This window comes from Chroicocephalus ridibundus, chromosome 2 (genome assembly GCF_963924245.1).
Source record: "Chroicocephalus ridibundus chromosome 2, bChrRid1.1, whole genome shotgun sequence".
Lineage (NCBI taxonomy): Eukaryota > Metazoa > Chordata > Aves > Charadriiformes > Laridae > Chroicocephalus > Chroicocephalus ridibundus.
The window spans coordinates 157,110,363-157,398,720 of record NC_086285.1 but is presented as its reverse complement, the minus strand read 5'-3'; the positions used below and the strand labels follow the sequence as shown (position 1 = coordinate 157,398,720).

Sequence of the window (288,358 nt, the reverse complement as noted above, 5' to 3'; positions counted from 1 at the left end):
CTTATCAAACCCTTGGGTGAGCCTGGATGGCAAAATTAAGAAAGGGAGAAATTACAACTCTGTCTGCTGGGACAAAAAGGAAGTTTTGTTCCAGAATTAGAAAGTTCCATTTGGCAACATTAGGATTATGATTACTTAAATCTGCCAAGTTGTCGGTCCCTTGACAAGAACACTCGAGAGAAACTCTTTTAAGATGCCAGCCCTATAAATACACAGATTTATTAAGAAGCAGGTAGGCACTGGTGAAAAAGAGCCTCTTATCCAAGAGCTTCCTCTGAAAAGCAGAGCAGCAGGGTGCGGCTGTTTGATAAGATGAACTCAGGACCCAGGATCCCATCACTGAATTTACACGTTGCAGTAATCTAAAGGACAAAGGTTTGCAATGAAATATAATTTGCAACAGCCTACTGCTAGAAAACAGCTCTTAAGTAAAGGCCTCTTGGGTCACAGCACTTAGCTAAAGCACAGAAAAGCTGCTGTCTATCCCTCACCAACCAGCATGGTTTTGGGCACATCATCAAATACTACTTTTATTCTGTGTCCAGCACCCACAGCAGAAATAATTGTAAGCTCAGTTCAAAGTTGTGAACGTGAACATCCCTGCTGAGCTGCGACGTGAGCATCTCAGGTCATGACCCAGCACCTTCTGACAAAACGCCGGGTTTTTGTGAGGTTGAGCAATTTCAGGCCTTGTTCAAACCTAAACGCAGACTCCAGGTGTTCAGTCACAGCTCATTCACAGGCAGGATCAGGCCCCTCAGGGAAAGCTGCAGCACCTGATCCTTTCCTTCCAGAGCAACAGCCTAATGATTAACACCCTCAGCCAGTAAGTGGGAAGCTGAAGGCTGAATTATGTCTTCTGCTAGTAGAAATGAAAAGCCCTGTTTCTCCCCTGCAAGGTTATACATTGAAACACAAGCATTTGTTCCGAAACAGAGGTATAGATGCAGTTCTATCCCAATAGCTGGGGAGTTTGCCTGCGAGGAACAGGCTGGGTTTCAGTCTGGGGTCAGTTTTGCACAAAACTCTTGCTGTTTTATGCCATTTCTGAGCCATCAAGTCTAACATTATTTTCTGTACAGTGGCAAGGCTGTAAAAGAAAAGAAGGATGCTGTGCCAATATAGGAGCCTGTATTGACATATTTAGGGCATTTTTCAAAGAAATATTATTTGCAGATTTGAAAGGCCCGAGGCTCAGGGGAGCACAGCTGTCCATAGCTGCTGGACTGCTACAAGGGGGCGGGCGATACCCTCCAAGTCCTTCGCTGAACGGAAAAATGAGAATCCCACTCAAAAGTTACAAGGGACATGCATTTCCTAACCTTACATTTTGCTGTCCCTGCTACGGCCCCTGCCCATTTTGGGGCAAGGGTTTCTAAGTAGGCACAGGGCTACGGGGAGGTGTTTAAATTAAGGCTTCTGGGGCTGGGATTTACCACCCACCCCGGTTCTCAGCCGCTCTGACTAATGAGCTGTAGGCAGCTGCCTGCTGAATACATTGACTCTGGGCAATTCCCTGCTTCGTGCACCAGCTTTTGGGGTCATCAACTTTCCTTTGCCTCAGTCCTCAGCTAGAGGGACAGCATAGCCATGAGGGGGCTGGATAAGGGGAAAGTGTCCTTAGGAAGGAGATGCCATGGGGTCCCTTAGGAAGATAATTTTTACAACCCTTCTTACATACTGGAGCCAGCGGGGACTCTGGATTCTGCTCTGGTCTCTCTTGTGACTTGACTTTTAGATGTTTAAGACCTTTGCTGGGTCTCTTCTTTTAATCGCCTCCCATGAGGAGTTACAGAGCGGTGGGACTGACTGGTGGCACTCGCAGGCTGTTTCTGCAATGCCTGTTACAAAAGGGCCCGTGTTTTCTCTGCGGGTTGCTGCGATGCAAGCAGTGCACTGCAGTAATTAATACCAGGCAGATATGAAGAGGAAAAGGTTGTTTCTAGTCGCGAAGAAGCAGGTTTGGCTGAGGTTCTGCTAAGTCAGTTCCCACACTTGAGCTGAAAAGCAAATGCAAATGTTTCATAGCGCCCTGAGCAAATTTCACTAAGTTCAAGCAGGGCCAGCAGAATGGCTCCTCTGGGGAGCCTTCTCAGCTCCTTCTCCGTCTCTTCTCTGCTGCCTCCTTTTGCTCCGGTGCAGGGGACGGACACACCGGGAGCTGCCTTTTCTCGGTGGCCTGCTGAAAAGGTCTCCCTCCACATGAGCCGTGGGGAGGCGAGCGAAAGTGCAGGCAGAAGCCTGAGCTTTTTTTCCTTGTGTGTAGGGATGTTTGTAATTATTAATCTCACAACAGCAGAGGTAAATACGATAACTGCATGACTCAGGCTGTGCCTCAAAGGTCATTCTCGGTTCCTATCCCAAGCCAAAGGGGAAGAAGGAAAAAAGCCTGTTATATTCATGTTCTCATTTCTCTCTGAGGTGAGTCACCCTACCAGTTAAACGCTATAAAATGACAAACATTGGTAAATAAGATAATATTAATGATACTGATGACTCAACCGAAATAAACACACATCAGTCACAGCTCAGCAGCCTGAAAGAACCTTATGAGAAGAAAAAACCTGCTCAAATCAAAGACGAGATGATGATTGCAAATCTGCTATTAATAAATATTTTTCTATGACAAAGCATTCCACGCAGTATTTATATTTCATTATGCACAACACAAACCAAGAGACTGGAAACATTACTCATAGCAATTGTGGAAAAAAACTGTGAGAACTCTTTTTCATTTCTGCTAGGGCAATGTAATTGCCCCTTTTAAAAAGCAACAAAACTTGCCTTCATATAAAACCCTTTCGTCCTCTGCCCTGGAAAGTTAGGCTGCATTCCCAGATTTGCACCTTTTTTTCTAACGCTAAATATGAGACATAGCCTGAGCGACTGGCGAGCACATAGTCCCCAGCTCTCTCATTCAGCAAGAAACTGCACCGCACGTCTGAGTTGAAGGTATGTTCCCGGTGCATGGAGGCAAGCCTGCAGCAGCTGGAGTTTGACAGAATGGCTCTTCAGCTCCTGGGGGAAGGACTGGAGGCTTTCAGCCCTAGGAAGTCCCAGGTTTCAGGGCATGCGGCCATCACAGGCTTTGATTGCATTGCTCTTATGGTTACAGATATTCTCTAAGGAAAAAGCATGAGGAACGGTGACATGACACAATGGCAGTGTTTTTATCACCAGCATATTCTCAGGACACGCTCACATATGTGCCTGTCACCTCCCCTCTCCTAGCAATGGACTGACTAGACTCTGTTCTTCCTACACATGCTCTCCCTACTGTATTTTCTTTTTTCCTAAATTAACGACTCTTTCATTCATCTGATGTTCCTCAGTAGTGTCTGCCTCTATCTGGGAGAGCCCAAGTTAAAAACTCTGAGCCAAAATGAAGGCTGGATATTACAGGAATTGTGTGGGCTTTCATGCAGGAGGCAGCCCTTTTTTCTGCTCCTGCAACAACCTCTCCTCATGATAAAGTCTGGAGATATAAATCCTGCCTCCCAATATGTGGCTCCCACTGAAGTCACCAGCAGGTGTTTGTAGACAGAGGGTAGAATTTGCACATAGGGAAGGATCATTTGCAGTTTGCTTTTCAGAGCAGTTAAGCCTGATCTGTTGGAGATATGTATGTGAGTCATCTTGCACTCACTTTCCTCCCCTTGCGAACGGTGAGCAAACTTCGATCTAGTAACCACATATCTGTTCTGCAGCATCTTTATGTCTTCTTCCACAAATACTTCACAGTCGACTTAGAGAGAGAGAAAATTTGCACCAAAATACTGAACAATTTTAGGCCTGATCTTGCAGAACAGAAGTGATGGACTTCCCTTCTTGATTGCATACCACAGACTGTTTTCATTTACCGCGATATAAATATCGAGAAAGTTTAATGTCTTTGGGTATAAATCAGAAATAACTCAGAGGAAGGCACTAGAGGATTTTTTGTCATTACTGGCAGTATGTGCCATATATCACATAAACCACAAACTTCAAGGCAAAACTCTTGTTCTCATCTAACATGGTATAAATCCAGAGGAACTCAGCTCAACACACCCGAGACTCTCCAGCACTAAATTCGCCCAGCTGTATTTGTGATTTAGCAGCCACAATGCAAATGTCACAGCGCTGAAAAGGCACTGAGGAAAACGAGCGGCTCTGCAGTTAACCTTGAGGCTGGGCATCTGCATCAGGCTCCTGGCTCCGTCACAGGCTTTATTCTCTAATTCCCTTGGTCCCAAATCAGGTCTGCCTCTTGGAAACACAGGTAATTGCTTTCCTCGCAACTTCTCTCATTTATCAGCTCTTCATTATGGGGACAGACCCTTAGTAGGTGTTTAAAAGAAACCTCTGACTAGGTTGAAAAATGTACTGTGTTAAGTGTGCTTTTATATAAAAAATGCAAGTTAATCCCTGCATGGCACAACTGTGGCATTAAAAACTGCCAGTCTCCTTGCTTTGCTCGGCACTAATCAGCCTACTCTACAGGGTTTTTAAGCAAGAGGACTTCTAGGAGGTAAGTGTTATTGCCTATGTGATCTTGCAATAAAACTTTCCTTTGGAACTTCTGAATGCTTCCCCAGGCAATCGAAATAATTTCAATAGCTCTGTGTCCGTCCGTCCATCCCAGAGTTCATATGAAAACAATTAGGTTCTGAGAAAGCATCCACACAGCTGAGCTTACACTCCAAAGAAATGAGGAAATAGCTCCTCCAGCTGCAGTGAATTTTACATAAAACTATCAGCGAGCACAGCCCCAAATACAGCTCTTCCCCCTTAAAAGTATTTTTTCCAAGTTAATTGTTGGGACCGAGGATTTGGCATCACTTCTTTAATCTGTCTTAATCAATTAATTCTTAATAAAAAGTCTAGGTTTCTGAATACTCCGGATTTCATAGCTAATCATTAATGTCACTAACTGGAGTTACAGACAATAACCACAGCACAGGAAGATGATTAAGATGCCTGTCCTAGATGAAGAATAATTTTAATGTTTGAAGAGGATGGTTATCTGGTTTTCTTTGGGACTACATAAGAATTTGCAAAATGAAGAACTGAACACAGATAAAATAAGCTAACTTAGGTAGTTTATCATACTGAGCTGCCAGAAATGTTCCAAGGGGCGAAGGCAGTCGCTGGGCTAGCCAGCAATGCCATACTATGAAACAAGTATGTTCAAGCAAGGAGCTGCTTCAACCCCTGGTCTCCCTCTCGCCTGTGTTGATGTGCCTCTAAGGAGGCCTCCCCATCTCAGTAGTCCTTACCAAAGAGGAACGGATTGCCTCACTTGCAATAGCCCAACCCTTGAACAAATCCTTGTAATCTCAATTACTAGATTTAAAATACTTTCTCTGAGGCTGGAAGCAAGCCTGAAAAAGGAACGCAGGGGAGCAGATGGCATCATACCTGAGGTTCATGCACTACCCTCTTAAACAAGGCCAATTCCTCACTGACAAATACTCATTGCTCCCTATCCCGCAGTGGATTTATTTTCAAGAAGAAATGTAGGGAACCACTTATCATCTTGAGAAGGGAATTTGGGGCATTACCAAGAGAATAGAGCTGCCCTGAGGTGCACTGGAATTTTGCCTGGGCAGCTCTTCTCCTTGGAAGGAGCCGTGTGGACATCTCAGGGCTGCTTATGCCATTTGCTAAGAAAACTTGGCTGCATATCGGAGCTGGTCAGGACATTTCCCACAAAGTGAGATTTCAAAACTCAAGTGTTCTTGTCAAGACATCAGGTTTTGAGAAAGTTTTTTTGCAAGACAGTCATGTAATTTACATCCTGGTGGTTAGGGCAGCAGCCAGGAGATGAAAGAGCCAGGTGAAACTCCTTTCCCTGCTCAGTTGAGAAAGAGCTGCAATGAAATCTTTTGACCAGGAAGACGAATGGGGCTTAAACAAGAGACTCTCACACTCCAGGCACCCAGTGCCTTAAAGATAGGGAACAAAAAAACAGTCCGAAACCTTGAAAATTACTGCAAAACAGAGTAGTCATCTTCTAAGTCAGTTCTCCTGCATATGCAGCAGGCCTGAGTAAAGTGGTTTCATGCAGGGAACAGTAATTGAAAACAGTCATTGAAGTGGTAAACAAAACCAGAACGCTAAATATTAATGTGCAGTAAGTGACCGTGTAGGTTTTCCTTCAATATTAAGGATTTAAACCCCACAGTGTATTCATAATAACCCATTCTTGTTTTTAAAACATTTTGTTCCAGATAGCTCAAAACCCTGCTCCCTCCTGGCAATGAGAACAATAGTTTTCTATTGGAAGCTAAGGATAACTTGTTCTAGGGTGAAAAATTCTGCTGAGTTCAACCAAGTGGCTCACAGGCAAATGGGCTTCGTAGCAAGAATAGTGGGTCAGAACCTTGGTTTTTTACTTCTCGTCTGGAAAAGAGCACCTCCAACAACACAGAGCCCCATAGCAACATGCTCAGGCATTGACTCTGCACTGAGTCAGAGGGAAGAATGCCATTTAATGACTCACCAGCACCACTTATGCTGCATTGTATAGTGCTAAATAATCTAATCTGTCTATCTACTCGAGAGCCTTTAAAGAGTGCTAGTATGCAATGTAAAGAGTTTTCATTGGCATACATGAAAGGCATTAAGGACTGGATCGCACTCAATGGAAAGCTGCCATCATTTCCACTGGGAGTTGGACCAGAGCTTATACATAGTGTTTGGGAAAGCTCTTAGGGAAGGGGGAAAAAAAAAAAAAGAAAAAAAAAAAAGAAGGAGGCTCTTAAAATCAAAAGGCAATAGCTATCAAAGACAGTGGTTTCTGGACAAAGTTCTGTTCTCAGGTATTCTGCATTATCTGTGCACGCAGATCTCCCTTTGATGTCAATGAGAAACCTGCTCATCAGGGGAGCACCGCACCGAGAGCAAAATCTCCTTTGACAGAGGCAGCAGAGGACAGTTTGTCCTGCAGCTACCCGGACAGTCGCTGAGTTTCCTGGCACTTTCCTGTAGGTGGCACTGCTAAATTTTTTAACAAAAGTGAATTTTGTGAACTCTGACTAAGTTCTCAATTATTTTGTAATCTTATCTGAATGGAAAAGCTAAACCATGCAAGTCATTTCCCTGTCACAGCAGCATGCCTTGCGCAGACACAAAGGAGTCTGCCTGATCCTGCCTTCAGTGAAAGTCTGAGGGAAAAAGAAATGTAAGGTCAAGATTCGTATTCGTGTCACCAACTGAATACTTTCCTGCTAGGAATTCAGTCCAGGTGGAGAATTCTGGATCTGATCTCTTCTCAGGATTACAGCTTTAGGGTCTCTACCTTCTCGGTTACACAGTGTCAAAGTCGTTTCTTGCCTCCAGTATGAAACACGCGCTCTCCTTTCAGTTCATGGCCTGGGTTAAACAGCCATGCTGCAATCTCCATGCCTCACAAACAGTGCTGTGAGAGTACCACAGGTGCCAAGATGCTCCTTTTCCAGCAGAAGAACCATTTCTCCTTTTCTAGCCCTCCTGACAAATTCTGATATTTGCAGCAAACCAGAACAGTCCATCATGGATGGAAAAATCAAAGTGTCACTGGACAAAAAAGGCCGTCTGGAGGGCAGAGGACAGATCCCTCTGGGGACCGTTCACCCTGCATCAGCCCTGGGTGTCCCATCTCAAACCCCCATACAACAGAACCACAGTGCATCTGCACAGCGTAGTTAATGAGGACACAAGAATCGCCCTTCAAAACATCTCCCCATGCAAGAGCCAAATCCAAGTAGTCAGTGGGCTGCTTAGCAATGGGCGGACACTAGAAAGACAGTCCCATGCAAATCCAAGCGTATATTAAAATGTCAGCAATAAATGCTGTTTTGCCTGGTAACTCTACCTACCTAATATCTAACCTGTCCTGTGAAGGTCAATACTTTTGTATCTTCAACTACTGTAGGTAAATTCATAAGCTTTCAGAATCCTGAAAACATCTTTGTTTCAAGAGCATCATGTGGCAGGAAGTCCCATGTGTCAGGCATTATGTTACGAAACCATCCTCTTCTTGCACCAATTACAGCCCCATCACCCTCAGTTTCACGGGTTCCTTTTGTCATCAGATATAAGGAACAGTAACTAGCAGGGACACATAAGCTTTTGGAACATCCTACCCAGAAAACTTTGTTCCTGTGCAGTCTATCAGTCCAGACAAGCTTCAGGTCTCCCCCCAGATACGCTGCTTTCCTTACTATGGGAAAGGAAGTCAGGCAGGCCTCTGAGCATGACATAATCAAAGCTTCTCTGGTGGCCACATTCAAAGAATCATGGATATAATCATAAGCCAAGAGAGAAGCTTGTATCATGAGTGCCCTCTTTGTACCTCTTCTTTTGTTAATGGAGGATCTCTCAAGCCAGCTCCTTCTGCCAACGCTGAAAGGAGAGAGCAAAAAAAATCCCTCTCTTCCTCTATTGCAACTGCGCTCGCTTGACAGGCACTCAACCCAAGGACGCTGCTTGCCTTCCAAGGTGAAAGCTCTCAAAAAATTGATGTTGGTGTATCTTGTAAACTCCCAGTTTTTACTATCATCGTGGGATTCAAGTATCTGGAGAAGAGATTTGACTTATGAGAGATGGCAGCATTAGCAGCTCAAAAGTTCATTCATCCTCAAGAGCATATATATCAGCTGAAATGAGTTTCAAAGGACCGTTCACTTGAACTGATTTACAGGTACACCAGCAGACACAGAGACACTTCTTTCAATGACATAATTTTAATAGGCCAGGAGCACTTTTGCTACTGCAGCCAAGATCAGGATATTTTTATTTTGTTTGTCACAAGGGAAGCTTTGCCTTGCATGCATTTAGCCTCAGGAACAGAGTTTCCTGACAGTATTGCCAAGAGCATGTCATTTTTGCAACAGAGGCAACACTGGGAGAATGATGTGCTTCACTGGTCTTGACTGGAGTTCATAAATGCTTTTGCAGCTGTCACACAGAGGACCTGAGCCAAACTGTCCAGTGCAGGTGTGCCGAGTGGCCACGGGAGCCCAGCATTGCCTTTCTCCGCCCCAAGGCAGGACACAGCTGGACTGGGCTGCCCATGCCTGCCAGCACCAGAGCAGACCAGCCCAGCTCCACCTCCAAGAAGACAAAGATGTCTGCAAGGCTGCACACGCTGCCATCACAGGGGACACTTTGGAAGAGCTCTGGAGAAGGTGCAAAAATGCTTTATTTGGGTAGAACTTTTTTTTTCTGCAGCCCCAGGGACGACAAACCACAAGCAGACTGTGGAAGTGCTGCCCAGGTGGCCAACGGTGCGGTGCATCGTCTGACCAGCAAATCCCACTCCTCGAGCAGCAGTGTGAGCAACACCCGTGCAGAGCAATGCTGACCGTGATGTGATGGGAGAGGGTTCATTGAGGGAGAGGGTAAATTGCGTAATATTTCCCACCTCCTCAGCAAAGTCGGCACTTGATGGGGAAAAATGAGGTGGCACGGTTTTATTTTTCTTGCATGACGTTTTTTCCCTCCGTTAGAAAGGGGAACTTCTCAGCCCCAACATTTTTGCCTCCAAACTGAGTCTGTGGAACAAACTTTCAGCTGCTGACTCAGACAAACGCCCAGTGCTTTCAGTGGGAGTTTTGCCCAAGCTATGACTGCAGGATTTGGTCACTGCTCCATATGAAGTAGTTTTAACTCACACGATGCCTTCTCCCCTGTCCATGGAAGAGGTTGCCAAAGCCCATATTATTCTAATACTTCCTCAGAGCTCTTCCTTTAAGTCTATCCAATTTTCTCTCTATCCCAAGGAGGGGTGGGGTGGGGGGTGGGGGAGAGAGAGAGAATGTCTAAGCTAAGCATCATTTAAATTTCTCAGACTTAGAGGAGGAGGGGGCTTAAGTCTAGGCAACTCTAAACATTGCTACGTAGGGACCATTTTTGTGTGTAACATTACACATTTTGCTGACATTTAACTAATAGTAACTATTGATCAAATCATTGGCCCTGTGAAGGATCCCATAGCCCTCTGTCACGTTAAACTCATGTTAAGCAAAATGCATTCATGCCATAAATATTCTAACAGCAGACAGACTCATAGACTCACTCCCAGATGCGCTGGGCTAAACCTGACCCAGCTGATCACAGAAATGCTTCACCCTGGAGCGGGGCGGGGGGGGTGAAGATGAAAGAATAGTTTTTACTCCAGTTTGCCTCAGATGTTTCAGCGCTGGGGTTGTTGTACAGCAAGACATAGTCGGGTACTTGGATGGCAGACAGCCACGGCCCTCATCAGTAGTGCTGAGGTGAAAATTATCGTGCTATAATTCAAGCCCTGTCATGCCTCATTGCTTAATTATACAGTTCTGATTACAACGGAATCATTTTTCTATAGTATGTCCCAAGCTGACATCACTTTGATTAACAACTCATTTATCTGATTACATAGTAACTCAATAACATTTTGAATTGGAAGGAAACCAGGAAGCCCTTTCATGCCCATTCAGCTTCCTAGCTAGCGTGCATATAAGCACCCTGTAATTTCATCTTCTTTATTTATAGCATGAACAATGCTTTAATGACCTGGAGAATGGAACAAGGTACAGAGATTTGAAGATAATAAAAAACCTAAGAGCCGTGAGAGAGAGATAGACCCTACAGGGACCTGTAGCAGTCCTGCAGCTGGTGCCATCTTCAAGCTTATGTTCCTGATCATTTATTACAGAAGGGCTCAGAGGCCCCAGCTATGTCGTAGCCCTATTATGTTCAGCTCTGAGCAGGCCTCTAATTGAGGAGAGTCTGTTTCAAAGAACTCACAGTCTTAGGCTTTGATTCAGCAAAGAACTGAGGCATTAAGTCTCTGACTTTAGGCTTCATTATCATACCTCCTCTTGCAACACCGACTCTTTCTTTTATGACTCCCAATGTTTCCCATAATATGGTGTCGTTCACATCTTCAAAGTGCTATAAAATATAAGTAAATTAAGCTTTAAAACTACCCCAGTGAGATCAGCAGACAGTTGTTGCAGAGGCAGAAACTGAGTCATAGAAATATGAAGTGACTTACTCAAGGCCCCATGGTCAATCATTCATAGTAAGTCAAACAGAGAAATGCTAGTTCCTAAATCTCTATTAGCCCACCACACCTTGCTATTTATTCTTGATTCACCCATTTGCTTTAGGTGACTTCCTCCATATGCCATTGGAACAGGAAGAGAAGATGACCACTGTTAAGGACCATATGGCCCCACCTATGATGGGATCCAAGGGATAGAGCTATGAGACACAACTACTGCATTTCAGCAGAAAGGCTGCCCATCAGAAAGGGCTGATAAGTGAGATCACTATCACACAAAAGTGCACTTGTTCCATCAAAATCCCAGTGGGAGTCAAGGCGGCTGGCATAGACATTGCTTGGTTCATTCCTGCTATTCAACTTGACCAGTGCTCCAGGGAACAGATATGTCCTCGGCAGTGGCTGGCATCTACCTGCAACCCCACAGGCTTTCCATTGCCCCATCTCTCCAGCAACCCCCTGCCAAAGCCAAGGCATGAGCACCAGGACTCATTAAACAATTAGAAATCATATATTCTAAAACTGTTTCTTAAATAAGATCTATGACAACTTTTTTTTTTTAATGTGGCAAAGCTGATTTTTCATTCAAGCTTGTTTAGAACAGTTTTGATAACAAAATCGTGCTTTTCTACATTCCTTTCAACAGTTTTAGCTGATTAAAATAGCACTCCAGCTTGTAACATCCTCAGGAAAGGGATATGTCTGCTGCACGTGCGAGGTGATGTTAACAGCTGCCTCATATATTGTTCATTGTCGGTTCATGATTATTACTTCTCTGACCCCTTAAAAAACAGCTCCATTGAATTTCCAAGGCATTTCCAAAGCCAGCGTGCGGTGTACTCATTCTTGTCTACTCTGCATATAAATGGGGTGAGGCATTTCATTAGTTAACAGCTGAGGGTTGCTCTGAGTTTCCAAGATACAGCTACATTCACTAAGCCTCCAAACAAGCCCCTCATCGTGTCATGTGCTGCACAAATGCATATGAAACAAGCCGTTTGCTGCCAAAGTTCACAACCTGTGTGACAGATCCAATGCAGCAGGTGTGGTATCATGTCAAAAATTGTCTTGGGAGTTCTCCAGTTGTTTCCCAGTCCAATGTCTGTTTATTGACCTTCCTGCAGTTAATCGGTGAGTGCTTCCCATTTCTCTCCTTGACTGCACAGGCATGGCACGTAGTCTTCTGCAAGAGGAAGATAATGTTCATCATGTGGATGCTCCGCTTGTCTGGAAATGTTTTCCTAAATGCCAGTGGAAATGAAATGCTGGGTATATATCTGTGGCAGACTGCGGCTGAACTGCACACAAAATGGCAGCTGCATGAAGCCTACAGCAGCCTGTCATAAATTTAGAGGGGCAGCAGAAGGAAAATCATCAGCATTTTACCACCAGCACTTTGAGCGTGCATGATGAAACACAAAAACCAGGACTTGATTAATTTTATTAACAAGCGGCAGGAAGAATCCACAAGAACAATTCCTAACCTGCTTCAAAGACACCAAGATCGGATCCCTGCCGTACAGCCCATCGCAGTAACAGTTACTTAGCCATCTCCACCACACAAAGCCATCTGGCTTTGGTTTTTATCCGCAGCCCAGCATTCGTTATTTGAAAGGCTGGCAAATGTCTCAGGCCAAGGCTGATCCAGCTCTGAGCAACTCTGGGCAGATTGGGAGCGTGGAGTGAGAACCATCAGTACGGATTTCTGGGTCCACAGGTCATGGGACAAATCCAAACCAGTCACTCATGAACACTCCCTCCTTCCCCAAATTCGTGCAAATTTGCAGTATCCTGAAGGTCTGAAGCCACTGCATTTGCTCTAGACATGCTCTGCTTTCTAATGGGGAATAAAACACAAATCGCGGCGAAAACATGATTGTGAAAACTGATTGCAGGACCCGTCCTGCTTCACTTCTAGCCCAAGGCATCGATGCTAGGGGAAGACAGCTATAAACAAACTGCACATAATTATTCCATTATTACAGTACATGCCTACTGCGTGGGTGGGAATTCTTCTCTTCTATCTCTAGCATGTTTCCCTGCATAGCTTCCTCCACTCCCCGTCATCTGTTCGAATAAGTAACACAACCAAAGGACACTACCTCAACACATTAACAGGGGATACCAAAGCAATAGCAGACAATGTTTCAGGAACTTTTAGACAGGCGTGTATTCGTCTGATTAAATAACAACACTCCCGCAACCTCCAGGTTCTTTACTGCTTTTCTTTGCCTTTCCAGCTTTACCAGGTGTAAGTTATTTGCATTTTATTATTATTTTTTAAAGAGTAATAATTAGGGAGGGTGTGAACATAGAAGCACATTGCAACTGGCTACAACCTTTGCCAAACTTCAGGTCTTCCTTGCATTCCAGGGCTAGGATCAGGGAATTAAGGACTCTTGTAATGTGGTGCTGTGGAAATACATATTTCTCAACCAGGCCCTGATTCTTTACTCATTCATATGGGTGTAAATCAGGAATAACTCCATCAAATCATCTGAATGCTACAGAGTGGGGCTTGCATGGAGCAGAAGTTTTCTGTCTTTCTTTTTCCGAAAAAGGGGGAAATGGAATGAGGGCTTTCTTGTGGACAGTTTGCATTTGCATATTTATTCCCACAACTACAGAGTTTTGTTTGTGTGGTTAAGGAAAAGGTGTATTAACCGGACAAGAAGCTATGTATGAAATGGTGACCAGCAATCTCCCTAGAATATCCTAGTGCTTCCATCAGCTGTAGGGCTGGGGTAATCAAACATGAGTTTGACAGGTCTTACTCTTTCAATTGAAAAATGAGCTGCACTAACTCTTTGCAGGGAAAATGTTCCCAGCACATCCATGACCCCAGCCCCAGTGGGCCAGGTTAGAGCAGATGTTGCCGGTTTTGTCCCTCAAGAGTACCGCTGCTGCATATTGTAAATCTTAATTACTGAATAGTCCTAAATGATACCTAGATTAGCAGTGATCCTGTATGTTTTGTCACAGAGGTTGTGCTTTTCTTCCTCCATTTTGACTAGCATCACACCCACTAGGACAGGTACTTCATCCCACAGGGACACTCTACACTATATTTGCCAACCTCTGGTGCATCTCAGCAGTTTGACATTTCACCTATATTTTTTGTCCCATTAGAGACTCTGTCCCTTTTCCAAGCTCTTGAATTTGAACTCAGCTTTCAGCTACTAGAGGACCATAAACTGATGGTATTCGACAATAGCAGGGACATGAGGCAATCCCCTGGCTGGAACATCGCTTTTCAGAACCGTTCACCTGTAGGGTAGGTGGATCATTAACTTCTTCAAAGATTGCATTCCTCTACCAGCTCCCTTCCTATTGCACCCTACCTTTTAATACCTCCTTACGGAGTAAAAGCTCATTTCTTCATCTCCAGCTCACTCCACATACACTGGCAGCCTTCTGTTGTCCTGGACCAGATGTTACCATTTGCAGCTGTGTGCCACAGAGGTAGGATATTGTGCTGTCACAAGTAAATGATGGTACATCTTTTCTGCACTGCTATAAAGGATTGTGCAAAGCAGAGGGGAATGGAAAGACAATTGCCTGTTTCCTTGAAGGACAACACTACACAGTATATTTCTATTCACACAAGGCAGCTTTCTTACCGAAAAAGGAAGAAAACTGGGCTCATGCATTTTCCTGATCCCTCAAAATATTTGCAGTCAGAAGTTTTTGTCCATAAACATACATTACACTTCTGAAGTAAACAAAAAGTTCGGGTGCTCCTCATTTATCCAGTCAAGAATACTTCTGTTTTGTGAAAATAAATAGATCTCACTGCAGAAGAGACAGTTGTCCTGCCACGTGCAGAACTACTTTTCTCCATTAAAGGAGCATCGCGTTACAATTAGCCAGTCAGGCTTTGAAATACAGTTTTAGCCTTTAGCTAATGTTGTAGAAAAAAAAAATCTACCGCCTTTTAAACTTTAGTGAAGGGAATTATTCATGTTCAGATTAGGACATTAACATTTTGTCCTTCAGAGTTTGCTAGAACCAAACGAGACTTGTATTTTTTATTTGCAAGATGAACTAAAATAGTGGCAAGACTGGACAAGGAGGGTGTGACTCAAAAAAGGCCTACTTTCAGCAGGGCTTCAGAAGGTATCTCATTATCACTAAGATCTTCAAAAGCCCTGCTCAGCTGACATCTAGAGCTACAGGCAACCAAGTCCATGCCAGAAGCAACCTCTTGCTTCTGACACTATCAAGCTTTTTGATAGCATCTTAACTAATGCCCAAATCCTGTCTGGGCAGGATTGAACCTAGATATTCTCCCACTTGTCTCCAAGGTCCCAATCCAATAGGTATATTCTAGCATACTCTACACATAGGCACAAATTCATGGCCAGGCCTCATACAGAAGACCACTGGTGAGAAGGCAATTTTATGTTTATCACCATTCCATTTTAAGGTATACCTAAGTGACTTCCCTTGGAATGGGGGATATCTACATTTATTCCCTTTTCCAACCACTCAAGAGGTGGAAGAGCTAGAAAACAGGTGTCTTGTCTCCCTAATGACAGACCTAGCTCTGAATATCTTGTTAACAGTGAGAAGACACGTCCCTCTCCTCAATTGGAAAGGATTGTGCTGTTAAGTTCTAACAACAGAATAGGTCTTCATCATATTCAGTCTGTATCAGGACTGGCCTGGAGGAAGGCACCCCATTTAAGGGGCCTAACTGTTGGGTTTTCCTACGAGGCAAATGAGAGCTAAACCTTGTGCTGGACGTTTAATGCTCCCCCAGCTTTGCACGGGAAGGAAGTCTGAGAGCCTAACCCAGGGCTGGGGATGCCACGAGACAGCAGGGTGCCTGAAAGTTAGGCAATGCAATGTCTGTGATCACATAAGGAGTTAGCCAAAGGGCCTCAGAGGTATTTCACAGAGAAATGAAACAGAGCCTCTGACCATTGCAACACTTGCCATCAGAAACACCAAAGTCAGCTGATTGTGCGAGAAATTTGCTGGTGAACACAAGCATTGGCACCTTGTGCTTTCTACTCACATGTGCCTTTTTCTACTCATGCTCAACACTAGGCTGAACGTATTGTAAATACTTTATTTTTCCCTTCTCCCCTACTGTTAATGAAATGACTTTGCTTGTTAGAAAAAACCGTCTCTCAAGAACCTCTGTTGGTAAAGTCAGTGAAGCAGGTAATTGCTCTTTTCTCCATTTGACAGCCTCTTTCAAACTCCTCTTTCCAGCCCACCAGCTGACAGGAGAAGCTGAGAGTAGCTTGGTCCAGTATGCCAAGAACTTGGTTCTAGTCCTGGCTCTGACACCGACTCACTGCCTGACCTTCATCTCCATGGGAATCCATTTCCCTACCCCAGCTCTGTCATCCCTTGCTCTTGTTCAACTGAATTCTTCTAGAGAAAGACTGCTTCTCATTAGCAAGAGATCTTTTACTTAGCTTAGAAGAAGCCTGATATAAACTGGAGAGTTTTACTGCTTAAATGATGCAACTGCCCACCTAGGGGAATTTAAAGAAGCCAACTACTAATGATACACTGATCCTCAGGCTGGAACTCCTTTCAGCTTTGGAGCAAAATCAAGAGACTGGTAATCATTCCTACCATTTTGTTTGTATGTCTTGATTTTCCAGTTCTGGTATGAACGCAGCCAGCAGTAGCTGGATTTTAAGAAGGAGGCCTGTATACTGCCAAGACAGATGATTTTGTGAAGCCCTTGTCATTCCATTTAGATGAGATGCCCAGAAAAGTAGAGAAGCTAATAAGCATCTTTTAACACTCCACGGTTTGCAAGAGAGGCTTTCTGGGTGCATGGGAAGTCTGCACTGTCTCAACCTTGAATACACTTTCTGTTAGAAGTAAATTGCACAAGCTCAGATTTCCTCAGAAAAGAGCAGTTTGTTACTGTGGGCTGCAATAAATTGCTACAGCTCTGAGAAATATTCCAGATAAGCAAAATCCTCAGAATGCAATACAGCATCTTTGTTTTCAGCAAACCTGACAGTGCTGACGCTGCTGCATCCGAGTCAGGTTTGCATGACAGGCAGCTAGTCCCCACGTCCCCATGACTGTGAATCCTTCACCTTCACTTCACTCTCCAAAAGTTAAACACCAAGGCCTTCTCTAATCACCTTAGGTTCACTATATGGAGAGTCAGAAGGAATTTCATCCTAATTTCTTCTTCCCATCCACTTAATACAAAAGATTCACCATTCACGAGGTCAGACTTAAATGTCTTCCCTGTGACACACATTCACACACCCTCCATCGCACACCCAATGATGGTTTAGTCACACATCCTTGAGACTAAACCTTGAAGTTGGAATCAAGGCCATCACAACTCTTTTCCCATTCTGGTGCTTGCTTGTGTTCACACTGCTCAACTCCAGTGGTTTCACACAGGGCCGTAAACTTGAATAATCTGAGATGCAGATCATCACACCTGCCTTTGTACTCAGTGTGGCTAACGCTCTCAAGAGTTAAATTCAAATGGGAGTTTCAGATTACTAATGGACAAACATTTGGACAAATATTTTTAAATTATAACAATAAACCCAAAGTGTCCACACAAAAAAACCCACAGTTCCCTTCATTTGACTCCTTCTGGAGTAGCTATGCTGCAATGCAATGAGCACAACTGGAGAAAAGGAATCAAATTCCAACCTGGTATTCTATGATTCTGTGAAATTTTAGGCAGAACCTAGATTTTTGTGACCTGTAAGCAGGGCAGTGAGAAGGCAGATAACCACAAGGTGAGGTGAACCTAAAGATTCAGCATTGAACATGCTTTTCAGCACTGATGGTCTTTTTATTACAAGATCTGTCTGCTGCAACACATTTTGCTAATGAAATATCATCTTCTTCTTTTACTGGTAAGTCCTTATTTTTATGCACACAGCAGAAGATGGGAAAGATGCTGTGAATTCAGGCATTCAAAAACATATCCCAGAAAATCTTAGGATATACATCTGCTTGTGAGCGCTGTTTGTACTGACAAAATTTGGGCTGGCATCTAAATCCAGGTACATATTAAAATGTTTGTTATGTCATATTTCTGAGCCATGTGCTAGATATTCTATATGAGGTAATAAAAATCATCAAAGGGATGCTAATTTTGCAACCGGGAGGAATAAGTCTCACAGCCCTGTAGGATTTTTTCCCCTGGTCAGCACAGTAGACTCTCCTTCCAGTTTCACCGCAAGGGTTCTGATCCAAGTAGAAGATCTGTTAGAAAATTGAGGGGACCCCAAATTACATGAAAGTAATTTTGGAACTATAATATGAGACACATAGGAGCACCGCTTAGAAGCTGTAGTGGTCAGATCAACAAATAAGGCTGCTGCTCAGTTGAACATGGGGATGCAAACAAACAGAAAATGACTTGTGTTTTTGAAGGATTAATTAAGATTTACCTATGAACGGTAGAAAATAAGCATATAATTCAACAAGACTCTGTCCTTCCCAAAAAAAAAGTAACCTGCTCATCAAATATTGACTGAAAAAATCTTCCTTGCAGACTTCTACTCCAACTGAACTTTCTAGTCCAATTTCACCTGTTTCTGACAACCATTTCCCAGTATGTTTTCTTCTGGTTTTAATTATGGCAAAGTCCAAAGATCACCAGTCTGTTTCGTTGACTTGCTTTTTGTGGGCTTTACAGTGGGGATAGGACACAGAGAGCTGGGAATAGAGGCCACAGGAAGTAAAAAGGTAGGAAGAGTTTATATGAAGGACTTATCCTGGAAAGTAAAAAAGTATCCTGTTAATAGAAGAAAAAACATTAAGACTGAGCGTTGCCTGTATGCACTGGGGAGAGAAATATCTAGCTCCTTGTTTTTAATCTTACCATCAAGAGAATCAGTCCTGTTAACTGTAGGCATTAAGGAACTGAAAAACTATAATGTATCGTTGAGCTCTGCTGTGCTTGCTTACCCAAAGAGGAAGAATTCCTTCAGCCGAAAGAGTTACTAAGGTAAATGGTATGGCCCGTTTCAAGTAGACAGATGAGATCATCTGCCTGACCCATCTGACCCTAAAAATTACAAAACATGCCCTACCTTCCAGATACAACCGTTAGGATCGGTGTCTCTGAAAGTCAGGCCACTTATGACATTTCAAAATTCAGGCAGCCACTCTGAAAATATAGTCTTCGGTATCTTTAGGCCAAATATCACTTTCATTATAACCCCACTGAAAATGTAGGGAGAGAATATATCCCTGACGTTTCCCCCTGGCTCTTCACCCCCTACTAATGTCAGGATGTTTCATGCTATAGCATGGTTTCCTGCTTTATGATCTTGTGAGCTGTCCGAAACATCCAGACCACTGCAAATGTTGATATTGGTTATTCATGTTTATTGGAAGACATATTTACATATAGAACTTTTTGGATAATGTTTTTCTTCACTGAAGCCAAAGACCCAAAGATTTTTAAAAGTGGAGGGGGAGAAAACACCAGAAATTCCCCCAGACTTGAGTCTCAGCTATGTGTGCTGGCAATGACCCTGCAAAGCACTTAAGCACATGCTCAACTCAGTGCACAGGTATGTCTTCATTGACTTTGCTAGGACAGGTATGCCAGGTATGCAACATCTTACAGGGCAGAGCTCTTCACGCAGCAGTTCTCAAACACTTCCCTGTTATAACTCAGTTTCTGACATTCTCATGACTCTAAATATTAATCCAAACAGTTTAGTATCTGTTGAGTCAGGACGCCACTTGTAACTCACTTGAGGCATGACCTCTAGTCCCAGAAGAACTGTCCTAGAGCCCTGCGAGCACACAGTGAGTTTCTGTGGTGATTATATGTCAGTATGTGACCACTATCCAAGCAAGGAAAACCTACCCTCTCTCATTACTGAGGCTGGTTTGGGCACTAGTGCAGTTCTGCCAAGTCCTTTATCTTCCCATGTAGTTAGTAATCAGCTCCTTTCTACCTCACCCATATTTACTCTGGTAGCTGAGCACCATCTCAATAAGGTGAGCAGCTCATTTTGTGCTCCCTTTCCTAATTGGAGCCTCTAGGCATCAGATCATGTTTGTGCAAGACACTGGAGAATAACTCAAAGAATTCAAGTTCTAGTCGATTCAGGTAACAGAGAGCCTTGATATCATCTGCTGCATCTAAGATGAAATGGTTGCTGTGACCCAACATTTCAGATGAGTTTTGGGTACCATTTTAGGTCACTGGGACTCAGTATTCCCATATATCTGAGGTATCCAGTATAGCTCCAGTTTCAACCTATGAGTCTAAGCATGATTACAATATTAACCAAGATGTTAGATGCTTTTCCCCTTTTTTTCATCCTTTGTCTCTTGTTTTATGAATACTAGCTCTTTGTGGAAGAGAAAGTCTTTCTTTTGAGTGTTTATCAGCCTTTCATTGTGTTCTTACAGGTTCTGCTCCCTGTCCCTGTAATGGAAATGCTTATACCCGATGCGAGCAAGGGAGACAATAATCAGACATCCGATACTAGGAGGCTAATAGCAGGAAATTAGCACAAAGGAAAATGTCATCTTAAATGACCATATAACTGTCAGATAGTCGCAGGAGAGGACTGCTGGAACCAATAAAATGCGCTCTGCTGCAGTAGAGAAAGATGCTTAAAAATTATATATTTGTCCACAAAGGAAATTTTTACACTGCATTCATGAAACCAGCAGTTAGAAAAAGAAATCTTAACGCTTTGAAATGCATACCATCTCCAATTTTTTTTTTACCCTCATTTTCCATTTAAACAAGTATTTCCTTAAAAAAACCAACACTGTGGGATTCATCAGCTTAAGTGCCCACAAGCTGTGCGGTCCTCGAGGCTCCATCAATGCTCCATGGTGAGACAGACTGCTCAAACGCAACTCAATCCCATCCTAAGCAAAGTGGGTTCTGTCACCTGATACTTTTTGCTTCCCCTTTAATTGAACGTTGCCTTGTTCTTTTATAGCTCAAGAGGGTAAACAGGAACACACACACACACACACCCCCACACACACACACACACACCCCCACCCCGACTTTCTCTATCCCATTCATTAATTTGTATAGCTCTTAGTCATCTGCTCTCTAACAAAGTAGTCCTATTCTTTTCAGTTTCTTCCTGAGGGAAGTCTGTCCGTGCTTAATTATTTTTGTTGCCTGTTCTCAACCCCCCTGTGTTTCTGCTGTCTCCTTTGTCAGGGCAAACTGCAGTTGGTAGTCCTGATTGTAGGGCTGACAATTCACACTGACAATTCACACTATGCTGACTAGTTGTGCAAGACATTCAAGTTAGGGGAAGAGAAACTCCACAGATCTTGTGTAACTAACCAAAACCATGTAAATTACTACTGAATATGCAACTAGGACTGCTTTGCTTCCTGCAGGAAAAAAAAAAATAAGGATGGGAACATCTTGGTCGGCTTTTGTGTGCATCCTGCTTCAAAGCCAAGAAGAGCCGAGGCTTTGGGAAGAAGCAGGGGTGCTCTACAGAAAATTTAAACACAGCCTGAGACAGGGTGCCTTACTCTCTAAGCCCCCTGCTTGTCCTGTTTCAGTGTCATGGTTGTCACCTTGCAGTCCCCATGATTTAAACCTCCCACTGTATCCTCTCCATCCCCACAACCCTTGCCTCCCAGCCTTCACACCAGAGCAGCCCCTACCACTCTCAGCAACCAGCCCCACAAAAGCCCCACTCTCTTTTTCTTCCAAACGCCCCTCTCTACTTGCATATCCCCTCTCAGCCCATCCCAACGACTTAGTCTGAACCCCCCTCTCCTCCCTCCTCTGATCTGCCCCTACTCAGAGGCAGTGGAGGGCTCTGACAGGTTGCACATCCATAGTAGGAGGATGCTGCCCCTCTGACAGATTTTGCCCTATGGAGGGCAGTAGTTGGGGCTGACAGGGATGGTTACCACAACCAGGCATGAGCCTGGCCTGCTCTTCCCACATAAACAATTACCGGTCCTTGCTCTGAAGAACACAATTGGGACATCAGTCACACTTCTCAAAAAATCTCCCTCAATGGCCTGAAAAGAGAGGAAAAGGACATGTTCAATGAAAAGCAGGACCTGTTGAAGCCCTCAAAACTGGCCTTCATTCCCCCTTTTTTTTTCCCTTTTTTCTAAAAGCAGCTGTGAGTTATTGTCTGACTGGATGGCAAACGTGTTGCTCTGTCCTGCTGTTGAGACCAAACGCAGACAGAAAGCACAAGCTGTTCACAAAAGACCGTCAGCCTATGAGTGACTTGTGGGGAAAAAATGCGAGTGATTGTCACCAGCAAAGCAGTCTTGGGTGTTGATTATTGGCACCCACAGCGAGACGGCCACGGGAGGGAGAGGCTTTCCCGTGAACCAGTAACAGGCTGGTATGTCCCACATAAGCTGGTTAAATAACACGGTATTGACTCTGCCCCTTGGCTGGGCATCTTAGGTAAGAGTGAATTGTGAAATCCCCAACCCAGTATTACCCTCTGACATTTGCTTTTGAAGAAGTTACCACAGAAACCTCAAAAGCAGGTTTCAGCAAGACACACATAGGGCTTTGGTCCTGCACCAGCCCCGTGTGAGAAAGCGTATTTCATCCCTCCTGAGGCCCCAGTGCTCCATGGGCGTCCTTGTCCCCCATGGAAATCTCCACAGGATGCAGCGAGACCACAGACCCCTGCAGGGTCTCGTGGGGCAAGGTGGGAAATCAATCTGAGAAAAGAGGTGGTTGAATATACGCAGGAACTGCTGCCCATGTTTACAAGCCCCAACCCAGACCTGGATATCTGGCTGATGAATAGGGATGGCAGCGGATGGCTGTAGGGGTTCCCATTTTCACCTCTGAGCCCTGCTTCGAGACAGCTCAGCTGCTAGTGTGCCAGTAATTGAACCACTGCAAATTACAGCTTGGGGTATTAGGGAGACCCAAAGCCGGTGCCAGTTTTTCTGTTAATATTACTGGTCTGCGAACCATGCTGGTTCAACAGCTGCCTCCCAAACAGCTGAGACACCTTCGCAGCGTGAATGAAAACTTCCGAGAGAGAGGTGGGGCAGACAGCCGGCGGCAGGAATCTCTGCAGCCATCTCCGGGGAAGTCATCACTGCCCGTGAATCAGAGGCCTTACAAAGTGGATTCGAGGCGGGATGTAAAATATTACACATAGCTCTAATAACTCGGGTTTTTTGAGCCTCATGATGTATGGCATTCCCCCATGGCACAGACTAAATCCATGACTGCATGCTTTCTAAGAAGCTTAGGAAGTGATTGTATAAAATTAGTATTAACTAGTTTCACTATTATTAAATGGAAAATTAAAGCTTTCAACACTAAGCTATTCAAGGTGGTTGCTACGCGAACACTCTGTAATGCCTTCATCAACAATAACCATCATTAAGGCTGCTCCTTAAAAGCTGGGGAAAAATGCATAATCTGTTGTATTATAATCCACTTTCCTAGAGCAGCCATGAATTTAAAAATCTATTAAGAATGGTGTGTACAGGAAGCAATTTCCTGTAAGATCACAGAACGGCTCAGCCATAAATAGAGCAAACCCTATCAGTTAAGCTGCAAAGGATAATCAGACATATCCTGTCCTGGATTCATAACATCAATTTATCTGTTTGGCTGACTTTGTTTCACTCCCTGTACAATAGATTGCGGTTCCGATGTACCAGGATACTTAAGGAAACCAAAAACCATGAAGGATGTTTCCTTTGCACCACATTTTGGTCATCTTAAAAATCATGTGGTTTATTCTCCCCTTTTCTCTTATTTTTTGACATCCTTAGTATTTACAGACTACAGATCCATTTCATTACCTTTAGCCAGGAAAAAAGACCCCACAAATTCCCCCTCCTGGACCTGCTGAGACAAACCAAAGGAAAAAACTAGTATCATTGCCAGCAGGGCAAAGTGCTGCCACCAGAATAAGGTGCAGCAGCTGCTGCTGCGTTGGAGCCTCAAAGAATTGTCCACATGCAAGAGGAGAAAAAGAGGGCAAAAGTACCCCAGGGCTGCAATGAGACAGCAAGCTGCCAGCCAGAACACAGTGCTTTATCTGAATAGAGCACAGTGGAGAGGGTCATCTTGCATCAGACCTGCAAGGTCAGTAAATAATTGGTTTTCATGTTTTGCAGATGAGAAAGTGGGGACCAAATTATTTAAGGCCATCCAGTTGCTCAGTGGTAGGACCAGGACTGTTTTTCTTGCAGCCTGGGAGCTATATGAGTAGTTTTCTAGAATACTATATTCTACTTACATCATTCAAAATAAAATGATAAGGCTAAAGACATCAAGAACAAAGAACAGTGCAGATTTTCTGCTCTAATGGGTCCTTGATTTCCTTCCTTGCTAGTATCAACAAGAAGGGAACAGAGGTAAAAGGGGGAAGGGGAAGTCTAAAATGCCCACTAAGGTTCAGATTCTTGTCATTATTTGGGCGGGTAAAAATTTTGTTGGACAACCCCACGTTCACTCTCATGGAGGCAGTAAGTTCTCAGAGGCAAGACAGTCTGCCAGGGACCCAGGCAAGGTTTTAATGGGTGAAGATCTATGTTCAGCAGAAATTAATTGAATGCGAGATGTTTTAAATGAGACATTTCTGTCTGATTCCATGTCAGAAGGACACACCTATGTGCTCCCAGGATTGTCAGTCAGAAGTTGTTCCCGGAGTGAAGCTCCCAAACCAACCTTTTCTCATTAAAACAAAAAACCAAAAACATCAACAATAAAAATTAAAGAAAACCACCTAATTATACAGTTATAGTTCTTGGATTCAGATTTCTGAGATTTCTGAGTCAAGAGGTTGAATTTAAAGCTCCCATGTGCCAGAGTAATTCTGTACCAGTCTATTTGCAATATCCACTAGCCACCTACTAGACAACACCAACAAGCTTTCTCCGAATGCATTTTATAGGAGGCCTGGTCCTAGCTGTCTTCCAAAGCTGCTCTGTAGTCAAATATACCCCAGAGCACTGGAGCACCTCTCATACAAAGACAGACTGAGAGAGTTGGGGTTGTTCAGCCTGGAGAAGAGAAGGCTCCGGGGAGACCTTATAAAGCAGCCTTCCAGTACCTGAAGGGGGCCTACAAGAAAGCTGGGGAGGGGCTGTTTGCAAGGCCATGTAGCGATAGGATGAGGGGCAATGGTTTTAAACTAGAGCAGGGCAGGTTTCGATTAGACATTAGGATGAAGTTCTTTACAATGAGGGTGGTGAGACACTGGCCCAGGTTGCCCAGAGAGGTGGTGGAGGCCCCATCCCTGGAGACATTCAAGACCAGGCTTGGTGAGGCTCTGAGCAACGTGATCTAGTTGAAGATGTCCCTGCTTACTGCAGGGGGTTTGGACTAGATGGCCTTTAAAGGTTCCTTCCAACCCAGTACATTCTATGATTCTATGAGAATGGCAAATCCGAGAATCTCGTGAAGTGCCACCATGAGCAGAGGCTGTGACACATCCTGTATGTCAGCCCTTGGGCACTTCTGCCTATGTTCACCTGCAGAAACCAAGGACTCAGGACTTTTCCTGATCACCTCATCACAGTCCTTCCCTCTCCCCCCTACTCAGTGCAAAACATTTTCCCTGAATATACTGGCCTAGATTTTGCTATCAAATATCTCAGTGCTAACTTACTGTTGATGGAACATGGTCTGTTCTTTCATAAAAAGAGCTTTAAATAAATCTCCTCTGTGAACACACAGGGTTCAGCAAGCAGGAAAAATTGGATTTTCAAGAGCCCTTGCTGTTGTTTTTGTTAAAATGAGCAGTAAAACTCCCATTAAATTTGAGAACACTGCAGCCAGTGCTAAGCTACTTTAAAAATCCTGTCTGTATTGACTAAAATCTACAGTCTTACTCCAAACAAAAATCAGTTCCATGCAAGAGGCTCAAAAGAACTAGACTATGAAAAATCCATAAATTAGCTCATAGGCTAATCAGCTCTTCAAAGTCATTCTTATTTGTTTCCTTGGAAATGAAAAATAGCCAGAAGAAAAAGTCTTCAAGCTCATGAAAGTGTTCTCTCTATAGCTACATGAAAAAGATCCAAGGATTTAAGCAAATGATGAGTGCTCAGTAATAACCTCTTCAAAGTGTGCCCTCTATGCTAATGTCCTTGATTGCGATAGTAAGAGGAATAATAAAATTATACAGACTAAAATTCACCCATTCAAGTGGTGCCTGCTTGAAGCTGATTCTCTGCATGGAGGTCAAATTCAAGCCACTGTAAAACTGATAACCAGATAGCTCTACAGTTGGTAGGAAACCCTGCCAATGTTTTTAAAATATATGGTTGATGCTTTTCTTTTGGTTTTCATAGATTTCTTTTTTTCCTGTTCACACTGTAAAATCGAGAGGATTAGGCAATTTGAAGGACTGGAGCTTTAACCTGCCAGATTTAATCCAGCATAAAATCCTACTTTCCCAAGGAGATACCTGATAACTGTTCAGTGGCCACTGTGAAAAGAGCGGGTGGGAGTATTTGGGGGAAGTTTCTTGGGAGATCATTGTCCCACAGAATTTGAAAAGGTCAGACTATGATGCATTCTCCCACTATAGACACCACTGGGATTAATGTGCTCCAGTTTAGATCTATATTTCCCTTCATATTTCCACATCTTACAGAATTGATACCATAGCATCTAATTTCAGATATACTGGCACAGAAGCTTTCTATTTTGGTTTGGATTTTTCTACACGACAGACACAAACTAGGCCCATTTAAAAAAAGCAACCCACCTTCTGTTATATTGCTCATTGGTTATTTTCTCTGATTCCTTGGTGGTTAAAGAACCTGGTGGTTTTACTAGAGTATGAGCTCTTTCCACTCAATAGGCAAACAAGAAGGTTTTAAATATATTTAATTTTTAATATTTTCCGCCCCGTCTAGTGTAAAAAAACCCCAGTCCTTATTCCTCCATCCCAACAAGGTTGAGGTATTTCCAAATAAACCTTCCTCTATACAGGCATTTATAAGTGTCTATCTCCTGACATCCCTAATCAAAACCTGACCCAAGAATTGAACCCTTACTGCTCTACCCGACGTTATATCAAGACCTTCAGAAACAGCTTCTTCAGCAAATGTATCATCTTACTTACTTCTTTTGTCAGACAAAAGAAAGCATGACTGGCCACTTAGATAGTCCTAACTGCATCTTCCCAGAAAGTCTAGCAGCAGCAAAATGTCCCAGCTTCCGAGTGCGGCTCCCAAGTCTCCCTAGCATGAAAAGGCCAAACCTCATAGCAGAAAGCCCAATGTCACTTGCTCTCAAAAGGGTCATTTATTGCGCACATCACAGGAGCACTTTCATGGTGCATTTCCCCAACAAATTCTCTCTTTTGGACTACTGAGGCCTTTGCTTAGTCAACTTGGAGGTCCTTGTGGCTAATTAAATAAAACTACAGCATTGAGCTCCCACACACAAGTGGCTAGAGGGAAGTAAAATTACCTCCTCAGTCACCTTTGCTATCTCTCAAGAGGCTTTTAGGAATGTGGAGTCACACATACTTTTCTGTTTGATGGAGAAACAACAGCAAGACATCTGATAGTCCTCTGTATGTTCATAAAGAAGAAAATAAGCAGGTCTAATCTGTGCATCAGGAATTCTGTCCGCCTTCTTATTCCAGATCCTCATATTAAAGAGTTGGCTTGAGAAAGCCTGGCCATCACCAGGGCACTTCCACTTTGTCTGTGGCTTCCCTGAGAGTCCATCCTTCCCAGATGACCTGCTCCAGCCCTGAGAGAGCGGGGTGCCAAGGCCTTCTCTGGAGGAGCACTTCTCAGTGGAGCCCACCACCTCCAGCCCTGCAGCCCGCCCGGCCCGGGGCTCCCTCTGCGGCGGAGCCAGCTCTGCACTGCCACCATGTGTCAGGCCCCGCTCCGCACTCACACCCAACTGCGGGCACTGTGGCCACATGCTCCCCGAACAGGGAGGTTTCATGTGGTACAACCGTGCAGGAACCTCATCCTCCTTCCAAGCAGTGCCCTGACCACTCCTTGTGGAGTGGGGCTCGCTCTCTGGACCCATGGACACCTACCCCGTGCTGCAGGGACCATACACAGCAGCAGGTTGGAGAATGATCCACCCTGAGACACCCTGTAACCTGCTAGTTGGGACAGCCATGTGGGAGATGCGGATTTCTCTGCTAGAGAGAGAGATGCAGGCTGTGTGTCTCACATTCTGGATGAGTGTCTTAGCCACAGGAATATCTGGATGCAACTTTTAGGGGGAAGTTCTGGTTTTCTATGTGTGCTCTGGCATGCCTTTTGGCTCAGGCCTTTAGGTGACAAATATAAGCAGGAGGGATTGTGGGTCGTGTAGGCACTCCTCTACTCAAAGCAGAAACAGAAATGAGGCAGACATGCCTAGAAGCAGAGACATTAGGGACTGACAGAAATCTGTTGATGAAAACCTGATATCTGCTAGCTTTATGTACCTTCTAATTTGTTGGAAATGAGTAGATGAGTTCATTTAATGTGTGAGCTTCCTCTTCTTTAGAGGTGAGACTTCAACACTGAAGTCTTTCTGTGAATTCATCATGATTATAATTAAATGGGTGGTGTACTAAGAGACCAAGAGCCCAATACCAACATCTGGAAGAGTCACGTTCCAGTCCCCACTCAAAATAATGTATTTTAATGTAAAACAGAAGCCCACCATCCAGAGGCATTCATAAGGATTCACAAGGTCCCAACTGACATGGAGTTGTATGCACGTCCCAGTGCTCTACCACCAGCCAAAAACAGATGTGAGCCCTGGCTTCCCATGTGCCGTAAGTGCTCCCCAACACTCTCATCCTCTCCAGACATGAGGGATTTGGTTTCATATGCTCTTTTCAGAGTCAGACTGGACCATCACAGCAAGACAGATGGAAACACACCCACCTTGTGAATCTCATTAATGAAGAAGCAAACCATGGCTTGCTTTCTCCACAGAGTTATCCAGAGATGCAAATGTAGAAGTAATGAAGCAACGGAGACATTCCTGGCAGAAATGGCAGTGCCCAGAAACAAAAAAATGAGACAGATGTTTTAAGGGTCTAAGTTGCCAATTAGACATTTAATCCTCCTTTCAAGCCTATCTCCATCCTTCTAGATCATGATGACCTTAGGTATACTTCTGCTTAGAGCAGCTCAGCACCTTTCTGCACTATCTGTGTTTGTGTAGTAGAAGCAATATTGATATTGTTGTCTCCATACATCACCCTTGCAAGCAATGGAGCCGACTACAAATGAGGTCATTAGAAACAGGTAAATAAACTGTTATATCCATTAAACGCGTGGATATAAATGCATGTAGTCAGGCCAGACAATTAGGTTCAAGGCATCGTTATATTTTGTACTTCAGACACAAACCTAAGTGCCTGGAAAAATTAATAAAATGAAATGGAAAGTAGTTATTGGGTCGAGGGGTACTATTCCTTAACATATTACACAATTACTTTATTTCCTGGGGCATTATAATTAACACCACAGTCCTGCCCACAGAGGTAAATACCTCCAGGACAGAGCTGAGGGCGATCACCAGAGCAACACAGGGAGAATAACTTGTGCCCTACTCCCTGGGGGACTTAAGGGCATTTTTTCGTAAACATTAGACTTTGACCCATGTTTCCTGTCAAAATCCAGTGAATTTGGAGCAACAACTTTGGGACCAGCAGGGTGTTCAGAAATGCCTGACAACATATTCTGAGCTGTGAGTGCACTTCTATTCCTCTTAAAGTGACACGGGTATAGGAGAGGAGGAGGGAAGCAGCAAAAACAGTGTCTTCTCCCTGTGCCTTTTTGATCCCTCCTCAGCTCCTGCTCAGCCATGGCAAAGAAGTTCTAGAGATACAACCCTAAGAGAGGGGCAGACCAACAAGAGAGCATGTGGCATCTGGGTGAAAAGTTTCTTGCACCGTGGGATGGTAAGGAGCAGGCTATGTTTTGAAAGCAGACTCTTTGACACAGGGTCTTGCATTTCGTCTTGCTGTCACGCTGTGTTACCACACCACATCACACTGTGTGACATAACCGACAAACCCTGTTGTAACGTGCCTTAGTATGTGTCATGGGAAGGCAACCTGCTGCTTGATGCTCCTAAGGGCGCTTCAGGAAAAAGGCAAGCGTGCTACTTCCCCGCACCCAGAAGTGTACCAGAAGCAAAGTTGAACATAAAGAGCTGCTCTCTTCCTGCCCATCCATAATCAGCTCTAAGCAGTCATCACTTGTCCTCCAGAATATTTCAGAAATTCCACAGTACATAGCGATATAAAGCCACTGAAATGGAGTAACGTCCCATGAAGAAAGAGGCTGCCTGTTGAAACCTATTATTTCACATTCAAGTAGGAGGTGGTATGATAGAGCACACCACAGCAGAGTCCTGGCAGCGCACATCAGTAAGGACAAATGAACTTTTCAGCGCTGACTCAAGGCATTTCAATGTTGTCTTCCACTGAAGCTTGCTCCACTAACCCTCTTCGTGCCTTGTCGTCTTCACGGTAGTGATATAAGTTGGAAAGGCATACCAAGTAACTACTCAGAATCTGGCAACTTTACACTTTTCTTTTTGCTGCCTTCCCCAGGAATTACCAGTTGTCTCACTTTGTGGATGTCCCCACAGATGACATTTAAGCAAGCACTCTCCTGATTTATCTTGTCCCCAGGGGATTTCTAACCTATGTGGACTATGTCTGTGGATAATGAAATACATTGTCATACCACAAATTAAACGCATTAAACTAAATGACTGTCTCTCGTGCTCTTTCTCACTTTGTGAACTTCTAACCATGTATCATTGTCACTGACATCTTCAATACCACAGACTCACCTTAAATTCAGAGAAATAAATTCTGTCCCACAGCTCAATAAGCAGCGTTTTAGAAAGCCTCTTTTGATATTCACCAAGCAGGTCTTTCACCCCTGGGTGCCAGCTCAGCAAAATGGCGAGACGCTCCCTTGCACCTTGCCATAGAAGTGGATCTCATCCAGCAAGAAAAATTTGCTTCCCCAGCAAACAGAATTTAACTGTGAGACATATAGGCAAACAGTCGAGTTGTTTCTCTTCTCACCATCCCTCAAAGCATTTTTTTGTCAACAAGAGGTATTAGGGAGAAAACACCACTCTGTGCAATGTCAGGTACAGACCTCCCTGGTGCCCACCTGTCCCACCAAAGCCATCATGGTGCACCAGGAGGGAACATCTGGTCTGTAGCACACTCATTGCAGAAGAATGAAATATTCACATCTTTAATGTTCATAGAGCAAGATACAGGTCAGATTCTCCCACACAACCTGCACTGGGCTCCACCTTGCAAGGTTGTGTATGTCCTCCAGCGTTTGCAGCCTTGTACCTCTGCTTTCTTGCTGAATTTCCACAGCAGACCCTACAGCATGACCGTGACAGAACCACTGGCAGCCTGCTTAGGTCTCTGCCTCAAGCAGCACCCATGGGCCATACAAAGCCAGCAAATCCCCAGGTACCTTCACGAGGCACTGAGAACCCTTCGGTGCATCCAGGCAGGCATTCCACTGCGTGCTGGAGCAGCCCAGCCTGACATGGGTGCGAGCGGTATGGGGAGGAGGGCAGCTCGCCCTCTGCGCACACAGCAGCCACCTCGGCAAATGGCTGCAGGCGGTGTGAATAATCAGAGCTGGGGCGCGCAGCTATCTTGATGAGAGAAGTAAATCGGATCACAGTACGGGTTACTGTGCGCATATTTGCAGGGAGAAAGGACAGCGGTAAACGTTTCCAGGGGCAGACGGACACTACTGCAGCCCTGGCTGTGTTGGTATGACCAGGCACCTTCTGGAGCCCCAGGATGCATTAGCCATGGACAGGAGATGGAGGAGAGGCATAGTGAGGGATAAGGCTTGGAGGGAGGGAGGCAGACGGCATTGCCGGGTCAAAGGCTGGATGTCAGTGGTGGGACTTTACAAGCGACACCCTTCTTTAAGCTTTGGGTCTTGATGTGAACCAGCTGGGGTCCACCTGTGAGACACTGCTGCCACCACGGGCCACAGACGTGAGGTGAGGGCCCAGATGGCTGCCAGCCCACAAAACCAGACAGGCCTCAGCAGCAGCAGCACCTGTGGGACGGTGACATGGCCACCAGGGCTGAGCGGCCACTTGTCCTCAGGAATGGGACCGGCACCAGCATCTGCAGAAAAAGGAATCTCCGGCTCCTGGCAGCTGGCCTGCCCTCCTCATGCTGCGATCTCATCGGATCACCTCAGAGAAAATGGCTGGGTGCCTTGGCCAGCGCCCAGGCGGGACAACAAAGGGCGAGCGTGGGTGATTCACCCGCCATGCCAGACGGCTCTCCCTCCCCACTGGCGCCCGCCCCACTTGCCCCGGGCATGGGCACCGGCCGCTTCCATTCCACAGTGACCCCCTGACCATTTTTAAGGTTTTAATCCCAGCGAACTGGCACAGCTCCTGCATAAATCCCTGCGGGCTGACAGGACCCTCTCAGGGCCCGTGGGCTCCCACCTCCCCCCAGAAGCACCCAGCCCTTCTCAGCCTCACACAGCCCCACTGTCCTCCCCAGCCTGTGCCTCCGATGGGCTCTTTTGGAGGAGGCATGGGAGCAGATTGCTTTTAATTACATTGCTAAGTCTTTGGTTTCCACGGTTTTGTCCTTGTGTAGCTCCTACCACAAACCCCCGATCCCTACAGGGCCCAGGCTGCTATAATTAGTATTAAGTAAGATTAAGATAAAGAGCAGCTAACTGGCTAATTTATCAGGGATCCAAGTAGGAATACACCCTGAATATTGATGCGTGTTGCAGTTAAGGTCTATTGTTCCTCATGTATTCACCATCTTTAGTATTTTGGAGATTCAACAAACTTGTTCACTGGGCGTTTTAGACACTCCTCTCTAAAAGCACTGAAACAACAGTAGCGCTTTCCCATCCTGTTTCTCAGTAACCTTTATGTAATGTATTGCCCAGCTTTCAGAGACAGCAAGGCACAGAGGAAAGGCTAGGAGAGAAGGTTTACAACGTCCCTTTTCATGGAATTTAAAATCCTGAGGTTTCTTCAAAATTAAAGAAACAGAAACAATTCCAGCAAATGTGCAGATGGTCAGAGGGGAGCAGAAGGCTCACAGCTGGAGAGATTTTATTGAATGTACATATCATATCAGACACTGCATCAATACATATCAATGCCCACACCATCCTAGGGCCCCAGCCCTCTAGCCCAGAAGCCCATGTTTTATTCACTGCGTATCCAACACTTTTGAGACTGGTACAGTTATGCACTATAGTAAGCACACATACACATCTCTGTTGCATTGTTGTTATTGTATTCCTGCCTTATACATAGATACACAAGGTTTTGTATTCCCTTTGGCTATGCATGTACTTCTTAAAAGCAGAACATTTTACAACTCTGCTGTACCGTGTTTTCACAAAGAGATATATTATTAGTAATAAAATATCCCACTCCGATTTACATCCAAGCATCTTTTGTTTCTGGCTGGGGAAGCATGCTTGCAGTGACTTCACAACCTCTTAAACTCTATAAATACGGCTGTATATCTTCCATAGAAAAAAAACAATCTGTCATGATTTATGGGTAACTCTCTCTGTTAATCCTAATAATAGGGTTAGGAGAAGCAATTTGCAACCTACTTTAACCTTTAGATTTAAGGATCTTCAGAGTATGACCTTCTGCTGCTCTTCAGCACAAAGGCAAACAGGCAGCGAAAGAGGAGCAGCACACTTGGCCGTCCAAAGTCAGAACTGCCAAATGGAAAACAGGAAACCGATCCGGTTTAAGACCAACAGCAAACTGTAAATATGCATCTCGTTGGAAACACGTTCTCAATCTGCAATGTTCTGAGCATACACCCTTATGCTTCACAAATGCCTGGAGGAGGACAGAAACATTGTAAAAGTGACTCCAAGCAATCTCATCTTCTGAGCTACAGCCTGGCAGCCATATAAATGGCGCAAGAATGACACTCTTCCATCCCTCACCAGTGAGTCACCAATTCCCACCTTTTAGCTGGGGAACGGACACACAGTCTCCTCTGACCCTGTATTTTATGGTTCCCTGACCCCATTAATGCCTGCACAACCCTGACAGTAATATGGAAGGGACCAAACGTAGCCTTTGCATGGAAGTGGGTCTCTCATCCGTCTCCGTACCCGTCTGTCCCAGCTAATGTCATTTCTGCTCCCCAGTCCCCATCATTTACTAGCCTCACGCCTGCCTCTTGCTGCATGAGCTAGACTCCCTGGCTGGAGTCCGTCTCTGTAATGCACTGCAGTCATCAAATTGCCATGATGCATCCTGGCAGTGTAGACAGCACGGAGACTATGGCGCGGTAAGTAAGGGTAATGTAATGCGGCCATGGGGCTGACAGGCTCAAGAGGAGCCAAGACTGGAAGCACAGGAAGCCTTCTCCATGAGGCATTAGAGATACTCATGCAGCCACACTGATTAATATTGCCTCTCCCAAAATGAAATATGCCATCTCAAGGTCAGAGTAAACAAAAGAGCACACCAGGGTAAAACTCCCAGCTTGCTCAGATTGAAAGAAGGAAAAAAGGAGTGCAGAGCAGAGGGAAGCAAGTGGTAATAGCAATAAAGATTAGAGAGGAACTTAATAAGGATTACTGCTTGTCATGCAGTAAAGCAGGTAGCTTTTTCTCTCTCTTTTCCTTTTTTAATTCTTTCTAAAGAAATAGCCTAGGCTGATAACTCTGCAGATGGGCACTGAACAATAAGCTGATCTCAGTTCAGGAAGAAGTCCCCGTTACAGAAGGCAGGAAGAAAGTTCAAATGCCTCCACAGGAAAATTGGACAAATGGTATGTAGAGTACAGAAGCTGCCTCAAATAGGGCCCTCTAAGGGTTACAGCTGGCCTTGAAGGCAAGGGGAAGACACTTAAATAATATACAGACAAAGGAAGGAAAGGAGTAATACAGCAGGTGAGGATTTGGATGTGTTTTCGCCTCTAGACTCCTGGTAGGGACATTTTTAATGGTCTGCGGGGGTGAGGTATTTTGCAGGAAGTCCAAGGAGGCTATAGGAATTGTTAATTGCTTGCAGTAGATTTGTTTTAATGAATGCTGTGGTTTCGCTACCACCTCTGTAGATCAGGCCCCATCATGTTTGTGAGTGACACCAGCTCACGGCGCTGCCTAAATGCAGTGTTTATTATTAGCACCCATGCACCATGGATATACAATCTTTAACCACTGAGGCCCAGCCTTTGGGAAGAAACAGCCTGTGTTTAGCTGTGTACATTTGCAATGATTCATGAGATTGTCTGCAATCGCTGTAAAAATAGTACTTACGCAACTCAGGAGCTACTACTGAAATCCTGACATTACTGGGTCTTCCCCTCTTAGTCACACTCGTTTCAATTAATTTCCATGCCGCCAAGAGAACTTCATACAGAAAAGGCATAAACCTGAAAGAGGAACTGGGGGAGTTAGGAAATGCAGCGAAAGGGGATGATCATTTCTTTGCAATTGTGATGAGGAAAGATTGCAGCTGTTATTCCCCCTGTAGAAGTGAAATGTGCAAACTCAACGAAAAAAAGGAGACAAATCTGTAGAGACCTTTTTTTTTGTATTTTGCCGAGCTGATGTTTTTCTTTACTTTTCAACTGAGCGGCTAAGGCATGGCTGGAAGGTACGAAGGAACATGTGTTTTTCCACCCATTTTCTACCAGTGTTATCCAATCCTTTCTCCATATCTATCTGGGCCCAGCTCTGCATTTTTTGCTGCACTCGCATCCTGGCGTGTCTCCGCTCAGCAGCACCCTGATGAGGACCACTTGAGGGATGGCTCAGAGCACACATAAGCACATGAGTTTAGCGCTTTCACACGTAAGCAACCTGCCAGGCCTCATCCACTGAGCTGCGCCTCACACATGGGACCCTTGTCCCCCACACCTTGGGGCTTTTCCTGGCCCAAGCCCTATGCTTCCACCACACAACCCTGAACACAGACAGAGAAGACACCTGGGGGTCTGGACAGGGACAAAGGCTTCTTTCAGTATTCACAGTATCCTTAAAAAGCTTTCAGAATAGAATCTGTAGGGCCAAATATGAGCCCCTTTCCTATACTGGCAAAAAACCTACAACTGCTGTTAGACCCGTTGAACCCATGGATGTTTGTTGGTGCAGGAGCTGCTCCCTAATGTGAGGAACACAGAGGTTAGCCCACAGGCACGGGCTATCAGGACACAGGCATCTTTGTCACAAGAACCGTGTGGATTCCTGTTCACTCCCATATTACCTTGAACCTGTGCTGTTACATACCCATGGAGTTACACTGGTGTGAAAGTTGAGTATCAGCACTCCAGATTGGACTGGATTTGTTCCTGGTTTCTTTTCAAATCATCTGAAATCCAGCTGAAATTGGTAGAGCTCTGTGCATTTGGCACACTGGAAAACAAGGCTTTTGGACTGTGCTCTCTCAAAATGGCCATTTGCTGGGACCGGGGTGGAATATCATTTTTGTGTGCAGGAGTACTACATGAAGGCCTTCAGAAAGTTCTTGCCATAAAGTTTGTCATGCACAGCAAAGGAAACTCAAATGACAAAACTGCTTTATCAAAATCAAGCCCGAAGGAGTACTGCTCAACTTTGCATTCGCAGCAAGACAGGTGTGCAAAATGGAATTGAAAAATGAGCAGTGTACCTACGCCAACTTGTACAATAATATGTACATAAACTGAATTTGGGTCCCTTATCACAGTAGCTGACAACGATCTTCTTGAATCTCACTGCAGTCCTGCTGAGGCTGACAGATCATTTCTTCCCTTTCTTACTCTGGGATTCTTCCTAATTCTTCATCCTGGCATGCAAGTGGGATTTCAGCGCTCAAGGTGCGCAACAGAATCAAAAGCAGTGTTGGCTTCCTAGTAGGTTAAATACAACTTATACCTCATTGGGCTAACAGTTTGTTTCTTCAGGGCTACACGGTAGAGGATGCCAAGAGACACATAGGTTTTGTAGAAAAGCAAGAGCATAACAATTAAGCGCATATACTCAACACACTGAAAGATCCTTTACCTTTAACCTCGAGATACTTGTTAGGCCTCTAGGTGTTAGGAAAAGGAGCACCCAGAGAGATGCAGTCAGGGCAGGGCATCAAGTTGAAATGCAAACACTGAAAAGAGATTCTTAGGGCCATCACGTCACCTTTTAGACAAGTGGTGTTTCAGAACAATTTACAAGATTAGATCACAGCCTCTCAGAGTGCACGATCAGGCAGCAGTGTGAAAAGCATAGCGCATGGATCTCAGGAACCTGCCTGAAACAATGAGCAACAGCAGAGATCATTCAGATGTGAAAGAGGTAGGTAGGACATGGGAAAAAAAGCTCTTTTCTAGTGTTTCCTGTCCTTTCTAGCAATCTGATGCAACGTGATGTTAGTTAAGGACATCGGCGTAATCTAGCTCCAAACTGAGTATTTGCTTACTCCCCACAGAACAGAGACAAGAGATGTAGCAGGTCAATGTTCTTCTTACTCAGCTCTCTGTGTCTCCTGGTAATGAAACAGAGAGATGTCCCCTGTGCCCATTCAGTCTGGTCTCTAATGCCAACAGAGATGGCGATTTGCGTATAGACAGCTTTCTACTGGAAAACTGCCCTTTCTTCTAGAACAGAGGGCAACCTTCAGTTGGTAATTAATGATCCATGTTTTCTGTAGTCAGCCAGCACTTGATGCAATGGAGCTGTACGGGCACAACTATTCAGAGGTTGTTTTTCTTTCCCACAACTGGACTTCTGCAACCAAACCCTTTCATCTGAATAGATCTTTTTCTTTTTTTTTTTAAAAAAAGAAAGCCTCAGAATTGCAGAAGAAAAAAGATAAGACCAAGAAGAACAGGAAGGATGACAGGGAGGGATACAGATTAAGAAATATCTGGACAGCCTAATGCGAAAATACTCCCACGTGTGAGATAAAGTGACAGAAAGGAAAGTATAAATCTCACTTGTGCCCCACCAGATTTTCAATCTAGCAGCCTGGCTGAGCTCTCTCTTTTCCAGAATGCAATCATGGACACTTAGCCCATGGCAATAGAAAGGCCAAAAGTATCCAGAATTAATCCAAATCTGAAGTATCTGAAGAAAGTACAAGATACTCGGCTTTCTCTTCAAGTAGGGAAGCTTAGGCAAGGAGCAGACATTCACTGAGGCATCCATTGCCCCACATGCAGGGACTCCTCCAAGTGCCGAGTGCTTCCTTTCCACTCGGCTCCCGAGAAGGGTTCCCACTGATTCAACACTCAGAAGCAAGCCTGGAATTTCCATGTGGTTTGCATCCTTGTTGCATGAGCTTCTTGCTTCAAATCTCATTGTCAGAAAGCTTTCTCCTGAAATCCATCTTCATATTCTCTTTCTCTAACTGTCTGCCATCCTCCCATGCTGCACATTTTCCTTTGGTCAGGGGAACAGAAAACTGTGTTTGCCCACCAACCATATTCGCTTTCCTTTAAAGCCGGAGTCATCACTCTCACCAAGTAACGCAGGCATGGGGAGCTTGGGGCAGTGGGAAAGAGAGCTGAGGTGTTCACGGCACAGCAGTGAGCTGTACCACTGGGAACCGCAGAGTACTGGAGGGGCCTAATGAAATACATTGGCACCAGTTTAAACCATTGTCTCTCTGATTACAAAATGGCTGTGTTGAAATGACTACCAGGCCCTGCTAAAACACCAAGCTCTTATATACCACTTGTCAGCCATCATTTTCAAAGCACTTTCAGAGGGTGGGAAATGATTTATGCAAGGTCACTGAATAGAAGCAAAATTAAACCCCTCTGTGCCTGAGTCATCTGCCAGCATCCTAACCACTGAGATACTCCAGGAAACCCTGGCTTCTCTGTCATGTTAGCCGTCCACAGGGCAGGGTATAGCAACAGCAGCAGCAACAGCTATACAGCTGGGATTTGCTTAGACAGAGTTATCAGGACAATTTTAAGTGGGGCAGCTCTGAATCACTACATGTGAGAAATAGCTCTTCTTTTCATATGCAGCAAAGTGATGCAAATCACAGTGTATTTTATCTCTGGAATCTATGGGACAGAGGTGCTCAGGAAGGCCACACTAATATCACATTTATGCTTAAAGTCATCAAAGCAGGAAACGAATAATTTGTGAGGTAGGAGAAAAACTGCAGACTCTACAGTTCCGCTTGGTTAATGATCTTGCCATGACCTTTCAGTTTTGCACCTCGTCTTTTATTTAAACTCTCTCTTTAGAGCCACAGGGCTTTGTCCAAAGCACATGTCTGGATCCGTTTTCTTACAGTATTTCAAGATTAAAGTGAGAGTTTTTGGTAAGGAAGCCAGAGGAAGAGGCACTTAATGTTTGTCTCCAAGCAGTTTTACAGATCTAAGCAGGGAGTCTGCACAGTAAGGCACAAAGGAGGCTGGGGAATAAGAGGCCAGTGTTTGGCTTGCCAAGTAGCATCAGGTTAGCCACTTCATCACTCAGCTTTTGGTACTGAACTGGGAAAACGGTTACCTCAGCTCCCTGTACTGTCAATGGAAAGAGACAATAATGCTGAATTACTACCTAAACTCAGGGGCTACAGAGAACTTAATTAGGGTAATGTCTCTATCAGCTGTAGGGACACTCGTTACTGAAGTTGGGTGGCCTGGCCTCATTCCTCCTGTGTCCAAGGTCACCCACCCCTCTCGAGTCCCTCCATTTGTTTGACAGAAGGATTGAGAATCTTAAAACAGCTCTTGAGATACCAGAAAGCGTTCTGTTAGAGGAATACTCAGGACTGAATTGGGCACGATTGAAAAATCTGTCCAACTAAACTTTGAGTCAATCATCTGCCCAGTTTTCAGAAGTGAGGAGCACTGGAAAGCTCTCTTTAACCTGCAGGGTATTTGCACGCCACGTCATTCAGCAGGGGCCAGAAGCCCAGGCTGAGGACACCACTTTGAACATCTCCTTGGGAAACGGCTTGGCCCGGCATCCTAGCACGCTCACTCCCACTGCACAGCCGGCACTGAAGTGCAGTGTGTCACTCCCTCTGCTAGCTGGAGCCGTAAACTCATCCCATTCAGTCTTCTGGGAACTGTTTCGCCATTAAAAAATGTAAATAATAGTAGCTAAAAAACTAACCCATAAAAAGCTTTGAAGTTTGCTTACAAACAAAATACCTTCATAAACTCTCCCAATGGTATTTGTGCTAAAATATTGACTTTTCAGGGAGGTAAATATTTCTCCATTGCTCATTGCATAGAAGCTTGTTCCTGCTGTTTATTCGCATGCCAAGGCCAGTAAATGCTGCTGCAGTGTATATTATCCTAGTTTAGAGGCTGCAGCACAGTTCCCAGCCTGTTCCCCAGGAAGTTAGCTAGTGGCAATACTTTCATTAACTTTAGGGAGAGCCAGGTTTTATTTGCCTGCCTGCAGTGTTACTCTGTGCCTTAAAGTGTGCTTCAAAGGCTGTTGTGGTCCTTAGAAAGGCCTCTTTTGCAAGCAGACTGCTGATCTCTCTTGTGTTCCTCTTGCTGGACTCCAGTGCCTTGCACATGCCCTTCTACAAAGTTTGAATCATTTGTTTTTCTGGGGTAACAATCGATTGCGGATATTTGCCGCTGAGTCACTTCTAGCAAGGGCAAAAGGTAACGCCTGTTTATGCAAGTGTAAGCCGTATCCCTTCTTGGGGCTGTGCCATTTGACTATGGAGGCTGATAATTTTGCCAATCCTCCTCTTCCTTACATCTTATTCAGGTTTTATTTTGCATGGTTTTTTTGCAGAACAAGGGAATTCTGACATATTTTTTTTCATTAATGTGACTACACCTCAGAGCAGCCATCTCAAACACTGGACAAACTCATGTAAAGTGCAGCTATTGATGCAAGAGGAATAACCTCTCCTATCTGCCCTAGGAGAAAAGCAAATATTTCCCTGGAAACAGGAAAAATAAGACAACTTATTGTATTTCCCTGACAAAGTTACCTCTATATTGTCCAACTCACCTCATTCATTTCCAGCCTTACAAAGATCCTCCCTCTCTGCTAAGCCAGGAAAAGAAGAAGGGCGACCACAGCATTGACCTCAGGGCATTCCGAGGCATGGAGAAGATGGACTAAACCTGGCCTTCTGCAGTGGAAATCCAATGCTCAGCCAGGAGGTCACTGGGGCCTGAGGTCACAAACTTATTACAAAGGATGAGGAAAAGCTCCTGCAACAGACAAGATTATGCATCTGGTTGAGGCCGACAGGGAAGAGATCTACGCAGCCACATAACTGCGCACCTCACGTCATGGGAGACACGTGCTTACCACATGCAAGCTTAGTGGCATGGAGGCATAGATAGATCTTCATTGGCCAAACCCTTCCTCTTCCCTCTCCTGCCCTCAGGACTTCTGCAGTTGGAGGGACAGGGAAGAACAACTCAAATAAATGACAGAACTTAACTAAAGGTATATCTGGGTCAGTGGTATATGGACTTGAATCAGCCTTCTGGCTCCCAGGGTAATGTTCTACACACAGGAAGGTTTTGGGTTTTTTTACAATCTTTTTGCCTTTTCTCCCTTACTCATGCCTTTCCAACCCCCATTCTCACCATTTCTTGAGACACCTTACCTCCACTCACAGTCCCAGCAGAAGTTTCTGATAATTCTCGTTGCCTAGCCCAGATAGAGGATTTTGGGAAAAGTGATTCAGATTGACTGTAGTGGACTGGACTCAAAAGTCTAACACAGACACTTACCCAACCCTGCCTGCTTTCCTGCCAGACAGAAAAATGAATTCAGAGGTATCTCCTGTCCAGATGCAGTGGCAGATGTGTGGGATAGACACAAGGACTGAAAATAAGGAGATACATACCCCTAATTCTCTGTTTTTCAGACTGCAGTCAGGAAATGACTCTGATTCCTGAACTTCCCCACATGGCAATTTCCCTTTTCCCCACACGCTGACATACCTTTATATAGTGACAGACCTCATGTGGACAAACAAGGAAAGACTGATCCAGGATATGAAGGTCAGGGGCAGTCTTGTCTGCAGTGACCATAAGATGGTTGAGTACAGGATCCTGAGATCAGGAAGCAGGGCAAAAAGCAGGATCACAACCTGGATGTCTGGTTTATGCAGGTATATTGGCAGCGAAAGGAAGACTAGGGAAAAAGAAGGCCTCATGCTGAGTGGGGCAGAGGACCTCATGAAAAGGGCATGGAAAAGGTACTCACCAAGTTAGGGAATTTAAACGAAGTGAACATACACAAGCCTATGGGACCTGATGGGATACGCTGAGGAAACTGGCCAATGTCATTGTGAGGCCACTTTCAGTTATCTTTGAAAGGTCATGGCAATTGGGGAGGTTCCTGTGGACTGTAGGAAACCAAATATCACTATTATCTTCAACAAGGGCAAGAAGGAGGAACTGGGGAACCACAACCTAGTGAGCCTCACTTCAGTCCCTGGGAAGGTGATGGAGCAAATAATCCTGGAAAACATTTCCAAACATATGATGGGCAAGAAGGTGACTAGAAGTATTCAGCATGGATTTATGAAGGGGAAATTGGGATTTACCCAACCCAATAGACTTCTGCGATAAGATGTCTAGCTTGATGGATGAACGGAGAGCAGTGGATGTTGTTTATTTTGACTTTAGCAAGGCTCTCGACGTTGTCTCCCATAAAATCCTCATAGATGAACTGATGAAACACAGGCCAGATACATGGATAGTGAGGTGGACTGACAACTGTCTAAATCTCCATGTTTAAAAGGTTGTGATCACTAACACAAACACAGCTGGAAACCAGTCATTAGTGGTCTACCCCAGGGGTCGGTACTGGGGCCAATACTCCAAGATCTTCATTGATGACCTGGATGATGGAATATCATCAGGAGTTAATCTTGCCCCTCTAATCGACCCTGGTGAGATATATCTGGAGCGTTGTGTCCAGTGCTGGGTGCACTGGCCATGCTGAAGTGATTCCAGAGAAAGATCATGAGGCCAATTAAGGGTTTGTAGTATTTGTCATATGAGGAGAGGCTGAGAGAACTGGGACTGTTCAGCCTGGTGAAGAGAAGGCCCAGGGGCATCTTATTTATGTGAATAAATACCTGATGGGGAAAGTTAAGAAGATGGAGCCAAACTCTTCTCAGTGGCACTCAGTGATAGCACAAGGGGCAATGGGCACAAATTGAAATGCAGTAAATCCCATAAAAATAAAAAAATAATAATAATTTTAGTGTGAGGGTGGTCAAACACAGGAGCAGGTTGCACAGAGACATTGGGGAGTCTAAAACCCTGGAGATATTCAAAATCTAACTGGATGTCGTGCTGAGACACCATCTCTAGTTGCCCCCATTTTGAGCAGCGGGTTGGGCCAGGTCATCTCTAGAGGCCCCTACCAATCTCAGCCATGATGTGATGCTGTGATACTGTATTACCTAAAATATGCTGTCCCATACAACAGGTAAACTGGAAGGGGAAGGATCTCTAAAGATGATCCTTCTTGTTTTGAAACAAGATCCTTTTAAAACAATAAACTGTACCTATGCAATTCCTGTCATGTTTGCCTGGCTTGTCCTTCAAGCGCTACAATTGATTCTAATGTTTCATTATCTTTGATCATTAGGGGTTTTTCCCAGTGACTAATCTGAATCTTTTCTAATGAAATTTAAGGCAGTCTTACAGAGAACTATACATTTAAAAAATCTTAAGTACTCTTCTTGTATTTGGACAATGCTCTTGCGTTCCCCTTCAGTCCCAGCATGATAAAGTAATTCTCTTTGGATCTCTGAATATTCCTGTTTCCCCCTTCTGGGTTCTTCCTAGTTGACCCACATCTTTACTGAAGTGCCCCAGACTCAACATAATACCCCAGCCAAGCCACTGATAAGTAGAGCAGAAGGATGACTTCATCTGTCTCGCAAGCTGCATTCCACTTACCAGAACCCAGTACAATGTCTGCCTTTTTTGCAATCCAATGACACAGCTGATTCGTGTTCAGCATGTGATCTACTATAACCCTAGAGTCTTCTAGAAAGAGAACTGTCAGCTAAACAATTGTTCCCTGTCCCATATTGGTGTAGTTACTCTATTTCTGCTCACATGTAACATTTTGCACCTGCACCTCTGAACTCTTCCTTTTTAAGCCCATTTCTGCAACTTGTCCCAAACAAATTGAATTCTTATCATGGCTTCGAGCATACATGCAGCTTTGTCATCACCCAAGTTGTTATAGAAGAGAGTGACCCAAAGTAGACTCTTACAGAACTTCACTGCCTACGGTTTTCCATATTGATGGTGTTTAACTCACAGTTAAACTAATAGTGTACTTTCCAAGCACAAGCCATTTTGCTAGCTACTACACAGTAATTTCTTCTAGAGCATATTTGCCTATTGCGGGACTACGTCAAGACAAAAATCAAGATGGAAGACCTTTACCTTCTCCCCATCCCCTAAACTTTATACCCTACTATAAAAGGAAAAATCATTTTACATGACTTGCTTTTAAAAAATCCATGTTAACTGCTGATCATCTCCTGGGCTTGCAAACAGTTTGTTTGGTACTTTTTCCAGAGTTTTAAAGGGTTTGGAAAGTGGTCATCCTTCCACCTCTTCCTTCTCCTCTCCTCTGTTCCCCTTTTTAAACATATAGCCAATCTTAATACTGCCCAAGGGATGTCTGCTTCATGGAAGAGTCTAGAGGAAAATGATGAAATGCAGGAAGGTGTGTCAGAGCTTCGAACTGGAACCTCAGGACTGGCCAGGCCTGTGAGACTCTTGTCCCAGCTCCGAGTCTCCAATCCATGAGTTGGTTCTCCTGTCTGGCATAAGACAGAGGACATTGACCCATGAATGTATGGGTAAATTTGAATAACTCTTTCAAAATGCCCACCTTTAAATGTCAGCACTTGGAGAATAATGTCTGACTAGCAGAAATTGATGGCTCCTGTGCCAGAACCTGGAAAGACCAAGAGTTCTAATATGCAGGTATCTTAGACTTCCAGTACTTTAGAGTAATTGGTTTCAGAATAATATATATACATCCTGGCATTTTGATATGAATCTTTTCCTGATTACTGCTCTGCTTTATGGCTTTCTTGAGATAAACTGATACATTATATCATGGGTGTCATTTATCAGATGTAATTCTAAAAGTAAATTGTGCATGCTCTTGCAGAACACGTGTACTTCCAGGCCAGACTGCCTTGAACAGTCGAATCAAATCAAAATGCTCCAGGCTCTGTGCTAAGAAGGATTTAATCAGTCACAGAAAAGGGCAAAATCTCCCACTAAACCTTTCCCCTCTCTCACCTTTCCCCTGACTGGCAGCTTTTCCCTCCAGTATTACACTTGCTGGCTCCCTGTCAGGCTCTATTTTCCAGCAGCCCGCCTGTCACCGGCTCTGTTTTCCCAGAGATAACATTTCTGTACGTCAATGTTCACTATCTATCCATGTCACATTTAGCTTTAATCCTTTCTTAGACTTTTGTGCGAGGCCTTTGCAGTCAGTACCTGTTGCAATGGGGGTCTTGTAACATTTGCTTGCAAACTTAGTTAGGCAACCTGATTGTGTTTGATGGAAGTATCTTGAGTAAACAGCTTGTTATGTACATGGCCACTTGCTCAAGAGGTTGAACGTTGCATTACTCATTTACACATGGGATGTTTTGAAAATAAAACCCAAAACACTGCCTTCTTATCAGATAGTGTTTAACTCATTCATGTTTGCAAAGGATGATTCTGAAATTCCCTTTCTATAGTTCCTTTCCTCTTATGACTGTTTATAAAAGGTGACCAAGCTTATGACTACCTCAGGGAGGTAGCCGTAATTAATCAAAGCACAATTGAGGTACTTACATCTCACCTATCTGAAATCTCCCTCTAGTTTCAATTGAACAGGGCTTTCCTTTCCACTTCCTAACCTAAATTGTTGCTCTGGAATGTTAAATATTTGCCCCAGATCACTCCAAAGCTGGCTGTACTTCAGCAGGAGATAAAGTGACCTCTGAGAACTATTTGTGACATTTTTCAAGAGGTTCTGAAATCCTACAAGGAGGGGAGAAAAGGATCTATATACAAAAAAATATTTTTTTCCATGACTGATTAATTAGTATTATATTCATTTTGCAAACAGATAAACTGTATCAATAAACCCTGAACCTTATCTGCACATCTAAACTAGAGCCAACTGGAACCTGAAAATACTTTCAAAAATTTGACACTTAGCACCGTGATTCCCAATAAAAAGGCTCAAAAGCCCAACTGGAGTGTCTGCAACTACAAGCGGGGTCATGAGTCTGACACGAACTCACTGTAATCCAGGATTTATCCTAGTCCTGGGGTTGTGCTGAATGACCAGCACAGCAGGAAAGAGTTCAAGGAATGCAGTCCCCAAGTAAACAGGCTGCTAAATCACATCAAGTTGCATTTGAGATCTTCCTTGCTATTAATCTAATGTGAATTAAAGAGTAGTAGGTAAAGTAATGAGCCAAAGAAACAGGAAAAATACATATTTTGCTAATAGAAAAAAATCCTATTATAGTCCTCTGTGAAAAAATATTTTTTTTTCTTTTATAGCACTAATTAGCACTATTTAAATAATCAGTTTAAAACACCTGCTGCCATGATTCTAGTGCTGTGGATTAGGTCTCCAGCAGCCAGAGCTCATGGTAATCCAATAGCCCCAGGCCTCCATTTTAACCATTCCTCTTCTTTTTCCCCCCTGGACTCTCAAGGATTCCACTTTCTAGCTTGGCAATTTTCTCTGAAAAACGTTGAGTAGCCAATTTTCTTTACTCTCACATCCATCTGGCCAGTCACATTAAGCCACAAATTTCAGAAACTGCAATAAAGATAAAACAAACAAACAAAAAACCCCAACACAAACCACCATGGAAATAGCAAAGTCAACTACTCCTATTGAATTCTGCCAGCCTTACACAGACCCCTGGGGCCAGCTTTTCAAGTGCTTATTACTCACAATTACTGCTTCTTTTTTTTAAAAAAAAAAAGGTGCATATTGGGTGCTGAGGACCCACCCCTTTTTAAAGATCTGGCATACACAATTAATCCAAGCAACAATTGTGCAATCCTAATTACCTGTTTACACACACGTAAATAAGTGGTCACAACCAACCCCTACCTCTACACCAGTAAAATAAATGTACTTGGGACCATTTCTGGCCCTAAGGCCAACTGGCATGGAGCAGCACGTCCATGCAGTTAAATTCCCTAACCCATCAAAACAGAGTGGCCACATCCAACCTGCTCGTTGAGAGCTGAATATCCTGTGTTGACTCCCAAATAACGGTGCCTGGGAATTGTTTGGAAGCCTGTTAGTTAAAACTGGCCAGCACTGCACAATGGAACATTTTAACTGTTCAATAGCATAGACGATTCTGTATCAGGGCCCAGGAATGTGTTCTGCTTAATATACTAATATGGACATAGCCTCAGAGTCAACTATGACCTGAAAACTTTTTGTTAGATGGTATTTCTTTTTTTTGTTCAGAACAAAAATAAATGTCCCACTGTAAAACCCGTGAAGGCTGTCTATGCCTCTCTATGGACTTCGTTCGATTTTGGCTCAGCTGCTAGAAAATATATATTTATAGTGCATACTGTTAGTATTTATGTTGCAGCATTGCCAAGGAATGCCAGCCAAGGACAGGGACCCTTGCACGCGCTGCAAACGCAAAACAAGTTGTGTCTACTTCAAAGGTTTTGAGAGATAAGTGTCCTAGCAAATCCAGCATATGTTATCAACATCTACGGGACTGACTGCATTGGCTCTTGCAGATAGATGGGAGCTTTTTCTGCCCGTGCTAATCCCAGGGTTGGATGCGTAGGAAGCACGGTGTTGAGAGATTCATTCGGGGCCAGGAGCCAGGTCAAGTCCAGATGTCGTCTAGACAAATCAGGCTGTAGCTGCCAAGAGCCAGGTCTTGGGAGCTCATAGGCAGCACCGTGTAAATACAGCCTGGCTTCTCCAGCCCAGAACCGGACAGACGCTCACTGTGTCCCATGGAGGTGACAGCTGGGTCTCAGCTACCTTGGGCAGCCCCACGCTGAACCCTGTTTCATGATATAGATGCGCTCTTGCTCCACACCCATCTCCTGATGCAGTTCCTGGCCACCGCGGTCTTGTCATGTCCACGTTAGAGCAACCGGGTCATTGTGAGACTACCTGCCTTCAGCCAGAGCTCGGCACAGGCTGCACAACTCAGCGGTGGAGCTCCCCCAGCTATTTCCACGCTCCGGGCACCACCGCAGGACTGACCACAGCGTGTAGCGACAGTGTCGGGGAGAGCCCGTGGTTAAGGCATGTGGCTGAGGCAGTGAGTGACAAGTTTTCAGCTACACAAACCTAAATTATCTTAAAGAAATAAGGTTGAATTGTGCCTGACCCATGAATGAGTGAGATGATACTTTGCCATAAGCATTAGGTTTCATTTAATACTGCAAAATATATATTTTATACCAAAAAAAAGAAGGGTCTTTGCCCTTTATCATGTCCTTTGAAATTTATTTATTTTTTCTCTCTATGATGAAGAAAAAAAGCAGCACCAAACAATGTGTAAAAATTACACAGCCTGATGACAGCAGAAACGGAGCCTCCTGCGTTCAGCATGGCAGCCTTAGCTGCTGCTGGCCTCTTTGCAGCTTCGCAAGGGACTGATTGCATCCTCCACATTGATTCGTGGATTTCATTGATGTTTGGCTCCCGTGAAACTCCTGACCTGACAGCTCAGCTCTGGAGCCCACATCCACGTGAGCCGCTTCCGATGGGTGCAAAGTTGGGGCTGCTGTCAGCCCCAGGGCAGCTCATCCCGCAGCCTCCCCAGGAGCCTCCACTTCCTGCTGCCTCTTCACAAGGAAAAGCCTTTTCATCTGAACTCCGCAGGTGAGCTCAGAACTGAGCCTTTTGATGTCCTCCTCTACTGTTGAGGAGTTTCAGGGAGGCCTGAGCCCAGGTGAGGGCTGCCAGCTCTGGCCCGCCGGCTGCATTTCGTCTTCGGGGCTTTGTGGCACTGCTGCAGCTGCTGAGTTTTCTGTGCTCGGTAACATCAGCTGCTTAACCCAGGCTTCCAACTCAGAAGGACGGCTCTGGAGTTTACTCATTATTTCTTCTAATTCCAGTGCTTCTGAAGGAGCTCAGAGTAATTAGTATTATTTACAAATATGGCAGGAGATGTCTTAGCATGCAGCATACTGGGGTGTCTGTGCACCAGCTGGAGACAGAGAAATGCTGCCTCTCCAGGACTCTCTCATGAATCTGCTGCTCTTGAAATTTGTATTAAGCTCTGCCTAGAGGAGAAATACTGGCGTCAGGACCCCCTACCCGCTCTCACGGTGAATTACCTCAATCGGGAGCACACATTGATTGTGTTGAAATTTCATTTCAGGTACAGTAACGTGCCAGGGGCTATAGTGCAATGCTTCCAGGAAAGGGCGATTCCCACTCAAACCTGAGAGGAGGGAGGAGGATTGGACAGGGGTTTGTGAAGGAGGGTATGTGAGCGCTCATCCGACAGACGAGCCCCAGAGAGGTGAAGAGGGGCTTAATTCAGCTAAGAGCTATGAGCCCATCCCCTGAAAAAGAAAGAAATCAAGTAGTTCCTGGGAAAACAGGTAAATGCTGCCAGGCCCTCTTAGTGGATGTGAAGGGGCAGGCAGGCTCTGAAACTACCCCAGTCCACCGGGAAGGCAGATCTTCTTTCCAGGATTCCCTGGGGGGTGTAAGAGCCATGGAAGGATGGCAGGCCCTTCACCACCGACCACATAGGAGAGCCAGCACTTGTTGGTGGTGTCCAGGGCAACTTCTGCAGCTTCATCCCAGTGTGAGCTGATAAGGAAGGGGGGTCTCCACCTCCACCCTTCAGAAATGAGTCCTGGCTATTTTTTTCCACTGTGCTTTGGTGCTTTTGTCTGAATCTCACGTCATACTGGCTGGTGTGGTGGACAATTTTGAGATAACCAGGATCAATAAGGCTTTCCTCACCGCAGGATGTGGTGAGTGAACAAATCGGGGTTTTGGGACACCTCAGCAAGTGCCCTGGTACCCAGCATGCCGCCAGCAAGGCTTCCAAGGAGGTGACGACACGGAGGTGTTTCCGATGACCAGGGGAAGAGTCTCACTCACGATGCTGCAGCTGCACCCAAGCCCTGAGGGTCCCCAGGAGACTCCCAGCCTGGCCACGTCTCTTTTAGTTATCACCCTGACTGTGCTCTCAGCATTTACTGATGGGATCTGGATGGGCGCGTGCTGGGGTCTCCAGAAAAAGCCAGCCATTGCCACTATAACGAGATGGCCAGGAGTTCAGCCCTGTGCCGGGACCTCAGGAGGCAGCGGCGGGGTGTGCCAGCCACATACCTGGGTTTTGTTGCAGTCGTACTGCTGGAGGGGTTAGACTTTCTGCTGATTTTCCTGGGCGATTGGCTGTAATTACAGCATGGAGAGTGCTGTTACTGATAAAAACAAATGCCGGGACATACCGTTTCAGGGCTGCAGCCAGGTAGGGCTTGCTGGTTGCCCTCTGAGCTCGGCACCTCAGCTGCAGCACGGGTGACCGCTGAGTTTCAGCTCCCCTGCACCCAGAGGGGATTTCTATCCCCCATCTTTATTGCCACTGCTCCTGCCGCTGTCCCCAGTGCCACCAGTAACCGCCCTGTCCTTGGAGGGACCTGCCTTCCTCAGGGGTGACAAATGGCCTGTTCAGGAGGGCAAGCGCAGGAGGCCAGTGCTGCACCCTGCCCTTCCCCAAGCATCCCCAGTATGGTGCTTTCTGCCCTGTGTTTTGTTTATTAATCTTAGTATTATTTTTTTTTCAGGAAAGGCCCAAATGGGTCCAGCTGTTGGTTATTCCTGCTCCCCGGGCTGTTGATCCTCGGGAAGATGTCATAGCTGGCAGCTCTCCTATGTCAAGCAGAGGCACTGCAGAGGAAATAAAATAAATCTTGCTGGTTTCCAACATATAATAAAATATTCGCAAGCCAATTATTTTACCTCATTTCGCACCTTTTTTTTTTTTTTTTTAATAAAGACTATTTTGCCCCCGCCTTCAGAACAGCTCTTGCTTCTCTCCCTGCCGTGCACAAGCCTGGTAGGGAGCAGCACTCGGAGGGAGGGTATAGGGCAGCGCTGCCGAAAGCGCCACATCCCTGAGGGGTTTCTTGTTTCTTCTCCAGACTCCCCAGGACAGAACAGGGCTCTACTTGCAGCCTTGCAGCCAGCCCCCAGCATTAAACCAGGTACCAGCTGCTGCTGACAGGGTACTGGCAAACTTTGAGACATACCATTTTTGCTCGGCCAGCTGTAGAAACAAAAAAAATTAATGCACATAATAAAGTTTACCTTACCTGGCTTCTTCCTACAACTCTCACAGTCACATCAGCCTGTGTGGTACCCTGCAAGCTGACATTTTCCAGAATAGTCAAGTTGTCAAGAGAGACCTCAAAGCAAGTGATAAATTAGGAGCAAATACTTGATGAGCACATTAGCATACAAGAACTTGCTTCTTTCCTCTTCTATCAAACATTCAGTAATGGAGGAGGCTGGTTTTTTTATTTAAATGAAGTGCTGCTCCGGTTATTTGTTGGTGGAAGTTGATGCGTGTGCTGGGAAGAGAGCAAACAGTCAGTGCTGGCCAGCAGGACAAGTTCTTTTGGGCTGTGCTGATGTCAATGCCTGCTCCCTGCATGGAAAAGATGCAACACGTGTAAGATAAGTGAGTCATCCCGGGTCAGGCCCCAAGCCAGCGACTGCTGAGCGCTCTTCCCAGCTCTGCTACTGATTTGCTTGATGGCCTTGGTGGGTTTGTCAGGCCAGAAATTTGATATGGCCTGCCCAAACTGCCCCTTAAGAAATCAGCTGGTTTCTCGGCATCCACTTATTCTCGCAGCTTCCTAAAATAGCAGCCCATCTCTGTTACCTCCTTGCTTTTCTACTGCTCAGATGTATCCTAGTGATGCGCAAACAGACAAGACCTTGCCAAGACAAACATGCAACATTAGGGCTCTCTAACCCTTTACCGTAGGATGGAGATTTTTGAGTTACCCAGACTGAAGTCACAGAAACACTGATCTCCATGTGGCTGACTTTACCCCTCGAACATCCCTGGTCTGCTGTTATTTCCCCATTAATAACTACTTTTTTACATCTGTCACTCAGCCAACTTTTAATCCAGGTAGTGTGTGCCCTATTCATCGCGTATAATGGGAGCTCATTAATCAAACTGTCATGTGGTGGAGAAAGCCAAGAATACTGTGTCAACCACATCTCTAATCTTGTCTGAAGAAAAAGACAACAGGTTTCTTTGACAAGACTTACCTTCCACAAAACCCTGCTGATTAGCATCGGTTTTATTTTTAGCCTCTAATGCCTTGTTGTTGGAGGCCTGAATTAACTTTTGGTGACTGTGTCAGAGGATACTGTCCTGCTAACCAGCCTGTTGCTTCCCAGAGGGTCCCTTTTATGCCTATTGAGTCCCAGAGCTACGCTAGCAGTCTCCCGCGTCTTTGGAATTTCTCCAGATTTGTAAATATAAAACTTCACTATAAGTGTTTTAGCTGGCTCCTTTAAGATGCAAAGATAGCCAGCCCAGATGATGTGCAAAATGTTTAATTTTAGCAGATGCTGCCTCACATCCTTCTTTCTTCCAGATGGTAAACGCTGTACTCCATTCGCAACATCATATGGGATGAATATCCCACTCCTTTCCAAACGCAGAGCAGAAATAGCTATTGAACATTTCTGCCTTTTTTTTTGCACCACTGTTTATGATTTTACCATCTGCATTTAGCAATTGATCTATACTGCCATGGGGATGGGTTTGGGAGAGGAGGCAGCATTGTTCCTGACGTGATTTTTTGACTGTTTTCTGCATTTCTTTCACTCCAGTGGCTGTTGATAGTCTATTAATCCTTTGGTTTCCTTTTATCAATCACTTACATTGTTTTAACTTGTAATTTATAATCGTCGTCATTCTATTTCCTGGGGGGTTTGTCTGCCTTATACATCATTTCTTCATGTTATGTTGCTCTTTCTACCTCTCTTTTTAAACAGGCTGTTCCTTACCCCATGTGTCTCTTTTCCGTCTCTGTGATATCATGGATTTTTGAACATCCAGTAGAATCTTCTTGGATAATTTCCAGTTTTCATTAACGTTTCTCATTTTACATTTATGTTCCCCGTCAACTACACCAGAACCGCTTTAAATATGTGCACACATACACACAGGCATACCCGCACGCATAAACACAGCGCAACCTTGAAAACTCAGACACAAGGGGACCACAAAAAAACGTGGTCATGTTAGATATAATTTGTATGAAGTGGGAACACCAAAGAACAGACTCGGCAATGTGTTGTAATGACACCGACGTGAGGGAGTGCGTTTAACCCACCCTCGACATGGTGAGCAGGCCTTCAGTCATGTCATTACTAAAAAAAAAGTCAGTGATCTTTGTCTCCAGGATGGTGCTCTCTGCTGCTCCGCAGAGGTCTCGGTTCCATCAGTCACAGTGAAGTAATGTGATGTACCAGCCTGTGTCTCCAAGAAGTGACGAAGTTTGTCAGTGTGTGCTTGGGCTTCTGACAATGATACATGTTCTTCAGGTCTGCTGACTTCAGCAAGGGCACCAGCATCACTTGGATTTTCTCCTGAAGAGGCTACAGCTAGAAATTTGACCACAAGGTCACAAGGGCTTAACTTGCCCCGTGGCTACTAACGTTTCATTGGCAGAAACTCAATCTCCAATGCAATCTCTTTCAGTCCTACCAGGCCATACACTTGTCTATGGCTTAACTGTTGTTCCACCACCACCACAAGCTTTGCCAAATCCTCCACCTCCCAGATACCATCTTTATGGACAAGCCCAGATGTCTGAAGCATCAAAAGCCATTGATGAAGTGGAGATTGTCCAGCACCACAGATGTGGAGATCCTTCTCCCCACACAGGGCAGCAATAACCTCCGTTTGGGTTTTGGGTTCAACCTTGTGTTTATTTCTGAATATAGAAACATATGGCTGTTTACGTTCACAGACGTGTGTGTGCACAGTGCATACATAGGCTGATGATTAGTGCTCTAATCTACTTGTATGAGATAAATCTAATATGATTATGATCTGTGGTACAAAAACAACTTCTAAATTTTAGACTGAGTGATTAGTCCTTCCGTTTCCGTCAGAAGGAGGCCCTCTTTTGGGTTAGCCAGAGCTGTCTGAAGTGTAAGAAATGAACCCCTATTTTTTTAAACTCTTTTGGCTTGATGAAGTGACTCAACTGAAAGTGAATTAAAATCCTCGTGGGGTTTCCTCCTCTGAGCTGTGAAGAGGTGACTGGAAGACTGAACGCCCTGTTCTCTTGCGCAGTGAGGTGGTCTTTTCACAGCCACCCATCAGTATCTCATTTCCAGTTTTATTAAGTAGAACTTCACTCCATAAATCACATCTCGTTACTTGCAGTACCAGAAGGAAGACATTTCCTGCTGGTACTGGGCACAAATGCTGTGCAGGCTTTTAGAGCTTGGCAGCTGTACAGAGCCCAGTCCTGGTGCAGAAGCACAGAGGTCCTGGGTTTCCCAGGGCATCGGAGAGGTTCTGACTCTGCGTCTCTACAACTGATCTCAATAGAAAGCATGAGTCAATGTGGATGCTCTTCAGTTGATTCAAAACAAGAAGGTAGGATGAGCTAATACCAGTATGAGAGGAGGGCAGCAGACAGGCTTCTCTGACGTGCCTCAGTTGTGCACTTGCCTCGGTGCTCAAAACATCTATGTACAGTTTGTGGTTGAGTTCCTGTATGCTTTTCAGGTTGAACATTTACCTGTGCTTAACGGCCATGTGACAGTAGCTGCTGCATTCCCCAGTGCTGTGTCCCAAGCAGCCCCCTCAATAGTACAGTAAACAGTTGCTTTGTCTTTTGTCTTTATTAGTCCCACAGGAGACAATATTGCCTTTGCTTATGACCCTGTGCTCTCGCTGGTACAGCTGTCTTCCTGCCAGAGCACGTATTAGTTCCTGAGCTCAGGGTGCGTACAATGTGCTTTGTTATGTGTTGACACAGACACACACACGCTGGTTTACCCTAATGACGTGGGTCTCTCTGAAAATCGAGAGCTAAATTCCAGGCAGCCATGGGGGCTACACAGGATCCAAAGTATTACAGGATGTCTCCCTACATGTCAGAGCCGATTTCAGAGGGACAGGGAGGCCAGAGCAGGGGGGGCGGGGGGTGGGGAGAAGGAGAAATAAAGCTGATTTACAGGCCTAAACAGTATTCTGTCATTGGTGGTCATGATCGAACTTTCCCTTGCCAGAAGGTGGCCTTTGCCTAATGGATCTGCCCATCCTGAGAGCACGAGGGTATCTGAGCTGCTCCTGGGTCCTGCTCCAAATCCCCGGGTCGCGACGACATGGTCCCTGCACTCCGCTAGCTTCGGTTTCGTCATTCCACGCATCTCCTGGCGCAGGCAGGCATGGACAAGCAATTCTTGGCAGCCACCACTGGAACCACATTAGTACTGTACTATAGAAGCTACTGCCACCGGGGTGTCCTCATCTTCATCCTGCCCCGCCAAAGGGCACCGCTGCCCATCCGCTGGGATGGTCAGCAGCGCAGCAGGTACGGAAAGCAAAGCCTAGCATCCGGAGGGGATAGACATCTGCTTCAGCTGGGAAGCCTGGCTGTCTACAAAGCAGCTTAAAAGGTTATCCTAGGTAAAAGAAGGCAAACAAAGCAAACTTGTGGGCTTGTTTCCGTGGATACTTGCCTGGAAGTGGAGGCATCCTTTAGAAGTCTTCATAGCCTCAGTGCCACAGATTGTTATGAATCACTTGGGACAAATATATCCTCAAAGCAACAATGACTTTTTAGTCCATTGTAAGTAGCTCATGTGTTGATGTTTTAGAGAATAACATTGCTTAATGTGTTTATACTTTCTGAAGGATGACGCAACAACGTCTCTTTATAAGGTAACCAGCTCTTGTGGAAAGACCCACATGGCAGGTACAGCACCCACGGCACTATTATCCAGAGCATCCTGTTGTCATTTGCACAGAGTTTTTCTTTCTGGTGTTTGGACATATACTTTTCTCCCTGCTACTTTTTTTACTCCAGCAGATACGAGCACGGCGCCCGTGAATCGCCCATTCCAATTTTGCTTGCCACAGGGGCAAAACTTTTTTCAGAACCTCCAAAAAAATTTAGTAAACTCCCTTCTGTGTGTTTATGTAGCCTTTCATCAAAGACTATAGAAAGAAGCCATGTGGTCTTGTGGCTAGATCAAAGCTAGAAAGCTCCTGAGATCTAATCTGGGCCGAGCCAATGACTCACTGGGTGGTTTTGGCAAGTCACATGATCTCAGTTTGCTTAAGTCTATCCAGCTGAAAAAAGCAGGAGAGAAATACATGCTGAATCCAATCTGAGCTTTCCGGCACAGATGTATTTACAGGAAAGAAACTAAATTGATATACCACGCATGCAGGCTAGAGTTAATACTCCGTAACAAAGATGGCAGGCTGCAGGTAATACGTATTGACTTTGGACCTGCGGCTCTTTCTTTGCATTTGCCGTTCTCAAACAACCTCAGCACATGCAGGATTACCTGAACAAAAGGCTGTATACATGCATGAATCCTTGGGATCTCGCTCTGCAGTCACACTTTCCACTCCGTTCTTTAACCCGCCTCCAATAGCGGATATCGTGTTGTCCGCTTTGCTGGCAAAGGAGTGTGCTTAGTTCTTTTTTCCACTATTTTATTACCATTTTACCAGAGTCTCTCAGGACGCAGGGAGTGAGCGCACAGGCAATTACCATCCTGCATTCATGCAATGGCATTTTTGCTTTGCACGGGCCTGCAGCCCATAACGCTGCCTCTGAGTGGGAAAAGCCCGGCTCAGCAGCTGCCTGATACCAATCTCCAGTTAGTATTTATCCAACAGTTCCTCCTGGAGAGATTCTCACCTGGCAAATGATTTCCCTCACGTGTTTTCCCCTTACACCTGTTTTGAGGCCGAGAACATTCGGAAGGCAATCCTGATCCTAATCTATATTGTAATCCTTTCAGCCGAGCATGGGATGGAGTGAGCAATCTGCTTGCCTGACAGTGGTAATATCTGGAGGACGATTGTGTGCCTGGAGTTACGCTGCCGTGCGGCGACGGTGTTGAGTCACAGGCAGGGCGGCGGGGGGGGCGGTGCGGGAAGTAAAAGGCTAAAAGTAAAAAGTTCCTACACGAATCTGAGATTTTCGATATTACTGGGACCCTCCCGGTCTCTTCTCACGCTTGCAAGCCCGGAGAGTGAGTTGAAGAACGCTTCTTGGCTTTCAGTAGGCTGGGTGCAACCTCGGAGTCATCCGGACACGTGCCCTGCCACCCTCTTTTCTCCCCTCCCTGTCTGAGTAAGCCCGGAGGCTGAGCTGCTGTCACTTATTGAGGCAAGGGACAGCGTCAGAAAAGTGACCAGTGGCCCGGCATCACCTGCACAATTACAAAATACGACCAGCAGCTCGGGTAACCCTGGCATCACCCGCAAAGTTCCCATCCTCAATTGCTCCACTCCTGGATCTCCCCTCCACATCCACACTCTTCCTCCCCCTGCCGCCACATTCCCACTCTCACCCTCATCCTCCCCTGTGTCCCCTGGCAGCCCGGGGCCCGGCACCACGAGGGGAAAATTGCTCCGGTCTATGTTAAACGCATAATCCACCATCCCGCCTGATGGGCGCCGCAAGGGAGAAGCCACATTCCCACTCGAAGCCCCAGTGGGCTCCTGAGCATCTCTCATGCCATCACACACCCCCCAACGCAACACAGAGCTTCCAGCACCAAAACGCCTCAGAGAGCTGAAGCAGGATGCCCCCACACCTCTTAAACCTCCGTGGCCTACTTTTACTGGCAAAATTGCCATTTTTCTCTCATTTTCACCATCCTTTGCAAGCGAAGGCACAGCTGAAGAGCCCAGAGGGATGTCTCATAGTTGGAAGTGTTAAAAAACTGGAACAAACCTTCGGAGATGTTTTGGGGGGCAAAAAGAAATTCAGACCCTAAGCCTGAATCTCAAAAACTGTTTTGAAGCACTACGGAATTACCCAGATTCATCTGTAGTAGAAAGGAAGGGCATTTTGAACGAAAACTAAGCAAAGTACTTAAACACATTAAAACCCACTCCTAGTTAACACCCTGCAACTGGCCATCCTGCCGATTTCATTCTGAACCTGAAAGAAAGGCTGCGTGTATTTGCCCCACGGGAAATAAAACCAGTTTTCCCTGAAAATACATTTGGTTTTGCCCAACGGGCACAACGGGGCTGTGAGTGACTTCTCAGCGCCGGGCTCCTCCTTCCCATAGCAGCAGCTGCCACGGCAGCCGGACGCTGGTCCCGGGTGGGATGTGGAGCCGCGGGGTTGCCCGGCCCAGGGTTACAAGTCAGGATCTGAGGTGAAACAAAACGTCAGCCTGGCTCCAATGGTGTTGGCATCCCTTCTGCTCTATTAAATATATTAACAAGCAATGGCATAGTAAACTCCAAGATGCAGTGGAGTAATTAAAACAATAAAATCTTGAGGGTTGAAATGGTGCCTTTTGTTGTGGGTGGGAGGTGAGCAGGAAAAAAGGGAGCTTTATATCTGCATCAGCTCTTTGATACAGATTCCTGAAAACAGTCTGGGAAGCGGTACCCGTTCCTTGCAGAGAAACAAGAAGGGACAGAGAGGGTGTGAGTCCCTAAAATTCACCCCTCAGCAAAGTTGCAAACATCTCCCACTTTCCACCTTCCTGTCCCACCCCTCGGTCCCCCCCAGAGCCTCCCCAATAAACCTTCGACACTGGGACTCGTCGCATCTGAGCCACGAGCAGTCCTTGCGTTTTGCACGTGGCCGAACTTCACTCCAGTGAGTAAAAATTAAAACCCGACGGTTGGATTTGGTAAAAGGAACTACCGCGCCTGTGGGTCGAATATGGGAAGAGTCACAACTCCTGCCCCGGGCTCGTGCAGCTCTGCCCTGGATGGAGAGCCCAGAGCAGCGCTCTGCTGTGCACAAAGTGCTGACGCCAACAAATACCATAATAGTGGAAGTAACTTTAACAAAACACTGCTGGCTAGCACAGCACTTCTGAACCCCAGCCGCTTTTTTTTTTTTTTTTTTTAAAGCTGTTTTGAAAGTTAATTGTTGAGCCTCGCAAAAAAAAAAAAAAAAAAAAAAAAATTGGAGTTGGGCAACTATTTATGCCAAGGTTAAATTGGGTCAAATCCTGAAATCCTGACTTCAGGCCAGACTCTACAGTTCCCATTGATTTACACAGGAATGTTGCATGCGCTGGAGAATTTCTCCCTGGGTTGCTCCTTGGGCTCCGCTGGGTGAAAACTGAGTTAGGATCTCTAGGTTTGACCCAGCCGACAGCAGGCAGGACAGCCGGGCAGTGGGCTGCCGGGCAGGCCAAGCCTGACTTCGCTCCAGACTACAGTGGTTGCGTTATGATCTATGCCAGAGCAAAACTCCTGAGTATATCCTGAGTATAGCTGCACTGGGGTTCACGTCAGAGCAAAACTTCTGGATGTATCCTGACGATCTGCTTGCGTGTGGGATCTGCGGGACCACAAGCCCCGTGCACGGAGGCTGGCTCGTCCCTGCAGAAGACGCGGTGGGGCTGCCAGGGTTTAATCGCGGCTCTCTGCTTTCTCGGAGGCATCTGGTTTGAGTGAAGCCTTTCTAACTCGCACCGGTGGGGTCGGACCCACAAGGGCTGACAGCAGACAAGACTCAGCGGCGTGCTGGTCATTCCCATCCCCGGTTGTCTTTGCCTCTGTAACTCCCTGGCATTTTTTGACACTTCGCTAGCAAAGGAGGAGCAGCCAGTATATGAGATGGCTTCATTAACGCATTCATGCCGTGTCCTTGTCACCAGGAGCATCCTCAGCTGGCCCATAAGGGAAAACCCCAGCCCCCTTAGGCCACCCAGCATAGCAAGCAGATAGGAGATGGGAAGCTGTTCTTGCGTGTTTTCAGAGTATGAATTGTCTGTACACACACACAGGGTGATTTATTTCTCCTTTGAACTGCTGCAGCAGCCTGGATCGTGGCTGTATCATTATCCACATACTTCTTTTGTTTTGGTTGATCGCTTCCCCGCTTTCCTCCTCCCTATTAGGTCTTCAAATGAAGAATTTCTCCCTTGCTTTTGAGGGTTACACACGTCCTGCGGCAGCTGCAGATGTACCTAAGGGAAGTGCGTTATCCAGCGTATTGGCACGTTGTCCTGTCGGGTGTTTTATGTGATGGTCACGGGAAGAATCTCAGTGCTGAACTGTACTTTGTCTATTGTTGGCATGTGGTGAGACTAAATAATCCTGTCTGTTACAAAGTCACTCCTGCTAGTTGTTTCCAAATGAATCAATAACCCTTTTAAAGCCACAGCTGCGAGACCGTGATCCATCTACCTCTGGCTTTTGAACGGCCTACAGTCATACCCGGCATTTGTTGCTCTATGCAAGTCATCCCATTGACTCCAAGAAGCACTGGGGATGTTTGGGGCTTTGTGTTTCAGTGCCAAAAACCATGGACGCGCTTCCACTCATGCGGTGCTGGGAGTCCATTGCAGCTGGAGTACTTTCCAGAATGATTCATCCTGACCTTTGCTTGAGACACGCGACGGCTTCCTAGCAAAGATGAACCTGATTTCTGGAAGAATCACTCTAAGACCATAGTAGAAAATTTCCAGAAATAATTAAATGCAAACATTCGCAGGGGTCAAAAGACCTGGACACCTGTTTCCTGGCGAGGCGGCGGGGGGGCCAGCTGGACCACGGCTCAGCTGTCCCAGTGCCCGAGCAAGATTAGCACCGGAGTAAAGAGCAGCTGATGGGTGCTGAAGATAGCAAGACTGAGGTCAGGCCGATGGGAGGAAGAGATGTAAAGACTGAATTGCTTTTCCAGAGGCCTCTGCTCAGCAAAGAATCATAGAACACTTTGGGTTGGAAAGGACATTAAAGATCACCTAGTTCCAACCCCCTGCCATGGGCAGGGACACCTCCCACCAGACCAGGCTGCTCAAAGCCCCATCCAGCCTGGCCTTGAACACTTCCAGGGATGGGGCATCCACAGCTTCTCTGGGCAACCTGTGCCAGTGTCTCACCACCCTCACAGTAAAGAATTTCTTCCTGATATCTAATCTAAATCTCCCCTCTTTCAGTTTAAAACTGTTACCCCTCATTCTATTGCCGCACTTCCTCATAAAGAGTCCCTCCCCATCCCTCCTGTAGACCCACTTGAGGCACTGGAAGGGGCTATAAGGTCTCCCCGGCGTCTTCTCTTCTCCAGGCTGAACAACCCCAACTCCCTCGGCCTGTCCTCACAGGAGAGGTGCTCCAGCCCTCGGATCATCTCTGTGGCCCTCCGCTGGACCTGTCCAATAGGTCCATGTCCTTCCTGTGCTGGGGGTCCCAGAGCTGGACACAGTACTGCAGGTGGGGTCTCACCAGAGTGGAGAAGAGGAGGATGGACGCGGATCTGCTCAGCTTTACTGTGCCTTGTCACTGCAGGAGATGGGCAGCGGCTTGGGACGTGTGTGCTGGGAGCCCCCAGCATCTCCTTCAGCTCTAAGATAGGCAGGTGCCAAAAGGCAGGCTCTGAGCCGCCTCTACAAACCCATCCGGTAACATTTGCCTTGAACCTCTGACAACACGCTGGGAGACCTGGTTAGCTCCAAAGCCCCTTCCCCGCACCACAGGTGGAGGGATTGAGCCGAGGGAGGCTGTCAGCAGCAATAAGCGATCTCCTCCATCAGCACGCAGCCCCAGCTCCCTGCACGGCTCTGCCTGCCGCTGGGTGAGGCCTCTTCCTCTGGGGCTCTGACTCATGCCCACATGCGTGAGCAGGATGCGCATCACGGGCCAGCCCCGGGTCCCCAGCTTGGCTCCCGGAGCCCTGCGGGAGCAGCCCTGCCGGCATCCGGCAACCAAAGCCCTGCTGGTGATCCTGAGCCCCACCCAGCACCCAGGACTGAAGCTGGATGCGACTCCAGCATCTTCCCTCCAGCACAGAATGACGTCCCAGGATGGACCATCTCCTGGCTGTGGCTATCAAAGGCGCTCCTGTCTCCAGCAAGCACGGCTTGCCCCACCAGCCTGCAGGCAGGGGGGGTCCCTCATGGCTGGAGTCCAGGTCCCATCCTGATGTGTCTAAAGCACTCTCCCTGCAAAACCACCCTTGCCCCACGCTGGAGAGAGATTTTTCAGGGCTTCCGCTGCAGTTAGAACATCTACATCAAGCTCCCGGGCCACAGCGTGGCACCAGAAGGTGCTCCCTCTCTAGCCGAACCACAAATCCTGCTTCTCCCCAGGCACCAGGAAAAAAGAAGAGGAGATTGAGAAAAATGTTACCAAGTCAGGAAATAATTCTGGAGGAGGGGGAGTAGTTCCTCTAACCCCGCACATGGGGAAAGAAAAATATTTGCTGACTTTGCCTTATTTTTTAATTTATTGTTTTGCCAGCTGCTGAGATAAAAGGACAAAGCTCTGCCTGCTGTAATGAGGCAGGCGGTCAAGCATGCCTTTGCAGCACAGAGAATCTGGCCGGGACACCAGTGACGAGCGGGGAATAGTCCAAAGAGTTCACAGGACACATCCCTTCAAATCCCTCTTTGCAACAGCAAGGGCCGGACACTTGCTCGTTCTTCCTCACATGAAAGTTTGAAGTCTCCTGGAGATTATTAACTTCAGTGGACCGGGCTCTTACATATTAAGGATCACAAGACTCATGATAAAAAAGAATCCCATGAGTTCGCTGATTAAGCCTTTCTGTTCCCTGGGCTCCCGTCCCCATCGCCCTTGGTGCCGCGGCTGCCTCCAAAGGCTGCTGCCCTGCAGAGAGCGCGGCCGCTCTGCGTTGCCCGTGGTCCCTGCAGGGAGCAAGGGCAGCACAAAGTCCCTCCAAAACTGAGCCAGTCAGTCCTCTTCAGTGGTTCCAGTCTTCTCCTTGTGTTTTGGAGCATATCCGCTTTCCAAGCGACGTAATTTAACCGAGCAGGGCCAAGCTCTGCTCCAGAATTCAGTGCCACAGGACTCCGAGACCCCAAAGTACACGTAGGGTGTCAAAGGCAGACAAGCAACATTTCCATAGGAAGGTCCTTGGTTAAACACCAAGGTGGGCATCAGTGGCCCACGGAGTCACAGAATCATGGAATCATAGAATCATAGAATCATTTAGGTTGGAAAAGACCCTTGGGATCAAGTCCAACCATCAACTCCACTCTACAAAGTTCTCCCTTACACCATATCCCTTAACACCACATCTAAACGAGTCTTAAACACATTCAGGGATGGTGACAAATGGAATAGTTTGGGTTGGAAGGGACCTTAAAGATCATCTCGTTCCAACCCCCTGCCATGGGCAGGGACACCTCCCACTAGACCAGGCTGCTCAAAGCCCCATCCAGCCTGGCCTTGAACACCTCCAGGGATGGGGCATCCACAGCTTCTCTGGGCAACCTGTTCCAGTGTCTCACCACCCTCACAGTAAAGAATTTCTTCCTAATATCTAATCTAAATCTCCCCTCTTTCAATTTAAAACTGTTACTCATCCTATTGCTCCACTCCCTGACAAGGAGTCCCTCCCCATCCTTCCTGTAGGCCCCCTTTAGGTGCTGTGTCCCTGTGCTGCAGGGGGGACATCGCAGGGGCAGCCTGACAGGCACCTGCACTGCTCCCATACACATCTGTAGGCATCTGCTGGTGCTTCTCCTGGGGCCAGGTGGACCTGTTAGCTCAACAGCATCCTGCCTTCCCCCCGATCCAGGCAGCTCAGGCACAGGCACGAGGGTGGGGAGGAGCAGGGTTCACCACCATCCTTGTCAGCCAACAATTTCTCACAAGCACCGGGGTGGGTTTTACCCTGTGCCTGGGGTTTGAGGGCCGGTTGCCCCCTGTTTTGCAACGAAGGCAGCCGGTGAGCTTTGTGAGCCTTACTCTGCCGCCTTTACTCACCAGGGGAAACGCTTACTCACACCAGGCATCCCGCTGCCCATCTGCAAAGTCATTGTCAGCAGGCATGAGAATCTCATGCAGCCTTTTGCCCCAAATTATGTCGATACTTTGCCCCCGGTTGCTAGCACGGCAAAGAAAACTCGCAGCATTTGAACCTCAGCGAGACTGGAAATCTGACAAGTGGAGACTTGACGGGGATGTTATCACAAGGCCCAACAATGGCTTTACACTCAATTACATTTATGGTTTCTGTGATTCATCTAAGTGTTTATGGCTTTGTCACTACCTGGAAGTTAAAAAAAGGGGGAAAAAAAAAAAGAAAAAGGAAAAGGGAAAAAAGCCACCCTGCAATGAACAATTTGCTGGTGCAAGACGTTGGGTGACATAGGAGAAACTGAGCAACTACCTCAGGTGGTGGGGAAGAGTCATTTTCTGTGGTGACCGGAGCTATATTTGATTTCTTAGGCAATGTCAGCTTTTGCATGCTACATTCTTTGGCTAATGGCCAGCGCGATGTGTAATACTTTAGCCACACTGTTGTTACTTAATCCTTTCCTAATCTGCAATTTGCGCAAGAGGAGTAAAATCTAAGCAAAGCCACTGAGAACATCTCCACTAATAATTTATCAAACTCGACTTTTGTTGTTGGCAGGAGACGGCAGTCGGTGGAGGTGAATGCTTTCCCACAGCAGCCCGTGTGATAAACACGGGGCAGCTGATTCACGCCGCGCTTATTTTGTGTCACCCACCCTTCGTGTCACCCTGGTATTTCTTCGAGCGATAAGCCGCCCTTGCGCGCTCGCAACGCGCTCGCCGAGGTCCCCGGTTTCATCTCTTTCTGCAAATTGCACATTAATTAACCATTAATAACAGTGGGAGCTGCATGCAGAAATCCACGCCCGCTGCGACGAGGCCGTGCCCGCCGTGAGCAAGTGCCTCATTAATTAATCACCTGGGTTTCAGCGCCCCGGCTGCCCCCGCAGCCCCGCGAGACAAACGTCCCCGGAGAGGAAAGAGCCCTGACGCTCGCCAGCCCTAATCCCGCCGTAAAGAAAAGCGTTACCTCTTGCTCTATGAATTTTATTTATTTTTGGTCCTCTGGGCAGCGCTTGCCGTTGTTAGAAACATGATTGCTTCATACAGTTATGTTAATGTTTGCATTTGACAGAATGTAATTGATACTTCTGCTGCTCCGGCTTCAAAGCCAAATTAGGAAATGAAGTGCTGCGCTTTAGCTTGTTTAGCTGGTTAAATACTGTAAATAAATACATGCAGGGCAATGAAAACTAATGAGTTTTCTTTAAGGCATTTTCTAAATAGCTGGCTTCATAAAAAAATTTAAAAAAAAAATAAATAAATAAAAGTTCCTGCTGTGAACTCATATCCTGAAGGATTTGTCGTTTTGCTGCAATGAAAATTGATCCTGGCTGAAATCTGAACTCTGGATTTCACTTGGAGAACAGGATTTTGCAAGTTATGGAGGAATCGTGGTAAGAACTGTTGCAAATTTCACGGTACTTTTACCAACAATAGTTCTGAGAGAGGTTGCATTTAACAAAGCCATTTTTTGCAAGGGATTAATTCAGACCGTGGTTACATGTCAAGCTATTCTTCTCAGTGCTCGCTAGGAAAACATCATATTTGTAAGAAGCATTTGCGTAGGATATTTCTTTGTGCTGCTAAATCCGTGCGGTGCCATAATGCTAAATGTTGGGTTGTTTGTTTTTTTTTTTTTCCCCTGACAGAATGCAACAGCATGAAAAAAGTGGGGGAAAAAACCCTGCTTTTGTATAAAGAGATAAAGCGATTTGCTTGACAGAATGCACTCAGAACTGATTGGATAAAATGGGTTTTTCAAGTGATCCCTCAGGCCCACCCTCGGTGCGTTAAAGCAGAGCTGGAGAAGAGCTTCGCACCGGGTTTGTGATCCAGCCAAGTGCAATCAATCTCTGTCGGGTGCATCTCCATGCAAAATTGCTCTTCCCCCCCTTTTCTTTCCTAAATAATACCTGGGTGCAGAAGTGCCTTTGACTGACCCAAAGGTGTTCTCCTAAAGTCAGGGCACTTTTTAGCATGGGTAGAACTGAACTTCTCCCAATCCTTCCTAATTAACTGCAAATAACCTCAGCAGTATCACCTGCTTGGCAAAGAGATGCTGACCTTAAACCTGAGCTTGCTGAGCTGGCTCTTTTACCTGGCACTTTAAGAGGAAGCCGGTTTATAAATTCTGCTGTGCTACTTGAAAAGAAAATTATTGAACCGATGCCCAAAATGCAGCCGAAGTATCAAAAGTCGATAAAAATGTACACTGAGGATGTAAGATCTATCCTGACTGGGAGGTGGTTTGATGCCGGTTTAGGACGGAGCCCAGGATGTTGTGAAAAAACCCAGCCTTTCTGGTGTTTTCCGCAGCAAACGGAGGAGGACTGAAGACTCCCAGCGCTTTTGAGGGAGGCCAGCAATATCTTGCAACTTCAAGATGAAGACGGTTGACCAGCTCTGAGAAAAACACGAGAGATCCGGACAGTCCTCATCCAAAAAGGTCCATTTAAAAATAGACGAATTATGACTCTCTCAAAAAGAAATGTACGCATTGCATAAATCAAAGTTCTCACACCCACCATCAAAGTTTAATCACTTAATACGCTGGTTCTTTCAACATGCTCTGAAACTTTGTATACAATAATACAAACGATGGGGTTACGAAGCAATAGCAATTTATTCTGCTGTACAAACGGATGTTGCATTATAATCCCTAAAGCAACACAGAGGCTGTTTGCAGATGTTACTACAATTTGGCGTTTATTTTAATTGCTCTACAGTGTAGCTCATGTGAAATAAAGTCATGGGATGACCTACGCATTCACCTACTAAGGGTGACTTAATTGCAGGGGGGGAAAAAAAAAAAAAAAAAAGAAGAAGAAGTGTTTTGAAAGTTTTCAAGGTTTCATCAAAACGTGAACCTCCTGCAGTTGTTTTAAAAGGATGCACCAGGGCTCCTGTCCAAGCCTGAGAGCGTGGTGGGGCAGGGGCTAATTTAATCAGCCAGGCGCATGTATTTTTAAAAGTCTTGCAAGAATAACATCAGTAAAGTAACTTGAGATATTTTGGTGTCTGACATTCGCTCAGCAAGTGCTAAGAAAATATGCTTACTGCACAGATTGCTGGTTTCTCAGAGTGGGAGTCAAGGTGCCTCATTAAAGTCCGGGCACTTTGCTTTGTCATTGACCGGGTTCGTGTTCCCTCCTTTTCCCTTTCCACCCCCCCGCTTCTCAAAGCAGAGCCGATCTCAAAGTTGCTCCTGCTCAAAGAGCTGCCTGGAAGCAGTTGCTCCAGTGAACAGATTTCAAGCAAAAGGACAAAGTTAAACATGAGGCAAAGTATAAATAAAAATCAAGACTCTCTTCCTCCTCCTCTCTGCTTGCGAGCGATGATCTCACCGCTCCGGGTGGATTACAAGGGTGGCTTGATCTCTTTCAGGGAAGCGCATTCTCTAACCTTGATACTGCTGCTATTTATACTGCCCTCTCTGCTCCACAAAGACAAGCAGCTCTAATCAGCTTCCCCTTCGTTTTTAACGGCAGCACGGGTGGGCTGTTTTAACGGGTGGGCTCTGCGCTGCCTCCCGGCAGCGGGGCCAAGCCCCGGCCCCCTGGCTCCAGCTCCCCGTTAAAGCTGGTGCTCTCGACCACTGCCTCTGCTCCTGCCTGCTCACCTCGAGACACCGGAGATGTGATTTTCCACTGGCTCGAGCATCACGTCACCGCACACGCAGGTGCAGGGTGACAGCCTTGCGGTGCCACCCCATCTTCTGCTGGCGGGGCGCAGATGGAAACAGATGCCTGTGCCGAAAGGCAACAGGGTTTCTAAAGTTCGGGGACAGAGCTGTAACTCCTCTCCCCCTTGTTTATCAGACGAAGAGGATCCCTCGTTTCATACAGCCCTTTCCACGTCCCCCAGAGGCAGGAGCCATCCCGCACCCCCACTCATCTCCATGGGGATTCCCTGGGCAGAGCTGGGGGAGTCGGGGGGGCGCAGACCCCGGCAGCTCAGTCACGACGGGGCACGTACGGGGACCGTAGAGGAGCTGAGCCTCTTTGAGGCCAAGCCCCATTTTTTCAGATGAAACCAAACATGCCCACGCTGCCCTCCCCTCGAGACACCGCAAGAAATGGGGACAAACATTATGAAACCAAGTTTATTAAAACTTTCTACAAGTCAGACTTTATCGTCCAGGTTTCCACATACATGTACATATTTACAAGTGGGACATAGTGTTTTTAGCTTTTCTGGCAGAGTTTTCTACCAATATATACAAATGTACTGTTTTTCATAGAGGGGTTAAACTGTATCACAGATACAAATGTCAAGCAATCATGAGAGGTTTAGTGCAACGGAGAGCTGTAGCGCCCTGCTCTTAATGCTCATGATTCTGTCAAGTTAGTATTGCCAACAATAATTCACATTAAATTGCTCTTCGACACCTCTTATTAGGACAAACAAAGTACAACAAAACGAGAAAACGAAACCCCAAACAGTCAGGTATGTACAAAGTACACAGTCCATGAGGTATACATGGTATTCTCGCAACGGGTGGTGGGACTGCAGCTTGCCGGGGGGGTGAACCCTCAAAATGACTTCACTCGAGCTGCGCCGTGTTGGGGACATGCGTTACCCGCCTCACGGCCATTCCGGAAGCCGCGCTCTCGCCCAAGGCGAACGGGCATCTCTTTGCATAAGCCACTGGACACAAGTGTGAAACGAAGCAGGAATTTTAGGCAGGACTAAGCTTTACTTACCCCCAACCCAGGAAGCTAATGATTTAGATATATTCATTATCCACGCACGTTGGAAAGACTATGAATAATCATGCAAAAAAAAAAAAAAAATTTAAGGGGGGGGGGGGAAAACCCTACAGCCAGAGGCAAACAACATACCTGAATAATCAACTAAGGGCGTATGGAGATTTTACTCTTAAGACTAACTTTCTGGGGGGGTGCAGGGGGGGGAAAGAGGAGAGGGGATGTGATGTTTTTAAAGAGTTGAGCCTGTAGGAAAACACGACCGTGTTTACATGTACTGTACAAGATACCCCTTTTTGTTTTCCAAGAGAAGGCGCCCCAGCCGATAGTGTTACGGTTTGGTAAACGGATATGTTTTGGCACTCGGAGCTAACGAGACCTGCTACTTGACAAGCTCGCTGAGGGCATAAAGTTATATAGGCTACACCATGGTAACGCGAGGCTTAAGTCTATTTAAAATGCTTTCCCGGTCAGCGAATGGAATCGGAGGGGATCCAGCTGGGAGATCCACCGGTTTCTGCTTCGGAAAGAGCCACGGCAGGGATTTGTCTTGTGGGTGGATGGAGGAGCTTCGTGGCTCTGAAAGCAAGACCAGCTGGAGGAGCGGCGGCGAGCAGGCGGGCGAAGACCTCCGTCCCTCATGAAAGTGCGCTTCCAGTCAGAAAGCTACTTTGCAAGCCGGCCGGCGGGGCACGCCGAGTCGATTCCCCTTTTGACCCATTTCTGTCAGATTTGCTCAGTTAGAGGCGCGCTTCGTGCCCCCGAACTCCAAAGCATCGCGGCCAGGGGCTCTGCAGCCCCGTAGCCCCCGTGGGAAAGCAAACGGGGCTGCCTTTCTGTCTCGCACCTCATCAGCCGTAAGACTCTGGAGCCAAGATGCGGCCAGTTACTCCAGTGGAGGATGCGGGAGGCAGGAGAAAAGCCAGGCGGCCCTCGCAAAGCTGCGGGGGTCCTCCAGGGCCTGCGGGATGGACCAACCGGCCGAGCAAGAGGATGAAACTCTGAGTATGCTCAGAGAGCGGAGATCTACGGGGTTGGCGTTTATTTTAAACAAGGTCACTTTTCTGACCATACTGGCACTTTAAGATGCTGTTGAGTTTGCAAACGTGGAAAAATGAAACCCTATGAAGATGCCGGAGGTGACAACCACCGAGGTTCTTGAGATTTCGGGGTTAGCAGAAGAAGGAACTAATATCGTCACTGTCTCCGTGGTATTCTGGAACAATTTGATCCGAAGTTCCCGACTCCTGGTCTGTATATCCAGTCTCCAAGACCGCCTCGAACCAAGGGTGAAGTAAGATCTCCGGAGCAGTGAGTCTTTCAGAGGGCTCCCGCCGCAGGAGGCTGCGGATGAGGCATCGGGCTTTGGGGGAGACGTGGTCAGGAATACAGAACTGTCCACGTCGGATTTTGGAAAACAGAGTGCTAGGGTCCGAGTCATGGAAGGGATAGCGTCCCACCAGCAAGGTATAGAGCATCACTCCCAAACTCCACACGTCGGCCGATTTTCCAGAGTAAGTCCCCGTCGTGTTTAGGATCTCGGGGCTGACGTACGCCGGGCAGCCGTGCTTGTCTGAGAGCGCATCGTCTTCGCCTTTGATGATGTGCGTGTCTTCCAGGCTCTCCAGCCGCAGCTGAGTCCTGGGGAGGGCAGGAGAGGAAGGCGCAGGTCAGAAACAGCAACACCCGGGACCAAGCGAGCACGGCGAGCCCCCCCGCCATGCCAGTCCCCGCTCCCCTTCTCGCACCGGCGCAAAGAAAAGGAGAGGAAACGCTTTTTAATTGGCAGCAGAGAAGCCGCCTGGGCTCCTGGACCCGCGTAAGGGAAGCGCAGCTCTGTGCGTCGGGCGGGCGCCCAGCGACACCTGCTTCTTTTATTGACCGTGGATTTGAACCACACAGAGGGCTCTCGAGAAACGCCGGCAGGTCACCCCCTGTCTCCGCAGGCTGCACCGCAGCGGGGCGGGGGGGTTACGGGGCCGCAGAGCGCCCTGCACGCCGCGGTCTGCGCATCGGGCTTTGAGCAAACAGCGTCCGGCTGCGTGATTTTGCAAACGGCAAAGTCCGGCTCCCTCCCGCAGGAATCACCGGCTCTCCCGAGTTTTGTGTTTTATTTTTTCATTCTTATCCTTTTTTTGCCTTTCTGGAGGGTACCCCCCACCCCCCTCCCAAGCGGAGGTGGGTGTCCCCCCCCGCCCCGCAACCCGTTTTGGGGGTGAAAAGGCGAGTTTTGCGTCAGCGAGGAAGCCACGGGCCGGGCCGGGGAGGGCTTGGCGCTGCCGGGGGTGTCGATGCCTTGGCTGCAGCCTGTCCTCAGCCTGACCTCGCCAAATACCCATCGGTTCTGCAAACGGAAAATATGACTCAACGCGAACCGTGGGGCCGGGATTGGCTGCGGGAGCCCTGAAACTGCACCTGTGCCGGGGAGCCCCAGCCCGCCATTGCTTAACCCTCTTCTTGCCAAATGGGATGCACATGACACTCGCCTCTGCAACGCGCTATTTCCAAACCCGCGAGGCTGTGCGCAATGTAACATTTCAACAAAGGTTTCGTCTTCTCATGGGCGGGAAAAGCTGCAATAGTTTCCTTCAAAGGAATTACTTTCTTTGCCTGTCAACATACGGCTGTTTCTGTCTAAGAGGGGCAGTGCTGGTTAATGCTCTTATCACGTTTATAAATGGTATCCTGAAGAAGCGTTAGCCCAGAAAACGCGTTTCCTTCTGCTTCAGTAATATCACCTCCAGTTTCATCAGATTAAGCACAGCTCCATTACAGCTTCTACTTATTTTTTGTAGCTTTCCACAGCATAAGCACCTAGTCAGAGTCAGTTTTGCTGATTAAAAATGTATTTCTGGCTCTGCCACATGCGATGAGGCACTAGAAGAGCAGCAAACACTCCAGGGAAATACAGAATTATTTCCCTAATCTAAATTTAACAACTAGATTCTGGATCTCCTCTCTATAAACCGAGGCTTTAGGCTAAGTTTTACCACAGTGCTTTTCTCCAGTGCAGGGTTCCCAAAGCACTATTTAACCGTGTCCCACCTTCCCTCCTGTGCGTGCCCACATCCACGGACACAGGGGGCATGGGGGGCACGGAAAGCAGCACCACCACCGGCAGTGGAGGGTGGATAACAGCCTCGAAGGACGCAGCCGGTCTGTCGTCAGCAGCGTAACCCTGATCAGCAGGGGATTTCAGCGAGGAGACCCTTCCCGAGCGCCGCGGCTCGGCCACGGGGCAGTATTCCCGGGTGCCAGGAGGGACCTGAGCTCCATCTCCTCGCACCTCCTGCTCCCCCTGCCCGGCCGGTCCCCCTCCCCATCCTCAGCCTCCCCCCTCTCCTCGGCTCTGCCCTGTGTTCATTTCCCACTGACCGAGTGGCACACATGACATCTTCTGGCGCTAATGAGCATCCGAACTATCGTCCCTTTGTCTACCAGCGGGTTTCACTGAACTTCTGCTGAATGAGAGGAAGCTCCCGGAGAGCTTCCTCCCTTTCATCAGACGAGCTCTAACGAAGAGTAAGTGCGTTAGATCCGTGACCTACTACACACCCGTGACGGGGACCTACTCGGACGGCTCGCAGGCGATGACCGGCTGACATGGCCGTTTCCACTCCCTGGGACGCTTTTTGCGTCTCTGGATGTGGCGCCATTCCTCCCTCTCCACTCACCCCAGGGCTGGCTGGTGACAACCACTTACCTTTCTTCATTAGAGAAGACAAATTTCCTGAGCTTGAGGTCACCAAGTACGATGGCCGACTGGTGGCAGTGAGCTACAGCCGAGACGATCTGCTTGAACAGGCGGGCAGCCTCCTCTTCCCTCAGCCTCTTGCAGCTCCTCACGTAGGAGTGCATGTCCCCAAAGTCCTTTTCAAAGAACACATAGGCCTTGGTGTCCCCGAGGATGACTTCGACGACCCCAGTGATGTTTCTGTGCGACGGCAGCTGAATGTAAGGCCGGATCTTGTCCTGGTAGTGTTTGAGGGGGAACACCTGTAAAGAGGAAATTAACCCAAAATTCGTTCTCAAGGGCGTTGAAAGCAGCCACTCGCGTAGCGACTCTCCCCAAACAATGACGAGGGAGCTGGAGGGGAGCCAGGGCTCGGCAGGAGCAACGCTCAAAGCGGGTATCGAGACCCTTCCTGTTCGTTTAATATTGAATATTGAAAGGAGGAAGGGTCGGAGCGGGGGAAAAATAAAAGAAACCGTGATCCCCAAAGCCCTTTGGGGAAGGTACTCCGAGACAACCCGGAGTTACAGCTCGCTTCGGCCGGGCGTTTCTAACCGGCAGGATGTTTTACGAGGCTTCTCCCCGGGTCGAGGGGTTACGGGGCGCTGGGAAACGCCGGGACGACACCCCCCCAGACCCCACCAAACCCGTCTCCTTCCCTCCCTCCCTCCCTCCCCATCCGCACCCGCGGAGCTCCGCGCTCACCTTGCAGCGCAGCTCCCGCCCGGAGCTGACGCTCAGCGCCCTGGACACCTGCTCCCGCTCGGCCAGCGGCAGCAGCAGGTAGGACGCGATGAGGCTGGGACCCGCCGCCCCCCCGCCGGCGGGAGAAGCCGGGGGACAAGGCGAACCGGGAGCGCTGAGGCAATCGGGGGGTCCGCAATCGGCCAGGCGGGGGGATTTGGCGGCGGGGGGGGGGGTGCGTTTCTTCGGGGGTCCCGTCGTGGAGGAGAGGTTGGAGGCGTTTGGCCGGAGCGCTGCTGCGGCAGCGGGCGGCCGGCAGGAGGGACGCGGGGCGGCTCATGGAGGGGAGCGGGCGCGGAGCTAGAGGCGGGCGGCGGAGGTTTGGCGCATCCCTTCTTCTTCTTCTTCTTCTTTCTTCTCCTCCTCCTCCCCGCCGGCACCTTCTCGGGCCGTTTCCACCATCTGCTGCCGGCTCGGCGTTAAAGTAGTTGGAGGGTTGGTTTTTTTTTTTTTTTTTTTTTTCCCCCCTAAAGAAAAAAAAAAAATTAAAAAAAAAAAAAAAAAGAAGCGAGTCTCCTCCTCCTCCTCGCCCTGACGCACGGGGAAATGGGAGGAGGGATGCTCGGACACGCCTGTTTCGCTCCTCCCGTTGAGCTCAGCGTCCCCCGGTCCCAGCGGGACACGCAGCCAGGCGGGGCGGCGGGGGACCCCGCCGCCCCGCCTGGCTGCGTGTCCCGCTGGGACCGGGGGACGCGGCGGGGACCCCCCGCTTTGTGGTCCTCCAGCAATGTCATCTCACGTCCGACTCAGCCTGCTGAGGATGGCAGGGCTTGGAGTGTGTGTGTGTGTGTGTGTGTGTCACTTTTGGGGTTCCCGCAAGCCCAGCGCGGTGGCAAAACCCCTCCAAAAGCCTCCCCTTGGAAGCACAAAAGATAGAGGCAGGGAGCAAAGTTAAGCTTTTTCGGGCTTTTTTTTGGTTTTGTTTTGGTTTGGGGTTTTTTTGTTTGTTTTTTTTTTTTTTAATGCTAAGGATGAGCGTTTCTTCTCGCAAAGGCAGCCCCGGGAATGGCAGCTGGGAAAACGCTGCCAGAAATTTCAGAATGCCGCCGCAGCGCTTTCGAGACAGCATCGCCCGGTGCGATGCGTAAAAAAAACAAACAAAAAAGTGAAGCCGGGCTAATTGTGGAGAGAAAGCGAGCCCGGCACCCTTCCCAAGAGTTTCTCCTTTCTACGTTACCCCCAGCTTCTCCCCAGCCCCAATTCTTGCTTTTCACCAATGGCTGATTAACCGTCATCCATCCCAAGGTTTGCATCATGAAGCTGTTGCGTTTTTACCACCGTTCGCGTGGACTTAGTGTGCACCATGAGAAATACTTTGCACTGGGTGTTTTCCCGTGTTAAAACTTGCTGCTCTCCGAAAAAGGAACAGCGCCGAGAGCAGCTGAAGGGACCCGTGAGGAGCAGAGAGTTGAGCTCAGCAGCCACCACCAGCCACAGAAAGTGTGGGCTTAAGCGAAGAGTAAATAGATTTGCAGCCAGCACTGTTAGTAAACGAAAGAAAAATGAGAGAAAACCAGACAACAGATCATCCCTGGGGAAAAAAAAAAAAAAATAAAAATCGCAGACAGCTGTAGTTTTGACAAGAGCGCTTCAGAAGGAAACTCTCCAGCTTTTCTGTTTACATATATGCAAATTTTCTGTAATTCAGTGCTGAGGCTTCCCTAATAACGCAGGGAGCCTGCGTTTCGTTATTCCGTAGGGTCGGTTTCTATCCCACCCCCGTTTCCCCAGCCCTGGTCCGTGTAAGCACCGGAGAGGGGGTGGGACGGGCCCCCCCAGCGGTGGCGCCCGCGGTGCCACGCGTGCAGGTATTGCTCAGATTCCTGCCAGATAACTGCCCGCAAACCCCCGCGTGCCTTCGGCTCCTTCCAGTGTATTTTAAGAAACACATGAAACTCTTGTGCGGGATGACTCATAGCATAGCAGTCCCATTAATGCATTTAAACATAAAATGCATATGCCATAAAGGGATATCCCACGGCCTGCATTTTCCTTTTCCTTTTTTTTTTTTTTTTCTTTTCCCAGAAATACAATTCCCTTAATGCCTGCAGATTGTTTCTGAGCGATTCACCGCAGCTCTGAAAGCACGCTATGTTATTGCATTCCTCTCATAGGTGAAACACGCGGGAGTATCCCTCAGACTTTTGTTTTACTTTTCCCTTCCTGGAAGTTTTATGACTGGAATGCCGCTGCCAGCTGAACGTGGACGAATTCCGCACGTGTGGGCTGCTTCCTACCTCTGAGATAGCGCGAGGTGGGGGGGGTGGCCCCAAAATCCCCAAGTGATTTCTGGGGACAGGGGAAGGGTGCAGACATATCATCAAATTAGTAATGGACCCACCTAAGCGTACTCATGGGCATCGCTGGTGTATAACGGCATCCCCTGAAGCTCTCCCAGGCTGAGAGTGCACCTGGGGTAAGTACGGCCCTTTGGTCCTCACCCTCCCAAAGATCCCCCTCTCCCACCTCACCGTCCCCGCTGAGGAGTAGGGCCCTACTGAAGATCCTTTTGCGCACGTTGTTGGAAGCCGCGTCCTCCACCTTCCCGGCTTCCCACCCATTTAAAGCCTCTTCGAGTCCGCAGCTGGTCACCTCACGCTGGCCCCATGCCACCAGGACCAGCACAGGTGCTTGGGTCAGGCTACTGGCAGCCAAACGGGGGATGGCACCCACTGGTCCTTAAGAAGGGCAAGAAGCCCCCTCTCATCACCCTGTACCCCCCCAAAACCCATCTGGTGTGTGAGAGGAGAGCAGAGCACAGAGGTACACGCAGCATTGCACCCCCCAGCGCTGCCACGGGCTCCTGGGGTCTGGGCAGCCTCTTCTCACAGGGGTTCCCCAGATTTCCCGCTCTGTGGGGGTGTCCCTGCTAACGAGCACAGAAACTGGGCGTGCAGTCCCCAAAGACCAGGACAAAGGTAACGCCACGGCAGTTCGTCCCAGAAGTGCTGGCGGGCGCCCTCTCCCCACTGACTGTATAGACCAAACTTCAGTTGTCTACGTGTGGCTGAGACGAACCCAAGCTTAAACCTCCCAGGTGTCAGGTCTTCACAAAACGTGGGCATTTCTTCACAGCAGGAAACCTTCATTGCTTCTTTAAAATGCCTGGCATGCTTTCAGGTACTGAAAGCATTCATGTCATGAATAAATATATAGTAGCAATTATTAACCAAAAAATTAATAATGCTCGCTACCTTAGCCTACCTGACTACCTTCTCAGTCTTCCGGTTTGGGTATGGATCACGAAGAAAGGTCCACATCCAGACTCCTCTCCATCCCCACCAGACTCATTCCAACACGCAGAGCAGACAAGGGTTTCCCACTTCGGGTTTTCTCTTTTTTTCTGATTTTGACTGATCCCCAAAATGCAAAAAAAAAAAAAAAAAAGCCGGGGGGGGATACCAAGGATGGCATCTGATGCACAGCATGGTGCTTCTCAGGGGCACCTGAAGGTCCTCCTTACCCATCTTCACCAGTGCTCGCGTGCAAGCTTGTTTGGTTATGAAGCAGTGCAGAAACAGGAGGAATTCAAGGAAGAGGTTTGTGAAGAACAGAAGTGTTGCAGCATTTCAGCGCTGGAAGATTTTTGCAGAATATGGGGCTCCCGCACTTGCTATGGCGGTCTCTTGTTCGTTGTAGGTCACACCACAGGCTTTTAAGCATCCAGCCATATCTCCTGCATTAGTCTCCTCCTGAAATCAAAAGCCATTGGGGGTTTTCTTTCTTTTCCCTGAAAAAGCCTTCATCATTCCATCTCCCTCTCCCCCCCAAAAAGCTTTTTTGGGGGCTATCTGCTTAGCATTCAGGAGATAAATACTGGTGTGGCAATTCCCAGCTGTGCCTGAGGTGAATTTGAGTCTGAACGGCTTAATAGCCTTCCAAATGAGCCAAGGCAGTGTTACACATCCCCGATGGATAAATCATTGTGCAGCACAGATCAGTGCAGAATTACATTTATAGACCTAGCTTCGGGATAAAACATTGACTCTGTGGATGAGTCTCGCTATCCGAGTCTCGGAAAAACGAACCGCTGTGAGCCAGCAGACTGCAAGGAACCAAACACCCGGCCTTGGATGCTCCAACAGGGGCCCGGAACCAGTGAGGTGGGGCAGGGATGGCCTTTGGGAGCACGGATCAGCGGTCGTTGTGCTTGGCAGAGGACAACGGTGTGCAACAGGCACCTTCCAAACGCTAAGGAAGTCTGAGGAGCTCCCAGTCCTCAGACTGGGAATATCCCAAAGGATATTACAAAACCATGCCAAAAGTAGATCCTGCATTAGAAAAGGCTGGTATAAGAAAGCAGGACAGCTTGCTGTCTCCTCTCTTCTCGGAGTCCCGGCTGGGGCTGGAGCAGAGGTGAGATCCTGTGGGCTGTGTATCACAGATCTGGCATGTCCCAGCAGAGAGAAGGGTCTTGCCCAGCACAGATTTGCCAGAGCTGTGGCAAGCTGAATGTCGCTCCTCATGTATTTTTTTTTCGCTTTTTTTCAAACAGACAAAAGCAGCACTATTGCATCTGCTAGATGAAGATCTCAGAATCCAGAATTTCTGGTGGTCAGGCATCGACATTCCCTTTTTCTGGCACGTTATTTTATTTAAGGGGATTTTTGCCGGGCGGTATTCAAGCATCTCCCTGTCTCGCCCTCAGCCAGTGCCTGCGCTCACCTGATCAGCTGCTTTTCCTTAGATGCTCGCAAAATTATCTCCGCTGCTCCAGTTCTCTGACCCTTTATCTTTGTAACTAGAGCAGCCGGCGGCAATGAGAATTGTGTAACCATCTCCCCACTTCCCAAGTGCTTGGGACAGGTCTGGTAGGTTGGATAGTATGTCTCATGGGATACCCGGAGTAAATCTCTATTAGATTAGGCCACTTATAAATAAACTGGCTGCTTTCTATGGGAAGAAATTAAAAAGTCATTATTTTAGTTATCGGGCGAGAGAGGCGTGACACACACGTGCGTGGGCTAATATCAAAATATCAGGCAAATGATGAAAAATAAACATCTTTATTTTACAAGTTATCTCAAGCCAGGTAATGAAACTTAAACTTCTGCTAGATTGAAAGCTGGCAATTTTAAACCAGCAGGTCGCCCATAACCTGCTAGTGTACAGAATCACCCTGCACAGACAGGGCTCAAAGAGTAGTTGTGTGGCCAGGCAATAAAAGAACTTAAAAGTACGTTTTTCTGATGGCAGGAATGGCATCTGTGATAAACCCACAACCATCCTTAGACACTGTGGAACTCCGCGGCAGATTGACTGTTAAGATATAAAACACATGACGAGCACACAGCGACATCAAAAGAAGTGCGATGTAATGGTGTTCAGATGTCTCCCCTCAAGCCCGCACAGAAGCTGTTCTGAGGGTTTCTGTTGCCGGGATCTCTAAATAATTCCCTTATGATAAGCCAGTTGTTATCAAACCCAAGGAGTCTCATGAGGAGCACCTCCTGACTTTGTTCCTTTGCGGACTGAAGAGCATGAAGGCTTCTTCTGTTGCTTGAAAGACGTGTGAAGGTTCAGGTTTTAAACCTCAAATCCTGTTTTTACTTCAGAAGTTGATTGCACAAGCGGACAGTGAATGAGCGTCTCTCCATTTCCCTTGCGGTCAGAGAAGATCCTATTCATACTGAGTTTACAAGCAAACACTTCCTTTGGTAAGCTTCCCATGCAATTCAGTTCATGTGCGTGCTTTCAAGCTCTGTCTTCGGGTCTGGACTAACATCAGAATGAGCGAGTGGGGCAGGCTCTCCTCTCAGCCCACCGCAGCATTTTCTGCGGCATTTTGAAATGACGAAACACGTCGTGTTTTCTGTACGTTGCTGCAGTCCTCGTAAGTCGCTGAGATTACTCATGCAGCGAGTGGCTGAGCACATGCATGGATATCTACCGGACGATGCACACGCATCCCAGAATTGCACTTGCTTAACAATCGATCTAATGTTGTTACTTCTTATAGCTACTGGCTGACGGCCAAGAATCCACTGGCACCCACACACAGGATTCTTCTCTGAGCATTGCAGTGATCACGTCGTGTGTTTGAAATAGTGTGTATTAGCAGTAAGGACTTTATAACCAGAAAATATATCACTATTTATGGAAGACTTGGAATCTGCAGTCCGGGCTAGTCTGTACTCGTACTGAAGAGCCATCAGCTTCAGGCTTTGGCTGTAGCAAGAGAAAGGAAGACCCGTCCTTGGGGTATTCTAACATTTTCCACTCCTTTCCTAGGTGCATCTTCTTCACCGTACAACAGAGCACTATCCATTATGGAAGTGTTCAGTTAATGGACCTCACGGTACCTCAGGATCAATACACGGAGATTTTTAGGGAAGGTGGAGATTAACATTCCCTTGAAATGGCAGTGGAAGTTAATCCGGTTGCACAGTGAACTTTAAGCTGGTTTTGGCCACAATACTAGAGCTATTCAGGAGAAAAACGTCATGAGGTACTTGTGACCACAGGTAAGGTAAGAACCTTTGTCATCAGCCACTCATGAGGAAACATGAGTGTGTCCAAGAGGACATTGTCTAAAATAAGGCAGCGTGTTGGCCTTGGCCATTGAGTCATCGGTATCACTTCCTGCAGCCCCTGCTTTTGCTCCGGGTATTTCTCAAGGGAGCACTGACTTAGCCTAGTCTTTTTGATTCTTCTGGAATGAATAAGATCACAGCTCCGGAGCAGTAATGATGAATATGTCCTTGATTCAGAGGAATGCGCGCTCCTTTTAGCACGAGCGTGCTAAATCTTCCATGAGATGCCTGCCCGATTAGGTTTTATCTTTACACGTCATGGCTCCACTGATTTGAAAACTTCAGAGTCTCTAGTTGTAAAATGGAGAGTTCTGCTTCGCGGGGAGAATCTGTTCAAGTGAGAGCTGCGTTAATGGCTCCTGCCTCGGGCTACCTCTGAAAGCTGTCGCACAGAGATCTCTCTTGCCTTTTCTTTATTTTAATGTTTGATTAGACGTTTCTTTAATCACTCAAAATACTACGTGGGACTTCTGTTCTCTGGCAGAGACAGATTCCCACCAGGTTTCAGCAACAGACCCTTATCAGCTACATCGAGGTTTGCTGCATTGGTACAAAAGCACACCTTATGGAAAGAAAAAAAAAATACAGCTCACCTCTGAGTCTCTTTCCTTAAATATTGTTGCAAAATTTCTGACGTCAAACAATGAGACACAAATTACCCTGTGAACTGTTAACATATGCCTGTTGCCTGTTTACATATGATATCTTATAGCCAAAACAGATTAAGCTTTGAAGGTTTAACTGCTGTTGAGTTTCCACTTCTGTGAATCATACAGATCAGCTTATTCATCACAGACACTTACTTTTATTCTTTAACTCTTTCAAGCTGCTTCTATCCAGAGGGGAGTTTATGGGGGACATGGGAACAGGGAGGTCACAACTGTGTAACAAACCCCAAATTTGCAAATGATAAAGCAAATTGCTGCCCCTAACTACAGCCACCCCAATGGATCGGTAGTGGTTTATCACTTCCACCAGGTCCCTTGACAGGCACAGCAGCCTTCCCCCACTGCCAAGGCTACTCTGTCCTTCCACCCAGTAAAGTGCCAGCTGCAATTCCTGCTGGTGACCAAGCCTGTGATATTTCCATTTCAGAAGGAAGATTACCTGCGAGAACCAACAACAAGAGAGAACCAGCCATGAAAAATCAACAGGATGGCTCAAATTCCAGGTTCAGAGAAAAAGAAAAAAAATGCACTTATCATACTAGGATTCCTCAGATGTTATTATATAGTTTAAATTCAGAAATGCCAAACATTCTCGGGAGAACTTCACGGATTTCAGTAAATGCGGGCAGTTTTCTCTAGCAGTTGAATCCATGTGGTGCATCACCGACTTTGATGGGACTCAAGTACTCTCGTCAGCAATCCTGACCTAAGTGCACGAGTATTGGTCTTGTTCTGCGTAACACAGCTGTGGCCGTACTTGAAAAGACGTACCTCTGATGATAAAAGAAAGAAACCTACCTCTATTTAAGTGCACGTGCCTCTCCACCTCATCTGTGATTGTCACTAAAGCTAAGCAGGTACGTGCTGCCAAAAATCAGTCCATTTTTTTCAGCTGAAGGCTGCGGAGGATTTGAGAGTTAAGGCTGCACCTGCACTTGCTGCTCAGGCTCTCTGAGCCCCCCCGTGCCGCCTGGCTCGGGCCAGCAAAGGAGGGAAGGGAGATCGTGTATTTTGAGGCAGGAAGGTGAACATTCAAAAATACCTTTCCACTTAGCCTAGCAATAAGTGAGCGCTTGACTATTTGTTCTCTTCTCGTGGAAAAGCGTTGCTTCGGATTTGTTTGGTTTTGTTTTGTTTCTTCCCTCCCAGCTGCATCATCCTGAGCAGGGAATTCACATTATTACCTGTGGATTACCTAACACAGAGACGGATCGAGTGCAGCTGCCACCGGGGCCACCAGCACTGCCGCGGGTCAAGCCTCTCTCCGTAACGCACGACAACAAGGTGTAACCAAGACAGCAATCTCCCGTACAGCATTACTCACTGGAACACGAGGGTAATGACCGTATCAGGAACTGCAGCTATCGAAGGCCATACTGGTACAAACACCACACGTAGCAAACCAAACCTGCTGCCACCAGTTCGCGGGGAGGAATTAATCTGGGTCTAATTCAGTATTTGTAATGTTACGTGTTATTAGAAGGCACGTTCAAGCGTCCAGCCACCTGCACGAAGTGAATCTGAGGTGTGACGCTGCGGCCGTGTAAAATGCGTGTACAACTTTGCATCTGAAACCTGGGCAGACCGATTTCCACTAGGGACTGAATTAGATCCATGAGGACGAGGTTAATCCACCTCTGTCAGAAGCTGCAGAGATTGTTTAACTATTCCAAGTTTCTAAGTGTTCTGCTTATAAATGGTGCTGGAGTAAATTTAACCACCAACTTAAAGATGAAACAAAAAGCTCTGAACGGTTTAGGACATTCTCTCCCTCCCCCCTCTTTTTTTTTTTTTTTGACAAATCCTATAGTTAACATCCTCCCTTGTGCTGTTTAACTGAAAATGGGTGACCCATCTCAAAAACTATAGGTTCGAGGCCTGAGCTGTCTTAAAAGGGACCTGATTTTTACACATAAAAATACAGACAAGTACATACCGCTCAGCCGCCCCCAGTCTCTTTCAGCTCTTCCAGCTAGGCTTCCACAGACGGAAGCACTCACCATCACTACTCAGTTTTGAAAAGATGGACCTTTGGGGTTAGACCACATTATGAAAATTACCCAGCTAATTCCCATGAAGTGTTTTGAACACAGAAGCTCAGTGCAAATAATAAGGGTTCAGTTTCCTTTTCCAGCTATGAAATCAGCTGGCAGATTAATATTCTTCAATTGCAAAATAACAATTTCAGTTTGAAGTGGTTTGCACTCTTAAATGCAATTGGGGTTAATAATGGTCTCCGGAAGGAAAGCTGTTAGCAAACAGTAACGCAGAGTGAAAAGCTTAGCGTTCAGGTACCTTAGCTCCATTTTACACAAAACGACAGATTGCAAATTCAGGAAAGTGACCTAGGAAAATACCATCTAACCCGCTAAGGGTCCCAAAGCTCAAAGAAACCTGTATTTTCTGCTTCACATATGCCACGAGATAATTGCCATCTGACCACCAAGGCAGCTCCTTTTACCTATGGCTATTTCTAATTCATATATGTAGTGCCTTATCTGCTAGATGTGTTCAGGTCAATTTAGGTAATAAATACGGAGTGTCACAGAGTTTAAGTCTTCTTTTGGATCTGTGCCCAAATGCATAGATATCTGAAGCTTGTACAAAATGAGATTGTTTTTCAGTTCAAGCCATATGGTTAAAACGTATTTGTATTATCTACAAATTAGTTATTGGAAAAAAAATTGTAAATAACTGTAGTCTCCTAACCTACAGTATTAAGGTAGAGCCCTCTGGGACTTCCAAACACAAAAAACCTGAAATAAAAGCTTCTGAATCTCAAAAGAAAAGCCTAAGTTAGGGCAGAGCGCTCAATAATTGTGAGAACGAGGCCAAGATCCTCAAAGGTGAGTGGTAATTTTGTGTGTCCACACACAAGGTACAGATATGCAGCCCTTCCTGCAAATTAAGCTCTATTGAAGTTTCCCGAGGTTCGTGTTAAAACACGGATGTGCTCCCAAGCAGGTATATGACCTGGGTAAATCCTTGGCCGGAGTGCCCTACTCCGAGTACTCCCAGCAGTTAAGGAGACAGGAACAGAACTATCTGCAATACTGAGCAAAGCACTCGCTCTTACATGCCAGCAGAATCTGCATCTCTAATATGCGGAAAAAATTAGCACACTGACAAGGAAGGGTAAATGCTGCAAAACATGTTTTATTTATCGAATGCAAGCTTTTAGAATTTCAGGAAGGTTAAAAAAAACAAGTTAAACTGGAATTCCTCATATTGGGCAGTTTAAAAAATGCTTTCAGTTACAGCTGAGACCTTCAACTTTGCCTATAAATGAAACACTTTAAATAACAATCAGTTACACAACCCACTTACAATCAGCAGCTTATCTCACAAGACCTCTAACAACAAATTTTCTTTGTGGCAGCAGCGTGTCCAGCTGACTTCTCCAGTGTTGACCAGCTTTGTTTATTCTGACTGTCAATCGCTCTTTTAAGTGCTTCATCTGGCACAAGATCTGATTCTTTTACATCAGCATGGCTACAGCCAATTTTAGGGCATCTGTTAAAAAGAAACGAGAGACTCCATTAAATCGGAAGAATTGTATTTGTCAGATATAGGCTCTTACATAACATCTGCTGGTTTATTGTATTTATCTGGGATTCACTCTCTCTGTCAGTGCCTCGCTACCTCTTTTCCTCTTCACCAGCTCTCTGTGGGGAAAAATAAATCCATTTATCTAAACTGGTGGGAATCAACAGCTGAAGGAAGGCAGGAACACAGCGAGAGACGGAGCCTCTCACCTGTAGATCACTCTCTCGCTTCACGTACACAAGCTGCCTCTATCAGTAACGATACCAGCATCACGTGGACATTTTCCTGTGTTGCTTTCTCTCTTTGCAGTCCTCTCCAAACTGCAGGTAACTACCTTGTTAATCTGCATCGGAGAAATATAATCGTCACTGATATAAAAATACGGAAATTAATTTCTAGGGAAACAGATAAAAGAGAATGAGGCTTGCAAAGGCTGGCTGGTGAATCAGTGAACTAGCCGGTTGGTGTAAAAATTTACCTGGCCTTTTATGAACTGAGAAAGCACCGAAAGGAGAGATGGGGTCAAATTAGCAGCCTCTAAATGATAATCAAATACAAAATGCCTTACAACTACTTGAAACAGCCAGATAAAGACAGCAGGGTGAAAGATATTCCAGGACCAAAGGTCATTTTCCTTTGGCAGTGGCCCAGATGTGCACAGATGGTACCTCTAGTCAGAAATAACACTTTTCCTGAAGTTTTCCTCTATTAGAAGTAACTTTTGTCTGAGGCGCTGAACTTATTTACACTCAGCACTCATAGCTTTTTCTCCAGATTTGTTCACAGCTTACTGTGTTTGTCATGGATAAGTCACTTAATTGCTCTGTGCCTCAGTTTTCCCATTTATCACCTTATTAGAGCAATAGCTTGGCAGATTAATGAATAACAAGTGCTCAGAAAGCTTCTCACGTTTCCTGTAAGCATAAAGCATTAGTCGGTCCTTCCAGGCAGTGGAAAATAGTGAGCGAACCAGGACACGTAAGAGTTGCCTAAAGGAGCGTACGGCGAGTCTATCAGCGCAAAGCAGGTGGCTGTGCGTGTGTCAGCCGAGGAGCTGACTCTGAGCCAGCGCACTGCCCGGCGTGACAGCGGGATCCCGGGGATCCGAACTGGAAAGTGCGTGTGAGGAAACAGCTGCTTCCACAAGTCCAGAGCGAGCAACAGCTTTGATTTCAGAGGCAGGATAGAGTTGAGCCCCCCAACCACAACTCTGCTCTCTCAAAATACCTGCTTCCACCTGAATATTGACGGCAGGAGCGCGGTCATAGAATCATGGAATCATGGAATTGTTTGGGTTGGAAGGGACCTTAAAGATCACCTAGTTCCAACCCCCTGCCATGGGCAGGGACACCTCCCACTAGACCAGGCTGCTCAAAGCCCCATCCAGCCTGGCCTTGAACACTTCCAGGGATGGGGCAGCCACAGCTTCTCTGGGCAACCTGTTCCAGTGTCTCACCACCCTCACAGTAAAGAATTTCCTCCTATATCTAATCTAAATCTCCCCTCTTTCAGTTTTAAACTGTCCCCCTCATTGTATCACCCCACTCCCTGATAAAGAGTCCCTCCCCATCCTTCCTGTAGGCCCCTTCAGGTACTGGAAGGCCGCTATAAGGTCTCCCCGGAGCCTTCTCTTCTCCAGGCTGAACAACCCCAACTCTCTCAGCCTGTCCTCACAGCAGAGGTGCTCCAGCCCTCTGATCATCTTTGTGGCCTCCTCTGGACCCGCTCCAACAGGTCCATGTCCTTCCTGTGCTGAGGACTCCAGAGCTGGACGCAGATCTGCAGGTGGGGTCTCACCAGAGTGGAGTAGAATCAACCAGGACCACCACCAGAACATGTGTTCTCAAATGGGGAACTTGTTGCATCAACTGGCCCGTCTTCCCACCGCAGCAGACTATGGTTTTTCAAAACTGTCTGCATTTTCATGAGGAAGGTTAAAATGACAGCAGGTCAGTGAGACTGGGCAGAGAAAACCAAGCAGTCTTTCTTAACTTAGTTACAGAGAAGCCACGTTATTGCTGTGCTTGTGCTTTTCTCGCATGCTGGAATAACTGCTGTAAAAATGGTGAGGTAGCAAGCTAAAAACTCTAAATTAAGAACTTCCAGGATTCAGACTGCACACATATCTTCAGTTTGGGTATAGGGTATTTTTTAAAGCTAAATGTTGTACAGCTTACATGATTATTTTTTTTACTCTATATTTTCTTTAAGTCTTTAATTTCTTAAAAGGTAAAATAAAAATTCAGCCATGCGCACCTATTAGATTTTCACCAGTGCTGACACTTTTGATTCACCACAACAGCCCCTGCTACCATGGCATTTTCCTGATGGATTTAACAACACAGAGAATTATTTAGATATGAACATCCTAAATTCAGTTCCATATCGCAGAAGGTATTTTTGTCACGGTTTGGGGCTGTTGAGCACATGCTTCCTAGCCTGTCCCTATCCTCAAGAATGCTCACGTTCTTCTCTCCAACTTGTGAGCTAGTTCCCAACTCCCATTCATTTTTCATTCAAATTTCTGTCCACCTATATTGCTGGTTTTGTCGTTATTCCCCCTATATTGCACCCAGTCCACTTTTTCTCCCTAGACCTCATAACACAGGCAAGGTACTTCTGTCTCGTCCTTCGGGCTGTCTTGACACTAAGGTAGTGGCTGGGCACCCCAGCTGATGCTTGATTTCACAGCGGTGCTTTGCTGTAGCCAGGAAAGAGTGTGGAATAAAAAGTCCCACTCCACCTTTGTATCCCCATGGCGGAGTACGTAGAGTCTAACAGAAACTGAAGAGCAAGGGAGGGAGGAAGTAAGCTGCCTGTGGAATTATCTCTGGGGAAATCAGGTTGCTGGTCTCCGACAGACCTTCCTGACCACATGTAAACTGCACATTTATTAAAAAATCCACAACTGGTAAGTTTCCATGGGGTCATCATGCACAAAGCATGAGGCTCTAGCACATATGGTGTAAAAACAAATGTGAAATTAATGATGAAATGATACATCCTTTAAACTTGCTCTAAAAAGTGATTGAGCTCCTTTTCTTCTCTCTTTTTTTTTTTTTTTTGTTGAAAATCAAAACCATTTGAAACTTACCGGGGAGAATTTAATGTTTGAATTTTCAAGTGTTACATCTTTTCATTCAAGAAAATACGTCCTGTGCAGAAAGTGGCAGGCTGCTTTGATGATATAAAGTAAGAATTATTTAATTGCATCCTCGTAGGAACTGCACGATCCTGTCTGATCATTCTTAAAGCTCTGTCTGATCATTCTTAAACCCCGTACTACCTAAAAAGTTGTGTTTTAATATTTCTCACTTCAACACTCATTTATGTGTTTTAATCTTTCTCAGTTGTACTGGAATATAACTGCAAAAAAGGGTGCAAAGAAGAGATGTTTATTTTTTTTCATTAACTTTGGGGCTTGCTAAATGAGCAGCGGAAACAAAATGAGCGACTAAATTTCAAGAAGCTGAAGTTTCTCTTTGTTGATCATGGCTACACAAAATCTCTTTGCTTCTGTCGCACAGGTACTGTGAGTAGCTGTAACTTCCCCACACGCTTCCTGAATGTTTCCTTACACATTGTTTTCATTAAAAAGAAAAGCTCCTTCACGTGTCCAGTACTAATGAGGAGACTGTGACTTGGGCAGACACTGAAGTATTACTTCCTGCAGCCTTGCCAATCCAAATACATTTCCTAGAACAAGTGGAGTAAAATTCCACTTACACAGCAAAGCAAATAGCTTTTCCACACGTTCTTGTTAGCTTACCGGACTTTTTTCTTTTGCTGCTTTCGAGTCTGGATGATTTTTAGAATGGCGTCTTCTTCGTAAGTATGTCCACAGACTTTGTTTCGAACCGGCCTCTTCATTTCCATCTGTAATCAATAAGGTTTGATATAAAGGAACCGACAATGCCCATGAAAATGCTTCTTATGAGGTTTTATGTAAAACAGCAGGAAGCGCGTTTGCCATTCATACATGGCGTCCCACTCCAATCATGGGGTCAGGTCCTGCGTGGTAAACTGCATTCCTGCTTATGTGGGGGTTTTTCCTCAGCAATGTTGCTCTTCTCTGACAATGCTTGCCATTTATACTGCCTGATTTTTAACAAGTATTGCAGGTTTGTAGTAAACAATCCAGCGAAGAATATGAAATAACTATTTCCCAATCGATTATAGCAGCAGTGATAACATACCTGTGTAATGGGACAAATAAAGTTCATCTGACTCTGAGTCACTGCTATATCTTCATCGATTTGTTCAATGGCCTCATTATCATTATCTGATTGATGACAAACTACAAAAGGAAACAAGAAAATTTTCATTTAATATTTAATATAGATAGCAAATACCTAAAACAAGCAAATAAAATCCAGCATTTGCCAAGTGTTATCTCGCAGTGATATCTAAGATGCCACAATACACTTCCTACCACTCCCTGAACAAGACACTGCAAAAAATACTGTACTATAGTCGCTGTTAGAAAATGTGGATTTTTAAGTGGTGACCGCTTGTGTGTGTGTGTGTGTGGCTATTTATAGCCAATGCTGGAAAGGAGGGCTGGGAAGGAAAGCAAGCTGGCCTGAATATAGGCAAAGCCTTTGGTATTCTCTGTCCAAGTTCACCAAAAAACAGTAACACGCAGATGAGTCCCCAAAATCTAACAAAGGATGAGGTGGCGCTTTGCAGATTTGGCAGTCCTATCCTCAAGATCAGTTTGTGCTTGAATGTCATAAATGGGCTTGCTATATAGCCTGTACACACAGTATATACTTTGAAAGGAATTTGTACTATTTATCATGATGCATAATTCGTAAAGTGATGCCATTGTATTTTAACAAGACTGTAATTAGTGAAAAACAAAAGCCAAGACAGTGTTACTTGAGATGGACAACAGAAACGTTATTGAAGTAACATTAAGGAGGAGGGGCAGAGTGAAATACTGAAATCTCGCAGAAAACACCCAATGACCCAATGCCAGGGAAGGAGGAGCAGACAAACAAGAAGAAATCCACCTTGAGCTAGAGAAGATGCAGGTCCCCACCTTTACCAGAAGAAGAAGGCAAGGTGTAAGCAACCCTGCTCACCCAGGGGCACGCCAGCCCAGGGTTCCACGCAGCCAAAACTGAGACACAGGAGCCGCTAAGGAGGACATATATTGCTAAGTATAACCTTAATAAATCTATACATGTTATTTTATCTTTACCTAACTTTGCTGTTATTGTGAATCTAGGCTTTTAGTTGAATGCATTTGTTTATCTTTAAAACTCATCTGGCAATAATAGCAAATTTGACACCTGCCATAACTTCCCATTCCTTTGGGGTAGTTCTGCAATGTTTTTGCAGTGGTGCCCTGGGGCGCAGTCCTCGAGGTGTCCCATGCTGAACAGAACATTTTTCTCTCTTGCTGCACAAGCCAGTTTGCAATGTAGTAACATGGGGTTTGGAGAAGATGAAATCCTTCAGTGGCCTGTGTGGGCTTTGACTGCCAAGGGGGCAGTGAGAAACACAAGTGAACACGGAGGGTTTAGAGTTACTTCATGATTTGCCTTCTACAAAGTCTCAGCCGTGGTTCCCTTTGCTGCTATTGCACGCTATCAGCTGATCTTCGCATCTTTGCATCCCTGGTAGTCAGTCTTCCACATCTGTTAAGGACCAGTGTTTCCTAACTCAGGGTCAGTCCTGCATGCCTGTATAATGCCATCACCTTCCGGGTGATAACACCAGAGATGGCTCTGGGAGCAATCACAGTCTCTCACACCCAGTCTAGACCAAGCATGCTGCCATGTGAGCCGGCGCATCTCTGGCTGAGGTACTCTTGGCATCGGGATTGCAGCCATCGCTCCACCGCAGCACCTCTCGGTATGCTGGTTTTATTTGCATATTTTTCCCTCCTCCTTAACAGAGCTTGCCCTTCTCCCCATTCCAATATACCAAGAGTTTTCCAAGCATTCGGGAATGTTTCTGACCCAGATACTCCTGTAAATACTTAGGAAATACTCAGGGTATCAAAACATCAAGGGTATTTCTGTTTCTACTACTAAGACCTCACTCAATCAATAGGGTGTGGATACAGAGGGAAAAGGAGCTCAAATGTCAATGTCAATAATAATTTTAAGGCTTTCATCTCCAAGAACATTAACATACATTTATCAGATCCTTACCTCCCTAACAAAAGTAAACACTTGCAAATCAGAAGGAAAAAGTGGGCACAATTTAACTGTAAATAAATTGCAATGGTATAGAGATCAGAAGAAGACTTGCATCAGTTACTAGTTTTCAGAAAAGAAAACCTGTCAGATATTATTCTTACATTGCTCATATATAAGGTTTATTCTCTCATAAACACATAGTATTTTGGAGAAAATACAACTTGGGGGGCAACAAATGTGGGGTTTTTTAAATGAAGCTTTTAAAATACAAATCAATGGGTGAAACCCCACTGAGACAGCAACGCCAAACAACATTGCAAATACTGGTAGGTGCCAGCTTCTGCATGGGCTGCTTTATTTAAGTACCTACTGATTTTTTTTCCTATAGATTCAGAATTTCCTTATCTTCACGTATCTGCAAATTTTGACATACTGCAGCTCTAATCTTTCCCGCTGAAAACATCTGGAAACTCACATTTTTCTATGTTGTACTTTGTTTCTACTCGTGAACTCGGCACATAGTTCCAGTGTACCAGCGCACCACGTCGGTCAATGAAGTCAGAACACAGCAGTACTAGCAAGATCTAGGACAGGTGATCGTGTACAAAGGATATACTTTTTGTATCAATATGTAGATGCCAAGGGAGGTGGGCAAAGTCTTAAAATGTGGGGCTTGTGCCTTTGATTTTGCTTTTAAAGCTCATCACTCCAAGTCAGGCACGTAAGCGGCCTCTTCTGGAAGAGCGCTCACCTCGCGGAGCACCTTCTGACTTTGCTAAGGAGTCACCGCTTCACTCTTCACTTCTGGGGGTGCTCCCTCAGGTACCCACACCAGAATTTAGGGGACCATGTTGAAGCATCCAAGTTTGAAAATACGAGCTCAAGCTTGGGTTCTGGTGCTTGAGTCTCCCCTGAGGGCTGAGGGCCTCTAAATTATGTGAACTAAATGCCAGGCTGGGTTTACCTCTTTCTTGTACTGGCTTTGGAGGTGATTTAGATGCCTCATGTTTAATGGCTGAAATTCCACGAGCGGAGACCCACTCCTTGTAGGTGGGACATATTCATCTCCCTGGATTCAAATCGTCGTCTTGCTGCAACCTTATCTTAAACGCTTCAGGTTGCACTTCATTTGCAACGATTTTGTATACGGTCTACCAGACTGGGGCCCTGGTTTCAAGAGGTTATCACAGGACAAATGAATAATTATTTAAACTATTTCCTTTTCATAGGCAGCTAATATTTTTAATAGTAAATATGCAAGACGGGGATGATGCAAGTGATACCTCAAACATGTCAATAGCAAATTAGCATAAATCAGATAAACCACCCACAGATTTGTTGTTATTGCTTGATGTTCTAGATTACAGGAGGAGAGAGGAAAATAACTTTTTTGAATTACAGTAAATTTTCCAGAGACAAAATTATGCAAGATACACATATGTCCCGAACTGGTCAGTCAGCTGCTCTGAACTGTAAATCTACACCTGTAAACTCATATTGGAACACGTTTTTATTAAGGGCAAAGGGATTTTTTACCAAATGAAATGTATGAAAGTTTGGAGGATATAACTTGCCAGTCTGACTATTCTACAGAAAGAAGAAATAAAAACACCGGGTCATACATATTTCAGCTAAGTCAGGTTACATTTTTGTAAAATTGAGTTTTCCTTGCGAATTAAAACCAGATGCAGAAAACACTAAGTTATTGTTCCTGAAATTCAGATGTTGCCTTAAGTAACAGAAGTATATGCATCTATTTTGGTAGTCTGAGAGATTACATTTTAAGAGCATTAAGAGTTTCTATTTTTCCATTCCAGCCAATTGAAACCTGTTATGAGTATTAGGAGCACATTTTCTATCTGGCTATCTCAGCAACGATGTTTACAGCTAATTAGTGCCCACTGTTGTAATAAAACTGCATTCTCATAAAGGTATCTATTTTTGGTAACACATCATAATGAATTTTGCAACTGCCAACTGTTTTTTACTTATTCAATTTTAATTAAAAGCTGGTAGCACTTTATATCTCTATCACTTTCATCTCTTGATAAAAATGTGACTAATATGCCTCAGCTCAGTTTTTACCTACTCTGCAGAGAGAGACTGAGAACTTTTAAGCCAACTTTTAAAAATAAGAAAACCATAGTGCGGAGACATTAACTGCTATATTGTGAGTTATATTAAGCATGGCTAGTATACATACTAAAAAAGCACTAGAAGGATCCTCTCCGTTGTCACTTGTGTGACAGACAGACTCCTGTCTGCTCACTGCTTCCAGTGCCAACAACCTCCTCTACACAATTCCTGTTCCTCTAAGGCGGCAAAGTTTGCCTTAACCTGGCCTTGAGTGAATACGTGTTGCAACGTAAACTTAATGGATTTCTTTCCTCTCTCTGCCTCCTCACCTGCCATCAGTCAAAGGCTAATCCCGGAAATCAAAGGGTAATGTTAAGCATGGAGGATTGAGTCTTTGTAAGCCTGAGCCACCAGACAGACAAGGTCTTGGCTCCCAAGAGGGTCTATTGTACTGCTGACTCTTTAGAAATAACAGCAACTCAGCCAGGCTGGGAAAAATCCTATCCCGGAGAGCTCCAAGAAAAACATGACTGTTATGAGGGCAAGTCAAATGCCAAGTGTTCCTGCCAGCAGGACACAGAAAATAACGAAAGGTGGGGGAGGTGAAGGACACCATCACATGCAAGAGCTGCATTCTAAGAGTCAGAGGGAGCCGGGGGCACTGCTAACACGGGCTGAGGAAGGTCCAAGGAGAAGTCTAAAGGAGGGAATGAGCCCAAACGCTGCTTTCCATGAAACACACCGCTGAGACCACCATGGGCAATGCTTAAAAGTGGGTCAGCAGGCCCATTAGTGCTCCAAATTTGGGTTAGACTTCAGATACAGAGAAGCAGATCAGAACAAGCGTCCAGTGTTTCTGCCACGGGGATGGATCCCCAGAAAATGCTGTAGGAAGAGTGAAAGAAGAGGAGAAGCACAGAGTAATACCTTCCTGGCAAACTTTCCCAGTCTCTAGCAATTTGTGGCCAAGGACTTCCTGAGTCAGAAGTAATATCTTTGTACTTAATAAGCCCCAGAGTTTTCCTCCAATGAATTTGTCTAAACTTGGAGATGGGAATTTGGGCCTGGACTTTTCAGCTTGATTAGAGACAGTTATCTTTGCTAGAAAGGTTAGCAACAGTTTAATTTTCCTTGAAACTTACCGCAGAGGCTGCAGGTCACAGTTTAATTTGATTTTTAAGGGGGAAAATAAGGTGTGCAAGCTACAGCTGCAGTCAAACAGTTCAAAGGCTTGCTGCTTTTGCCAGAGGCATGCGATAGTTTAATTTGCCAACCAAGCCAAACCAGGCTTTGCATTAAAGTACATTACAATTTGATTACTTGCTGGTGTTGCAATGCACAAGTTGATCTAAGGAAGGTGGCCTCTAACACGTTGCTCCAGATTGCAATTGCAAATTTACTCGCTCCTGCCCAGGCCAAGCAATTTGCTGGTAATTTACTGACAAGTCCCTCGTATGTGCCCTGTTTTGCACATACTTGTGTAAGAAGCACATAGACGTGCGTCGGGTCAATCCAAAATAAAATGACAATCCTGTAAGTATAAGGCATTCTGATTTTCCGTGAGTGTGAAAGACAGATGAACAAATTAGCAAATTGTTAGTTCCTTTACATAGTAAGAGTGGGGAAGGAAAGGACGGTATCCTGCATGAAGCAACGATCCTCTAAAAACTCCTTTAATGCCATCAAATGCCATATTTTACTGCATTTTGTCCCCCTAAGCTACAGGTCTTTTAAAATACACTGTTCCGAATGGAAACACTGTTCCCGTTTTATCTTTTCATGACCGGGTAGAGCTGGTTGATGCCAGTTTTCCAGAATGACCTTAAAATGAAGAGAGACTATGATTTGATGGAAATGTTATGGGCCACTCATTACAGAAATGCAAGTGAAGGAGACGGAAAGACACTTGAAGCTAGATACAATTTGCTGTTTAATGTATTAATAAATAAAACGTGACTAGAAATCCCACCTAGAAAAAAAAAAGAAAACAAGCTCCAGAGGTGCCCCGTCAAACCTTCGACTCATTCACTATTGAAAGGAAAAGTAAGACGTGGTCTTTGCCTTTAGATTTTGGGAAATTCAGACGGTTGTGCAGTGGGAACTGTGTCCCTAGAAATGTGAACAGAAAGGAGATCTTTTGATTATAAACCACGCAACTCAAACGGTTTGGTAGGCAAAGACACAGAGGCAGCTTTCTTGCTCCTTCTGTTATTGCAAACAAACATGAGAAATCCACACTTCAAAGTTCGTGGACGACATTTCAAACATGAGCTTCCTCGCCACTGTGGTCTGGACTTTGTCTGAAGAAGCTCCTGGGGGAGATGAAGCGTACCTAAAAAGATGTCATGAAGGTTCATCGGTAAGCTCAGAGGAGCCACTATTTCTGGAAAATCTAAGGCGGCCGTATTCTTCCATCTTAACTATCATCACCCACAATGGCATGTAAACCTAATAAGCAAGTTAAACACCAAAGGCTTGCTGAAAATAAACCCAACTGATAAACAGACTACTTAAATGACCAGGAAACTCTAGGTCTACATGAAAGAGTGCCAGGCACGTGACAATAGAGCAAAAGTGTTAGAGATGCCACAGTACGAGCAAAGCAAGACAAAAAATGGAATATCGTATGAGAAAAAATGTACCAGACACAAGCTACTAAATTGCAAATATATGTAAAGAACATTTTTATTACTTGGGTTTTCTCCTGCTCTTCAGAAGAAAAAAGGCTGAACAATCACTGCTTCGCAGAGCATACTGTATAAAGGCAATTTCCATGCTTAGAGAGCATCATTTCATATATCAGAGATTAGAAGAATATCACACACATTTGAAAAATGAAGACATTCTCTCCAGACACATGAAAGAAAAAGTTGCAAAAGATGCAACCAGAAAAAAAAAAAAAAAAAAGGCCTACCATTTCATTAGAAGATGAACCACTTTCCATTACTAATGTTGTGGTCAGAATCTGGAATGTCACTGATGCAACGCTAACCATCAAATGACATGAGCATGTAGGGCTTGCCTACACAAGGAAGCTGTTGCAAAATAAGTGAGGGTGTGAGTGTAGAATGCATTTGCTCCTTGGCATTAACTCACTGTGTGGACGCTCTTATTCTGCACCAGGAGTGCCTTTTGGCTGTTTAGCCTAATCCACTTCCACAGTGGCCTTGAGAAGGGCACTGTTAATGCTGGGCAGGACTAGTGAGAGGACAGCTGTCGGTATTGACAGCAGTTTGGAGCCACGTCCACTCATGCATGAGTCCTTAGCAGTCCTTGGATGGTCTGTTCCGTAAATTTAATTCACATTTTCTCAGAACAATCCATGCCAAGTATTCTCTACATATTAGCTCCCAAGCAGAAACCATGCCTATGACATCTCTGAACAAGAAGTAATACCATGTATCTTGTAACCTATACGGCTGGAGGTCGCTTTGCCCACTTCAGTATGTCATTTGTGCATTCTTGTAGTCATTCACTTCTGAAAAGCTGGACTGGTGACAGATTTTCAGGTGGGGACGGAAGTGTTCAGGGTAACAGAGGGACAGAAAACAAAAAGAACAGTGATTGGGCAAGCCGACCAGGTAGCGTGGCTTCCTAGCAGCCCATCCAACAGGCTGCTATGGAACCAGGGAGCAGAAAAGCCCCTAGCTAGCCCAAATGATCACACCCCTGGAAGATTATCGTTCTGATTAGCATTTCCATCTGTCTCTTCACGTTCTTCTCACAAAGCTTTTTAACAAAGACTTCGACTGCATTTCTTTCCTAAACAGCTCAGTTGAAAAACACCTTTAAAAAGTCACCAAAATGACATCCCCAGCCCTGGTGCCAGGAGAGTGGTGAATACAGACACAAAGTTTGCCACGTGTTGGGGCACAGGTAGGAATATTTATGAGGTATACAGTGAGAGGGCATGAAGCTATAATCCCTCAACATTAATCTGTTGATTTCTTGTGATTGGCGAGGATGGCACCGACTCAGCAGCTGCCTGAAACCGCAGAGAGAGCAGAGGGAAGAGCCACCTCTCGCCTTCAGGAATCGGCAGGTTTGCAAGCCCCACCGCCCCCTTCACCCAAAGGAAGCTGGAGAGACAGATCTGCCTCTCTCCAGCAGGAAAACAGATGTACTATATCGCTCTTGAACAGAGACATGAGTACAAAGAAGAAAAAGTGAAACTGAAATGGCGGGGACAAAATATTCTTTTCTCCACCCCCTAAAATCCAATGTTGAAACGCTTTAAATAAACTTTTAGGCCAGATATTTTATTTCACAATTAATATTAATGAAGAGAGCAACATTTGCAATTCTGTTCTTAGTGATGCATTTCAACCCTTCACAGCACTTTCTAAAACTCTTAACTACTTAAAAAATGAATTTCCTTCATTTAGAAATAGATAACATCAAGTGATTATAATTCAGTGTGCAGTGAAGCACTATATATATCCACATAACTTATTGGAGTAATATTATTAAGATGTATAAAGAGAGAAGTTGTGTTCATTTCACAAGCTTTTTCTATCAAAATTAATTTCTTCTGTATTTTACGTATAAACTTTACCACTTCCGAATTCTGCAGCTCTGCACTGCCTGAAATACCTCTGCTGGCCTGGCCTCTGGGATGGGGAAGACAACCCAGCTGTCTGCACGTCACGGTCATTGCTCCAGCACCATCTCGGAGCCGGTCCCTGCTGCAGGCACTGGCTGGTACCCACTCGGAGCTGCATCTCCCGTTCTGCTCCTGCCTCTGGTCACCAGCCCACGGCCCCAGCAACCTCCTCAGAAGAGGAATTTTCCTAAAGCAATGAATCATTTGTGGAAGTAATAACACCCGATTCCTTCTTCTCGGGAACACAAAGCACTATAAAAAAGCCCAGTTTTACTCCTGTGACTGTTTCACTGGTGGAAAACTGAAGCACAGGGCAGGAACACATCCCAAGCCACCAGCACATCTGGTGTGCAAGACCGTTGTCTTTCCCATTAGACCACACTGCCTCCCCCCTGAGTAACTAAGGCTACGAACAGTTTCCAAATGCATTCTTAGTGAATGCATCAGTTCCATGCTAAAAGCAAAAAATACAACATAGAAACCAATATCTTCTAGTAATTGCACAATATCTGGTTGTTTATTTTGAGAAAACTAGCACTTGCGCTGAAGAACACACAGTCATCTTCTGGTAAGCCATATTCATAAAATAATGCTTCTTTGCTAAACTGCAGTCATATTCATAAAATAATGCTTCTTTGCTAAATTACACGAGAAAAGGAAAAACAAATGTCAACGTTTAATATCATATCAAAACAAGTTAAGAAATAAAACTCACAGTTTGGGGTTTTTTTAAAGAGGAACTTACAGATCTGCCATTGCTCAATCGTAAAACTGCAAGGTTTTCATTTAGGTTAAGGCAGAGTGACACATTGCGTGTGCGTGTACTAAGACATTCTGCATAAACTATGCTGCGCACACTGAGCAGATCTTCACTATAATAATCCTCGGTAAGCTGTTCCCTCAAAGAAATAAAAAATGTTGTTAATCCCAATTTATACAGCATCCTCCGAAACAATGTCACGGGGCGCTTGTGCAGCTAAACATAACGCTATCATCAGTTCGGAACAGCTGAACAGTTATTTTTCTCAACCTGTCCTGTGATGTACGATTAGGCTCCTTGAATGGCAGTTGGTAGGAAAAATCTAACGCTAAAGCCCTGAGCTATAAATACTCACGGATTATAACTGCGGCAGCCTAGTAGCTTCTGATGGTAATTAGTAGTTAATTTTAAATTGGATCGATATTTATTTTAAATCCCTTTCTGCAGATTCTCATTTGCCAGGAGTATAACCGGCAGAGTGCACCTTCACTAATGCTACATGCATCAGAAAATCATTACCATTCTATAGGTGTCATTTCTATAGCAGCGCATGCATTTCAGACTTCACCTTGACATTTTTGCACTGTGCAGATAACGGACAGTCTGGAAATGACGGTGCTTTCTGGCAAATGCGCTGGGAAGACTGTGAGGGGCTTAACTAAGGTCAAGCACGAGGCAAAGAAGACTTTTAAACCCTCAAGGTCTCTCTGCGTCCACACTTTCCTCTCCAGAACAGGTTTAATAGGGCAGTGAAGTGGGACGGAGAAAGGACTCGAACACCCTCGGGACAGATGCACACAGCGGCAGAAACAGGAACGGCGCAGGAGGGCAAGCAGAGCAAGGGAAACTAATGTTGAATTGATGGGACAGCAGTTTTTGCGGTGTCACTTGTGCTTCATAATACGGATAACCAGCACGTAGCTAAATCACATGGCATTCTGCACAGCCTTCATCTTTCTAGCAAAGCAGTTAACGTTACGCTCGCTGTTTCGGTCTTATAGCTATTACCAGGATGGAGTTACATTATAGTTGTCCTCTTAAGAACTATTAACTCCCCTTGCACTCTTCGGCTGGCACATCAGCTCTTGCAGAAACACATACCATCCCTACATGTAGGCTGAGAAAGATCAAGATTTTATATCTCAAAATAAACAGCTTAATGTAAGCGAAACATCCAAACTGCACGAATGAAGGAAGGAAAACACAACTGAATACAACAGAGCACACTACAGAATCGCCATTTCCAGACAATGGCGATGAGGCACAGACTGTTTTTGTCAATGTTCCTTTCACATCAGAAATCAAGCACAGCCCTGCAACCCGGAATTTAGGTTAGGTCAGTGTTACTGAGACTCGCTGGTTTGCACGGGTAATTAGGATTCCTCCTTTTCTTCACACTGGGCTACAGCTAGTAAAAATATGTGGGAATTGGGTTCAGTGACTGGAAGGAATGGAAAACCTTTAATGACAGAATCGATATAAAAAGGGAGACCATAAGAAAGATAGAGAGAGACTTTTTACTAGGGCCTGTGGTGACAGGGCCAGGGGAAATGGTTTTAAACTGAAAGAGGGTAGGTTTAGATTGGGTGTGAGGACGACGTTCTTCACTGCGCGGGTGGTGAGACACTGGAACAGGGAAGCTGTGGATGCCCCATGCCTGGAAGGGTTGGATGGGGCTTCGAGCAACCTGGTCTAGAGCAAGATGTCCCTGCCCATGGCAGGGGGGTTGGACTAGATGTCCCTACAGGTCCCTTGAACCCAACCGTTCTATAATATTTCCCTGATTCCAAGCTTTTATTTGCAGATACCAGCATTGGTTTGCAGCTCTCTGGGATCATGATATGTCATGCATGTCAACACTAGAACATGTTACACAATTTAGGAAATTATTAGATTAAGAAGCTGAAAAGCACTTTTAGTAAAGACCACAAAGGGACTATATCCTTAAAAAAACGGCAACAATAGAAAATGCTAGTCACAGACAAATGACACTGTTAAGCTCTGCCCGTGACAAAACACACTCAGCCTTAACTAAAATACTTCAGTGACCATACGCTTCTAGAGGCGTCCTGCAAGTTTCTTCACTGCAAAGCTGATGTACAGCGTCCCATTTCATAGAAAGGAAAACATACAGAGTATCAAAAGGGTTCTTCAGAGGGCACATACTTGAATAATAAATAATTCTAGCCAGAGAGTAGAGGGGAATCTGGAAAACAGCAGCGAGTTGCATGCAGATTTTGTAAACATAGGAAATGATCGCTTCAGAACTTTCAGCTGCTTCAGGTGCCATCCGCCCATGTATGACAAACCGAACAGGGAAGAGTCACCGTGTTAGTGACACCCACAGGTATGTGGAAAGGGCAGTCATTGAGCAGTAAGCAGAGTTCCTTGGGAAGTGACAGTCTTTGCAATCACGCATTCCTGGGTTACTACATTTGGCCTCTGGCTTGTACAGCACAGAGCTTGAAACCAGGAGCTCGATTATCACTGACAATGCTGATCTGGAATTTCAGGAATGGGTTGTAGTGGGTCCCGGGGAGCAAACAGCATTTACGAAGGGAAGAAGCACTCTATACCTTTGCCAACAGAGAATGTTATGCTGCTCCGAGATGTTGCAAGAGCATGCAAGCAGTGTGGGAAAAGTGCAAACAGAGCTGGCGCGGTGGCAACTACAAACGGCATCATGTTATTTACCATGGGGGGCAGGAAAATGTATGGAATTCCACACCACTCAGTGCCTGAAAATATTCTTCAGCAAATTATTAAACAATTCAGCTGTAAGCAGCTAAAGGGTAACATGGGAGTTAGAGACAGTCAATATGTTTCTTGCCAGATCAAACCATGCCAAACCGATCTATCCTGCTTCTCTGATAGATTAACTGTCCCTACTGGACAAGAGAACTCAGCTAACATACATATGCTGATTTTAAATACAGCTTTTGATGTGCTCCAGATGACGTTCTCCCAAGCAAACTAAAGGAATTAGTATAGATCTTCACCCGGATCCGGGAAACAACACAATAACTAAGCTTCCTTCTGATTACAGTTTCTTTTTTTCTAAAACAGATCACTGGTGTAACAATCATTACAGCGATGCCGAAAAACCGTAACAGAGTTCAAACAAGACTGTACAAGACTCTATACACATTCATGAAAAGACAGTTTCTGGCATTGCAGAGCTACAGTCTAAGCAATCAGGACAGACAAGGAAAATATCTTACCAGCACTGTCAGAGATGGGAAACTGAGGCAGAAAAAGATTAAGAGCCCGATTCTCAAATGAGCTCAGCATATTTGTTGCTGAGCTTGCTTGAAATTCTCGCCATAATCAACATCATGGAAATCACTAGATGTTGAGCTCCTTTGAAAATCAAACTTCAATATGAAAATTTGGCCCAGAGGTCTTGTGAAAATCTACATCAAGAGGCTCACCCAAGGTCACCCAGGAAGTCGGTGGCAGGGCTGGGAACTGAACTCACATCTTCTGACTCCCACTCTGGTGCATAACTAATGTCACTCTGCGTTCTGTTTTAATTAGCTTTTGGGAGATCTCAAACCAGAGAACACTTTTGAAATGAAAGAAAAGAAAACCCTCGCAAGTGCATTCAGTTTTCCTCTCAGAAGTATCTGCACAATGGGCTGCCAGTGACTCACAAGCAGTAGGGATTTCTAACTCCTTTAACCGGCTTCTCTTTTCCTTTGAGAAGATAAATGGTTTGTTGTTTACTTCTCATATATAAAGGGATTCATTGGAGAACTGTTCATTTTTTCTCTAATGATTTTTTTTTCAGCTTGCACTATGCCTCTGACCCATACAAATATTTTTCCAGTGACAAATGAGGATAGAAAAAGGAAGCCTGCAGAGTGCAAAGGCTCCCAAGGATTAGTAGACAACCTCTGGGGCAAGGAGTGGAGACTTATGCTATTGCTTATTATTACTACATTTTTCCCTAGGTAGAGAGAGTTGTTTGAAGTGGTTTCCTTGCTAATGCAGTGGCAGAGCAAACTATTTACTTTGCATGTATATGTGGTTGCTTCAGTACCTCTCTTGCTGTTCCTGTGGAACACCTAAGATGCACTGGTTTCAGCAGTCCACAAGTTCGTTCTGGAACATCCAAATTCTTCATATTTTCCCTGGCTTTGGTGGCATCCATAGGTCTCTAAGCATCTTCCCTGACAAGCTGTTGTCAGAGAACTACTCCAGCCAGCTCAAGAACAACAGAATATAGAAAATTATAATAAAGTTGGAGTCTGTAGCAGCTTCTTTCAGCCCAACGCACTCTGCTAAAACCTAGATGTGGCATTATTTTGTCAAAGACAGAATAATAGGTTAGTATTTCTCTTCATATTTTTGCCATCAAAAGCTTTAGCCTCCTTTCCTGGTAAAGACTATGCAGGTTGGTATGTTGGAAGAGCTCTTCAAAAGGAGGAGCAGGTCATTTCCTCAGCTCTCTGACCCTGATACGTTGCCTGTGATGACAGGAGACTTCTGAATTCACTTTATTGTATGCTGGGAATCTCACTGATAAAAGCTGATGAGAATTTTGCCCACTTTTCCTCAGACAGAAAGCTACCTGGTGGATAGAAACAGAACAGACAGTTGGAGATCTCATAAAAAAGGAGCTGCTGGGTTCATCATTCCCAGATTTCTGTCAAAAGTAGAGAAATGGCTTGCTTTCCTCTTTCCAACTTTCAGTCTTCTTGTACCTCTTTAGGGCTATTTTCAAATCTGCTGCCTACTTTGGGGTATGTTTCTCTGGGGCTCAGAATAGTATCTTACTTCTCTGTCAAAAGCACCTTCCACCTTTCTTCGTCGTCATTTTCCCTGCTGCAGGTTTATGTGTCCAGCTGTGTCGTGGTTTGGGCTGGCCTGGCCACTGAAACAAGCTGCAAAGCTGTCCAAGTTTAAAAACAACTTTACCTAGAAAAGCCAAGAAACACTTCACCCAAGACTCGGTATGTGAAGCAAACAGATGGTGGAGTGAGAGAGATGGTGTACAAGCAGCATGTTTGTTTCTACAGATTAGCTGGGCATACAGTTTCTACTTATAGAGCATTTTTAGTTTCTTTTAATCAGTAAAAAGATATTACTAGCTTTAGTTTAGCACTGTTTCAGGGATTACTAGTGTTTCTACAACGGAAGTCATTAAGGTTGAGGGAAGGCAAATTCATTGTACATGGCTCCCTTCCTTCTGGACAGTGTTTCTCACGTAAGGGACGGCACAAGGAAAAGCAAAGGGACGTTTAGGGGACAATGGAGGTCGGCAGCGCTGCCCAGGCAGAGGGGAAGTGGGTGACTCCACCAAGTTGCAGAGCGCGCAGCTGGGTGCGGCGGCAGACGGAAGGTCCTCACGGGTAAAGCACTCCCAGAGCCTGCTCCTGCAAGAGTCCTATCTGTCAGGTTCCTTTTTTTCCATCTTATCTGTCTCTTGTCTTAATCCACACCCTCCTTTTCTTGTATGGCTTTCTCATTGTCTTGTCTCACTTATCTTGGATGGCAAGCATTCTGGGGCAGGGAGCGCATCTTTACATAGTAAAGAGGTAGAGCTTTTATGGCACTATACGCATAATTAATTGTAATTAATTCAGTATATAAAGTGAACCTTTTCAAATAAGCATTAAAAATCAGTTGTCTAGAAGAGGGATCTCTTCAGTTAATGAAAAACATTACTGAAAATCTTGGGGTTAACCTTAAAGCATATGCTTAAAACAAACCACGGCCACTGTTGAACACGCGGGTTGCACATGTTCTGGAATGCTGATTGAGCAGGCTTATGTGGGATCATCCAACACCTTTGCAAGCTGATGAATCTGAATAATTAAGCTCTCCCTCATTACAGGTCTCCAAAGCAGGTCTAATCTAAGACTAATCAGGTCTCCACAAGAGTAAAGTTCACGCCGGAAACAAGAATAAATCTCTGACTAATTGGGTGTTTTGATCAGCTGGATTTGGTAAACTAAGGCTGCATTTCAGATATCAGTATTGACCATGTACAATATAATGTGCTGCCATAGAAGTTATGCGTTCTGCTGTCTGCACACTGAGCCAGCAATAGATCGTACAATGTGCGTTATTTTACTCTGTCTCTTTTCACTTTTGACAAGTGTGAATGTCTAAGGACCTTATGAAATACTTTCTCCTCTTCCAATAAAATCACAAATGGACTGGTTGTTTGGTTTGGTTTTTTTTAACTAGGGAATTTGACTCTATATTATGATCCTGACCATGAAATGAACTCCACAAGGGCAGTACCGGCAGTCTTGTCAATTGTGTTGAACGGTCATCTTGTTGTCCCTGAGCCCACTGAAGGATGGAAATCCCTCTTTACATATGCTGCTGTCATGGCTAACATCTTGACAAGAATTTTGTCTAGTCTGTAGCTAACACAAAATTTAGAATTTAAGTAACACTTAGACAAAGCATATCCATGCATGAGAAATCAAATACAATTATAAATATCAAATAATACAAAAATGCTTTTGAAGATGCAGGGGAAATTTTATTTGGAAGAACCTAATTAGAATTCTGCTCACACTGATCTAAAATCCTGAAAAAGGAACAGAAATCAGACAGCGCTAACGTACTAAAACTGGTATAAACCAGTAGCATTAACACCACCCCACTGCACTCTTGCTTTAATCCTGCAAACTTGTCTGGCATAGGTAGCCACAGGCATCTTTTCTAATATGCAACATCGTAAAAATCTAGTTATTGGACGCTTGAATATTTAAAGTGGGTTGAGCATTATATTATTGTAAAAACAAGTTTCTAACTGAAATCTTAGTGAGCAGTACAACATCATTCATTTCTTTCCAAAATGAATTAACTATCTTGAGCTAATGCATAGCTCTAATGCTTTATGTAAAAATTTTTGAGATAGAGCACTTAACCAACCAAGAGCAACTTATACTCAAATACAATCTGAAATGACAAAAACTGCCATATCAGAGGCCAACATCAGACTTAAACCATTGAGCAATACTTGTGATTAGTACACAAACAGATGGGTGGAAATGCAAAGAGTTATTTACATTTGAGAAATTAGAAAATCTTATAACCAAAACATTATTTTACAAATTGATTTAAATACATAAGAGGAATACGTTCAGGCAGGTCTTCTATTTCAGACATTTTATTTCCCTTTGAAACTTAAAAAAAAGAAGAAGCAAAAGAAGACGACAGACATGTCAATAGCTGAATGGGTGGGTGGGTCTTACCGTGAAATGAATCACACTTTTCATTCAATTTTATAAAAGTCTTGCTTCAAGCATGCCTATAATTACTATTTGTTGCAATGGCACACCAGTCTGTCATGCAGGACAGCGTACGAGGATCTGATAGTTTTCTGAGGGTGTGAATCCCTTTTGGGGACACAAATTGCAATGTGGGTTCCTCCCTCAGCATGCACACGTGGGCTGGGAGAGCTGATAAAGACATTTTAGTATAGGATGGTCAGGAAGGTTCTTTGTTATAATAGTCTGAATTGCTAATTGAAGATGTATAGTAATCACCAGTATAGACTGAGACAACTACCTACATCCTGTGGCCAGAAGTAGCTCTGCCTCAGAAGCTGTTACTACGAGGACACGCAAACCAACCCAGGTTATGGCCTGTCTTTGTCAGTCTTGGTGTTTTATATAACTTTCTATTAATGCCTTGCTTGGGTACCTGCTACGTAAAATTAAAAGTGATTCTCTTACGAGCCGTTCCACCAAAGGTGCCCAGCCACTGTGTTGGCAGACAGAGCACCGATTTAGGTGCTGAAGGGTCTTATATAGTGCTTTGGGAAAGTCTGCTAACCAGCAAAGGGATCTACAGCTACCAGCGACCTTGAAACTGATAAAGATATCACGCAGCACATGCTGATGACAGCATTTCAGTTCTCTCATATTTGGGAGTTTCGTGCTTTATTCTGCAAAAGCCTCCTATCACCAGAGATTGAGAGTGCTAAGGGTTCTCTGGAGTTCAAAGCTCCTTCTTTCAAAACAATAGGAGACAATATTGTTTCTTTCAAAATATGTCAAGAAAAGAAAGCAACAGCACCACTCTTTCCCTTTCTTTCAATAACTAAGAAGACAGAAAAAAGTTCAGTTATTCTTGGGCAGCTTGCAGCCCTACTGAGGAAAAAGCAGGGGGCCACTCTGAGGTCTTCTGCTGAAGCTGGACCACTGTGCTGCTGGAGAAATGGCTTGAAAATGAGAGCCAAAAATCCAGAGCATGATTTTGCAGCTCCAAGAGCAAGGCATTGGGAGGGAGGGAGAAAGTTCTGAGCTTTTCCCTTAGCTCCCGGGGTTATTTCTAGTATCTATTCACATGCTGCCTCACGTAAAATGCAGTCCTCAGCAGTACCAGTGCCAAAAACTAGCTGTGTGCCCCAACCACTAAAAAGCAAAAATGTTACTTTTTGCTTGATCTCCTCCTGCCCCCCCTGCTCTTTTCCAAGAGAAGAGGAAGACAGGGGTCTGCTCCCAAATAAACAAACGCAGTGTCTCAGGCTTTCGGATTGCTCACTGGAGACATGGAAGCACCTCTCACAGGAACAGTGTATGGCACAACACAGTAGCTGCATCCCTAAATAAGGTACCTGTGTCGGAAGAAAAGACACTGTTTCATCTCCACGTGGCGGTCAGATCACTTGGGTGTTCTAAGTATTCTGCTGCTTAAGCTTGTTATGTGCTGTAAATCCTGTCCTTAAAGGTCTGTTTTCATTCATTGTACGCAACGTGTAGGCACCTAACTCAGCACTAGGCATTCAACTACATGACTGGGTCTTCATCTACAAATGTCTCCCCAACTACTTTTTCATCTGACTCTTTCAGGATCTAAATCCTTAATGGACTTCATGGAGTCTATGGCATTCCTGTATTTTAGTGTAGATTTGTGCATTCTATGGGAATCTCATTTAAAGTGCAGATTTTGTGTGCTCATTACAATGAAAAAAAAAGAATGAGGGGAAAAATAATAACAGAAAATCTTATAATCCAGAACTACACTTGCTTAGAAACTAATTGTGGAAAATATCCAACAGCTGAGCTACAGTGAACATTTTTTACCATGTTGACCGATTCATTCAATTATCCTTTTTTCCTTTCTGCAACTGTAAATACTGGAGCATGCTTATTTAAAAAGATTTTTTTCATTTTTCAGGTTATCTGTGTTTTATGTATTCAAAATATACAAGCCATTTAATGTAAAGCTTTAATCACTGTCTCCTTTTAGGCTGCTTCATTAGCATGCAAACAATGACAGATCCTTTAGAGGTAGCCTGAAAAAAAACCCCAAACCTTTCACAGACTATATTTACAGAATTCCGCTAATTTAACATTTCTGTGTCATAGAGACAATTCATATCTTTTATTTTGTCACAATACTTTTATCAGTGAGTGACCTCAACCACTCACGTAGCTTCAGCTACTATCTGCAGTTCATACATGTGTCTCTCCTTTTCTAACCTCCCTCTTTCCATTTGGTCCTGTATCTCAATCCATCTCCCTCCCATCTCATTTCACATACCTCAACATTGAGATCAACATAGAAAGGGCTGAAATACAATTTTTAGGCCAGCATCTACTGTTCAGACAGATTTGCACAACAGCCTACAAAACACAGAATAAGAAAGTAAAAAATATTTAAGCTCTTTAGAGTCCAACGCCAAACACAAATCAGAGAAAACACATTGTCTGCCGGATCTTGAATAGGGCCATCAGTGATACCAACGGGCTGTTCTGGAGCCTGGTGATGACAAGAACACAGGCATGCCCTTCCAGTGATGGCCTCGTACTTCCAAGAAAGTCACAGAAGTATCTGTTATGCTCCTTAGAACTGGGAATCTAGTGAGTAAATACTGGTTTTACACCACCGGAGAGAGAGCATCCCTTACATTTCCTCTCAAACCCCTATACTTCTTCCATTCCCTCTAGTCGTCCCTACATTAGCGTTGTCTTGGATAACCTATTTTCCATGGACACATGAGCCTGAGCTGGGCAAAAAATTCTGTTATCAGTATTTGGTCTGTGCAGTTTAACAAACTGCTTCTGCCCCCGTTGTGATCACAGCGTACACGTACTCACTTTGACAAAGCCAACATCTGTGTCTTTCAACTTTTTCTCTCAACTGATGATGAAACTAGTGGGAAAAGGGAAATAAAGACGAGAGATACCGTTCAACAAGCAAATACGTAATATAAACTCATTAGAGTCAGAAGATAAAGAAAAGTGTATAAATAGAAAACCTGTAAGAAACAGGAAAGTATCTGTAAAAATAGAAAACCTATAGAAGAAAGACCAACGCCTTGAAATTTGTCTAACGTATCTATTTGCAAGCTGATTTTTAGGCACCTGAACAAAAATGTCCTGATTCTCGAGGTGCTCGTTATGCATAATTCCGTTCACTTGGGCCTCAGTGTTTCTAAGAAATCAGGACACCTACTCACGTGTCTAAACACTGGGTCAGTTTATGACAGTAAATGCCATAACAGTGAATTGGCATCTCTTCTAAGAAACAGTATTATTAGTTACTTCATGCATTGAATGAAACCTTATGTTAAAACTGGGCTTCAGTTTACAACATTAGTTATCTACAAGCTCAAAGTATCTATCCGTACATTATTTTCCTGTCTTCATACAAAATGTTCCAACAAAAGTAATTCTCTATCCACATATGAATGCAATTATTTACACAGGAGGAACACAAAGTCTGCTACCAAAAGACCTCTTTACTTTCCAGAAGTCCACATTTTCTCAAGTACTAAACAAATCCCTTTGTGCTTATTTTTTTTGGGCAAGAAATAAACACACAGACTATAAAATAGCAGTATTCTCCAAAGACCTAATGAAGTCATACACGTCATTAAAGTTTAGTCAATCTGCTCGAAATCCTCTAAGGCGAATACATTCAAGGTTAACGCAGTCAGCTCTGCTCTTCTACTGATTATATGACTTTATCTCCTCTGAGAAATGTAGATTTGACCTTCAAATTCTGCAAGTAACTAGGAATTTCAAATTAAGCATACGAAGCTGGTTTTTAACACCAAGAAACCTTTTCCACCTTTTCAGTGAAGTGGCTGGGTAGAATGAAACAGACCCTCAATCCCGCTTTTGTCTTTTCCCAACCGCAATTTTCAGTTATTTCGGTAGCTTTTCGAGCACCTCACCTCAGTGTTTATCCATCTTTCTCCCAGAAGTCGGGAGCTGCTGACCTAATAAATCTGGCTTTTTAATATTTCTGGTCTAGAAATACACTATACTGTATCACACATTTTACTCCTTATACTGACCCTAATTGGTCTTGACCTTAATAATCAGACTGCAACAACTGTAGAGATAAAAAAAATCAGATTAACTTACGCAGTTCAATTTTCAAAATGAACACACACACAAAAAAAAGATGAAATACGAGAGCTGTAAAGCTAATGGAAATGTGTGAACTGTAACAATGTGCACAACTATACACAGAGTCCTGATTTCACCAAATCATTGTAAACACACTTCATGTTTTCAAGAAAGGCTTTTGGGTGAATAGTGGACTTTGAGACTCAGAATTCTGGCTTCAGCTCCTAATCCCACTATAGAATGTTTTTGTCTTATTCAATAAATGACCAGTTTGTCTGAGACATTTTTTCCCCTAAGGAAAAATGGGAGCATAAAAATCTCCTTCCTTACACATTCCCCCGTTGGAGACTATTCATCTGGGCATGAATGTGCTAAGTATTTAAATCAAAACCAGAAAGATTACTTGTCCTCAGTTACAGAAAGAGGTATAGAATAAGTTTTAACAACCAGTTACCAATTTGAGTGTTACTGAGAATAAAACAAAATCTTTAAAAGTAAACAGTTACAGTTAGCTAAGTATTTTTGCAGTGCAAGAGCGGATTAACAGAAACTACTGATCTCAGAGGGCTCAAGCTCATTCCTAAAGTTCAAGGGAAAATGGCAAAGAAAGTTAAGTATTCCTGCCATGTTTCTAAAAGCACAATTAAAAATGTTTGAACTTCTTCCTAGCTTTTAAATATTTTTGTTTGCAACACAAATTAGCATTGTTTGCTCTTAATGATTTTCTCTCGGAGGATCTGCTCTCTGCATCCTGCCAATTGTTTCTGGCGGAGCTCAGCCAGGCCATGGAGCGATCTTGCTCTGCCGTTTGCGGAGGCCCTGCCAGAAGAGGCCAAACAGGAGTTAGGACTTGATTTAAACAAGTCCCAGTTTCCGTACAGCTCCCTGATTATCTCTTTTGGCTAGTTCCCACCATAAATTAGCTCAGAGAATTACGCTCTGGGGTGGGCAAAGTGGGGGAATGGGAGGGGGGAAGGTTCACTTTATATTTTACCTGGTAGATACATGAAGAAGGACTTTAAGTGCAGGACTAAAAGTGAATTAATTTGTCCTGCTCAGATTGTGAAAGGCCACTTTTCTACAATTCCAGCAAATACAAAGACCCTCTAAAACTCTCTGCCCCTCTAAACTCTCTGCCCTTCTAAAACTATTCAAGCAACAGATGACTTTGTAAGGATTCCTGGACCTCCCTTAGACCAGAACAATTTTCAAGAATGATGCTTCATCTGAACTAATTAAACCGCACACTATCACTGTAAATTAGCTACCTTTCTTCCCAAATAATGTTTCCAGAATTTCATACCTTTAATCCTTTGTATCACTTCCCAGCAGAAGGCAGGCTCTCTCAGAATGTGAATTTACTCACAGAAATTATGGGCAGAATTATGGCAATTTTCAGCAGATCTCATGCTGTTAAATTGTGAGGGTTCGGACAGAAATTTTCTGAGCCAGCTGCCTGACTCTGCCTGATATGTATGTTTTGATAACAAATCCAGCAAATGTGGTACAAGTCTGTTCTAAAATGAAATGAGGCCAAGACACACAGTAAGCATTTCAAAGACTAGCAAAATTGTGTTGTAAATGATGATTTCAGGAATCTCCAGTATCAGAGATTTGGCAACGAAAGGGACACCATCACATCATGGAGTTGGCACTTGGCATTCCCACACAAAATTTGGCATGTTAAAAACTTAGCAAAAAAAAATAATTTTGTGCACATCTTACTAAATTATCATTACTTAGGAGGTTAAAATTTTTAAGGATTTCCTCGCAAGCAGGAGCTGAGGTACAGAAGGCTCCACTTCAAAGATTATTAAAGAAATTATGTTTCTGTAGGACTAAGGAAAGATGCTTTTACATACTGAAAGCTGGAGAAGTGTCAGCAGTAGGATCAGTGATCCCTCCTACGGATCCCTGCTGGAACCTATTTTATTCCACATTTTCACTAATTACGCAGAGAAATGAGAAGGTGGTGAAATCTACAAGTGTGAGGATGCTATTAAACTCTTTCAGGCAGTCAAGTGCTGCCCTGATGAGAAATCACATTAAGACTTTACAGAAATGGTCAAAAAGGTGACAGAAGAGCTTCAATGTAGACAAATGTAAGGTGATTAATCTACGGAAAAATAATCTCAACCATGCCTGCACCGTGCTGAACTCAGACTTTGTAGTTACAAATCAGGAAATGGATCTTGGAGTTGCCACCACCAGTCCTGAAGCAGCTCAATGCGCAGGACAACTCAAGGAAGCCAAGAAGCTGCTGGGCATCACCAAGAATGGCACTAAGAACACGACACCGTGTGCCTTCCTGCTGACGGTGCGCATCGGTGCACCTACATTTAGGGTACTAAGTACAGTTCTGGTTTTTGCAACTCAAGGACAAAGCGGAGTTACAAAAGGTACAGAAAAGGGCGACTTGAATGATCAAGGAGAGGGACAAACTGCTTTGACATGGAGAGACTAAAAATGCTGAAACTCTTCTGCAGCCCAGAATCTCAGTCTGCAGATTATGAGTGAAAGAAAACAGGAAACTAGGAATAGGAGAAGGAAGGGGAAGGGAGACAGATCTGGGTAACAAGTAAGGTAAGCGGCAGGAACGCACAAGGCAGGTGAACTGGACAAGAATTAGGATGGTAAAATGAAAAATGTAGTAGCAGTTGGGTTGAAGAAGAAGAGGTGGGAGTGACAGGCACAAGCAGGGGCTGGGTTGAAGAATGTCAGGAAAATCTGGAAAGGGGAACAGGGAGAAACATCCAAAGCTGCAATAGGAGAGTTTTTACAAATCATTTTTTCCCTTGAGTCTGAAATTAAAACTTGACATTCCAGAACCTCAACACTGGGAAAAACTGTCAATAGTGGCTGGTCAGGAAAGAGAACCATAAACTTGCTTCTGCTGGTATTTCTTTGCCTTAGTGGGAGAGGACACCATATACCCAAATGCACCAAATCAGCTGGTAACATATGGTCTCAATAGGATCTTATCTTGTCAATCTTTTTCTATCACTCCATGTGAATTAAATTGCCTGTAGTAACACACTGAAAAGGAATTTCTCTGATATTTCTTGATTCCCTCCACAGCAGGTTTGAGGGTACCAAAAACCAAATAAAAAACAATGCCAGTTCCATTATTTCCTAAGCTGAAGTACTAAAAATTTCATCTTGAAAGTCTTGTAAGAGTTTTGTCGTGTTCTGGCATGGCAATACATATGAAGTGGGGTAGGGGCTGGCAGAAGGTTGGTAGGTGGAAAGGAAGGGCGGAGTAAGGCCTAACAATGAGACATATTTCTGAAGTTTTATAAGGCTATTTCTGTGACATTTCAATGAATCATTTTCTAACATCAATAAAACTTACAAAATACTCAAGCCTGTTTATAAGCTGTTGCAATAATGGATAATAAACTAACAAGGGATTCCTTACATCCCTAAGAGGGAGTTGTCTAACTCCACATATGCTACTCGGTATACTGTCTTCATGGAAATACAATAGCTTTTGTTCCATTTTAAAAAATTCAAAAATTAAGACTGAAAAAAACCCATCTCTTTTTGAAAGTATCTCCTTTTTCCAGTTGAAATACTAGTGCCATTTGCAGTAAACACTTCTTAACCCCTGTAGAAAAGTACAAAGCTCTGTATAATTCTGATAAGATCAGTTTTACAAAACAGCGTGTCTAAACTCTGCTTACATGAAAGATTTCAGTTTACAGGAAAGAAAGGGAAATCCCCACTGAAAGAATTGCACAAGATGTACCAATTACAAGGTATAACGTTATGACATAAGGATATTTTTTTTTTTATTTTGGTTTCTGATGGCCAGAAGAACCGCAGAAACAAGACTTCAACAGGCTGCACGTGTAACTGGTGTCAGGAGGCAATAAACTCACTGCAGCCACCTTATACGGACAGGTATTTTTAGCATTGGTATGAAAAAAAAAGGTATTGAAAAAGAGAAGGAGCACTTGTAAATATAAAATACAAAACACCAGGCACAACATTACAGAATTGATAAATTTTTTTCTCATCAGAAGAGTAGAAAACAGATTTACTCTGATGAAAACTGTGACAAATCTAGTTCTATGAGCGGCCTACGTACTCTTTAATAAAAAATATTCCTAAATAGAAAATAACACTTTTACTATAACATATGCGGTTGAAAATTTTACTGAAAGCAAAATCAAAAAAGTGTGGAAATTAAAAATGTTGAGCTATGTAAATTTATTTGTGGTTTCTCTACGCATTTAGAGTTTACACTTTTGACCTCATGTGTAAGTAAATAAAAGTCTTTATTCAAGATACGATCAAACTAAAAATCTTCTAAGTTGATTAGCCACATCCAAATATAATTCCATTCATACTTATTCATATCTATAGTTTTGCCTTGAATAATAAAATATTTCATAACAGCAAGTGTGATTAAATACTTCCACCTTGAGGTGCTGGAATTGTGCAATATTCTTCTGAAACCTCTTGCTAGAATACTCCTTGACACCACTTGTGTCTTGTCCTTCTTTTTAAAAACATGCAATTAAAAAAGAATTCACATAAATCTTCTTCCAGTCTTAAGTGCCCCTGTATGTTCACTTAGAAAGACATTATCCACCTTGAGTAGCCAACATAAACTCCTTTCTGTATATATTTCTTCCAAAGTTATGATTCATTATACTGCCCATCTTTGTGTTTTGTATTACAATTTTGTAAGTCTTGGCAAGCAAAGAATAGAGTCGGAAATATATTCTATCAAGAATATTCGTTAATGGGATAACTGTCTAAAGGATTTCATTTCTTTGTTAACAGTATTTCTACATAAGATAAAACTCTTAAGGCAGAAAGAGAAATCTATTCTGTTGCTACAAAGAGAACTACAAAGTCAATTAACTGCTTCTTCTTCCTGTGATTTAAATGACTACTCATCTAAAACTCAGTGATGTAAAACATCAAATAAATCTTCATAATAGCTGCACTGTATTCACTACATGAGAGTCCTCCAGTCCTCTGTTCTCATTACCCTCCAAGTATTTCACAATCATTTTGAAGAGATGAATGGGAAGAGCTATCTCACTTCGACAAGGCTATCATCTCCCGGGAGGATAGCTTAAGATCTGTCTAATAGTTTTGATGTTCTAAATACCTTAGACATAACTTCATGCAGCAGTTGTTTCACAACTATCCTCTCAGGTTTTGTTTTGTTTTGGCTTTTTCATATTAAAGCTCGTATGTTAGCTTCTCTTTCGTTTATTAAGTCAATAGTTTAACTTTAGCCTTATTTTCTGCCTTATTTTAGCTTATTCTACTTACTTTAGCCTTATTTTACATTTCTTATTTACCTTTTCAGAAAAAAATATTTGGGTTCTTCTTCCTGTAATGCATATTTTTTGTCTCTCTCTTTTCCTGCACTGAGATTTTTTTAAAAATAAAGCACAACATTAGCCTACTTTAACACAATGAAGAAGAAACTCACTCATTTTGCCATCTTACTTGAAGAATCTAAATTTGGGAGATTAGTACTTGCCCACAATTTCTCAAAAAGCTAAAGAACCTCTACTATAAATTTATGGTTTTGCTCTTAAAAACCAAGTGCATTTGACCTTTGAACTTGAAGCTAAATGAATTTTTGAATTTGCTTTACAAATTTTGATTTGGTTTACTTGCATCTTCTGAAGGATCACAGCGGAGCACATCAAGAGTTACACATCCACTTTAAAAAAATATTTTAAAAACATCCCTCCTTCCTGAAGATAAGCTGTCACGTGCATTACAAAACAGTTCTTTAATTATACAGTTTCATACTTAAAAAAAAAAAAGCCATGAGGTCTGTGCCACTGACAGCACAAGATAGCTGCAGAGCAATAAATAGATCAGTCTTTAACATTTCATTCTATCATCATGACTCAGTGTGTGGTTCAATGTCTCATTCACCAGAGCCATCAAAACCAGAATTACAGAAAGATCCACTTCCTCCTAGGCTTTTCCATGCCATCGGGCTGTATTCCTGACGCTGCACTGACTGGTAGGGTGACCTTCAGAAAATCACTTTCCCTTTCAGTGCCTGAATTTCCTCATTTGAGATGTCTTTGTTGGTAAAACACACCAAGGCCTAGTGGTTAAAAACAAGGTATATATGCAGTGGGAATTAAGTAAAAGCCAGTTATCTTGTACTTACGGTGCACAGATCTGTCAAGTCATCGGCACACCCACTGGTCTTGACACAGTGCTACCCATGATAGTGACTAGTGTTATCATTAATACATTAATATCACAGAATCACAGAGTGGTAGGGGTTGGAAGAGACCTTTGGAGATCATCTAGTCCAAGCTCCCTGCCAAAGCAGCGTCACCCAGAGCAGGTTGGACAGGAACCAAAGAAGCTGTTTTCTGTATAGATGCTGACAGAAGGTGAGGAAATTCAACATCAGGTAAAGAAGGATACTAAAAGCAACGGAATTCTACAAGTTCTTTCATCATCTGCTCCGTGCTCCCAGTGAATCTGCTGACAAGGAACTAATTTTACTAGTTTTTCTCCAGTTTCCGGCCTTTTAAAGGAAGTCCAAAACATATTCGATATATTTAATGGACTTGTATGTACAATGAAAAGAAAGAAACACAAACAGTAGCAGTGAAAGAAAACAATCAAGTGCTGGGGTTTATTGCTGGTTCTCATCAGTGCCCGGAGCCTGATAGTGACAATAGTGATGGACAAAGGTGCAAGAGAGAACAGAAGAGCAGAACTTGCCCTGTTGCTACCCAGGGAAGGTTTTACAGATGCCCTCCAGCACACCCCTAGAGAAGATGATCTTTTTGCCTTAAAGTATGTTCTGTAGTGCTAATACTTTCTGTACAGTAAAATGACAAAATTGCTGCTAGAAGAAGGGACTGCTGGATAGTTAAGCATATCAAAGACAGCTCATATTACAAAAGACTCAGAAAGGATGTGAAACCTCACTTCCAAGTACTTATGAAATAAAGTATGCTTAATGAAACTTCTGCTGAAAATGAGTAAATAGCACATGATTACACTTTCCTTCTCTATTTTAATATAAACTCCACAATCTAATGAGTTGACTTCAACTGAGAAATTACTTCTGTGACCCTGAGTGTTCTGTCCTACGACTTCTTACAGGATACTTTTGCTTCGTTAATTTAGATTTGGACCTTGTTTCCACCTTGTTTTCAGAATATTACTTCAAAACAGGACTCAAAGTGTGTAATACTAATTGCTTACAAAACCAAACAAAACCCCTTTTCATCATCCTCTCCTCCCCCCAAAGTAATAATAATAATTAAAAAAAAAAAAGAAAAGTAGAGGCCGTCAATATTTCTCCCACAGAGCTCCCCAAAGCAGGCATCAGTCTTGTTGCAAAGGAATAGTTCGGGACCCAGCAGATCTGGGCATTATCACATGTAATCTTTGGGATTTTGCTTTACAGAAATTAGGAATAGTACTGAATTTCTCACTGTCTGTTCTGCATCTAGACTATAATCTATTCTGAGCGGGGATTATTTCTTATTATGTGTATGTGTAGCACCCAGTCTGATGAGATACTCATCTTAATTGAGATGAATAGAATTTATTCCTGTGAAAATCATGAATGCATACATAAATATGAATAGTACAGCTATGGGAACAGATTGGTGGGTGGGGAGGAACTTGAAAATAGACGCAATAGGAGTAACAAAGCAATCACTCAAGAAAACCCTCCAAATAATACTGAAGATTTGCCTAATAACTATGCAGACTGCAAAATTCAGGTAGGTGGCCTTAGTTCCTACAAAATGGAAATGCAAAAACGCACCTGAACAGTGCAGTACATGGTGCTATTGACGTTGCTCGCAGTATTTCTACAGCACGAATGTATGCAGAATTTCAGATTTCACAGTAGAAATCAAGATAGTGAATTATTTTCCCTTGCTTTTAATTTCTAAGTTACACCCAAATTTTTAAAAGTACAACGTTGGTTTTCTCTTTGTAACCCTCCGACAGTTCTCTCATTGCAGCAAACATCTACGAATGTCAGTTAAAGGCTTATTTATTTCCTTGCTGATTTCCTGTAAAACGTGTGACTCAGCACGTCATCGGAACCTGTTGCTCTGTGTACTGAAAGGACATCGAACACTTTGGCAACCGCGCGGCAGCCGCACACTTTCTGCCTCCTTTTCTGTGAGCAATGTAGAAGCCATCACTGAACTGGGGGTGATCGTTACCCTGGTACTAAATTCAGCCCTGCCTCTAGGAATGCGGCACACACGCCTTGCTCACTCTGCCAGAACTATTGGTCATTATTTGCTATAGATGAAAATGCTTTTTTCTCTATTCACTATAGAAGTATGCTTTTTTTCCTGTCAATAGTTCTGCCGTTAACTACAGTCTTGAGTAATTCCCTTGCATCGCTGCCCTCCAGTAATTCTCCTTGAACGAGACCTACTTTTAGTAATGTAGCTATCTTTTCAAACACAACCCAGAATCATTCATGTGCTAATTTCTGAGTATTTACTAGAAACGTTTGTAAGACTCTCCTTTTCACATATTTATGATGAAGTCTTTCAGTCTGAATATCTGGCTATTTGGCATCATAGACTTAGAACTAAAATCATTAAGCCCATAAAAAAAACCCTTTTTCACATGACTTCTTCTTCCTATTTGGTTTTGAATTTCTGTAAAGGTTCGGCTTCCGGGTTTTCAGAATATCTTTTGTTTCCTAATGTAACTGCATTGGTTTCTGGAAGCTACTTATAAAATTTTTTTGGGTTATTTGAGGCGGTATTCAAAATACATACTTTAATTTTTGTGTTTAATATTGAATTACTTTAAGCTCCTGCATTTAAAATTAAGAGAGTGCTTCACTCTGCAGGTTTAAACAGAACCTACTTGAATACTGTAGAGTTTATCTCTATCTGAAATAAGCAGTAAATTGTACTCTCTAATTTGTTTTCTTGGCACAATTCTTCCCTTTACAGGCCTCTCTTCTGTCATTTCATTTCCAGTCTAGATTTCTTCATACAAGAAAGTTTTTTGCGCCTTTAATAGTTTTTCCTGCCTCCCTCTGAACTTTACTTTAACTGCCTTCTCTTTGAAGATAAGATCCCTGCAGATGAATACACCATTCACACTGAGGACACATAATTTGTATATAATGTCTCAGCTTTCTCTGTTCATTTTTAGTATGATCTTTTCCTTCTTGCTGTAACGGGCCTGATTTTGGGAACCCAAAATCAGAAAGCACTTATTGTTTTAGGCCTTTCTTGTCCATTTGTTAGTAACAAAACAAGCCAACATCTAGCTGGAGAACGTTTAGGCTGAAATTATTTCTGCTTCTAAAGAGTTTGGGAGGAAAAGCCTGCGATCAAGAAGGCTTTATGCAAGGAAGCTTTTGTATTGCTGGGATCAGTTCTTGGGAAAGCCAGAGCTCTCCTGCACAGTTATTCTGAAGAACACACGTGCAGAACGACAAAGCCATCCACCGTAACATCTACTTGACCTCATGAGCTCAGTCGGTGTTTTGAAGTGTATTTTATACTGACTTAGGTAAGAAAATTTCTTACAGAAAAGAACTTAATTTATTCTTCTGAAATGCCTTGATTTTCTGTACCAGAGGGACCTCATTCCACTTCTTGTGTTTGTGCCAGGCTGTGGGACCCGGCTGGCACTTCCCAGTGTCCTTCGGGCAGACAGGAGATTTTGAGTCTAATAGCACGTAGGCACACTTGAAGTTCTCTTTTCTGTAGGTACCACCCCTAAACTTATCTGCGCTACCTTGAATTAATCTAAGGTAACGCTTACCACAGTTCATGCGGTTTTTCTACTCCGGTCTAAGTTAATTATTTTTTTTAAAATTTACTCAATAACATAAGTTATTTTGTTATGACCTTTATTCTGAATGGTCCCCTAAGTCACCTAAAATTGACGCTCCCTCATAGCAAAATGTATTAGTTATTCTTGTTCTTTATTTTATCCTCTCCTTGTCCATATTTAATTGCTTTTTGAAATAAAAGGCTTCTCATGTGCCATAGAAAGGGACTTAATTTTTTCCAAATCTGATAAAGACTTTATTATCCACAACAATTTCAGATTTTGTGCCACGAGTCAGGAGACCAGACTAATTCCATAGTTCAATAGTACTCTATTGAAATTATTCCCATGCTTAGAAAATTCAACAATGTTAACTTGTTCACCACCTGAACAGAAATACTTTAAAGGCTTTCTGAAAGCTTTATGGGCGCTCTAATTCTGAAACTTATGTTTCTGTTCATTAGGGATAAGTTTCATTTGCACAGCTTTATTCCTGGTGAGCAGGTGTTTTGCTAGGGCTACTTGTGACCAAAGATACTGCGCAGCAAGTGCTCTCCAGGTATATGTTCTGCTTTAAGATGTGTATAGAGACAGGCTGAGAGAGAAAATAAGGAAAGATACGGCTGAGAAAGGATGATTTGGAAGAAAAAGTATTAGCCAGTGACAGAAGAGAGTGGATTCGATTCTCTGTTCTGGCACACTTTCTGAAAGCTCCTGTACAAATCACTTCAACCCAGATCCACAAAGAGAACGATATGCCTAACTTCCACTGAAACCCCGGAGAGTTAAGGCACCAAAAATACTTTTGTGGAAGTAAGTCTTGTTTTTCTGGGTCTCCAGTATCCATCCGCAAAATAGGTATTACTGCAAAACAGCATTTCTTCCAAAGCAGCTCACATATTCCCCGTCAGTGTCCACAGCATAGAAGAACTTAAACACAGCACTGACTGTGGGGGATACTACACAAATAGAGAGGAGAAAAGGAGACCTCGAAAAATACATTTCAGTCCCAAAGCTGTACTTGTCTTTAAAATAAACAGTCCCAGTGTCTCAGCAGTCACAGTTTCTCTGACACACGCTGCTGCGCTAGGAAGATTCCAGAAAAGCAGAACCCTTAGTTGCTCTACTAGCATGGGAAAAAGAAATATAACCAGCAAGGGCATAGCAACCTACCCTTCCTTTCAAAAATTAATAGAAAGAGGAAACATTTCTACATTTGAAAGAGAATCAAAGATTTTCTGCCAAAATATTGTTGTCATTAAGTTTCATGCATTTGATTTATTGCCACTTCCTGCTGTTCCTATTTAAACCCTCCTTTCCAGCAGGCATGTAATCAAAATCATCTGAAGTGTTCCAACAGCTTGCTTGTCCTGGCTATTTATAGTAAATATTTACTGATAGATACTTTAAGAGAAAAATAAAGGCCTACATATGACAATTATTTGGAAAATACTGATCAAATTCAGTTGGATCAACACTTCAGTATAGGATTTGACGTTCAAGGCAGAATTAAATTGAGTCACATTTTGCTTATTTTTAGCACCTATTTCATATTGCCTCACTATGAATCTACAGCGCAGTGGAATCCTAGCATGTCTCAGAGATGTGAAGCTAAAAGAGATATATTTTTGCTGCATTGAGTTATCTCATTAGGTATGAAAAAAGTTTCTCTATATGAACTCTCACATTAGTAAGAGTAGTTGTCATTTGCTCAACTTATTCACAATCCATTCTAATAGATGGTGTAAAATGGGTCTTAGCTTCGATGACAGCACAAGTTTCTGAAAAGCCATACTTTGGAGTTGGGAGAGCTTGGAAACTCCACATCCTGCTAGAAAATAAAATGTGTGTGTGTGTGTGTGTTAAAAAGGTCTGTAACATACAATGGAAATCACCGTCTGTGGTGTTCAGTAGTCTGCTGAACAGCTGGAATTTAAGGCTGAGAGACTGTAAATTAAAGAGCACCCGAGCAATTTTTCAAAGAAACACATTAATATAGCATGCCTCTGACAGTGCCAAAGCCCCTTATTTTAGGGCTTTTCAAGACTCAGGCCTCTCATTTCATGATTAAATTGTCAACTGAATTTATTTCATGCTAACTGTCTCAATACACTAAAATTGTGATCAAGCTGATGATTTAAGAAGACCTCACCACAGAGCGCCTAAGCGGCAGGCAGCATGAGCACACGCGCCTCCACGGAGGAAGCTAACGAAGGTTTCATGTGTGAGATGATACCCTAATTGTGAGGGTAATGGATACCAGTACAAAGAGCTCAAAAGAAACAGATACACTGCCAGAACCTGCTTCATTAAAAAGAAATGGTGCAACTCTACGGTTAACCTGTTACTCTGGTAACAGTTAGTATAAAGAATCCAAAAACGAGTCATAAATGTAGAGGTGCTTGCGAAGCGGTGAGCAGATGTGGGGGGTGAATCAATGAATTGCGGGTAACAGAAAAGCCCATCTGTGAGCACTGATGCATAAAAGGTATATGCTGCTCTTCTGATACAATTACAAGCAAAATAAACCACAGACAGCACAAACTGGGTAGTGAGAAAAAAATACATCCTAATAATCCAACACAGAAGATTTTCTGTGAAAAGGGCACGGTCCTAAGAGATTCTGAGATCTTTAGCTTGGCTTTGTTGCTTGTGAACACAAAGCTTGGATAAACAGGGAGACAACGGCAGAATAAACCTCCTTCTATCAATGACCTTTACTCGGCAGCAGCGCTTTAGTTTTCCCAGGGTTGAAAATAAGGTAGCTTTAACACGGCCAGCTGGCAATATCATCCAAGCATTACTTCACGGGAGATGCTGAACTTTCAGGTTCTTCTGAGGAGAGAGAGACACGTCTGTATTTCACCAGCATACTGATGAGTCTCCTTTCTGAATTCTGAAGCGGTGGCTCTACAAGGCATCATATTAAACTACCTGGGAGGCAGAATATGGCCTTAAGGGCTGCTGCATTTCAAAACGGTTGATGATGACATACAGTTGTCTGCCAGTACCTGTTAAGCCCTTTCTCAGAAGTGCAGTGAAGAGCGAGAAGAATAGCCTCCAACATATCAGCAATGATGTCCCTCATTCACCAAAGCAATAAACCACAATCAAACACAGTTTTAGACATTCAGCAGAAATGTGATGATGAGGCAACCTAGATCTGAGAGTGAAGAAACGGAGGCACAACCAAGGCACCTAATACAAAACAGAGTCAAAGCCAAACTTGGCCCAGAACCTTTCCAAATGCCACTGACAGGCAAATTCAAACTGCTCGGGTTTTTTTCCAAATGGATGAAATCTTGGTATTACAGAAGTCAAAGGCAAAGCTCTCCATTTAACAGCGCCTGTAATTCATTTGCAGGAAATTAACTGTCAGGCTTTCAAGCATTTTTCCTCTTGGGTAATACCTGAAACATTCATCAACTGTGCTGCAGGATCCCAGCATCTCTGTTTAGTTTTCCTCTTGGTAGATAAAAATTGCGGCAGCTTCCATGTTGCTGCATTTATCTGCATTTTGAATAATAGAATAATAATCTCTCTACTTCCCCTATCAGGATGGCGTTTTTCCAGTCTGAGCTCTTCACGTTTCCCCATCTGCAGCTGTTAGTAAGCGAGAAGCTGCTTGGGATCATTTGAGTATTCTACCACTTTCTGCTTAAGAAACATGATTCTAGGAACAGACAAGTCAGCTGTCAAGAGATTATTTCACAGATGCACTTGGCATCATGTGAAGCCATTTTCAGCTGGCAATAGCTTGAATAAACATGTAATTCCACCACAGAAAAAAAGCAGGCTTAGGAAAAAGTGATGATGAAATCAAGAGTAAGCAACGTGCACTGCTGAACTTTTTTGGATGTTCAGCATGCCCTCCCAGAACTCAGCGCGTATCTCACTTCTGTTTAGCCCTACAAGTCCACGCTCCTTGTACGAGGCACCAAGCAGAGAGGCAAAAGGAGGACTAAGAGACCGAGGCAGGGAATTCCGTCAGGGTATCAACCACCTAAGTAAGTGGCACAGCGAGCTGCCTAGGTTGAGTGCCTTCCTTCACCTATCAAACTCCATCTTTTATGGGCCAATAAAAAAATATTTCCTTGATTACACATAGTTGGACGTTCAGCTTTGCTGCTTATGTCAGGAATATGCCTGTGCTCTGCCTTCTGTTGGGTGAACAAGTCTGAGACTCACAAGCCCAGCGAGTGTAGAGAAAACAGAGCGTTTGACATTGAACAGTCTGTTTCTTGCCAACCACGGCCTACACTACAGATCCAGTTTGATAACAGACAGGTAATACTTCTCCCAATGATGTTTTATGAGCTGAAATATTTTCTGATCACTCTCTGTAGCTGGAAGAGAATAAGTGAGTTTATTATTTGTTACTTTCCAGGTTTATTTGTACTCAGCTAGCACCCATACTGTGCAAGGTGTTTTAACTGGAATTTTTGCTCGTGTTCTCCCAGAAGAGTTCCCAATCAAAGGGAACACAATAGAAGAAAGATCCAGCTTATAGGGAATTCAATTAAGCACTTTTGCTTCAAATAAGAGGCTTATTCACAGTGCTGTAAGAAGAGACTGAAAATGCACACTACACTGTATGGATACCGAATCCATAGCTAATCCTATATAAATGCACTAAAGCGAATATTCCAGAATTAACAAACAGTGTGTATTTTCTCTTGCACGTCACATTCCATAAAGTATTTGTACTGTAAGCTGCTTGGAGCACAGAGCTGTCACTGTGAATTAGTCCATAAGAACGATGTACATTAGGGGCTGCATTTAAGACTTTTTCTTCTTTCCAAAGTTCCAAAGAGCAAATTTGATTTTACAGTTCTCCTATGAATTAGAGGCTAAGGAAAAGAGAGCAAAAGCCTATTTTCAGTAATGTAACTGATGACTTGGGGTTTATTCTGATTATTTATTTTTATTTATTTATTTGTGATTTACATTAATGTAAATGATAGGACAGTGGGTTTTGGTGTTCGGGTTTAATTTTTAAACAGATGCTCACACCAAAAAGTCTCCAGTCCAGACTACCTGCATAATACCTGGAAGAACTTTCAGAATCCCATGTTCAGGACACAGCCTGAGCTCTATCGTACATTCCCAATTTCTTCAGTCATCAAGGCGTAAAAGCATCTCTTAGATCAAAAGATTGTGTTGAATCGGTTGAACTTGGTTGGGGACTACAGAAACAATAATTACTGGAAGGACACATTTTGGTGAAATTTGGGCTTTTTTTTTTTCTTAGAAAGAGAAGACAATATAAGTAAAAACTTCCTTAAAACTCAAGAAGAGGAAGTTAAAATCTTCCAGATGCCCAAATTCATAACTAACTTGAAAACTGATCTTTGAGAAAAAATAATACAAGTCATTAAAACATCAACAAAATATTTTATACCCTTATTGTTCCTCCCATACTGCTGACCACACTGACTCTTTCAATATGCAACTCTGAAGAAGCCAATCCAAAAGCAAAATATTTCTCAAATGCAATTTAAAAAAAAGAAAAGAGGAACCAGACTGGGCACACACGTTTCAAAAACTCTGACCTTGCATGTAATGTAAGTTTCTGAATCAAAATCTGTTGTTTAATAGCTTTCACATGAGTTACTTCCTAACCAGAGCAGAAAACTCAACTGAAATGATCGAACAACAATGTGCCTTTGCCCAGATATTTTCTTCTAAGATTGCTAAGAGGAAAAAATAGTATGTACCAAATGCAAAGCTCTCTGATGTACAGGTGTACATGATTGCTTATCTTGTGCAATCAGCCTCTCCTGTAAATGCAAGTCTCCATACGGACGTAGTTGCAGCAAATCAGCCTCTGTTCTAGTTTACGAAAAGAAAGTGTTCCCGCTCCTGCAGCTTTAACCACACTCCCTTTACACTTTCCAATCCATTCCTTCTCAAACACCTCCAGCATTAGCATATCCTCTGATAACTGCTTGTTTGCCAGAAATGCAGCATTCAAGTTAAGATTCAAACCCAAACACTCCCCCAGGGAGCTGAATACCCTTATTTCTTATGCATATTTGTAGTTATGAATCCTTTACCTGAAAGGTTTTGGGCCAATACTATCATGAACAAAAGCATTTTTAAAGAAAAAGCTCAAGTTTGAGTCTATTTTGTTACACCTAGAGCTATTGCAGAAGCAAATTATTTAGAACAATAGGTGTCTGCACATCTGGGAAGTTGACAGACAAACCTTAGGCAATTAGCAAGTACAGAATGTAACTTTTCTTTAAAAATCTCAAAATACCAATTTGGATAAAGAATGTTATATATAATGACCTTTTTATGTATATATGGTTATGCTGTGTAAAGCACTTGTGAATTTTTAAATTTTGAAAGTTCCCTCTGTAGTTTAATACCATTTATAATACAAGCCCTGAAATGCTACTTACAATCATGGTGCTTTGCGCATCCATGCCATTTAAAAATATTTTAAAATTAACATTTCCCTCTTCAAGGATTTGGAAGGTAAGGCCCCATTCATAAATGGGCTGCAGGTCAATGGTTTTCGGTCTGTGGTCTGTGAGACTGTAGGGTTTAAGAGAAGCAAAATAATCTTCAGGAGACTTGGGCTTGTTTTCTAAGGACCGACACCTTGATTGTGCGAAGGCTGCATTTGAAACTGGTAACTACTGCATTCGCAAGAGACAAATCACACTGATATTAGTAGGACCAGGATCTACAGACCAGCCCTCCCACAAACAAGAAGCTGTTTATGAGATTTCAGGTGTCCCGGATTTCCCCTAATACTCTCTTCATTACTTAGTCCATACTGTCTACTGGATTTACTAGCTCATCAAGCTGTCTTTGGAGATGGCTCTAGGCTTCTGCTTCTCAAAAAATGTTACCACGTTCTCTTTTTTGCTTCCAAAATTGGGAAAAGATCTCTGTTCTTACAGCTATCAGTCACTACTCTCAATTTGCCTTAAACCTACATGTGCATCTCTTTTCAGCCTGGCTTCAGTAAGAAAAACTGAAAACCATTTTTCTAGTAAACTCTGTTAATCTCATTATCTTTCTCATCCAGCACAAACAAAACCTGTGACAGCAATTCATCCCACAAATTCAGAAGCTATGAATCGCTACACCATAAGATTTCTGTTTACAGCACTTTTAGATAAACAAGCCATTTGTTACAGATGAAACTTGCTTTGTCTTTCTGGCCTTAGCAGACCTGACGCCCAGTTTCTGCCACTTAGGATATATTCTGTTAAGAGATGAGGACATCAGTCAGAATCCTCCAGGATTTCCGCTGTCCTGCCAATACTGCCAGTGCTAATATCTGGATGGAACAGTTCCATAGATGAACAAATTGTTTGAGACAGGACTAACTACAACATTCTTTACTGCTAAAATATGGATAAACTCTGACCTGTAATCTTTCCAAAGTTTGCTGCTAGACTCTTGCAAGCGCTACAAGAGGATCAACCCTAGAACATGCCATCACAGAGGATAACTATATTCTCTATCAGCCCCAAGACTTTGACTCTTCTGTGGCACTTAAGGTTTTTCTGCCATTTTTCTGCCGTATCTGTGAAGAAGCAGCTAAAATGCTCTATTTCATATAGTGCAATAATGTAGTATCAGTTTAATCAAAAATTAATTACTAAAGGAAAAGAAATCTATACATTTCTTTCATGTCCCAATGTGAAGCCATCTGACAAAGCTAGTATCAAATAAGTCAAATTAATGATATTTTGTTCTCAAACACATACACAAACAGATCACATTCAGCAGTTTTATTAGAAATAGCAGTGTTAGTAATACAGCAATATAGGACTCATAATTTTGCTAAATGGTACCCACTTGGATTGAGACCGACTGATGGAATTTCAGTCAAAAATGTGCATCCAGAGCACCAAAATCACAAAGCTAAGGAAAATTATGCAATTTTACCTCCATAATTCTGGCAATTTGTTCTTTGGACAGCTCCAACGTCCCTTTCTGCTGAAGCAGGGACCTGAAGTTACACTCAAGTTATCTCTGTGTTGGGAATAAATTTTTGTCTCTCCTATAAGAATCTGTCCATTTTACCCAACTGTAAATTTCTGAAAAGCTGAAATCTGCACATTCTCTTCTGGGTTTCTGGGCTTACTCATACTGAGATTTCATCTAGACTGGGCATAAGTCCAGAAAGAAGAAAGGAAGGTGATCGCTCCCCTGCCTGAACTAAGTGGACTAAGTGGAGGAAGAAGCTTTCTGATCAAAATGGGATAAGACGCAAGCCTTGAGGAAGATCGGGAAAAGCAGCCTGAGGGGGATGGAACAAATAGAAGACTGGTAGGGAAAGGAAAAGGGAAGTTAGGAAGGGAATTTCCTTATTCCAAATTTAGAAAAGGAGTGACCATAGTGACCTATGGAACCTGGCGTAAGACTGCAGTCTGCTTTGCGTAAAGGCTGAAGTCAGTGGGAACTGCGTGCCATGTAACACCAACTCTGACAAACCGAGTCCTGGGCTTCTCCAAAACTACCCAAAACATTTATGTGAATCTCTCTGAATTTCAGTTTCCCATCTGTCAAGTGGGAATAGTAATAATCCTCTCATATGGGTAATGTAAAAACAAATTCATTAATGCTTGCAGATACTGTAGTAATGAGTATCATAAAAAAAGCGCAACAGAAGTACTAACTCTGCGTTCAGAGCAGGGGTTGATTAGTCTGCAGTAAGCAACGACTGGGCCTTTTGTTCTCTGTCTGTGTTTATATCTTAACAGAATGAAGTCTCGGTATTTAAGAACTCATAAACTGTAAGCAATACCTGTAGCAGCAGTGAGAAAAAGGCCCTGATCATATAGCCAACAAAGCAGAAAACACAAAATAGTGAATCAGAGTTGAGAGGAAAAAGGGAACTGTGGGTGTGTAACGTAGAGGCTATCTGGCTGCTTACGTGTGGGGGAAGGAGGAGGGGATGAAATAGTAATTTTCATTCAGTCAGTCAGTTTGTAAGGTTGCCTTTGCAGCCTTCGTCATTTCCTTTTAACTCCACACCATGTGTGTGCACACGCTGATACTCATGCAGGCACTCACAAATCTTCCACACTGACACTGTGTGCACACCTATATCTGTATATTAAGTAATTTTCAGTTAAACCAGTAAAATACATCTAGAACTAAGATACTCAGTGTTACTGCATAGTGACATTAACAAATTCACATATAGCATAAGTTATGCATGTACAATAGCAGCTTGAAAATATATTTTTCAATTCTTTTGAACTTACACTAATCTTAAAACAACAAATGATGAAAGTTCAAACAAAAGCTAATTTTGTTTAATGAACTAACCAAGGAGGTATTGTGAAAGTATTGTGCAACCAAATGCTAAGCTAATTATTGTGAGATCAAATAACTGTTGCCATAGTTACTGGACAGTGTTTTCCATAACCACTTTTATCTCTTCAATAAATCTTTGTGACTCAACAAATGTAAAAAGTTGACTGTAAAATGACTGTTATGTTTTGAACAGCATTTAGTTATGACTGACCTGTCATTGTGCTTGTGTTACCGTGTTTGTCAGAGGATAATAAAAGACAAGTATCTGCTCAAGTTAATAGAGAAACAGTTATAGCTATAGTTTGACTTGGGGACTGCAGTTCAAGTTGTTGGTTTTAGTATAAGGCATTTTCTTTTGCGTTATCAAACACATCTGTGTTGATTTTTTTGTCTTTAGACTGTAAAGCATCAAAAGGCCAGCTTGTTGTCTCTTTTCCCCCCACTAGCGTATTATTCTTTTATGTTAGTTCACGTTAGATGATGCAGAAACTCTACAGTAACTGAAAGCTAAACCCAAAGTTTGGGTCATAAACAATTGAATATGAAAGTCAGCATCAAAACCACGTACGCCACTGCATGATGAATCAAACCCTGCTGTACGGGACTCTGGTCTGTAGCATGTCACAGACTCAACAGCTGGCTTCTGCAAAAATTGCCCCGAACAAATAAATATTTCACATTATCTGCATTTTTATGTACACAGTTACACAGGGGATTCATGACCAAATCTAATGCTTGGAATTAATCTAAATTTGAAAGGTCTTGAGCGGATACTGGTTTTGACTGGTGAACTCCAGAAAATAAAGACAAAGATGGATACTGGAGAATAGGCTATCTCAGCCTCTCAGTGGAATTTTCTAAATTCAACATTTGAGTATAGTTGTTGAAATAAAATCCCCAACAGCAGAAATTAAATGTCTTCTAGACATCTGTATTAAATGACAGTTCTCTGCTTCTCCGATACCCTGCAATTTCATGTAACTCCTGCCAGCTTACACAGGATGCTGCAGAAAGTCCCACAAACCAGATGTGGCTCCAAATATGCTTCTGTCTTAAATTCATGAGCAACTGATTATCAACTAAAGCTAGCCACAAGTTTTACAATGAAAAACTGAGTTGACCAATTTCATGTGTTTCAAGAAAATATTGTGGATTTACACACCTTTTTTTCATGTCACCAGCATGTTTCTGATTTTCTGATGAATTCCTAGGGGAAAAGGAACGTGTCCAAACACAAAACAGTCTCATTGTACTAGATGTCCCAAACTTCCTGCCGTAGACTCAGGCAATCTGGCCATTGCAAGGCCCACAAGATCCTCCTCTTGCCAGACTTCGGGGCAGCAAGAGGCAAGGAAGACCAAGGGTCTAATTCAAAGCTGCATTGCACATGAGAGGCTCCACTGCCGTCGTAGATTCTTTGAGTGCCCCAACAAGGCACTGCAGGTGTTCCAGACTTGGAAGACGGCAGGCCAGGGAAGCAGAAGGTATGTCTTGCAAGGAGAGGTTGCGTTAGAGCAGTCTTAGGGTTCTTGAAACTGGAAGTGCCGTTCCTGCCAGTTTCATAGCAGTTACACAAACCAGAACACTGGAACATTGTGTATCATTTCAAGGCAACAACTTGTCCATTTTTTCCCAGCAAGCATTTTCACAATTTTTACTACATAGAAAATTCTCTATTTTAATCAGTTCAACAATCGAAAATCCTATTTTTGGCTATTTTCGGCATATCTGTCAAGCACGAGGACAAAAGAAATGGAATGGAATTTACAACCCATGAACTTCCAGTTCTAAAATAAGCTCTAAATAAAAAAAAAAGTTACATGGATTCCTATCAAGCTTAGATCTGTGCAGACTCCACAATGTTGCAGCTCACTAATAAAGCTCAGAACACCACCGTTCCTCTCTGAGGCACTTGTGTGGCTCACAGAGGAGACAAGTGGCACGGGCCATCTTTGCTTTCCACTGATTTTTGCTGCTTCTGTGGCCCCTCAACAGCCTCACGGCATCTGGGCGCTTCAGATCTGAGTCTAGAACTGGGAATCAAAACCCTGGGTCATTTATCTTCCTGCTTCTGAGCTGAATCAGGATCTAACGTATTGTGTTAAATAAGACAAGAAAATAGATGCATAAAAAAGCATCTGATCAGATGGTTAACAGAGGAATGAGGGAACTGAGGAGGCACAGCATAGAAAATAATAGCTTATAAAATAAGACTTGAAAAAAGCAAAGAACAAAGGGGAAATCAGTTCTACAGAACTATAGAAGTGAAGATTTTCATAGTGCTGCAAGGGACTCTAACCTTGAATTTTGGATCACAAGTCAATGATTCATGCATTGCTGTGTATTTTATTCCTCCTTTCTCATTTTCCCAGCCCAGTAAGAAGCTTCATTATTAATTTACCCAAGTTTGAATGCTCAACTCAAGCTAACCTTTAGCATGCTTTTCAGTGTTTCTGTAACAAAGCTGCCACCTCAATATCACATGCCTGCAATATAAACTGACACACACTAAAACTGTTTTTCAGGTAGAAAATAAAACACTACGGGTGTTCCAAGGATAACTGTATAAAGAGACAAACTGGTAAGTGACATTCAACTTACCTTGAATCGATGAAATTTTAGAAAGCTAAAAACCCTTGAACAAATAAACAACCATACACCCTGTCAGTAACCTAAATCCCCCCAGTCCTTACTCGGGGCAAATGTATGTTTTGTTAGAGAAAGGATAAGGTTGCAGGAATTGTATTCATAGGAATTACAATATCAGCTAATTTTACAGCAACTCTATATAGTTGTTGGGAATGTTCGTGGTTTTTTTTTTTTTTAAACTTTCTTCAACTGTTCATTTGACTAGGAGACTGTGCAGATCTTGCGCTGTGTTGGATTTTAGCGTTGCTGAAGTTAAGCTGCATTCAGTGTATTGCTCCGAAATTTCACAAGGTGAAAAAAATGTAGTCTGCACCCCCTGTTAATGGGAGCCCATTTAGCATTGTGAGCCGGGCTGCAGTTTTGAAGGTATTTCTGTGCTTTTTGCTCCTTGCAACCCTCAAAAGCGCAAAGTTACACAGGCTTACACGAGTGCATCTCAGAGACAGCATCTCCTTCTCTATGTATCACAAAGACCTCAATTAAACTTTGAGCACCAGCTTGTAGGACACTTTGGAACTTATTTCTCCAATAACTTGACAGAACAAAACCCTTTTGAACCCAGATGACAAGACTACATACCCTCTGACAATACAAGCTACTCCGTGATGCCAGACAGACCTAGAAAGCAGACAGCCTATTTCAGAGAGCAAAAGAGGTGAAGTGAGGAAGAAAAGTTGAACAGTAGTTGGAAGAAGGAATTCAGGCCTCAGTTGTTGGGGAGATTTTTAGATTTAGGTCAACAGCCCCACTGCAGTGATTCCTAAGCTTTTCTTTCATAACCCCACTTGTAGGATTACAACCTTATTTTCACTGTCCATACTTGCAAATCACTGTTCTTAATAATAATTCTGAAGTTTTTATAAAATTATATGAAGTTATTCCAAAGCATTGGACACAAGAGAAAAACTACACAACTCCTAACTCTGCACACGCTTGCATCACTTGTTTAGTGGAGTTTCCCTTGAATTCTAGCAGTGTAAACGAAGGGGGGCATGAGGCTCTGCATCTCTTACATAAATAGAAAACATTCTTTGTACCATTACATAAAACTCATTTTGCAAAAGACTTTTTCTAAAGCTTTTATACTATTTTACTTATTTCCTCGCCTGATTAGCTTTTAACCAAATGTAGATGTTTTCCATGACCTATTTTCAAAGCTAACTAATCCCTAAATCCCCCAGTTATGCAATCTTGAAGGATTAAATGTTTGTCGTGAAAGAGTCTGGATTTGTTTAGACTGAATAAATTTCAGTGGTTTAAATACAGTTCATTGATTAAACTACATTCATAGAATGCTGGCTGCTGTCACAGGGAGTCTGCCAAAATAGCTCTATTTAGATGTATATGATATAAACTTCTGCTTATAGTTAAGCCCACAAAATATTTGCATGTGGTGCATCTTGGAAGAGGACGAGGCTCTTTTTATATAAAACCCTTGTTCCATCTCCGCAGACGAATTACAATGATGTAGTACATCTATTGAAGCAGCACCTGAACGCCAGCCGGGGCAGAGCAGCATTATACCTGGTACAATGACAATCTCTGCTCCAAAGCACGCAACCAAAAAGGCAAGACAAACCAGGCGGAGGAGACAAACAAGTGGGTTGGTCTGGGGGTGGTAGCAAAGACGGGGTAACAAATAATAGGATGCACAGGATTTGCAGCCAATGAGGAATAACAATCACAACGTGCCGTCTGCCCACCCGTAATTAGATTAGAGTTCTCTCTGTGCGGTACAGCAAAGCAGTTTTGAAGAGACACTTGGAGGAGCGCAGGACTGTCTTGGAGCTTCTCCTATGCTTAGTAAGGAAAGGATAAAGATGTCCAAGGAGAAGTGGAAGACTGAGACCAGCAACAAAGGCAAGTGTCAATCACGGAGTGAGGTAACAGGTCACAGACAGAAAGGGCTATGTGGTCAGAAAGGTATATTCTGCTTGTTTAGATTTTGCTTACAGAGTCAGGACAATCTTTAAAAGTCACCTTCATGGTGGTTTAAGCTAACTGGTTTTACTTCTCATTTACAGTGGACTGGGAACTGCTATTTCCAGTTACACTATCTTAGTTGAAAGCCTATAACCTCAACCTGGTGGTGTCGAACAGTTGCTTTGTACTTAGGATGCACTGAGATCATTTGCAGTGAAATTGGAAGTGTGAACATCAAGAGAGTGATTTAAAAGAACTGAAAACATAGTTCTTCAGGGTTATACGTGAACCTCTCTAAATGAGGAAGTCAAGAATATTTTTTTTTTCCCCCTTAGACGTAATGATGCCCGCTTGGGTTTCTATCCTTTCTTCCAAAACAGTATGTCCATCTCTCCTGTCCAGGACAGGACACCAGAATACATGAACTGCTGCTTTCACTAACTCACACAATTGCTATTTTAAACAGTTGAAATAGAATGGTCATACACAATTCACCTTCAACCCTTCTAAATCTGTAGATTCAGAACTTATTCAATATATCTAGATTTGTGCCCTTCAATTCTGAAGTGAAGAACTTGAGATTTCATTTTCAATTCATTCTGGTAAATCACTCCATTATGTGAGCAGGAACTATGGATTAAATAGTCATGAAATCCAGGTTTAGCAAAACCAGTTATTACAGCATTGCAACATATCAACTGAATATAAAGATGTAAAAATAGTACTTTCCGTGTTCCATGACATTTTTTGTAAATACAGTCTTTTACACAATTACACGGTCCCTTCTTTCTGGAAATGTAAGTCATTTTTAGTTTCACGAGGACAGGAAAAACAGCTCACTGAACTTGAGGGCTCAGTATTGCAAAATTCTGTATGGATAAGCCAGCTCTTAAAAAAAAAAGGCAGACAATTTGCTCACATTATGGGTGGATACCCTGAGCAGCTGCAAAATACAACTGCGACCATTACCCTGTAGCAAGCACCAGATAACCACAGCTTTACAATAGGTACTGACAGCAGCAGATTTGCTGTATTTAGGACAAAATCTGGAGGAAATTCACAGCTGTCATAGCATCCCGAAACAAAAATACTGGTCCAAGATGAAAAATAACTGAGTAAAACCGAAAGCCGAAAAATCAGACTGCTCTTGAAAATAATGGAAATGAAGGAAATGAAAATGAAGGGAAACTTAAGAGTGAAGCACTGGCAAGGATGTCTAAAGCCTTGAGAAATAAAAGGAACTCTGCTAGTACGTGTGCCTCATGCTGGGCGGCCTCACCATGCAATCTCTGAACAGCTAATATGCATCAGAATACGGCTTAATCAAAACAATTTAAAAAAATCGTAAGTGGTGGTGAGCAAGAGGATTTAACACCAAATCTATTTCCAGGAAAATTAGTTCACAGAAGTAAATCAAGAATACAAGATTAATAAAAATAGCAGCAAAGGCAATTTTTTTGTGCTTTATTTTCCTAAACTTTAAAGCAGGTATTTTGAATCCACGGTGTGGTTTTTTCTTTTCCTAAACCAATGCAGATCTTTTCAAGCATGAGATGTGGCTAGATGGCACCGCCACTGTGAGAGCAAAACTACAGAACATGTCCGTTGGCCCTTGACCAGAAAAGAAGAGACCGCAGGGTTGTAAAGCAATGTGAGATACCTGAATGATTCTATGATTCTATGAAGGAGTGTGATGGAGGGCTCAATTCAGTGAATGCCCCCTGGTTGTCACACCGCGTGATTGGCATAGGCAGCAGGCACAGTTACAGACATGAACGTACACACAGCACGTAATATATACACAGTATCTTAAAAACATCAGTAAAAGGGGAAAATTCCTGCTTAAATACCACACTGATAACTATAACAGACCATACACGCAAGCTTTAAGAATAATGGTGCTGGGTCAAGTCCCGCAGTGGCCATAGGTACAGGCCTAGCTCATATATTTTGCAATCTTCAGTGTTTCTGGACAGACTTTGAATTTGTTGATAGTATGTTCAAACTGAACACATGCGTTTCTAACAGCACGTCAAGTACGTTGGTATTTCCTTTGACGTGTGCTTAAAATACTAGTTTCTGAATGTAAAATTTGTACATCTCATCCAGGAACAGCAAGCCGTTTGTATATTTACTCTCAAACCTCAGCAGAAAACTGTGTTTTTCGCTAGCTTTTGGAGAAAGAGCAGTCAAATGGCTTCCAGTTCAGCTCTTGAAGAAAAGCTAACCAAGAAGCAAAGACTGACAATGTCCTTGTCAATGGTTACAACAGGATCTGGGGAAATGACATCGTCAGTGTCCATGGTTACAAAAGGATCCCCGCATGCAATGCCTAACCAGTTAGATGACGCAATTTCTCCAAAAAAAAAAAATGCACTAACACCTCTTCGCCATGTTTACAGTCATCAGGTTTCATACGAATATTAGTTTTAACCTGAAATAATGTTGAAACCAAACATTAAAACAAACGTGTATGGAACTTTCGGAAAAAGTTCACTACAGAGTAGAAATGACACTTGACTCAATGCTGATGACTTGCATAAAATCTAGGCATATTTCATGATGGTGTGAAGTGCTTGCTGTGGCACATATTTCCTGTAGTGTCTCATAAGACTAAGTCCATGCAATATGCAAGGTTTTCCAGATTAAACTCTAGTGCTGCATAGGTGAAACATCCCTTATTATTTAATTATTGTTTATGAATTAATTTCTATAAGGGAATTACATTTTGGTGTTACAACACTACCATCAATTTAAAGAGAACTGCCTAGAAAAAGAGCAGAAGAGAATGCATTATTTCAGGTTAGGTCTTTTGTTCAAATCTTTGGTTGTTTATTTTAAAGACAGTGTCTTAAAACAATTTGTTTGCCTAAAGACTGCTTCTCTATTTTAAGGCTTAAACAATCTGTTCCGTGAACCACCTGGAAAAATGTGTTGAAAAATAGTTGAAAAACATCCTTTCATTATAATTGCTGGAAAAAAATGTGACAGTCATTATCTATGACGAGACTTTTGTATTTACAATGAGTTAATTTAAATATCATGTTGATCTCTCCTTCCTCCTCCAAGCAATACTGAACAATGAGAATTCATTACATTGCCTGTTATAGATCAAATGCCATTATTTCCTCTTATAATGAAGACAGCATAAAAAACACACCAGAGTGGAAAATACTGCCTGGTAAAACTGAAATGCCTTTTTACATAAAATACTCTTTTCTCTTCTTTATACTTGGATCAGACCTGCACTACAGAGCGGTGGCTAAATACTGCAGCGCGGTTTTCATGATCCACTCTCAAAGGCTGCCTGACCCACAGAGATAGCATCAGGGGTTACGTTACTCAGCCACACGTCCTAATGAGAAACTTTCCCATTCCTGTACCCGCAACCACTGACAGGTTGGCTCACAGACACACCTTTCTATGCATCATCCAGGCAGGTCAATGGATTGTTCAGATGGTCTGAGAATACCAATGCAGAGAAGCCAGGGAATGCTGCAGTGCCTTACATTTCAACATGGACATGATCTCTGCTTTTATGCAACTGCTTTAAGGAGGTTAAGGAGCTGTAATTAGCATACATCACCTCCCTGTCAGTGGAGCTAATCAGGCTGAAAAATCCCAAGCGTCTCCACTCCTGAGCAGTCCTGCTTCTTGCGATGGAATTTTCAAGCTCTTCTTGCTAATTGCTTACACTGCTTTCAGACTCACTGGCACCACAGAAAGCTTCCTCCTGGTGTGGAAATCAGGGGGAGACTTTCGGTATGGAAGTGACCTTTTCTCTCTGCTAGGAATCTTACTAGAGCCGTGGACTCTTCTGAAGACATCTGTTGATACTAACAATACAGACCACTTTGAAGCTAGTGTTACACATCCAAGTTGAATTTTAGGAGTAATTCCTGGCCTCTGCCTACACTGTAAGGTCAACATCTGTTTAAAAGCAAAGTATTCTAGATGTCACAGCTCGTTGCACGCTGCCAGCTGCCAGCACAGCTGTAGCTCAGGCTCAAAGCATCCAAATCATGATTACAAACAGCAGAGGCTGTGTGATCTGCCAGTGAGTTGTGGTTGTTAGTGCTCAAATCTGCTTGCACCTGATCAGATCAGACCACATGATTGACAGCGTGGGGTCAGCCTGGCAGCCTCAAGCTTTCCTCATTGAGAGCATCTCCCAGAGCCAGACCCAAGTCCGCACCTGAGCACACACCCAACATAAACAATGTGGACGATGGGCAAGTCTGTAGCTGAGAATGGGTTTAATAGTTGCTATTCAGTTATCTTGAATAGGCATTTACTCGAGCTTCAGAATCTAGATGCTATTCACTTAATGCCTGCTGAGGTCTAAATGTGATGTTCACAGCCCTTTGAGACACAGATCGTCTAAGACCCAGGTGTTGTAAGAAACTACCTTCCTAGCTGCTCTTTTCTGGTTATGGCTGGTGTCTGCTGGGCTTCTCTCTACCTTGCCTTCCCAGGCCCAAGAGTAAAATATGTTTCACTGCAGGTCTGGCCTTTTCAGCTCGCTCTCTCAGGTTGTTGGATACTGTCTTTGTTTATCAGCTTCAGAGTAATTTTTCACTGAAGCGATCTGGAAGATTACATCACTGTTTCACACTATGAAGTAAGAGTGTACTTGTAGCAGAGTGCTTCATGTTATTAAAATTCAAACTCCAAAATAAGTCCCTATGTATGGAATGTCATGAGCACAAAATAAGTTTTAACAGCCAAGAACTAAATAATATTTAGATGACTTTTTATATCCTTCTTATTTCGTATCATGTTAACATGATTTTATTTTTGCTTTGTAGCTATTTTTTCAACCAAATAATTTTTTCAGGGCTTTATGAGGTCACCTTGAAAAAAAACAACGCATACAAACTAAAAGATAAATAATTTTCCTATGTTGATATGTCAGAAGGATGATATATAAGTTGCTACACCGGAAAACATACTTTTAGTGTCAGTCTCTCAATTATCAGAATTACTTTTTTTTTTTAGTTAACTGTATCGTAAATGCAAACCTTAAGTAGATCTACACATTAAGATTACTAAAAAGGTAGAAAACACAAATGTTTCTGAATATTTTACTAGAGGACATAGTTGAAAAATGTCAAGGACAAAATTTGCTATGTAAAAGTAGGGCACTGCACTATATCCTCCTTCAGTTTTTAACTTAAAAAACAAAAAAACAAACCAGCAATCTCCCTTCTTTATTGAAAGGTCACTGTAATGCAATAGGACACAGTAAGCAGTTGTGAAATTAAGCCCTCCAGAACCTGGTTGCAGCTTTGGAATGTAACCATTGTTGTGCAATGGAGTTTGTCACCATCATATGAAAAACCCATTGGGAAATAAATCTTTTGTTTACCTGCTCATCACAGATAACCATCGACTGATTCACATTCTGTAGTATTTTACTAAGGTCTAAAACAATACCTGAACTGCAAATATCATGGTCTTTTTCTTTAAACAACTCTATTCAAGCAATTTTGTAATAAGCTTCATACATCCTTCATACAGAATGTTTTCTCTTTTGTGAGTGTTCCTCTTTAAAGAGAAGGTATGTCAACAAGTTCACAGCCTATTAAAAGCTTCTCAGTTCTCGCTACCTATTTTTACCTGCTTACAAAAAATACAATAATGATGCTGTGCTAGATAACCAGTGTAATAATATTAATCATGCTGATGTCTCAAGCAGAAGCTTGACCTCTGCTCAGAAGGAACAAGCAGTAAAAGCAAATTAACCCACATGTAGAGACATCTATATAAGCAGAAGTATGAGCACATTGTTCTAATTACAATCTGCATTCTCTGGAATTTTTGGAGAATCTGAGGGCAAATCTACATAGGTAGGTGTAAACAGAGCTCCTTCGCCCATTCCCTTGGGTGAAATGATGGAGACTAGTGCTGATTCAGAATTTGTATAGCCACATTTGCATGGCACTGAACCGCCTAGATGTAGAGACAACGCAGGCAGAGGAACTCAATGTGCCTGCACATGTCTGCAGAGACTCCTCCTGAGCTGCAGACTTTCCCCGATATACAGAGGGCAACATAATAAAGATGATAATCAAGTTTCTCAATCAGGGAGCTAAAGCAATACTCCGAGTTTACATATAAACTAAAAATACGGCTCCAGATTTAGACTCCTCAGTGTGGATTTCGGAAGCTAACTTCATAATGTGCAGTGTTGATGCAGAAAGCTAACTTTCAATACCTTAAATTTCTAGCTCTAGCTGATCTGAAATCCATAAACTAGTTATGCACTTAAGTAGGAGCTTCTAACTTGCTCAGTGAAAAGCCTGACTCTTCACTCCCGTCCTCTTTGGTGACTTGACTCTCCCAAGACTGAGGACTCATATGACTGGGAAGATCTTTTCAATTGCAAACATCTGTTTGAAGTTTCTGGTCTGTAGTTAATCTCAGGGCAAATTTGTCCACTAATACTTCACAAAACCACCTGCCACCGTAAGTATAAAAGGCTTGCCATAGATTTTTTAAGCGTGGAAAAAACAAAAAAACAGAAGCAGACTAACAGCTTTTGAAAAAGAAAATAATTTGGCAGCTGTTTAGAAATGAGCAATTTAACATACAGTCTCTTTTTCTCAAAAGGTGACAGTGATTAACAGTCAGTCCAATGATGCTGCTGGATCTTGTGTGACTATGCTTCTGAATCAACCTCAGACAAACTGCAGCAAAAAGGCTATTTTTAAGATTAAAGGCTCACAGGACAATCTTAGTCAGTAAGGCTGGTTCTATAAGGGCACAGTCACATAAAAAATAATGCAACAAAGAACATTTTTTTTCTGGCCATCTGTAGCTCATGCTATGCAAGTACTACATTTAATGGCAAATTTGCTTAGTAGTAACTATATTATTCACAGCTCATGGGGAATAAGGAATCACATCCTAATCATCCTAACCATTCTATATGAAAAAGAGTTCCTCGGGTTAGACATACCTGCTAAAATCAATTTGAAGAGTGGGAAAAAAAGCCTCTGTTCCACTGTTGAAAGCAGTGCTGAAACTGCATATATCCACAGAACACAATTTGTTAGTGCAAAATTCCTATCACTTTTCTATTAACATCTCACAGACATATTGGTTGCTATACTGTATCTCAACCGCATTTCAAGATCCAGGAGAAGAATGCAGCAAGATGGATATCCTCACAGCCCGTAGTGGTTAAGCAGATAAGAGTTCTTTCAGCACTGTGCATGATTTACAGCTTTTGCATAATGTGTTCTGTTTGTTCTATCACACGAAAATATTAAAGAAAATCATCTTGGATTCATAACTGGGACAGAAAGCAACTTGAGAACTGAGTTTTCATCTGTCATTTTAGGACGCACGTGTAACAGGATGTTGGTTTCAGTTCAGCAGAGTACTTCTTAGGTATTTATGGAAACCAGTTAATACTTTGCAATGAAGTTCACATTCAGCGCTAGACTACCGTGCTCCTGTGTGCTTAATCTAGAGCTCAGCGCACGGTCTTCTGATAAGTCCTAAAGAGAAAGACTCCACGTCACTGCCCTGCTCGTACTCGCTGTGTCAATATGTGTGAATGTGTACACAGAAACACACGTATATGTGAGGGGAATAATTTGCTATAGCTTAATAGAGGCTTTACTTACATGACGTGTATAGAGATGCCCAAGAGATATCATGCCTTAGGCAGCTCCAATCTTTCTGATGATCCTCAAAGCAGAAAAACCTCCTACACAAAGCTGTCTTTTAAATGGCACAGTCTTACTCCTAACATAAATTCTCATGTCTGTATTCTGCATAACATGTCTGGAGGTGTGACTGAGGTACAGCCTATTCAGTAGCTGTAAAGAGATTGCTAAAGAGCATATTCCAGTGAGTAACGACTGAAACCATTTTAATAACAGTGATTTGGGGGACACTGTCAAAGGGGTAACAAAAAAAATCAAAAGCCTGTCCCACTTTACACTGTTTGATATAACACGATCCTTTTTTATTCTAGGTTTAGGAAAATAACATGATATCATCTTTTAGTACGATTGCTAGTCAAGAAGACTTAAAGAAAAATTACCTTAACCTTATTTTAGTTAAGTTTACTGAAAAATGTTAAGTTTTACACAGAAGGAGTCTCTTCAGTGCGGTTATGTTTGTACCTTTGTTCACACATCCGTGTTGAAATAATGTAGAATAGTGCACATCAGGACAGTGCATAGGATGTCACTGTTAAGCTTAATTAATCATTCTTATTTCTCTCTTGAGTCATCATAATGAGATTTTTTTTAGAGGGAAACTACTTCAAGAGAATTTTTTGAAGTTGTTGTTCTAACAGATTAGATAGAGAAAATGCTTTAGCTTATAAAGATCCTGCAACAGCATGTGTTATTAAAGGTACAGAAGAAGGTACCATTCAGTCTCTATTTCCACCATCTGTAAAGGGATAAGTAGCAAGCTTTTCAACTGTACCCAGACATGAGGATTTTACTGTTGCAGATGTTTTGAACTTATATTATTAGTATTTTAATTTGATTTATGATATCCCCTTTAAACACATGCAGAAGGTTGCATGGGATAGCATAAGATTTTTCTTCAATTATCACAATAGTATTTTTTTAAAGTAGAAAAACCTATGGAACATATTAAAGGATTTTGTTATCTATTGTTCTAAGAAGTGGCTTTTAGTTAGAAGTGACATTTAGCTGGAACCAAAATTTTAGCCTCCTGAAGAGTGATATTTGGCCCTGCCAGCGTATTTCAGGATACCATCACATGGTTGCCTCAGCGAGTTGCTTTTGGTTTCAGCCCTCTCTCATTACCCCTTCCCATCTGACTGAAATCAGCTGATCTTTTATAGGCATTCCCACAGTCAGCCAGCAACTACTCGCTGGCAGATACCAAGCACCATATTTAGGGTGTGCCTTTTAAACACAGAGGCCAATAGGAATACAGTTGCCTCAGTTTGTCTGCCCCTTAGAGCTGCCTCCCTTCCCATCACAAAACCCTCGCCAGCTGACGAGAAAACGCTCTCAACCCACAGGCTGAGCGTTCTGATTCCACGTACGCCTTTGCCGAAAACGCAAATAAATAAAAAAGAGATGTTAAACTGTTTAGAGTGTATCTTACATAATCTGAATAAAATGTAATTAACTTTTAACATCCATGCAATCATTTCGTTATTGCAGCTAAAAAATATTTCTCAGAATCCAGCTCTTCCAGAATCTCCAAGAAAAATACTCTTTGTTTCACCATTTTCTGATTCATTCGACTTTGGAAGGAAAATAAACACATTGCTGTGTTTAATATTGTTGCACAAGAGAATTCACAAGAATGAAATGTGTTCAAAGTTCCTAGAAAAAAATGTAGCAATGCAGGCTGCCAACTTGTTCAATGTCAAGCTCTAGGCAGTATAGCAGGACTAGCAGTAAATGACTCACAGTGAGTCACGCTTTAGCTATTTTTGCTTTTAAAGTAATGCCAGGCGCTGTGTTAATATTCAACCCAGAGTAAATTTAGCAATGCAAGAAAACAAGTGTTTCCATGGTTGCTCCTTCACAATGTTTATGGTATATACACAGCCATTAGGCACAGGAATTAAGCCAAATGAAGAATATGGAAATGTTCCTCTTTCATTTACAACTGAATTTTGCTACATTGGGTTTCATGACTCACTCAGCTACTAGTTTTTCCATCCCTAAGAAAAATGTAAAGCCATAGCTAGGACACACCACCAACCGTACTGTTAGTGGTCAATAGCCACGACTTTCCCCTAAATTATGCCTTGTGCCGTGTACACAACTGAGCTGGGAGCACGCTGGCACGTCAGCCACTGTGCAGGCAAAAGCGAGTGTAAATGAACCAAATGGTTTACCAGGATAATGAAGTTACGCATATTTTTTTTTCAGGACGAAACAAGACTGACACGAAGGCCTCACTAGTGAAACTAAGTCCATCAGTCACGGGTAAGATGTTCCGTGTCACTTCTAAGGAGGAGTTGGCAGGGAGGAACGCCGAAGAGGAGCACTGGGGGGAGGAAGGAGGCCGTGGCGTCATGTGAAAAGGGAAAGCAGCTGCAGAAAAACGAGGAAGGATGCTGATTCAGGCTGGGGAGCAGTTGGGTAAAATGAGAGAAGTGGTAAAGAGAGTACGACAGAGCTGGAAAATATCTGTCCATGACATAGCTGTGATGTGACAAAACCCATACGCAGGCATGATTTCAGTGGAGCTATCTGCACAGCCCTGTTTTCTTAGGTGAGCAGGTATTGGTGAAACTGTGGAATATGAGCCCAACTATGCAGACATCTGACATGGCATAACAAAACTCCGCTGGAGAACAGGAAGGGATAATATTATCTGGGTTGTAGGGGGAAAAAAAAACAACAAAAAAAAACCCCAAAGCAATGGATGCTGCAGCAAAGGTTAGGTGAATAGCTTGCTTTGCCCACACTAGTAACGGAGCTGCCAAATGATTACGTATGACTCCTTGTTAAACTTTTTTGTTCACATTTTAACACAGTGATTTATTCATTAGTCTTAAATTGCAATGATTACTATTTTTACTGTAGAGGCTGATAAAGCAATCAGGAAGCCTTTACACTTTTTCTCCTCAAAGAAAACTCTTCAGCTTTTCTGCGTGAAGTCTTCTTCCATGCTGCGATAAGCAGGTTTGGGTTTTTTTCCTGTGTTTTGCTGATTACAAACCAGCCACTTAGTTTATACTGGAAGTTTACAGATAGATCCTGATGAACAGCCTTCCTGGAAAGACTTCTTTTGATTTCATTAAGTCTTGGATTGACCCATTAACTGTCAATAGGGAGTGAAGGAGACTACTTAAGCCTGGGCCACATCCAAAGAATTGAAGCAAACTACAGACCCTAAAGTCCAAAATTATGAAAAATCTTGTTCAGTGGCCTCCTAACCCTGAAGGCATCTAACTCTGGTAAACCCCTCCCAGGTTCTCCAGGGATTTGAAGTTCTGACTTCTGCATTTGCCCAGAGCTGTCCCAGCCTGAGGAACGTGGAATACGTTTTTTGTCCTGTGACCTCTTTGGCTCTTGAAAGTGGGCATAGCTCCATCCCAGTGGAAGAAGAGAAGGTGGTGATGGAGACATAGAGAACCCAGTTTCCTATTCCTTGCTAAGCGAGTTAACTACCGGAGTAGAGTCAGGCACTCTCTTCACACCCTTCCTAGCCCCCTTCCATTTCCAGCTGCACAGGGTGCAGATTTTGCTTCAGCTGAAGGGCTGCGGAGCGCCCTCTACAGACTCTCCCACAGCCCAGGGGGTGCTCAAAAGCCTATGAGCAACTGGGTGATGTCAGACATAAGGTCCACCCCATCCAGCAGTCTTACTCTGAAGATGAATAATAGCAAATCCCTATAGAGGGCATGAGGCAGGGAAAGCCTTACAGCGATTTTTTCGTGGTATTCTTGTCCAGCCTCCAGTAATCTGGTTAGGGGCGTTTGGAGGATCCGGAGAGGAGCCAAAAGTGACATCTTCCCCGTAAGGGATTTTTCTTACGTGCTTATTTGTGAATTTATTTGCATCCCTTTCTGGGCAACTGCTGCAGACACAGTGCTATGACATAAAACAGAAGCACTCTCCCCATCACTCCACTAACTGCTTCTCTCCCTCATGAAGTATTTTTGGTGCCTGCTGGAACACCTGTTAAGCAACTTGCCTTTAATCCTGAGATCATTCACAGCAAGCCTGGTAACACAACAAATCTACATCCATATTTGAGATGATAAGACACGATAAACCTCTCCACACTTGTAAAGTCAGATGCTGTGTCTCAACTGAGAGCTAATAACAGCTGAAAGATGACAACTTAAACCACTCCTCAGTTGTGACAGAACATCTGAATGCCCCAAGCCTGTTTTAGAGTAAGTGTAAATGCCAACAAAGGTGTTTGACTTCGTTGACTTTGTGCTAATGGTGACTGAAAGCAACATATCTTAGGTTACCCCTAAGAGACAGTACACACAATTACCACTTCACCTCCCTGACAACACCAGTAATTGTTTGAGCACCTGAAATTCCCAAATCCACAGATTGGAGCCATGGTCCATTTCCTCTCCAGCTACATAACATAAGCATAATGTGCTCAGTCTCACAGTAAAAGCCCTGATTCATTCTCTTTGCGTTACTTTATAGTTGGCACGTTTTTAGTCATCTTATGCAATACTGTGATTGACGTGCAGATGTAAAGCACGCTGTGCTGACAGAATAGATTTGTCACTGAACAAAGTTGTTCACACAGATGTGCCACAACCCTCCTTGTGGGAGCCAAGGCACTTAACTCCGGGCTCTGGCATCCAGTCTGAGGTCCACAAACCTAAAAGATGGGTGTTGCAGCCCTTTAGTGCTTCTCCAGCTCTCTTCCTCCATTCCAGCTCAACTTATTTAACAGGGTTGGGGTAGTGTGAAGAAGATCTCCAGTCCATTTAATGGCATAAAATTCAAGTTGGAAAGAAATCATGCTTTACTGGTGCCCACGGCTTTTGAAAGGGAAATGAAACAATACGGACATACAAAATTATGGTAAGCAGCCAATGCACATGAACTTCTGACAAGGAATTAGACAACGTTTATTAATCTTGCTGCACATTACTAGTTTGCACGTTACTGTACGTTGAAGTTACAGGTCAGGGAAATTCCATTGATTTCAGAAGCTACACTGAGGCTTACCAAACCAACATCTAGCTCAAACTGCAGCTCTTCTGAAAGACACACCAAAGAGCTACATGGGAAATAGTTTCAGGAACCATAAAACCACTGAGTGTTTTCCTTTCTCTGAACTGGAATACTCTGAAGTTACCGTGCAGTGTGATATGCACTGATGGATTATTATTTAGTCAGCATTATCTGAGATCTACTTCCCTATTCTTCCTCAAACGCTTTTTGTGCTGGCACTCAATCCAAATGCGTTACTTGCAGTAGAGTTCTACTTGAAGTAGTATTTCCTTTGATCCCCTTTGACGTAGGAAGGGTGAAAAAAACCCTACTGTCCCTCCAGGAGTAAGACAAGCACTCAAGTAACAGAAAAAATGATAAATAAAACAAAGCTCTCAGTTTAAAGCTCTGCTGAGCTTTACTTTCCTCCTTCGTCTTCAATATCTTAACTTCAAAATGAGAACATGTCAATTGAGAAACCGTAAAACTGAGATGTTCTCCCTTTTGACTTTCTTTGCTTTCTTCTCCTTGGACTGTTCTTCACGTGTTTTCCTGTGATCATTCTTGAAGTCTAAGCTGTAAGCTCATGGCAGAAGAATGGAATTCCTCCGTCCTCTATTTTTTAAATTTGTCTGAATAGCATGCAAAAGGCATAATGGCAAATAAAATTGTACTGAGCTGGCAGAGGCAGTCCTTGCATTTTCACTGCTCAGATTTTTACAAGAAAAATAGTATGTATTATTACATCGTGAAAGAAGTGAATGAAAATTCTAGGTGAAATCTCTCATGTTTTATTACCAGAAAGCAAATTTTCCATACGGTATAATCCATGTATTCAAGTTTTCGGAATTTCAGATACAGATCGCTTTAGCACCTCTCTCTCTATGCGTCTTACTCATTTATAAAACATTTCTGATGAGTTCAAATATGGTCATAAGTTTACACGTCACAGAAATGGATTACCATAGAGTCCAGAAATACAGGAACTGACTGAATTGAACTCAACGCCATTGAGGGAGAACATCTATATAAGCTAGGGTGCAGTGCTGGCACAAGAGCAAATGAGGAAAAAACTTGGTCACAGACTCGCTTTGCCTGAAAATTTCTCACCATCTGAGCAAGATTCTAAGTTTTTAATCAGTCTTCCAACAGAAGTAAAGGGGAAAAAATTAATGTATCTTAAGATGGCATTTTATTAGATAACGTGATTGACTGCAACATCAAGGGATCGGAATCAGCATCCAGAAGCTCCCTTCTTGACGTATATGTTCTTACAAACAGTAAAAATGCCACGCTGGTAGCCATCACTGTGCTCACTTAAGAGAGAATTATCCCACGACAGTAACAATAAATTACCCGAATTATTATCCCTAAGTGTATAATAACAGCAATAAAAAATTATTTCTATGCAACACTCCATTTCCTTTCTATATTTTATATACTTGGTGCTGATCTGAAAGCCAGGCTGATATAAAAGCAGGAATTATATCTTGCGAAGACTTTTGCAATGGAATAAAATTTAGATCTTTAAAAACTCATGTAGAGATCAGATGAGTGACACAGAAAGAGATAAAAAGAGTTTACCCCCAAGAATTCCCTCATTGGAAGGGCAAATATTTATAAGAAGAGAGACCTACATCTGATGCTTTTTCTGACTGAGACACCGCCCTCAGCTGAGGGCCTTTACCATTGGGCCAACGGATCGGTGTCTCTCAGTATTTCCTTCTGCAGTTACTTCCATTTTTGTATATAGTTAAATACACACTGAACAGAGAGAGCGGGAGACTGATTCCAGAGCTACAGGTCAATTACCTAGTAGGCCCAGAGTCAGTCAAGTTCTGATTTTAAGTCGATGAGACTGAAAGCCAGGTCTCCTGTACTCCAGGTTACTCACAATGGAGAAGGGCTGCTTGAGGGGGTGGGTTGATTCCTCTTTCATTTTAACTACGAATTCCACGTCAGAACTCTAAATGCCAAAGCACGAGACTTCTTATTTTGATCAATCACGTTAGAAAAGTAATCATTTCATCAAAGAAACCCTCACCAGATCCATTGGCAATCGATGTTCTTCATTAATCCACTAACAGAATTATTGCTAATGCAAGCTTCTCCCTGTTATCCTACCAACATAGCTAATTTTTTACCCAGAAAAACTGTGGCAAATTGCAAAACAGAAGTTCTGATGGCTTCATTCGTTCTAGAGTTGGTCCTTCTTTGCAAACTAGCAAGGACACTAACCTTCCAATAACTGTGAAATAGAGGGTTTGTATGTCAGACATAATCATCATCACTTTAACTCATTCCATTACATTCCCAGGGCCTGATCTCCTAATCCTTCAAAACTACAAGTGGGCTAGCTCACTCCTGAGCAAGCCAACTAGCTTCGTACAGAAAATACCCAGACAGGACACAGTCCCAAAAGGACAAAACCATGCCAAGTTTCTCTCTTAGGGCAGTCCTTTAACCCTACCCAAAAGTCAGATCTCATTCACACAAATGCCTCTAAACATATTCATGTCACCCCTCGGGGACTGCAGTTTGCTCCCTCAGCATCATGCCATGAAAACATCACTCTGGCAGACTAAAACACAGTAATGTTATTATTTCCAGCTCTTTGAACTGAAAAAATCACAAAAAAATAATAACAATGTTTTCGTGCCAGCGGAGTGCCACAGGAGAAGCAGGGCAATGGAGTGTTTTGCAGTGCAGAGTGGACACGGAGGGAACCAGCCTGGAGCAGCATGGATACGTCCAGTCCACGTTCATTAGTCTCTCCTTGCACAGTCCACAAACACCATCTATACGCAGCTGAATTTCAGGAATAGGTGTAAGGTTCAGACCCACAAAGATTTCAGGCCCCTTACTCCCAGTGGTCTGATCTGAACCTAAATGACTTGATCTAACACAAGACTACTGTGAAAATGCAAAGAACTAAACCAAGGCCTCATAAACTGCAAGTGACCTTCCTAAGTCCTAGATCATCTTTCATTTCTTTACTAGTCTGTCTGTAAGGGCTGTCTATAAGGAATTTTGCATAAATGAAAAGTGCATATCCCACACACATCACTGAACTGTCATAACAGCAATCCCACTTTCAGTTAGAATCTTCAACTTTTGTGCTGAAGTTGTTTTCCCATAATTAGTCAGTAAAGGGATTTTAAATTATTATTTTATATTAAAAATACAAAGAAAAATACACTGTTATTTTTCAGCTTATCCTCTGCCAACACATCGAAATATAAAGATGAAAACAGACCATAAAAGAGGTTAGGTACTACTGAAGAGAAACCCAGATCTGTAAATCAGTGATGTGACTCTGCACAAGTAACTTCAACTATTTACTCAAGTTTCACCTCTGTTATATGGTGAGGAATAAAATTAACTTGCCTACCTCAGTGCGATGTTGTGAGGATTAATTGGATGAAACTTGTCAAGCATTATACTACACAGTGTCGTGTTGCAGCTTGTTTTTTTATCCTACTAAAGCCAAATCAAAGACTTTAGTCTTTCCTGGAATCTCCAGGACTGTTTTATGAATTTAATGAGAATTCTTTTCACAGTGTCATTTTTTTCTACCTCAAACTGCATCTAAAGTAACACTTTTTTACATTATTGTCTCTCAGCAAATGCATGGCTTGAAATACATGTATCAACAGAGCATAATGAACATTAAATATTAATTTTAAAAACTTCTATTCTGCAAGTATTTGCTTATTGATAATGACTATGAACCTCTCCTAGCAAAATGTTAAACCATGATACATACTTTCTCCTTTCAAAACCTCTGAGACCTGAGACTTTTTTTCTTCAAAGGAGAAGGCGAGGATGAGCTTTAGAACCGCAGCGCTGCTGCCTTCCAAACTACACTACAATGACTGGTTTCCTGTGACAAAAAGTTGCCTAAACTACTATTGCATCTCAAAATTATTTGTTCCCTATCAAAAAAAAAAAATCTTTCTTACATTTGCCAAATTCACTCCTTAAATAGTTTGGCATAACCAGCAATATTTTCATTCACTTGAATCTTAGCACTTTCTACAAAATGACTACCAAAGCACACATCTGTTGAGTGTTCGTACAGACCACGGTTATCAAGGATTCCAAAGTGCATGTTATCAGCTGCCATAAAAGGGCTATGAAACCTGTCATCCTTTGTGCACCAAATGTGAAACTAAATAACCTTCAGCAAATACAGCAGTGGCAGCTCGGGTCACAGGAGTGGAGATTATACCTTCTGATTAGCTCTTTTCACAGAGTATTAGAAACTTAAACTGATACGTAGAGATTAAAGACAGCTCTTTCTTTCATTTTGCGAAGCCCAAATTCTCATACTCTGTGCCAGAAGATGCCTTTGATATATATACACTGGCATGAAATAAAAAGACTTGGTAATACAACTTTAAACAGAAGGTGGGATTTTAAATTTACAGAAGATACAAAATGCAAAGTTCCAATTCCTGCAGTAATCATGACTTAGTTCCTATGGGCTCGGTCCTACAAGGTTCTGTACTGTGGTTACGCTCCAATAAGGAAGTGAAACATGCCAGCAATCTCACTCATTTCAAAGGATCTACTCATGCAATTTAATTTAAGCAACCTGCTTAAGCATTTCACTTAATCAAAAGGACATCACTAAGCACTGTGCAGGTCCAGGACCCTTATGCGTAAGGAGTCATGTAGGGTTAAGGTCATAAAAAATTCTTCTTACAAACCACACATGCAATTATTTAGAACTTTCTAATATTATCAGATTTAGTGAGTATCCTTCCAAGTGCTCAACTATTTGGAAAAGATAATGTAGTCATTTTGGGGTATAAGAAATGGTTAAGAAAAAAAATAAAAAAAAATAACACTTCTTTTCTACTGCTTACATTCTAAGCAGGTTTGAGGAGAAAAAGGAAAATGTTTGCCATTAAAAGTAAGAAGTGGGAATTTAGGAATGTAAGATAGTTCTGAAAACAGACTTCAGAAAAATCACTTGCTGTTCACATAAAACCTGTCTGACAGTGTTTTGACACATATCATCAGAGGTGGAGATTTCGCATCATTTTGCACAAATCCAGCAAAAGTAGCTGCATAATAAGGACTCACAGATTGAGGGAAAATGCCTGCAAACCGTCTGAAAGATGAGCAGAACAGAAACTGCTCTGAGGCACGGTATCATCCTTACTGCCACAGAGATGCACTTTCTCAATCTCATTTCTGCACCTTAGCTGCTGCTGAAGTTCAAAGCTAAGAAGGTCTCCTTCCTGCAGAACTGCCTAGAGAAGACGACAATCTGAAGGTGATTTTCTCCTTTCTCTCCTTTCGTCTTTCTCCTCCCTGTGTATTAGAACTACCTACCACACCGCGTGTCATCTGTCAGGTGGCAAGTGAACAACCATGCAGCTCCCTTTCATCACCGTGGCAGCAAGTATCAAGAGAGAAAAGGTATTAGCTTTCTTAATTTTCTGTTAAAATACGGTTATCATTAACTGCTTCACACTCCACACCGTACCTAAATACTTTGTGTCAAGAAAGTTTTTCTCCTTCAAATCCTAGCTAATTTCTAAGTAGGAAGACAATGTGAGAATATAACATCTTCTTGTTCAGCTATTCTAGAATACAAATGTCAAATGTCAGCTCTGCATAAAAGAGATGTAATGATTAATGGTAACTCATCGTGGAAGGCAAATCATTTTAGCATCTACTCCATCTGCTCCTTTGAGATAGAAAAGGCTGGGACAAAAGAAAACTCCAGGAAAGCTCCTCTGCGAAAACTTGGCTGGAGTTTTGGTATTTCGTCTGATTTAGCAATAAAACCAAATCCCAGGAAAGAGCTAAAAATTGGACCGTACTGTAGATATGTGCTTGAAACAGGCCAGGAGTTACACACTCAGTTGTGCCCAAACTGGCAAGACTAATAGTTGAAAACAAAATATTAACCAGGTAGCTGATTGATCAAGTTATTGATATATGTCACTCACATCAAGTAGGTGTCCCAAAATTTGCAGACACGTTATAATATGCTCTCTTACGGGACCCGTATTGTAGGATTCATGCTTTTGAAATCAGAATTCACACAGGAGAAGCTAAAGAATACACAGATGACTTGAGCATGGCTGCTGAATATTTAACAGGGTGACCTTAATGTTCTCCTTATAAAAGAAAAATAAACCAACATGTACACCCAGTGTCATAGCATGTAAATCACCAGTTTTTTGAAACTAGTAGATGTCTTCTACAGATTTCATGAATCTTCAGTTCTGCTGGTATTGCAACCCAGCAATTCCTGCCTCTGAGCCCACTCTTTCCCTACAGTAACACTACTTTCTACATAGCATATGTGGTATTTCAGATAATGTCACTGCTCAATTATAGATCTCAGCACAGAGATTTACTACATGGAGCCCAACGATGAGAAGAGGCCTTTTTGTACAAGACGGAGTACATGCATCAGTTTAGCCTCTCACAAAGATGTTAAGACCAGAGGCCCTGATTCTGTACAAATGTGGGTATCTGCCATTTTTAAGCTTGTGAATAAATTTGTGATATTCAATTATGCGGGTGTGCTTAAAGGCTAGCTGTGAGTGAGAAAACCACACAAAAGGAGAGAGGGAGGGTAAGGGTAATGGCAAGAAGATCGCATAACTACAATAAATAGAGAAACTGGAGCGTCTTACTGGTTACAGGTCACTGTGTCATATAGAAGCGAATTTACATACGGGAATATGAACAGACTCCACTGATCTTCAGTCACCCACTATTACTCAAGAATTTCTGTGAGTCTTCCTGGTAAAAGAGCCTTTTGAAGAGGAAAGTAAAGTAGGAAAGGGACTTTATGGTGGATCAACAGATTATTTAGGCAGAAGAGACCGCACTAATGCAAGTTTAAGGCAGCAGAACTGTGCTTGCTTTGAAAGATTTAACTTTGAATTTCCCACCTCTTTCCTATCTGAAGACCGGAGGTGGCATTTAGTTCCCCATTCCAAAAGAAGGTGAGCTGAACCAGACCATTTATTTGAATACACGATCATTACATTGCATCCAAGACTGTGAAAGCTAATGATTTTCCCTTCAACCTTTTAAATTGCATTAAATGCTGCAATAGGAGCAAGTGTGATGGATTTACCTCATCAAAAACATCATGAATTCTACAAAACCCAAGCTGACCCAGCTGATCAATAGTCCATGTACTGAACGCAGCAGTCCATCCAACACCATCATGCGTTTTGTTTTGGGCACGGTCTGACCTCTATGCACAAGCAGAACAAAATTCCAAGTGGCTAATAAGACAAATCTGGATTTCTTAGAAGCAGAATTAAGTCCTTATATTTTTTAATTATTTATTTTTCTTGAAGAATAACTCTTCTTGTGTTTATTTAATTTGGGTTTTTTTCAACCGGTGTGCCAGTTAGAACTCAGCCCCGCAGCCTGAGCCGAATGTATTACTAGGGCATACACCCCTTCCTCAGGCAATTACAGGGTGGAAAGTAAATCCCAAGTCAGTTATCAAGATTTTATCTTCTCAGTTACAAACACCTGGAAATTAGGAATTACAACATAATGGTGGGGCAGTAACAATTTTATGGTTATGTAGGGAGTAAAAATTACACTGTTTTGTGGTCTGCAACTTGGTATTTTCATTCTTAGAGTAGTGCCAAGAGCCTATTAAACTCAGAGATCAGTGCGAATACTCAAATCCAAAATCTTAAAAACCATAAAGATGGGAAACAAATATATTAAGCCCTCAAGCTCTAATACTAGGGAGCCTTGAGATATCAGATCTAAAATTCACCTTGTCAAGCATGTCCTCACACTTCATAAATCTCTATAGGGAAGTAATCCAAAGTCCAGTGAAGTCAGCAGCAAAATTCTTTCCGCTAGTTTCAGCGGGTTTTGGATAGGGCTCCAAAACAACAGAACTCAAGGAGAGCTACAGAAGAGCATCCAGAATATCATTTTCAAGTGGTATAAATCATTAATCTATGACTCCTGAAGTTCCTGAGATACCAGTTCATGTTGAAATCAAAATGCAGGGTAGGAGGGAATAGGTACAGGGGTCAAGGGACAGCAAGCAGAATAATATTATTTCAAAACATAATCATGATTGGGGAAGAGCAACACAAATAGTGTTAGAGCCCATGAACTTTCCCGGCAACAGTAATCACAGTGATATTTTAATAGGTGCAGGGCAATAAAAGCATACAATTTTGTTGTGTTGCATAAAAAGTAGAACTGTTCGCTCTCCAACTTTTCTGGCAATTCAAGCACAAATTACTTAAAATTTTAACACTTGATAAATCATGTGAATTAAGAAAAAAGGATTTTAATAAGTTGAAGAGTTACATGGTGCGTGCATAGAAGCTGTAAACCTGAGAACACACACAGTAAGCATTTTCCAACAATATAGTTCTACGATTAAAGCAAAGGTCTTCTTAGAGTTGCAACACATCCTAAGTTGTGAAACAGGAGCAATTTGTTTAAGTGACAAATGAAAACAGCTTACCTAATCCTTTCAGAAGATCCTATCAATTAAGAAAAAAATTGAAAAAGTCTTCAAATGAAAAAGCCCACCTTACAAAAAAAGGATGTGAAGCAAGACTTTCATTATATTTGTATTCAAACACAGCAGGAACTGTGTGAGCCTAAATAAAACTACCATGGTAATTACACTGCCTTTTTTTCTACACAGATATCAGTTTAAATAAGGTTTTAAATACAAACACTCACCTCAGTTTAAGCCATAATTGGCCGTTCTATATTTTAGGGCGGTTAGTCACATCTTACCATTTAGCATGCAAAAAATCTATTTTTTTAAAAATAAGACTTACATTGTTTTCTCATCTCTTTAACTTGATCCTTAAAATATATATATTTTTCATTCTTTTGCAAATCTGAGTCCGTGTTCTTGCTCTCCAGTGCAGTAAATTTTTCATTTACTAAATATTTTAGATCTGGTATATTTTCTGGTTTTTCTCGTTTTATCTGTAAGGAATAAGAAATAGAATGCTATGTATTATGACACGTATTTTAATACAAAGCAAAAGACGTCAAGCAAAAATTCGTAAGCATAATCTCAGTTTCTTTAGACTCCAATTGGGTTTCCTGCTCTGAAACCATAACCTCCAGGTTATTACTTACTTCAGCAAAAGCAACTATAAAATCTGGGGTTTCAGTGTCATTTAACTCAGTTGCTGTATACAGGGTGCTTCTCACACTAACAACAGGAAAAACTGAACCTCTGCAGTCAAATTCACTTCCATGAGTGGTAAAGGTCAACATGTTAACAGCAACCAGCATAACACTGAACGTGAATGAAACCAAAGAATACGACTCTCTCCAAAAAGTGAGATGACTGAAAACCAGAAATAACTCCTAAAAGAGTTTTCTAAAAACCTCCACTCTCTCATCATTTTTGAATCAGCTTTACAGAAGTTTATCATCTGCATGGATGATCAGCGTGATAACACCAGCAAAAGCCGTACAGATAGCTAACATAAAAGGAAACCACCTCAATTTATTTGTGCTGTGTGAACAAGAAGCATTATGCCATATAGACCGGCAAAAACACAGTTTCTTGAAAAGCATTTGCTTACAGTAATTGCATCTAGAAAGATCTGAAGAATAAATGACTGTAAATAAACGGGAAGTTATCACATAAGCAAAATTAAGATACTCCAAGAATGCAAAAAGCCAAAAAGCACTTTGGGAACCCCCCAAAACCCAATAATTAGAATTTTCCCTTCTGTTCCTCAAGCAAACGTTACATTCTAGGGAACTGTACCTTTGACAGGTCTTCATAAGAACTAGCCTACAGGTGGTGGGGACTAGGCTATGCAATGATGATCAGCAGCAGCACAAACTCCGAAAGAAGGTGGACCTCTGTCAAATCCTTAATGCTAAGTATTTTCTGAACCAGACAAAGGCTATTTCTATCCTAAACATACGGCAAAACAAGCCAAAAAAGGAGGTAAGCACCATTTCTGCCACTCTTCCTCTGCCACGCAGATTAAATTCTGCCCCTCACCAGACCGCCCTACTATTCATTGTGAAAGACAGAAAAAGGGCCTACTGAGAAAAAATGGTCAACTTCATCAAATCACTCACAGGTTTCAGAGTTTACAGAGACCTTGGAAATCCTACAGAACATATTTCATTTCAGGAGCCAAAGAAACAATAAATGTTCATGTAAAAATGGACTTTGCAGATATACAGAATGCTACATAACCAAGAAAGCTTTACTTTCCTTTTAATCAAAGCAAAGCAATCCATAGAACTATTACTCCTTCCAAGAGTAAAGCCAGTTTGGCACTTTGACACGAGGCAGGTGTGAGTTGTGGCAAGAAGAAAACACTGTGCACTGCCAGGCGATAGCATGCAGTCTTCAAAGGCACCCGGAGAGAAAAGATCACCTACCACAACACCAAAGTGTGAGTGGGAAAGCCTCAGGAATACCTTGGTACCCAAGGCGCACAGTGACTATGAAAGACCAACAGCACGTCATCGGAGACGCTCAGGCTGCTGCACGAAGCCAAGCAGCACCACACAGTCCTCATCCTATGAAATTTGACAAATGGAGCTGTCCTGGTTTGAGGTAAAACAGAACCAACTTTCTCTATTCAGTAATTTTTATTTCTTAGCTAGGCCTCTTCTAACTCTCTGAAATTAACAGCGTGTTGTGTCTAAAACGGTTCGTTCAGAGCGATAAGACACTTTGTGCCAAGGAACAATACGCAGAAAGGCTCTTGCTTTTACTTATTGCTGTAACAACCAAGGTCAGCTAATTTCGTTATTTGCCCCATTGGAGGGTTGGAATTGGAAAAGCGCAGAGGGATCCCACCTGCAGGGAGGAGCGGACAGGACAGGTGACCCAAAATTGACCAGCAGGGGTATTCCATCCCATCTGCCCCATGCTCAATATAAAAGCTGAGGGATCAAAGGCTTAGATCTCTTTCTTCAGTGGCCGATGTCCGAGGAGGACCCTGTCTGTTCATCCGCCTTTGATCCTGCTCCATGTCTTCCTGACTCCAGCTGTGGAATCCAGTTCCCACCCGTCGCTGAGTCCAGTCTGGGACTTCCCCAGTGCCTGCCGGTGACGTCATCCTGGGAGCTTGATACGGTTTTGTATATTCTGTATCTATTTCATTATTTTCCTTTTTATTTTATTATTAATATTTCATTAAAGTAGTTTAGTTTCTTCTAAACTCGCAAATCTCTTTATCTCTCCTCCTCCTCTCCGTGCACGAGAGGCTGGGGGGGAGCATCTGTCGCCAGCCATTGGCCCATTTGGCCAAAACCACGACAGGAACAAAGGAAAACAGAACACCCTCTGCCTGGGGGAATTGGGGCAATCGTACACGCTCAAATGATTTGCCTGCGTCAGTATGACAGCAAACTGCTGCGAAAGAATGCCTATCACAGTCAAAACCAACACTGGAGAAGAAACTTGGCCATTAGGCGTATGCAAGCATAAGAAAGTGGCTACTAAACCAAAATACATTTAAAATCCAACACATTATAAAATAATGATTTGATTTGGACAACATGTAGTGCAAACATACTCCTTTCTGCAACAACTCCAGCAGGCTGTTTGTACAGACATTCTCTCTTTAACATAAAAAGAATGTACAAACACAGGCCCACACTCACAAGCATAGCCCAAATAACAGCCCCTCATCTAAGACCACAAATGAGAGCACTATGGCCAGACACGACGTAGAAGATCCAGCTGTGTATACTAAAAAAAAACAAGTGCTTCAAAGTTGCTGATACTCACACAAAGAGTAAATTATGTGGACATTCATTCCAGACATCCATATGTAGCAAAGACAGTGTCAATAATCTTTTCCTCTCCGCAGGGACTATGTTATACATTGATATAGTTACATCAGGCTCTTTTTATTTTTTTCTTAAGTCATGGAAGATTTGAGTACAGAAATTCAGCAACGTAGCATCTTCAACCATACCCTCAGAGTGAGAGGTGAAGAGAAGGGCACAGCCAATGTTAGTTCTAACAGTGGTTCTCTCAACTCCAACTTCCAAAATTAAAGGACTCGACCCATTTGAGCAGGAACTGTAACTTATACTGTTATGTTAGCAAAAAGGACGGATATTTGAGAAGCTGCATTATATGCACACGAATAAGCTTTGCCCCTGTCACTGTGGAGCTACAAAAATTTGCATGTAGACATCCGTATTAACCTCTAGAGAACAATTATACAAACCCCTCCCTTGTGTATGGAACTATAATCACACAGCCTGCTGCCATATAGCTAACAAAGTAAGAGCTAAAGGCAACATGAACAATTCCGCCAGTTATCAAGAAAAAAAAAAAGTCTTTCACACCAGCTATTTTCCCAACAGCAACACATTAAGTTACGCAGATAGTGCAGCAATGCAGTACATATGACATAGGCAGACAACCATCTCGTATAGAAACTTAAGGAGTCAGATGAGAGAGATACTCAAAGAATGCTCTTTTCTGTAGTTTAACTTCTTTCACGTTTACAATTTAAATTCAGTTTCTGTTCACCTCCAGATGATTGCTTTCATTAAAATGATTAGTAGAGACACCATTCCTGACCACACTCAATACTGTACCATTACGTATGCTATTACTGAAATGCCAGGTAGACCTTCTGGAAGGTCAACGCGTCACAGGTGAATAAGGCATGGCCACCCACTGTAATAACAAGTAAATACATTTGCTGTTCACAAGTAATTTCTCTTTGGTGCTGCATATCCTATTCCATGAAGAGGGTTGAGAATGGTCTAACCCAACAACATAAACGATAACAAATGAAAGAAAATGTGACATCAGTCCTAATTCCTCACAGTGGGACAGAATTGCAACATCTGACACACTGCATCAGCACAACACCCTTACAGGTACATTACAGTTTTCGTTAGTTCTCACCACCCACTCCTACTCTGCAGATTCGTGATGGATGTAGCGAAGATGAGATCAGCGCAACAAAACGTACAAGGACAATACAAACATAGGATACGGCTAAGGGACAGGGCAAATTAACCAATATTCAGGGCAGCAAGTTGGGGTCACACTTCTCTTTGGTCTCAGCAGCATGTCAGATAAATGCTTCCTAGCAAACCTGAGGCCATTGGCATGTCCAATCCGTCCGTAAGAGTTACTTCACATGGCAACAATGAAAGACATGTTATGCAAACAACTGTTGGTTTAGTAGCACTGTCAGCCAAAACCAGCATGCGAAGTAACACCTTGCAGTCATTAGTCAATCCATTGAGAGTTACATTGATTTTGAAATGGGGTGGAGGCATACACACCCTACAAAGCATCCTGGAAATGACATATAACTATGAACTGGGAGTGTTCAGGACATATGGTGAAAAGAAGTATCAGTCACAACAGCTTGTTTACAGCAATAGAAAAAGCAAAAGCATCTGCTGTGACAGTCCCGTAGCAGCAAAGAACCACATGGGCATTTACATGGGAGGTCAGCAATGAGAAGCAGAACAAACATGTCATACGTGATAATTAATGGTACTCCATACATGATCTACCAGCAGTGCTGATAGGAAAACACATTTAGAAACACTAAAAAAATTACTGTTTAGAAAAACATACCCGTGGTTTACCTATCAAAAGATATATTTGCTCATGGCAACACACCACACCACCGGGTCACAGCTGGTATGTGCAAAGAGATTTGACGGGCAACGCTTATGAAATGAGCCAGGTCATGGCAGTCTTTGACTTCTGCCAATATCTATCTGTAAGGATGAGCCTTCCTTTTGTAGATTCTTTCACTGGTACTGTGTGTATTCCATGCATAAACTGTTAGTTAGACTTTGCCTCCAGAAATCAGGTTTTTTGAAAGGCCAGCTTGCATGGCCTAAGATAACTGTAAACTCAGGGTATTCTAAGGGGCAGTCTGGGGAATTTTTATTTCATCAATTAGCATAACCACCGGATCGGAAATAAATTATTTTGTTCCAGACCAGTCCCAGAACCAGTAAGGTCAAAGGTACCATTAACTAAAATCGGACCAACTTGTGGTATTAGTCTACACACAGTAAAGGATCAGTGTCTAAAGAGGCACTAGTTAGCATAATTATGCATGTAGCATTGCAGCATTTAGTAATTTGTCCTTCCCAGCATTATGTCCCAAAACACTTCACAAACATTAAAGAATTTAGCCTCAAATGCCCATTGTGACATATGTACCATCAACTGTATTTTACAAATGGGGAGACTGTGGCATGAAGAGATGAATAACTTGGCCTAAGGTTGCACAAGGAGGCTGTGGCAGAACCAAGAATAAATAAATCCCAGTTCCAAGAATAAATAAATCCCAGTTCTGCGCTTTGAGCACAAAGCAATCCTTCTACCTTCTCCTTTAGCTGAGAGAAAGTTCAAATTAACATGTGCATTTGGTTCACTTTCCACAAAGAGGCCCGAAACAGCTTGTGGCTGCTCAGCAAACTCTGTGATAAAAAAGCGTCATTCTGCGTACCACAAAAATGCTGCACTGGACTTTGCATTGCAGTGGTTCAGCACGTGACACTCCTCAGTTATATTTTAGCCTTTTCTTTCTTCTCTCTCTAGCACAGAAGTCCTTGAGCTGTGTGTTTTTAATCCTGCTGCTGTTCCTAGGTACCCTTTCTCAAGGCTATTGTTTATGTCCCTTGGTTTTGGGAAGTTTGCCAGCGCAGTCCCATAGCAGCGTGCTTTCTCAGAAATTTCTTGCCGCACCTGAACCATGTTGAGGTTTCCTCAAACCAGTGATGTAATCTGCAAAGGAACTATCTTTCCAAAGAATTCCGAATTCTCACCTTAATCTTTCAAGCCACACGCTATTTGTTTCCTGTAATTTAATCCCTACAAAATAAGGACTTTTAAAGTTTAATTTATGGATGTTATTGACACTCTGTATTTGTGAGGCAAAGAAACATTCCTGCTTGCTAATGACCTTTTTAATGACCACATCAGCTGACATGGTAGAATTTCTTCATTTTCCAGATTCTCTGTTGTTTCATTTATGAAAGGGAGGGTGATTAGTCACGCAGTGTTAAGAAGCTCAGAGGTATATAGTTACCTAGATATCTACATCCTTTTGGGACAACCCGAAAAAGGACATGCTGACGTCTAGCTAACTCTAAACGCATAGTAATTTATATTGTATTTACACTGCCGCCATGTGCCTGTGCACATGCTAACGGAACGCTGATAGCAGCTGCATCTTTTGAAGAAAAACTTAGTATCTTAAAGCTCCTGTTGGGACAGAATTTCTTATCTCTGTGAATTCGATATTGTAAAGAAACTCAGTGAAGATCTTTCAGACAGATAACTTCAGGTACTTCAGGACTTGGGGTGATTAGTCTGAGACATCCTACAAAGACACAATTTTCAGAACCTGGGTATCTCACACTTTTTGAATTGACGTCACTTTAAAACGTCTGACCCAGACATGGACATATCTAAAACTATTTATTTCAGAGAACAAATGCCAAGAATTGGCTGGCAACAGCAATAAGTATGGACATTGTCAAAACAGCCTCTCTGAGCATCTCCATCAGATAAAAATAACTATTCTTCCTTTATTTACATCTGCTATGCAACAAAGTCAACAAAAAATGCATGTCACATTTCTTTCTTGTTTAACGATTCCTACATCCTATTATTTCATACTTACCTCACTAAATAATTTATTTTTACAAATATGCAGCCTTTCAACACGCGCATTTATTTTACCTCAGGGTTAAGTCAAAGTTTGCTGTGATTATTTATTATAACCTTTTTTTTTTTCTCTGAGAGGGAAAATAACATGGGAGCTAAGTAAATTTGTGGGTTGAGTCACCCATACACTTTGTGAATCATGTGAGAACCAACTCTAAGTGAGTCACCACTGTAACTGGATCAGGCTGCAAAATTTCAGCTCAACCTAAACAGTCATTTATTATTCTTCAATGGCTGGATTGAAACCCTTAGCAAATATCGGATCATTTGTTGATGCACAAATAAAACGCAGCTTTATTGGAAACCTCTGCCAGGGCAGTCAAAAAGGATATCATCATTCAGCAGCAGGAGCTCTGCGCTGCTGCAGTCATGATTGCCTGAGGGCCCACATCTGATCTGGGAGATTCAACACCTCTACACATTGTGGCTGCAGGGCTGGGACTCCGGTTGAGCAATACCTTTGCAGACAATTGTGAAATGCCAAGAGAGGCATATTTATGAGGGCTGACCCATACTTATGACACATACTGCCTATTCAACCCGGCCAGCACAACAGAAAATGACTGTCAGCACGTTTCAAATATCCCCAAACTCTGCCAGAGTAACAGTCTGAAGGTGAGGTAGGGTTGCCATGGTTCAAAAGCAGCATATCAATACGGTGGTTGTAGCTAAGGTGTCCCCCATAATTAAATCGTTAATACCTTCCACCGTTTCTTTTCCCTACTTTGAATGCAGCTGGAAATGTTTAACCTCTATAAAGAAACTAAGCACGCTGCTTCCATGAATACTGGGGTATATCCGAACTAACTCCTCGCAAGTTGTGGCACATAAGATTCATTTTGGGAAGGCTCGAAGTGGACTTTGGCCCACGCTGTTTGCTTTCTTTCTCCTCTTTAGAAAGGAACCATATGTACAGAGTGGGATTAAAGTAAACGAGCACCAGGTGAAGAAACAAAATTGTCCGGGCCCAAAAGCGAAGTTTACAGCCTGAAAAGCATTTCTTGGGGTTTCCATCTGCGAGACATTTCACCTCAGGTAAAATGCTTTATCTGCACATGGTTTCAAAAAAAACCTGCTCTTTGTATTTTCCCCAGTTACCCACTATGGTATAGACAAGACTTTGAACATCTTTGTGTTTCTCCCCAAGACCCCTGTGCACTGCTGTGCAAAGGGGTAAAAAGAAGCAACAAAAGGGGATCTTATTGCAATACCAGTATTGAGATCGCTTGCTACCAATACTGTAAAAATGGCTCATAAAGACAGCAATAAATGTGAGCATTAAAGCTGAGGTTTTCCCAAGGTACCAAAGTGAGGAAAGTTAATGAATATTTAGCACCTCAGTCCCTTCAGCATTTCTGAAAGCCCAACTTTGCCGTGAGGATTCGTCTGAATTTTCTTAACGATCTCAACCAAACACAAGTCTGTCTTCATCTTGTTTCTCTGTAGGTTTTCAATATATGAAGTATGAATATGACAAAGCAAAAATTTCCGCAGTATTTAGGAGACATTTATGAAAACACCTAAAAAATATGGTTCAAGACACAGGAGGAGCAAGTACATAAATTTACTAATTCCTTCTTCTCTATCTACTTTAAAGTTCTGCCACAGTTATAGTTTATATGCAAGCTAATTTTGGTGCACTACAGATACACAGCATCTTGTTCTCTGTAGTTTTGCCTGAGCACAGATTGAAGCCTGTAACAGCAAAAATAACTATTCTTATAAAAATGTTGCTTTGTTTTAACAGCATGTTAGAAACTGTGAGGCAGATGGTTCATCTGTTTTAGCAAGGTTGATTCAGCAAATGCATCAGGCTGTTGAACCAGTTTACCAAGCTGCTGATTAATTCACATATTTAGAAAATACATTAACATGGATATTAGAGCAATTTTTTTTGGTCTTTAATATCCCACTCAAACTGATGGGAATTTAGACATTGATTTCAGTGGGAGCAGAAGAAGGCCTTAAGGTGATTTCAGATTAACAGCCTGTTTACTCTTGTATGGCTCTGCTTGGTTAACAGAGGTTACTAAAACTCATGTTTTCCATAGTGTAGAAATAAAGGGCTAAATCCTAAACCAAGTACAATTCAGTGTTATCTCCACCAGCTCCTACAAAACACTGTTGATTTATGCCAGCTGTGAAGCTGATCCCTGTTTAAATACAAAGTGTGACTTATCCTTTGGAGAACTGCTTACAGCATGTATTGTTAAAATCAGCTGATTTTCCAGAGGGATGTTTTCCATATTCCTTGGCTATACCTCCAGTGAAAGTCAAGTAGACTTTTTCAATTTTTACTCCTCTCATTTTTTTTTCATTCATCTGATGAAATTCTCGTTCCCGAAAAGTTCTTCGTCACTGACAGTGTTTCTTCTTCATACTCTCCAAAACAGCAATATGTGAGTCATGTTGGCATTCTTCATTAAGACTAAATGTAACCTTTAAACTTTTGGGAAACAGCAATAAGATTTCTAAGTACAAACTCATGCTTTATTTGAATTGATGTTACTTGAAAAACATATATCCTGGCTGACACTTACAGTCTAGACTCACCGAATTAATATATTTGTATTAACATAGGGATCAAGATGGCAATAGTTCCATCAGGGTCAGCTCCACCTTTAACATAGAACACTGAATTCAGTGATGGTACAGAGTTGCACTACCCAGAAAAAAACAAAGAGTGCAACCGCACTATGCACCCCAAATTTCCTCGTAAACCAGGAGGACCCACCTTACACTGCAGTGGGTGCAAAACACTTCACCTGTATGACAGTCCCAGTCCGTGCCCTGCGGCAGAACTGCCTTTTACTTTGCACTTTGCTGCAAACGCCTTAGAGCCAAGTCTCTCCCTTGAGCCTTTCCACATATCACATTCTTCAATCACTATTAGTGACGTTGTCTTATCCAGCTTCCTATTGAGACAGCCCTCAATAGAGTTATTAGCCACTAAATCCCAGGTCTTACTTCCATTCTTATCCTTCTTGAGTTACCAGTTGTGGTTGGCAGCTTGCACCTCTTCCCTTGTCTTGGCAAACACTATTTGCTTTCCTAGTACTCGCACAAGTGATTCCTTCCTGTTAGGCTGCACAGGACACTGGAATGCTAACATACCCTTTTTGCTCTATGGGTGTCCCAGGATATCTCAATTCCCCAGTTACACAGGCTCCCTCCAAGCACCGTATCATCCAACACAGAAGGATATTTTCAACTGCAATTCTTTTCCTCCTCTTTTCTTATACATCTGATCTTTGTTACTAACGCAGTTTCAGCAAAGCCTCAGAAATAGAGCTGTATCAGAAAATTAGCCTTTAAAGGGCCTTTTTTCCTAGTATGCTAAATTAAGCTGCTTACATATTCCTCTGTAGTCCCCAGTTTTTGCAAAGACAACACGTGCTGTGTAACAGCCTGGATTAATCTTGTCTACATTACCACCGTACACATCCTTCCCACCAACTAAAATCCTTGGAATCTACCCACACCTTTCCTGTTATCTATCAGAGCATCGAAAGACCAGTAGATAACTGATGATGCCAGTCCCTGACACTACCTGTTTGATTTTCAAAGCAAGTGCATTCACACTTTCTCCCTCCTGGTCCTCCTGCTGTGGAAAAGCTCCTCAGAGACACTTGGGAATAAATCTTTAAATCCTTCTTCAAAATCCTTTTTAAAAAACATCTTCCTTCATTGTGACACTCACAAACCCCTTCACAACTGACTGCTTCTGTGCTGTGACAGCTGTGTGTCCTGCACAACTGAGCCCAAGTTCCTGATTCCAGAGCATCCATTTCTATGCAGAGCCTCGCAAAACTGCGTCCTGAGAAATCTGACAAAACCTGAACAGCTTTTTTATTATAGGTCATTACATGGACTTCCACATCTTAGCTCAAAACCAACTTGCTTCTTACTCTCCACATTAAAGGAAACCTGAAAAATTGTAAACAATATATAATAAACTGCAATTAAATATAGCAATATATTAATAATAATATTAGCAATAGTAATATCTAACTGTAAGGTAGATACTGGATGCAAACTGATAGCTGACTGTAGAATAGAAAACACATAAGAAGAGTTTTTAAAAATTCAGAGACATTTGTTTTACAACTCTTGCAATTTATATGCCTTTTTAAAAATCTAAACGTAAATTATCAATCCAGGTTTAAAATTATGACTAAAAATGAAATCATGCTCCAACTCTCCAGCCAGTATAGATTCCTCCATTATAAACAAGCCCTGGATTTTTACATGCTGTTCAAACTAATTAAAATCCAACTTCAATTTAAAACAGTTTTTAAATAGGTCATAGTTAAAATAATAATTTCTGTAAATGAGACTGGTGTGTGACAGCAGTATTAACTTATGTCTGCAAAATGTGACAGCAGCGTGAGAAGAAAGAGGGTAAAAATAAGAGTTCACAACTGCGGCTGTAAGGCTGAAGGAGAGAGTTCTACCTGAGAGAATGTCTGCATGGCAACAGGAAGAAAAGGAGCACAAACCAGAAGAATTCCTAAACAGGGGTACTCCTCACATATACTGATGAAATACTGTTTGTAAAAGCAAAATAAACTAAAAAACCTAGACTCAAATTTAAATACACTTTCCTTAACATTGCCTTGGCTGACAAGAAAAGGTTATGGAGCAGAAATCTTGTCTCAAGAACTTACTCACACAGGAAGTCGAACTAGTACGAGTTTGGCTGTTAATACTGAAAAACCTCAGTACTTCTTTGATTATCAAAGCCGTTTCCATCATGCTGGCTGACAAGCCCAGAAACATAATGTTGTCCATGACTAGAAACCGTCACTTACCGGAAGAATTAAAACCGTAAAAAAGAAGTCATTGTCTTCTAAACTTATCACTCTATGCATGCATGTATTTCCTTTCTGTTATTTTCAAACTCAACAGATACATTTTTTCTTGTTACTCAGTTTCTGCAATGCTATCAAATTTGTCTCCCCAGATTCTTTCAGGCTGCCAGCATAAACCCTGTCCCAGCCAACTCTCTTGATCACACCTCCCCTGCCATTCGAACTTCTCCCTACATCTTCCTGAATTCATAGCCCCAGCTCTTATATTTAGTATTGGTTTTGAACTTGTCCTTCCTCTTTCTCATGTCACTTTGCTTTCCCTTTTTTAGCTCCTTCTGGAGCTCATCTCATCACCATTCATGACAATTCTCCAGTACCGCGCTTCCCTTCTTATAACTCTATCAAACTCGCTTTTCCTTCATTTCTCTGACTCACTCACTGTATATCACATGCTAAACTGATTCCTCTCTTATTACTAGCCCTAATTATGGGATGCCTCCACTATTCCTTTTATATATTACATTCTCACCAAACACCAGCTCTTGAGTCACTGGCAAAGGATTTAGGGAACAGACGGAGCGAGTGACTGCCTCCCCTCCATGCATGGGTCTTCAGTCTCACAGGAAGGGCAGGTTTCACTGACCTCTTTGCGGGGTATTGCAGTACCTGCTCCCCCAACTGCATCCACCGGTATCTTGGAATGTTTTGTCCGGACAGTGCTACTGCTGCGCACTTTCCTCAACTGCCGGTGACCTCCTTAAGTCACTTCACTACAAAGTGAAAATACACCATCCAAAGTGGAACAGTATAACTCACCATAAGTAACTAAACCTTATAATTGCATCTCACACTTCAACGGAGATCTTCTCTATGAGTACACATAACAGCAAAATATTTAATTTTGACTTGATACTACTCTGTAGTTATTTACAATCGGATGAAACTTCATCCCCTTCTCAGCCGATCAGTTGCTATTTTGGGCAGTTCCTGCAGATTAACTTGACATTTCGAACTATTATCAGTCCCCATCACGATTGCTCCCCTTTGTCTTTGCCTTCTGCCATGCAATATACAGTCACATGATAACAATTTCTTGCTTCATAGGTCTCTCTTCTCCACCAACCTCACCAGCACATTCTCTCGTCCAAGGAACTTTAGTTTTGACAGTAGACACAGCTCATCTCTACGAAATATAGGACAGTTGTCATCTGCTCTTGTTTCTCAAGTTCACAACAGACTCCTGTGATGAGCAGTGAGGAATCTCGTCTTGTTATATAAAATACTACATGCTAAAGAACCCCAGAACAGGACAAACAACTCTCTGAGGAAGTTATGGATTGCAATCAGTAAACAGATGGATCATTAACTGGTCAACCGTTCCATTGTTTGAATGACAGAGAGAATGAGACATGCCTACTGCAAAGCTGGGTAACAAAACTGAAAAAAAGGGAACACCCAACTCACTGGCAGAAGAAAAAAACCTCTTTTGCAGAGTCACTAACTCGAAATGGAATAATTAAAATTCCCACTTCAGAAGCGACCGCTTTGAAGTGGAACTGCAGATCTCTATTTGCATATTGGGAACGCTTGTGTCGATTTCCATGCTCCATCTGGGCAAGAGATTGCAGATGAGGATGACAAGGCTCTGAATTAGGACAAATCAGATGGATGCGGACTCGTGAAATCCTGTAGAGATAATTATGAGTCTCTCAAGATGATGTAATTAGTATATTAGCATGGTTTCCTCCTTTAGCAGTAAATACGTTTTAACAATATGTAACGTCTTCATGTCTGCTATTTAATGTCAGCCCTGCTAAAAGTCCTTCCTGCCTTTCTGTTTGGTCTGTTGGCACCATAGTAAATCCTTACTTCGTGGCAGACAACTAGATGCACAAAAAGCCTAAATTGTAGCAAAGATGCAAATTGCAGCACTTTAGATTTAGAGATGCTACTACCTAATGCCATTCCCTCCCAAAATTAGACAGTTAGACTTTTTATGAAATGGATGGAGAAAGCTAAGTGTCAGAGCTCGCAAAAGCCACCTATCTAAGCAAAGACAGACTAAGTGAGAGGGAGTCCTATTCCTCTAATGGCCGTGGGTGCCTCCACCACAAACCCTTTCCTTGAGTTAGTTGCTTAAGCCAGGCAAATCCTTCCTCATAAACACTGATGAGAGAAATCCACATACTATCAGATTTAATATCTCAGTGGTTAAAAGAGTCATCAGTAAGGTGAGTGACCCGTTTTCAAATCTCTGCTCATCCCATATTAGTTGTCCTAGCCCATAGGCTATTGGGTATTCAGGGGTAAGACATCTCCATCTCTCCTGTTTGAAGTTGTTCCACTTTGTATAACTAATTAAAAGATAATTGGAGCAAGTACTTGAACCTGACTCTCCCACATCCCAGGTTATTGCCTAACCCTTCAGCTGTGGATTCAGCCTCTCATTTTGTTTCTGCAAGGTTCTTAAATCATGTAGGCACTTTTGAAAATCCTATTCTCTGTATTTCACATACAATTATTCACAGAGCAGAAAGTGACATTCATTTCAGAATTAACCCTACACATACCTCCGACTCTTCTCATATATAGTGAAACCTAGGCGTTTTGTTTCTTTGTTTGTTGGGGGGTGTCTTGTTCAAACCCTTTGCCACAATACCACCCGTTTGTGCAAGTACAAAACCAATTTTTTCTGTGGTTCTTAGTTCTGATTCCTTGCTTGGAGAAGGCAACAAGAAGCCTCAAACAGTATTCACAGATAGCAGAATAAAGGGATATTGGTCTTTCACAATGACTGATCACCATTCTTTGAATTCTAAAAATATGGTATGGTCTTCAGAAAGCACATGATGCGATGAACAGCTCTCTGCCCTCGAGAGCTCGCAAAGTAAATGATGGACCTGGCACACAAGCAAAGACGCAATAAAAACCACACATCGGGAGAAACACAGATTACAAATCCAGGATAATGAAGCACAAGTGAAAGCTTGTAAGGTATTTCAAAATAAGGACAGCCTGGTATAACAGGCATTTGTTCAAGGACTATAAGGGCATCATGAGCTGATAAAAGAAAGATAACAGACTAGGGAAGAAGTAGTTCAAGAAGAAGTACACATGACAAAGTAATTCAAGGAAGGCTGTTCAACTGGTCTACACAAGCAATAAATGTTTGCAATAAATGTTTATATTTATTTTACAGTTATACCAGTATAAAACTTGCAGATCCTTCTATTTCATTTCAGCTGACATGTCCTATATGAGAATTTTACAAAATAAACCAAAACCAAATAAAACTCCACCAAAAAAAACACAAGAAAAGCAAAAAAAAACCCCAAAACAACTCATCCCAGAACAAGAATGCAGGGAACACTGATACAGTTATTTTAGTTCTGTCACTGGCAAAACCTTGCCCATAAACAAAGCTTTTGTTTCAAAATGTGAAGTAACTACAGTCTGAGAAGAGATAAAGGAAAATTTTAGAAATCTCGGGTGAACAGTGGCTTAGGAAAAATTAAGAGTTCAACAACAATGTTGTGAAATATTAAATGCAACAACATTACACAGCAAGCAGGGGAAGATCTCATTCAAAAAACCAAAATTTTGGCTGTGCAAAACCGCACTGGCTCATTTATGGTTTCCAGAAATGCTTTTGTGATACAGCATTCTGTTAGCCTTCAGTTTACAGGAGTTCTTCCCCATAGTAGAGGCTCATGGTGACATAATACAGGCACAAACGAACCCCCAGAACAAAAGGTTAAAGTTTTCCACAATATTTAATTTCTGTAGAGATTTAAACATTTAAATATGTCATTACAAAGCAAAATGACTCAGTATAGATGTAATTCAGATGTACCAAAATGCATTAGTCATTCAATAAAACAGGCACCGAGGATTTACTAAAAATACTTTACAGAAAAAAAATAACAACATCTATTTACTTTGCTGAGTGGTTGTTGTGGAAAACATGTAAAACCAAATCTTGCATAAATCACCTTAATTTGCCTACCCTGAAACTAGGACTGCTAGTCCTAGTCCTAAAGCAGCATGGCTAACTTGCGTCCAGTTTCCGAGCCTTGTTTTGAACAGCAGTGCAAGCGGAAGCGATGTGTGATGGGATCACAAGGCAAGCACAGAGGGCAGGGAACGAACTAACGAAGCGGCAGCGTGAGGAGCTCCCTGCCAGGTGGGAGTCTCACCAGGGACAGAGTTAACTTGCGTCAGCTTCCTACTCATCTAGACACGAGATGGTGTTCCTTAGGGAACACCAGCAACAAGGAGCCCCGCCATCAGGACACAAAACCAGAAGAAAAGCAGTTAACAGGGCAGTTGGACTGGAGGGAGTGTAAAGAAATCCCAGAGATATCACCAACAGAAGCTGCTCCCAAAGGCGGTAACACAGGATGGGCCACCAGTACAGCCTTTCTGGTCCTTTGGCAACCTCAGCCTCCATGGAAGTGCTGAGGGTATATTCTGCCATCCAGGGCTTGGACTGCTCAGACGCCCAGTGCTCCTCCCTGGGGAGGTGCGTTCTGATCAAGTCACGGCTGTGCTCAGTGAGGAGCTGCCAAGAGAGGTCAGCGGGCTTCGCTGCATCAGGGGTGCTGCACGGGAGACCAGTAGGATCTTTGAAGAAATTTCTCCAAGACACAAGATTAAGCCGCATTGGGGTAAGAAGAAAGGTACAGCTGACAGACCAAGAGAGGATACAAACTTGCAGAGGGTGGAAGCTTGGAAGCCCATGACTTCAGGTAACAGTTCTGTTTCCTTCTCCACCTATGCCAAGCTAAGAGTTTCAGGAACAGTAGGGGCTGTTTTGGGAGAAAATTCTGAGTGGGTATCTCAAGTCTTTGGATTAGTACCAGTACTAAAGAAACCATCAGTGTTAGTGGCTGATGATGCTCCCCTGTGTGAAACAGAAGAATCCACCCCTATTATCCAGGTGGGTCCGTTGCTTGCCCAGAATCTAGATCACTGATGTTGCAGAGAAATTGCCAAGACTCACCCAGCCTTCCAAATTCTACCTCTTGCTCCTAACGCTTGTGAGACAGAAGTAACGCGGCCAAGGGAAACCTTGAGCAACAAATGGAACAGAAAGCTCAGAGCAAACATGAGAAAGCAGAAATCCCAGTGGTGCTCTCTTCAATTCCGCTAGTCAATGGAGAGGCCTGGCTAGCAGATGTAACTAGCATGGTTGTACAGCTGCTGCCACCAGCAAGACTTTGGTTTCTTTGATTACAATGCCCCATTCAATGAAGAAGGACTGCTACAAAGATATGGAAGCCACTTGACAAAGAAACGTCTCTGTGAAGACACTTATTAATCCCGTGAGGATGGCTTTAAACTAAATTCACTGAGAAATGGGTACTTAGGCCCAGAGGTAAGGGAAGGGAGGAGAAAATATGTGTGAGAAAAGGCCACAAGGGGAAGTTACACATTTCTACTTGGAGGGAAGGCACGCAGAGCCATACGTCGGGTGTCTGGATACTAATGCACAGAGCTTGGCCAACAAACAAGAAGAACTGGAAGTCTATGCAGTCAGAGACTTCTGATGTGATCAGGATCACAAAGATTAAATGGGATGTTATCCATGACTGGAACAGTGTCGTGGAGGCTGTTCGAGGAGATCAAGCAATGAAGAAGGGCAGCTACATTATCTTACAAACGACCTCCTTCTCTATGCAGAGGACCAGTGTGAAACCACAGACGTATCTGACAGGAATCTTCTGGTCAAAAGCAAAGGCAAAAGCCACACTGGACACACAGCAGTGGGGGCCCGTTACACACCACCTGCCCAAGGGGATGATGGGGATAAGGCTGTCTACAAACAACTACCAAAAGCAACCCAATTACTGGCCTTGGTCCTCATTAGGGATTTCAACCATGTGGGCACCATGACATTATGCAAGCAATCCAGGATATTTCTAGACTGCATTGGTGATAACTTTTTAATGCAAATGTTAGAGAGACCAAACAAAGGTAATACTCTACGTGACCTCTGTGCTCAAACAGGGAAGAACAAGTGGCAAATGTGGTCACGGATAGGAGCTTGGGAGCAGTGACCACAAGCTGATTGCATTCAGGATCCAGAAGAAGACTGGGAAGGTAAGCAGAAGAAGTAGGACTCAGGACTTTATGCAACTGGACTTTGGGTTATTCAGGAAATGGCTCAGCACAATCTCCTGGGGAAGTTGATATAAAAGGTGCCTAGTATAGCTGGCAAATTTTTATAGAAAACTTATTGAAAGCTCAGGAATAAATAGTCCTGTTGCACAAGAAGATTGGAAATTTCAGTAGAAGACCCACTTGAGTAAGCAAAGAGCTGCTTAATGAACTGTAATGCAAAAAGACAGCATACAGGAAACAAGAACAGGCAACAAAAAAGGAGTAGAAAAGCACTACTTTGGCACTTAGGAACAAAACTGGGAAAATCAAAGTACATTTAGAATTAAAACAAGTGAGCAATATAAACAGCAGCAAGAGGGAATTGTGTAAGTTCAGAGGAAATGTGGGGATGTTACTGAATGGGGGAGACAATCTAATGGTTCAGAGGGAAGAGGCTGAAGTACTCAATACATTTCTGCCTCAGTCTTCACAAGCAAAGATTACTCCTAGATTTCCAAGTGTACCAGGATGGTTTGGGAAGGAACAGGTTAGAGACGACAAGATAGGGATAAGTTAGAGCAGCTGGATGTATTCAAATTTATGAGGACAGACAAGGTTAATCTGAAAGTGCTGTAAGAGTTGGCTGATGTGACTCCAAGAGTCCTGCCTGTCATCTCCAAAAAAAGCACAATCACTGGGGCAGGTCCCTGAAAACTCGAAAAAGGCTAGCACTATGCCTGTCTTTAAAAAAGGCACGAGAAAAAGAACTCGGGCAGCTATAGGCCGGTCAGCCTCACCTCAGCCCCTGGAAAGATTATATACCACATCCTTTTGGAATCCACCTCCAAACATTTAGGGAACAAAAAAGGTAATCATCAACAATCAACATGGACTTACAAAGGGCAGCTCATGCTTGATCAAACTGATTGCTTTATGTGATGAAATGACCTGAAACACAGATGTGGGGAGAGTGGTGGATGTAATCACATGGTCTGGTAGGTAGATTGAAAATTACTGGGACAGCTGGGCTCAGAGGGTAACACTCAAAGTGAACATTAGTTTGATATCCAATTGGTAGCTAGTACCAAGCAGAGTATTACAGTGGTGGACAGTAAGGTTGAAAAAACGTTCCACGTCCTCACCGATGACCTCAATGATGAAACACAATGCGCTCTCAGCAATCTTCTAGACAATACTCACCTAGTGGCGTTTGACATATCAAACAGTAGAACTTCAACCAAGAAGGACCTTGAGAAAATTCAGGACTGGGTCAACCGAAATGTCAAATTCAACAAGAAGAAATGTTCTGCAGCGTTCCTAGGGACAGAGTAACCCCATGCATCAGCGCATGCTAGGAACTGACTGGTTTTGTAGCAGCTCTGCCGAAAAGGACAGGGAGGTAGATGCTAAGTTAAATGTGAGGAAATGTTCTCACTGCTAATAAGGCAAATTGGATACTGCCTCCTTTAGGAGAAGTGTGGCCAGCAGGACAAAGGAAGTTACTCTCCCCCTGTAGGAAGCACTGATTAGGCAATAGATGAAATTCTGCATCCCATATCAGACTCCTCAGTTCAAAAGATACGTGGAGAAACTGGAGTCTGGAGAGGGGCCATGGGCTCATGACCGACAGAAGCTGAAGTAGCAAGGCTTTTTCAGTCTGATAAACAGGAGGCTGAGAGAGGCAAAAACTACTTGAAGAAGAGTCACAAAAATGGTGGAGCCAACGTTTCCTCAAGTAAATGAAAGTGCATGTAAAATCAAGACTTTTTTTCTGACAGTGCTATCAACTTAGTGCTTTCTTTTCTAAAAAATAAGACATGCTCTTACTCAATACCTCCTGTAATAAGCAGCCCATAGTCACAACTTAGTTGACCATATATATAATCCCAGATGGACCACCTTTCTAGATTATAACACTGTTGATGGGGATATAAAAGCCATTTTTATGTTCACCAATCCAGGAATCTCAAGGGCTGATCTTAAAACTTTCAGATTCTGATCTATTAAAATAAGTAAAAAAACTACACTGTATGTTACCTAACCATTCAGGAAAACATTTCATCCCATTTGGTGTGGTTCAGATCAGAGCAGGTACTTAAGTTGGAATTTCATCAAATTTATACGAAGGGGTCCCAACCTGTATTTCACCTCCTCCCATCAATATTACAAGCCAGATTTGTTATTTAGAACAAGTTACTAAGTTTTCCTTGGGCATTAAGGGAGAAAACTGGTTGCAAGACAAGGATCTAGCTGAAGATTCCTCCCTTCTTTGGTCCAAAGGGGTGTAGCTCTGCTAACTTCAAGCAGGATTTTATCTGCTGGTACCTAATTATTACATGGTTTGTGTGGTTTTATATGATACAGGTTTGAAGTGAGCTTTGAGATTAAGAATTTTTCAATTATGTAACAATGCCCAGAGCAGGAGCTGTTCATTTACTTATTTTTTAAATCATCAAATATAAGAGTAAGAACACAGAGTTAAATTATTAGATACCCTGAAGGCTTTCCAAATATTAAAATTGTGGAGGCAAAAGGTACTTTTTAGATAGAACTATGTTCCAAAATAGGTTTGAAACAGGGTGTAAATGTTATTTGTCTAAAGCTACATAGTCAGTCAACATAGATTTCAGGATGCAGTAGTGTTTGTGGACTCTGTATTTTCTACGTAGTTTGTTTTCTGTTGCATAAAGACGTGAGTACTGCATCAGACCAAAGATTCACCCAGAGTATTCTCTTTCTCTGACAGTATAGGAGCAAAAAACTGGAGCAGGAGTATAAGAAGAGTGCCAAGCAGAAAGATCTTCCCTGTTTCCCACCATATACTTTCCCTACTTCTAGCAACTTGCAGTTTAGGGATTTCCCAAGGCAGTGACTATATTTAAATCTTTACATCTAATAGCTGTCAATGTGTTTTTCTTCCATTTGTCTAGCAGCTTTTTGAACCCATTAATGCTTCTGGACTCCATAACATCCTGTGGCAATTAATTCCACAATTTAATTATTCACTGTGTAAAAAGTTACTTCCTTTTGTTGGTTTAAAACCTGCTGCTGCATAATTTTATTAAATGGCTCTTTGTTTTTATGTGACACATTGTGAACAAGCACTTCTGTTCCATCCATGACTGTACACACCATTATAGTCACCTCCCATCTGAATTAACTGGCAGTTTCTCCTTGCACAAAAGTAAAGTCATACCTGTGATCCTCTAAAGGTGCTTTTTGCTTTAAATGGATTTTCTCCTTACCATAAAACACTGTCCTTCTGTTAAAAATTTAACAGAAAAGTAAGTATTGAAAAGAACTAGTACAAGAAGGGACTAATATAAGGAGTTTGGGTTTGAGTTTTGTGGGGTTTTGAAATGGCTGAGTGTAAACTCACTTTGAGCTGGAATACACGTTACAACTATAGCTGTCTATGCTGTGAATATAAACCTGGTTGATGGGATTTGTCCACATATATGTTTCTAAGCCTGAGTGATGATGGAGGTCAGGCATATGCAAACCTAACTGGTAGATTAAGGAGGATAACTAGCTATACCCAGGCCTAATTAGCTCGTAGAGGGTTAGTAGAGACATACGTCGTTCTAACTGATGGGGCAGCTCTGTGCAAATCCAACGGATGGGCCAGATTTTCTTAAGACACTGTTCAACAGGATCTCCACTGTCCTGCCAGATTTTGTCTGCCAAGAGATACAATGCAGCGCTGTGGGCAGGAGAAAAGGCGATGCTTCTGCAAGTCTTCTCCAAGTGCATGCCACCAACTAACAAGAGCCAGCTCTGGTTTTGGTCAAAAGAAGACAAGAAAGGCATTCTAAATAAGAGGGGAAGCAAGGGGAGAGGAAGAGGAGCTGCCTACCAAATCAAACATAACCAACATGACTCAGGGGAGAAGAGGCGGGGATGAGAGCTGTGGCTCCAGCAGTTAGTGGAATTCAGCAGACAGCAGTGGGGGAAGGCGGGGTCGTTTTGCGGGGAGTAAGGGTGTACAGTGGGGTTGTTAATCGGGAAGTCCAGAAATGCCCTGTTTCAATAGACAGTTTTACTGAACTGGAACAAACTGCCTCTAGTGCAGCCCAGCCTTTGCCTGTATCCCTTGATCACCTCCAACTAAGCATAAAAATATCCACGGAGAAACATTTCATCTACAGCCCACACTTCATCATTACAACAATTATCACACACCACAAAACCACACCCCGTAAGTCTTCCCGACTAGAGTTGCCATCTTCTCAGGAACCCTTGTCAACTCACCACTGCATCCAAGCCCTTACTGTCCTCTCCTCTCCCCACACAACAGACTGCTGGGGAAAAAATAGCATCGTAACAGCTTTGAACAGAAGATGAGTATCTATTTGAAAAAAACCACTGTGACTTGTTCACACAGAAGCAGCAGCAATGCAGTAAGGCACAAATATTTAAAAAGAGCCATAAGAGTTAAGAGTAGCAATCTCACTGAGCTTTTCATTTCTCTGTTTTTTGTGGAATTTATCAGGTGTAGTATGTGTGAGTACAGGTTAACATGGAAACTTTACACTTTACAAGGTAGTTTTGAGTGTATGTGATGTACACACTTTCTTAAGTCTTTTAAAATATTTTATATTCACTGTCAAAATAACACACAAGTCTAAGGATAAAAGAAATACTTCAGCCAGTTAGATCAGCTTACTCAGGCTAGGCGCTGAGCTCAGTTAAATAAGATGAGAGCCCAGAAATCAGTCCAACTTGCCAGCCTTTATTATCAAGCACAGTGTTTGTAACTCACAGTAGGTTATCAACAATGGGGCCATGTTTGGGAGATACCGTGACATCTGGTATTGATTTCTGGCAGGATTTATGTCTTTCTTTGAAACCTCTACCTCAAGTTGGAAAGATAATAAAATAGAGACGTACTATTAAGCAGATTTTTGGCTCATTTTAGTAGGCATTAAAATAAGCATAGTTACATACTGCAGCAAATCACAAACACGAAGAAGTCATGCTGCTTCTTTTAAATCAAAGCACTACCTCCCATCAACAGGAGCAATGTGAAAGGTGAGAAAGACAATTCAACATTTGTAGAACAGGTTGTGTGCATGTGTTAAAAATCACGAGAAACCCATTATATAATTTAATGAAATAAACATCAAAAAGCTGCGCTTAAAACTCCCAACATCAAAAAATAAAACAAAGAAATGCTCCACGAACCTTCAGTTCTTTCCATTTTAACAAAGGCCCTAAATAGGCAGTTCTGTAAAAGTTAAAACATCCCCAACAATCCATACTATGAAGTCACATGAATTTGGTTCATTCTAAACTACGTGTGTAACATGTTGCATGCACACTCCTGCTTATGCCCAGTATTGGAAAGCTCACTGAGAAAAAGTCCAAAAAACATAATCTATGAGGAAGCTAGGAAAGAGAGTAGCAAATTCTACTAACTCCTTCTTAACTGAAATTCTTTAACAAAAACAAATTCATGGTAGTAGCAGCCACAAAGAAGTGTCATCTAGCCAATGCTGTAAGCGACATTTTATCTCTGATTCATTATAAAGCTGGTAAGAATTTTGCAAAGGGAAAATCTGTGTAATTTAATATTTTTACTGATAAGGTCAGTTAAAAAACATATTAGGAGAAAGAGCAAATGTTTTTAAATGAGTGACCTAACATTTAAACTTTTTAGGGAGGCATATTAAAATACCCAACATACACATATAATCTCTGGAAACAATTACAGTAATTAAAACAACACTGAACACTTGGAGAGAGACATTTTATGGAAGGCTTTTCAGAACTGTCTCCCCAAAGACACTGATCAACTTGGGTGTGTTCAATTAACAGGAGAAATTAATTTCAAGTCAAAACCCCTGCTGCTGAGAATCATCCAGCCTTTAGCACTTCCCCACCACCACCCGGCCCCAGCATTTAAATCCTTGGACTGTCAGCAGGAGATTTCTAGATGAGATAGTTAATTTGAAAGACTATTTTCCCTACTGATCAACTGAAACTACAACTCCAGTGTTTCCATTAATAAGTTTCATCAACAAAAAAATGTAAAAAATCTATCATTTGAGAAGATGGCCTTTTAATATACACTAACTATCTACCTCAACACCTACCAATTTCATTACATTTCATAATTTTATCTTGTTCCTCTATGCTAAACTAGGTCAGAGAGAGTTAACTCATGTTGACTCTCAAATGCAGTCATTGCTGAGAAAAGCAGTGATCCAAACCACAGAGACTTTCAGTTACTCTCTGTTGTGACCTTCTGGAATTCCAGAAACAGTTCAGACTGCCAATTACAATCCTTAGGATTAAAATAAAATCATTAAAAAACTGAATTCGAATTGCTTTGAAATCTTCAGGTAGAAGAAAAAGCAATCTCTTTACAGACAGAGATATGGGATGCTCTCCACATGAGCATGACCATGGTTGAACCAGATAGTAAATTCAGTTTCAGTATGTCTAGTATGAGATCAAAATCACCACAGCTGCATGACGCACTGATTAAGTGCGACCCACTCTGCCAATTCTAATTTTGCACAGAGTTATGCTCCATCAGGTAGCGTCTGTCCTTCCGCACCCGGCTTACAGCCAGTATAAACACGATACCATGTGATCCGGCTTATTCGGTGAGAATGTGTTACCAGGTGATGTGGTTCTGCACAAAAGTGGTATTAATGAACCTGGGACCATGGCCCAAGGCACAGAGCAAAACAATTTGTCAAGGTCAATCACACAGGCTGCTAGTAGACCTGAAAATAGTATCCTGTCCTCCTTAATCCCAGGCTAGTTTGGAACCCACTGGGCAGCACTGCTGCCCAACGTAACAAGCACAGTTTTCAAATTACGATGGAGTTCTGAGGATTTCTTTGGCACATTTGTTCTAAATACTATCCCTGCTGCCGCCCTGCCTATGGAGCTCCCAGTTCCATGTGATGGTCCTAGGTCCAAAACATTTCTTTCCACCCAAATCCTCACTCTGCTAACCAGCTGTGGCCCCTGCTCCCCCAGCCCCTAGCCACACAAGCCAAGGGCCATTTCAGTAACTGCAATGTTGACACTGCAAATATTTAGGAAAATGTTTAGCTTGACAAATACAAGTAACCTCAGTGAAGTCAAATAAACCTATGTTTGTGTGCAAGGGTTTCCAGGGGTTAGTCTCCAAAAAGTGGGACGTGGTTTTATGCTTGCTATGAGACACACTACTGCGGATGTGCTATATAACCCACATAAAATCAAACACTACTCCTACTTCTTTATATACCGCTCATTTAAAAAATATTTTTATTGCAGCTCTTCGAATGTGGACTCTAACGTGTTATTGTAGTGAACGATACACATAGCTTACTAATTCTGGGAAAATAAAAAAGCGGCTTCTACCAAATGCTTAGCCCACCACATACAGAGAGAGACAGAAAAAAAGTAAAGTAAACATTAGAAAGTAAATATTAGAAATGTGTTGAAATGCATCCTTGTCCCAGTTTCTGCAGGAAATGGAGTACATGCCCACAACAGTTCAATATTGTTTGGATTACTGTTTGGAGACGGCCATAGGACAGAGCAATCATTACACTATTGATTATAAACTGTATCAAAGAAATTGCACTGAAGAAACTTTAAAATGTTAAAGAACTCGATAACTAGTAAATGCCAGAATTAAGTTTGCTTGTAAAAGTTTTATTAAGCCCTATGGCATTATACATGTGCAGATGCATATATAGAGCCACATATTATTTTCCTCTACTATTCTGCCCAAGTCATTATAAAGATTTGATCTAATGTCCATATTTTACTTATTCTGTAAGATGAATTATTGGTCTACAGGCTTCATTAGTAGACAGCAAGTAAACAAGCAGTAAAGAGCAATTCCAGGTAGCATTCAAGGTACCAAAATAATGGCCAAGGAGACATCCATTGTTAACAAAAACTTGGAAAGATGAAGCAAGCTCTCCAGAAATCTATTTAATGTTTGATGGGAGAAGACACTACACGGGTACAATCTCTTTCACCAGGGGATTAACTTGTTGATGCTGATGGTGCGCTTCAGTACACTGTAAGTGAACTTCGCAACACATTCACCAGCTTCTACAAATATAGAGTCAAAATAAATGCAGTGAAAGACTACAGGAGCTCTTTTATTTTTCCTACCAGCCCAAGAAAAGATATACCCATCTCACTTAAACCTATTTGGTAACAGACTTTACAAACACCTTCCTGAGCTGCTTCTGTGTAGCAGACGACTTTTTTGATTAAAAAGGTGGTCTCAACATTTTCATGGCTAGCATACAAGATTTCAGAATCTAGAAACACTGATGCTCTGCACGTAACAGAGAAAATGCTCTGAACTCAGCTGGAACAGTAAAGGTCACAGCTGCAGATATGGATATTATCAGTGGATTTTGCCCTAAAACATGCTGTCATGACAGTGCAGCAAGAAGAAAAAGAAGAGCAAAGTGCTTATTAAGAAAGCATCAGCACCAAACAAGGCTGTTTGTTCCATTAAACTAGGAAGTTCCATGTCAAAAACTGCTTCACTGACAGCACTGTAATGGGTATCACAGTGCCAGTCATCACTAGCAGACAGTCCTGAATCAATTAAAACACATTAATCCCATGGGATTCATAGTCTGCCTGCTACTTAGTCCTACAGAAAACTAAATGACAATCTGATTTTGAAGCACAGCCCTGTGTCTAACAGGCAGCAGAGGTCGTCAATGACACTGTCAGTGCCTGCCACACAGACTGGACTCGGTTCTGCTGCCATAGCTGTGCCACCAAGGAGGATGGGAACTGGGTGGAATCACATCCCCTGGCTTACCTCGCTATTTCTTCAAAATCCACGCTGCAGGTGCAGCTAACGCTACAGAAAGTGTTTTATTGGTTTAGTTTGCTTTGTCAGAAGAGGTGACTTGGATATATTAGCCGAACCTTCTCCAATAGGACCCACGGCCAACACAGCTATGCTGACTGAGCCACGTAACACAGATGCTATCTTTAAGTCCCTTCTGTTTTTTTGAGATCAAGGAAGACTTCCCATGTCACTAGAGCATTATATTATGAGTTTTAACTGAAGAAACCGGAATTCTTCTAAAGAGTTTGCAAGTCAACCATACACCATGGACTTTCCTGTACATCAGCTTTAAATAGGATCCTTCCCTTTTCTGCAGATGCTCCTTAGATCATTCACAAGCTGCACACTTGGAATGAATATGACCTACATCACTGAAGGGAATTACTCCTCTGCAGGATGAAAACCTGAACACTTGGCCATGAAGATAACAGACTCCAACACCAAGTAATCTGCTCTAAATTACTGAAAAAGTGAACAAACACCCCCTCTTATCTCCTCCCCAATGAACTTACTAGTCTAATGTGAACTATTATCAAAAATACAACAGAAATGTAAGAGTAATTCCTGTATATTCTTGTAGAGACAAAACTGTTCTTGTATGAGGAACATGATGTACTCCTCATCTTTGCCAAAAGAAGACTGAACATTTGACAAGGTATGAAGTCACACAGGCACGAATGACCATTGCATCCAGACTTCAGCCCCTGTGCAAGACACACCTACATCAGTTTTATGTAGTTTTATAGATAAAACCCAACAAAGAACATGTTTAATTTCACTTCCTGTGTTCAAACTATAATTACCTTTGATCTAATTTACAGTTATAATTGCTCAAATCAGTTTCCATGCAGGACAATAAGAAAACAGAGATGTCATCAGCCACTGACATGGTGATAGAAATGACTCACCTAGAGCATGGGAAACCTGTAGCAGAAGTAGGGATAAAACCCAAGCACCAACGCAACTTCTAATATTTCCATCTTTTTCTTCCAGATCAAAACCACCTCCTTCCCAGCACCCTTTCAACCAGTCTGTTCCCCATCTCTCCATACGACCTCATGACTTCCTAAGCCTTTACCCTTCCATCTGCCTCCTTCCACTCTCACTCCTTCCTTAACATGGCTCTTAAAATTTTTCTTAAACACGTCTCCTATGTTTTTTGTCCACCTCACTCAGGTTTAGATTTTATCCTCCCTCACAGTGCTTGGGCTTAGCAACAAGGCAGGCACAATTCAAGCAAGACAGACTGATGTTTGGCAAAGCAGTAACTAGTAAGAATAAATACTAAGCAATCTTTGCCAGAGATGCCACTACCACATTCAACACTTCGCTCTCATCTGCAAAAGAAACAAAATAGCCCAGGTTCTCTTTCCCTGTAGGAGAAGAAAAGAGAGGCGGGAGTAATGCAACACTAGAAAGCTGGATATGTCTTCCTTGTTCTCTAGGTAGATCTACAACACATTGTGATTCATCTTATTTAGAGAAGTATGGGGACTTCTTCAGAAAATTTACCACAGCTTTTACAGTCCTGAACAAGCCAAATGCTTGAAAAGCTGAGATAGTGATCAGAGTCCACTGCCAGCACCCCTGCTCATCTAGAGAGCAGAGTAGGAGAGAGCGAGCAGGCACAATGTGCTGACACTCCGGCCACTTGAGAGCTCTCCCAGAGTTGGGGACACTTGTGCTGGCTTAGTCAGCCTGGATCCCAATCACTTGGGTCAAGAGTATAAAGAAGTCTGCAGGAGATATTCCAGTTCCATCAGTCTTTTGTTGTTACGCTAAAAATAAGAGTGCTGCCCAGCCTTTGCATGGAAAGGACCCGAATATTGGCTAATTTATTTTAAAAACACCCATTAAAAAGGAAAAAAGAACCAGCTGGAGGAGTCCAGTCATTACACAGGTACAAGAAAATCCAGTGGCACAGGGAGTTTCCACAGACAAAGGGTTTCCCACAGCCTATTGTTGGAAACACTGTGATTCAACTGCTCATTTCTTGCTCAACAGGCTGCTGATTCAAACAGAAGAGGATGTTGATACGTTTCACCTTCTGCATTCCACCTACTGCAGCCTAAATCAACAAAAAACTTGGCTTTCAAAAACATGTGATTATCTCTCATGCTAGTTCCTAGTTATTTACATTACATACTTTTGTTGTACAATTTCATCTTTTTGTCAATGTCATTTAAAGGTACACATAATAAAATAGTAAAACAGGAATTTTAGCTGCCGCTGCCTCCTTATCTTGCTGACTTCCAGTTGGACATTTCACTGCAAGCAGGTGGTTAGAAGGTGAAACACAGAATATAACATACTTTCAGATTCACTGCTGTATGGAGAAACTGCAGACCAGAAAAAAAAATGACAACATACAAACACACAAAATAATCAGATAAAATGTGTTTTGCAGCCTGAGACAAATACTGTTAAGACTGCACCTGAAAAACAGCCTGCTTGTGAAAATGAATGACCTGCTGCAGCACCCCAGAGAAAGCCCTCAGGTAAGGAATTCAGAGGGAACCAGGAAGCAAGCCAGTGGAGGCTATTTTAAACCCAAGCCTTTCTACAGCCACCTCCAGGTGCAGTCCTAAATTCAGCAACAGTATCTGTTTCCCAGAATCAGATTTTAAGCTGCCTGACAGGTAACTGGAGATACGCTGGGCAGTTCTAGAGGCATGGCATTTAGCTATACTTCAAAACAAAGCACTAGCTGTTATTTTTCTGGGGACAGATTGTACCTCTGCTCTACTGCAGATTATATACATTTCTTTCTCCTACCCAGAAAGGTTTGTTCAGGATGCTGGCAGTGGAAAGTACAGAAATTCCCTAGAGCGAGGTAGGAAACAGAGATAGGAGAAGCATCGCTAGAAGCTAACAGATTAGCCATTACTGACTTTATAACCCACGTAGACTCTTAAATGTCTTGGAGCTGCATTTTTAAAACACTAGGAATGAAAGAAAGGAAAGGAAGGGAAGGAGCTTGTTTTAGCAAAGCAAGGAGGAGTCCCTGAAAAATCAAAAATGAGCTACACTAGGGAAAAGAGGGGAAAAAATGAAAACCAACCCTTCCAGAACTTTTATTTTTTGCAGACAAGCATAGATATGCACACAACAGATGCTGCTGAATCCAACCCTAAAAATCCTGCATGTATCATTGCCCTACCTAAACCCACAAAAATATCTTCACTTCAGTCAAGCAGTTGAACCTGTGCTTAATTTAAAAGATCATGAGTGAATGCATCTGAAGCAAATAGGATTTGAGTGTTCTGTTGGTGAAGGCATGGGCTTGTTCTTTATATTCCTTAGGATGAAGAACGTGTTTTGCTGATACACAGGAATAATGAAAGAAGTTACACTGTTGAAAATGACTTGAAATTCCTATTATAACAATAACACATCAATCAGTTAATAGCTTACACTCAAAATATAAACCTACTATGTTTCACTCAAGTCTGGACATACATCATTAATCTCTAATGATGTGAGGACTATGTTAAGTTTTACTAGGAAAGCTTTAAAAATCATGAATATTCCAAATAAAAGGAAAAAGTTCTTAACCTTACAGTTTCTGACAAATATAAACTAGGAGGTCTGCAATTATGGTGACATGTGAGTTGAAATGTATATTTAAAGACTGCAAGGGGAACAGTGACTGTATTTAATGCTGTCCAACATATTCTGATGTAGACATAGTTTCCAACTTCTGTTAAACATGTAATATTAAATTATTTGGATGAAGATTTTTCAGTTAAGCATCTGACTCAGGATGATTTAAAAAATTATTTAAGGAAAACCTTTCTACACAATTAAAACTATGCAGGCATTTCTCAGAATAGGACTACTGGAAAATGCACGCTTTGCTTTCCTGTTTTTATTTTAAAAACAGCAAAAAAACATAGCAAGATAATAGCAAGACAGGTTTAACTGAAAAGCTCTACTACTTTCATGCTCTGAAACACAGATTTAACATCTTGAAGGTAAATCAGGGATGTGCTTTTGCCTGTTCTAGAGAAATCCATACACAACTGACACCTAAAAGTCTATTTGCAGGCACTAAAATAGGTTACTCAGAAAGCTGAGTTCTCCAAGCACGATGTGGCCCAAAAAATTAAGTAATCAAATATAAACAGTGAAATTGACTCTTTGAACGTCTGGATCTGCCATGGAGCCTCCACTTTCAACGCCTTGCTTGCTAATGGCCAGGCTGCGATATATCAGAGAGGAGAAAATCAAAGAGCTGTTATAGGAGAGCGGGGGGGGGCAGCCCGAGAGAACGCAGCAGCGACAGCGCGCTGGAACCGGGGTAACGCGGTTACGGAGCCGAGCGGATTAGGAAGAGCCGAGCGGATTAGGAAGAGCCCAGCGGCAGGGAGGGAGCACCACGGGGGGCTGGCAGCCCGGCAGCCGTGACAGCCGGAGCTAACGGCGGGCCGGGCGGGCACGGCGGGGCCCAGAGCGCGGCCCGCGGGGAACGGCCCCGCGGCGCCCCCTGGCGGCCCGCAGCGCCGCCGCGCCCCGGCCCCGCCCGGCTCCGGCCCGTGGTCCCGGCGCCGCGCTCCGGTGGGGACGGACAAGGGGTTTGTTCGACGTCGCCTTCCGCCCGGAGAGGCAGGGAGAGAGAACAGAAGTCCTCCCAAAGGCGATGTTCAAGGCCAGGCTGGATGGGGCTTTGAGCGACCCGCTCTAGTGGGAGGGGTCCCTGGTCATGGCAGGGGGTTGGAACTAGATGATCTTTAAGGTCCCTTCCAACCCAAGCCATTCTGTGATTCTATGATTCTAACCCACGGCGTCCTCCACCGAGCCCGGTTTGCTAATGAAAAGGAGCTTACGCAACCCCTGCTGCGTGCGTTTCATCCCAATAGCTCCAGCACCTGCTCTCTACGCCAAGGTTGAAACCCCCCGAACAGGCTGCGATGCAACAGCTCTTGCAAAAAGGAGCGGTCAGGTAGCAAACAAGACCCTAGTTAATTGAGTGAGCAATTAACAAGCTCACCCTGTATTAAGCACCGGCAAATCCATGCAGCAGAAAGACGCTGGAAGCCAGGCTTCATCGGTTCCCCTCTGCCACCACTTCTTGGTTCCTGAAATCAGCTGCCTCGTTCGTTAGGCAGCTTCTGTCTTCTGCAATACACGAGGCAGGTATCATCTGGTGTCTGAACTACACACTCCTCACTCATTCCCAAAGCACTATTCATCCCATGTTCCAACTGCTGCAAGAGTTTGGTGGGGAGGGATGAGAAACTGCGACGCTGGACTTGTGCTAGGGAGAAAAGTTAATGGGGCGTACTGGCAACTTTAGTACTTTATACCTGTCAAAAGATCAATCTTTCCACTTACATATTGCTTTAATGTGACATTTGTATGTGTTAGAAGACAATATTTAAATAAGGATATATTTTCATAACTTTAATCAAAGTGGCATTTTACCTGATTTACCGTCTCTTCAATTGCTGTCATATAATGGTTAAGTTCTCTGTCCATTGCAGCATATTCTAACATGACATTTTCCATACTGTTAACATCCTCTACATCATCTGCAAAACAGAATGTTTTGTACGTGAATGATCAGTTGTATTATTTTCAGGCAGCATTTTTTCTTTACAGATATGAAGACAAGCATTAATGCTGTGAATCTTTACAGCACCTGTAAAGCACAGCAGGTGTTTCCAAGCTCCTCAAATATATACTTTTTTGCTATTTTGCAACTGTAAACCTTGACATTTCTTGGGTAACTTGAACAAACAGCTTACTCAGAAAGACACTTCCCTGGTTTCACATGAACAAGAGAGAGTGTGTGTAATTTCATCAACCAACACCTAGTCATTAGGCAATCAGGATATTTTCTGCAAAAGTTATATTTCATGACTCATCACATTGCCTCAGAAATAGTCAGAAGAAACTTAAATGCCCTTCAGTACAGTATAGTTCACAGCTATAATTAGAACCCTTATCCCCAATAAACACAGCTACTGCAAAATCAAAACAGAGCCAGCATTTTACAACACAGGAGATAATGGAAGACTGAATACCATTGGTGCACCAAACAGTAAAATTTTAATTGCCAGTGAAAATCAATGAATACAGGACACGTGCTTAGTAATTCACATCCACTTTTATTCTCTTCTGCATTCCCCCTAATTTCACTCCTTTCATCTCTAACTACGCTTCTGCTTTCCCATTCTAAGGTTGCTGTGCACCTGCTCCGAAGGACAAGGACTCTTTGTAGATGCTACAGGGCTGTAAAGCCACCGCTGCGGCACAGGTGCGTGTACCACACCAAATGCCACCAGCTGCGGGAGGACACCTAGCCACGAGCCCGTAACCATTTAGGAAATTAAGAAATTAGGAAACATGAGTTTCCACATGTCCTACTCCCATTTATTCCTACACTGCAGATTCCAGGTATAGAGAAAACAGCTGGAAGCAGAGAGCGAGCCCCAAAGCCTGTCATGCGGCATTAGGGGTTATCATTTCATGGAGTATTCTTACAAGCAGCTTAAGTAGCCAATCTGTGCTGTTATTTTTAGGAAGAAAATTGTGGTATAGCTTTTTAAATTACTTTTTTTGTGAAGAAAGGAAAACGTCTTCTGATCTGGCAAGCCACTGCACTTCCTAAGTTGCGAACTATATTAGTATTTTACAGCACAAAAATCTGTCTCTGCAGAAAGCTAACAAAAAGCGTTGTATACGGCCGTCTTAGCTTGAGAGCAAAACCTGAAACTGTTGCTGAAACACGTCACTCAGGGACAGGAGCTTCGTAACATATGAAACAGTGATGGATCCAGGCGACAGAAGGAAAAGCGCGAAGAGATATTTGCACAAAAAAGTTATATAATAAGCCATACTATTTTGTGAACATGGCAATTACAGTCATGATGTTCCCCTTAATTAAATATATAGGCTTGGTATGTATCATTTTTTCACTAAGTAGATGAATGGATATTGCAGACAGAATCTTGGCATTCCAGCAACTTTCTTCTGAATAATCAGCATTTCCGTCTCCCCTTTCCCTTCCCTCCCTCCCAGTTTCCATATCCTATCTGGTAACTATGATCATGCTCTTTTTCCTTCCTGCTAGGAGGCATATGAAGTGCCTCCTTCAAGGCTGACACAAATGGCACTCCATGAATCACAGGAAAGGTTTGTGTAGCAAGTAACTGTCATTCTCCTCCCATGGCCAAAATGAATCATATCCATGACATAAAGAAACTACAGTGGCCTAAATCTTTTTTTTTTTTTTCTTTAGTGGAAGAGAAGTGCATTGTTAAACACCAAGAGAGCTGTATTAATGCCATCTTTCCAAATAGTTAAAAAAAGCTTTGGATAAAGAATAATAATGTTGCAAGTTAAGAGAGGCATTCAAATAAAGCTCAAAGAAAGAGGTGGAACACAGATCAGGCAAGAGGGACATTATCTGTGACTACATCCTACCCTACATTCTTCATGTCCTGACGGTTCCACCCATCCACCGGCCTGTTTTAAATCTCGGTGATGTCCACTGCTGTTTCCCTGTTGCTATTCTTTCATGCACATGAATTATGTTATATATACTGGGAAATCACTGAAAGCGTCACTAACCATAGCCTGCCCTTGAAGGCATTATGGACATAAAGACACATCTGAAGGACTGTATACAGGTCAGTTGATGTCCATCCCCTATTTGTGCTCTTTGACAGATACTTGAGTCCATTTTCTATCTGCAGTTCAATCCATAGTCCTAGGTGCTGAGAGCTAAGAGGAAATCTCCTGTGTTGTTCCCAGTCACTCATCTCCCCATCTCCTAAACAAGATTTAAAAGAAAACTTACATTACAGGCTATTCTCTTTGCCTTTAAAAACCTCTCGTCGTCCCACATTACACACTGCAATAACCCACTGTGCGTGGCTCCTTTGCTCCCACTGCTCTGCCCCTTCCCCGATGAGCTGAGAGCACTTCTGCCCCTCCCTGGCAAGGAGCAGATGCAGAGCAGAACTTGGATGCACATGATGAGAAGTTGTGGGTGACTGTATGGGGATGTAAATTAAGTTTTATAGCTCACCATGCAGGGATCCCAGCACCTTCAATGTTTCCTTACAACAGACTCCACCATAGACTAATCAGAATATACCAGTTGACCTGATCTTACTGGGGAACAAGAACTTAGAAAAAGACTTCTCTCTCCTTACCATCATCCCACAAGTCCTCTCCCAAATCCCAGCAACCCATTAGTTTAACGGCACTATAATATCAAGAAGAATCAAAATTGAATAATTATATCAGGTTTTTGAAAGATTCAAAAGGCATTGTCTATTATCCACTATGCAAGCCCCACTGCTGCTGGTGAGGAAGGCAGTAGAGATTCATGGTACAGGGATTCAGGGCACTGTCTCTCTCCCAGCAGCCTGTGAGAACATTATCTGCTGAATACCCTCCAGCCAGACTCCAGCTACAAAGCCAGCGGACTCTCCAAAGCACTCAAACCTTTCACTCTGCAGGCCAACAGCCTAGCTCAACACCAAAATCAAACACTTTGCAAGTGCTGGATCGGTGCCCTTCTGTTATCTTATCAAAATTTATCCTAATCTTGTTTCTAATTCATATCTAAGGAATGCATTCTAAACTCCCTGCATATGCTTTTAGCTACTGCCACAAAATACCATCGAAGTTGCATACTGTAGTTAAGTCTCCCTGGTATCTAGGCTAAATATGTTGAGTTTAGTAAGCATTTCTCCACAAGTCCTTACCCTCACTACCCAGAGATTACATCTTTTACGCACAGAAAGCACAGTTCAAGGCCATAATTTTCATTTTCAAAGGGCCATATGCATCATTTTAAAATTAGCTGGCTGAATATGCACACTTCATGATTATGAATTCCAGCTCGCAAAACTTTATAGTCTCTTTTTTATAATGGAAAGAGAGATATTATTCTGAAAAGTCTCCCTAAATATTAAAGAACAAAATTACATAAAGAGGCTAGCAAGAGTTGAATTCTCATTTGTAATATGAGACCAAACTGATTGTGCTCAGATGCCTTACTGCTGATTCAAACTCTAATCAATCAGGGCTGGGTTACCTATCGTGAATGCCACAGTGTTAAAACAGAAGTTGCAATAACAGGATAGTCAAGTCAGCGCTGGTTTAATGCTTCCTATATTAACACTTGTCTAAAATGCCACCCATTTATCCAAAACTTGCATTTCCTTCTAACATCTGAGTTCATATTTACTTCAGTTCCCTGTATACATCCACAAGTTAGCAAAATTTCTACAGACTCTTCACAACTACCTCTTTTTCTGTGCAAAAGTTACAACATCGGTATTTGCTGCTTTAGGGTATTACAGCTGTCCTGCAGCCAATACACAGCAATTCAAATAAGCATTCGCCTCCACCGCAGACTATCTCAAACACAAAATAGTCTGGAATACCATGAAATTACAGGAAGGCTCTAAGCCTACAAATATAACAGTACTTAAAATGAATTCTTAAGCACGGACAACATGGATTAACATAAATATCCATACACTTTCATATCTTTAGAGTATTGGCTAGCAAAAGGCAAACTTTCCGTTACAGGAAATGGGACATTGTCCGTTCTAACCCTTGCACTACATATTAGGTTGCTTTGAATTTCAAGGCTACGCTCTGTTTTTTCCATCAGACTCTCCCATCATTCAAGACAGAGAAGGAATGGCATACCATTGCCCACAAATTTTGTCAGTAGATTTCAGACTTTTAAAACACACGTAACACAGACATCTGTCACTTGAGCCAATAGCAACAGCAGTAGCAGGCAGTTGTCTTCATGTGCACCAGCAGCAGATAAAATACACACTTTGCCAGCAGGTTTCAAGTTACTGCTGACAGCAGAGGAACACAAGCTCTGGAGGAGAAAGTACATTCTTAATTCAGGATAGAGCTAAGCATTTTTGCTGGTTTGAGCAAGTGCAAGTACTCCACTTTCAAAACCAAAAGTCCTATGACACCTCCTTGTGCCCCCAATTTTGGTCTACTCAAAACTGTTGGTAATTCAAGTTGGACAATACACCTGGAAAAAAAACTATCAACAAACCCACAGTCTTTAAAAATAGATTCATAGAACACTTGGAGAAGACTGTAGCAAAATGTCCCTCTACCATCTAGACGCTCAGTAGTGAGAGGATACAGACCTATGTAGGAGCCCACTGTCTTATTTCCCTCCTGTGTCTAGATACACTTGAACCCTGCTGTGGTGCTCCAGACTGTACAGACCAACAGGAACTTAAACAGGAGACTGGTTGCTTTTGCAGCACTGAGGGTGCATCTTCACTTTTTCTCCTGCGGATACACGGACAGCTCCTCAGAAAACTCCCACTGAAGAAAATTTCTTTCAAAATTTCATCTCCCTGACCCGTAACATATTTTTTCTGTTAGGCTGCAAAAAGAGCAGAATGCTAGTACAGAAAATTCTAAACTAAGAGAAATTAGAAACAAAACAATACAAAGGAACAGCAAAATAGAGAAGAAAATCAATTTGATCTCCTGAATGCAGGTGTCCTCACATTCGAACCAGAGAAATGGTTGAAAGTGGAATGCACAAAAATCTTCACAGAACCCTTTTGGATAGGGAACTAACCACTGCAATTCATAAGAGAAGAAAAATTATTGCTGATTAGAGGGCCAACAACCATACAGAGAATGGCAACTGGTGGAGTAAAGGGGAACTCAGGGCAGTAATTGCAAAATTCCCCTCCATGCAACAGTCAGAAGTTACTTACTGATGAAGCAGTCCTAAAGAAACCTCCAACTTCTCAGGAAATGCCTTAACTGGGCTGTAGAGTATTTTGAGATGGATTTCCTTCACTGTCCCCTAATAAAGCCATTCTGCTTGCATTGAAAGCTTTGATATACACAGAGCTGGAGACCGAGTGTGCATGAGGGATTTTACAGACCAATACCTTCACCTACATACCATCACTCCAGTGAAAAGTAGGTATGTCTTACAAAGTAATGTCTTACATCAATAAGAGAAACAGAAACCTACTCTGGGTGGCCCTGCTTGAGCAGGGGGGTTGGACAAGATGACCTCTGAAAGTCCCTTCCAGCCTCAACCATTCTGTTATTCTATGATATTTCCCTGTACGCTATGACAGTGTGAAATGGGAAGAGACAAAATTCAGTGACCCAGGAGGCTCCTGCCAATCCCATGGAAATGAAACCGAAATACATTATATTGTAGAGAGTCAGAATTTCAACAGAAACAGGCCATGCAGGGTCTGAGCGCTCACTTTGAAACATCTCAAATGCTGAATGCCCAGTTTGAAACATCTCAAGGGGACACCATTTCCAGCGAGTGGGTGTCGCACACATTCTGAAAACAGAGTCATCTCAGAGTGGGCACAGAGAAGCTGAGGCACCCAGTATTACTAACCACTTTTGAAAATAACTTACCGTATTATTCTATAATAAAGTAATCATGAAACTTTTGCTCAACATGAAACTCCCTTAAACTCCATTGCCAGCAGAACTAGGCCAACACTGCTTTTGAAAGAAACTTCCTTACAGTACTGGTTTTTTTCTTCAAGACTACAAGAGGAAGGCTAAAAAGTCATAATGATCCCAGTTTAGATGTGAGAGTAGTAACAAAGATCTATCTTAGCAGATATTTCTGCCACAATATCCAAACAGACTGCAAGGCAAAGAAAGGCAATTCCTCTGAACACCTATTGACACTGTGGTAATACCTAATGAAATAAACAGGGTTTTTCCAGAGAGTTTGATTTAGGAAAACACTCCAACATGCGCTGACGTGCTTTGCTGTATAAAATCCAAAGAAAAATATTACTCAACACAAACAGAGATGGTTTAATTTAGGCACAAATAATAAAAAGAGATCAGCTAATCTCTCATACAGGTAAACAGAGTTTGCTATGGAACAGAAAGAGAAAAAAGTCTTTATATCATATCTACATATTTTTTGCTGCTGTAACGTCTGTGTTTGGTGCCACACATACAGCACCAAGACATGAAGACAGGTAATAAGTACACACTTCCCCAAATAAAAATGGATGCTTGCTTGACTAAATATTAAGGCTCATACAATTCCCCGGCTACTTCCCTGTCTTCAGAAAAAAGAGGCCAGCACCTGACCAACACCTCTTTTCTCCTTACTAAATTCCAAGGTCACGGTGAGGTTAATCTTTATTTTACCAATTGACACCTACTTAATTTTGCAGAAAGACCAATTTAAAATTAACAATGACAGTGTAAGGAGCAGGCAGGAGCACTGAAAAGAGGATTAGCATTTACAGGATGCAACAGCTTTGAGAAGAAAGTCAAGCTCTCCTCTGTCATAATTCTGTATCAGTTTCCTGGCATTATGGTGATATCCATCCACAACCACTGTGCTCCGCTCAATAAATGAGTAAAACAGCATTCCCGAACACTAACTACACCCACAGACCCAAGAAGAGAAACACAAGTTACGTTGACAGACAAGCAGCAAGAAAACACCGAGGCCGAGGTTCAGGCACCTTTTCTTTGGCAACAAAGGGAGATTCACAGGTCATTTCCCCAGGCACTCATCCTTGCTGTTCCTCTGTGTTCCTCCTCTGCTGCCCCTCAGCTAGGATAATGACTTTTCACAGGGTTATATTATAAATTGGTTAATGAAACAATCCAAGCTAAAAAATAGCATCCTGTCCTCCAAAACCAAACCAAACCAAAAAAAATCCAAACCCATGGTATTCCAGTAGTTGATTGTGAAGTGCGGATATACAAATAGTTGTACCAGTACAATTGAGGAGGTGGTAAGCTGTCGCAGGGTGGAGTTGGGGGGGAAATAACTACCTACCAACTTGATTGCCAAGAAAAAGGTAGAGGAACCACACCTCTAAGCAAGTACAAGGCACATGTTATCTTCAGACTGAAAGGTGACCAATCTCTCATAAAATAAATAACAAACCTCTTCAATTTTCATATACATACATATCTATATATATATATATCCCTCTCTTCTCAGTGGATTTCAACATATGATGAAATTAAGGCTGAAAACAACATTCCCTAATAATTCTAATGGGAAAGGATTTTCCTATGACTAAGAAGCTTCTTGCCTGTGGAGGCGTGGGCATGTCTACACCACACAATAGAGCATGGTTCAGAGCCCTGAGCTGCTGCTGACCTTGCCTTCCTCAGAACCAGCGATGGGAGGGCTGGGAATATTTCAAAACAAGGGGTCTACTGCTCTCCTCCTTCTACCCACTTCCTCTTCTCAGAACTTGATATGGTAACATTAGAATCTGGGCAAAAATTTTCTTGAAATATTTTCCCTCACGACGAACAGTGAGATATTTGTTAAGGCATTGTAACTGCCATTCTGTGATCCCTCGGAACACTTTCTAAAACTGCTATTTCAAATGAAGTATTTTATGTCAAGACTTTTAATGGGCATTTACAATTTCCATAAAAGCTTCACAGGCTGCTTTATCTATGATTTCCTCTTTTTTTTTTAATTATTTTTTTAATTATACCAAAAAGTTACATTTCCCACACGTGAGAATTTTCTTTTAAGGAGCACAATTTCTTCTGTATTGCACAAGATCTCTATTTGCACATTATGAATTCTACAGAGATAATCCACCTCTTTTTTTGTTTACAAATCAACAGTGTTAATACTTTCTGTTGTCAATATCCAATTCTTCTCTTATTTGCATTGATGTGGAAAATAAATATTTTAGTGTGAAGTGCAAATCTGTCTCTAAAAAAGGCGTGATTGTTATTATCCAGCAGTAAACAATACCATTAGGGTTTTCACAAATAAAACTTTGCTTGTGTTAATGAACCTATTATATTTCTCATCTCAGAGAAGCTCATGCAAAGTGCGCCTTCATTAAAGTAAATGCAGTAGTTACTTAGAATTTCCTCCATTTGGGGGAAACACGAAATGGGTTGGAAAGACATTTCAGTAAAAATAAAATCAGCAAAGATAGGAAAATAAATCTTTTTCACCCAAGACCTTAGAAATTCTCAGAGACATTACTTCTCTGTCCAGAATCAGAGGCAGTCCCCCTCAAAGACCAAGCCCTCATCAGAGCTTATTTAATCAGATATAATGTTTCAGTAAATGCAGCTGTATTAGTTCTGGGCTCAAGCTACATAATCATAGAATCATTGAATTGTCTAGGTTGGAAGGGACCTTTCAGATCATCAAGTCCAACCATCAACCTAACACTGGGACAAAAACCACCACTGGACCGTATCGCTAAGCACCACGTCTACCCATCCTTTAAATACTTGCAGGGATGGCGATTCCACCACTTCCCTGGGCAGCCTGTTCCAATGCTTGATAACCCTTTCATTGTAGTAATTTTTCCTCATATCCAATATAAACCTCCCCTGGCACAACTTGAGGCCATTTCCTCTTGTCCTGTTGCCTGTTATTTGGGAGAAGAGACTGACCCCCAAATCTCTACAACCTCCTTTCAGGTAGTTGTAGACAGCAATAAGTGGTAGAGAGTGATAATATCCGAGCCTGGTGCAGATATATCCAATTTGAGATCTAATTGCACACGTTGCATGTGGCAGCACAAGAAACAGGAGTCATGGTGGGTATCAATAGCCTGGGACAGCAGGACGGGAGAGTCACCTCACACAGTTTCACACGGAGGCAATCTCGCTCTCGGTCCCTCATTGCACACTCCCATCACGCTTCACAGGTGTCAGCACTAGGGCTTCTGCACAGACTGCTCAACAAACTGGTCCCAGTAAAACCGAGAGAGCTGTTCTAGTGCCCAATTAGCAGACTGCAGTGAGCGTGAGCTCTACAGCAAGTTAAAGCAGTAGAACAAGTATCAAACAGGAAGAGAAAACCAAGACAATCCTTCAAGACAATCCAGCACCAACTTATTTCGGCTCAGTTCAGTGGTCACAGTGAATTCCCACATAAAAAGAACACAGAATCCAAACTAAGCTTCCGTAACTGACAGCTTCATGCAGACACAAATGAACCCACTTCCAGCACTGAAATTGTAACATTATTGACCTAAAATGAAACAGCTGGGGGAAGAAAAATGCCAAAATCTGTCTGGTTTTTAAATGTCAAATATTTTGATTAGATACTTCCAAACATAACTTTTTGTTTTTCTCTGAACCCACACAGTCTCCCATTCTAAGTTTTTATATTTCTGCTTCTACAACCCTTGGCACTATGCGTTCAGAGAAGCTGATGGGTAGCCCCAGAGAGAGCAAGGCTGGGGTTCAGCTCACTCACTGGGCATTAGCCCTACTGCAGCTGCAGCAGTTCAGGGTGGAAAAACAATACACTTCTATAGTCAGCTTTTTAGACAAATTTGGCTGGCAGGCAACTCCATGTTGTACACCACTGTGGACACAACAGTGATGTGTCTTACAACAGAGTTGACACTGGTCCACGGACATAAAGGAATAAACAAAAGATAAATCAGATTTGTAATATACAGCTAGCAATGGGAAGTTTTGGGTTTTTAAATCAGAAACATGGATCTGTTAGATTATGAAAAATGAGAAGGTTAGCAGAAATAGATATGAATATCATCTCCAAAGTTAATTGTTTGCCGAAAATGTAGTTACTTCCATATGCTTTGGATATTTTCTAGTTTCTGTGGAAGACAGCTAACAGACAGAACAAAACCAACTAAAGGAGTCTAGAAAACCAAGGTCTCATGGAAGTAAAGGTCAAGCGAAGTTGCCCACACGAACCCTCCAATTCAACATGAATCACATATTGCTGTGGTGCTTGAAGTGCTAACCGTGCAGCAATACTAAAGCTAGGGCTTTCAGAGCCCATAATTTCTCAATACGACCAAAAAAAACCCCAACACAACACAAAAAACCAACCCACAACCTCCTCCTCCTACACAGACAAGGCAAAGGCAAAGACTGGACACAAACTGCAAGCCTAATGAAAACCAGCAATTCGTTCTGCCTCTAGCAGGCCTCCTTTGCATAAAACCTCTCCTGTGAATTGGCAGATCTCGCCTTTTTGGCACGCATCGCTGGTATGTGGCATTCATTCTGTCGCTTGCATACTGGTAAGTGACAGGGCTAAATCTTTCCATTGCTGGAATTTCATTTCCCACAAACTCCATACAAAAATTTCTCCTACTACGAGAAGCTGCTACTGTGTTATCATGTGGAAAATGCGCATCCCTGTGCCAAAAAGGGCAATGCAATTCTGTATCGCCTGGGTCTCTCATGCATGCACAAGTATTTATGATTTTGAGAGGAAACAGGAATTTGTTTGATGGCTTACAGTACACCACAGATGACGGTCTCTCAGCATGTCTTTTAGATAACCCTGTTGTCTTTGCCTATAGTAGGAAACAAGTAGCTTTGTGGGGGCCTCATGGCATTTAAAGGGGCAGTTTTGAAAAAATAGGAATATAAATTGAAACCAAGTGTGGAAATGTTCTGTAACTAGATAGTAGAACTAAGTAGAAGGCTCCCTCTGTTCAGTACTTAAGCAGAACTGGTAAACTACATCACATAGCTATCAGACATTGTGTTATTAAAAGAAATTAAATCCAGAACCGTAAGACTACGCTTGAGATACGTGTAGCTGGAACGTACTAATTAAGAGAATTTTCTGCCCTGTATACAGATAAGCTTTTGAACCTTGTTCAATTTAAAATCTGGTCTTCTATAAAAGTGACTAGGCCAAATCTGTGCACTAAAGAAACTATGTTCAGTGGAAGAGAAGTCTTGATTACCTTGAGATTACCTTGAGACATCAGGACAGACTGCACACCTCTGACAAAGCATGGATAAAAGATTAATCTGAAAATACTGAAGAAATACAGAATTTGAATGAGTGATGGCATACCTAATTCACTGAAAAAACAGCTCTGAATTAGATCCACACCCACAAGTAATAAACTTTAATAAAAAAAGAAAAGTCTTGTGAAAATGTCATACTAATCTACCCATACAGTAAAAAGTCTACTCACCCACTGCTTACTAAGATGATTAGTAAGGAAATCACAAGTTAAACTTTATTCATCTGCTTAAGAAAAAGAGGAAAGAGTTTGCAAGATTGATTTAACTCAGAAGATATTATTGTCACTTGACATTTACATGCAACGTATAATTCCATTCCCACTTACAGTCTGGGGAAAGCCTGTTAAAATACTTCCTTAATGTGTGAACACTTCTTTGAATTGTGTTCTTTTCATCTGCCACCTTCTCCTTAAGCCAGCTGGCTCCTTGTTAAGTCTTTTTTAATAAGAAAGTTCATTATATGTAATTTATAGAGCAGTTTGAGATTGTCACCTTCTATTGAGTGCTACAGCACATGCATATTTCAGAGCACTCTATAGCATTTGTTGATAATGTCAAAAAAGTAAGGAGGTTCACACACAGAGATCTTGAACAACTCTAGTGTGAGACTAATCAGAAAGACCACACTTCTCTCCTCATTTTCAGCCACAGGAACCAGTCCTCCTTCGATTTATATGCCACACTGCTCTTCCCATTTGGAAAATCTAACACCTTTGTGGAAACTACAGAAGTTGCTTACATGGGAAACATCATTAGGAAAGCATTTAAATATCTTTCGTCATCTAGAGCACAATCAGCGTACTGTTCTCCTTAATCCTTTTGCTGTGGCTTTCTTATTTCTTACCTCTCCTTCTCCTTCATTACACATTTCTTTACCACTTGCTCCTCTCCCCTTCTCTTCCTCCTCAACTAGTTTCCCCATTCCTGCTCCTTTTTCCCTGACCGCTTGCTAACCTGCTTTTTGATTCTTTCTCTATTAGCAAGTAACATCTTCCTGGTGAACACAACCTTTGAGGGTCACCTCCTACCTTCTCCCATCCTTTTATATAATAGCAGCTCTAACAGACTCATGGCTGTTGATTTTCTTTTATTGACATAAAGGTCCATTAACACACAAAAAACCCCAAACTGAAAAAACAATAACAAAAAAGACATACGCTCACCAGTCATTAATAGCAACTGCTACGTAGTGCAGAGTTTGGGAACTAACCTAATCCGGACAATGCCCAAAAGGGTGGCTGGGGCAGCAGTGTGAGTGATGGCAGGTCACCTGGCTATTACTGTACGCCCCACACAGAAAGTTGAGGTATATGATGCTGATGAGGAATGCCAGACCCTTGTTCAATGTCTAACGAGGGGTACAGGGATTGTTCTAACTTTTTATTTATTTTTTTTCAAAAGGGGCGGATTCTATGCTGACAATTTTGCAGATGCATCCCTATCTTTACATGGCATACAGTGTATAATTTGGGCAAAGGCACTTTCTAGACCAACAAGCATGAAACTAAATCCTGCTAATTGCATTTTCCTTCAATAAGCTCTTTCAGTATTTCAAAGAAAGAGCAACACAAATTACTCAATGCCTGGAAAGTGTGACTTACATCAAGACTGACTAAAGCAGCTCAACTTGCGAAGTTGAAGTACACTAAAGGTGACGTGCTCATGATCTACCACTATCATCCTGAAGATTTCTGAACATATTGGGCTATTTGATCATCAGACAGAAACAGAAGATCAAGCCCCTGAAAACTGAAACAAAGCTAATGAAGAAAGAAAATACAAGGTTCTCTGTCAAACAGAGATGAACTGTTTATTCAGAGATGGGATGGATTCTCCATCACTTCAGTTGACTTTTTGCTGGAGTGTGGGTTTCACTGGTAAATTTTCTTTCCGTAAGCAGTTCTAGCACATTCTTTGAGTCAGTGTAATATTTTCTCTCTTCACATAGTATTATTTATTGACCCACTAATAAACGTCAGACTAGCCTCCTGTAAACATGGCTGAAGGATCCATTCATAAATTTCATCTAAGTGCAAATCTTCACTTGGTGTCCTTTGTATATTTTAGTAGTTCAAACCATTTCACATCACCTATAACAGTTCTTGGAGATGTGATATTTCCTATTTGTTAATTCACAAAAGGTAAAGATGACACCTTTGCTAGGCCATTGTTTTCCCCTGCAGACATATTTTTCCTGGCTACCTGTCTCCTACCTTTTCCAATCACCTACCGCCATAACAGACAACTCAAATTATTTCTAGACTCTTTCAGCATAATTTCCACAAGCACAGAAGACACAAGCAACAACTGAAGCGAATATCTACTCAGGAGTTTGAGATATTCAGATGTTCATACATCCTGTTTTGAAAGACTCCTGACACCTTTTTTTATAGAAGGGAAACTGATGCCTAGTGAACTTTAATGACTTGCCCAAGGCCACACAGTGGCAATGCCAGTTTGAAAGCACAGCTGTTCCTAGCCTCAAGGCCTCCTCAAAATCAGACTTGGGGCATCTCACTTGTTTTATCTCTTCCATATAATACTGTTATGTTCTTCTTGAGAGAAAATGGGAAAGAAAATGAGAATGGAAGGAAAAAAATCTATGAAAATTACAATAAAAATAATCTAAATCTACAGTTCGGACAACAAAACTCTGCCTTATCCTGCAAAGGGTGAACTTTTTCATAGGTCTCTGTCAGCAATCATAAGAAAAACACAAGTCTTACATGTGATTCTGACTGATAAAGCAGACACTCCCATTTAAAATCTTGGAATTTAATCAGTACGTACTATAATCTTCACTCTTCACTAGAGCATCACTGTGCTATATAACATTGGTGTAAATGGAAACATGTCATAAAACATGGATTTGAGTCAGAATGCTTTTTTTTTTAAATATTTTTAGCTGAAAATGTTAAAAACCTCTCATAATTAATTCTACATGCACTGACAAAATTTGAGTATCAAAAAAAAGGAAGGTAAAAATCCAGCCACAAGTTCTTGAATTCTTGAAGAGAAGAACAAAGAAGAAAAAGGAAAAGAAGGGAAAAAAAGAAAAAAAAAAAGAGCTGAGGGTCTTGTGTCTATTGGTAGGGGATCAGGATGAAGGTTTCAGAATGATCATATCTATCTACGTAAGAGCTTCTCTTTCATGTTTTGACCAAACACTGAGAACATGTCAGCACAATGCAGCACTTTTAACCCAGATAAATCTTGCCCTAATGGAAAGAATCAAGAAAAGAAATACAATTGCTTTATATTCTTAATCTTTCTGAATGCTGCCAACCACAGATTTTTTTCTACTCTTGTGGGTTCCTCCTCCCTCCCTAGTTATTTAGGCACACAATTAGATCACTGAAAGCTAAATACTGATCTACTCAAATTGATAAAAATTAAACCCTTCAGAATGGGTTCTTCAAAGCCCACACTACTTTCTATATATACTGTATGCCTCTACATTTAAACAGGAGTTAGCAGTATTTTCTTACTGCCACATTTCCGTGGCAGAAATATGACGATAAGAAAATGACAGATTAATATACTACAGAGAATATTTTCATACAGTAAATTATTCCGATAAAATATTCCTCTCTGGCTTTTGTTCAAAGAGGTTGATTTATCTTTGTGCTAAAAAGCCCACACAAGACCTCTGCAGTACTTCATTGTATTTTGAAGCTGGAACAGACCATTAGGATCATCTATTCTGATCTCATGCATCGTAGAGGCCAAAGAACCTCACCCAGCAATTTCATGCCTATAACTTACGGCTGTAAGCTCACTCACTCTCTCAAGGTTAACATCACTAGTGTGCAGAGGGTCTGCAAAAAGGTCTATACAGCATTTAAATCTCACTTATGATCTATTTTGAAGACTGCTCAGAATTTATGAGGTCTAGGACACAGAGAAATTTATAGTGACTATGGGTACATGAGGTAACCCACCAGGTGACTGCAAACGTCCCTAACTCATAATGACCTTTGGGGGAGAAAATTACCCACTTCCTTAGGAAAATACACAAGAAAAAAGTATAAATATGCACGCATACATACATATGTATGTATGTATTTGAAATCAGACACTATGTGAATACCATCTACTGAAACCTGAGAAATAAAAATTGTGCAGTTTTCATCTGAGCATTCACGAGAGTTCTGACAAAAACCGAGACTGTCCAGAGTACAGCCTTCTGTTCAGGTGCAAGCTCTCAGTACATTTCCATGAGAATGCACTGAAGACAGTTATTCCGCAAGATAGCTTTATATCAGGACTGGATTTCACTCTGAATGACGCTCTCTAGTTCCACTACAAAATGCCAGCTCCATGCAAGAGTAATTGTACGAAAGGCAATGATCTGTATTATGCAGGAAGTCAAACCAGTAGATCACGCTGGTCCCGAAGAACCTTAAAAATCTATCAACTGATAATACGAATTCCTTTTCTCCACTATTAATCTTAATCCTCCATTTATATTTTAGTGTTACTAAATGCAAGAGTACAGTGATACGGCACCAACACCTCTAAATCCATTCTAGGAGTGAGTTACTGAAGTGCCACAGCAGGTGAAGGAGTAACAGCACAAGCTGCAGGAAAGCCTTTGCTGCCACCTAATGGGTTTCTCTTTCCTTCCAGAACTGCCAAAGTTGAGGAACAAAGATACTTGGACCCACTCATTTTACTGAGTACCTCAAAAGAAAAGGAGCCAGCAGAACAAAAGCATGCTGCTTAATATAGCTACTTTCTCCTCGCTGCCCTGTGTTCTTTTTACAGTCAAAATTCCAGCTAGGAAATAATAACAACCCCACATACTTGTTCCTTCCCGCTTTGTAAGATTACAGACTATGGTCAGGGTGGTTTTTGGATAAATATAAAAGAACACAAATCTTTCATTACAAGTCATATTTTTCCAGAGTTTGAAAGAAGGCACGTTTCCAAATTCTCATTTTTCAGATAGCTTCTTTGAAGAACAGCCTTCAGAACCAACCAGTGTATTCCAGCAACAGGCTCATCAGTGCTGGCTATAAATGTTGTAAGTAATTTTTACACTGTGATTACTGAAGCACAAAGGTAGGACAAAAAATTAATCCAACCCTCTCTTCTCAAAATTTTGATATTGACTGAAGAGCATAATTCACACAATGTAATTTTTTTTGTCTTCAGAAAAGCACTTCACAAGAACTCAACCAGTCCTTTTTGTCTCAAAAAATAAAATTACTTGAAGAAGAAATACTTAAAGTGTGACACCATTTACCTACCTACTTCAAGAAAACATACATATCTTCCTCACTGTTAGCTGAAAGGTAAAATATTTATAAAACAATTCAAGAAGCACACCATAATAGAGGACAAGCGTAAGTTAAGATAAAAAAGAACCTCTTTCCTAAATGGATGAATCTTAAGCAAGGGATTTGAAGGAAAATAAATTAGTATTTTTGAGAAAGAGTCTGAAATGTTTTATCTCACATACCCCAAAATAGAAGTTTACTTTAAACAACAGGAAAAGACTTCCCAAGAAGAAAGATGCAGTTTTGGTGCCTACACTGAGTTTGCGCACGCCGCCAGTTAGTACCACAGACACTGGGGTAGCAACAAAGCAGACCAGTTAACAAACAGCTTCTGGCAGATAAATGCCTGGGGTCAGAAAGAAACTTCCTCTGTGAACAACTTGGTATGGTGAGGGAATTCTTGCAGCGTCACAGGAAGCATCTGGTAGAGGCTAACACCGAAGGGTTACTGAACTTAATGGATCACTGGTCTTTCTTTGTTTCCTACAGTACCTTCTCTCATAGCTAGAAAACATTTTTGTACAGCAAGCGTCAGTGAAAAGCCATTTATCTCCAGTTATGGACTTTGACATTCTACACTTATATTCTCCACCAAAAAAAAACCCCTGCAACGCTTACTTGGAATTTACTCTAACCTAAAGACAAAGTAAATTCCAAGAGACTGAGGCATGCTCTTGGGGATCGCAAATCCAGATAAGATTGTTCCCTTGTGTCCATAAAGAAGTAATGGATTGCTCAATTCTAATGCTATTCCTACACTGCATATAAAACTGTTTCGCTATTTGCTTTCCAAGAGCACCTTCACAGATATATGGGCTCATAAGGGAAAAACAAGGTTTGATTCCTCATGCAGGGTCCCTACAAAACAGGCCACAGCTTTGTCCATTAGGAGGCCACTGTGGGGTGGAGAGCGACCTAATAAAACATATGCAAAGGAAGGTAGGATGTACAAGAAAACATCTTGACACAGCTTATCGTCCCTGGACAAGAACAGGATAGCGAGTCAAAGTTTAGTCCTGCTCATTTCCTCGGTCAGACAACCTTCGTGCTAACTCTTGCTCGAGCAGGTTGCAAAGTGTCGTTCTAGTCTATACACTAAAGCCTGTTCTCAGGATAAGTATGTTATGTTTTTATTATTTTTATGAAGCACAGTGATCTCTAACACTATGGAAACTAACAGAGCATTACAATTTTAGAAGCACAGGTGTTGGCAGGTTCATTTCTGGATCCACAGACAATCACATCGTGGTCACTTCATGCACAAGAACTTAGCCAACGTTAAGATTCATGTTATGTTAAGGTACTGCAGGAATCCTACATTTGCATTTTCAATGAAAAATAAACTAGAAAAAAAAAACACCAAACAATTTTATATTAAAACACAGCTACAGAGTCTGTCCTTATGCTGGAGTTTGCACCATTCAAAGTAGAAGTTTTAGGTCACTGTCAGTGAAACTTCCATGGAAAGGTCCCTTGCTTTGTGATGAACAAACTTTTAATCTTCAAGCCTGACTGTTTGTCATAGGTTGCTGCAATGTGTTTAGAAAGGCACTGCATGTAAGAATAGTGCATATTCCGTAGACGCTCATGAACCGTGTATTAAAAAGTTGACAATAATTTAATAAAACTAGGCTGACTGTCGTGTCTATATTCTCTACTCTCCTTCCTACGTCAACAAGGGTCAGCAATGTTTAGAGTGATTTGATTCCTGTTTAACATCATTTTAAGAGAGCAGTGAGAGAAATCAAAGTGCTGTGGGTAATCTCACAGACCTAAATCCACATTGAAAAAAGAACCTACATTACCAACTACTGTTTGGCTAGTATTTAACAGGCATCATGATGCAGGGTGGGTCCCAAGCAATCTGTAGAAGAGAAAGCAGCCAGTAAAGGGAGGACATTGCACATGTGAAATGCAGTGCAGCACACATGAAGAAAAGTGCAAGGACAGCTCTGGGGCAAGGGGAGCAGACAAATGGGATAAGCAGCCGGAGTTGGGGTGAGCTCTGCTGGCAGGGAGAACAGGGTATGCACCAGGAAACGAGCAGACAAGCAGGAAAAGCCAGAGCTGTAAAAGGCTAACCTAATCTGGGGCACATGCCAAAGAATCGTATCACTAACACTCTGTAAGACCCACGGGCCTGCCCTGTACATTCTGGTGAGCAGAAAAATCCTTCAACGTGTGGAGACAGAGAGGAGGAATTCTCATGCAGACCTTGCCATTGCCACGGGAAGATCACTGCTATGTAATACAGATGGCAAGGCGCCACGGTAGCAGCTGACCATAATGTTCTAGGGCAAATTTTTGAAGAAAAAGAAAAGGATCTCATTTTTTCCCCCCCAATAAGATCAGAGTTCAGGTGCAATAACTGTGTCCCACACACATTTTCTACACTCCAGGGCCTCTACACCTCACAGTGGGAATGAGATGTGTGGTTGGAAGAAAGCCCATCAAGGAAGTATCTTGATCTCTACTACAAAACCTGTTCAGCTAATTAGACAAAACCCTATCTGTCAATGCTTTAAAATGCTTTTCAGAAGTTTTATGCCAAGAAATTCTTATCATCTTGTCTGCAGTTAGCATACTCTCCAGCCCTCCCAGTTATTTCCCGTTTGTACTGGACATTCCTCCCAGTCTTTGACTCCAGCCCAGACAAAAGCAACAGCCCTTCCAAAGAGCAAGCTGCTCGGCTAAAAGCCTGGAGGTGACCATGAGGTAGTCTTCTTCATTCCAGTATCTATAGCTCTCTGTACTTCACAGTCCCGTATTATTGACACAGTTCTGCTGCTTCCTCCTGAGGATTCAGATACAACTGCCATCCTTACTCAGCAAGTCAACAGAATTCACATCTGATAACTCTGAGCGGAGTTGGGAACGGATGCCTGTCTTGGACATGGCAGACCTGTGCTGGGCCAGCATATTCACATCGTTACCAGCACATCAGTCAACACACAGCAGGTGACACTAATTTCAAAAAAGAAAAGTAAGACTTATCCTTCCAGGATTTCACACGGATGTCCAGCAGTGCTTTCTAACCCTATAGAGCTACTTTAAGTAGTTTAAGTAAAAGACAATTCAGCAACTAAGAGAAGTTTAATTAGCAGTGCAAACAGCTGTACCTCAGCATGCAAAGGTGTCGATAGGGGGCTGAAAGTTCCATACTAGGAGCATTACATTTGAGAGACAATGACAAACAAGTACTGACTCAGTGAATTCTTTTTTCAATCACACTACTAAAGCTCAAACAGCAGCTTGAGGCTAAATTGAGTATAGTAGAACTCAGATGATTTCACTTGCATTAAAACTAATTTCAAACAGTGTCACCTTCAAATTCACCTATCTATTAGGACTCCAGTCCAGCAAAGGAGATAAGCATGTGCTGAAGCTTTAAAATATACAGACCACCCTGAAACTTGGCAGACCACTCAAGAATTTCAATGTATCCTTTCCTTCAGTATTTTGCTAGGTTGGGGCACAGAACATCCAAGACTGTTTTGAGCACAGGGAGGACATACTGAAACCACCTATGCACAGCCTAGTTTTCTGCTTAGGTGTTTGGTTTTTCTTATATAGTAACATTTTAAAATGTTTCTATACCACAACGGAATTCTTGAAAGAAGAGGAAAAGATGACTTTTAGACAATGTCAGTATCTAAACATAATTAGCATAAAGACTGAGATGGACATAAAACTTATCCTTCTTTTTAACCCATTAAATAAAATGAGCTTTTAAGGTGGCTGTTTGCCTTTGACATTCAGTTTGGTGAAACTAGTTTTAACCTCTAGATACAGATCCTTAATCCCTTACAGGATCTTTTAAAATTTTGTCTCTTTGCCAGCACATGCTCACATCACACCACCATCAAGATGCTTAATGCTAAAAGTCTGCAGATTCTCAATGGACAAGGAGGTCTTAATCAACAATTTAGCTTCACAGACATCAAGATTATTTGAGAAATAAAAGGTTTTCAGGATGAGATGCATTACAATTATTCTTCACCTAAATTAACAGCAGTTAACAGGAATTCTGCCTTATTTTGCTAGAGTTCGTACATGTTCATAAATGAGCAATGCCTGACCTGAACAGTTAACACTAGTCATTTTTTTTCATAAATCTATGCAGGACTAGAACAAAATGGACGCAAATTTATTAGTGGACTAAGCAATAGAATCACTGATGAAATTAAGACTTGGTAAGTGCAATTTTGTCAATGAACCTTACAGCAGTCTAAGTATCTCATCCTTACAGCACACTGTGAACAGTGGATTCCTTAGAGGAAAGACACTTGGGAATCACTGTGGTTAGAGCTAACTTAAGATTTATCTCCAGAGTGCAGCAGCAGTGAACAAGATGCTAGAAGGCATAAAAGAAAGGGGAGGTAGTACAAAGCTGGGAACAGATTCTGAGTGTTTATATCATTAAAAGCCTCACAGACATTTCAGTCTGTTTTAATTCTACTGTGAAATATTTTCCTTTTGACTTCTTCATGTGAGGTCTATCATTATTTACAATTCCAAGTAAAAAAATCCATACTGCCGTATTATCTCTCACTAGGACTTCCAAAACATCTCACAGCATTAAATAAAGCTTAAATGGACAGAAATAATTTTAAATTTACTCTTGTGGACTGCAAAAAGATGTCAAGAGAACTATATGCATAAGTAGAGATGAACATGAATCTGCCTAGAAATATTGGGTGTTAAATCTTTCCATTATTCATATGAAAAGAAAGCATTGTTTTTATTAGTATTATTATTTTGCAGAAAGTAGTAAAACAAACTCGTTCAAGGTTATGGAGAATTAGATTAATTGGTACATTCTGTCCTACATTTCAAATGTGGGACCATGTAATGAGAGGCTATAAATCTTCAGATCTTCAAAGTAATCTGAATTGCAATTTATATTCGTGAAACTGATTCCCTCACTTTTCTAGATTTCTCTGACCACTATTTATTGCAGAGCTAGTGTTTAATTATTTAACTGACCCTTCCTCCCGCATCAATTCCTCCAACAGTTGTTTATACTCCTTGGAATATCTGTGTCCAGTGAGATTACTTTATCTTTCCAGAACAGAAAGTCAAAAGCTATAGGGGAAAATTCCAAGTTAATAGGAAGTTCTGAGCACAATTAATGCGTAGGAGAAAAAAAAGAAAAGCAAAGAATCCCAAATCTGAGAACTGTATCCAAACTAAAAGGCTCTGTTTTTATTGCCAGAAAGTAACGGCCTCATGTAAGTTAACTATGATGAGCAAAAGTGTTCATTTTTCAGAATATAATGAATAGATGTACATAGGGCTCTTAAAATAAATTTAACTACAGCAGTGCAGTAATGCACAGTAGGCACAGTAATCACTAGTAGCATCAGTACATGCACTGGCTTGCAGCCATACTGCCTTTATCCTGAAACAGATAAATTCCATTTAAGCAGGACTGAAGTGAGTGAGTAGGTAGATGGCAGCTTCCTAAAAGGAATTATGCTGCAGAGAGAAAGGATAGTCTCACTTCAACATGAGGCATTCTCCATATGAAATTACCGCTGAAATGAAAACCCAGTGCTTGATTTAGTTCTGAAACATTCAAACATTATGTCAAAATAAAGGTGTGAAAGATCTATTGTGATATTTATTCATGAGTAAGCAATTTAATCTGATGTCCAACTCAAAAACCTCTATCTTCTCTAATAAAGTTTTCTCAGTTGTTTCAGCCAGTTAGACGAAATCTTATTTTCTCTTTTGGATTATGAGATTATAATACAGTTACAATGTTTCTGTGTAGGCGCCATTATTCACCCATAAATTTCATTTCAGTGGTGGTGAAGTAAGTAATCCCTACAACCATTATTTACCTCCCAGAGAGTTGAGCCGCTTAGCCAGTGCTTGCAAAGCTTCTGAGATGTCTGGAGAAAGGTTACTATAGGTTACAAGGTTACTATAAATCATGGAATATCCTGAGCCAGTTCCTGCCCACGAGTCTGGCACCTCTTCCTATCGGCAGCCCTCCGGTTTCACGATCAAACAAGTAGTTTTATTCCCTCTTTATTCTATGTAACACTACCACCATCTGTTTACAAAGCTTAAATTCAAAATCATTCTGAGAGGATTTTATAGCGTCTATAACCAGTGTAAGAGTTCTGTGTTCTCTGGGTGGTTTAACTGGAGAAGACTTTAGGCTACTCAAGGATCATGGCCCGATCAACAGACAGGTAAAGAGGCCAGTTTCTTTTCAATGCTTTTTGTAACTTAAATGGAAGTACTGCTTACTTCCTATCTTCTTCTGCCCCCTAGTGAGCTTAGATTTTCACTCTACGTGAACAATCATGTGGCTGCTTTATAACTTACATGAATACAAAAGTGCTGAAACACCAAACTGTTTTCTTTTTACATCCTTTAGAAGCGTTCTTCCTATCGTTCTCCACTAAATACATCAGAAACCAAAGAGCTTTTTCTAGCCCTACAGTGCTAATATGCAGGAAGTAATTTTTACTGAACAGGGAAACACCCACAAAATTGGCACACCATAAAACCCCTTTAAACATGTCAAAGAAAACTTAAATTTGTTAATTTATATTTCTCATCTTTACTAGAGCTCTCAAGTTAGAAAAATCACACACAGGTTCTTTCACAAATCACTGTTTAATTAAAAAAAAACAAACCACAAAACCCACAAACTATGGCATTTGCTGCATAGAAAGCATCTCAAATACAGCACCAGAGCAAATCTACTACCATATCTAATAAAGTAGGGAAAAGTGATCCGGTTAGATCCATCGTGTACGTTTATAGGAAGTCCCTCCACAATACTGCATTAAACGGTAGCCAGTCCAGCAAACATTACTGTGTACTACCTAATAAATATGCTTACCAGTAAACGTTTCCAGGATTGGGCTTGTGGAGAATAGCAATTAAGAGAGTAAACAGACATCACCTGCTACACCAACTTTGCCTTTTCAGTTATTTGTCTTCAGATGTGAATGTGACCTCTCTCATGTACTTGCTATGACAAGTTTTGGTACTATTCCCAAAAAACAGAGTTGTCCAATATGAAAGTCCAAAGGAATAAAATACCTTCACAGAAATAGCGCTTGTAAAACAGAATAACAGAATTCTTTGTTTCTACAAAGCCTGGCAATGAAACCTGTCAGAAGCTGGACAGTTAAATTCTGTAAAGGAAACTAAAACAAACTGCAAATGGGACTAGAAGAAGAATGCAGAAATGTATTATCTAACGCTGGCTCAAAATTTAATTTCTATTTTGCCTCAGAACGTGGAGGCAAAGTAGGATAGATGAGTAACAATTCTAGAAATAGAAACCATCACATGTGAGTTGGAGGTAGACCTGAACGGTCAAGTGTGGCAGATCAGATGATGCTAATTCTAAAACTCTTTTGTTTATCAGAAGTATGTCATGCCACAGAAACCCTGTATCTTTCCTGATGGCACTGTGCAAGGAACATAAGAACTTGAAGTCCAAGTGGAGCAGCCAGCAGAGTGAAAACAAAACCTTATGAGTGAGGAGCTTCACTCATTTGTTTGTTCCGTGTACACACGTACATATATCTGCAAGGAGAAGTGTAGCAGTGAAGAGGACAGTTATTGTAAGTAAAAAGCTAACACCGCAACACCAGACCAAAGAGGGTGAAACTAAAAATACAAGTCTGGAATACCTTTTCGGTAGAGCAATGGGATGGACTATGTTAAAAGGTCATGCTTGACAATTCTGTAACTATGATTCTACAGGAAAGGTGCCCCTGTTAAAATAAAATGAGCGTTATGGTCTAGAAACTGTTTTCCCTCTCCATGATGTAACTTAACTGTAACAATGACCGTAGGCATTTCACCAAGAGTAATCTCCTACCCTCAGGATAGAATGCTAAATATGGTCCTTTTGGTTACTGACTGAAATGGACAAAGTAATTTCAAGTTTGTAAATAAGGATTAATGTGTCAGAAGCAGATAAGTAAGTAAGGAAGATAACAACATTTCCTAGGAGTATAATGCACAGGCTTCCAGCTGCAGACCTGCACAGTGAAGCGTTAAGTTGCCTTTCACCCCTCCAAATGGGAATGCAACAGGGGCTTTTACTGAAATGTGAAATTAATCAAAGCTTTTAACTTTTGTACAAATAACTAATTTCTGTGGATCATTCTGTGGTCTTGGGACTGAAAGAATTCAGTACATTCAGTGTATTTCCACATATTGCTTATGGCAAGGTAGGAGAGATGGTGACTACAAAAGCAGAGAGGAAACAGAACTGGTTATACCAGTTTTACCTCAAAGGGAATCCCCAGTTGACTGTTCAGACAAGCTTTCCATTTCCTCTACCCCACTAGAAATTACATGTCAATTGTCTCTGATGGCAGTATGGATAAAAAGGTCGAAGGATAGAGAGAACTATCACAGTAGGAATAGAGAAAAGCATTCATCTTGATTGTACATAAAACTTGTCTTAGTTGTGTGCAAAATTTATAATGAACAGCAAAACTTTTGTTTCAGAGGATTCTCGTTCTCCACTCTCCACTCATAATTAAAACTATTAGGGTTTTGGAGTTTTAAAGTTTTTATTTTTTTCCTAGTGAAAACATTATCACAGGTCTAAGAAAGATAGCGAAATGGGATGCCTAATGTTTGTCTTTGAAAAGTAGCTTTGCAGTGCACCTGTTATTGTGAAATAGCAATGACGAGACTGTTAGAAGTGATTACAGATTTAAGGTACCCCATTTTGCAAATGTTCAAATTGAAGCACCCCAAAAGGGCCTAATTTTCAGTAGAGAAAGAGACAGCATTTAAAAAAATTGCAGGTGTCTCAAGCTTTGTACTCAAAATCATTATTTAAATATATCTTGCCCTAAACATCAAATAAAACACACACAAAGAAGCAGTATTGGAATGAAAAGTCATTTTATTCACCCACTTAAGAGGCCTTCTCCATCTTGTTCAGCAATGTTAAAGTTTTTACAAAGCTGTAGGGTAACCACCACTGGAACACAATTAGTCTTGGGTGTTACAAAAGCTGGGACAATGTTTGCCTGGTATTTACATTTTCACTGAACTTATCATTTAAGATAATTAAGTGATTGTAATGAAAACAGCCTGGTCTAGCCAGAAGAGCTACAGTTCCTATAATGAAGATAGATATTAACAATAACAAAATACATAGGCCTAGGACTCATCTGTCAGATTCAGGATGCAATATAAGAGAGAATATACTTACTGAAACTTTCCACAAGGTCAAGGGCAACATGAGTGGCAATCTCCATTCCAGTATTTATGTAAGACTGGCAGTTTTTCAAAGATGAAAGAGAGGAATCCACAGAGTTGAATGAGATTCTTGCACTGCCCGGCATCTTGAAATCGTTACTCTAGAAGTAACAGATAAAGCATTTTGAATGCAGCTTACACCCAAAGAATTTGGGAGAGAAAACAGAAGTACAGATAGCTAACCATAAAGCAGTGTCAACAGAATCACTGAAACAGCAGAGAGCAGGGATGGAATCTTAGCTCCCAAGATGCCAGTAGTTTCTGTGGAACTCCAATTCACCAGAGGTTTTCAATTCACTTCCTATTCACTATTAAGCAGAACTACAACACAAAAAGCAACTTGCAGTTTTCATCTGCTCGTTCCTATTGCTAAACCACAATGAGGTTCAAACTCAATGATTACGTTCACTTGAAAATTACTGCTCTATCTCAGATCCAAAAAAGCCCACAAGCCCAAAAACCTGTCTGTTTTCTAGGCATGTTATCAAGTAGGCTTGAAAGAAATATAACCTCTTGCATCCAGTTCAGCCTCACCAAATACAAGCCTGATTCAACAGTTGGCCCTTGGAAAAAATAATCTAACAAAGGGCCACTCTTTTAAGAATGTACTTAACAGTAAAACATCTACCACCATTTTTAAGTAAAAGCGCACCTTACAAATGCTGCCTGCTTCCCCCAAAGCTGCTACAAACTTTTAGTACCAACATTCCATTAGCACAGAATAGCATTCCACAGGAATCACATTTAGTTTCTTTACCACCGTCTTCCTTTCCAATACTGATCCACAACCTACAGCCTTGCACGGATTAACTGCTTCTCCTCTGTCATTAACACAACCTTCACGTGGGTTTGCTTATGCTGTGCCTATCCACACTGCTCACATCAGTTGGTTTCTTCTGGACATGGATCTGTCAGAGCAGGTCCAGAGGAGGGCCACAAAGATGATCAAAGGGCTGGAGCGCCTCTCCTATGAGGACAGGCTGAGAGAGTTTGGGTTGTGCAGCCTGGAAAAGGCTCCAGAAGAAGTTATAGTGGCCTTCCAGTACTTAAAAAGGGCCTACAGAAGAGAAGGGGAGGGGCTCTTTATCAGGGAGCGTAGTGATAGGACGAGGGGTAATGGTTTTAAACTGAAACAGGGGAGATTTAGGTTAGATATTAGGAGGAAATTCTTTACTGTGAGGGTGGTGAGACACTGGAACAGGTTGCCCAGGGAAGTTTTGAATGCCCCGTCTCTGAAATTGTTCGAGGCCAGGTTGGATGGGGCTTTGAGCAACCTGGTCTAGTGGGAGGTGTCCCTGCCCATGGCAGGGTGGTCCGAACTACTTACTGAATATGAATAGGACCTAAAGATGATCTTTAAGGTCCCTTCCAACCTAAACCATTCTATGATTCTCAAAAATTCCAGCTTCTGCTCTTCCTTCTTCATGCTTTGCCATAACTTGCTTGGATAACATGTAGCTATTATAAGAAACATGAACCTGGCATGCAGAATTTTATACTAAGTTTCAGGAGATAAGAAAAATTCTGCTCAGCTTTAGATACACAGTTGTTTACAAAAATAAAAGTCTTGAATAGACAGAAATACTGCATTAGTCCAAGCACTATACTGAGATCATATTGGGGGAGGGAGAGAATGGAATCCATAACCACATTTGGGATATACCAGAAATTTTATCTGAATTCTACACAAGATCCCAACGGGATCAGTTGTTCTATCAACAATAGCCTTTGACACGCTATAATCCAACAGAAATCTGGAAAATACCTTCACAGAAAGGACAAAGCTTTGCCCAAGCTTTGCATACCCAAGGCTGTATCTCCTGGTACTTTCCCTGGTAGTCCATAACTAAATCTTGCTTTCACCCTAACCTGAACAACATTGCCACATTCCTCATGAATATCATGCAGACTCTGACGCTTGAATGCCTGCTGTCATGCTCTCTTCTATCCTAATGTTTTCTTTCAGATCTTTTTTTTTTCCATTTAAAAAATGTGCTTGGCCACTCAAGACTATCTTTTATGACACCACTTTTAGGTCATGTGCTTCCAACATTTTAAAAACAGTTCAAGTTCACCACTTAAACTTGTGAATTACATATAAATTGCTTTCCTCTCTGGACCCTTCTAAAGGTGCATTTTGCCACAGAGGAAGCAGCAGCCTTCAACAACAGCTTGTTATGTCAGCTCATGCTCTCCCCACCAAAAGACAGTGATTGCTACCTTTAGAGATCTTTAGAGGCTTGTCAAACAACAGAAGACAAGGAAAAAGTTCCATACAGAACTCCTTGAAAGTAAAGGAAAAGGATGCTCTTAAAGATTTAATAACAAATACTTTCAGCTGTTACTTTTTGGTTTTTTTAAAGCACCTGTTTACCATCTTAGCAAGACTGTTTGTATAGAACCTCTGTGATCCAAATATACACTATTAAATAGTCACATAAAATCATGTTAGCAGCTTCATCTTTCCGGGCCCATTTAGTGAGAACCTAATTCCCTTCTTGAACTTGGTAAATCTCACTGAGAAAGCCTGCTGTTCTTTTGGAAATTTCACAGATACACACTGTGAAAGGCAGGAATCTGAAAAAAACAACAGTGAAAAGTTAAAAAAGCTTCTTCATTCTCTTGACATTTGTGGAAGCACTGAGCAAACTACACAGGAACAGAAGTTACTGTTTACAATATTAAATCATACCATTGGATTGGTAGTTTCATCTCAATCTGTCTAGTACTATTGGACAAATTTTCCTTTTTTTTTTCTTTTTAATATTATTTTTCTTAGAAACTGTTTATGATCCCAAGCAAAGATTTCACTCTTGAATTTTCTAAGTGAATTCTTCAACTTTCAGCTTGCAGCTGTCCACTCTGCCTTCAGAGGAAAAGCCACATTCCTCACTGGAACTGGCTTCACAGTAGTGTTTTTTAAGGTGCTCCTTTTTGCCAGGAAGGTCTTCAATGGGTCCATCAATGAAGCACTTAAAATTTGCAACTCCCACCCCCTCACTTCTGGAAAATACAACCAGCAAAATCAGAGTTGAAAAGGTGACCAAGTGAGACTACCCGAGGCAGGTTTTCTTCCTTCAACAATAAGTGATCAAATGGTCCAGACAGGGCTACTAAGCAGCAAGCTTAAATTACAGTTTCTATTCTGCCACTTATTTTAAAGATTTGAGCAAATAAGCTAATTTCTCTATGCTTCAACATCCCAAACTAGGAAGGAGAATAAGAAAAAAAAAAGTTACTTCTATAACACAAGATCTAGAGATGACAAGTGCTCACTGACTACCAGGACTAGTGCCTACCCCCGAGACACGCTCGGTGACCACCTACCGCAGGGAGACGTTACTTCCCCGCCACAAAGGTCTGGAGAAGATCCCACCACGTAGGAACCCCCGCTCCCCCAGCCCTCCACCTCACTCCCCGGCCCACCCTGCCCCTCCTCAGCCATGCACGGAGGATCAAAGGCCACACATCCCCTTCCCGCCCGCCTCTCCCCGCTCCCTCGGCCGGCAGAACGCTGCCCTCACCCCGCCCGAGGGGAAGGGGGCGGCCGAAGCAGCCGCCCTCACCAGCGCCTCACCTAGTCCCAGCCGCCGAGGCCCGAAGGGGCTCCTGGCCCAGCAGTGTCCTCCCTGCACCGACCCTCGCGGCGGCAGGGACAGGCGGGCGAGCTGGGCCCCGGGGAGGCGGGCCGGCCGGCCGGGCGGCGGAACCGCCTCATCAGCCGGCGCCTCTCCACATGACGGCGCCGTCATGTGAGGGGAGGGCTCGGCCGCGCCGCACGGAGGGCCGCCGCCTCCTTCCTTTCCTCCCTCCTTCCCCCCTGCTGCCCGCGCCTCACCTCAGGCGCTGAGGGAGCCCAGCACCCTCCTCCGGGGGAGGGTGAGCGCCGCCGAGCGGGGCCGGCAGCGGCGGGGAGGCCGCCGGGTGAGGGGAGGCGGCGGGCGGTTGGTGTGGCCGCTGAGGCGCGGTTGGAACCCTGAGGGAGAGCACTGGGGCAGGGGGGCGGGGTGGGATGGAGCTCCGAGCCCGGTCCGGCCGCTGAGGGGTCCGCGGCCCGCCGGGGAGGTTGCTGCGGCCGCTAATGGTGTCCGGCGCCTCGCCGGGCGGGAGGGCTGGGCTCCCCGTTCCCGTTTCGGGGCAGAAGAGGCACTGTCATCTTGAATTTATCTCAGTGGCTTGGAAGGTTGTTCTTGGAAAGTCAATTCGTAACTTTCCATGAGTGTTTCTAAATGCAAAAGCTTATTTTCAGCGCTGCCGCGCTCCTTATCTTGCAGGAAACATGTCGATAAATAAAACTGACCAGGAAATGCAACCGCAGCACCGAAGCTAACCAAGCCTTCGGTAGTACATGAAGGAATGGAGCTGTATCGTTTCCATTTGCTGTAAAAGTTTTCCTTGTTGCTAAAGCCTGTCGCAATCACTGTGGTTGTATTTTCAAAGTGGGTAGCTAATATAAACATATCTTGTAACGTGTTTTTGCTTTCCGTGCTGCCATCTACTTGAGTGGTCTCAATCGCTTCAGTATTTGTGATGGTTTCCTTTTTCAATAGTTCTCTCAACTTTTCTGGTACAAAAGGTTGTGCTTTCCTTTCCTGGTCACACAAGTGACTGAGTCAAACACAGTGTATGTGCTGAAGATTAATTCAGTGTGTATTTTTTTTTCATTTTACAAAGCTGTGGATAATTTAGATTACATAAATTTTAAAAAAAATTAGAATATGCTTAAAACCACGTATAGATTAAACTATAAAAATACGAATACAAACCCCTCAATGTGTGTTGGTTTTGTTTTTACAGGTTATTAATGGCACAGCTAGTTTTCTCATCAGACTTCTTCAAATAACTAACAATCAGAAGCTGACTGCAGGATTTCTGCTGCTCTGTCACATCCAGCTCCGCGATGGTTGATTTTCTAGCTGAAAACAATCTCTGTGGTCAGGCAGTTCTTCGGATTGTCTCCTGTGGAAATGCCATCATTGCAGAACTTCTGAGACTTTCTGAATTTATTCCTGGTGTTTTCAGGCTAAAGGACAAGGCTGATCAACAGAAGTATGGGGATATCATATTTGATTTCAGCTATTTTAAGGTAAATCCTTTTCTTTTATTGTTAAACTTTTCCTTAAGGCATTGCTGTCCTGCATAAGGATGCTTCACGTTATGAAATGGCCATTCCTGACTATTGTGTTTATTACTAGCGTTCTTCAGAATTGACTTCTTACTCACTTAGTTTTTACCAAAAATTCACCAAACTGAGATAGCAATTGGGACATGCTTGCATGCTAACATTACGCTTCTGGGCTGTCTTGGTTTTTATGTACTTCTTGTCATACTTAGCCTCATCTTACTCATTTCAGTGAGAAGAAACAGTCTAGGGAAGGTTCTGTGCTTAAAACCAGTAGGCAGAATGTAAGTATAACTGATACCTGCACTGAGAGTATCAGGGCGAGAAGGGGGCAGCAGTTTTAAGTGCATTCAAGAACAGTCCCAGCTACACCTTTCAAAATGTTTGATGAGTCATCTGGCCTGTGAACTTTGATGGATACCGATTATATAAAACTTGAGTATTGTATTCTGGGGGTGTATTATTAGTAGTAGTAGTAGTTTCGTGCAGGAACATAAAATTATACTTTCACCATCAGGTTCTGAGCCTGTGCGGTTGGTTGTTTTTCCTTTGAAGCAGTACTGTGGGCAGTATGCCCGTCTTCCTTTGGTTATCTGTAGTTTATTCTTTGCAGCCATGAAAACTGCTTTCTGCTTTCCTGTTTGACAGTACTGGGATTGTTCGTTCGCTGGACTTGTCACATGTGCTGAATAAACAAATAGATCAAAGAGTAGTGTCCATGAAAAGCCCTTATTTCCCTTACAAAATTAAGCTTCTTGCAGTACCTATTTCTCTTTGCAATTCTTCAGCGTGATTAAGAAGGAACTACAGAGACTTATCTAATCTGACTTTATCTGGATTGTACAATACAAGAAGTGTTAATAGTAAAGCAAGGGGGAGGGATTGTGGGGGTTTTTTAGTAAGAGTTGTAAATTTCAAGCACTAACCATGAGCCTTAGATGCTGAAAACCCTGAGCGCAAATCATTTCCCAGATACCTTTAGATCTAAGTGCTTGCTGTTTTTAAACAAAATACTTGAAATTTTAAAAGCAAGTAGGCATAATTGGAGAGAAATACAACTATCCTTGAAACTGTAAGATTTTTGGATGTTAAAGAAGCATAACAGTGCTGCTGCTTTTCAGAGTACTCACCCCAAAATCTAGAAAAGACATAAAGTAGAGATCAGTGAATTTACAGATATTTTCATTGCGAATGTGCCATTTCTGTATTCATGATTCTTAGAATTACCTAATGAGAAGAGATTTGAGATTTTGAAAATTCAGGCTGTTTACTTTGGGCATTTGAACTTCATGGGCAGTTTGGGGCCTGCTTTTATCCTTTGTTTTATGTAGGCATTTTGCACAAAAAGAGAAACAGAAGAGCATTTTTAAAACAACACAAAAAATGTCATCTGGGTATTAAGCTTGATATTTCATTTTAACTCTATTTTAAGCTATTTTTATGTAGTTCATGTTGACTAAATCCTTTTAAGCCATGATCTCATGCTGTCGTAAGTGGTCTGTGGAATAACGTTAACAGTATTTTCAATTAAATGTTAATATTTTCATCTGAACATTAACAGTATTTTCATTTAAATGGTGATGGTGAGACCAATGAGAAACGTTGACAGTGGTAAATGCTTAGAAAAGTTTGTACCATTGCTTTAAGGAATTCAAGCTCTTCATCCCAACCCTTTTTCCCCCGCAGTTGTTAATGACATAGTTTCTGCATTAACTTGGGGGACTAGCACTGAGCTAGATACAGAGTCTGTAAAGAAAAAAAAAGTAGTGTAATACTTTCAAACAGTTTAAATGTAGGTGAAATGAGAAGGTACTAAGCTTTGTAAGGCTTCAATGTTACGATTTCTATCTCAGAAATCAATTAGACCAAAGGTGTAAAGCAAAAAAAACCCATCAGGGAGATAGTTAGCACTGTAAAAAGCACACAGTGTCTTCAGATGCACTGGGCTTTACCCAAAGCATTAACTATTCTTTTCCATTGATTACCTGGGATAAATCATATTTAAAATCATTGCAGATTGTAACAAAGTGTAAAACTCATCTTTATGGAATCAATGTTCAATCACAAAGTAGCTTCGAAAACTACAGATCCTTGTTTTAGTAAGAAACGTTAATTCTGGTGTTGTGCACAGAGTGGTGGTTGTACGTGTCTGTGTCCTACTGAAGAGATGTCAAAAAGAAGTCAAAGTTAAATGTTATCTCTAAAAATTATTTTCTTTTTCTAGGGACCTGAGACATGTGAAGGCAAACTGGAAGCCAAACCTGAGTTACTGGACTTAGATGAAGAATTTCGTGAAAACAACATTGAAATTTTGACGAGATTTTATCTAGCTTTTCAGAGTGTACATAAATACATTGTAGATTTAAACAGGTAAGGTATCTTAAATACGTGTGGATTTTCTTACAGACTAGAGTACCGTTTAGTCTTAATACTGAGAAGTTTTTTCCTTAGAGACCTGATGTGCTCACTGTTGAAGCATATTCATGTGTACCTGGAAATCTGGATTGCTGGAGCGAACACTAACTTTTGCTCCTACTGTTGCTTACCAGCTTGAAAACATTTAACCTCTCTACCTCATTTCCTCAATTGTAAGCTAGAGCTACGTTTTCTTCTTTATCTTGGAGATTGTCTTGAAGATTTTTTTAATAAAAGGAGACTCTACATTATTAAACTAAGTTTTTTGTCTTGCAAAACAGAATGTCAGGTGGGTTTTTTTCTTTAACTTTCATTTGCATTATTTTTCTGAATTTAATTTTTCGGTGAAGTTGCCATATTCTCAAGTTTGCTACTCTTACCGGTAAAAAAAAATATGAAAGGTTCATTAAGTACTCTAAGAAAAAGTTCCAGAGAATCTTAAGTGTAAAAATTGGTTTTGTTATTGATCTTATAGGAAGAGATTAATTAAAAGATTACGTATTTAACATTATTAGTAAGTAGTGTTACTGGAAAATCATTTAATAGGAAGAAATCTTCTGTTAATTGAGATCAACATATTCTACTTCTAGCTCTACCTTCCAAATTGCAATCAAGATTAATTTATGGTATTTCCAGAGTTATTTTTGAGGAAACTTGAAAAAATGACAGTTTTACTAAATTTTAGAGTGGAAACCTTCTCAGTGCTCTGTTCTCAGGCTGTTACTCACCCCTAAGAAGACTAAGAGGATGTTAGCTGTAAGTTACAAAGTATCCTCTAGTGTCTTTCACGTATGCCATCAGGGTATGGAGGAAAAACTGCATGCTGCTTGTAGTAGGGAAATGTTCTGATGTGTCCGTTGACTTTCAGAGAAAATTGACCGGTTGAGTTCTGAGGACATATGATTTGAGAGCAAAATAGTCAACGACTAACTCTTTGTTATGATTCCTAGATATTTAGATGACCTCAATGAAGGAATTTACATTCAGCAAACATTAGAAACAGTCCTCCTTAATGAAGATGGAAAACAGCTTCTAGTAAGTATTGAACAGTTCTGTAATAGTAGAAAATGAACCAACTAGTTTGGTGCCAAACTAGACAAATATTTAAATTTACTGAATGCATGGAAATGCTATGACTCACTTTTAGGAGGACAAAGACCAAAAATATACAGCCTGCCATTTTTCATATTGTATTGACTGCATAGTTGATGTTGGGTTAGTTTACCAATATATGTTTGTCTTTGTGTGTTACTACAAAATAGCATTTATGTGATTTCTTCCCTTCATTCTTCCTTTTTCTGAACAGTGTGAAGCGCTCTATTTATATGGAGTCATGCTACTGGTCATTGACCAGAAGATTGAAGGAGAAGTCAGAGAAAGAATGTTGGTTTCCTACTACAGATACAGGTAATATGTATCAGTTTTCAGAAGGGCTTGAGGCTGGAAGGATGTAACATGCAGTATATTCAGTTAACTAGGTTATTGAATTAAAATAAATCAGCAACTCTTTGACTGTCTGGCGATACAGATAGACTCTGATAATTGTGCAGGGCTCTCTGCATGTTAATTGTCATAATAATGTCCTTGCATTAGCTGGTTTTACAGGTCTAGCCGCAAAACTGGAGCAACAGATTTTTCATGCTCTCATGATAGAAATTTGAAGTCTGCTGACAAACTTTCAGCTAAAGCTTTAATGTTGCAAGTGCCAGCTATGAAAGTATCACAGGTTCCCAAAAATGTGAGCAAATCTTGGTGAAAAGTCCTGAGTATCTAGACAATAAATGTGTTGCTTCTCGTAGTTACAGTGTTTGCTTAGTCAAACCAATGAGGAGTTTCCAGGGTAGGATGACAGCGTTGTTATATGACAGGATTTCAAAGGGCATCAGTGCAAATCCTTTTACGCATGTAAAAAATTAGTTATCCTGTTTCTGTGCTTCTTTGACTATGTTTATGCCTCCCAGTATATAATGAGAGAGGATTCCTTAACTCTGGAATGTAGAAGTGGGTCAGGAAGGGGAATTCAGAAATGGGGAGGAAAAAAGGAAAAAAAAAAAAAAAAAAGAAAAAAAGAAAACTCCTCTGAATGTAAAGCTCCTTGCTTCTTTTCCTGAATAAAGTTCATTTTTCTGTTTGTGCGCTTATCTGGGATTCCAGTATGGGCGTTTACCAGTGTCCTCCTATAATATGGTAAAGATTATGTTCATGGATTAAACAACCAAAAATCTCCCCGACCTTAGTTAGGGATCATTTTCTTGGAGGAAAGGTGTGATTACATGGTGAGGAGAAGGAAGGAATAGTTAGGTCATACAGCTAAATTTTTGTTTTTCTTTTGTAAAACAGTGCAGCCCGATCCTCTGCTGATTCCAATTTAGATGATATCTGTAAATTGCTTCGAAGCACTGGATACTCAAGCCAGCCTGGAGCTAAAAGACCTCCAAACTACCCTGAGAGTTACTTCAGCAGGGTACCCATAAGTGAAACATTCATTAGCATGGTTATTGGCCGCCTACGGTCAGATGACATTTATAACCAGGTAAGTTAATGTGAGATAAAAGAGGGATCTAAAACTGAATATAAAATGGTTTCTCAGGTTGAGAAGCCTCAACTGTGAAGCCCGGAAAAAAATAAACCACAGAATTATGGAGGTTTGAAGGGACCTCTTAAGATCACCTAGTCCAACCCCCTGGTTCGAGCAGGGTCAGCTAGAGTAGATTGCCCAGGGCTGTGTCCGGTTGGGTTTTGAGTATCTCCAGAGGTGCAGACTGCAGAGCCTCTCTGGGCAACCTGCTCCAGTGTTTGTCCAACCTTGCAGTAAAAAAACCCAACCTTTTTTGTTTAGTGTCTTTAAATCATAAATGATTGGTCACTCTTAATAATTCTAATTCTTCCAGAGATTCCCATTCTTTTAGTTACTGCGGAGATTTATCATCCCTTAGTAGACAATGCATTTAAAAAGGAACACTAATATCACAGTTCTAAACTATGACAATTGTATTAATAAAGGAAAAGAATAGAAGTCAAAGCAAAGTATTAGTAATGGCTACTGTGTTTACAGTCTCCTCTAATATGACTCCTTTGAGAGATCTTTAATAAAGCATTTGCTTTTGAGCAGGCTTCTGTCTTTAGAATGGACAATCAATCTTATTTCTGTAATTATTGGCACACTTTTAGTGAATCCTGGATAACTGAAACAGTTTACGGATGCCAGAAAACCAGCATTTGAAGATTAATGAATGATTATAAGAAACAAAGTCTTAAATCTTTAGGCAGGAATAATAATTTAAAAGTAGGGACCTTATAGAAAACACTTTAATATTATGGACAGACATAATAACTTTCAAGGGGGAAAAATGCCTTTTCAGCTGTGCAGTGTTCTAGAAACAGACAAAAGATAACGTAGCAAGTTGTGAGGAGAGCCCATTTTATGACATAATCTATGTCTAAGATAGGAAACCATGACATGTTTGTGAGACCATACTCTTTTACTTAATCTAGAAGTTTTACTTAAATCAGCTGATACTTTGTATCAAGATTACTTGTCCTCTTTTTTGTATAATATTGTTGGTTTATTGCCTTTCCATTAAAATAATATTACAATTTTTTTTATTTCTATTTTACAGTTGACGATGAAAGACATAATGTTTCTATACAAAGCATGGTTATAAACAATGTACTTTTTCCAAATGTAGTACAAAAAGTAGGGTAGAATCTTCAGCTCAACCCTAACTGGATGCGGCTTGTTTTACTAAATGGTGTTATGTCTGAGGTGTTATCTCCTTTGATACTTGCAGCTTATTCTTCATGGCAGTGGGCAGAAGCTTCCTGGTTTTTCTTACTAGTCTGAACATTTAACCTAATACAATAACCAAACAAAATTAAAGACAAATAGGATGTTCCTAAATAAAAGCAGAGAACTGTTTTCCATTGAAAATGTTGAATGTGATTTTGATGCCAACTTTTTTGTTAGTATGGAGATCTTTTAATATATTATTCTCTGTATTTTTTTAAATGAAAGTTCAGTTGATAATTTGAATCTTTTTGATCTTTCTGGTACATGGAATTGGTGAATAATTAAACTATCTGCATCCTAATTGCCTCTTACTTTGATTAAATTACTCCCTGTTTCTATCCAAGATGAACTAAACATACCTAGTCCTTATAAAGTACTTATTTCTAGCTCTTCTCCTTTCAACTGGTTTTAAGGTCTGTGGTTCATCCCTCCTTTGACTCATTTACAGCACAGTAAAATGTTTCTGTAGCCTGTTAAATTTAGCAGACATTTACACAGTCAACTTTTATATATACGGAAAAATATATCTGGTAAATATGCTGCATGTGTAAGTACATCCAGCTTACCTAAATATCCTCCTTGCCTCCTAATATCTATATACTGTACTCTTTAATGTGACCTGTAATATTTTCAAGTGGTTCACGTTGCGTTATGTTATGTTCAGTTTTGTTTTGTTCCCTTTTTCTAGGTTTCGGCATATCCATTACCAGAACACCGCAGCACTGCCCTGGCTACTCAGGCTGCTATGCTCTATGTGATACTGTATTTTGACCCTTCTATTCTTCACACTCAACAAGCGAAAATGAGAGAGATAGTGGATAAATACTTTCCAGATAATTGGGTAAAAATTCTGTTTTAAAACTGTTCCCTGGATTTAATGTTTTAGGAATAATTTAGCATATTTTTATGATATGCATTTTAGAAAATAATGATGTCCTAAAACTAGAATAGATTCTTCTCTGTGGAAATTTTATTTTGTTCAGAGTGAAGCAGTCTGAGTCAAACCTTTTGGATAAGCATGGAAGGCTATCCCTTGAAAGTATCAATTATTGTCTTAAATGCTAAATCAACTATAAGACCATCATGATAAAGTTTATCATAGAAAATTGTATGCTCGAAGGTATTATAGGCATCTTCTAGTCCAGCCATCTCCTCAAAGCAGGGCTAACTTTGAAGTTAAATCAGGCTGCTCGGGCCTTGTCCAGTTAGTTTTGAAAATATCTAAAATAAAGAATCTACAGCCTCTGTGGGCACCTGTGGCTGTGCTTCATCACTCTCATGGTGAAGAATTTCTTCCTTCTGTACAACTGGAATTTCCCTTGTTGTAGCTTGTGACCGTTGCTTCTTGTCTTTTCACTGTGCACCTCTGAGATGGTGGCTCTGTCTTATTCATAACTTTCCTTTAGGTAGTGGAAGATTGCAGTCAGATCCCTTAGTCGTCTTTCTTCTAGCTTAAGCAAACCCAGCTCCCATAGCCTCTACTTACATAGTGGGTTCCCGTGAGTGCCTTAGCGGCCTTCTATTTGATTTATTCCGGTTTGCCTGTGTCGGTCTTGTGCTGAGGAGCCCAAATCTGGACACATTACTCCAAATGGGAGCTCGTGAAGACTGACTGGATGGAAATAATCACTGCCCTCAATCTGTTGGCTACAGTCTGGTTGATGTAGCCTAGTGTATGATTACTCTTTGTTGTCATAAGGCTGCATGTCTGATTCATGTTCAGTTTGTTCACCAGGTCATTTTCTGCAGAATAGTCACGTAGGCGGTTGGTTCCCGGACTGTGCTGTTGCAAGGGGTTAGTTTTGTCCCAAGGACTTTGTATTTATCATTATTCAACTTCACGTGGTTTCAGCTGGTGAATTCTTCCAGCTTGTCAAGGACACTCTGGATGACAGTCTTGTTCACCAACAAATCCACACACACTGATGTTATTTGGAAACTTGTTTAAGGATTTATTCCATGCCGTTGTCCAAGTAACTTGGAAGCAAAACCTGTCACTCTGTGCAATTCTATACACCTTTTCAGATGTAGTGATCAAAATGTAATTACTATGCATCTCAGTACTGAGATTTAGGAACTCCGTTCAGAAGTCCTAGTCTGCAAAAAATGCCGCTGAAATAGGCTGGCATGTAACAATAGAGTCCCCAGGTCATCTATATCAAAGGGAATCAGACTTAACGAAGAAACTATAAATTAATTTATATGTCTCTATTCTAACTATGAATTAATTTATGTATCTGTGTTTGTGGTTTCAAATTGTGTTCTTTTGTACCATAAGTGGAACAGTGAGGAAAGGAAGGAAGAAACTGTAATAGCTGGCTATTTTAATAGATATTAGAATCCTTCAGTTTCTGAAAAACCGAAAGCTTATTTTAGAAATGAGAACTTGACATTGTGAATTTTTTATTACGACAGTGTTTTTATTCACTTGACTTCATAATAAGACATATTCTGATCCGGTTAAAGATGTCCCCGCTTACTGCAGCGGGGCTGGACTAGATGACCTTCAAAGGTCCCTTCCAACCCAACACATTCCATTCCATTCCAATTGTAAGACAACACCTATCTTCTTGTGATCAGGTATGGGTGAGTTAGCTGCATCATAGAGAATACTTGACTCTTAGGCTGATTTCAAATGATTGTTAGCAGTTGAAGTGTAACCTTTTCAGGAAATGTCATCTACAGGAAAAAATGAGCTTCACTCCAACAATATGAGAAGGATCCTCGTATCAGCAGACCAGTGTCCCATTTGCCTTTACTGGCTTCCTTTTTGTCATTGTCAGAAGAGCTTAAAGGCTGTCAGTGTCCCCCTAGATGCGATCACTGTTGGATGGAGGAATATCGGACCAAAAGTGTGATAAAGCTCATAGTGCCACAGCTCTCCGTTTCCTTCATCTGTCAGTAAACCAAGGTGTCCATGTTTAATCAACTATCTTACAAACACTTGTAAGCACTGTGGAAATGAAAAAGAAGTTGTAAGTTCATGGGGAAAATACGTAGAGGCCAAGGATCATACATAGTGAAAGAACTGCCAGCTTGTTTTCAGAACTCTAATTAACTGTGCCTCTAATTAACTGTGTGCCTTCTATTTCAAAGTCTTCTTTCTCCTTGATTTCCAAAGGTGGTGGAGCAAGAAGTACAGCTACCAAAAAAGTTTAGTTCTTTCATATTTATACCCACAGCATATCACTTTCTACTCAGATTGCTAAATGAAAAGTATGCCTTTTCTTTAATGAAAACATAAACACAACTTCTTGTTTTCTGCTTCCAATCTTAGGTTATTAGCATTTACATGGGAATCACTGTAAATCTAGCAGAAGCATGGGAACCCTACAAAGCTGCTAAAACCGCCCTCAACTACACGCTGGATCTCTCAAATGTCAAAGAGCAGGTACGTAAGCCAGAGTTAATTATTTTTAGCAAGATTCAAGCTGTGTGGGCATCTCAAGTATATTATATGACATCAGTAATGCATGGGTCTTTTGTTCTTGCATGCGTTGCATTCAAGTACAATACTTGGAGTACGTAACTTTGAGTTAAAGATCCTTCAAAGTTGCAAAATCTGGTCTTCACAGCACTGCTTGTTTCACTTCCTCTTGCAGTGTTTGTTTCCCCTAAAAGTTTCGGGGTTGTGACTTGACTTAATAGATGCTCATCAACTTGTTGTTCAGTATTGGCATGTCTTAAGCTGACTATAGTGTTTGGTCTTTTATAGATAACAGTTTTAGAAGTTACGCGTTTATGCTGACAGTGTGTGGCACTCAGTTTTAAATAGGGCCTCATAAATTAAATAAACAATAATCTGGAAAAAGCATCTGATTTAAAAGAATGATACCGGAATGTTGTATGATGCAATGCAGTTAGTTCTTTTTACATTAAATCATTTTTTTCCATGCCTAAAAAACAGTGAGTAACATGGGGTTGGTTGATTGTTTGCCCAGTCAACAGATCAGGTGACTGATGATAGCTAAATGCCTCCTTAGAATCTGACCCCTGTGCTTAGGAGAGAACACACAGAAGTGTCTAATCGAGAGAACTGTGCTATGTATTGTATAGTAAACTTAGGGAATATAAGCAGAAATTTTTCCTTAGTCTTTAGGGAAGAAGTTTGCTAAGTAGAACTGGCATTTAATTCACAACAAGTATTTCCATTCTGGAATAGATTTTTGTTGTTGTTCTTTCTCATTAGGCAATGAAATACTAGTACCGATTTTTAGGAATAATTTCTAGCAAGTACATAAGTGAATACAGGAAGTTTACAAGTCTGCATTTTTGAAACATTACACTTCCTGTAAAGTGTAAGTAAATAAAGTAAGTGTAAATAAAGTGTAAAGTAAGTGTAAATAAAAAAGTGTTACTTCCTGTAACACTTCCTGTGTAGGCTCTTTGCTTTAAAATTTAGCTTCCATCCTTTGTCATGCAGTTGCAGTGTATGAGATTGCCTACTAGTAATGATAATAATTTTAATAGCACATTTTTGATCTGTGTCCCCTTAAACTTCTCGGGAAGTCAGTGCCACATCATACATGATGTATTCCATTTGAGACAAATATTATACTGATGCAAGCTTTGTATATTGTAAGGCAAGCAGATACGCTGCAGTCACAGAGCGAGTGCACACGCAGGTGCAGCAGTTTCTCAAAGAGGGTTGTCTCAGGGAAGAGCTGGTGCTGGACAATATTCCCAAGCTGTTGAATTGCCTGCGAGACTGCAATGTAACGATCCGCTGGCTGATGCTTCACACTGCAGACACAGGTAAGGCTTCCTGCTAGACTTTTGTTACAGAGCTGTTAATCCTGCTATGCTGGTACTTCATGTTACGTCCCAAGGGAAGTTCAATGTGTGCTGCTGTTGAAGTCAGCAGAGTTTCATCTACTGTTTTCAATAAATTGTTGAGCTGTTCTTTTGCTAACAAGTCTTCTAAAGTCTTCAGCTGAAACAGCACATGTGCATTTCTTTAATTCTTGCGAGCTAGACACAGATATAAAAAGTAGTATGAGAAATCGTGACCCTGTTAAATAATACTCTGCAGAAAAAGTCTGGGAACTTTATCTTTTTCTGCTGTATCACTTAAAATACATATACTTCATATTATTTTAGTAATTAATAGTTTAAAAACAAGGTTTTTATTCTGTTGAACTGAAATTCAGATGAAACTGTTGAATAATGTCTCTGACGTGAGTTTTGGTCTGTAAATGTACCTATTTAGACATTCTCTATGTTGAATGCTTCTGCTGTCTTTGAGGCTTCTTGGTATGTGAGAGGGCTTCTGTTACACCTCTGTGCTTTTTCTGTAATGGTTTTAGAAATGTTGGTCTCCAGGTTTCTCACTCAGGTGCGCTAAACTCACATTTGGTTTGCAGAAGCTCACAGAAGAGTTTTAAGACAGCTGAAGCACCACAGAAACCTTAATTATTTCCTGTTCTAAGGAAGGGTTATACAAGGGTGGTGAGACCCATGTAAATGGAGAACACGTGGGGACTTACATGAGAACAAAATGTTTTTTGCTTTCAAGCTATTAAAAAAAGAGTTTATTTACGAAGATTTAAAAGCTTGGCCAAATTCTGTAACAGTGGAGAAATGTGTTTCTGTTTTCAGCTTGTGATCCAAATAACAAACGTCTCCGCCAGATAAAGGATCAAATTCTGACAGACTCAAAGTACAATCCCAGGATTCTTTTCCAGCTTCTCCTGGATACAGCTCAATTTGAATTCATTTTGAAAGAGGTAATGTGCTGCTGCCCTCCATCATCATTTCCCCCTGAATGGCAGAAGAGAACTGAACACTTGAATAGTAGTAGTACACTCACCGCACAGTCCACTTACATAAAGAATTATTATTCTGATTTGTTAATTGTGAGTTTTCTGTAGAAGATTACATACTACTATTGCTTGGAAGTGACTTTTGCAGTCTTCTCGATAATTGCCAGTTTTCATTCTTCCCAATATGTTTATATTTGCTCAGAATTTTGCATGAACATCCTGACAACAGGCATAATAAAATCTGTTGAGGAAGCTGCGTAAGTTTTTATCCTGTTGTACTTCTTTTTTTCAGGCTGTCTTTTAAACAGAGACAAAAGCCTATGTTTGTTGAGGATAAGCTGCTTATGAAGTTCTGCCATTTCTAAAAGATTCCCCATTTAATGCTCTGGTACTAACCTGGTAAAATAGTTGAGAGTATGCTTAATGTCACGTATATGCTTTTTAGAATTGGGTTTCTCTGCATAGGCTGAGATGACTATGTGAAGTATAAGTCAACATTAGACCAAAGTCTTCCAGGATCTCTAAGATAAAAAAGTTGCTGGATATTTTTATAAATGACTACAAATCAACAATGTCTGCATCATACTGTTTTTAAACATTCAGTTAATTTTGATCACTGTATGTCCATCATGCTGTCACATCCCACTCTCAGGAAAGAGGTGGGGTAAGTGACTTCAGATTCATAAATTCCCAACCGCACGGACTCAGGTGAGATAAATCTCAAGGTCCCTATAGAAACATTTATTAGCTTCCCAAAATTATTAGTATAGGTTTTAACAAGTCCATGATAATTGGTTAGGTATATAACAAGTTATGGCAAATGGTGAGGTATGCATTGTGTTACTTAACAACAGGTATAGGACAACTTATGGCAAGCGGTACTTAAGGTCGTACTTAAGGTCATTACTTAACAACTCTAACCGTTACTTAACAGTTCTAAGAGAAAAGAGAAACTGAGGGGCAGAGAAAGGAAAAGACAGAGAAAAAGACAGAGATAAAGAGATCACCAGTCCTGGTTCCAGCATCTTTTTCAGGGAATCTTCCCAGGCACAAATCTTCTTTCTTGGAAAAATCTTCCCAGGCATGGTCGTCTTTCTTGGGAAGAATCTTCCCAGACACAACCTTCTTCTCTGGTTTCTTCTTTGTTCCCCCTTTTGTGTTTGTTGAGTTAGCATGGTCCACCCCCCTTGCCAAGGGCAGCCGTGTCCCAGGTTTCTCCCTTGTCCCAGGTTTCTCCCTTGTCCCAGGTGACGTGTAGCATGATTTTGGTGGAGAGATGAGTGCCATAGTCATGCATGTTTAGCATGATCTCTATAATCTTCATTAGCATGTGCAGGGGTGCGCACTTTCATAAGCATTTTGCGGATAATGAAGCAAAGGTCGCTTATCGGACACAATGGCCTTGAGAACTGAGAACTAACTCACCATACAAGTGGCAGAACTATCCTGTCTTCACAAGACAGTTCTCCCACACTTTCAGGTGCCAGAAGCGTTAGCCTTATCAGTTCTTTGAAGGCCAGGCCTGCACTATTTATTTCCTTGAGAGTGTTTGAGGCATTACATTGAAGGCTTGGAGGGCCTTCTGCCCCTTGTCAGGGAATTTACAGTCTGTCTCTTACACATGCTGGCTCTATTTCTTAATAGTTTTAATTTTGTGTTTAGTATTTTGGCAAGACCTTGAAGTTACGTAGTAGTCACTGTAAGTCAGTTCCATCTGTTTTCAGTATTATTTCATCTATTGTAGCATGCGTTCTTGCCAGTTTTGTAAACCAAATGCTTTGTTTTTCAATAGATGTTCAAGCATATGCTGTCAGAAAAACAAACAAAATGGGAGAACTACAAAAAAGAAGGATCTGAAAGGATGACTGAGCTTGCTGATGTCTTCTCAGGAGTTAAACCTCTTACTAGAGTGGAGAAAAATGGTAATTATTAAAAACTAAACAGTGTGTGGGGGGATAATTTTGTTTTTTATTTCTAAGCTGATACCAAAAGAACATACATGATGCTAATACTGATAATAAGACAAATTTTCATGTCCTTCGCATGCCACAGTGGTCTCTTACATGCTGTCTTGTTTAGGTTTTCTGCATATATTCCATATGTAAGCCATATATTTAGGTACCTAATAATTAGATGGCCCTATTTTTAAAAATATTGTTATCACTTTATTTAGATATGCCAGGTAAGACTATGAAATGCCAATATGCTTTTCTATGTATAATGGAGTTCACATTGCCGTGTTCCATGTACAAAGGAGTGTGAAGATCATTCCCATTAAATATGGGGATGATTTAACCTTTCCTCTCATTCTTTCCCTAATTGTAACCTGGATTTTGGCTGTATCAGCATTTTTTTCAAACCTTCTCTTACTTCTTGTCTGCATAAGTGGTATTCTCCAAGTTTTCCAAGGACTTAAAAGTGTTGAATCTGTGTTTCTTTCCAAATTTCTTGCTGTTTTTTGAAATATCTTTTTTTTTTTTTTTTTCCTTGAACTGGTGTAAGAATAAGAATTGTAAATCACTCTCTTATTTGATCAGGAGCACTGCATAAAGCATCAGTTTAAGGGCAACGTTTGTGATCAATCCAAACCCATAAAACTTAAAATACAGGCAATTTTTCCACCTACTACCACTTAAAAGCAGAATTACCTTACTGAAATATTTCCCTTTATCTTTTTCATGTCATCAGACTTGTAACTGAAACATAGAGATTGCCACTACCAAGGCAATTAACATTGTAAAACAGTTCATGAAACAAAAATTTATGATTTAAAGGGCTTTATCATCTTTGTATAGATTTTATAATGCCATTTGTGTTGGTAAGTGGGGTTTTTTTTTAATATTGTATGTGAAACTTACCTGAGCAGTTGCCATTTTACAAGTCTACATGTTGAAAAGACTAGGAATATAAGAGTAAGATGAAAACTTTTAAAATAATCTCCTACATGTATAGCTTGTTTCTTTTTACTAGCAAGTTCCCTGTGTCTTTGTTGCTTATCATACATGCAAAGATTTGATTAAATTTTTTCCTGTTCTTACATAGAAAATCTTCAGGCTTGGTTCAGAGAAATCTCCAAGCAAATAATGTCTCTAAACTATGACGATTCCACTGCAGCAGGCAGAAAAACTGTGCAGCTGATACAAGCACTGGAGGAGGTAGGGCAAGAAATTTTGAGATAAATGACCTCATCCTTTTGAAAAATAGCATTTGATACACAGGCACTGACTTCCAATAGATGAGTAACAAAACAGATTTGCGTTTTAACAGTAATTTAAGCCTTTAGATTTTTGCAGTTTTATATATACAATCAGAAGGACTTGCTTATAGACCTTGTGATTTTTAAGATAAGGGATCTAGCATGAAAAATCACGCCACGTGGGTTAGTAGGGTTAGTATGTTTTTTTTGAAGAAATGAATTGTGTTAAACATTATTTGGCAACACGACTCATTTTATTAGAAATTCTGAAAGTAAATTCATTTGAATCTAGAGAGGGTGATTTGAAAGGCAGAATAAAAATATCCAGATTTGGTTTGTGTACATTTCTTCTACTTCCAGGATATAAAAGAATACTCAGTATGGTGTTTCACAGTACACCTCCTCGAGTAACTTTGTGAAATTTATTATTTAAGCCACTCTAAAGTAGGCCAGGATTTGTTAAGTATCTTACTGTAGTAACATCCTGAAGAAATATGTCAGTTTACTGATTCTATTTGTATCGCTTTTTGTTAAAGTTTAATAGAAAAAAAAAAAAAGAATTGTTTTATGGGGTTGGTTTGTTTGTTTTTTAAAATATAGGTCCAAGAGTTTCACCAGCTGGAAACTAACCTGCAAGTTTGCCAGTTTCTGGCTGACACCCGCAAATTTCTCCATCAGATGATCCGAACTATCAACATTAAAGAAGAGGTCTTGATCACCATGCAGATAGTTGGCGATCTTTCTTATGCTTGGCAATTAATTGACAGGTATCTCAGCAGGAGCTTTTCCTTCCAAGTCAGTCATCATTTGCAAAACTTGTGGGAAATAACATGCATAAATATTATTAATGCTGTAAGCTTTCCAATTTGAAAACAATCCTGAAACCTTGTTCTATGAGTTGTTGAGTATGAGTATATTTAACTCTCATCAACTTGAATAAGAGTTAACAGCCATCCTTGTCATGTTGTTAGCTGCAGGTTAAGTGATAGTGTAACTTTTTACTGTCTGTCCTCTTCTAACTATAACAATTTCTTTAAGCTTCTGCCTCAAGCGTTTAGTCTAGTTAAGTGTTCTCCAAAATACTGGAGTTCCTATTTCAACCAAAAACAAACAAGGAAAGACAAATGTTAGAGAACTCCGTTTTCCATCATGTGATTTTGCAAAGCTGCTAGTTCATTACCTTGATTGTTAACGCTCCCTGATGCCCTCTTCTTTTGCCCCACCTACCCTTTATCATATAGAGTTTTTTCTAACCAATATCTCTTCAGACCAAAATCCTCCTTTAGTGAAATTCTTTCGTGCTCTCCTGTGCCATTTCTAGATTACACTGGTGCTAGTGGCATATGATTTAACTGTTGAAAATAAGAGTTTCAGGGGAAGAAGCTGATTTGTTTTGTTTGTTTCCTACCCCAGCTTTACATCTATTATGCAGGAAAGCATCAGAGTCAGTCCATCTATGGTAACTAAACTCAGAGCCACTTTCCTAAAGGTAAGTATGAACAGCTGTGAATGTACTTGAACACTGCAGGTCAACCAAGGCATTTGTTAAATAAGCCTTAAGGCTGTGAAGTCACAAAAGAGTCAAAACTTCCTTTTACCAGCGTTTTCTATGTCCAGATTTTTTGTACTCTACTAAATGAACTCCACGTTAGTTTTAAAGAAAATAAAACCCAAGTTATGCAGGGTTTTTATGCAACAAGTTATATTGCTTCTGTTAGGCAAATAAGTCTCATCATCCAGCTTCTACTCATTACAGGTATTTGCTGGAGCCATTGGTGCATAGCTGGGATCCTCTGCATATGTATCAGAGGAGGCTGAAGGAATTACAAGTTATGTTGGCTATGCCCTTTGTCTGTCATGATGAAGATCTGGTATCAGATGAAAATACTATTTTCTGTAGAGAGAAGAATGGGAAATAGCATGAGGGAGAGTGTAAAACTACAATAAAAAAGATATCTCATGCAACTGTTAAGATTTAAAAAAAATTATTAAGGGTAATGTAGTATTACAGCCTGTTGGACTTTTTTGACTTTTAACAATTATTTTTTTTAATTGCACTTGACAAACCTGCTGTTGTAACACTGCTCTTTAGGAAGAATCTAGTGCTTTGAGTTGTAGGTTAAGAGCCTGAGCAAGAGAATTCAAGCACGTAATTTATCTTGGAAAAACAGACACATGAAGTTAAAATGTTGACTTTATTTCTAGCTTGCTTCTGCTCTTGACTTGCCACTTCTCCGCATCAATCAAGCAAACAGTCCCGATCTTCTCAGTGTATCACAGTATTATTCTGGCGAGTTGGTTTCCTATGTAAGAAAGGTAAGCATTTGAAGAAGCTCAGTTGTCTTGTTCTCTAATTACTTTTTCTTAATTGAAGATATTTTTTGTTTAATGAGAATATATTGACTGTGTTCATTTTCTTCGGTCATTTACAAAGGTTCTGCAGATAATTCCAGAAAGCATGTTTACATCTCTTCTCAAAATTATAAAGCTTCAGACTCATGATATTATTGAAGTGCCTACTCGCCTTGATAAGGACAAGCTACGAGATTATGCTCAACTTGGACCAAGATACGAGGTGCAGTTAAAATAGGAAATTCTGAAAAAGTATACCGTATAGGTGGCTAACTTCAACCTAAGTTTAAATTGGTACAGTTCCATGGAGTTTAACAGTGAAGTTGGATTTTCTGACTAATTAAGGATTAAAATTGGCTAGTGTTATTGTGAGTATACCTTAGGCTTCCTCAGGATAGATGAGTAACTTTTGCTCTTCTGTTTGTAAAAGTTTCACTTCTTGATCTTGTAGGAAAGGGGAGGAAAACTAAATATATTTATAAATGAGGGTAAAGATTTTTTTGGATTTATTTAGGGGGGGTAAGGGGAAACCCTAAAAACCTGAATCTGAAATGAAGCCCTCTACATTCCACCTTTGGAATGCTTGTCCCAGGAGGAGGAGGAGGTTGAAGACTGAATAGGCCAGCAGGGTTAAGCTTTTTGCTGCCCTCAAATGTGAAGACAGGGTAGAGGCACGTGGGTTTGATCAGATAAAGCTGCTGTTGCTCATTGGCTTTTTGTCTGTGGGTTTTTTCCTGCACTGTTAACAGTCTGGAAGAGTGAGCAAACATTAAAATTACTTGGTTTTATTTTTAATAGAGGGAGATGAGGAGCAAAACCTGAGTAGACCAGTAACTCTTTCCCTCAAAGAATATGTCTCCAATTATCAGTTAAGATGCCAGCTTTGTGCAGCAGTTTTTGTCAAAGTGCTTACTTGTTAGGTGTTTTATACAGACAAGCTGTGGTCTCTGATTAAGCTGATGTTCAGACCTGAATGCTAGGTTTAGACTCCCTCATTAAACTTTGGAAAATGGGTTTATTTTGTGTGGGGGCAGGGGTGGAGGAGGCAGCAGTATTCCGTAATATTTCTTTTATTCTGAGGAGGCAGAGGGGAAACTACTTACCTTACACAAAAGCTTTTCGCTTTTGATTGCTGTAGAATTTTAAGGCTGAGCTGGGTTGTCTCTGTTCTATATCATAGATGTGTCTTAAAGTGTCTTAAAGTTGTGTCTTAAAGTTTGGCTTGTGTCTTAAGTGTCTTAAAGATTGGCTTGTCTGAACTGTGAGCATAAGGGTGCTTATCTAATTATTTAGAACTTAAGCGAATGTGCTACTTTATCAAATCAGTGGAAATATTAAAGTGGTTTTATTGCTGGCAGCAGGTTTTATTATGGAATAATCACTTTAATCTATGCCCCTAGCCTGCTCAAAGGGACCAAGTCAGAGTTCTGTCCATGATGTTTTGTACATGTGATATAGCCGGCTAGGTCTTTCCTCCCATAATCTCTCTAAAGCCTCTGAGAGGTACCTGTCCTTTTCTACTGGTGACACACCTATATTGATCTAATTAAAAGAAAGATTATTATTGTACTGTAAGTAAGTCTAGAACAAGATGTCAAATTGAAAATGTATCAGTGCAGATGACTTCAAAATAGGAAGCTACCACTGGGAAAGATGTATGTCTTTTTAGAGTAATTATTTTAATCCATTGAATGACTTCAACACATTGTATTTTCTCTTTCTGTTAAAGGTTGCTAAGCTAACCCACGCTATTTCAATCTTCACTGAAGGAATCCTTATGATGAAAACTACTTTAGTTGGTATCATCAAGGTAATGTTTCATTGTTCCAGTAGGGAAAAGTCATTTGGCGGCAATTAGCACTGTAGCACAGATATTTCAGCACAATAAGCAAGACCTTGAGGAAAGATAAAAAGACAAGAAAAAATAAGTTTGCATACAAATTTCCAAACGGTGATGCCTTACGTGGCATCCAGATAAGTATTATTTAAGGTTGTTAAGAACTCACGGTTCTCCTTGTACATAGAATCATCAGCCTTAATTGATACTGTTTTAAATTCTACTGGAAAAATGACTGCAAGCTTTTCTAAAGAGCTGTTTCTTCCATTGGCAAAGAGTGCTCTTCCTACATTAAGATACCTCTTTCAGGACTTCAGGAGCAAGCATTCTTAAAGACATATGCACTTCTTAATGCATTCTGGCTTTTTATAACTGTACAACATTCTCAGTAGATCATTAACAGAGGTCGAATATGGGATCTACAAACCTTTGCGATTCAACTTAAAGGAATCATTTATATTGGGTGGAAGTAATAAATATTTATTCTTTGGACAGGCACTGCTGGGAAAGTGCATCTGTTAGCACTGCTTTCCTATTACATCATAAGTACTTAATGTCTTTTTTGGTACAAACGAAATCCATTATGTTTTTTTATACCTTTCTGACTTTAAGAAAAAAATGTTTCTTTTACTTAGGTGGACCCAAAACAGTTACTAGAGGATGGAATAAGGAAGGAGCTAGTAAAACGGGTAGCTCTAGCTCTTCACAGGGGACTCATCTTTAATCCTAGAGCCAAGGTGTGTAATAGCTTGATTTGATTTGATTTTTTTATGTATCTTGGGATTGCTGGGACCTCTTTTATTATACCACCTTCTAGAAAATAATTTCGACTTTTCTGTACAGATTTCCTTTTTATAAAAAAAAGTACACTTTTTGAACTTCCTAAAGGTTATTTGGAATGCCATATTTGATGTTAAAGTGAGTTTATAAATTGTTAAGAGTACATAGAATTCAAAAATGTATTTTTATTCTACTGACAAGTGTCCCATCAATCCTGAGTTCACAGTTCTGTCTTTGTGATGACTTATGACAACAGATGACATGTATGAACCGTGTAAACATAGAAAGGCAATGATAGAATAAGGAGTGCCACTCCTTGTTTTGATCCTGTCCAGATTCTTGAGTCTGTCTCCCAGATCAATCAATAGTGCTATTGAAGCCTAAATAAACGTTAAAAGCAGAGGGGAAAAATATTTAGTAAGAAGAATTACTTCAGATATCAACCAACCTTTGATAAATTTTCCAGTGCTTTTTAGTTTTGGCTGGAGCACAGTGAAATCCTCTAGAGGTTGTCATGTAAAGGCATTTAGAAGCCTTTTACATTCTCTTTGTATTCAACCTCTTCACCATTTTGTTTTTATCTTTTTTTCTGTTTTTTTTTCATCTTTAGCCAAGCGAGCTGATGCCCAAACTGAAAGAAATGGCAGCTACAATGGATGGGTTCCATCGATCATTTGAATATATCCAGGATTATGTCAACATATATGGCTTAAAAATTTGGCAAGAGGAAGTGTCTCGTATTATTAACTACAATGTGGAACAGGAGTGCAATAACTTCCTAAGAACAAAGGTGCTAGTCAAAACCAAGAACAAGTAGAAAGTTGATAAATGTCTTTATATTTGGATGTTAAAACTTGTGACGGATGGAACGTGTATACCCCATTGTGCAGTCCCTGCTGTGCTAACCGCCGTGTAAAACATGTCCCCAGTTTTTTCTGAGTGATTTCAGCATCCCCACTGCGTTAGCTGTACTTAAGAAGAGCAAAGCGCCCCAAACAGAATATTCTCATATATCTTGCCAGTGAACAATAGCCGCCGCCTTTTTCAAAGAAAACAGAAAATAACTGTGGAATCACAATAGTCCTCTCTGTATCTATTGTTAGCCATCAGAATGCAGGCTTAGAAAGATTGCAGTAGTTACCAGTTTTGTGGTATTTCACAAGTGGTAGAGTGAATAGATCTTAAATTTAGCTAACAAAATGGTGGTTAGTCTTACTGCAGAAAGGAGCAGATGGAATTCTTACCAGGATTGTAGGTAGTTCTCTCAACCTCCACACATCTTCTAGTTGCTCTTTGTCATAAGATTCATTCTTCTCTTTGCTTTGTTCTGTTTTCATAGCATTCTGCAGTGCGTGATTTACAATATTGTTTTGCAATGTACTACTTCTAAATTAAACAAAAGGAATAAAATTTCTAAGCGAATTAAAAACATGCAATGGTAACACTGCAAATAACTCTAAAACTTATTTTTCAGATTCAAGACTGGCAAAGCATATACCAGTCTACTCATATTCCTATACCAAAATTCACACCTGTGGATGAATCTGTAACATTTATTGGTCGGCTTTGTAGAGAAATCCTGAGGATCACAGACCCAAAGTAAGTACTGTGTGTGACAAGCTTGTATTACAGCACCTTGCGTTGGAATGCTGCAATTCCACCATATACAAACAAAATATAAACCAAAGTTTTTCCTTAGCTGTCATATCACCATCTTTATCTAAAACCCAATTTACCCAATCCATCCTGTACATTTTAAATATTAGTCCAGAAAAGTTATGGTTTTAGTCTAAGAAAGAAAACAATGTGTCACACAAATGGAGAAGAGAGAAACCAGGGAAGGGTGACAAAACCATTGTGGAGAGAGGACCAAGTAAACGTCACCTGAGATACCTACAGAGTCTTTCTAATCTCTTCCTGAATGAGTCCTTACTCAGATTATCACAGCACCTACCTGCAGCTTATTCTGAAGTATTTGTTTGTTTAATTTTTCCTCAGAATCACGTGTTACATTGACCAAATGAACACCTGGTATGATATCAAAACTCATCAGGAAGTAACCAATAGTCGTCTCTTCTCGGAGATCCAAGATACTTTAGGCACCTTTGGTCTCAATGGTTTAGACCGGCTGCTGTGTTTCATGATTGTAAAGGAACTGCAGGTAATTTTTGAACTTTGGTTTCTCAAGGTCACGATGCTTCTATTGTATAATAACTTCTAGTGAAATAAAAAAGCTGTTAATTTTTTAAATGGTAAATTGAAATGAAAAACATTTGAAAAATGTGTGTTCAAAGCCAAAGGTAAGAATTTTGGTTACAGATACAATTATGAAAGTTGGCACTTTTGAATAAATGGGCTGCGTAATGCAATGTTATGCGTTACATTAAACGGTGGTTTGCAAGGAATGTTTTTTGAAGGTGTACACTGTGTATACTCAAATGCTGATCTCGAGTCAACTTCCATTTTTCTGTCTAGATATCAACAAAGAATTAGATTGTTTGAGTCTACCATGATATAAATAAGGTGTCAGTTCTATGGAATGACTTTTCCCCTAATACCTCCATGTGTAACCAAGTGTTTTTGTTTTCCGAGAAGAAGCCAGTCATAGCCTGGTTAAAGATTTTAAGGAAAACAAGCATTGATGAAGACAGTTCTTCCTCAAAAATTGAATTAGTAGTTGTATACAGTTGGTATTACATATTGATGAGGCGGATCTGCTAATTGTCCTAACGCTGATTAGCATAACTCAGGAAAGCACAAAGTCTAACCACAAAATTCCTCAACTCTTCATCTGTGGAAATATTTTTTCCCTGCTGTTAAAAATGTGGCTCTTGTACCACCAAGATTAAGCACAGAGTACATGTGAGAACTTTACTTACTTGTTTCTTCCTTTTATTTAGAATTTCCTCAGTATGTTTCAGAAAAATATATTGCGTGACAGGACTGTACAGGATACCTTAAAAGCACTTATGAATGCTGTCAGTCCTCTCAAAGGAATTATAGGTAAGCACTTACTGCTTAAGATGGAAGAAAGCCATTGTCTTTGTACACTTGCATTTATTTCTCTTCTTACTTGTTTGGTTTTTTGGGTTTTTTTAATGCCTCACCCTTTTTCTTTTCTCAGCAAATTCAAACAAGGTTTATTCCGCGGCAATTGCAAAAACTCAGAAGATCTGGACAGCGTATTTAGACTCCATAATGAAGGTTGGTTTACGTGACTTAGGGATACATAGAATTCACTCTGGACTCTTTGGTTATATACTTTAATCTGCTTATTTTGGAATAATACAGAATATGGAATTCTGTAACACAAGTGAAGCAGGCCTGGATTTGCAAGAGGTCCTGAGGTTCATTTGTATGGACAATTCACACTCCACAAAGCGCTTAGCACTGAGATTCATATGTAATAGTTCGCTAAAAATGGAGTCTGGCACTAGAGGTGTGATCTGGGAAAACTGAGTTAGTGCTCAGCATCAGGAGCTCTGAGACTCACGCTGTGCCTTGTGAACTGAACGTACTTCAGGCTGAAGGTTGGAGCAGTAGCATTTCCTGAACTTGCCTTTTTCGCACAGAAGGCAGCCTACCCTGCCGAAGCTGTAAACAAGCTGCCCCATTAGCATGGCGCTCTCTTGTCTTTGTAATGATGTTTTGCAACCAGTGTTTGAATTTCAGAGTGGTGTGAATGTTTGTTTGTGTCACTGAAGAGAAGAGGAAGGGTCAGGGAAGGAAGGGGAAGGCTGACTGCAACAACCCTCCCTGGTTATTGTCCCACTGCTGACCCTAAGGTTTAGGGGGAGGTGGGGAAAAGAGTACAAGCATTTTCACTGACCATTGAAAAACAAGCAAGTGACTGGGCTTTTATACCTCTTACCTTTTTAGTGCCCGTTTCACGCTGCCTGTATTTGCTACTGTGAACTGCGTGTAAATCTCGAGTGCTGTGACTGCTCCTCCCCTTTGAACTGCGCGGTTGGGGTCTGTCTGCTCTGACTGTGGGCAGGCTGAATCGCTGCCCTCTTACCAAAATGAAGAAATAGCTCCGGCCACTGCATACGTCCCTGCTCTGGGCAGCCCTATGAAGGCCGTTAGGTGTAATGAGGACTTTGTGTCATCTATTCAACAGTAAATTCTTACTGATTAAGTTTTTCCTTAGTTTGATTTTACTCTTCCCTCATTGCGTTCAGTGTAACACCCCACCCTCTTTTTGTTTGTTTGCTTCAACAGGTTGGTCAGATGCAGATTTTAAGACGACAGATTACCAATGAATTAAATTATTCCTGCAGGTTTGACTCCAAGCATTTGGCTGCTGCTTTGGAAAATCTCAATAAGTAAGAAGCAAAATGTGCTGAAGAGCTGCTTGTATTACTGCGATGTAGTTGCTATCAACCCGGCAATCCTTAAAGTCTAAATTACGGCAAAATGTGGAATCTGATTGTATTCAGGGTTTTGTTGATGAGTGTTTGAATTCGAACCAAACAGAAACATTAAAAATAAATAACTTGACAAGTAATTTGTATGAACGTGCCAGTGGACAGTGCAGCTTCTAATTGTGTTTGGTTATACCTGGATTTGAGGTCATCTTTGGATGAGAAGTAAGAACAGTGAAAATGTGTGGTGGTGATTTTTGAAACAAATAGGTTTGTAAAAAGATACTCCAAAAAAGGTGGTTTACTCTTGCTTGTAAACATACACAGGTTTTGTGCCTATGAATGTCTTTAATATGATGTGGCATTGTGTAAGGTTTATTTGAGGGTAATTTAAATTAAGTGTTTAATATAGTCAATTTCTTTTCCTTGCAGAGCAATACTGGCTGACATTGAAGCACATTATCAGAACCCATCACTACCTTATCCTAAAGAAGACAACACTCTTTTGTATGAAATCACAGCTTATCTGGAAGCAGCTGGCATTCACAATCCATTAAATAAGGTCAGGCTTACATTCCATTGCTTGGTACAGTTTCCTTTTTCTATTTTATTGATAATTAACTGAAGAAAAAAAATTAGGACATGGAAGAACTGTGTTCCTCTTTTTTTTTTTTTTTTCCCCACTCAGATCTACATAACAACAAAACGTCTGCCGTATTTTCCCACTGTCAACTTCCTATTTCTCATTTCCCAGTTTCCGAAACTTCAGTACAACAGAAACTTAGGTATTGTATAAGTTGTTTCTAAATCTTTAGTTGTTTCATTAGTTGTTTCTAAATCTAATGAAAACCTATGTGAAGTTATCTGTAGAGAAGACAGTAAAATTATCTGCATAGAAAATACTCTGTTTCTGACTTTGGGCCATCATCTCCAGGCAGGTTTGTTATAATATTGAAGCCAAATACAATGGAGTAGGAATCGGAATCCAAACTCTTGACTTTCTCATTCTGTCCCATGCCTTAGTTAATGTCATTAAGCCATTTGCTATGGAAGAAATGCAGCTGTTACGTTAGTTTTTAATTTTTATGTGTGACCAAGCAGACGGACTTGAGGAATGACTGAGGGAGCTGGGGTTGTTTAGCCTGGAGAAGAGGAGGCTGAGGGGAGACCTTATCACCCTCTACAACTACCTGAAAGGAGGTTGTAGAGAGATGGGGGCTGACCTCTTCTCCCTGGTGACAAGTGATAGGACAAGAGGAAATGGGTTCAAGTTATGTCAGGGGAGGTTTAGATTGGATATTAGGAAACATTTTTTCACTGAAAGGGTTATTAAACCTTGGAATAGGCTGCCCAGGGAGGTGGTGGATTCACCATCCCTGGAGGTGTTTAAAAAAAGGGTAGATGGGGCACTTAGGGACATGGTTTAGAAGTGGTTTTTGTCAGGGTAGGTTAAAGGTTGGACTCGATGATCTTAAAGGTCCCTTCCAACCTCAGCAATTCTATGATTCTAAGGAGAGGCACAGCAAAAAAACTCATGAGAGTATTGATGTAAATTTGCCTCTGCTATAAAGAATGTGTTCTGATGTATAAACGTGTGTTTTGGGGTTTTTTTTTCTGTGCAGGAGTGGTGTGCAAGCGGCCAGCTGATCAAATTGACTGGCTTCCTTTAGTTCTGGGTCTCCTTACCCTGCTGAAACAGTTTCACTCAAGATACACAGAACAATTTCTGGCACTGATCGGTCAGTTTATTCGTTCAACGATGGAACAGTGCACAAGGTACCCACGTGTTAGTTTTTCCCTAAGTGTCACCTCTGTGAAGGGGGCTTCAGTAGTATTATCACTGCCTTTTCAATATATTTTTCTAGCAGAGTATATTTGACATAATAATAACAAAATATTTGACTAAATATAAGATGAAAATACTATTGACTTCTGTAATGGAATCACATGGTACCTGGTGGAAACGGTGTTATTTGAAGGCTGGCATTTTCATGTAATTTTATCCAAATAACTGATCGGCTAGTAAAAGTATGATCTTCACGGTGGTTTAATTTTAGCCAGAAGATACCAGAAATGCCTGCCGATGTAGTGGGTGCCCTCATGTTCCTGGAAGACTACATTCGCTACACAAAGTTACCAAGAAAGGTAAGAAAGAATTCCGTGTCTCCCGCGCATAGGACTGAGCAGGAGTCCTGTCCGGATGAGCTAAATCTTGGTTTATGCCGTGGTTACATACTAGCAGCTCGGTCACGCGTATCTACTCTGGAACATGGCATCATCTGTAAACAAATATCCAAAATACCGGACTTGTTAACCTTGTCCAAAAAGCAGTATTGAGCCTTTTCAGATGTTCTGGAAAAGATTGCCGAAGGGAAATACAGATAAAAAAATCTGTTACCTGATAGGAACGGGTCATAATGAACGCTGTACCCTGTATGAACTACAAATTGTGTCGCTTGCACACTTTGTATAACTCCCTATACTATCATAATATCCTTATGGAAAAAAATTTCTAGAAAATACAAAAGGTACACAAAATATAGAAAGGATTTCAGTTTTGTGCAGATTTAAGAAGTCTGTTGCATTTAATTTTCAGAGAGCACGTACGTTGCTGGGGGGCTTTTGGGAAGGGAAGAAACGAATAGAAGTTCTGAGATGTTGCAGAATTAAGTAATAATAAGTAGCAGTATTCTAAATGCAGGTCGAAAAGTTAATTGGCAAGTATAAATTTTGGGGAAAAACCATAGAATCCAATAATGGTTTGGATTGGAAGGGACCTCAAAGATCATCTAGTTCCAACCAGCTCCAGTCGAGTTCCTTCCCTTCCTGCCAAAGCGTGGCTTCCTGGGCAGCTGCTTTATTGCACATGCAAGGGGAGTTCTGAAAGTCTGGGCTCGTAGGGAGTTTATTTTACGGTTAAATGCAACTTAACTGCATTTGAAGATGACATGTTATTTATAAGTGGTATTAAAAATAAGTCATAATCCCATTTGCTCTAGGCTGTACCTCAGTGATTCTTGAATAAGCCGTTTCCCAGCTAATACGCACAGCTAAAAGAGAGGGATTCTTCCTGTTTCCCTCTTTTTGCCAGCCCACGCTGCAATGTAGTAGAAAGTGGCCATGTCAGTCTTACACCTGATCTCTCTGGTGCTGCCTGCCCTTCCTTCCGCCCTTCCTTCCGCCCTTCCTTCCGCCCTTCCTTCCGCCCTTCCTTCCGCCCTTCCTTCCGCCCTTCCTTCCGCCCTTCCTTCCGCCCTTCCTTCCGCCCTTCCCCAAGCACGGACACATCCAGGAGCACATCCTAAAGCCGGGGTGGTTCAGGTCAATAGCGTTGTGTACTTGATTCGTAATTAGATATGCTTGTTAATGGATGAATAGAGGATAGGAATGAATAATGAAGAAAATACCTCACCATGCCTTCCTGTTTACTTCAGGTTGTTGAAGCACACGTGCCAAGCTTCATTTTTGATGAATTCCGAACTGTTCTGTGAGTACGGAGAAGGACCAAGTCTTTCCCCCAAACCTGAAACGGGGAGTCGGGGACTGAGGATGAGACAAGTGTCTTTTCTGTGCTTTAAGGCAGGACCTACAACTGTCTCTATGAAATGTAACCGTCAGCACTAGTCTAGATAATTAACGCTTGTTTAGATCTTGGCATGAATATGCAATTTGTATCTCATCCAAACAGTGTACATTTTGTACTGCGCATTATAAACGCTGTATGTAATTGTTTATGTATAAATCATTTAGGTTTTTTGTTCTGAAGAACTATTTGTGGAAGTTTGACTTTTCTATCACAAATGAATGATGAAATTGGAAATAAAGGTGTTGGATAGTTGGCCAGGACTGAGGATTCCAAACTATCGATTTTCCTCTTAAGGGAATCACAGAATCACAGAATGGTTTGGGTTGGAAGGGACCCTAAAGATCATCTAGTTCCAACCCCCTGCCATGGGCAGGGACACCTCCCACCAGACCAGGCTGCTCAAAGCCCCATCCAGCCTGGCCTTGAACACTTCCAGGGATGGGGCATCCACAGCTTCTCTGGGCAACCTGTGCCAGTGTGCTGGAACACCACTGTGCTGATCCCAAGCCTGTAGCCTTCACCCAGCACCGGCTGCTGCACTGGGGCTACTGGCACAGCCCCAGGATTCATCACGGGGTTGTGGCTCAGCCCTTGGAGCGGTGCCACTGTCCCCACTGTGTCACTCCCTCTGTTACGCTGATGACATCCTGCTGCCAACCTGCCCAGCAGGATGGCGGGGAGGCACTGAGCGGTGTTGGGGTCGCCACGTGAGGGCATGGTGGGGAAATTAGCGCGAGGACCAGCAAATGCAGTACAGTTTTCAGGCATCATCTGTCAAGGAGCCTCCCAGATTACGGAAACAAACTAATTTCATACAGCTGAGCCCCAAAACAGGGTTGGTGTGCAGCACTTTGGGATTACTGGGGCACTGGCACCAGTTTATCCGGAACTTAAGCACAGATTTTAAGGCCCCTTTATAATGCAGTGAGAGAGAGGAACCAGTTTGGGGGAAAGATGTAAAAAGAGCATTTGAGCAAGCCCAGCACGCTGTCTGCCCTGCGGTTGCGCTGGGACCTAGTCCGCCTTGCAGCCCCTTGAGCTGCATGTCCTCGTTGCGGGATGCACAGGCACAGACACCCCCCACCTCCGCTCCCCCGCAGAGCAGGTGAAGGGACGGGGGGGCGGTGGAAGGATGGTGCCTGTCGTCCTGCCAAGACAAGCTGTCTCAGCAAGGCGGGGAGCAGCCGGTATGCAGAACTAAGGGCCGTGCTCGTGCTATTAGGAAAGACGCCCAGCTCCCCTTCGGAGTTACGTTCTGCCTTCTGGGTGGTATGCAAGGCATTAACTGCCTGGGAAGCGGCCAGCTGGCCAATACGCAGGAAACCACGGTGAGGGTCAGGATTTATGGAAGCCCTTAACCCAGGAGTAGGTGAATTTTCACCTGGGGGTCTGACGTGGTGGTGGTCGTGTCAGCCAGGGTGTTGGGGAAGTGGGGAGCACAATGCTGCAGCTGATCCATCGGGTCAAATTCACGGCGCTGCCTCCCTGTACCCTGTCCCCTGATGCTCTGCCGCCCGATGCCGAAGCTCTCACTCCGGTTTCTCAGTGCTCTCACGTGTGAGAGATGGAAAGCCCCAGAAGAAAAACTGCTAGAAAAAGAAACAGGACCGAACTCTTTGATGGTGCCTGTTTAGTTGATCCCCATCCATCCTTCACAGCGCTGGGCTCTTCCCTCCTTGTCTCCGTTGGTTTGACATTAAGTCAGAAGTCCCCCGTCAGGACTGTCCTGTCCCCCTTCCTGCTCAGAGCAGGGCAGCTGGCACAGGGTGCCCAGGGCCATGGCCAGATGCGTTTTGAGTATCTCCAGGCATGGAGACTCCTCCACAACCTCTCTGCGTGACCTGCCCAGGTGTTGGACCACCTGAACAGTGAAAAAAGTTTTTTCTTATGTTTAAATAGAATTTCCCGTGTCTTAGTTCGTGCCTGTCGCCTCTTGTCCTGTCACTGGGCACCACATACTGTCACTGCACTCTTGTCTTCTTTACTCCCTCCATCCATCGGATATTTATCCACATCAATAAGATCCCCCCGAGTCTTCTCCTCCCCAGGCTGAGCAGTCCCAGCTCTCTCAGCCTCTCCTCCTATGACAGATGCTCCAAACTATTGCCTTCATGGCCCTTCAGTGTGTCCATGTCTCTCTCGTATCGACAGCCCAGCTCTGGACACAGCACCCAGCCGTGTCTCGGCAGGGCTGGGCAGAGGGAAGGACCACCTCCCTCAACCTGCTGGCATCGCTCTGCCTGACACAGCCCAGGAGGCTGGTGGCCACTACTGCAGGAGTGAAATGGTGTCCCACAGGATCCCAGGGCCTTCTCTGCCCAGTTGTTTTCCAGCAGTTGTCCCAGTGCCTGGGGTTATCCCTCCCCAATGCCTGGACTTCACGCTTCCCTGTGCTGAACTTGAATTTCCCGTCAGCCCATTTCTCCAGCCTGTCCAGGTCCCCCTGACCAGCAGCACAACCCTCTGCCATGTCAGCTGCTCCTCGTGGTTTTGTATCACCTGCAACCATGCTGAGGGTCAATTGCCCAGGCCATTAATGAAGACATTAAACGGTACTGGCCCCAGTATTAAACCCTGGGGCACACCACTAGCGGTTGGCCTCCAGCTGGACATTGTGCCGCTGATCACACTCCCTGGGTCCAGCCATTGAGCCCATTGGCTTAAGCTTGGGTTTCCCTCTGTCCACCGACGCTGACTAGTCCCAGTCACCTCCTCATCCTTTGTATGTTTGGGAATGGTTTCCAGGTCTATTTGCTCCATCACCTTCCCAGGGATCGTGGTGATGCTGGCTGTCCTGCAGCTTCCCTCATCCTCCTCCTTGCTGTTCCTGAAGACAGGAGCGCTGGTGCTGTCGTCCAGGCCCCAGGCCCACCAGCACCGTTCACAGAGAACTGAGAGTGGCCTCACACTGAAACCTGCCAGCTCTCGCGGCACCCCGGGGTGCATCCCACCAGCTCCCATGGACTTCTGTATGCCCACATTGTTTAAATATGTTCCCCAATGTGGTCCTTCTCTGCTGGAGGACCGAGTACTGATCTGTGGGGTTCACCGATTCCCAACTCAACCTTTGCAGAAGCTCAACCTGTGTCACGGTAACTCGGCTTTCGGGGGGAAGGGTTTTAACTCCTGCCTCCTGCACCACGGCTGCCTTCGTTAGGAGCACAGCCCTCCCCTCACCAGCAGGCAGAGGCTCGCCCAACACCCAGGCAAGAGCTTTGGCGTGTTTATGCCACCAAGATACAGCGTAGGTGGGGGGAAGCCGGTGCCCATCTGCCCCCCCCATCTCCTCCAGGTGTGGGGGACGCAGCCCCGCTGGGGGAGGTGAACAGTGCTTTGGCTCAGGCACCATCAGCCGAAACCAGCCCTGCCCTGCAAACCTTGAGGGCTGGGCTGTGTCTTCTCAGGAACTTCTCAGGAACTTCTCAGGAACTAAGGAGTCCGGGACACTCTTATCAGGAGCCAACAGCACCAGCCCGAGCTGAGACTAGACATAATTAAAACCGCTACAGCTGCACTCCCACACACGCACTGAGGGGGGGTTTGGCTCCGAGTCCATCACTTCATGCTGTAAACACCTGTAGCCCCCCCCGAGCCCACCGAGCTCTCCCAGCCATCATCTCCCCCTCCAGCAGGGCCACCTCCCACCAATCCCTAAGGCTGAGAGACCCCTCACCCGGCGTCTGGTACCTACGACAAGGTAAGGGACATCTTACACGAGGCCTAAGGGTGTATTGTACGCTAACGACATTTATATTATCCAGCTATTATTGGAAGTGTAATAAGTAGTAGCACGTTTGACCACTGTTTAATCACAGAATCTTCAGAGTTGGAAGGGACCTCTAGAGATCATCTAGTCCAACTCCCCTGCTAGAGCAGGATTGCCCAGAGCACATCCCTCAGGACTGTGTCCAGGCGACTCTTGAAAATCTCCAGAGAAGGGGACTCCACAACCTCCCTGGGCAGCCTGTTCCAGTGCTCTGTCACCCTCACCGTAAAGAAGTTTTTCCGTGTGTTTGAACGGAACTTCCTATGTTCTAGCTTGTGCCCATTGCCCCTCGTCCTGTCACTGGGAACCAATGAAAAGAGTCTGGCTCCATCCTCCTTCAACCCACCCTTTAGATACTTGTATGCCATAATAAGGTCTCCCCTCAGCCTTCTCTTCTCCAGGCTAAAGAGTCCCAGCTCTCTCAGCCTTTCCTCATAAGGGAGGTGCTCCAGTCCCATAATCATCTTGGTTGCCCTACGCTGGACACGCTCCAGTAGTTCCCTGTCCCTCTTGAACTGGGGAGCCCAAAACTGGACACAGTACTCCAGTTGTGGCCTCACCAGTGCAGTGTAGAGGGGGAGAATGACCTCCTTCGACCTACTGGCCATGCTCTTCCCTATGCAGCCCAGGATTCCATTGGCCTTTTTGGCGACAAGGGCACAGTGTTGGCTCATGGATAATTTACTGTCTACCAGGACCCCCAGGTTCTTCTCCTCAGAGCTGCTTCCCAGCAGGTCCACCCCTAACATATACTGGTGTTTGGCATTCTTCCTTCCCAGGTGCAGGACCTTGCACTTGCTTTTGTTGAACCTCATTAGGTTCTTCTCTGCCCAGCTCTCCAGCCTGTCCAGGGCACGCTGGATGGCAGCACGGCCCTCCGGAGTGTCAGCCACCCCTCCCAGCTTGGTATCATCAGTGAACTTGCTGAGGATACACTCTGTCCCATCATCCAGGTCATTAATGAATATACTGAACAAACTAACTACATCACCAACTAAATCATCATTTAAATCACTGTTTAACTAACATTCAATTAGTGCTTAATCACCATTTGATTACCATTTGATTTTCATTCAGTCACCCATTAATTACCGTTTGGTCATCGTTTGATCATTAGCAAAGCCCTTTCCCTTACTTAACCTCACACGGATGACCTCCCTCACTACGTCACCTGCGGCCCCAGAGACGCAAAGGGGGATGTTCCGCAGGGAAAGCGGGAACACAGTGGTCAGACTGCAGGGAAAAAGGAATAGATGGGGCGGAAGCGGGGAGAGGGGGGCAGGTATCACCCAGCTTCGATGACCTGAGGCCTTCAGTCTCTAACCCACGCTAGAAACACGTACTCCTACTTTAACCAGTAGGAAAGCGAAGAGCGACCAAGGAAGAACACAAACTGGTGTCAAACTCTTTTTTTTCCCCCTATTTGACTTCATTTTTAAGTTTTTTCTTTAGAAAGCTCTAAACTTTCCCAAAACAAATGTAAATATCCCGTCCCCACCACGGAAGTACAGCTGCCTGAAGATGGTTAAGAGAGAAGTGAAAACATGCGGAAAACTCAACACACACGGGCTTTTGTTATTAATGCGATTGTTCACGATCAAGCTTCGCCTTTTAGGTCCTGTTTAAGGGTTCCACCAAACCCTGCGGGAAAAGCAGATTGCAAGGGGCAGCTCAAGGGCAGGGCAAATTACTGCTGCGACTCAGCAAGCAGAAAAATCAGTGATTTTATTATTAAAGGAAAACTAGCAGTCACGGGCAGACTAGGAAAAAAACCTCTGGCAAAATAGTCGTAATTAGCGTCCGCAGGTGAAGCAGCCCACAAACATCAACCTGCGTCTTTCCTGTGCCTCGGCAGGGAAAGCGGCCCTGCATTTCTTCTTTAAAACATTCATTACACCCAAAGTCTCAGGCTCTTCCGCTCTGGGACGTGTTCGCAGTGCCGGAGGGAGTTAACTGGGATCCCTCCCTGGAGATGACCATCCCCTGCTTGATCCAGGTGTAAGCCACCACTGCCGGGATCCCCTCTCACTCCAAGCAGGTGCGAACCACCAGTACGTAGCGTCCCACAGAAGGCAGGATGCAGCTCATGCCATTTTTAATTATGACGCTTAATTTTAACTCCTGAGGCTCTTCAGACAAAAAGAGAAAAATTAGTATTTAGAATAATATCCGGGTTTGAGCGACACAGGAATAACTTCTCTTCTAACGCCTGGGAAAAGCGCGCTTTTAGAAGGCTCAAGTGTCTGAATTTGTGAAAATGTTTCCTTTACAGCCAGTGAGGGTATGCGGATTCAAGGTCTCGGTGTTTTCGAGCCTTGCCGGGTGCGGGGATGAGGAGGAGCGAGACCCGGGCACTTGACCCAAGCTGCCAACAGGACTATTTCATACCGTGAGCGACACATTCTACATAAATCAGAAAGTTTGCTGAGGAGTTTTTCGCTTCTGTGATGGCTGCCATGCTGAGAACTCCTTGCCCTTCTTCCAGACCCCTGGGCCCTTCCCTTCCTCCCGAAGCCCCAGCGCTCGCAGCGTCCCACGCTGGCTGTCCCTGCTGGGATGCACAGCTCCCTGCTGAGGGACGGGGCTGGGTACAATCCTTGGATATCTTAGATTAGTTTCAGGATTAATACTGGTTCTTTAATATTATCGTTAATTATTTAGTCTTATCCTATTAAACCTGTTTATATTTCAACCCTCGTGTTTCCTTGCTTTCCTCGATTCCCCATTCCAGGTGGGGAGGGGTCATCGGGTGATAGAATAATTGTCTAAATGACAATAAATTGTGTGGGGTTTTCTCAAACCGTAAAAATAAATATAGAGGTATAATTCTAGCAGACATCTATTGGTTTTAACCATGATATTTTCTCATCCTCCCACATAATCAAAATAAGGATAAATCCACAGAAAACAAGGCCTCCAGCTTTCCCATTCTGTATTTTTAAAAAACTAGCAACAAATAAGACACTAATGAAAATCCAATTATATACTAATGAAGTAACATCAAATAATGTCCTCTGTCTTCAAATTCTCCATCTATAAATCTATATAATGCAAAATTTAAGTACCAGGCAAGAAGAAAAAAATAACCTAAGTTCTTGTCTCCCAAGAAATGCCACCGGAGCAGGGAGTGGGGGCCGAGGTGCTGCTCCGCACAGAGGGCGCCTGTCGCCCCGTGCCACTGTGAGCCCCGTCCCGGGGACACCTGGCAGCAGTGGCAGGAGCCTTCCAGCCGCAGGGTCACGTCCCGCTGCTGCCCAGAGCTGCCACCTCACCCTGCAGCCAGGGCCACCGCCAGCTCTTTGGTTCCCAGCAGCACTGGTGCAGTCCTGTGTCCAGCTCTGGAGCCCTCGGCACAAGAAGGACATGGACCCATTGGAGCGGGTCCAGAGGAGGCCACAAAGATGATCCGAGGGCTGGAGCACCTCTGCTGTGAGGACAGGCTGAGAGAGCTGGGGCTGGGGTTCGGGGAGACCTTATAGCCCCTTCCAGTACCTGAAGGGGGCCTGCAAGAAAGCTGGGGAGGGGCTGTTTGCAAGGGCATGTGGCGATAGGACAAGGGCCAATGGTTTTAAACTAGAGCAGGGCAGGTTTCGATTAGACATTAGGATGAAGTTCTTTACAATGAGGGTGGCGAAACACTGGCCCAGGTTGCCCAGAGAGGTGGTGGAGGCCCCATCCCTGGAGATATTCAAGGCCAGGCTGGATGAGGCTTTGGGCAACCTGATCTAGGGGGGTTGGACTAGATGGCCTTTAAAGGTCCCTTCCAACCCAACACATTCTATGATTCTATGATTAAGAGCAAGTAGTTATTAGTAGTCTGTTTAAAAAAGAATTTCTCAGTTCACAATCCAGCATGAAAAAACCCCACCCAATGTATTGCTTTCAAGTCTGCCAGTGGCAGACTGTTGTCTCCCAGCACCATTATCCATTGCCTAATTGGTTAACCAGGCCCAAGAAAGCTCATTAACTGCCTTCGGATAAGCCTGAGTACAAGACTCTCAGCCCAGCTCTGCCCAGGGGACGGTTGCATTTATTCGCCTGCGTGTTAATGGGGCATTTGAAACGCTTTCCTGGGGAGAGGAGGCATCTCCACCTCCATCGAGACTCTTTCAGCCTTAAAAAAAGAAACATGCCTGGGTCGTTCTCCAGCACTTCAATGGCTGTACCAGGATAAAAGATTTTGAAGCCTCAAGCATCCAAGTGGCTCAATCACAGCCGGCTTTTAAGGCCAGTGTAATACACCAGGCTAATGCAGGCACAATCTCATTTCCACCCACTCCTGCCTTTTAAACCTTTGAACGCTGTGTTCTTCTCTACCTTGCCTTTGGCAAACAGGCACTTGTGTTTACTTGTCCAAATACAATTGAATAAAATCAAGATGATCCTTTCTACAGGTAGGCCAGTCCTTAAAAGCAGGTTATAAGGATCTTTTAGCTATTTAGGATATTTTAGCAGCTCCTCAGAATATTGTCCCAGGCCACTGAAAGAGTCTCCTTGGCAGCATTGGGCAGCGATGACTGGTAACACGGAAGTTCAAGAGGACAAATGCCTTCACATTGCAGGCGTTAATTTATCTGATTATAAAGTTGGTATGTGACAAATAGAGTAGCGGACAGGTGCCATGTAGGCACTACATGGAGTAGAATGATGCCAGGTGATGCTGATGTGGTTAGACGCGTGAAAAGAAGAGACCTCTGATTTAAATGCCCCAAGCTGGTCTTGCAAATAACATCTATCATCTGCGCGATCTGTTTCTAGAAGGAAATAGCTCTGAACAAGACGAAAAATGCAGGCACCAAATACATTATTGAGAGACAGAGAGGGTCTGGGCATGCTCTACAGCGATTAGCAAGTGTGTTCTGTGTACAGAGGAAACCACAGTAAGTCGACATCCAGTTTCCACCGCCACGTAATCACCTGTGGTCACCGAGTGACCATACGGCCAAACCTGAGCCACAGCGGTGCTGCTTTACTGCTCACCTTCGACAGAGATAAAGGCAACTGGAGTTGAAAATTCAGGTGCTGGATCTGATTTGTGCCTGGTGATGGCAGGAGAAATAGAGACCTTGAAGAAAAATGCAATATAGGCAGCAGTTATTGGTCAGAAAAGCTTTCTGGCCTGGGGCAAGGTACCAGGGAGCACAGGTGACCCCCGGCAACCCAAGGCAGCCTGTGGCAGAGGCTTCTCCCACCCCCTGTTGGTTCCCACTTGAAAGATAAAACTCAACTAGAAAAGGCAGCATAAGGCTCAGGGTTAATAGAATCATTTCCAGCCACTGGAGGTGGCAATAAGGACTCCAGAGAAGATGGAGGCAGGGACACCGGAGGTTTCCTGCACATGGTGATACCTCATCTCAAATGCCTGCAACGGGATGTGCATCAAAATGTGATCATTGTCAAAAAAATTTCAATCCACATCTCAAAAACCAAAGCAAAGATTAGCCAAGGTCAAAGCACATCCACCACATTCTCAAAATAGCAACCAGTTTCTTGCTACCAGTGTCCTCTTCTGCAAGAGTTTCCTCCAGCAGACACAAGGGCGAAGGACTTGATAAAACGACCGCTGTCCTGGCATGGAAAATGCAGAGGCAGCAAATATGTCCAGTCATAAGGAAGGTGGTAAAGCTTCGTAACCTAAAACCTTAATAGCAGGTTTTAATTTATGTCGAAATATAGGTGAGGGATACGTTTATGCCATACTTCCCACACAGAAAGCATATGAACCGGTCGTTGCTGGGCTTGGCCCTGTGCCTGGGAAGTCCCATGTGGACATTTGGGTCCGGGATCTCAGTAGTGACTCCACAACTTCATAGAACGTGTCAGGACCCACCCTGGGATGTAGGAACCTCCTGGCACAGCACGGCTCCCACCCGAAACAGGGCAGCCTGACACCCTGTGTTGGCAACGATCCCTACTCCATGCTAATCCCCTTCCCCTCCAAATCACTCCCAGGAGATGCTTGGGAGAGCACAAGCTGGCGTGTGCCGAGACCATTGCGGACAGAGCACCACCAGTGAAGGGGGACAGCCGGCTGTGCTCCTGCCGTGTCTCCCAGTGCAGATGAAGCCCTGATGCCAACACGCCACAGCTGGGACTATGAACCCTCACCCCGCTGTGACCTTCCCTTCCTCTCCTGCCCTTAGACAATCCAGTCTCCTGGCCTAGAAGAACCCATACAGTCAAACCCACACCAACACTAGGGCCGTAAGTAGACAGCACTTAGAAGTTGATATTTCTACATACAATTCTGTATACTTTTACTAGATAAAGTAAATTTTCAGGACCACGTATGTATCAGCCCTATATCAGGGCTGATATAGCCTGATATATATATATTTATAAATTTATATAAATATATATATATAAAAACCACATCTGCGTCTGAAGGAAACCAGCTGCATCACAGAAACCTGAAAAAGCAGTAGCTGCCCAAGAGCGACCTGCAGGTAAACAAGGCGTTAAGCTGAAGAAAACTCAAACGTTCCCATGAAAAAACAAATTAGCCACTGTAATAGCATAGGTGGAACCATTTAAAATCGTGTATGAGAACACAACACACCCACTAAGCTGTCTGGTGCTTCTCCAGAATTGCTCACTACAGATGTACCTATGGCTCCTTTAACATTAACGAGCATTTCAGTGTTTGACCTACGGTTCTGCTGTTTGCGTCTGGCCGGCCTGGTAACCTGTGCTTGAAGACAAGCTCTAAAACCCAGCTGCGATACCAGAAGCCCCTTCTTCCATGGCTCTCCGCTCCCTCTTTACCTTCAGAAACTGATACCACCAAAGGGCCAAAGCTTCACCCTGCAGTTTCTCTTGACTCTGCCCGAAGCATTCCCCCTGCTCTGCCAAACATCAGCTGGTGCAAAGGTTCATTTCATGCAGAATTGTGGTTTTTTGCTTTAGCCCTTCACTAGCATTCTCCAACAACCTGTTTACCTTTTTGACCGCCGCTGTGAACTGAGTGGAAGCTTGCAGAGGACCAGTCATGGCCATTCCAGGACACCCACAGTCGGGTTCCACCATCAGGGTTATTTTTCCTATGTAGTTACTTGGCTTATATTAACCGTGGATTTCAGTTACTGTTTAAAATACCCCATCAGCTTTTATTTTCCATACCTTCAGTAACTTTGTCTCAGCAAACTCTGTCATGCTGCCGTTCAGCACGCACAGCACCAGAGCTTACGCAGCTCTTTGGAGCTCCACAGGGAACAATTTAGGAATTGCTGACATTATTTTCCATGTAGTAACGTCACACTGAACGAGCCAGAATTTCAGGATGCATAATTTATCAACTGCTTATATTGATTCTGGATTGAATGGTTTTTGCTTTTGTCCAGAATACACAAGCTGGTTCCGGAGAGCAATACGTGCAAGCACCGTGAGCCGAGCATGAATTACTGCCCTGCTGACGCAAAACCAGCATGCATCAACAGCACCACCGCAAATACCGACACGTAGGTTTTTAGGATATGTGAGCAGCCTTTGAAGTAGCACAGGTCACAGCTTCCACATGGAAACCAGTACGGGCAACATGCCCAAGGCACCTTCCCTACCTAACCTTACCTAACCCAGTCCTGTACTGCAGCACCTGAGTGGCAGAAGGCAGAGATCAGGCGTACGACGCGAGCCCCAGGGAGAAAGACAACACAGAAATCGGCATTGTCAGGGAGGGAGCAATCTGTTTTAATCATCCCCTTTTTTCCAGATCTCCACAGATGTTTGGAAACCCTAGTAGCAGCGCTGATGTTGCGCGGACTTCGGGACAGCTTGATTACAACCAAACTCAAGCGCGGTTCTTCAAAATGAAACCATTGTTCAACTGAAACAGAGCTGGGACAATGCAGGTGAGGAATAGCATGCGGTCCTTGTTATCAATGGTTGGTTTTTCCCCCTGAGTGTCCTGCAGATATCAACGTGATAGTTTTAAGTATAAAGTCTTCCAAGTGCTATTCAGACATCATTAACAAATCATTTAAATCTACAGAAAATGATGCACTCCTCTTTTCTTCAGTTGCAGAATTTAAGCCTCTATTCATGCGCTTCTCCAGAGAGGCACTGTAATTATGCTTGAGATTTTTAACATCACGTTATACTACCGCTGTCTCAGAAGCACAGTCAGGTCATAAATCACAGAATCCATCAGCTGATCCTGGACTAATCAAATGCTTTCTTTGTTCCAGGTGATTAAAGTGAAGCTCGGAGGAAAACTACCACCACTCTGCCTTTTACTTGCTTGCGCTGGAGCTAGGGAAGGCATTAAGCATGGGCACAGACTTCTCACGTGGAATCCAACACCACATGCCTGCACTAGCAGACTTTTTAAAGTTGTAATAAAAACCCCTCTCATTGCCCCATATATTTTCCAGGAAAGGGCTTGTTCAAAACAAAACAAACCCCCAAAAACAGAAGACCAAGAACACTTAAGCTACATGATACAAATTTCTCAAACAAGCTCCAAGTAATGTGACACTTGCACGCATGAACCAACTCCCCACCTATGAACGAGCCCCCAGACCAGCAGAGAAGGCAGCTACAGTTTCCTCTTTCCTCCCCACCGCTAGGAGGTTCTCACAGTCCTGCACCACCTCACGAGCTACAACCTCATCACCAGGTATTGCTGCTTCTCTTGTTCCTTCTGCTCTCTGGGTTAGCTGCAGCTGTCACTGGTCCGGGAATCCGGGAATAACCCCATACACACGATGCGTGTCGCACGTGCCCACAACACTTACCAAAGCACACTGCTTTTTTAATACCGTACAGGACGGTATTAAATTCTGCAGGCTGAAAATCCACAGAACTAACCTCTTCAGTTTGCAGGTATATATTGGGTACAACTCGTGACTTGTCTATGTGTGCATTTTGTTCCTCTCAGATTCTGAATCATGCCTGTGACACATCTTTCCTGGCATATCGCTTCCCTTTGCTGCATGCAGATGTCAAAAGTGAAAACCAGGGCTCTTACAGACTGTCTGCTGCTTGCTTTGGATAGCAACGTTAGTGGCCATTTTACCTATAGACATTGCCCGCTCACTGCCAACTTTACCCTTCTTGTTCTCTCCTTCATCTTGTCCTGACAAGGCATGTAACCATTTCATCTGTCATATTTTCAGGTTGCTCTTCCTTACACATACATGCAAGATTTTTCTCTCCCCCAAGGTAATTTCCAACAAGTGATCCTTACCCCCATCGTCAAGACACTGAACCAGGCACGGGGTTCAAGAAAAGAAAAGAAAAGAGAAAAAAAGAAAAGCTTAAACACATATGTAAATTTAAGCACACTGGTATTTCCTGTTAAATCAGGACTTAACAAAACTTATTAACCAGAGATACACAACAAAAAAAAAAAAATAATCTACAAGTATCACAACTTTTTATTTAAGTTAGCTGAGGATGTGTATTTGGCTCAGGATTGTTTATCCTTGACTTTAAAGAGACTGACTGCAAATAATATAAAAAAAATAGAAAATGTAAAATTAATCAATATTTTCAAAATTGCCACAAATTTTGAAAACATTTGTATAAATTCTGCAAACTTTGTATACCCTTAAAGGGGCATAATTTAGTTACCGTATATTTGAAAACATTAGTACTTCACCCTAAAGGCTAAACATAGACATATTTATGATGCATGTAATTTCAAGAGGGTATCAAAAGTGACATGGTTAGAAAAATATACATACTTTTGCTTCTGGAAAAGAAAATACTAAAACCGCCTCTCCTCAGATTTTTTCACAGTTCAACATAAAGTGTATGTTTATATACAGCTTCTGCAATCTGTCATTTTCAAGATATAGTCAAAGTTTCGTCAGTACAGAAAAACGTGCTCCGTTACTGCTCTATAACCTGTTGGCCGCGCTGATGCGTGATTGTTTAGGCAAGCCAAAAGAGGAGAGCCATACAGCAATGCACAAAGCAATCGTAAGAAAGGTAAGGAAAAATGAAAATATGCAAGAAAAAAGGAAAGCAAGTTGGTAAAGATAACATTGAGAGGAATAGTGACCAGCAGTAAGAGACATGAACTCTTCAGTAGCATGCAGTAATTTCTACAGGAAACAAACCATACTCCAAGTATTAAAAGGACACTTTCGTGGCACTTGTCGTGAATTCTAAGGAGTAGTATTAAAGATTACTTTACTGTCTACTGGAAATTGCCTGGACGGAATTTGTCTCAATGAATGTGGTTTGCTGCTGTGCTTCAGTTCATGGCAGTGTTAAACTTCAATTGCACACGCACCAAGTCAAGCAAAAGAACCCCCCTAAGCTTTTAAAAGGAAGAGAGATAGGAAGAAAGTTTCGAAAACATGTGCTTTCGGTACCTGAGTACAGTACAGTGGCCAACATAATTGGGGTTTGATTCTTACTTGTTTAAATTAATTCTGGTGTAAAGAATGATTTCAGAAGAGCAACATGGCATTTGCAATGGAAGTGGCTGAAGCTGTATACAGTGACACTTCAAGATCTGAAATCCTTTACAGTGTCCTTTTAAGTGTCAGTAGACGAGAATCTTTGCTGCAACTGAAAAAGAACCGAGGCAAATCCTGATGAAGTAACCCAAATCAAGAATGTTACAATATTTCACAGTAATAAAGAAACAGTCTATGGAACTACTGAACAGAAAAAAGCATGAAGGATAATAGCAGCATATTGTTTACACTTTTCACTTTTCAGTTTATTAATATTAGTGGTGCACTCGGCAATGGATAAAGCAAGGAATGAAATTCTGACAAAACTGGCAATTATCTACCACATGTCAACACTTAATTATGGTCCTTGTAAACAGCTAACTCCTTTTTGAACTTTAATTGCAAAGAAAAGAATATTTACATATAATATATATGTATACAAGCACAAAACCAAAATTAAGTCAAATCCTTATCAAGGAAATCACATTTTGAAGAGAAGAAAACATAATCCAATATTAAATAGTGCATGTCCAAAGATTTTGAAGGCATCGTGATTTTCATGTTTTCTTCCTCCAGTCATTTCCCCCTGGGTTCTAATAGACTAAACACTTCATTTCAGAGTAAATAAGTGGAAATATTATAGAACAACTCCGGTAAAGAATAGCTCCACTACTGAAAAACGCTCGAGGCATGGTGATCCAGGACTCTGACTTAAAGCAAAAATAAACAGCGTATAATGCCACCGCAAAGAAGTGGCCAATCAGTACCATTGGTTTAGGAGATAACCTGTATTAAAAATAAAAAGATAAACCACATAAATAAATGGGATTATAAAGCACTGACAAATTTTCATTTTACAAACAGACATCTCCACTCAAGATTACACACTGTCTTCTGATTTAGGCAGCTCTGGTCCTACCATCTCAACTTAAAAATATGAAGTTGGTTGTCTTGGAGCTGCTACACACTTTGTACTCCTTTTGATAGTAGAGCCAACATAGACTGCTGCTTTCTCTTCATTTCCAGCAGTCTGTGTCTACCTTTATCAACCCCCAGGGCATTATTCTCCACAGGCTCTACCAATTTTAGCTCTCATTCCAAAAAAGGAGAAATATAAGAGCACACATTCTCAAAGTAGTATGATTTACTGTGCATTCACTACTTTCTGAGGGGTCATTCAAAACACCTTGAGAGTTACCAATTTCCCTGTTCCTTGCGTTCTTTTATGGGAGACCTCATCCTTCACTATTCTCAACTTGTCAAGCATGAAACGTCTCCACGTGCTCCTCTGTTAGTCTGGACCTTTCTACCTCATTCAAACACCCATGCCACCTACATTAACTCCTCTCCGGCTTTTAGTGGTGCTTTTTACAAAGCAAAAAAAAAGTCAGCATTTAAAGACATAGCTTCTAATAAAGCTCCAACCTTTACTATAATTCTAAAAATATAGGCTCTTGTGGACCATTCTCCCTGTGCAGAGCTGACTGAAAGCAAAGCAGAGTCTCACAGAGGCTCACAATACTCGACCCAGCTGACAGTAACTAGTACCAGTGCACTGAACTTACACAGACAGCAATCCAACAGGACCCGAGACACATTCCCCACCAAGTCTGAAGTAATGGAAACAGGCTTTCTTTAGCTGATGCAAGGAATCTACAAAAAGAATTAAAACGACTCAACAAATATATTCAACACATACCAAAAACTTTTTCAGCATACACAACAGTGATATTAAGTCTAGGACTTTGGTACCTGTTGTGCTGTTAAATTCAGATGGATTTTGAGCTAGTTTTATTTAACTAAATGACAGTCTTACAGAATACCTGCATATTCTTCGATACTAACTGACACAAGAATAAGTGCTCTCTGTCTGTCTTTATTGGTGCATTTTTTGTCTGTTTTTTTAAATACTAGCTCCAGACTTTCCTTCACGTTGCTAAAACTCAGTTTACATAACACTGGAACTAAACAACTAGATAGAGAACACAAGCTAACTCATTAAAACCCTTTGATTGATATATTTTTAATATATATCAATATACATATATACATACACATACATACATACACACAAACAAATGGATATATGCTCATACACATACACGTTCCCACCCCAGGCATATTTATTTACCAATTTGTAATTAGTCATAAGTTATCTTTAAAATATAGTTACCATCTGTAGCAGCAAAGAGTTCATAAAGTGCCTGGGCAAGAACATTCACTACAAAAGAATGAGATTTTCTTCTTGACCAGTAAAATGTTCTTTTTGCCTAAAAAAGGAAAAAAAAAAAATTCCATCAGAAATTCCATCAGAATACCATTCAAAAGATTCCCAAAGAGGTGGTAAAAGTCATAGTCATGTGAAAACGTAGAGTGGGTTCAGCGATAGACTAGATGGGTTCCAAGCTAGGTCATTAAGAAACTTTGGAGACTTGTTGAACCAGTTATCTAGGGCCCTCTAACACTGAATATAGGGGAGGGAAGGAAAAAAAAAAAAAAAAAAAAAAAAGGTAGTTCAGGGTGGGCTTCATCTCATTCTATAGTAGGTGGCTGGGGTAGGTCTATGGGTCTAAATCTCACTGAAATAATAAACCCAGCATCAACACTGATAGTGCCGATTCCCGGGAAAGAAGGACGTCTTCTAACTTACTACTGTGAGCTTAATGCAGCAGGTAAGAGGCTAGTGGATCATTGAGACGCCTCTTGAAAAACTTGATACACATGCTCATTATTCTCCAAGTACCACTCACACCAGTGTAATGGTTCAAACCCATTCTGCCTAAAATCAATCTACTTTACAAGTACACTACTAATATGGGAATATCAGAATATACTGGCAAAGCATGCTGACTAGGCACAGCACGCCAGTCTCCTTAAGCAAAAGAGGACAGGTCAGTAACCACAGTTTTGAATCCAGCTTTCGCCACACAGCCATACCGCTCACAAATCATAGCTCCACTTACTGGTGAATGCCTAACGTATGATTTATTTATTTAAACATTTGAAAACTGCTGTGCCTTGCTAATAACTTACATGTCCCCAAGTTGCCCAAAAATCAAAAGCGTGTCATTAAACTGCAGCAAAAGCTGCCTAAAACAAGTCCAAAATAAAGCTTTACCTTAAGAATGTCAGAATCTTCATAAAGGTCTGGGATATCCTGGAGCAAACATCTCCATATTTTAACATCATTTAAAATTACACTCATTCCTCCACCAGTTAGAGGGTGTCTTATATTATATGCATCTCCTAAAAGAAGAACACCTAGGTAGAAGAGAAAAATTAATGGGATACTGCATGACCATTACATACTCTTAGAACTCAAACCCTCCAGTTTTTTAAAAATCAAGCTTACTAATAATTAATTCCCACCAGACAATAAGATGAATAACAACTAGAAATTAAAAAAGAAAAATGAAGGGAAAAAAGAAGGATGTCTTGAAATTAATAGGCTTAAAAGGCCTTTAAGACGACCCAGGTAAAAATCTTTTTTCCCTATAGATATGCATGTGTGTGTCAAAGAATACAAACACACTTTTCAAGGTAATTTCTTCCCTTCTTTAATCAAGTTTTCCTTAAAAAGACCACATTTGTATGAGCTTGAGCAATTGAGTGATTTGAACTTAAAAATAAAGCAGGCACTGATTTGAAGTCTGGTGTCGATATAAACATTCCAGTTAAACTATGCCGAAGGTACATATTTTCAACACACTATTTTTCATAGAAGAATGACACAGTGGTATTGGACAGCAAACATACATCTATGATAACAAAACCATAAGTCCCAGAAGTTTATAATGCCTTTTCCCCTCCTTTTATTTCATAATACACACCTTTTTTGTTAACAGCTGAAGGAGGCAAGAAGCTGGCTGGCATGGTCCTTAAACGATCATTCTGAACCGCTATTAAGAATGGTTCCTTTAAGTGATCTGCAATAACCAAATATTTTAGTTATGCTACTTAGAGTCTAAAATAATTTGCACAAAACCCACTTTAACCTCTTCTTAGAGATATAACCTCTCTGAATTGCTAATCTCACAGATGTGAGCTGAATAAAGTGTTATTTGATGTTGAATTGAAGAAGAATGAGTGGTTACTGAAACAGTAACTGCATACATGGAAAAAGTCCACACAGTTCAATGTATTCTGTGAAAGGTGCCTCTTTTAGTACATTTAATTGTGGCAATTATGGATGGAAATCTTTCTAGGCTTACCAGGTAGTTGCGGATGAATGTTCTCAATCATGTATTCTTTTAAATTTTTTGGCATTTCCCCTCGAATGTCAACAAGGACCCGAGTCTCAGTTGAAGAAATCTGATAGATTAGCACTGGACTAGTTTTAGCTAAAACAAGTTCAGCATAATTAGCTTTAAATTGTGGTGCATCCTTAAAAAGATAAGAAGGGGTAGAAAGATTGAGACTAATTAATGAAAGGATATTAAAACTTCAGATATACAAAATCATTGTCTGAAATACACTGTACTCTGTTCTTAAAACCAGAAATCTAACTTTCAACAAAAGGTTTTTTTACATCTGCCTCACAGTTGCTTAAAAGTGTTTTAAGAGTTGAAAGCCTGCTCTTTAACTGTACCAAATATGCTAAATCTGACATAACAAGTTGAGCTATCCTAGAGCTGGTATAGCGTATGCATCAATAATTTAGGAGTTAAAACATAGGTCAAAATTTCCAAGCACTCCTCAAAAGGACACAGAAACTGATATAACAGCTGGATAAATATTTAAAAGCATAGTTCTAATTGATTCTGTTGGAAAGCATTTTTTATTAGAATTCAAGACAATCCTTACAATAAAATGTCAATAGTTGCTTTAAAAAAGATATATAAATAAAGGCTTGACTCTTTCATACAGACGTTCTTTATGTAAACTTTTGTGGCTCTATTAACAATTGGCAAGTCTTTCTTGCTAAAATCTCCTTCCACAGACTTCTGAACATTTCTCTCTCACTTTAAAAAGCTCTGCTATAAAAGTCTCTTCTGTATGAGTTCATATGAACAGGTTCTATAGGTACCTATACATTCGGATGGAAAACAAAACAAAACCCCACTAAACAGTTAACAAAGAGAGAAAAAATGCATATTGAGAAGACAGCATGTGAAAGTTTTCCAAGGACTGATAAGCCCTAGAGACCAGCAACCCTGTGGAATCTAGAAGAGCTAATAAACTTAGGACACCAAGAGTCGGCTGAGTCAGTATAAGGCCACCAGCCCACATCAACAATAGCTTGTGTGACACCACCCAAAAGGGTGGTGGCTGCTGTATGAGACAGAGAACACAGCATGCAGGATTACACAAGCACCTGAGGCACCCTTCAAACACCAACTAGAAGCCCCTGGAATACCACTACAACCTACTTCCGAGTATATAGTCAGGGCTGGCCTTCTGAGGACTGCCCAACCCAGTAGCTGTGAATGTAAGAGTGAAGTATGTGAGTGAATAACTCAACATGTATGTGAATACTTATCTGCCATTAATAATTGCAGAGTGATTCTGTTGATAACAGCAACTTAATGAATAAAAGGTGCTAGAAAAAAATATTCATTGTTACCTGTTGTCCCCACCCCAGCAGAGATACTTGAACTCCTTTTATGTATCAGGTAAAAGCAATTTACAAACCTTTCAGTTTGTATTTAGTATTACCTAAATACAGTAGGTGTTGGTATCACCTTGCAGTGATCTTTCTAAGAACACTTAGATGCTGCAAAGCCTCTCTAAGACATCAGACCCTTCTCATTTCTCAGTGTAGACCACAAACAGCCAAATAACAAGAATGGTCTACAATATAATCAGTGAAATTCAGACCCACATCAAGACACAGTAGCATACTGGCTTATATGGTGTCATACATAAAAGTTACCTTCAAAATGCAACCAACAAAATGGGATGAAACAGTAACTTTGTTGAAGACCAAGTTTTTTCTAAACTTGGAGAAAAGTCCATCAGCTACAACAGTAAGTGGTGCGTGAAGTTCCTGCAGCATGGAAGGAGGGGAAAAAAAAAAAAAACAAAAAGGAAAAAAGAGATATGACATTTTCAATTTTATTTCAGAACAGTGGGAAACAACTCCTAAACCCTCATAATATATCTAATAAGAAATAATGTATTTTTGCTTTTTGCTTTCCTCATCTTAATTTAACTCCATTTCCTCTATGAGTTTTTCAGACATGCATTCACATAACACAGTTGTGGTGACTGTGTAGGAACTTGTATAAAACAAAGACCAGAAAGTAGAATAATTGCATCCATCAGCCTATAACACTCTTCAGGAGAAAAAAGGAAAACAAAGACATTTTAAATGAAAGAACGATGCATAAGGAACTGAACAGAAACAAATCGTAATGAACTAAAACTAAAATGCAGTAAGCGTACCAAGACTTTCTTTAAAAGACCAAGCAGTGAACTCTGAGCAGTCTGTAGTATGCTTAGGAACGATAAGCACAAATAGTGTATATAGACAAAATACAAAATATAATCCGAATAAACTGATTAGGTTCAGCCTGAACGTATGCACAAATTCCTAATGTTTAACAAACACGTTGTTCTCTAACATGAACAAATTATTCTGATCGCTAAAATACATTTTTAAGCAGTTTTTGCTATAGTAATATAACAACATTATTAGAGTAGAAAACATTTAAGAGGTAGATGTTTCCTTCTACCTAAAGCTTTCTCATTGTCAGTATATTCAGTGATTTAACTGTAAATGACTATAGATTTACACTGAGTGTTAATCCTTGGCCTTCAATAATCTCATACATTTGACATGAGCAGAAAAAATTATTTTCCTTTTAACTTTCAGGATGTAAGTAACAAGGCAAAAAAGAGTGCTGTGTTTCATTAGTACTCCTGAGAAATATTTCACTATTAGAATCATAGAATCATAGAATTGCTGAGGTTGGAAGGGACCTTTAAGATCATCGAGTCCAACCTTTAACCTACCCTGACAAAAACCACTTCTAAACCATGTCCCTAAGTGCCCCATCTACCCTTTTTTTAAGCACCTCCAGGGATGGTGAATCCACCACCTCCCTGGGCAGCCTATTCCAATGTTTAATAACCCTTTCAGTGAAAAAATGTTTCCTAATATCCAATCTAAACCTCCCCTGACATAACTTGAACCCGTTTCCTCTTGTCCTATCACTTGTCACCAGGGAGAAGAGGTCAGCCCCCATCTCTCTACACCCTCCTTTCAGGTAGTTGTAGAGGGTGATAAGGTCTCCCCTCAGCCTCCTCTTCTCCAGGCTAAACAACCCCAGCTCCCTCAGTCGTTCTTCATAAGGTTTGTCCTCCAGACCCCTCACCAGCTTTGTAGCCCTTCTCTGGACACGCTCCAACACCTCAATGTCCCTCCTGTAGCGAGGGGCCCAAAACTGAACGCAGTACTCGAGGTGGGGCCTCACCAGTGCCGAGTACAGGGGGATGATCACTTCCCTAGTCCGGCTCACCACACTATTCCTGATACAGGCTAGGATGCTGTTGGCCTTCTTGGCCACCTGGGCACACTGCTGGCTCATATTCAGCCGGCTGTCAACCAACACCCCCAGGCCCTTTTCTGTCGGGCTGCTTTCGAGCCACTCTGCCCCAATCCTGTAGCGCTGCATGGGGTTGTTGTGACCCAAGTGCAGGACCCGGCACTTGGCCTTATTAAACCCATTGGCCTTGGCCCATTGATCCAACCTGTCTAGATCCCTCTGTAAAGCCTTCCGACCCTCAAGCAGATCAACACGTCCGCCCAGTTTAGTGTCATCTGCGAACTTACTGAGGGTGCATTCAATCCCTTCATCCAGATCATTGATAAAGATATTAAAGAGAACCGGCCCCAGCACCGAGCCCTGGGGGACGCCACTTGTGACCGGACACCAACTGGATTGAACTCCATTTACCACCACTCTCTGGGCACGGCCATCCAGCCAGTTTTTTACCCAGCGAAGAGTACACCTGTCCAGGCCATGAGCAGCCAGCTTCTCCAGGAGAATGCTGTGGGAAACAGTGTCAAAAGCTTTGCAAAAATCCAAGTAGATAACATCCACAGCTTTTCCCTCATCCACTAAGTGGGTCACCTTATTATAGAAGGATATTAGGTTTGATAGGCATGACCTGCCCTTCACGAACCCATGCTGACTGGGCCTGATCACCCTGTTCTCCTGCATGTGCCGTGTAATGGCACTGAGGAGGATCTGTTCCATGACCTTCCCAGGCACCGAGGTCAGACTGACTGGCCTGGAGTTCCCCGGATCCTCCTTCCGGCCCTTCTTGTGGATGGGTATCACATTTGCTAACCTCCAGTCAGCTGGGACCTCCCCGGTTGTCCAGGACTGCTCATAAATGATGCGAAGTGGCCTGGCGAGCACCTCCGCCAGCTCTTTCAATACCCTTGGGTGGATCCCATCCGGCCCCACAGATTTGTGCACCTCCAGGTGCTGAAGCAGGTCCCTCACCGTTTCCCTTTGGATTAGAGGGGCTTCATTCTGCTCCCCATCCCTGTCTTCTAGCTCAGGGGATGTAAGCATTTGGTGAGCCAGTACGTGAATAGTAAATCCCTGCCTACAACGTGTTCTTCTACAAACAGTTCTCTCCTGCATAGGAATGGGACTCAGTCACTTGTGACACATGATCCTTACATCGAAGGGAAGCCGGACAAAACTAGACGGGCATAGGGCTGAGTAAAATAATATACATTTTGGGTCTCTGAGCTCATAGAAGTGAGCTTAGAAACAGTTCTAAGAGACAGCAAAGCTAACAAAACCTCTTTTCTATGGATTCCTGTCTCAGATGATTACAAGCTCTAATTATTCATGCAATTAGAGCAAGGTTACCTGCCCATATGGGTTCCCTGGTGTCTAATTCATGCTACAATTTTTCCAGTCAACACACTAAGACCTTTCCTCTAATCAGTTGCCTGGCTTTGATAAATTTTTTGACTTTACTTTTAGCATAGTGGCTGATTTCCACCTCATTTAAGAGAATAAAAATCTCAAAAGTAATATGTTGGACAATGGGGACAGAGAGAACAGAAAAATGCAAGACACATAACATAGATCAGCCGCCTTTCCTTATGAAAGCAGCCTAAGGAATGAAAACACACTTTGCTTTTGGTTTTTGTTTTCCTAAGTAGTTTCCCAGCTGTAAAAAGTCACTAGGGAAACACAGAAGAAATGTTGAGCAGAAATTTCTCATACTAGATTTCTACAATCAAAGGAGATGTAGGAGCATGAATAATACAGCTCTTTCCAGACACACAACTTCAGCATTCAAAGCAAAACATTAATTTGCTTATCCCCATTACACAGATAGGAAACTCAAAGCCTTAAGAACAAAATCCATGCTGTTAGGAAAGATGTAGGCTAAAACACTGGTCACCTTACTGCTGGTCAAGTCAGTCATACGTAACATTACAACAACAACAACAACATTACCCATAAATGTGTAAAGCTTAAAAACAAGCCTCAAAGCAAAATATGCACTCCCCTCAAAAAAAAAAAAAAAAAAAACAAAAATAGAAAAAACAACAAAACACCAACAAAAACCAAACAAAAAAACAAACCCCAAAAGTGCCCCCTTCTATACTGATGGATGATTAATTCCGTTGGATTTGGGAAAAAAAACCCCAACCAACAACACCCCTCCTCCAAACATCCTATCTTTGCAGTACCCGCATGTGATTCAATGGCTTATTCTACCAGAGTGGATTTCCTAATGTTTTATTCATTTTATATGACATTAAAGATAGACCAAGGAACAGGACTTGTAACTCCCACTACCTCCAGCTACCTCAAGAGGGGCCAAGGATGTTGTTTCCACTCAGGTCTCTTACAGCTTCCTACTTACAGCCTTCTGCCATCAACTGGGCTGAAATGCCATCAGCCTGAGGAGGGTCTAAAACCAGCTCTCCTAAATCCTGGGCAAGTACTTTTAAGAGGCTCTTTTACATATGGTTTTATACCACCATTTCCATTCCTAAATGACCTAAAGATGACAGATTTTGTTAGTAATGCTCAGAGCAGGATCTTCCAACTACTCAGGAACTTTCTCAATCTGGTATGGAGGGCAGCAGAGCGCAGACAGGAGATTCCCGTCTTCCCCATCAGAGCACATCTGAAGACACTGGATACATAACTTTAGGCAGCAAAGCAATTTTAAAGCCAACAAAGGAGGAAATTTCAAGTTTGTCTTTTCTGGAGAATCGGTAGCATGTCCAGAACTTCAGCACGTAGATACTACCTACATTGGTCTCTCCTAAACTTTTTCTTGTAAATTCATACAGTTTCATAGCATTTAGCCAACAGCTTAGCATTATTTGAGACAAAGAACATTAATCGAATCAGTGACGCAATTAAAATAGGCCAGAACTCTCTTTCTGTGATCCAAGAAATAACTAGACAGAGCTATCTCTATGAATAGGCACATATCTTCTTACTTTCAGACACATCAGTCAATGGTATGTGGAAATGTAGACAATTATACACAGGCAAAGCACAAATCTTAATATATTGGTTTTTCACTAGCAACTCTCAAAAGATTTAAAACCAAGACATGAATATTGAAATAAATAATGAACCGAATTCTCCAGAGACTATGAAAGCAGAAGCTGCCCAAGAAGTTATAACAAGAATTCCCATATACCAGGACTGTATCAACTAGAAAGTAATCTCCCTTTATTACAGTTTTCGCATTGTTGATAACGGCATTATTTCTGACCAGTACAGTTTTAAAAAATTATATATATACACACACACATATATAGAAACCCTCTATTCTCTCAATAGTTTAACAAAGACTGTAACAGAAAACGGTCTCTCACCTTAGTATCTCCAGTTTCTTTGTCCTTGTATTGAACACCCACGACGCAGTCATCTTCCTCAAGCAATTGTAACACAGTTCCCTCAATGAATTTTGCACTGAATAAAAATAAAATAGAAGTGTTAGAACAGAATGGAAGAGGATTAGTGATGCCAATATTTCAAGGCACTAGGCACAGAAGGAAAAGCAGGTTTTCACTAATCTTGTCTCTGCTGACACAAACACTTTGTTTAAACTTTACAAAGATCTGTGACCTTGACCACTTTCAGAAGCCGCATTAAATACCAAAAGTGCTTGTCATTAATTTCAATTCAATAATTGATACTTGAGAATATTCTAAAATGGTAGCGCTTATCTTAAAGACCCTACCACTTAGCAGAATCCCTAGCTGTGCTTCAGGTGTTACATGGCCATGTGAGAGATTCAGAGGAGTTTGACACATAATAACAATCAGAAATCAGGCAGCTGAACCTTCTCTGCTAAACAGTGGGAAATGCTGACAGCACAGGTGAGACCTAACTCCAAGCAGAACTTGGGAGCAAGATCCAAAGTAGCATTTCAACATTTAGAATGCACAGTATATAAAAGTGAGGTACCTAATTCTCAGAGTAGCCGAAAATCATCTAACCTGTTTAGGACAGAGACGACTAGCTTTTCAGTTCAAAAATTCAGGATACGCTTTTTTTTTTTTTTTTTGCTATTTTTGCTTTTAAAGTTCTGCTTATGTTTGGGGTTTGAACTGAGCATCGCTTAATTCTACCTCCCAACCAAAGCTATCTGGGGTTCACAAATTAAATCTCTGTAAACTTACATCCCTTGTTGGGTCTGAGCTGTTAGACCTGATCCCAGCAGTTCAGACTTAACAGCTTAAAATGGACAATCTCTCTCCCTCACAAATATTTTCATATCCAGATGGAATTCCACAATTTGGTGAAATGAGCTAAAGGTCCATGTGAGAATACAACAGTTTGGTATTTTAGGCTCTCAGAGGGAATATGAGCAACTGAATTCGTGTCTTTTCTACATGTCAGACAGCACAGAAATTTCAGAGCAGATCATGACTGGCTTAATTTGCCAGGCAACAGGCAGGTTGTCTGAACCAAAATACGAATGGTTATGCATAAGCATAACAGAAACTTCAACAGCAAGGGAGGGCAGCAACATGTCAGGTTAATAGCAGGTGAATCAGAGATCTGCAGATCCTATCAGCTTTAAATTTCATTTCAGTTGCTCCCTTCTTTTCTGGTCCTCACTCAGTGTAAAAATAATTAACTAAGGATGCCCTACCTCTTTTGTCTGCAAAATTAATTTTACTCATCTGAAATCAATTCATATTGCCTAGTACTTATAAGGAGGATATATTAATCGCTAACAATTACCCCCATATTTTCACAAGTTATGAGATGAAAAACAAAGCCTCATGGCACCATTAAGAGTTCTTGATCTCCCCCGCACGTTAACTTAACATGCAGTTTTCTATGCTACAATTAAAATGGAAAGCAAACATATACAAAATGAACACAAAGAGAGTATGGTAAAAGAGGAAACAATCGAATTCAAACCACAAACATCGGCTTTTGTAAGTTTCTGCTTCAAAGACTGTATACAGCTACTGGAGTTCTCCCGTAATTTGAACAAACTGGTGCCCAAGTTTCACTGAACTTGAAGCCTCAACAAGAAGGCTTTAGCTTGTATACCAAATAAACATGGTTTTCATTAATTTTAACTGTACTACAGAGCTGATACCTTTTAGTGCTAACTTTAATAATTCATATGATATAATAGATATGATAGGAGAAAGCAATTTTCCAGTTCAGAATAAAGACATGTAAGGTATAAAGATGATAATGCTATGCGTGTTTACCTTGTAAGCATTATTGGGGGGGGGGGGGGGGGAGAAAAAGACAAAACAAAACAAAAAAACACGCCACAGAAAACAGCACATAGAATCTATTCTGTTTCAATAAGTTTCCTTCTCATCTCTTGTATAAAAGAAAGCAATCAATCAGTTAAAGAGGAGATACCAAACACTAATTTTTATTTCATCAGGAGGGGAAGGTGTCTTCAAGGTTCTGAAAAACAGAAGTTACAAACTGTTGGAAGACCTGCTTCCCTTTACTGCTCTTTTCTGGTTATTTTGCTTGACTTCTTATTATCAGAAAAAGCAGAACAACATGCAAATGTGAAAGAAGCTTGATTTCTGGCATTGCAGATAACACCAGTGGAAAAAACAGATGCTCCTGTTCATTGCAGGAGGGTTGGACTAGATGACCAAACCACTCTATGATCCTAAGAAATGATACCAGGTTTGCCACTCATTTCTTGACCAAAGAAGCTCTACACATTGCTCAGTGAGATGAGATCACTTCTGTAAAACGCCATAGCCAAGAATCAATAGAAGAGAATCAACCCTTTACCCCTCAACTGTTCTCTTGCACTAATGGGACAGTACCTTGCCTAATATTTAAAGCCTATAGTCCCATAATTTAAAGATTAACTTGTCCCAAAGGCTAATGTATGATGTATATGCAACTCATGAACACGCCTACAGAAATCAGAGCAAGTAACTATATATAGCTGTTACATTCTCTCAGTCTTGTTCATTGCAGCCTTCTGTGTTGGGATAGAGTGAAATGTTTAAGGAATCTCAGGCATGCTGGGAACAGTACTTCTGAATCTCTGGATCACAACTGGTCTCAAGGTGACTCACTTGGACTCTGCCATAGCTGCCCTTCGGAGACCCATAATGAACTGGCCATGATGAAAAGATCTTCCACTCGCGACGCGGCCATCCTCAGATGTTGGATAAGGAATTTCAACCTCTGACTTGCTTTCTATGTCATGAACTATGTAACCATTTACTATTTGTGAATCAATACCTTCTACTGTATCTGCAAAATATAAGACAATATGCGAGTTTAAAAAAATCTTTAAGAAAGATTAATTATGTATCAAAAGAATTTCTTTACATGAGTTCACTTTTCTTAATCAAAACACACATGTTGAAGGATGAATATTTCCAAAATGGCAGTGTGGAAATACACAAGCAATTATAATTCAAATATTAAGCACAGATAATGTATTTCTTCACTTTCCCTGCAGGTATGCTTTTTCTAAAAACATAACTGAGTGTAGTAACTGTTGTGTGATAGATATATTTACAATTTGAAATGCACTCACCTTCAAGACCCAGGTCTCTAAGTGCATTAAAACCTCCAGGTTGCAACAATTCTCCAACTATCCTGTCAGGTTCTTTCAGATCCCTCTCTATCACAGTCACCTTTCTTCCATCCCTCGAGAGCACTGTGGCCAAGGAAGAACCAAGGACACCTGATCCCACAATGATAATTTCTGGATCATATTGGGGCGATAACGTTGTATTTGGAGCAGTCTCTGTCAGATATACATCTGGGAAGTTTACTTCTCTTTTACCCTTTAGGAAAAAAAGCCAACAAAGTTACATGTGCCAATGAGTCTGTACCATAACCCCATCAGAGAGCTGACTTTGGACTTGTTCTAGTTTGACCAGGGGACTGAGAGCATATCAGTAGCTGGAGAACATCTTCCAGTTTAGTTTTGTCCAAAATGAAATTAGTTGTACTCTACAATGCAACAAAGCCACAACAAGCAGAGGAAAAAAAGGAAACCAACACCCACACAAAAAAAAAATCAAAACACTTGCTTAAAACCACGCTGCTGATCAGATGGTTCCTATAAAAGGTGGTATGCCAAGGCTGTCCCATACTCTTGATCCATAAAGTAACATAACAATACCTTCATACTAGTGAGCTGCGACTACACAAAGGCTTTAGCACTTTGCAATGAAAAAGTCATCAGATTCACTGGAAAATGCATTTCTCTTTAGTTTTACGTAAGTGAACCTACCTACCAAAAAACCAGCTTATGGTAATACTCAGCATGGAAAAGTGTCAGCAGAAGCAGCTGTCTGGGAAACTATAAAGAAGCATTCCTAAAATGAAAACTCTTCAGACAGTCAAAGTATGGGCAAAATTACCATATGACTACATTTAAAACTGTCAAGAATTGACATACATCAATTACATATTAATTAACATATAAAATGGTACCTGAAGACAAACTATGTTACCGTACTTTCCCAATAGCATCTAAGCACATACACTTCAAAGTGAAAAAAAGTTGTAAGGGAAATTTTAGTGCAAACCTGCAAGTCATTTGTCCATCTGCTAGAACAGAGTCCAATTCACTCTTTCACAAATGCCTCAGCACTGCTGTGCTGACAGTGGTAAAAATACAATTGCATCAGTGAAACAAATGCCCAGAACAACACTGACACCAGGATTTCTAGTGGCATAGTGTTGTGTTTATATCTACAACGTAGCAAGGGTGTGCAAAAACTATCTGAATTCAGATAATAAAAGAAATTGGGGTAAAGGCAGGCTTTACCAGAAAAAAAAAAAAAACCACACAAAAACCCCCAAAATAAAAATCCAGAACCTTTGACTTGCAGCCAAAAATAATTTCAAATTCTTTTGTGCAAGGGGTCAGTGCCCAGCTGAAAATGCCGAGAAGCACACAGGAAAGTAGCCAAACAGTGCTGACAGAGGTACTGAATATGCATGTCCAGCTAAGCTCCAGCCACGAACTACAGCTCTCTCCACTGTCTCACTGGAAGTCTCACACTGGGCTCAGTAGAACAGACTGTCTGAGCTCAGATCCTGCAGCTATTGTAGAAGAAAAAATTTAGCAATACTTTTCAAATAAATCTATCTGCAGTTGTCTAGACAAATGTGTTTCATCCAGAAATATTAGGAAGCTGATCACAGAGCCACAGAATGGCTGAGGTTAGAAAGGACCTCTGGGGGTCATCTGGTCCAAACCTCGCCCCCTCAAGAAGGGTCAGTTAGAGCAGGCTGCCCAGGACTGTGTCCAGTTGGGTTTTGAATATCCCCAAGGATGGAGTCTCCACCACGTCTCCAGACAGCCTGTGCTAGTGCTTTGTCACCCACACTGTAAAAACGCGTTTCCTGACGTTCAGAGGGAACCTCCTGTGTTTCAGTCTGTGCCCATTGCCTCTGGTCCTGTCACTGGGCACCACTGAAAAAAGCCAGGCTCCATCCTCTTTGCATCCTCCCTTCAGGTATTTATATACATTGATGATATCCCCCCTGAGCCTTCTCTTCTCTAGGCTGAACAGTTGCAGCTCTCTCAGCCTTTCCTCAAAGGAGAGATGTTCCAGTCCTTCATCTCTACATCAGACTGGCAATTGAATATGTTTTTCTACTAGTATAATAATTCTTTACCACAATTCTTTCTTCAAATGCATTTGATTTGACTCTACAGAACCCCTGGTCCACCACTTAAATAAGTTTCACTGTTTCTTTTGCCATCCAAAACTAATACAAAGCACGACAAATCAGATATCCAGCATCTAAAAACAAATGCTCTCTAACCCTTTCTTAGCTTCTTTCCCCGACCAGGGCAGAGGGTCAGCAGCCAGAGGGAACAGGAGGAGGACATTGCACCCCACATGACACGTCTGAATTGAACCTACCTTTCTGGATTTGGGTTGTTCAACTTGCTGAGATCCTGGGGTGGGTTTTGCCCAGAAGAAGCCAACAAGCGGTAAAGTTGAGAGAACATCAGAGAGCATCCCCGGGTGGGTCTTCCGCTGCTGCTGCTGCTTGGGCCCCCTGAAGTGGTACCTGTACGATAGCAGCAAGCCAAGGGAGAAAAACACTAACACGGAGAGTAGCACCTCCTTGTTAGCGTAAGTCATGAGGTCTCCGCACTTTTTATACACGTAGATGAAGGAGGCGATACCCAGAAAGGTCCACATCGTGTTCCTGGTTGCTTTCTCCAAAAGTTTTCCTGCCGACAGATGCTGCCCAAAACGGGTTTCAGCTGGAGGTGTGAAAAATATACATATAGAGACGTAAAGACTTCCTTTGTGACGGAAGGGAGATCTCAATGAAAAAACAAGGAGCTCCACAGAACCCTGTAGAGGAGCAAGCCCCACCTCTCCGGGCTGCCACAGGAGCCTAAAGAGAGGTTCCAAAAATGCAAAAAAAATTAAATTTAATAATCAATATAAAACGTCTTCAAATCACCGAGATCCGCACAGCAGCGTAGGGCTTCCCCGCCCCAGCTACAGGGAGGGATGCGCAGCCCTTGCGGCGATGCGGCCGGAGCCTCCGCGCCCGGTGAGGGACGAGGCAGCGGCGTGAGGGGCCCGCCCCGGCAGCCCGTGACGCACCCGGGGGGTGGGGACGACTGATATTCTACCTGCTCGCCTCAGGGCCCCCCGCAGCCGCCGCACGGAGGGAGGATGCGGCTGCGGCTCTGCCTCCGCCCGGCCCGACTTCCCGCCCCGCCGTCCGGCAACCCGCGGCCCGGCGCCCCAGGCCCGGCGTCGCCTCACGGCCAGCGATGGCGGGGCGGGGGGGGATGAGAGCGGGCCGCCAGGTGTGGGAAGGGCGGGGCTATGCTAATGAGCAACCGCCTCCGCCTCTTTCTAGGGACCGCGCGCCCCGTGCCTCAGCAGCAGCGGGCCAATCGGCGGTGCTATGCCGAGATGGCGCTATGGCCGGGCGCCCAATCCGAGCGGGGGGAAGGCGGGGCTTTCGCCCGCCGGGCCGCTAGGGCGATGTGACGACAGGGATGGGGCGGGGCGGGCGCGCCGGGGTTGCCACGGTGACGGGATGAAGGGAGCTGCCGCGCGCTCCTCCCGAAGGCCGGTCGCGCGTGCGTGCTGCGCCGGGGCCTGGGGGGGCGGTGGGCGCGAGCCGGCGGGCAGCCGTGGTGCGGGGAACGGCGGCATCCAGGCGGCGACACCGCCGTTTCCTGCGCTCGGTTCGGCGCCTGCCGGGGGCGGGAGGCTGAGGGCGAAGAGCCCAAAAGGTGAGGGGAGCGGCAGTCGTTCGTCCCCGCCATGGTCAGTCCTGAGGGATGGCACCGTCCTGCAGCCTGAGGAGATTTTAAAACATGTTCCAACGGAAGAGTGTAAGGGTGTGGCTGTAGGACAGGCGGGGGGACGGGGCGGGCTGGCAGCCGCCCAGCTGCAAACTGGGCCCAGAAATGCAAAACCCGTGGGAGTACTGTGTCCAGTTCTGGGCTCCCCGGTTCAAGAAGGACAGGGAACTGCTGGAGAGGGTGCAGCAAAGGGCTACCAAGGTGATTAGGGGACTGGAACACCTCTCTTATGAAGAAAGGCTGAGGGATTTGGGTCTTTTCAGTCTGGAAAAAAGACAACTGAGGGGGGACCTTATCAACACTTATAAATACTTAAAGGGTGGGTGTCAGGAGGATGGGGCCAGGCTCTTTTCAGTGGTGCCCGGTGACAGGATAAGAGGTAACAGGCACAAACTTGAGCATAGGAAGATCCACCTAAACATGAGGAGGAACTTCTTTCCTTTGAGGGTGGCAGAGCACTGGAACAGGCTGCCCAGAGAGGTGGTGGAGTCTCCATCTCTGGAGACAGTCAAAACCTGCCTGGACGAGTTCCTGTGTAACCTGCTCTAGGTGACGCTGCTCTGGCAGGGGGTTGGACTAGATGATTTCCAGAGGTCCCTTCCAACCCCTGTGATTCTGTGAAATGACGGGGGAGAGAGGTAAGATAGAGCCTTTGGCACCCCAGCCTTAACGACGTGAAGGGGAATTTGGAGATTTGCTTCTGGGATGATTTGTATGGCTGTACAAAACCAACAATACCGAAGTAATCCTTTTTTAGCATTGGACTCCTCAGGACCACACACCTGTGGTCCTCCCTTTTCTCTGGGAGAGGGACCTTCCTTGGGCTATGTACTTGTCACAGCGCAATGATATTGAACAAGTCTCTCCATTGCAGTAGTTAAAATGGTTAAAATGATGAAGCTATGTAACATGTCAGTATCCTGCTCCAGGCAGAACTGGTAAAAGAACGAGCAAAACGAATTGCACACAAACGGAGCGATGCACTCTGTCTTGAGAAAGGAGAGGGAATCCTTGCGGTAGCAAAATGGAGTGGATTTTGAAGAGGGGAAAGACTAGTAGTTTCTCATGCAGTAAAAAGGAGACTGAAAATAAATGGGTAGACTTGAATGAATACAGACAAAGAAGGGAGCCAGTAAGAGAAGGGGTTTTGTTTCATTCATCAGATGAGTCAGTTTAGGCTAAAAGTAAAGATCCTGTCAGCTAAAGGGGTCAAGCACAGGTTTTTCTGTATGGTAAAGACACGGGTCTCATCCAGCAATGATGGTTATTCCCTCAACGATGAAATGAACCCTGGTGCAGCAGAGGCATCCATGTTCATAGGCATCTACCTGTAAAAACATGTTCACAGCAGGAGCTGCTTTTCCCTAGGTTGAACTAGGGTTATTACAGCTGTCAGCAAGTTTTATGTTTAAACCACTTGAGACTGAACCTCTTAAATACATCTGCACTTGATTTCCTACGTTCAGTTTACTAATGTGCCCTGTGCCTGATAAAAATGCCTTTTTTTTTATGGACTGAGCTCCATGGAGTCACTCAATACGTTGTAAGAGCTAATTAAACCGTGTATAACCCTTCTGGGCATTCCGTGGTAGAGACCAAATATAAGAAGAACCAAAGCCTTTAAGTTACTGGAACCAACACAGACCTCCTGAAGACTAAGATTCGTCAATTGACATACAAGAACTAACAACTACTGAAAATAATGCCAGGTGCATAGTCAGAACTGTACCAAGGACCAGCGCAAGCTTATATGGCTAATAGAATGAAGAGCGGTGTTTAAGAAAACAGACTGAAGCAGAATTATGTGAATGAAGGTAATGGTATGATGGTTTCAAGATTAGAGTAAAATCTCATCTGCTTTACTGTAAACTACCCAAACCCCCTTATCATTCCCTGTGGATCCTGCTTTATACAGCTGTAAGGTTACTTGATTTGGCTCAGTGCCAACATGTGAATGTAACCCACTACAGGGCATCAGCTTTTTGTCTCGTCCAAGTCGCACAGTAGCCACCATGTCTGAGCCAGAGGAGAGGGCAGTAACATGTGGCTGGCACAGGAGCAGTGAGTGTGGGTGTCTCTGCTACTGCAGGCTGTAATTAGGTCTTATTAGGTGACCAACAAAACTGCATGCTTGTTCTCCTTCCACTCCAAGAAATCACCTTCTGTTGATGAAATAAATACTCATCCAAAATGTTTTTCAGGATTATGTAATTCACGAGTCATTTGTCTTGGTGCTTATATTCGGCGTGGTTAGTGCTGGGAATTGAAGCAGTAACAGAATTCTGGGTTTGGATGCAATGCTCACAGATGCATGTATTCGAGGCTCAGGTGTCATCACAACATTTCCTTATTTCCAGCCAAGACATTGAAAATGAGTGGCTCCCCACTACCTCTTAATTTATTCTCACTGTCCTTGCTATGGTAAGGAGCTTGACGAATTTGCATTTTTTTGTTCACTGTAAGAGCTATCTTTTGTTGCTTACATTATTACTGTAAATAAGAAGGTATTTCTGTAGATGGTTAGGTAGAGCTACTGATCTTTTGCTATGGCCTTGTTTTCCAACTTTACAAAACCTGGTTTTTTTTCTGTTTTGTATTCGTATTTATTTGCATTCTTGAACTTTGCTAAGAATTTTTTTTCTAAAATAAGAAACTTCTTGCTTCACTTGTGAAGCACTGTTAAGATGACTACTATGAAACATCTTTTAATGATTTAAATCTCACAGTGACAAATACGAACAGGCTGAAACAAGAATTCCTAAACCTCCGTAACAACTTCACAACCAGGATATAAAGGCACCCGAGAAGAGGTTGGAGTTGAGCAGACTTTTCTCTTAGCCCTTCTCCAGAAGCAGCTTCACTCAGTGAAATGCTGTTTTCAGGCTCAGACAACCAGCAGTTGGCAGGGCAACGATGTGATGTTGGAATAACCACAAATGGTTGGCTGAACTCCAGCGTATAAAAAATAAATCACTTGCTGAAGACTTTGCTGATTCTGCAGAAGCAAGCAATATAAGTATGCCATCTCAAGATGCAGACCCATAAAACACAAGACATGACCCTAGTTCATGGTCACAACTACCCTGGCAGCACATTCATCAGGACTAATATCTGAGGTATCGGACCTATTGCTTATATGCTGCACAACTGACCAGCATGTGCTGTATGAAACTGAGCCTCGCTCTCCATGGGACATGGTCAGAGGGGGGCCATGAAGATGATCAGAGGGCTGGAGCACCTCTCCTATGAGGACAGGCTGAGAGAATTGGGGTTGTTCAGCCTGGAGAAAAGACTCCAGGGAGACCTTATATCAGCTTTCCAGTACCTGAAGGGTGCCTATAAGAAAGCTGGGGAGGGACTTTTTACAAGGGCATGTAGTGATTGGATGAGGGGTAATGGCTTCAAACTGGAAGAGGGTAGTTTTAGATTAGATATTAGGAAGAAATTTTTCACTCTGAGGGTGGTGAGACACTGGAACAGGTTGCCCAGAGAAGCTGTGGATGCCCCATCCCTGGAAGTGTTCAAGGCCAGGCTGGATGGGGCTTTGAGCAGCCTGGTCTAGTGGGAGGTGTCCCTGCCCATGGCAGGGGGTTGGAACTAGATGATCTTTAAGGTCCCTTCCAACCCAAACCATTCTATGATTCTATGCTACACGTGATGTAGAGTCTGGTCTCACTGTGCATCCAGTTAATGATCAGCTGCCCACACTGGCAAATAGATGGAGAAAGTCTGGTATGTAGACTAAAAGATGAAAGAAAAATATCTATCTTTATGTTTCATTAATCATCGTGAGAAGAAGCAGAGCCTGGTAAATATTTGGAAGAGGAAGGTGGTAGGGTTGCTGAAAAATGAGAAGGATGATATATGAAACTGCAGTTATTCAGCATTAGAGATGCTTTGAGCTTTGAAGCAAGAGGCCACTTGCATAAAAAGCTGTCATTGTTACATATGTATCAGTGGGTGTGTGAAGGAACACAAAACCGGTATCCTTCATGTGGGGGTTTTATTATATTGAGAAGTTGGGTCGTTTATTCATTTTTCTAACAAAGTAGTGCAGTGCAGCTCAATATTTTCAAGACTGATCACAATTAAGAACTTTGCAGATATTATCAGTATGTTTTTTATAAATGTCAAAACAGCTTAATATCTGAGCAAGAGCAAAAACATTGTCAAATATATATGTAATGCATGAATTGGAATTCCACTAAGAAGTTTAAAATATTATGCAGCACATCATGAAAGTTCATCCTGATGACATACTGTATTTATAAAATGTTCAAAGGGATGTTTAGCAATATTTTCTCTCTGTGCCAGCAGGAAGATTGTGAAGTAATTTGTCTCTTATTAATGCATAATTAGGGAATTAAAGCCAGTAGCTGTTATGTTCTTTGCAGTCTGATAGTACAGAATATTTGAGGGCACCTCTTTGAGGACAGAGCTGTAATGCCTGAGGAGTCCAGGCTGTAATTTAAAGTTATTTGGGCTTGAGGAATACAGGGAACGTACAGGCTGTGGTATAGCCAGTGGCCACATGCCCCATGTGTCAGCCCCAACAGCTACATCTATAAGCACTTATCCCCTTCTTGGTTCTGTTTTCCCTATAAGCTTGGAATTACGCTGTCCATTTTTCTATCATTTTATCTCTTGGATTGCATGTCATGATTTTTCAATATATTATCAATGTGCTTACCTCTTTTTCTTACTCTATAGAGTGGGCAAGTTTTCAGTCAATGATATCCATAATCACAAGTCATCTGATTGGAACAGAAGGAAGGAAAAGGAAAGGCTAGTCCATTATTTTAAAAAATTACAATCCTCATGTGAGCGGTGACAGAGTTGTGTGTTTTAATCTGATTTTGAAGTTCTGATCCATGGACGTTTCCTAGTCGTGCCTTGCTGAAGGCAGCAAAGTGTTTTCACAAGGCACTATGGGCATATACAGTCCTCAGGCTTGAGGTGTGAAGGTGGCCATGTGGGAATAGGGTTAATAGCTAGCAGACAGACTATAGATACCAAGAAGGGAAAAAGAGGTTAAAAAACCAGAAGACAGAGGTAGGGTAGAGCAGCATATCAATGTTGCAATGTCATTTATTAAAAAAGTCTTTTTTTTTGTGCAGTTACGCAGCATTTAAATGAAATGCAGCCTCTGCAGTGTCTCATACAATCCAAATGGTTCTTTCTCTTTATGGCAGACCTTGCTTGGATCCCAGAGGCCATTTCTCTCCATCATTTGCTCAGAGAGCAGTTTGTTTCTGCATAGCTGGAGCTCAGATTCACCCACAAGACCATCAAGTTCAGTATGGAGCAATGCTGAAGCAAGACGTGCACTAGCTCTGTAAACAAGAAAGCAGCTCATATTTGTGAATTCCCATGAGCTGGAATTGCAAATTACACATTGACAATAATCCATCCATGCATTAGAATTTCAGAACAGGTGAGGTCTTGAGGGCAGACAGAAAGGACAAGCCAGACGACCAGAAGGTAACAGCAGAGAGTGCTTAGCAAATACCAAAAAAAATCTTAAGAGACAGGAATTAATTCACATCAACTTTGCTGTGAGTGAACTTTTCGTGCTGCTGAGCTAACTTGCTTCCCAAGAGGGTTAATTGCCACATACTGAATTCCACATGACTTCATAACAAAAAATACTGCTTGCCAATAAAAGTGGTTTACATATAATCATTCAACATCTATAAATGTCAAGGATAGGTAAAGTTTATGACTGAAAATCATGGGTTGGAACTGTCAGGGAAAGTGGGGACAGCCTGTAATTAGGGGCTCTGAAGGGGCACATTACAGCAAGATGCCTGACATACAAAACTTGATGGAGAGAATCCACGCAGCTGGCAAGTTCCATTTAGCAGGTTTTCTGTTTGCTTGGTTGGTTGTTTTGTAAACCAAATATTGTCTCTTTAGACTGTGATAAAAATTTCTGAAAGTTCATCATCTCAAGGTGCAGATAAGTTCTTCCACTCGGTTCTCTATGTTTTCCCTGTTACCCGTCTTCCCTTTTTCTTTTCAGTCTTTTCTGCATCTACTCAAATTTTTCATTAGGAGCTGCAATTGCTTCTTAATCTCTAAAGATTGGAAAAGATACTCCTAGGCAAAATACTCTTTTGGGTCATAGAATTGAATATTTTCCTCTGAAATCCAAGCTTGATTTAGTGGTGCTAATCTCTTATTTCACCTCTTTAAGGATACTGTTTTATGGTGATTCACCCTAACCAGATGAGGGTATCAGAGGCCACTTTTTTTCAGGTAACTTTTACTGAATAACTTCTACTAAGCAAAAGCTCTTCAGGCAAGATAAACACAAGTGAAGAGCAAAACCCAAAAATTTGTTGGCCAAAACACACAACAAATACAGAGCTAGAACTGATGAGCTACTGGGCTAAGCATGTGCTTACTGGCCCAGGTAAGATGCCCTGTGACTCTTTGCTTTCTATAAGATCATCAGGCAAGTGGGGAGAGGCTGACCTCTGTTGCTGATGATTCTTCCTGGCCTGCCTCTTCCTCTAGGGAGAGCTTGGGTCCCTCACAAATAATGTGTGGGGCAGGTGATGGACATCCTCCGTGCAGCCATTGAGGAGGGAAGGCTTTGTAGAGCTGCTATCTGTATTCTAGCTGCCCACTACAACCAGCCATGAACACAGGCCCTGGAGACTGGTGGAAGGCCAGGAGGACTCACATTCTAGTTGGGTAACCTCCGTTCCCTGGCTTGTTCTCTGAGAGCAAGGAGAAAAAACACGGTGGTTCGCAGGTACACAGCAAGGACTGGCAGGCAGCAACTCCAGAAGTGCTCTACTCACGGTAGAGCGTCGTCAGTGTCTAGATGCTCTCAAGCCACATTGTCTAAACGTAGATGAATATTCCCGCATGAACCCTTGTAGGAAGCACTTTAACAACATTTGTTGCCTCCTACAGGACTCTACTTGCATTTGATGAGCTGATAGTCACCTCTAGTGGGGCAACAGCACATGTCCCTTTCCTCCAGATCAGGAGTTTAGGCTACAGCTACTGCATTTCACACAGAAATCTCTTGTAATAGGTCTGAGTTACAACAGCTGTGGGTTGGCTTAATCTCCAGACAACAGCAGAGGTAACCAGCAATCATGTCGCTTTCAAAAGGAGAAAGGAGTGTGTAATGAGTACAGATGTATTGCAGAGGAAACATAAATATCAGGAGACATAAACTCACTGAACTTACCTGAAATTACACATTTCCTGAAAGGTTCTTTCACTTACAATCACAAGTTTGTTTTTCTTAGCTAAGACTGGGATAATTTTGAAGAACGCTGGTTACTTTCAGCTTCCATCAGTGCTGTAGAAATTGATACGTGCTGGATTGTCCAGAAATGAGCTCAACAGGACCCTAAGGTTGATCTTTTTGTTCTGCAGATACACAGCTATCACAGTGTCCTGATTGCAGAAGTACTTCTCTGCTGAGCATGCAGCATTCAGAAAAAGAGAATGGAGCTGCGTTGAAAATCAACATGTAAAACAGATTTTACAAGACCCAAGCTTTAGACTTTCTTGTTTCAAACTCTCAAGTTTGGAAAAAACCTCACACAAATTATCTAGGGCCAAAAGGTAAAAAAACAGGTTAAATATGGATTTAAGTACAGCTCTGTGTGGTGCAGTTCTATGTGAACAGTGCTAGCTTAAATGAGATATGTAGTTTTGACTCAGTACATTCCCTGTCAAAAAAGGGTTATCTGGGGATTTTTCCTTTCTTATAAAGGCATAGGAACAAATTCTACCGTTAGGTGCTGCTGTATTTCTTTCTAGAGTCAGACTTTGTTTCCTATTACCTCAAAAGCTGAAATGATCAACGGGATATTTCCAATCAACATTTACTTCAATACATGTAATTATCAACTATTTTATATAGAAAGTATTTCAGCTACTTTAGGCTCCTAAAAACAACTGAGGTAGGGCTGTGTAACCACAGCGGGGCTGGGTCTCCATCTCCAAAGAGCCCCAGCGCAGCCAGATCACGTTCACGTTTCCCGAGCAGTCTTTGCTTGTGGCTACTACCCCCCTCTTGTGGCGTTTTGCTAAATTACATGCCAAAACCCTCCCATATTTTGTCTCTAAATTAAGGTCTGATTCACAGGCATGCTGCTGCCTGCGTGCCCGACTTTGCAATATAAGCGGGCCAAAGCTAGACGGGAGGTGCTTACAGTGAAGGAATTTAATTTACTTTAAATTTATTCGTTAATTTCTGTTTATTGGGACTTCTCAATCTGTGTCCTTAGCTTTTTCTCCTTTTTAGTTTTCTTTTAACTGCTTGATGTAGAATTTTTTGAAAACCTAATGGGTACTTGAGGCTCATCTCATGCTTTATATATTTTTAGGGTCACAGGTCTTCGAAGCTCTCACAACACTTCAGTCACTGTAAAATGAGGGACTGTGTGGTGGAAGGAAGCAACTGTGAAAATCACTAAACATGCATATCCATGACAGTGCTGTAGCAAGAGGTATTAAAGTAGTAATCTGTATCAATGAGCAGAGTGAGTAGGGAAAGTAAAATGATTTTACTGTGGTATATGGCATTGCTGACAATGATACCAGAATGGCCTGTGGGAATTTGTGGTCTCAAGGGCAAAAATCAGCCTTAAAAATTGAAAAAGAAGATGAGCAAAAGAGCACCACACCTGTTTTTTTTGGACTGGAGCAAATGCATTTCACTAGGATATTTAAAAAATTCATTGTGTTGAATTTGTCAAAGAAATGACTGAGAAGTGACTGGATTATGGCAGAGAAACACCTTTGGGTAAAAAAAAAATAATAAATCCTGTATGCCAATGGTTTCTTTAATCAAGCAGCAGTGGCTCAAAGGCAGTGGGTGCCAATGGTTCCAGGGTCATTCAAATGAGGAATAAGGCCCAAATGTTTAATGCTGAGTGTGATTAATGCCTGGATCTCCAGGAGAGATGATAGAACCATCTCTTTGTGTCTGTAAATCAGGTGTCACATTGTACAAATTTTAGCCAACCACAAGCTATGCTTTTATTGAACACAAGTAATTGGGTTAAATACAGAGGTAACTGCTTGACACAAGATGGTTTGTATTACATGTGATAATTTAAATGACTGTGTCCCCTCCTGGAACTTAATTCTATGAATTTGTATTCTCTTGTGGTTTCAAAACCAGCTGTTTACCAGTGTGAGAGGGAAGTAGGGTTAATGAAGGAAGGAGTTTTCCTCGCCCTCCTGAGATACCCTGGGAGCATCTATAAAATGCCAAGGGATACTAATTAAATGAAATATTAGGAAGAATTCCAAATACAAGCCCTAAGTGCTCGACTATAGCAGAGACACGTGTAAACGTCAGATCTGGTGGCACAAGCAGAGTAGCAGGTGGGTGTTACAACATCTTATTTGAAAATGCTAGCTGGCAACCTTAAAGCAAAATACAGCTTTGCCTCTCAGGGGGAAAAATTAGTTACTTCTTGATAGCTGACATAATGAAATGAAGATGCCTATGACTCTACCAGTGGAATGAAAGAGAGGGAATGCTTCCTCCATGAACAAGTACCTGAGCTGAGCTTGTAAAGAGAATTCCCAAACATACAGTAAATGAAGAAGATGAGAAAAAAACAAGGCAAGTCTGAAGCAAATGCATCACAGAGACAAATAAGAGACTAGAAAAAGGGGAACTTCGATTTTATTGTCTACAGCAGTTCCCTTTTACTAACATCTGTTTTCCATCTACTCTCTGTTGCTACAGTCTGGGCTTGAATGTGAAGGATCGTAGAATCATAGAATGGTTTGGGTTGGAAGGGACCTTTAAAGATCATCTAGTTCAACCCCCTTTAAGTATTGAAAGACCACAATAAGGTCTCCCCAGAGCCTTCTCTTTCCAGCCTGAGCAACCCCAACTCTCTCAGCCTTTCCTTACAGGAGAGGTGTTCCATCCCTCTGACCATTTTTGTGTCTCTCCTCTGGACCTGCTCCAGCAGGTCCACGTCTTTCCTGTGCTGAGGGCTCCAGAGCTGGATGCAGCTCTCCAGGTGGGGTCTCACCAGAGCAGAGTAGAGGGTCAGAATCATCTTCCTCGACCTGCTGGTCACAATTCTTTTGATGCAGCCCAGGATGTGTTTGGCTTCTAGGCTGTGAGCTCACATTGCCAACTCATGTCCAATTTTTTGTCACCAGTATCCCTAAATCCTTCTCGCAGGGCTGCTCTCAATCCCTTCATCCCCCAGCCTGTGTTGATATTGGGAATTGCCCCGCCCCAGGTGCAGGACCCTGCACGTGGACTTGTTGAACCTCATGAAATTTGCATGGGCCCACTCCTCAAGCTTGCCAAAGTCAAGAAGATACTTAGGCTCAGTTGGACTAGATGATTGTTGTAGGTCCCTTCCAACCAATTTTTTTTGTTGTTTTAATATTTTGTTGCCTGTGCTGCCTCTAGTCCTGTTGGCTAGTAGCTGGCATGCTTCAAGAGTGAAAGCAAGCGATGTGCTACTGGACAACAGCTTCTGTGCCAAAGCTGAAGTGCTTCTACCAAAAGTGGGTCTCAGTAAGATGAGCCTCATCCTTCACTATTTACCAAAGAGCCAAACACAGGAGGGACAGAGAGAGGGGCTCAGGATGCTCTGACAGGAGAGCCAGGTCTGGACAAGTAGGGATCACAGAGCTTAACCCTCAGGGAAGCGGGTACAGGATGCTTCCTGCTGCCCAAGCAGCCTGTTCTCCTATGCACAGTGCATACCACGCTGCTGACTGAGCTTTCCCTATGGTCTCGGTTGTTCCTCAGGCTTGCCAGGCTTTGATAAGCTGATTTACACACAGCCCAAACACAGACCATGTTCTGGCATTTGAGGAATCCTGGTCTATAATTACCTAATGGTCTGTAGCAATGCAAATATTCCTGGGAGATCTGGTCTGAGAAAACAGGGCTGAGACTTTACTGAGAGAGTGACAAAGACAAAACATGGTCATTAGAGTCAAGTCAAGTGAGGTCTCTCCATTAACTTCCCCTGCGTGGGATACCAGCAGGCATTCTTGTCATTTGGAGCCAGAGCCAAAGAGAAGGTCCCGGAGAAGTCCTGATTTCACATTCAAAACCATGCAAGGGATTGTAATGACAAGCAGACCATGCAAGGAGTGTCTGAATTAGTGGGCAGTTCTGCTGTGAAAGAAGTCATTAGCTAAGGTCAAAATGGTTTTGGCCACATTCATGCTACTGTGCTATAAAGAAAAAGTTAGCTACATGAATAAGGGTATTTCTTGTTTCCTCTGCATCCTATTCCAAGATACAGGTAATGGGCTAAATAGTTAAAGATAAATTAACACCTTTTACAGAACTGATCTCACCCACAAACTTCAGCTTC

At 42.4% G+C, this 288,358-nt stretch overlaps 4 protein-coding genes and 2 long non-coding RNA genes across 8 annotated transcripts; 2 read left to right on the top strand and 4 right to left on the bottom strand.

The window, feature by feature from the left end:
- Positions 1 to 48,324: 48,324 nt before the first annotated feature.
- On the bottom strand, positions 48,325 to 51,577 carry LOC134512253 (uncharacterized). Its single transcript, XR_010070076.1, has 2 exons — positions 51,256 to 51,577; positions 48,325 to 50,830 (listed from the first exon to the last, which is right to left on the bottom strand). It is a non-coding gene; the product is annotated as an uncharacterized LOC134512253 (long non-coding RNA).
- A 13,128-nt stretch (positions 51,578 to 64,705) lies between these two features.
- On the top strand, positions 64,706 to 66,799 carry LOC134510822 (uncharacterized). Its single transcript, XR_010069739.1, has 2 exons — positions 64,706 to 65,371; positions 66,294 to 66,799. It is a non-coding gene; the product is annotated as an uncharacterized LOC134510822 (long non-coding RNA).
- Positions 66,800 to 68,071: 1,272 nt separating this feature from the next.
- Positions 68,072 to 73,601, bottom strand: TRIB1 (tribbles pseudokinase 1). Its single transcript, XM_063327530.1, is given in 4 exon segments — positions 68,072 to 70,324; positions 72,387 to 72,679; positions 73,122 to 73,337; positions 73,339 to 73,601. Coding segments are annotated over 4 exon segments (1,080 nt in total). The 5' UTR covers positions 73,441 to 73,601; the 3' UTR covers positions 68,072 to 69,855.
- A 9,895-nt stretch (positions 73,602 to 83,496) lies between these two features.
- On the bottom strand, positions 83,497 to 215,590 carry NSMCE2 (NSE2 (MMS21) homolog, SMC5-SMC6 complex SUMO ligase). Its single transcript, XM_063327528.1, has 7 exons — positions 215,452 to 215,590; positions 211,828 to 211,975; positions 185,989 to 186,095; positions 153,935 to 154,088; positions 88,104 to 88,204; positions 87,677 to 87,783; positions 83,497 to 83,874 (listed from the first exon to the last, which is right to left on the bottom strand). Exons 2-7 carry the CDS (start codon positions 211,958 to 211,960, stop codon positions 83,715 to 83,717), a joined length of 762 nt encoding a protein of 253 aa, XP_063183598.1. The 5' UTR covers positions 211,961 to 211,975; positions 215,452 to 215,590; the 3' UTR covers positions 83,497 to 83,714.
- Positions 215,591 to 215,615: 25 nt separating this feature from the next.
- WASHC5 (WASH complex subunit 5) lies at positions 215,616 to 245,338 on the top strand. 2 transcript variants are annotated; one of them, XM_063327527.1, is made up of 29 exons: positions 215,616 to 215,753; positions 216,672 to 216,960; positions 219,221 to 219,366; positions 220,362 to 220,446; positions 220,718 to 220,818; positions 221,752 to 221,944; positions 223,890 to 224,042; positions 226,479 to 226,592; positions 227,785 to 227,956; positions 228,800 to 228,927; positions 230,756 to 230,885; positions 232,006 to 232,118; positions 232,760 to 232,926; positions 233,573 to 233,648; positions 234,365 to 234,475; positions 234,594 to 234,734; positions 236,241 to 236,321; positions 236,984 to 237,085; positions 237,739 to 237,918; positions 238,603 to 238,727; positions 239,127 to 239,289; positions 240,029 to 240,131; positions 240,253 to 240,332; positions 241,350 to 241,453; positions 241,925 to 242,054; positions 242,181 to 242,277; positions 243,115 to 243,268; positions 243,550 to 243,637; positions 244,927 to 245,338. In XM_063327527.1, exons 2-29 carry the CDS (start codon positions 216,775 to 216,777, stop codon positions 244,981 to 244,983), a joined length of 3,480 nt encoding a protein of 1,159 aa, XP_063183597.1. In that variant the 5' UTR covers positions 215,616 to 215,753; positions 216,672 to 216,774; the 3' UTR covers positions 244,984 to 245,338. The 2 variants fall into 2 exon arrangements, with proteins under 2 accessions (XP_063183597.1, XP_063183596.1); XM_063327526.1 differs by having other exon boundaries at positions 215,633 to 215,798.
- An 11,195-nt stretch (positions 245,339 to 256,533) lies between these two features.
- On the bottom strand, positions 256,534 to 276,520 carry SQLE (squalene epoxidase). Of its 2 annotated transcripts, none has more exons than XM_063327524.1 (12): positions 276,330 to 276,520; positions 275,599 to 276,085; positions 273,246 to 273,498; positions 272,776 to 272,956; positions 270,067 to 270,163; positions 265,123 to 265,236; positions 263,462 to 263,633; positions 263,081 to 263,176; positions 262,369 to 262,511; positions 261,424 to 261,520; positions 260,816 to 260,903; positions 256,534 to 260,036 (listed from the first exon to the last, which is right to left on the bottom strand). In XM_063327524.1, the coding sequence occupies exons 2-12, from the start codon at positions 275,881 to 275,883 to the stop codon at positions 259,844 to 259,846; spliced, it is 1,719 nt and encodes a 572-aa protein (XP_063183594.1). In that variant the 5' UTR covers positions 275,884 to 276,085; positions 276,330 to 276,520; the 3' UTR covers positions 256,534 to 259,843. The 2 variants fall into 2 exon arrangements, with proteins under 2 accessions (XP_063183594.1, XP_063183595.1); XM_063327525.1 differs by having other exon boundaries at positions 275,599 to 275,948.
- Between the last annotated feature and the right edge of the window lie 11,838 nt (positions 276,521 to 288,358).

Excerpts from the sequence above, each read along its gene's own strand:
- SQLE (XM_063327524.1), bottom strand. The coding sequence starts at position 275,883 with ATGTGGACCTTTCTGGGTATCGCCTCCTTCATCTACGTGTATAAAAAG. Across the intron at positions 265,237-270,066 it reads AAGAAACTGGAGATACTAAG|GAACTTCACGCACCACTTAC; the intron begins GTGAGAGACCGT and ends TCCATGCTGCAG. Across the intron at positions 262,512-263,080 it reads TTCAGCTGTTAACAAAAAAG|GTGTTCTTCTTTTAGGAGAT; the intron begins GTGTGTATTATG and ends TCTTCTACCTAG.
- WASHC5 (XM_063327527.1), top strand. The coding sequence starts at position 216,775 with ATGGTTGATTTTCTAGCTGAAAACAATCTCTGTGGTCAGGCAGTTCTT. Across the intron at positions 221,945-223,889 it reads CAGATGACATTTATAACCAG|GTTTCGGCATATCCATTACC; the intron begins GTAAGTTAATGT and ends CCCTTTTTCTAG. Across the intron at positions 226,593-227,784 it reads TCTCAAATGTCAAAGAGCAG|GCAAGCAGATACGCTGCAGT; the intron begins GTACGTAAGCCA and ends GTATATTGTAAG.
- NSMCE2 (XM_063327528.1), bottom strand. The coding sequence starts at position 211,960 with ATGCCGGGCAGTGCAAGAATCTCATTCAACTCTGTGGATTCCTCTCTT. Across the intron at positions 154,089-185,988 it reads TTGAAGAGACGGTAAATCAG|ATAAAACGAGAAAAACCAGA; the intron begins GTAAAATGCCAC and ends TATTCCTTACAG. Across the intron at positions 88,205-153,934 it reads TAAAGAGATGAGAAAACAAT|TTTGTCATCAATCAGATAAT; the intron begins GTAAGTCTTATT and ends TTCCTTTTGTAG.